The sequence below is a fragment of the Eleginops maclovinus genome, chromosome 10 (assembly GCF_036324505.1).
Source record: "Eleginops maclovinus isolate JMC-PN-2008 ecotype Puerto Natales chromosome 10, JC_Emac_rtc_rv5, whole genome shotgun sequence".
Classification (NCBI taxonomy): Eukaryota; Metazoa; Chordata; class Actinopteri; order Perciformes; family Eleginopidae; genus Eleginops; species Eleginops maclovinus.
This window is the reverse complement of record NC_086358.1, coordinates 17,731,236-18,019,593: the sequence shown is the minus strand read 5'-3', so window position 1 is coordinate 18,019,593 and position 288,358 is coordinate 17,731,236. Positions and strand designations below refer to the sequence as shown.

At 40.2% G+C, this 288,358-nt stretch overlaps 8 protein-coding genes and 1 long non-coding RNA gene across 17 annotated transcripts in view; 6 read left to right on the top strand and 3 right to left on the bottom strand.

Annotated features, from left to right (window-relative positions):
• Positions 1-31,892, top strand: part of rbfox3a (RNA binding fox-1 homolog 3a) — a 483,470-nt gene extending 451,578 nt beyond the window's left edge. The window contains 9 exon segments of the mRNA XM_063894163.1: positions 5,624-5,677; positions 9,714-9,806; positions 11,259-11,319; positions 13,125-13,178; positions 21,513-21,645; positions 23,621-23,660; positions 23,809-23,873; positions 29,397-29,475; positions 31,717-31,892. Of these exon segments, the coding sequence (XP_063750233.1) occupies positions 5,624-5,677; positions 9,714-9,806; positions 11,259-11,319; positions 13,125-13,178; positions 21,513-21,645; positions 23,621-23,660; positions 23,809-23,873; positions 29,397-29,475; positions 31,717-31,761 (624 nt within the window). The 3' untranslated portion in view covers positions 31,762-31,892.
• Positions 31,893-115,767: 83,875 nt separating this feature from the next.
• csnk1db (casein kinase 1, delta b) lies at positions 115,768-128,005 on the top strand. 3 transcript variants are annotated; one of them, XM_063893130.1, is made up of 10 exons: positions 115,768-116,247; positions 118,456-118,566; positions 119,445-119,593; positions 120,746-120,974; positions 121,058-121,228; positions 122,571-122,719; positions 123,033-123,201; positions 123,384-123,523; positions 124,337-124,402; positions 126,504-128,005. In XM_063893130.1, exons 1-9 carry the CDS (start codon positions 116,172-116,174, stop codon positions 124,385-124,387), a joined length of 1,245 nt encoding a protein of 414 aa, XP_063749200.1. In that variant the 5' UTR covers positions 115,768-116,171; the 3' UTR covers positions 124,388-124,402; positions 126,504-128,005. The 3 variants fall into 3 exon arrangements, with proteins under 3 accessions (XP_063749200.1, XP_063749201.1, XP_063749199.1); XM_063893131.1 differs by having other exon boundaries at positions 124,332-124,402; XM_063893129.1 differs by lacking the exon at positions 124,337-124,402.
• A 42-nt stretch (positions 128,006-128,047) lies between these two features.
• Positions 128,048-144,215, bottom strand: LOC134870745 (monocarboxylate transporter 4-like). The gene is made up of 6 exons (XM_063893128.1): positions 144,170-144,215; positions 135,417-135,672; positions 135,183-135,326; positions 133,452-134,050; positions 130,390-130,570; positions 128,048-130,304 (listed from the first exon to the last, which is right to left on the bottom strand). Exons 2-6 carry the CDS (start codon positions 135,637-135,639, stop codon positions 129,976-129,978), a joined length of 1,476 nt encoding a protein of 491 aa, XP_063749198.1. The 5' UTR covers positions 135,640-135,672; positions 144,170-144,215; the 3' UTR covers positions 128,048-129,975.
• Positions 135,462-171,803, top strand: ccdc57 (coiled-coil domain containing 57). Of its 4 annotated transcripts, none has more exons than XM_063893125.1 (20): positions 135,462-135,698; positions 145,209-145,378; positions 146,264-146,386; positions 147,374-147,517; positions 152,315-152,423; positions 154,372-154,473; positions 154,777-154,934; positions 155,011-155,085; positions 156,144-156,344; positions 156,435-156,593; positions 156,690-156,852; positions 157,646-157,738; positions 162,192-162,441; positions 165,978-166,112; positions 166,282-166,382; positions 167,182-167,419; positions 167,931-168,031; positions 168,288-168,407; positions 169,012-169,180; positions 170,921-171,803. In XM_063893125.1, the coding sequence occupies exons 2-20, from the start codon at positions 145,233-145,235 to the stop codon at positions 171,112-171,114; spliced, it is 2,781 nt and encodes a 926-aa protein (XP_063749195.1). In that variant the 5' UTR covers positions 135,462-135,698; positions 145,209-145,232; the 3' UTR covers positions 171,115-171,803. The 4 variants fall into 4 exon arrangements, with proteins under 4 accessions (XP_063749195.1, XP_063749197.1, XP_063749196.1 ...); XM_063893126.1 differs by lacking the exon at positions 135,462-135,698 and adding an exon at positions 143,891-144,534 and having other exon boundaries at positions 166,282-166,334; XM_063893124.1 differs by lacking the exon at positions 135,462-135,698 and adding an exon at positions 143,892-144,534.
• A 1,256-nt stretch (positions 171,804-173,059) lies between these two features.
• fasn (fatty acid synthase) lies at positions 173,060-210,659 on the top strand. The gene is made up of 42 exons (XM_063892942.1): positions 173,060-173,268; positions 181,408-181,543; positions 184,144-184,296; positions 184,503-184,676; positions 185,791-185,991; positions 186,098-186,220; positions 186,292-186,407; positions 186,532-186,666; positions 187,683-188,145; positions 189,419-189,606; positions 189,727-189,916; positions 190,222-190,316; positions 190,758-190,892; positions 191,608-191,811; positions 191,940-192,055; positions 192,710-192,885; positions 192,989-193,180; positions 193,285-193,365; positions 194,617-194,802; positions 194,892-195,071; positions 195,253-195,456; positions 196,322-196,638; positions 197,258-197,659; positions 198,332-198,496; positions 198,662-198,777; positions 199,104-199,258; positions 199,912-200,115; positions 200,287-200,437; positions 201,411-201,589; positions 201,917-202,036; positions 202,263-202,385; positions 202,602-202,825; positions 203,050-203,251; positions 203,614-203,765; positions 203,964-204,055; positions 204,142-204,536; positions 205,237-205,428; positions 205,526-205,753; positions 206,343-206,554; positions 206,711-206,809; positions 206,963-207,214; positions 207,897-210,659. The coding sequence occupies exons 2-42, from the start codon at positions 181,417-181,419 to the stop codon at positions 208,035-208,037; spliced, it is 7,560 nt and encodes a 2,519-aa protein (XP_063749012.1). The 5' UTR covers positions 173,060-173,268; positions 181,408-181,416; the 3' UTR covers positions 208,038-210,659.
• Positions 210,660-211,873: 1,214 nt separating this feature from the next.
• rab3gap1 (RAB3 GTPase activating protein subunit 1) lies at positions 211,874-239,950 on the top strand. 2 transcript variants are annotated; one of them, XM_063893117.1, is made up of 25 exons: positions 211,874-211,933; positions 212,050-212,105; positions 212,820-212,898; positions 213,007-213,139; positions 213,535-213,613; positions 223,614-223,733; positions 223,882-224,047; positions 225,283-225,382; positions 225,599-225,680; positions 225,981-226,049; positions 226,400-226,473; positions 227,602-227,694; positions 227,781-227,953; positions 228,084-228,191; positions 228,761-228,933; positions 229,291-229,345; positions 230,504-230,854; positions 232,452-232,589; positions 233,144-233,371; positions 233,470-233,566; positions 234,460-234,563; positions 236,461-236,576; positions 236,669-236,771; positions 237,403-237,426; positions 238,980-239,950. In XM_063893117.1, the coding sequence occupies exons 1-25, from the start codon at positions 211,916-211,918 to the stop codon at positions 239,211-239,213; spliced, it is 2,973 nt and encodes a 990-aa protein (XP_063749187.1). In that variant the 5' UTR covers positions 211,874-211,915; the 3' UTR covers positions 239,214-239,950. The 2 variants fall into 2 exon arrangements, with proteins under 2 accessions (XP_063749187.1, XP_063749188.1); XM_063893118.1 differs by lacking the exon at positions 237,403-237,426.
• On the bottom strand, positions 239,557-249,460 carry pts (6-pyruvoyltetrahydropterin synthase). The gene is made up of 6 exons (XM_063893119.1): positions 249,238-249,460; positions 245,063-245,142; positions 244,937-244,959; positions 244,557-244,613; positions 241,362-241,432; positions 239,557-241,271 (listed from the first exon to the last, which is right to left on the bottom strand). The coding sequence occupies exons 1-6, from the start codon at positions 249,327-249,329 to the stop codon at positions 241,148-241,150; spliced, it is 447 nt and encodes a 148-aa protein (XP_063749189.1). The 5' UTR covers positions 249,330-249,460; the 3' UTR covers positions 239,557-241,147.
• A 2,688-nt stretch (positions 249,461-252,148) lies between these two features.
• On the bottom strand, positions 252,149-263,213 carry LOC134870740 (glucagon-like peptide 2 receptor). Its single transcript, XM_063893120.1, is given in 14 exon segments — positions 252,149-253,748; positions 253,751-253,865; positions 254,330-254,371; positions 254,448-254,586; positions 255,348-255,436; positions 255,757-255,823; positions 255,920-255,980; positions 256,382-256,541; positions 256,688-256,844; positions 258,359-258,465; positions 258,575-258,696; positions 259,431-259,535; positions 259,614-259,710; positions 262,717-263,213. Coding segments are annotated over 14 exon segments (1,602 nt in total). The 5' UTR covers positions 262,807-263,213; the 3' UTR covers positions 252,149-253,497.
• On the top strand, positions 257,563-261,781 carry LOC134870741 (uncharacterized). Of its 3 annotated transcripts, none has more exons than XR_010166596.1 (4): positions 257,563-257,624; positions 258,376-258,536; positions 258,624-258,702; positions 261,223-261,781. It is a non-coding gene; the product is annotated as an uncharacterized LOC134870741 (long non-coding RNA). The 3 variants fall into 3 exon arrangements; XR_010166595.1 differs by having other exon boundaries at positions 257,565-257,624; positions 258,364-258,536; XR_010166597.1 differs by having other exon boundaries at positions 257,572-257,624; positions 258,352-258,536.
• Positions 263,214-288,358: the final 25,145 nt, after the last annotated feature.

Below are 288,358 nucleotides of genomic sequence, written 5' to 3'. Positions count from 1 at the left end.
GAAAACAACCCTGGATATGGCTTTCAGAACCTAATGCTTTAAATAACGGGTATTGGAGTGTTCTAACTTGGTAGTTTTTTTTACCTAAACTGTTTAATTTTCTATTTTTTCAAACGCTGATTGACAGATTCTTCTTTCCCAGCACAAGTTTATGGGAAAAAATATTTGTGTGCCCAATTGACGTCCCGGACTAGATCAGAAATGCAGTACTACGGTTGCTCCAGCGGCCAGCACACTTCCTGGGTCTTTATCCATACAATACAAAGTAGTATTCCTACAGTATTATGCCATTCCTTTTCTGGCATAAGCTGCCATTTTGCTGCAATAGCACCCCTGTAGACCAGTGGATTATTGTGATACCTTTTGAAGGAATGTGTATTTATATTTTACTTTACAGCTTTTTTATCCACTAAATTTAGCAGGTAATGTTTTGCCATTATACTGAACCTTTTTTTATTTGATAGCTGCTCTCACTAAATCCTGATGAAGAATGTAAAATACAACACAACGTCAACGTATCACATGTAGTATCCAGAAGGCTGCAACAACATTAGCATGCAACACAAATGTTTAAGCTTAGATGAAGATAATATACATTATAACATAACACTTACAGGTCCAGTGTGACTCCTTTTACTTGCATATATTTAAGAAATTATTTTGCTTGTATAGTATTTTCAAATGGTGTCTATGTTTACATAAAATAATTCATATTGAATACATCTTTACAACTTTAATTATTCATGACTACAAATATTTAAAGATTGGGAAAATAATGACTTGATATTAATAATATGTACGTGGAAACTCAGCTTCATCAGGACTTTGGTTTCATCACGATTTGAACGATGGCTCACCAACTCCTATATAAATCTGTTTCTGTTTTGTAAATGAATGCTTTTGTTCTCTCTGAATCCCTTTGGAGGTTAAGAGCTTATGAGTATCATTATAAGGGGTTATGTATTTGCTTTTCATCAACACGTACACTTTGATTCTGACTAACACACACACCACAGAATAGCTTTGCAGCCCTCCTCTGTGTGGGCACCACAGTGCTCAGAGGCTGATTGTTCCCAGGAAAACGGCTCTAATTTGGACTAATGGAGACAACCGCCTTCACACAGCAAACACTGAGATGGATGAAAGAGAAGAGAGGAAGGGGAAAAACAACAGGGATTGGGGGAAAGATGCAATGCAATTCTATTCAATGGACAATATGGTAGTATGTTAGGATGATAATAAAGCCTTTCTAATAAATAAATAAACACAGTAGTTCAGCCAGATATAAAAGCAGCTAATAGGAGATACAAACAGACTAATTACAATATTTATATTATCTTTACGTAAAGCATTAATAAAGATACTATATATATCTTTACGTATACTTTATAACAAACATTATAATATAACTGCAAAGTCAGTGCTTTTACTGCATATATTTAGGAACAATTGAAAGAGTATTGTATTTTCACATGGTAGCACTTAAATAGGACATATTTTTCTCATTTTCAGGTTCATATTTATATTTGGTGGCTCTAGTGTGACATGTTTCCATGCTTTAATGTTCAAAAAGCTCTTTACTCCCTGTGCTGCAGCACCTTTTTTCACCCTCTGTCTGAATCCAGAGCCCATTCTGCTCTGATTCGTTAGCTGGATGGCTCTGTTGTGATTGGTAAAGCTTTAGAGACGCCCCACCCCTTAGCCTATCACGTATAATGTGTTGGAGCGCAAGCCAATAGAAGTGCAAGTATTACATTGCGAAGTCACTATGTTACAGAAGTAATCAAAAGAGGGATTTTAGCCTTTGTGGACCATTTACATGCACTAAAACCTATATAACACGCTACAGGAGAAGAAAACCCCCCAAAAGCACAATAGGGCCTCTTTAAAGCAACTAATGCCTACAGATTGAAATATTGAATATGTACTCACAACTTCAATGTTCATGATTTAAGAAACCATAAAATATGTATGGGTTTTGGAGACATTGAGTAAATAATATTGAAATAATGTGTGCAGAAACTAAAGCTAAAGATGCTATAAGTATAACTTACCTGCTATAAGTTTCCAGTTCTTTTTATAGACTGTGACATTAATGTGATCACACTATAGAGGACAAAAACAAGTGAACGCATTCTACAGCACTATATCACCTCCTTGTTTCTTCTTCATCAGCTCATTGATCAGCCCTATTGAATTTGTGCTAACCACGTGCATAAGTATGGAAATGTGTGTGTGTGTGTGCGTGCTTGCGTGCGTGCGTGTGTGTGTGTTGCCCTGCATTGCTGCTGGCATGGCTGACAGGGTAATTAGTTCTAATGAAATAACGCAGCCATTGTGGACAACAATTAAGGGTAGCTTTCATCCCACTCATTAGGCTGAGTGGAGGAGCACTTTCATTTGCCCACATTCTTAATGATCTGATCTGAAGGACACACCCACTGATCGAATGCATTCCCACACACACGCATACCCATGCACACACAAGTGCGTTTATGGCCGCACTAGAAAGACTTAAAGGAAGTAAAAGATTATGCAGTCCTTTAAAATAAAAACAGGACAATAAATATTTTACGATCTCCATTACAATACTAGTGCAGTGAAGCCTTATGTGAATACAATTTTAGAAATTCAAATGATGGTACATAAAATCTCTTTTTACTCCTATGAAGAAAATGTGGATATTGTGAATAAAAAAGTATACACCTAAGCATAAAACAGATGGTATTCCTAACTCCTAACTAGCCTAACTTAACTCATGAAATGTCATTAAACTCTCTTTCAGAGGGAAATGAAAATCCTTATTAAAAGCGGTTTTGCTCCAGATCCACTGAGCTGTCAGTTTATTAAACTATGCCTTAATTATGTTCATACACAATTTGCAAAAGTAAAAGGTTTAGAAGGTATTTTTCATGTTCGTTTACTTCAAAAAATGGGTTAATTTCATATATCCTTTACCTAATTTTGACATTTTCATTGATATAAAACCAACGGTCTTTATTAAGTCTCCTTCTCTTTTAGGGCACCTTCTTTAACTCTGATTAATTGGTGTAGTTCTATACAGTATGTATATGCAACATCTGTGTTTTTTTGGTGGACTTCCTTCATCTTCAGGGTTAGTGCTGTGACCTTGCCTTTGCTCTGCTGCCTGCTCCATGTTTATTTATTTATTGAAATAAACTACTTGATTCAAGGTCTAGTTATGGGGAGCACAAGGCTGAGCATTACCATACTGTATGCAAGGTTAGTGCAGCTTCACACAGACATGAGTTCATCCACAGCACCGGCTCCAACTGAGCATCCAATCATCTCAGCTTTTGATAATGATATTTATAAAGTCTGAAGCCAGAAAAAATGTATATGTTATTCTTAGATTAATTGTCGTTAATACCTAAGCAGATCTCAGTGTCTGTGTGTGTCTTACACAAAACTAAATGATTTTTCTCAAATTGAACGGCCTTGACTTATTGCCAAAAAATCATTTCTTTATTTTCTATCTTTTAAAACAAGGTTATTCTGAATGGTAAAAATGACTGCACTGTGCTTTGTCTGGAAAAAAAACTGTAAATCAATGGGTCCATCCCCATGCTTTATATGTAAAATGTACATTCAGTTTAACATCTGATGTGAGGAAAACTACACAATATCTAAAGAAAACATGCTGTGGAGGTTGTTATAGAGTTATCTTTATGGTGTCAGACGTAGAGCATGCTGACTGGCTATGTAGGATAAGAGGCCAATAAATCAACCTGGTATACTGTACAGGTCTGACCCTATTTACTTGTATTCCCATATTCCCACAAGAGAAGTCCCCCACAGCAGATGCTTTGGTGTTTACCATGTTTAATGTCAGAACATGTGTCCCACAGTGAAGAATTTAACGGTTTTAAATCAAAGAGGACATTGTGGGGGCCCTGTTATGCTTTTTTGGGTTCTCCCTTTCCTGTAGTGTGTTAGGTTTTTGTGCATGTAAATGGTCTGCAAAGGCTTAAATAACTTGTTTGCCTCCCTTCTTGCATCCATTGGTCTCCTTTGTTTACTTTAGTAACATAGTGACATCACTATGTATCACTCACTCCTTTATTAGGTAGCTCTCCAACACATTGTACGGGCCATTATCTTTAAGCAGTTGACCAATCACAACAGAGCAGGCCAGCTAACCAATCAGAGCAGACTGGGCTCTGGTTTCAGACAGAGGGTGAAAAGGGTGCTGCAGCACAGGCAGTATGAACATTAGAGCATGGAAACATGTCACAGTAGAGGCAAAACACATCAAACCTGAGTATACCATAAGTATACAATCTTTGATAATATAGATCAGGGGAGGCCAAACTAAGTCCGGGGGCCAAATGTGACCCGCACGAAACATTTTCTAACAAATCTTAGTTGAAAACAAATAACTTATTTACATAACCAGATTGAAATATACCCTTCATATTTCCTCTTATTATAATCATTCTGAGGCTTCTTTTTTAAGGAATGAGCTGCCAACAAAATAATTGAAATCCTGCGGAGAGCTGTGAGGGATGCTGTTTTTTTCTTAAAGCATATTCAAGTATCAAACATAATGTACCTACATTTGATTGATTTAGCTAATTTATGACTTAACTTTTGAGGCAATATACCTCACCTCTAGTGAGTGGCCCAGCCCTGCGTTTGTTTTTTCTGTATGTGGCCTTCAGTGAAAAAAGTTTGGACACCCCTGATATAGATGCATGGATAATGAATTCATTATGAGTCAAACTATTGTGTAAGTTGACATCCGAGGTAAGAAATAAGATTAGCATTATAAAAGTAAGTTAATAAATAAAAGTAGTTGAGTTGCAGCCAGTAGTAATTGTAAAAATGTATATGTTGCTCAGCAGTGGTGTTACATTTTTACATTGTGTAGTAGCAGCCAGTTATATATAGCACATAAGCCATGTCAATAGCCATAAGACCGGGTTTCACCTTATTAAAACAAATATGACAACCACACATTCACCATCAACATCAAAGTGCTGAAAGTTGTGGCCATTAGCACCATCACTATGCAGTAATTAGCCAATTAAAATGACGCATTGAGCAAATAAAAACCATAACAGAGAGATAAGAAATAGAAACTGTAGGCACCAAATGCATGATTAGAGTGTATGGAGCATATAAACAAATGTATGGCAAAGCATAAGCCTTGAAGACCTGTTCCTTTACTTCAAGCCATATCCTGTTTTAACTGAGAGGGCCCTTGCTTCCGCTGTAGAAACTCCAGCTCTGCTCGTTTCGAGAGTGGGGAAAGGTAAAGTAAGATGATGGGCGTCATTAAGATCCGCGCTGTGAACTGAGGCGTTGCGCTGCAATAGCCACCACAGTAATGTTCATTAACACTGCGTAGCCCTCGTCTCCTGTACACACACAGCACTTTATTACCACAACAAAGCAAACACAGCATTAAATGGCATTAAGAGCAAATGGATATTCTATTAATCTCATTGTCGAGTGAAGAGGAGTTTGTTCATTCGGAGCGCTGACTACTTGACCTTTTTTTAGTCTGACAGCGCAGGTCATAATGTTCTAATTATTTCCTCCTATTCCCTCCTTTTCTGTTCCTCCCTGTCCCCTCCTTCTCCCTTCTTGTCTTACACAGCAATTTGGCAAGATATTGGACGTGGAGATTATTTTTAACGAACGAGGCTCCAAGGTAGGTTTCCACACATTCAAACACGTTCTCTCACACATGGTTTTTCATCTGATTGTGATTGTCTCTTCTATCCTCCTCTCCCTGTATTCACTTCTCTTTCCTTCCTACTAAAAGTAATTACAACTCCAAAACAGTGACACCTGCCTGCAGGCAACTCTAACACCTTAGCGTCCTGCCATGCATTGTACCATGCAACGAATGGCTCCCACTTATTTTAGCGCTGAAGTTAAGATCCACACAGTTTGCAAATACATGCCTCTCTAACTTCTCAGCGCCTCACCTGGAATCCAGTTTAAATCTCACTACAAACTGTTTAGTTGAGGTATTTTACTTATTCTTGTTTATTTTAGTTTGTTATATTTATAATTTGGAGCTTGTGGTTTCTTTTGAGTGCTAACAATAACACAGAAACAATAAAACACAAAGTAAATCAGCAGTGTTCGACTAAATATGCAGTAAGGTTGCATTATCAGAGATCTTCTAATCTTATGGGATATAAATGTTACAGTCATTTGAAATATATCACCAGAAGAAGATTTATTTTTCCATTGTATTCATACATTATATTGGTATAACCAAATGTGATAAAACACTGGTTTGAAACAGCTTAAAGTTATTTAGAACCTTTTTCTTTGGATTTGTAACCCATCTACACACTGTGTACCGATATGACTGAAATGAAAGGAAATGCAATTTGTAGAATGCAGAATGAATTAACAAATGTTCATTTATGCTTATACAGTTGAAAGTCCAGACATTGTTCTGAAATCTCAGATGTGTTCGCAAAACATGTCCTTCATTTTTTTCCTGTGCACGATTTGCTTCTAGTACATGGCTGCAGATTGCATAGAGACTTTATGCATTTTATTTGGCTTTTTCATCAAAGGCAGTTGCTTGACTATGTTGATTGTCAAATAATGTCATTGCATAATTGAACAGAAAGTAGTTCAGCCAGTTAAACACATTGTGAATTGAGTAATGTTATTCTGCTCAAATATATGGGTAGCATAGCCTATACCACTTAAATGGAGTTAAATAAAAATGCTCTATGAATATATTATATAACACTGTAAAACCAAAAATACACTAAGTGTACCGTTTCTGCCATCTCTGGGTAAAAGAAATGTAATGTACTTAGTATGTTGAATACTTAATTTAAGTTACCAAAATAGCGTACCAATCAAGTTTGGTTACCAAGATAGCATACTAACTATACTGTCCTTTCTCTCTTTACAAACCTTCTTTACATTCAGTGCATCAGTTGCATCATATTCTATGGAACACTAGGAAAGAAATCTACACGTGGTAACATAATGTCAGAAGGACTCATTTACTTTTGCTCTGCAAGTTTAAATATATATATATATATATATATATATAGCATTATCCTCCTCTCAAGATCAGACCTAAGTGTTATGTATGCCCACTGCCCAGAGGAAAGCAGTGAATCCTGTGTATGCAGAAGAGATCACGTTGCTGGGTGATTTCTGTATATATTATCAGGTGAGAATAGCGAGTTCATTCGCTGCCTCCACACAATAACTCATCAATGACAAAGGAGTAGTGCTAGGACCCCACTTGAAGCTTGGCATGTAGTTATCTAAGGAGGCTTTCAACTTTTTAAGTTCCTTGGTTGCTTCCTAATGTAGTCTCCAATGGTTGACCAGGACTGCATGAAAAAATAAAGCATTCTGCAGGTAGAAAATGCTATCAACAAGTGCTGAAAAACAAATCTGATATACTATCTTACGTTTTCTAAAGTTATTATAGTGTCAGTCTTTGCCAGATTGTATTCCGATAAAAGAGACAGTAAGTGGAACTTTTATAGCACAGCCACGTAAGCATTGACACCCAGCCAGGTCTTTTGGACCAAGGCAACAGGAGAACACAAGCCGGCGTAAAATGATATATCCTAAAAGGCATCTGTGTCTTTTGGGACCATCAACTTCCTGTTAGAAGAGATACGCTTCCATGTTGGCCTCAAGAGCGGTTTGAGAAGTTAACTGGTGGACATAATGGGAGTGATGGCTGAATTAATAGTGTTTCTGAAAAAATGCCAATGTGGTTGGAGAGTTGACAAAAAACTGAAAACCATAATGTTCAGTGCAAGCCATACGAATAATGTTTAGCATCAAAGAACGAACCTCCTTTTGATTGTTGAACCCTTCCTCACATGTTTTTGCATTTTGTTTGCATTAAACCTGGTGAGTACATTGTCAAAGTAACTGATAGAGCAAATAGCTGGAGTTCCATAAATACATCCCAACTGTTTTTCTGTATTTTAAACATAGCGGTTACAAATCATGAAAGATCCATATGTTTTTTTAAAGGCGATTCAAAATAGTTCTTAATGCTGTTTAGTCTGACGGACTCCTTGCATTTATATTTGCTGTAAGAATAATGAGCAACAGAAATCTTTGTCCTTATCACTAAGTGTGATTTATCTGGTGCGTATTTCTCTTAACAAGTAAAAAATCCAGTTAAAGTTCAATACCACTATTCAGGGAGAATGAAACATTTAACATAAACCCCTTCACAGAGGCAGTAATTCATGATAGCAGAGACGGTTCTTCAGCTCTCACTCTCTGCCTGCTTTAGGCTCATTGACAAAGATAGATAAGGCTTTGCGGTTTAGAGTTCGGAGGCATGTTTTAACTCGTATGGGCTTTTTGAGTGAGCTGCATCTTCAGGCCCAGTCTGAGACACAGACAGGGGCTTGTGAGCGAGCTTCATCCTGGGGCTCAGAGCCAAAGATTCATGGCTGAATGATGCCGTGGAGATTGTGATTGTATGGCACTTATCTGCTTTTCCACAGGGCCTGTGCACACCAGCGCATCAAGTGCACCCTGCAGCAAACATACACATTTGCGCACATACACATCTCACACTCCATTGTCTGTGGAGACTTCCATCTGCTGATTCAATTAGGTTCAGTTTTTTCTGTAAATGCATGTGCAGCAGAGTCTGGAATGCTAGAAGGAACGGTATCCTGGGACATTATTATGTAATAAGATGTAATACAATGTAGTAGAATGTAATCAAAATGCGTTCAGTGTTGCATCTAATGTTAAAAGGAAATACTGTGTGCAAGCCAAGATTTTTATGGCCTAGAGAATCGCATAAATAAGGGTATCAGAAATAAGCAAGGGGCCCCTCCTAGATATGCATACAGTGAAATGTCCCACAGTTGGGAAATTACTGAAGTCAGGAGTCAAGATAGTGTGATCGCGCGGCACATAGACACCAGAAAGGAATATTTGGACAAAATGGGATGAGGAACAGTCATCCCCCCATTTTCAAACAAATGTGCATTGGCTAAGGTCTGCTCGTGCTTCTTCTGAGGAAGTAAAGTTCTGCTGCATGAAGCTCTGATTACATCAAGCAAATTCTTCTAAACGTAAGACTTTAATAGCTATAAAGAATAGCAAAGTTGAGGTTCCGATTTTTCTAACCCTGCAGCTGCCTTCACAGGCCGAGCGGTGAAACAGCTCTGCACTGACGTTGCCATTATGTTTGTATGGAGAAGTCCAACTTATTTCAACTTTAAACTTGATTGCCCTGACATTTTAACATGTAAACAATCAAGCGGCAGGTGTGAGTAGCGTCACAAGCTAGCAGGGGAGGAAACCATAGAAAAAATTACACAACTAGCTGTTTGTCCTCATGGCTCTGCACCCAGCCTTGTGGTGAGCAAAGAGCAAAGGAAGTATCATGTGAATTCAGCTTTACCCTAACCCTTTTTTTCCTGACAAGAGAAAATAATGTTTATGTATGTCGAGGACTCCTCCTGTTTGACGTCCTGTAATCCAAGCTTCCTGACTCTAACTCCAGCTTTATTTCTCATGTCTAACCAGCCTGGCGTCTCTCTGGCCTCTGCTTCTGGATCTTTAGCTCCTTCCTGACCTTGCAACTCTCTCATCTGTGCTTTGTGTCTCCTTTCTTCTCTCTTCTTTTCCCCATTTGTTATATCATTTCCTTTCTGGACTCCACTTCCTTGTGTCGCTTGATTTTCAACCCCACCTCCTGGCCACTGCAGGGCTTTGGGTTTGTAACATTTGAAACAAGTGCAGATGCTGACCGTGCACGGGAGAAACTAAATGGTACAATCGTAGAGGGACGCAAAATAGAGGTGCCTTCCTTTTCCTGTCACTTCTTACCTCTTCCCCCCCTTTTCTTTTTTAACTCCTCCCCAGACTCTTACTTTCCTTTCTCTGCCTGCCTGACGTTTCCTGCAATTCCCCCTCCTTTCCCTCTCTTCCTCCGTTCCTTTCTTTCCTCTCTCCTGCCTGCTGCACCTTGAACGCTGCATGCTGAACCCTGATCCGTAAGTGTGTGTGACAAAGAGAAAGACAGACCTATTCAGTGTATGTTGCAGTGTTATTTTCTTTTTTACACAAATAATGAATTCTACTTTGCTCATGATGGATTGTGTCATGCGTGTTTGTGTCTGTGGCATGTGCATGAGATCAGAGGGTTTGATTTGAGTAAGAAAATAAACTCTTTCAAAATGGCAATCAGTGATCTGCCAGTGCGTCTTACACTTTACTAAGGTCACTAAGAAGTCCATTTAGACTTCCATTGTGATGTTACCATCCTCTCGTTGGGTCTGTTTCCTTTATTCCATTGTAATTGATCATGTATAGCTTTGTGTAGATACAAATATGTTTTATTGTATCACTTTATTATTTTTACCTTAAAAGTTATTCACATTAATTTGCCCACATGCAGCGACCCAGCCTCTTAAGAAATACATGTAAACAGTTTTTAACTGCTAAAATATCCTGTGCAGTACAGACAGATATTATACTGTAAGAGCAGTACTTTTGAAACAATTAAAATCCTGACATTTAGTAACTCAGCCAAAACAATGTGATCATCATGTTTTCCCCTATGTTAAAGAAACATTTAAACTGGACACACACCTATGTTCTGCTGCAAAATGTACAATGTAATCTATAAAAAACCAAGCTGATTGCAGTTCAGCCTGCAAGTAGAGTCATGTGTAAACCCCTATTGGGAAATTATTAGCAAAACAAATGATGCGCTAGCTGTATGTGTAATGTTTAATATGGCTTGTTAGCTTTGTTAATTAGCCAGCACCGAGGTACATGACATGTCAAATTACAGAACCGTGGCTGTACATAAAACATCACAATGTAAAATGTTGCAGTCATACTGTTTTGTGGCCTTGCACATTTACCTCGCAGTTACTTTTAGGGCAATTTAATATCTTGCAGAACTTTTCAGGGTTTTACAAACTGCAATGTCCTTGTGCACTCATAGTTGTCGATGTTTGTCTTATTTTCTATGATGTAGTTGTTGGTATTCACAACATCACACCTTTGATACACTGCATGGAGCATCACTCGCTGAAATGATAGAAAAGAAGCATGGCATGAAAAGTTGTTATGTGGAATATCAACAATGTATGCACAGTTTATGTTTTGTGTGTGTGTGTTGGTGTTTATCACTATTTGGGGACACCGTTCTGTTAACACAATCACGGCATAGGGACGTGTGTTTTTAAGTTTGTGAATGTCTGTGTGTGCTCTCACACTAACTGCTGTATGTGTACTGACAGGTCAACAATGCCACAGCCAGAGTAATGACCAACAAAAAAGTGGCAAACCCTTATACAAACGGTAAGACTTTTAAATGCCTCTTTCCTTTTATTTCTCAACAGTTCATGTCTACCTCTCCTACTCTTAGTTTGCCCTTATTTTATTCACTCTGTTTTTTTCCCATCCTTGTATTCCACTGCCAGTGTCGGACCTGGCTACATTACAGAGCAACAGATTTTATGGTTGTATGAAAGAAGTAAATCATTATGATCAAATTCTCCCCATTGAGTCAGGAAACAAAAAGCTGCAAATGGAAGATAGATTGCTCATTCTGCCTTCATACACACAGAGTTATCACACGTTTGATTCATGGCATCAATATTTGTCAGAGAGGCAGTCGATTTGGTTTGAAGTATCACGCAAATAGCAAAGTGAAATCTTTTCCAGGGATAATAAGGAATAGGAAATACAGGGAATAGAGCCAATAAACAGAGCCAGGAGTCGGGAAAGAGAAAGGCTCTTTAGAGTTTCTCTCCTCCATCTCTCTCACGGAACGTCATTCATGTGGACGGAATGAAAGAGCGGAGTAAGGAGAGGGAATAAACGTAATATGTGTTGGAAGAGCAAAAGAGGCAAAAAGGGAGAGCGGGTGGACCAACAAGGGAATGAATACAATGGCCAGACATGTCAGCACCTCCACACACAGATACATACACACACAAAGATGGACGGACACTTCTATCTTGTTTGAGGGTGCAGAGAAAGAGAGAATGGGCCCTAAAGGGTTCTCCATTCGTCACTGTCATTAGGCCTAAAGTAAGAATACACACAATAAAATCAAACACACACACATATTTCCAGCCAGTTCATCTCTTCCTTTTTTTCTCCCTCTGTCTTTCTCAGTTCTAGTCAATCTGCTTTAATAGCTTCAGCAGTGGTGTGTAAACTGTTGCCAAAGCCCAAAAATTCAAGTTAAAATAAAAAAGCCACAGCGCACAACAAATAACATTATCATACCTTTACATTCTCATGAGATTTAAGGTAAAACAATGGTAATCATAGCAGGACAAATAAGACAAAGAATAAAAGTTCCCAGTTGCTTCCAGATTGTTTAACAAGATGACACCATATTTTAAGATTCGCTCTGCGACCTTTTATTATTGTTTGCCATTGCTGAAATGGCAGTTTCAAATTTAGTCGGTTGCCGCATCCCAACTTTAATCACTAAAGGAAGACAATCATTATTTTGATTTATTATAAGATATAACTAGCAGTATATGATTAAATGCTCCATTAAATAAACATATTGAGATGTAGAAGTATAACAGTTAGAGCTTAGGAATAATAAAACCCATTGAAAGTATATAAATCCCTCTTAAATACAGTCAATGTTTTTATTAAAAGTGCTGCATTATTAAATGCATGACAGACTAGCCCATCATCAGTGACACCCACGTGTGTCTTTTGTCTCTCTATGTGCCTTTAATTTGATCAAAACCTTTTCAAATTGTACACTGGTGTACCCAACAGTTGATACTACTCCTAAATGTTAACAGAGAGCTGTCTTAAAACTTCCATCAGGCGTTGGTTGTGAAAAATCCAATCTTGAAATGCAGTATTTTGATGCAACATTTACCATCTATCCATCAAGGACTATTCAAACTCCTCGGAGGGTACATGTTTTGTGAATTGTTAAGAACAAGTGAAGCGAAAGAAAAAGAAAGACACATTATAATGCCCTGCTGGATGGACAAATGTTCAAGTAAAGGCTATAACTCTTACAGCCTAAAGAGAAAAATACAATACCATAATAACTGTGTATAGAAGCTTTGTGTAGGAACCACAGGCATATACAGTGTCGTTAACGTTGTGTATCTCCTGTGCAGGCTGGAAGCTGAATCCAGTGGTCGGAGCGGTATACGGCCCTGAGTTTTATGCAGGTAAAGAATCACACAGTTCTGAAAAGAGGAATGCATAGCAAAACAAAACAGTGTGGTACTCCTGCTCTGTTTTTATACCCGCCCCTTCATTTTTCATACTTCTTTCCTTCCCTATTCATTGCTATGTGTGTGTGTGTGTGTGTGTGTGTGTGTGTGTGTGTGTGTGTGTGTGTGTGTGTGTGTGTGTGTGTGTGTGTGTGTGTGTGTGTGTGTGCGTGTGTGTGTGTGCACAGTTTGAAGTGGCAGCTTGGTTTCATTTGGTAGAAGTGCTGAGACTGTCCGCTCGCCGTAACTGCTCGACTTTTTGCTCATTAGTCTGAAAACTGTTCGTTCCCAGACAGGTTTATAGCACTCCTCTAAATAACCAGCGCGACAAAGAGAGGCCATCCATCTCTTTTATTTCTCCTTCCCTCTTTCCCTGCTTCTCTGCCTCCGTCCCTCCATCCCACCATATATCCCGCCATCCACCCAACCAAACCGCCACCTCAGACGACCTCCAAACCCTCTATCACAGTCCTCCACGCTCCGCTGCCTGGCCATTTATCCTGTGTGTGTGTGTGGGGGGTGAGGGGTGTGTGTATGTGTGTAGGTTTAAGTTGGCATACAAGCCACATGTATAGACACACATTAAGATAACATGTCTATAAGGTGCATACAAGTTTCATACTCAGCAACTCGTTTTTTCCTTCCTTCCTTCCTTCCTTCCTTCCTTCCTTCCTTCCTTCCTTCCTTCTTCTTCCTTCCTTCTTCCTTCCTTCCTTCCTTCCTTCTTCCTTCCTTCTTCCTTCCTTCCTTCCTTCCTTCCTTCCTTCCTTCCTTCCTTCCTTCCTTCCTTCCTTCCTTCCTTCCTTCCTTTCAACATAAATTCTAATTACTTACTCATACTAGTTTTGAAACGTTTTACAATTAAATCTTCAAAATGTTATCCTGTAGAGGGCTAAGGTGTCTAAAAAGAACAGAATTATAAAAAAGAATAATGTATTGTAAATCATTTCTAAATATTCTTCATACACATTTCCTTATATTTGCATTTCTCTTATACTTTAGATCAGCACTGATGTTTTGCACTGGTAAAATACTGAAACCGAAACAGCTAAAAATCCAGTTTTTTGGGGAGTTTTTTAAATCTCAATAATTACAAGATGTTACAATCCCCAAAAATATAAGACAAAACATAGGAAAACTCACAAAACTAAAAAAAGACAATGAAAAGTATTTTTTAAATGTGTTTGAGTTAAAAGCAAAATGTATTTTAACGCTTTTTACAGTGTAGGAACAATAGCACAGACAATAACAAATAAATATATATATATATAGTTTTTGGGGTAAAAGGCCCAAACAGTTTCGAGCTTAGGTATAAACAGTTACTGTGCATGTGTCGTTTTCCATGGCAATATTAAACAAGGGGACTAGCTATTCATTTTTAAAAGCATCGATACAAGGTTGCCAACCATATGCCTCCCTTTCTCCAGGAAGAAGAAGGGAGGGATGAAGGATGGAAAAGTAGGAAAACTACACGACAGAAAATAGGGAAAATCATCCATGCCTGTATTATTCTTTTTATACATCTCTTCCCCTTATTACACTCATTCAGCCATACACACGCAGTACAGTATATCTCCCCCCACCACCCTGCATGCCTCTCATCACTGTCTCCCTCACCTTTACCATATGAAAAATGAAAAATCCCCACCTGTAAGTGGAAGTGCGTGGGATTTCTTCTGGAATAATTATGAGTGCATTTAATCTAGTTTGGGGAGGGAGTAAAGCAGGATGTAAAGGGGGGACGTAAGAGCGATTAATCACCCTTCATCAGACGGCTTTCCCAGCACCCATCAGCTGAATCGGCCCCCATAAATCGTGGCCCGCTGACAGTGCACTCTATCTCCATTGCCGGGCGCGGCTACAGGTTTATTGTGCGCAAATCCCATTCACAAGAATGACGGATGACCTCCACATGCATACACACCCATGCTCACACACTCATGAATACCCGTATGTAGGAGCACATGCAATAATTTAAGCGTGGATGGACAGTTTGTCCGGTATCCACCCAAATAACCACACCCTCAAATACAGTAGCATCCATACCTCAGCATGTGGAGACTATGAATTTTCATGTTAAATATGAAGCTGTCCAAAATAATAAGTGGTAAATCCTGAGGCCAACTCAAATTAGTATTTTGAAATCAGGAATACTTTATGCGTCCCATAGCGGGGAAAATGACATTGTTACAGCAAAGCGGTCAGGGCAGGTAAATGAGAGTATATTAAATAAAGAAACAAGCACATCAATTAAAAATCAATTAAGTAAAAAAAAAGTAGCAGCATCATAAAAGTAAGTGGAAATATACAAGTAATTAAGTAGCAGCCAGATATAACAGTAAAAAGTGTATATTGCACAGGTTATTTTACAGTATTAACTAACAGTATTAAGAAGTGCAGAAGATTAGCTGCCAATAATAACAATATTAAGTTTAAACTAGTATAAAGGATATGCTTTCATTAAGTAAAACAGAGCCCTTTAGAACTGGGGGGCGGTTACATTACAAAGGTTAATGCATAATGACCTCCCATTTAGTGAAAATACTATTTAAAAAGTATGTGTCCTATATCAGTTACATTTCTAATACATGTCCAAATGGGGTCAGCAGTACAGTACGTTAGCATTGCTATCACACACCTGCCGCTCTCATTATCTTTTTACTCTAATCAGTCTCAGGTTAACTACTCCTAGAAAAGTAATTCAAATTCAAAAATCAAATTCAAAGGTTTTATTGTCATATGCTGGCGATACATTGTTTTTAAATCATAGGCCCTACCAACAGTGCAACACACAATATACTTAAAGGATTACAAATAGTGCCACAATAAAAAAGTCATAAAATGTAGGTAAAATATAGGAATAGGAAAATGATGTACATGTAAGATACAGTTGACTACATGTATCTTCTACATTTAACATTCACTCATCATATAAATGTATCTAACCTGCAAGTTTGTATGGGGTGGTCAGGGTGACAGCAAAGCCTAAGACAAGATTTGCAGCAACATTTTACAGTAACAGTTGCAAGACTTGTCAATGTTGCTGTAATAATGAAATGTAACACTTCCTTTCATACCAAGAAATCCCAGAGAAAGGACATGTTTATGCCACCTGAACTGTAAGACATTTATAAAATCCACAAAAAACAGCATGTGACTTTTCGAGTTAAAATGAAAAGTGTTACTAAAAAGGGAAGCCTTACTTCCTAAAAGTGTGTACATGTACATGTACACACACACACACACACACACACACACACACACACACACACACACACACACACACTACGATACTCTGGGTCCGAGGGGTGATCACAAATGAGAGTGGAGGTCAGACTTCCTGTAATGTTTTTTGATCGGAGTTTGCATAATAGCCTTGGCCTATTTGAGGTGTGTGTGTGTGTGTGTGTGTGTGTGTGTGTGTGTGTGTGTGTGTGTGTGTGTGTGTGTGTGTGTGTGTGTGTGTGTGTGTGTGTGTGTGTGTGTGTGTGTGTGCGTGCGCATACATACGTTCATGTGTGTGTTTTTGGTGACTGAGTAAAATAGACTGCATGGGCATGAAGGACAATGAGGGAAATGTAATAGTGATTGATTGACTGTGTCCTAGACTGAGTATATGCAAAGCAGGATAAGTGTGTGTGAGTGTGTGTGCATATCGGTGAGTGCGTTTGGCAGCGGCACTCTCAAGAACGCAACAAATAAGATTAAAATGCTAAATGCAGGCAGGAAAGTAACAAGGCAAGCGACTCGGCCCTTTTTAACATATGCGGTAAAATTTGCAAGTTGGAAGGGCGACATCACATCGACTCTGGGCTCCGTCATATTGGCGCACCATCATTGGTCCAAGGCCGGCCAAGATCACTGACAGCTATTGACCCTGCCTTTTCAAACTGGTGCTTTTAAAGCAAGCTTGGATTTGCTATGATGTGTACATACAGTTGTTTGACTGTATTTGTGATGTGGATGCAACATAAGATAAACCCCTGGAAGTGATTCACAAAAGCATGATACAGGATCCTGTAATGTTCTTTAAAAGCAAATGCACATGGCCATATACAGTATGCATATATTAATACTTGGATGGTGACTGTGTCACACCATAAGGCTGTTTAGAATAGATCTGCGTTTACAGTCACTCCATCTGTGTGCTCTTTACGGGAAACTATTTCTGTAAAGTTGCTTCTTTAATCTAAAGAAAGGACTGCATTTCAACAGGCTCTACATCCAAGTTCTTTTCTTTTATTATTGCCACTCATTGTGCAATTCCAGTTGATTGCAGATTTCAGTGTTTTTGCTCATACACTGGAACTGAGATGTTGACTTTAATTAAATGTATTATGTCAACAAATTCCAGATAACTGTATTAGGTTTGTTGAAAGCAATAATGTTAAGTTTAAATACAAAATATTAGGATCAACTTAATATTATTGCTTACAGCTAACTTCATACAGTTAAAACATTTCATTAAAGTCAACGTTTCAAGTGTTTTCAGTCTTTTAGCGTAGTGCAGGAATGAGTCCTAAAGCTGAGAAGTGAGTTAGCATTTTAGCACTTCCACTTTCCTCATCTTGAACAGGTTTTTGGTAAGAAGGCTGAAATAAGGTCTGTGATTAACATAAGCTGAAGATGTTTTCACGTGGCGTTCTAAATCGTAAAATACCTCCGTAAATACAGTTGCTAATAAGTGATTAAGTGAGGCTTCAAAACGTCACCATGCTGAACAGTAGCCACCTTTAGCACAGACAGCCATGATGTAGTTTGTTTGAACAAAGAAAGTCTTCAATCGTCGCACGAGGGGAAATTTACACCCTGCATTTGACCCATCCTAGTGTTAAGAGCAGTGGGCTGCCATAAGTACGGTGCGCGGCGAGCAGTGTAGGAAATGGTGCCTTGCTAAGGGACACCTCGGTAGCACTTGGTCTTTCCGGGGACTTGAACCGGTGACCTTCCGGTTAGCCAAGTCCCTACTGACTTCGCTACCACCGCCCTTGTGGCCAATGGTAAGCTTACTTCTTGCCATTGCAGTGTTGTTAATATTTGAAAATTATCCTGCTGAACAAATCATGTTTGCATCCTAAACGTGTCAAAGATCTTATTTTCTGCAACGTTCTGAAACCCGATGGAAATATCCCATTGCTTTCTGTCGAGGGAACTACACTCTACTAAACAAACATTGTGTTATATTGTTGTCCTGGATGTGACGTGTGAAGGCCAGATTAAAAATTCATCACATATTACTCAAATACTAACTTTTCCAAATAGCCTATTTTATGACTGGGCTTTTGTTCTTGTGTTTGTGACTCCAGCTAACATGTCAACTAATTGTCATACACATATGCAGCCTTGGAGTTTAGTTTTCCCTGCATGTGTATGAGTGGATGTTGTTGTGTTTGTTGGTTTTAAGGGCCTGCTGGCTGTCAGACAGGGGCCCGGCTATGATTCATTGGTTATTACAGCAGCGCTGTAGCATGCACAAGCCATAGCTCATCATCCGATTGCATTCATATACGTCACAACACACACATACACATGTCCTCATGCTCACTAATATGCATACACACACACACACACACACACACACACACACACACACACACACACACACACACACACACACACACACACAGACACACACACAGAGGAATGAATGTCTGATATAAAGAGAGGGGCGGTGGGGGCAACTGGGGGAAATTGATCTTTGGCTCAGAATATATCACCAATGGACTGCGTGGCATATTAATGCTGTCTGACTGGTTAGAGCAGGAAGAAGCAGACACAGCAGAGGGCAGGGGATCTCCATCACCAACGCAGAGAGACAGGGGGGAGATGGATGAGGAGGAGAGGCAGACGGAGCGTTTCTGTCCCTGAGCACTTACAGTGGAGCATGTTGTGTTTCTCTCTCCTGCCGCAGACAGTGAGGGCAGTCATCCATAACGGAGGCCTCTCAGAGGTCTGGAGGTGCTCGGGAGATGGTGCAGTAAATTTGGAGTTTAACAGGACTCCTTTAAGGCATCTGTTTGAGTTTACAGACCACAGGTTGAAATGGAATACACTCAAATCTTTTTATTGAAAAATCAAGAGTAGTGACAATGACGTATCAGTGTTACATAAGATTTCCCACTCTTTTTGTCTTTTTTAAACAAACAAAACAAAGCACCCCCCAGCTGAACTGAGGTTAAAGGTCAGATCATGTTAATGTAGTAAAATAACTTCATTTGTTTTACAAAACCAATTTGGGCTCATTCTATAATTCACTTTTTAACAGTATGGAAGATAACTTTGAACACTCCTAATATAGTTATGAATTTTACACCTTCACCATAAACAGTAACATTTGGAATGATTACAACAAGATATTAATATCAGGCCAATACATTTGGAAGAATATCTCTTTTCTTTCTCCATGCGACCTCTGTCTGTGTTAGATTATGTTTTTTAGCATGAGAAAATGTCCGATACATACAGTAACGTGAAGATTTGTCAGAGTGTTTCACATCAAATCTAGCATTTGAGTGTTTAAGCAGTCTACAGACCATTAAAATACATTATTATTATTATTTCATTTAGAAATAGCAAGGAATCAGTCAGTCAATCAGGAATCAAGGGGTGTTACATTCTGTGTATATTTTTTAATAAAAAAAGTATTTGTATTTTTAACTCTCAAGCTCCTCAACGACCAAACCCTCTCCATAATACAATAATTACGTGAATTTGATTTAATTAAGTTTGATTGCTGACTACTTTTAAAAAGAATACATTCTTTCTATTTCTGTTTCTTTATTTTATCATTTATCTTGAATTATAAATAATTATAAGTCTTATAATAAAAGACGGTTTGGCACTGTACTGCGTACTAAAAGTATGCATGTGTAGTTATATTTGCATTTTTTGGGGGGGGGGGGTGGATTGCTTTTCACACTACAAAAGACATGTATGATAATCCAGAAAATGATAGCCTTGCTCCCCTGTTGACTGAAGGTTGAGCAGGGACCTTCAGCTGAACCAGCTCTCATCACATCATCATGCCACCCCGTGTCTGCGGGGGTGATCCTGGTGTGTTATGTATGTGTGTGTGTGTTACGTGTGTGTGTGCGTGATGAAGGATGGCCTCAGGCTGAATCTGCCTCTCCAAACAATACAGGCCATCTGCTTTGTGTCCCTGTTGCCAAACTCTGAGCCGACCTCCACCTGCTCTCTGTTCCTCTTTACTGCCAGCTCACCTCCTTATTCCCCCCCGTCCTCCATCCGATTCCTCTATCCTTTTTTATATGTTCCTAAATCATCGTAAGTTGTTCTTGTTGGATGAGCAAAAATTAGAATTTGCTATACACGTGATTGAGTGTTTTAATGAAAACCATACTTGTTCTGGATCCAAGATCATTAAAGAACTTTTCTTCAATATGTAGAAATACAATCAATCATTCCATTTTTTATTTTACGTTGTGTCAAAATGATCTTCCAGGTTAGTATATTTGATGTAAAGTGGTGCGTGAGCTACATTATTTATTCAACTAAGACCATTGCATTTTTAAAAGGCTTTGACTCCTTCAAAATGTACCTGCAAGGCACAAGATTGGGAATAAGTTATTTATGTTTGATATAACAAGTCATACGAAAAGGTTTCTACACAGAGTAAGAGTTTACAGTGAGTGATCAGCTATTTCAGTACAAGATATTTAATTTTAGTGTTAGTATGTCCAAAAAACACATTGACCCCAGGCATTATATTTAACCTGTGATCGGGACAATTTCAGTGAAAACCTCACAAGTCCAGCATTCCCTTGGATTCCAAACACATCCTACAGTCAGAGGAAGGAAATATGATCCATAATAATCACTACAGAGAGTTAATATCTTTATAAACATTTGAGGGACGGATCTTGTCTTCTTTTCTTTTCTACATTTGATTGGAAATAGTGATGTGGAACCTTCCATAACCACCGTAGTCGCACCATTATTTCAAATATACTTATTTCTGATTAAAGGATAAACATGTTGATATTCATCATTTATTTATTGTCGACAAATCCCATGTGCAGACCCAAATAATAATCAATATATCCAATCAACAAGTACTGTGCCTGTGTATTACATCATAGTATGTTTTGATGCTAAGACTTTTCTACTTTTACTTGGAATTAAGGACATTCATTTGAAAACTTGAAATTTCTAGATTTACTTAAGTCGAAGGCCATATTCTCTAAATGTTTATTTATGTATTAAAATGAATCTAACTTAGTTTAACAAAGAACCAAAGTAACATATTGTGTCTGGATGTGTTTCCCTCAGTGACCGGGTTCCCATACCCCAGCACAGGAGCAGCAGTGGCCTACAGAGGGGCCCATTTGAGAGGGAGGGGTCGCGCCGTCTACAACACATTCCGTGCTGCACCTCCTCCTCCACCCATCCCTGCCTATGGAGCGTGAGTGACGGCTCACACACACACAGACACAGACACACACACACCAACACACATAATTAAATGAACCCTGTATGAAACGTCTCCAAGACTGAAAACATGCTACTGCAAAAATGGAATTCACAGAGTTACTCAGAAGCTAACACACACACACAAATGTGCACACACAGACACGGTAACAGAAGAATGGGGAGAGGGAAAACAAAAAGGCTGCCTTCTAATAGAGCGGAAAATTGCTGTTTGATTCTAGAATGGCCAAATTTGTCTCTCTTTTTTCTAATGTGTCATTCTTTATTCGGCTGTGAATGGACTGCTGTGACCTGCTCGGCACACTCCAATGGGCCCGCTGCGGAGGGAGCGAGAGACCTAGTGAAATGAGAGGGTCAGACATGAAGAGAGGGGGAGAGTAAGAGAATAAAGGAGTGTGCTGCATTAGAAGGAATACAATGAGATGAAGAGAAATGCAGATGGAGAGTAAATGCAGGAGGCTGAGGGGAGAATAACGAATGGAAGGTGCTGTTTGACCACATGGAACTACTGAGTTAGTCATTAATTGTAGGGTGGTAATACAAACTTTTAAAAATGTTATTAGTCTGTTTGTATTTGAAACCAAATCAAAGGTTTTTTTAGGGTTAGGGTTAATTCATTCCTGAAAAAAATGTATGAACACACGATGTTCTGCTTGGTCTCAATGTGAACTAGCTTCAAACCGAGCGATATGTAGATTATTTTGCAGCTAACTATCTGATTATTATTGAGTATGAGTTTCTGTAATGATCATTGCAGTAGCTTTGAGGTTCTTCATGATGTAAATCTAATATACTGAGCCTGCCCATAGACGCCCACTTGGACATCTGTGTGGGCAAGCTGGCTAACATACAGCTCCGGAAAAAATGAAGAGACCACTCCAAATGTTTCTTAAATCTTTATCTCTACATGTATGGCAGCCAATCCAGTGTCTGTTGAATTTCAACAGAGAAACATTTTCAGTAGTTTATAGAATACAATTAATAAATAAAAAAATGCTGAAGGGGTCTCTTATTTTTTTCCGCGGCAGTATATTAAGCTAGCTCAAGATAGCTTTGCAAAGGTCCCTGCAGGTTGCTAGAAACATAAAGCAGTAACAGATGTGTTGAAGCGGTTATACTACAAACATACTGTTGTGCATAACGTTGGTCCTCAATGCTGAGTAATTATTGACTCACGAGAGAAAAGCAACACAACAGTTTGTCTGCACAGTACATTAAGACACGTTATTACAGTCCCACATTTTCTCATGTTCTTAATGTCCTGCCCCATGAGTGTCCTTTCTCTTTCTCTCTGTGTGTGATATTTGTGTCCAGATACAGTATGGTTTTTTTCTGGCAGGGCACTTAGGAGAATTTCCTCCCAGCGTTTTTGTTTTTTTGTTGATGACCGATATATCGATAATGAATTACCGTTGTTGTTTGATGGATAAGCTTTGGCCCCTTGGGTTTAACTATCTGTTTGTGATATTGTACTGGTTTGATGTTGTTTTTTCACCATGAGCACCGACGGAAAGGTTGTTGCTCTAACAATTTGTATAAATGAGCTGCAGCACAAAGTCTGACATCCTCAGAGCGGGGAAGACGATCCGCGTACAGAGATAAAAAGCAACGCCAGCAGCATTAGTGTGCCCCCGGCTGATCTGCTCCAGCAAATGAACGTTTTGGTCTTTGTTTCGGTACTTTCCATTTAAAAGACATGGTCAAAAACAAACTTCTCATCAAGTTTCTACAAATACTTTAAACTAGAAGCGGTCAAAGCAACCACACAAAAAAAGGTGGAGTGCTCAGAAACAAAGGTTATGGGTGCAACACTTTTCTGTAGGCGGTTGCATGTGACAATGTGTTCTGTTCTCAATCAAATCAATCAAAAAATACGCTGGTGCTCAGAAAAAAAATAGCTTGGAGAACCCTTACTTCCATACCTTACATTTGACATCTTCTGTCCACAGTGTGGTCTACCAGGATGGCTTTTATGGTGCAGAAATATACGTAAGTAAACACCTTTATATAAGCATTTTATTCATTCTTCAGGAAGTTATTCACTATAACAAAACTAGACTTTACCTTGTTGCATGTGTGCCTTTACTTTATATGCTCCTGATTTAAGGTGGTATTGAATTCCATTGTCTGTCCTCAGGGAGGATATGCAGCTTACAGATATGCCCAGCCAGCTGGTACTGCTGCAGCCGCATACAGTGACAGGTATGTTTGCTGACTGCTTACTTCTGAGTATCACTTACAAGTACTCTATTTTCATAATTGTGTCTAGTTGCATTTCAACATTACTTAAACTTTGGTGTGTATCCCTTACCTCACCTGCCTCAGAAATGTACTGAAATGTGTTGATTGGTGGATGATCACTTTAATTAAAAGACTTCTGATCCCCTAAAAGAACGGATACCCGATAAACAGAGAAACAAATATGTTCTAAGATTAATAGCAGTAGCAGCTTCATTTGATTTTCGGCTTTGTAATGTAATGTAATTAGATCTAATAGGAGCAGGAATAACACATCTTATACTCTGTTGCCAGAATAATTCCTAAAACCCACAAAGTTAGAATTGAACACTTTCAGTTTCTTGATCTCAAAGTCATTGTTTTTTTCTGAAGTGTTTTTGGATAGATGCTTAAAATAAGGTGTGTGGTGAAACACAGAGATGTTCGAGCTCTGTTCTACAATATAAAATATGTCAGTGAAAACCCCATTGGTGAACATATTTGTATTTATTTTTCATCGTTTTGGAAGAATTGTCTCCTATTTTGGAGTAGGTACTCTCCCAACATGAGACATGACAAACCATGAGTGACATAAGTGAATTGCCAAACTGGCCAGTGCAGCAGCGGTACCCATCAATTCAAAAACACTGTTAGCCGTGTAAACAGCACAAAGAAAAGGGAAGGAAAACACAGAGAATTGGCTGGCAATGGAGTCCAGGAGTTCACTTTTGTATGATCCCACATCCACTGAGCCACGTGAGAGCTGCTGCAGCTTATTCACACTGAAAAACAACCATTGTGGTTCTTTAGGGTGCTCCCCAGTCGGCCGTAAAGGAGTACCCATGACAGTTAGGTCCAATGAACGCCTGTTTTCATTCTGTACAATACATGGCAATTAGCTGATGCCTTTCCATACACCACAGCACCGTAGACATGCCCACCAGAGGAATTTGGGGTTGAGTATCTTGACCAAGAACACTTGGATATGTTGACTTCAGTGGATTGAACCACTGACCCTCTAATTGGTAGATGCTCATTTACCTCCTGAGCCACAGCTGCCTGTAAACAGTACCACCCCAACGGAGGCCCACCTGCCACAGGGCTGTAGAACAGTACTTGTAAAAAGAAAGATTTTAAAATTTGATCCACTCCATCTCTCGATTATCATTCCCCTTAGAGCTAAATGTAACTCGCTCACCTCTGATTGCTTACAGAGGGTCCAATCTGACCCGCGGGATGACTTTGCAAAGTGTAGAAAATACAGAGACGACATTAACTGCAATTTCCACAAATTGTATGTATGTTGTATATATACATTGTCTACATAAACAAGGCAAGGGGGTAACTTCATCCTTAATAGTTCTCACTTTATTGTGGTGTGTCAGTTCAGGTGGAAATGAATGTAAAGTAATTTCTAGATTTTGACAAGTTGTTTGGATTTTAAAGTCAAGTATTATATTGTTCAGTTCCAGATAACGATCACTCAATGTTTTTGTAGATACACTGTGATCTGTACGTTGTAATGCACATGTGTAAAGGATGAACTGAGGCATACAATTGTTGAAATTGTACTTGTTTTTCTCGAGAAATGTCAGGTTGTTCATAATATTTTCTAAAAACATAGTTCATTAAATGTGAACATTTTCAGAATGTACTTTTTTAGTCTAAAGCAAAGGGACCAGTATGGAATTGACGTATTATAGCTTATATGCTATGATTTAATGGTCCGGCCCTGAACGAAATGACTTTGAGACCCCTGATCCAGTGTGTTTGTGAGACTTGTGCTCGCCCGCTACTGCTGCCGTCTACATGTGTGTGTATGCCTGTGGAGCTAATCTTAAGGAGATTGAGCATGTCTGACCTGATAACAAACAGCCACCGCCGTAGCCTGTAGGCCTCCGATAATGTAAGATTTGTCAGAGGCAAGGAGCAAGCGATGTGCTCAGGAGGATTATGAACGCAGCGGACATGAGCGGGGAAGGTGAGAGGGCACGTCTCTCTCCACGAGACATATTTAATTCCCTTTCTTTTCCTCCTCTCACACATTCCCTCCACTCTTACCGTTATTCATACTCCTGTTGTGGCTGATGTTTAGTATAACTCTCCCCGCTCTCTTCATACTGTGTCTCTGTCGTTCTTTCTTTTTAAGCCCTCCTGATTCAAAGAGAAGCCTAGGCAGTGAGGTGGAGTTCACAGCAGATGGGGCAGAGGCTGGTGGAGGTGGAGGAGTTATATTTATTGGGGGATAAGAGAGGTATTATAGGGAGTACATGGGCTAAGGTTGTGAAAGACTATGCGGATATACTGTCCCTCCAGACACACACACAGTACAGCACTGGCTACATTGAATGATAAGACCAAGCTAAAAAGGCAATCAGGACTGACCATCAAATTCAACTCCATCGTTTCAATCAAAATACTAGTTTAATCCCAGGGGGAAATTTAGTTTTGTGACAAATGCACCGTATTAGAAAATGAAAAACATATTTATACAAACGCAAAGAAGTCTGTGTAGCCACAGGGACAGTGGCTGAGGCACAGGAAGAAGGCAGGACATCCTCCACAGCACAGAGACCCTCTGAAGACTCAGGCTCATGGTGAAGACTTGGTGAAGACATGATGAAGACTCAGGCTAATGGAGAAGTCATGAGGACAGTCCGGATGCAAAGGAAATGTTGTTGTCATATATATCCTGGATTCAGCCATTTTTCTTTAAAGCACTATAAACTACATTCTATCTGATTCCTAGCTAACCCCGTTAGCTTCTCCATTATAAGCCAGCAATCTCACGTTGCCCATGATAAGAGGGAGAAGACGCAGCATATACAGTATCTCCTTTTCTTCATAAATCTGGACCCAGCTTTGTCTTTTTGGTTCATCCCTGATTTCATTGTGGATAGCCAACGTTCCGGCCACCATGCTAGCCAACTTTAGCATGATGGTTTCTTGCTGGTGTGAACAAAAAGCAATAACTTTGAGTCAACCCTTTAGCACCCAGGAGGACACCATTTTTTTAGGGTTGCAATTTCTAGGATGTTATCCATATGGTGAAAAGTCAAACCTAATAGCAGTTCTTGCTTCACAGTCCTTGGAACACCCTTGATACCGAGAAAAATGTCATGGTTCTATGACTTATAAGCAGCTTTATGGACATGAGTTTGTGTTTATTTAGGGAAATATGACATACTATTTCAACAGAAACAGTGAGTTTCACCGATTGAACAGATTGAACCTAGACTACTCCAGGAATGATAGCAAGTGATCGTTAATGAAAAGAAAACGTCTTTCCTTCCTCCTTCCATTTATGCCCAACTTCCATCCTTTCCTTGGTTCTCCCTCTGTAACACATGGTGGTGTACCCCCGCATCCTCTTATCTTTGCCCTCCAGACCGACGTTGGCTTCCCTTTTACTTTTAGAGGAGAATAAACAAACCAGACAGGAATAGAGGAATATAAATAAAGCAGTCTGGTGGCATCAGAGAAAGAGGGATGGAGAGTTGGAATGAGAAAAAGAGAGGGACGTGGAGGATTAGTTCCAAGCCAGTGCTGGTGAAAAGACTGGAAATAAGCCCCAAGAGACAAACAGAGATACAGGAGGAGATAGCAGTTTGGGGCACATAGGGGGGCGGAAGAGGTGAAGAAGAAGATGGCATAGAAGGGGAAAGGTATGGGGCACCAACAGAGAGAAGAACTGGCTCCCACCATAATCATGTTCTTCTTTTTTTGTCCCCTACCTTTCCCTTCAAAAATATTTTTGTCTTCACAAACCCATATATGTTTCCCCATCCCAAAGGAGGATTTTTCTCATTTTTCTCCTTGTTCATAATCTTATTGCTCCCCCACTCAGCCATCAATCTGCCCAATTCTTTTTCTTATCTTTTTCTTTTCCTTATTCGGGCTGATGTTACTTTTATCGCAATCCCTTCCCATCATCTGGAAGATAAAACACTTGTCCCCTTTTTCTCATAAATTGAAACGGGTAAAACAAATCATTGCAATCACACACTCTCACCTTTACAACGTACATTTATAGGAAGACATCGATTGCATTTTCATCCAATAGGCCTGTTCTTAGCGTGAGTGAGAGGAGGAAATGATTATAGATCTCTCCTCCGGACCCCAGTTAAAATCGACGACCTAATACCTTATGTGTCTCATGCATACTCATTGTGGCCGGTTGGCACTCCCTATCCATTATCAAGCCTATTCCATCAAAGCCAACATGCACAAGGTTTATGTCTGGTGGTTGGAGTTGGGGAAAGGGGAAACAATTAACAGAGTATTTCCCAACTGATTAAATTCTCCTTTGATTTGTACTTGTTCGAATAATCTATAGAGTTTTATGTTTGGGGCATAAGTCAAAATGTCTCTGATCATAAATCTGCTGCTCTATATACACAACTCCATAACTGCCTATCCGTCTGTGTCTGTTGGGAGTCCTTCACAGAGTGAAATGAAGTTAGGAATAACATTCAGAACTTTAGAGTTAAAGGGGCCCTATTCTGCTCATTTAGTGTCTCTCCTGGGACATGTCTCCATGCTTTAATGTTCAAAAAGCTCTTTATGTTTCTCATACTGCCTGTGCTGCAGCACCTATTTTCACCCTCTGTCTGAAACCAGAGCTCAGTCTGCCCTGATTGGTTAGCTGGCCAGCTCTGTTGTGATTGGTCAACCGATCGTAAATGACCAGCCCCTTAGCATATCATGTACAATGTGTTGGAGTGCTAGCCAATAGAAGCCCAAGTGACTCAAGTAAACAAAGGAGACCAATGGAGGCGTTTCAGGCAGGGGGGAGGTAGTGTTAGAGACACTCCCTCCTGAGGGACCACAGGGATTTTAGCCTTTGCAGACCATTTACATGCACACAAACATATATAACACACTACAGGAAAGGGGAAAGCCCAAACGCATAAAGAGTAGGGCATCTTTAAAGTACTAAAATACAATTAAAACACATTTTATTTTGAATTGAAATCCTCCACCTGGAACTATGCTCAGAACTGTATCACCACATATAATTGGTGTTGGATGCATTGAACTGTAACCTTATTTATTTTTTGCAACGTTCATATTCCGTGCTGCTCTATTGTTTATACAAATATGTAAGACTTTTATGAGAAGTCTGCTGTTTGCTGCAGTTTTCACCTTAAGGATACTTTAAAGTTACAAGAAACCCAAACAATTTAAAGATTAAATGAGAGTCAGGGGTGCAGAATGAGCCCACAACCCAGAAGGGCCCTCTTTCAAGTTGATCCACCCATGCCTTAATATTGTAGCAAATAGACTAAGAGACAAGACATTGGGGGCTTTAGTGTTGTTGCACAGTTTCTAACTTATTGTCCTTATCTGAGTACGGTATTTTCGCCAAACATTGTGCAATCCTGTACAGACAATGATGTTAGCAATATATCTGTAAATGGGGATGTTTGTCAAACATCTTTGAAAATATTAAAGTTTATAACTAATTGTCATGGTAAACCCTTTTTCTGCATGTTTTCTTCTTTGTAGTTATGGCAGAGTCTATGCAACAGCAGACCCATATCACCATACGATTGGTCCTGCAGCTACGTACAGTGTGGGTACTATGGTGAGTGTGTTTCCTGTTTCTTAGCTGCTGACTATCCGATAAATGTGCCTTATTTAATGTGGTGTGATGAAGTGGAGCTTGTTCAGCATCCAGTACCTGGGCAAACGGATGTTTAACTTTACAGGAGACACAATTTACATGAAAAATGGTTTACTGAACTTTTAAATGTGACTTTCTGAACGAAATCAACTGCTAAATGTAAATGAGTAACTTAAAATCAAATCATTTGCTGACGCTATTATATTGTATGGCTTTTATTTGCCTTGTTGTTCCTATGTGTTGTGTCTCCTCTGAGAGACACATTTTAATAATGTTTAATGTGAAACTTTGCCACTTCAGTAAATGAAAAAGGGACATTGCCTTATTGTCAAACTCCCCATCCAATTGTATTCGCTGTAAGCTACTTTCTTGAAATCCAATTGAGACTGAGTTTCTCCCAAAACAGAAAAAAAACAGTCTCTTCAAATTTTGCACAGGGAGATAGTTGAATGGTTAATGTTTGTTTTTAGCTAGCTTTGCAGCTAACATCAAAGATGAAAACTGAAAGTACAATTTGTTTTATTTCGTGGGTGTGGGTTGGGATTTCCTCCAAAGATTAACGACCATCCAGTAAATGCTTCGACGTGCCACGGGAGATTAAAGTAGGAGAGAGATAGATCACAAATGAAGGAAAGTAGGGGAAAGAGGGAGAAGGAGAGTTCTTGGTAGCAAACCAATCGCATCTGAAGCTGCTGCTTGGTGCAGAATCTTGGACGGATGAGATAAGGGTTGATGCTAAGTGCTGACGTGCTTGTGATGATGGAAATGGGAAGCCCTACCATCTCCCCCATGTGTAACCGAAACACCCCCCTGCCCTCCTCCCCTAGAGCAGCTGCTAGCTAAAAGCCTTCATTAATTACAACTTTTTTTCCTCTTCATTTACTTAATTAAAACAGTGGCCTCTGTTTTCCTCCTTATTACTCTACACGTTCTTCTCTTTTTTCTCTTCAAATTACTCCTCCCTTTTTTTCCAACATCCTATAGCCAATCTCCTCACTAAATATGTCCTAAATCTCAATAATAAAAAAAAACCTTGATAACTAATAATTCATCTTAAATGTTATTGTGAGCTGTAGCCTTAAACAGTAGGAAAAGAAATGGTCAGGTCTAGTTATGATTGGTGGGTGATGAGGTAGAATTATCGGTTGGTTGAATCTACTCCATCTTTCCTTGTGTGGTTTTTGTTTAAAGTTATTTTTTGGTTGACCAAACTCTGTGTAGAGTTTCAAATGTATCCAGGATACAACTTTCTGGACTACATTGCCTGACTCCTGTGGACATACTATGTAAGGAATCTGGTTGCAGGCTTTGTGGACAGGACAGAGTTATCAATTCTTGGGTTTCATTAGATGTGATGCTACAGGTACCAGAATAGTTTGTTTTCATATTGGGTTATAATAAAATACATTCTTTTTAATGTTAACCAGCATGGTCTCGTAAAACAGTACTCTAACCAAACTCTACAGGCAAGTTGTATTTGGATAATGCCTGGTTCTGTTGCATTGATATTCGGCCTTTGGTTTTCTTTTTCTCTAACTGTCAATTGGACAATCCAACAATGTAATGACATTGTTATATGAGTACAATACTGCATTTGTGTTGTACTTTTTCCATCATACCATGTCGCCATACCCAAATATTGTGCAATATTGGTCAGTTTATAACGTTTTGCACATTGGGCAATAATATATGTTGGAATTGAGTTTTAAAAATGGTCAAACGTTGACGTCTGGTACTAGGTTTTGTCTGAACGGGCCTCCATGGAGAGTGTTGCAGACGCAATTTTCTCAATTTAATGTACCGTAAAGCCAGGATGGTTTTAATATAAACTATTGAGATCTGTTATTATACATATTTAGTTGTGGTTTCACTGGATTACTTGTCATATGGCAAGTGTTTGGCGGGCTTTATGGCAAGTAGCAGTTTTTTGGGTAGTTAATGTTTCATTCAAGCATTATTAAAATGGCCAAAAGCTGAGACGTTTGCAGACATGCCCTGCAGTATCACTGTCAGAAATGACTACTTTCAAAATGTAGCTTGTAATGTTTCCTTGCCAATGTGTCAATTACACAAAAAATATTATTATTGGAAAAAGGGAGGAACGTTTCTTTGGAGGAAAGAGAGAAGTTAATTTTTAATAAGAATATTACAAAGGTTCTACATTGAATACTGATTGGAGCTTTTTCATCTTTGATGTTGCAGGCTAGCCTTTACAGAGGAGGGTGCAGTCGCTTCACTCCCTACTAGAAAAGAGAGAGACACGCCCCATTTGCTTTCCCGCAAAACAGACACACAAAAAACAGCAACAAATGAAATGACTAAATGACCATCTTCACCCTCTTCATGGAGAATAAAAAAAAAAGGAAATGATTCCAGGTGACAAATGTGACCATGAAATGCAAATCACTCTAAAGTTGCTTCCATACTTTGAGAGTGTCTCATTGTCATTTATTGATGTAATGTAAAGAACATTGTGTTATTCTTTTGTTTGACTTGAATGTATTTGCATTGACATGTCTGTAAAAAACAACTGTTGAAATAGACAACAAATGTCAATGTAAACAAAATGGGAATTGAAATAGGAAAATTGTTGTCGCCCTCCTTCTCACTCTTTGGACCACACATCTCTTAGGGGTGGCTTTTTAAATTCCATCCATTTCCCTACCTACATTTTTTAAAGTCGTTTTCCCAGTATATTCTGTTAGCCCAAAGAGCCCTATAGTTAACCCCGAAATGTTGTGTACCCCAAAGTTTTATCATAGTAATGTATAGTACTCACGTAGTAACGCAGCACATAGAAACTGCCGGATGCTAACTTGCATATATTGGGCAATTTGCAGAATTGACGTAAGTTGCGTTTATTAGCATTAAATAGCATTATAGCCTATGTGGACTATAGTTCAAACATGGCTTGACCGATTTGGACAATTTTTGAGTGTTTTGAGTGGTTATTTAGGATGCTGAATCCATTTCTGACATCTAATGGATCATCAAAGGCAGTTCTAACCAGAAAGTGGTCATATTTGTACTCCCGGTGGACTGCTTTTGATTCATTTTGGGTTGATTTCAAAGTTTTAGGGGACTCTGGATCATTTGGGTTGAACCGATTGCTTATCTACTTGAAAATAAATTGTCCACAGTAGAGGCAATCATTTTCATTTCGAACTATTGATATCCAGTGGTCGCAACACTACTCTTGGTAGTCAAAATCAGCCTGGAAATGGCCGAAATCAATTCAGCATCCTCCATAACTGCCAAATCCACTCCAGATTGTCCAAATCTGCCAAGCCATTTTTTAACTATTGCCACATAGGCTATAACGCTAATTAATGCTAATTAACAACGTATGCTACTTGAGCAAATTGCCCATCATTATGCAGGTTAGCATCCGGCAGTTTCTATGTGCTGGGGACCCTTATTATTCATTTCTATTACAAAACTTTCATGTACTCAACATTTCCGGGTTCACAGTGCTGGCAACTAGACTTATAAACATTAGTCTGTGCTGATGTTCAACAATTCCAGTTTGGGCAACACATTGCAGATTGGATTTCTTAAGTAAATGATAGAGCATTCCACCCCTTACAGAACTGGCTCAATTCTGAGTGAGCCAATAGAGCTGACTTTCAGACTGACCCATTGGGATTTGCACCTAAAGGAGGTGAAACTGCTGCAAAATTGCTACCAGGAAGTGATGCATTATAAAACCCAGATGGTGAGAGGAGGAGCAGCGTGATGTATTACCGAATCTGAATGTGTGAGGAAGTGATGTATAGCAGGGTGTGATGCAAGAGCTATGGCAGCCATTTTCAAAATAGGCAGCAGTGTGAGCCCATTGATCGTTGGCATAGCGCCAGAGGCAGGAGGTATCCCATTACTGCTGAAAAGCTTTATAGGAGAAAACGACATTATTTTCTCACTCTCATCACGTCCAGCACATACTAAGCAATAATCCTGTATTTGATCTATACCCATATACGGAGGAATACTGATAAATAGCTTTCATAGTGAACAGATGGAAGACTGTGAGAATTTAGTTTTAAAAAGACATCTCTAAACCCTGATCTTGATAACGCTACATGGATTGCATGGTGACCATTGGAGGGCAGAACAATATAAATATAGGAAAGGATGTCGCTAACATTTACCAGGCCAATGTGTTAGCCATCACAAGTGTCTACACAAACCCCCACAAAACAGCCAAACACATTATTATGGTTTTTTCATTTGTGTCCACCATGGTCTGGTTCACAATAGGCTGATGACTGAATTGCATTCTGTTTCACCCTATTTTGCCCCTTAGCTACTTTCTTGGCAGCAAACCAGCATGACAGGCTACACACTTTTTGAACCCAGTCAGGTCCAAAGGTGGCAACATTCAAAACGTGTCACCTTAATTAAAGACAGGCACGCTTTCTTATGTGATAGGTCTAATTTCTGCACCCTTTGCAGTTCAAGGGCTCAACGCAAGTGATGTCATTAGAACCTCATGCGAACAACAACGCTTGTCCGGTATGATCAGCTGATGGCATTATCAACAGGGAAGTATGTTGAGTTACTACCCCAATATGGATACATGAAACATCTACCTTAACTGCGAGAATCCGATTCAATTCAGCAAATTCTGATTCAGATATTCTAAGTTTTACCGTTTTACTATCACTTCAACATATATGATGATCGAATACCTCCGAAAATTCTTATATGAAAAGTATAAAACAGATCCATGTAAGCACTTCTGAAAGAAAATATATCTACATCGTCCACTGTTCCATTAGAGGCAAAAATTAAGGACCGGTCCAAAATACCTGAGCAACCCAACTCCAATCTTTGTCTCTTGTAGTTATCAGGCTTCTATAATCAGTATCTACGTTTTCTTGTTATAAAAATAAGTAAGCTTTACACATTTCTTTAGATTTGTTTCTTGTTAGTATTGACAGTGGGATGCTATAGGAGCTTCACTGGAGGATTCTTATGGTTTTGGTATAGATTGGCCGAAATGGAGACAGGTGCAGATCCAGGGAGGAAACCCTACTGTTTCTTTGTTCCTTTCTGTCTCCAGTCATCCGTCTTTGCTCTGAGGAAACAGGTTGCAGACAGACTTGAGATGTTCTCCTGCAGGCCATCACTTTGGGTGTAAAGAAAAAGGATACATAGAATCCAAAATGCAAGCAATAAAAAATATTAGGAGCACAAAATAAAGCGTAAATCTAAATGTTTTGTATAGTTTCAGCTACGGTCTGGAAAAGTTGTATGTCACAAAAACCAGATTAACTGTTTTAAACTAGTAGGTAGGAGTACTAGGACCCTGGGATAAGTTGGAAATAGAATACAATTACATTTCCTGCTGTTATTCACATGACCCAAAGAGAAATAGCTAATAACTGGAATTTGAAGAATTACAAAAAAAGATAACAAAGGGGAAAAGGAGGAGAAGCCCAGTGTGGAAAGTGTTCCACAATAATGTAATACAAATAATAAGTAGCTTGATACACACCAAAAACGCCCATTTCTAAACCAAGTGATCAAAAAGATATTTAGTTATGGATTTTCTGCACTTGGGGCTTGGTTATCAATCATCAGAACAAATTAGAATTAAATGAATTTACAATTACTTGCAAGTCCTACAGTCCTTTCGCATTCTCATGCACGGAATGCAAGTACGGAGTTCATCTGAATTAGTTAATGTGTCAAAATTCATACAAGAGGAAATTATCTTGAATTGAATTTCCCAGCTTCCATATTTCAAATTTAGTAGGAGAGGCCCTAGAGCTGCCCAATACAAAAATTAAGATAATCTAAAGTTTAAATCATTTCAAAGATATGTAAATGGAAGTCTGCTTAGCAAAACCCTATTATGTAGAAACGCAATTAACCAGAAAGTCCTTCATGTAGCTTTAAAAGCATGAAATATACACTATGTAAACCATACCATTACACAATCATTAGATAACTATCAGCAAGTTCAGTTTTACATCACTCACCAAAGTGTTGCTGTTAATGGCAAATAAGTATAAAGACCAAGTTTAGAAAAGAATACATGAGTTGGTTTTGTCATTTATCCACTTCAGGAATTGACACTTACCCAATAAACACATATGCTAGGCCACAGGGACAGAGCTCCTTCAATTTACTGAGACGAAATTTGGGGATGAATCATTAACTTGAAGCTGATATCAGCCAGATATATTAGCAAATGAACGGTCTAGTCCCAACATGCACACCCTGAAATGCTGAGGAGACATATGCTGAGAGCAACAGCGGCAACCCTCCCTTATTCGCCCAAGCGTTCAGTTATCCACCAATCTCACTCGCTCTCACCCTGCCACACATACACACACACACACACTTCCCCACCAGTAAATAGCATCTGGGCATGCTGTGTCTGATGGGATCGTAAAGAGGGGAGTCAGTAGCGCAGGAAGAAAGGGGAGTGCGAAGAGAAGAAGCAACCGAGGCAATTTACCGCACAGATTAGAGATAAGAGAGTTCAGTCAATAAGCACTGATCTCATTTGAAGATATACTAGTCCGACTAGACTCTCTCTCACACACACATGCACACACACACAGGCGCAGTCACACTAGTTGGGCTGTTGATATCACTGTTGCGTCGGTCTGCAGACTCCCATTCTCTTGCTGTTTTCAACAAATATCCCACTTCCTGTCCTACCATTAGTCTATTTTTTAACTAACATCTCTCAAAACAGAACCCTGCACAATATAGAACTTGGCCACTCTTAGATCCACTTAAATGTTCATTCAGGAAACTTCAGATTACATCCACGCTAAATTGAATTTGCTGCAGTCCATCTTGTGTGTTGTCACAAAATAATATAATCTAATGATCAACTCATCATCTTTATCAGCTGCCTGATATATCTTATTCCACTGTGCCATAAACTATTAATTACTACTACTGGGCAACGATTACAATATTTAATTGTGATTAATCGAATTCAATAATGAATTCAAGTTGTGTATTTCACACTTTTATTTTAAAAGTACTGCTATATGAACAAAAGTCTAATAATATTTGGTTTGCAAACACTTTAAACAAATAAGGTGCTTTTTAACAGCAATATTCCCTTTACACAGTAGCAGTTAAATACTTCTTCAACTTAAACATGAATTAATATAAAAACAAGCTATTTGCCACGTTTAGTTTGTAGTAGTCTTAGGCCCGCCCTAAATATATGCTCATTGGTTGAGATGCGTGATGACGCCCATCCTAAGCCAATACTGATCAACATCCCACTCCTTGGTTTGTCCATATGTGTACTCAGAGAGTTAGGGAGCAAAAGACTTTCAAAATAATAATTACATTTTTTAAAACTGTTAACGTGATAAAATAATTGTCGGCGTTGATAATGAACGCCATAATAACGTGTTAACTTGCCCAGCCCTATTAATTACACATCAGTGTCATTATGATGAACACACACAATACAGTTTATAGTTACTCAATATAATAAATAAAAAGATCTGGATTATTCCTAGTGAAAATAGTCCCCAACAAATGTTCTATTTCCTTCAGTTTTAGTAAGATTTGTTCAAAACTGAAGTGGCTAGCATTTTCAGAAAATTACCAAACCTTGTTTTAGTATTCATGTTTGAGTCACTTTTATATACATTTACAGAAACAACCAATGCCAGTGCCCCAGAAGGTTAGAGGGGTCACACTGTATTTTGGTTCAGTGTGGTTTGAATAATTTAGATATATGCATAGAGTAGAATGGACTTTCAGTGGTGATGGGATACCGCTTTTCCTAATGATTAATGTAAATAAAGATGTGTTTTATTTCATCCATTGCTCTTCCATGCACTTTGCTATTTTAAGTGAATCTTTGTATTATGGTCCTGAAAGTCATTTCCCATGTGTGTATCATAAAAGAAGTGTAATAGCATAGTATTTATTGTTATTAGATGAAAGCAGATGTTGTTTCTTTTATATAGCTGTATATTATGGTTAGGTGTTAGACAACGGCAACATTTTGTATCACAAGAAAAGGCTTTTAAACTGTTTTGGTTCAAATCAAAGGTCTTTCTATGTGTCTGTGGTCACATTACTGTGAGGTTTGTTTAGTTGACCCATAAGTCTAAAACTGTCTATAGCAAAGTTTCCTAAATAACCTCTACATCTCCAAGCTATGGGGCAAGACGCTTTATTTGTTTTATCTGTTGCCCTGCTGTTTGTTTGATCTTGTTTCAGTTGGGGAAATGGGGAGCACAAATTTAAACGACTGTCACTCTGTTTCTGGGTTTTATGACATCTCTAAAACACCAAGCCTGTGCTGAGGGATAAAGCAGCCGGCCAAAAAAACTATTCAAGTGTGCCATTAATGTGGAACAAAGATAGGGGAGTGAGTGTCAATAAAGTGAGACAGTTTTCTCTTTTTCCCTTATCCTCACAAAAATATAGCCTTCAGAAATAAGAAATAACCTCAAATTATTCTAAATTATACCCTACTCTCCATCTCTTTCACCTGGACATGTAGCATTTTTAGCTTATGTTGTCGTGATCCACAGAGCAAGAGCTTACTCTTCTCACTGTGTTAGTGTTTGAATGGGTTTTACAAGGTTTTCACCTGTTAAAGTTTATTAAGGCAGCTACTACAGTAATGTTATTAAGATGCACCTTGTGTCACCATCCAAATACTATATACTTAAATCTATATTTTGCTTTCCCTTTGCTCCTTTTCTCTCAACCCTGTCATATAAGGGCTGGACAATATAACTTAAAATTCACCTATGCAAGGACTTTACAAATTTATTAGAACCATGGACCACATGCATTAGGGTCATTCTGATAAATGTTAAACCTGGACCCTACCCTACATTTCAAACCTCTTTGGAACAACTAATAAGCTGGTTTAGAGCAAAGGACTGTTTAATCTGTAACTTAGATGTGGAAGGTGTGTGCTTCTTCTCCTAAAAGTATGAATGGTATTTGCTGAAAACTGTATTATATTTCAGTTATGTCAGTTTAAAGCAAAGTCTATTTTAAGTGGAAAAAGACAATTTGCACAAGATTGGTGTTGGCGATGAATAGTAGACTGATATACTGCGTGAGTTGGTGCCCCGTGTGAGGCCAACCTTTTTTTTACCGTACTTTTGTTACGTAACTTCCATACTTAAATCACACCAAATATTTAACTTATGGAACAAAGGTAGAATTTTTCAACCCTAACCACAATCTTTTCTTTAACTTAACAAAGTAGTTTGGTTGCCTTAGCGTAACTAAGTTATCATCACAGGAAGTCGGGCCCTGATAATTCTGCAGGAACCCGCTTATTCTTTAGGCCTAACCCCTGCATTAAATACTAATGTAATGCATCATTACTTTATTAGCTAGCATCAAACTTCTTCTGGATGTTTCAAACACAGGTTCATCTGGCAAAGACTTTTTCACCTGGGGAAGTACCAGGATGGAGGGGAAGATAAGTGTTAGCACTGAATATTAGACTGACATATGGGATGCCCCATGTGAAGCCAAAATTCATTTGTAACATACTTTTGTTACGTCACTTCCGAACTTAAACCACCCCAAGTACGGAACTTGTAAAGAGATATTACACCCCTACCTACTACATTTTTGGTTATTTTGTCCACTGCCTATATATTTATGTTCAGTCTTGATTGCTTGTTTGTGATCCATTCAGATTACCTCTAGAGTCAGTTTGGGTTGTAAATAACCATGGCTCCAGTAGAGAGCCACACAGACTATCCTCTGTGGGATTGTAGGTGACAGAACCAAAGTCAAAAGACTTATGAACCGGGCATACTTCTACTATCAAAGGAGCCACAGGGGAGCCAATTTAAAGGCCACATATTTTTTATAAAGTGATAGTAGGACTCATCCCAGATGTGAGCAGGCACAGATGTGAGAAGAACTGCCTCTGCAATGCTGAGCAGTGATTTTTGTGTTTGCTCAATACAAACTCTTTTCTTTTACTTGTTACCCCCCTTTAATGTCCTTCAAGACATGTGTGCTCTCCTTTTCTTTCAAAGACATGGTTTTATGTGTCTATTGATTTTTAGAGATACACATTTTGTATGAAAAAATAACCAAACAAATGCTATAGAGTTTTAGTCTAAACATGTGCTGTATGTGAACTGTTTTGTTAGTTTTTTGTGATGATGTAGTTATTTGATAAGTTGTTTATTCTGAGTATTAACTTAAAAACACTATGTTTTTCTCTTTGTTGATTTATTTTCATTTTCTCTGATATACTAACATGCTAATATCTGATGAATATGTACTAGGCTGCCTATTTGCGCTAGGCATAAAATACTGTAACTGTTGGCCAGGTATTTGTTTCATTCTCTTTATGAGGAGAACATGTGTATACTGTATATACATCACATTTAAATGTTTTTCCTCAAATCTCAATACACTTGTCTTTAAAGCTACACTTGTCAGATTCCTGGTTGTCTGTTCAAGGATTGTCATGCTAGCACAACACGGTAATTCAAAAGAATTTCCTTCTGGCTTCTGAAACATGACCTTTCTCACCTCTTTGGACCGGACATTCTTTCTGTTACCACTTTTCCACCGAAAATCTGTTTGGTTCTCCCGCGGTGCTGGTGCTTGTTTGGTTCTCAATTTGCTCTAAGTGAGACCTTGTTTTGTTGTCCTCCACCAGAGCCCAAGTTCTGCCCAGTTATGACATCAGCGTTTACGTCGCTGATTTTCTCGGAGACGCCGTTCACAACAGCAACAGAGGCGGACTACGTTGGGTCGATTCTCGTGTTGCTGTTACTCGTATGAAGCCAGATTAGATTAAAAAACAACTTCTCCAACGTTATACTGTTCTCCAGAGTGCAGTGGTTCATTGCTTAACAATTTGGTTCAGAGGCATTTTACTAGTTTACCGGCATTTAGCACCCTTTATTCACAGCAGCGGTCTCTGGAAAGTTCACTTTCTAACTGTCATACAAGCAGCTGATGCATATTTCCCATCCCCATAGGTGAACGTGTTTTCAGTCTGAACTGACGCTGTTTGGCATCACAACGCCGTTATTAAAGTTTCTCTGATATTAGATGGGTGATGTTAGCATAGCCATTGTAGCTAATCTGACTATTTGACTATTTGATGCTATCATATTGTGGGTAAAGCCCTACCTTTTCTACCTGCATCATTTTAAAAATTGGTTTGCATCAGGCACTGGCTCCAAACTGGCCCTGGACTGCTTTGGTGGAAAAGGGGTATGAGAGGCGGTAGAGCGTATTTACACTCTTTAACAAACTTACTGACAGGTGTAGCAAAGTGAGGGGAAGAGCCCCTGTAGGGATCTTTTTGGAGGTTTGAGGGAGGGAACAGTAGAGGATTCTGGTACAGATCAGGGGATGGTGTGGGTTAAAGGCTTCTCAAGCTATTAACTTCTGCAAGAGGTATTTGCCCAAAGTGATTAATATATCTGTCACCTCAGAGCAGCTCTACTCCCCTTTGAGGTATACCTCCGCCCAAAACCTTCCTCTCTGCTCAGCCCCCGCTGCTCTCTTCTTTCTTTCCCCTATCTTGTCTTCCCTTCTCTTCCCTGTGAGCCTCCGTTCCACAAAAATGCGTCCGGGAGGTAGCAGGGCCGTTACGCTGAGACGAGAGGACGGCCTTATTGCCTTTGATTGGAGACTCGGAGGTGCATCTGTCTCTTTCTCGCCCTTTCTTTCTCCAGAGGAGCAGGACCGAGCAACTACAAAGTTATGCTGAAATGAAAGTCAGCCTCTTCTGTTCTTGCCTCGGAGGATCCACCCCCACCGCCACCCCCACCCCTCCAACGCACTCACTCACACAAACCTCCTTCCTTCGCTTTAACAACTCATCACCCAGAATTAAACTGGTTCTGTCAAGACGAAAGCCTCCTAGGACACCGCCAGCCTCTTCTTCCCTCCTCTTCTTCTCTTCTCGCTGTTGCTGGAGAGTACTGCTTGTTTCCTCACAAAAATAAGGATAATCTTGTACTAGAAAAACAATTGCAGTGCTACTTTGATGCTGCTGGGCCCTTAAATACTCAACGATAATACTTGTAGCAAGGGCTCCACTGAAAAAAAGTGTTTTAAACGCTGAAACTGTCTCTTACCCTTGGATTGGAATTTAATTTGCAGTTAATATAGTCTTCTATAACTGTTGTCTCTACTGTTTTAAATTGCTTTCACAACCTGCCTGATTATTGCTAACCTATGTGGTACAGTATTGGGAAGTACATATATATACTTTTTAAATCCTAGTCATAATATAATAACATTTGAAAATGCGCCAAATAAATGTCATAACCAATATATACAGTGCTGATTTTCTCAGCAAGGTTCAAATAAGGTGCTGTAAAGTAAGCTTTATGTATTTTGTAACTGTATATTATTTCGGTCATGCACAGATTTCTTCTGTTTAACAGCGCGGAAACGTGTCCTTGCCCCCTTAAAATTACATTCGATTTTTCCCTTTTTATTGACATTTCTCTAGACTTCTGTTTCATAAACTGTGTTCTATACTGTGTAATCTTGTCATAACGTTTGACAAGAAGAGCTGATTCCTCAATTGAATGTGGAATATGTCTGATAATGATGCTGCAGCTGTTTGAATTTCATTGTGTTAATATAACCCTGTCTGCATGTAGGTTGTCTTTAGGAAAGTATCTTTTTTACATGCATTTACAATGCATAGAAAAGTTCCTTTAACAATGCAGGTACATGTCTTGTTTAACTGACTTGCTTATTCTCTCTTTTTTAGTAAATGAAAGAAAAACTAAAGGATTGAACACCGATGGACATCAACTAAAAAAAGAGAAGAACAGCACGGATATGTGGGACATAAAAAAAAGATCAACTTAAACAAAAAGAGCCGATATGTAAAGGAGCCCTTCTATCAAGAAGGAACGGGGATCTAAAAGGATGGACGGGGGGGATGTTTGTGGGCATGCTCTGGGGCCATGGCCTGGACCATGGAGCCTGTGGTCCTGAAGAAGGGGAGCCCGCTGGCTCTGAGCCCTGAAAAACAAACAAATGCTGAGTAGAAGAGACCAATTAGAGAAGTCACCATAAAACATTTTATTTTTGTAAACTTTTTTAAGTTTATGATTTCCAAAAAGATCAAACACTAATGTACGTATATACATATTATATATTATATGTGTGTAATATAGTAAGTATGTTTTAAAAAAACGAAGAACTTGGAGGAAAATGTTATGTGTCTTTGCGATTAGGGACGGGGGAGGTGAGGTGAGGAGACGTCTGCTTCCCCCTGTCCTCTGATCATCTCCCCCCACACTCCTGCCCAATCACCCTCTGCTGGATGGGGCAGGGGTGATGGGGGGAGTAGGAAAAAGGTGTGTGTGTGATTGTGTGCGTGTGTGTGTGCCGGTCCAGCAGACATGTCACTATGTGATTGTTATTGGAATACGGAGTACTCTTCAGATAAAAAAAGAAGAAAAAAAACATTTTGAGCTTGTCTTCAACTTTTGGACTTCAAAAGTGCGGATGGTCCTTTAGGGTAGTTATTACAAGCAGGCTGTATTTTATATATCCCCCCAAAAATATGAATGATGACTAAGTATCCTTATGTTGGCCTGTGCAAATTGGGATAAGAAGAGATATTAATGATGTGATGAGTTGATCGGCTGCAGTACACTGATCAGTGCACAAGAACAGCTGCAGTACACTGATCAGTGCACAAGAACAGCTGCAGTACACTGATCAGTGCACAAGAACAAACAGCTGCAGTACACTGATCAGTGCACAAGAACAGCTGCAGTACACTGATCAGTGCACGAGAGAACAGCTGCAGTACACTGATCAGTGCACAAGAACAAACAGCTGCAGTACACTGATCAGTGCACAAGAACAGCTGCAGTACACTGATCAGTGCACAAGAACAGCTGCAGTACACTGATCAGAGCATGAGAACAGCTGCAGTACACTGATCAGTGCACGAGAGAACAGCTGGAGTACACTCATCAGTGCACGAGAGAACAGCTGCAGTATGCTGATCAGTGCATGAGAGGACAGCTGCACTGAGAAAGCTGAAAGGTCAGTAGTCTGTCATGTCTGCTGGAGGCCAGACGTCACTACCAAACATGTCATTGTGGTATTGTGGTTTGAGGTGGCTGTGTTGTGTAGTGAACTGCTTTTGTACATCGTGTTGGGTAGGGTAGGGGTGGGGGGCACAGGCAGTCTGAAGGACAGTACAGACTGGAAACATTTGAGCTGTCTAAGTTGAAGAAAAGTCTCCTATCCATCCTGGAACACAGCCCTCAGCTTTCACATCAAGGAAGGCTGATGGGATGAGAGGGGGGAAGGGGAAGGGATAAATAAGCCCTATATGAAGTCAAAAAAAGTCACGAACAAACAAAGTTTTACTAAGAGTCTCTTTAAACCTTTCTATTTATATGGATCTCTACTTTAGTGACATCCTTCTATATTTAAACGTTGTACTAATAACATGCTGTCAGGCATGGTCAGAGAGTCAGTTGTAGCCATTTACTAATGTTGTATTTATTGTATTACCAGTAAGGAGAAAAAACATTTATATATGAATATAGATATATCTATTTGTGATCTGCAACTCTTGGACATAAGTTTGCCTTTAAGTTTGGACTTTCATGCAGGATTCAATACACTGTTGATGTATGATAAGGTTTCTACTTGTGTGATGTTTTATTCTGTTGACATTCATTTCTTACCCTTCAGTTCAGCTACTGAATGTATCTTCAAAAAACTTTTTAGGTAGATGTTGTTGTTTTATATATACTTAAAAAAAAAAGCATACAGTAAATGACATACATGTGTAAATTATATAGCAAAAATGTTTCTGATAATATGCTGGACTTCTTCTTCTACTACTGAACCAGATGGACTGTAACGCCATGGCCAAAACAAAGAAAGAGGGAGAAAACGATGAGGGAAGCATTTAAAGGGAACACCAGTACCCTGCAGCCAGTGGGAAGCCAGTGGGGGAGACAGAAATGTGTAATCATTGCGGGATCAGTCAGAACTTTCCTCAGCCAGGGTTTTCAAATTTGATAAGAACTGGGAGACGGGAGGCCGCCCGTCCTGTATGAGAGGGAAAGACAGAGGGAGAGAATGATAACAGTTTTTTTTTTGAAAATATAGATTTTCCTCCCAGTTTTATCTGCTCTCTCCCTTTGTCATTTTCTCTTGAATCTCCTGAACATTTTTGCTGGGGTTGAATTTTTTGTGGGGGCAGAGGAAGAGGAGGAAGAGGAAAAAAGAGGAGTGGGGTACAGTCCTCTTTGCTATATGGGGTGGCCAAAATAAGAGAGACTTCCAGTGATCATGATTCTGATATCATATTCTAAAGGAAATGTGTTTAAATGTCTATATGTCTGTTTTATAAACTGCGAACACCTTGCAAATCACTGCAATATATTATTACGTTAATTATTCTTATTTAGAACTGTATCAGAATCAACATAAACCAAATCTGAGTGTACATTTCTACTATTATTCATCATTTCGATTAACAAATCTATCAGGCCCTATTGATGTGCTTGCTGTGGTTCATGGATGCAAGGGCCATGTCAAATGTGAAGTAGTTTTGACCTTAGTCTGCTTAATGTTTAAAGAAATGATTGATTCGTACATGTGCATTAGAAAACAATGTTGTCATCTCAGGGTTTATTTTGTCAGGAAAATAAATGATCCATCCACAAACAATGAATGTAGCTCAGTTTAGATTAGCTGCACAAAGCTGCTGTTGAACATGGCTGTGAAAATGCTGGCCTTTACAACAGCTCATTTTTATACTTTTTTTTTGTGTTATTGCTTGGATGTATTTTAAAGCAAAAGGGCCCGTGTAGCTTCCTTTGCAGTTGTAATTCCCATATTCTGATCTTACTTACTCCATGTCTACATTATTTTGTCCACCTCCTGTAGATTGCAGTGTGTACTGGTGAAAGTGGAGTGACCTGAGGTCCTCTTGGGTCGGTAACCAACATTCTGGTGGCCTTGAATTTAGAAAACATGATCCACATTGAACAAGATTCAATCTCCTCTTCCTCCTCTTCCTCTTTTTTTGCCCCAGTCCAGAAAGGCTTTCCAAATGGGTATAGACTCAGCTGTTGCTTCTGTTTGAAAGGATCCAGTGATACCTCCGATGTTACTCCATTTATCTATCCCTCACTCTTTCAAAGTGCGTGGTGCACAGGAGACGGGAAGGGGTGGGGGGGGCTCGTACAGAACATGACCATTCTCTGAATGGACGTCTCGAAGATACTTCAAAGACTAAGACCAAATGAGTTTGTGTTGGGGTGTGCATTGTACGGAATTCTTAAAGACTGTCCGCCAACTTCCCTCAGCTGTCCACTGGTAAGCTGTTTCTGTGGGAGAACAGCTGCAGTTGGACTGAGTAAACCTGCAAGTTACAGGAAGATGGAAGCAAAACAGACTGGGACTTTTAAAAAAAAATCCTAAAACAACTAACGATGTCAATCTTAAAAGAGATCCAGGTATCCTCTGATCTCTGCCGCGTTCTTCTGATTCTCAGTTTTTCTGTTCTTTCTGTTGTCGGTTTAAGACGGTTCGTCCTGTTTACATGTACTGTAAATGCTGTCCACACATTGGTTGGCGAGATTAAAAAAGGTGTGAATCAGCTGTCATTCCAGCTGTAGTATTCTCTATGGCTGATTGCTGTAATCGGAAAAAAAACCCTGAATGAAAACCTTGATACTTTAGTCCTTCCATCCCTGTTCCCTCCAGAAAAACCTTCCCTCAGTTGCTCATACCATAGCAAACCCTAGCCCCTTCTCTACAGTACACACACTGTAGAAAATATCCTTGAGCTTCCTACCGAAACCTTCTGAGTCTTCTGCAAAACCTTCCATATTCTTTTATATTGTGTATACCTCAGATGCAAGCCCAAAAGCAGCTACTATTCTCTGAAACCTGCTGGCAACCAGACCTCGTTCACAACCCACAAAAAAAGCCCAACTACAATCCATAAACCAGAACCACGCCTACCTCCCCTCGTAACCCGCTGACCTCCACGATAAAGGCCACAGTATGCTTCCTGCACAGACGCAATTTGGTTTGCTCAAAACAAAAGGCACGTAGGAATTCTTCCTTTGGTCTCAAAAATCATGTCAACATCTCTTACAATCTACATTTAGTTTTTCTGTTTCAAAAATGTCTGTATGAAATACTATGTGAAGTGCAAGTCCGGATTTGTGTAACCGCTGACAAAATGTGTGTTTTTGCTAACAGTAAAACTTGACCAGGGATACGTTACATGCAATGGGTTATGACTAAACTCTGGGAACTATTTGGTTTATTAGATTAGATTAACAATCAATTTTGAGTCCACAATTTATATGTTGTTTAAGAATATTTATTATTTATTAGAGATCAGGCTGGATTAGAATAAAAGCTAACAATTATTTTACATTATATAAATGTATGTTACTTCACCCTTGCAATGAGCTACTGAGAAATAAGAATAAGAAGTTTAAACTAAACCAAACCTTAACAGCTCACAAACTTTGGTAACAGTTTGAAATAATTCCATTTAAAATCACAATGTAAATGTCAGTGTTACCTGGGCCCTCATCCATAATCTCAGTATCCTGTGTCACTTCCTCACCAAAGTATTGTTCCTAACAATCCGGTTTGCATATATGTGAAGTATGTGGTCATGGTTTCCTATTATTTAAAAATGTGTATAATAATTTATATGAGTAGTCACAAAACCAAGCTTATATTGCATGTTCTGTTCTGTTAAATTAATGAAACTAACACCAAGTTAGGAAAATGTTACTTTTATGCCGTTTATTGGAACATAGACTTCCACCGTGACCTATGAATGTCTATATCAGTACTCAAAAGCAACCTTATTAGTGTTTTCTGCTCCACTTCTAAATTTTGGCAACTAAACCTGATTTTTTTTTAATATCACATTTATTGTAATTCAAAAATAAAACATTGTGGGCAAATGGACTTCCACCTTAGCTTATGACTTTGACCTTTAAAGGATAAATAAACTACGCCTTACTTCCAAATGGAAAAACAATCAACATATGCAACATCCATACTTGTAAGGAAAATACAAATGTAGATTATTTTAATTTCAGTCTTCTTTCTAGTGAGGAGATGTTTCCCTAGGTCATATGCCCCATTTGGTGTGGAGTATAAATAATTGTACGGTACAAAACTGTTGAAAAACTACTATTTGTGTATGGTATTGTTCTGGTGTGAATACATTTGAGCAATTTCTTTCTAATCGTGCCATAAGTATACTGTTGCCTTTACACGCCCGCGCCCCTCCCCTAACCCCGACAGCAACCCAGTCCTATGCAGATCCCCAAAGCACAACGGTTTGAATGGTAACCCGTGAGAAAAATAGAAAGTACATAATGAATTTCTGTCCATTCTGTTTGTATCTGTCTGTCTGTCTGTTTTATCTGTTTGAAGCTTCAATGTGCTTTTGTATTCCTTACAGTATGTACAGATCCTCCCTTTCTCTCTGTCCATAGCAGAACCTTGTATTACTGTATATTAGAACAAAGACACTCTTCATGTGTGTGTGGCTTCACTTAACCTGTGCAATCAAACATTTACTTTACTCTGCAAACAGTTTCAAGGGATTCATACATATACACATGCATATATGGATCAGAGCGTATATATATTGTTTTTGTATTCTGGTTTTAGTTCTGTATCTTCCCAATGTGCTTCAAAGAAACAATAGTATTTATTACATTATTATCACAGTTATTATTACAGTTATGACTACCATGGTTATTAATAAAAATGTCTTTCCTCAGTACCTCCCCTGTTAATGCGGTTGAAGTGATTTCACGCCTTATCTGCAGAAACATTGTCTGTGTGGATGAATTTGAATACATGGTATAGATGTTAATGTGCGTTTTTGAAATGGAGAAAAAAAAGAGTAAAACATCATTTGTGTGGCCCAACTGGCGGGGGCACCTGCACCGTACGCCGGCGACCCGGGCTCGATTCCCGACCCGTGGTCCTTCCCGGATCCCACCCCGACTCTCTCTCCCACTTTCCTGTCACTGTCCTATCCGATTAAAGGCAAAAAGCCCCCAAAATATATCTTTAAAAAAAACATCATTTTTGTGTGACATTATAAATTGTGTGTGTGTGTGTGTGTGTGTGTGTGTGTGTGTGTGTGTGTGTGTGTGTGTGTGTGTGTGTGTGTGTGTGTGTGTGTGTGTGTGTGTGTGTGTGTGTGTGTGTGATCCCTCTGATATACAGATTAATAGCTCCTTCTAGTGGTGTGTGGACACTTTTCCCTCAATTCCTCCTGAGTGTGTTTCCACTGTGAGATCCTCTTCTAGATCCACATTAACTTCAACTGCGTCACAGTTAAAACGGAGTGCTATCAGCCATCAAAACCACCCAGTTAAAAACCGGTCAGCAGTGCTTCAATTTGGAACTCATTTTTGACACCTACAGTTCATACCTGTTACTTTGCACCACTGTGCACTTACTAAAGAAGGCAGGCACACATAACTGTTTTAATGTGATGAGCTGGTTCACATTGATTCCTGACCAAACAAGGAGCGTTGTGGCGTCACTTTCCTGAGTCCAATATATAGCTGGATAGGAGCCTAGACTTTTGCCTTTCTCTTTAAAGCCATGGGTCTGTAAACAGTAATGGGCTTACAGACTTTAAAGGATTTTCAGGGTAAAGGTCTCAATCAAGGGAATAATTAGGGGATTAAGGACCTGTGTCAACATAGCACCTTTTTCAGAACACTGGTGTCTTTTTTTCAATTAATTCCAAAGGGAACAAAGCACATGCCGTCACTAGAAGCTGCCTTGAAAAAAGCGTCAATCACAGCGTTTGTTTTCTGAGCCCCCCTCCGTTTCTGTGAGGTTGAAACTTGAAAATATTTCAAACTAGTGTGTCTCTCACACATACCTAGAAATATTAAAACCAGAGGAACTGATATCGTGGAGTGATCTCTTGATTTGTCCAGAGCAATATTTGCCTGAAAAAGACACTGTTTAGATACAGGTGTACCCTTCCTTCTGGAGCTTTATATGAAAATGTGACTCATGGGTTTCCAGAAAATGCAGCTATCCCAAATATTATCTCAAATCTCTAAAACAAATATGTTTTCAAAATCTATTTTGTCTTAAAATTATGCGCCGTATACTGTTACAACCCACTTGTTGCTAATAGGTCTAAATAAACCCAACTTTTAACACAACGGAACCAAACCATAAACACCTAAAAAACTTTGGTTTCATTCAAAGACTCGATTGGACACAGTGATACCGAAGTTATGGGTAATTGTACAGAGAAAGCCCTTATTTAAACTCTTTGCGATGGGTCTTCATCTTTATTGAATGCTGAATCTGCACACACATATACACACACATCCACAGTGGATTCCATCAAAGTCCACCTGTCTGGCCCCAAGCCTTACCCAGCACACCATGGATGCCGGTCCCAGAGACAGAGATAGCGAGAGAGAGGGATGATGGCACATTGATAGTCATTTGTCTTCAATCTCCTTAGGGACACAAGACAGAGAGCTGTTGTCCGTCTCCACCACTATCATTTACTTAAACAAAACAAATGCCTCATCGATCCCCCGACCCGCCTCACATACCCCGCTGTTCCCTTTCCACCACAGCAACCAGGGAACACACTCGACACAGACTCACACACAACATAACATTCTTGTACAGCTCACAACATTGATCCTCTTCTGCTGCACTTTGTCATCAACTTCCATTGTTTGCCAAACAATCCCCACTGTTGCCACAGTCCGAGACAATAGATGTTGCAGCTTTAGCAGCTTTTCTAGCCTCTGGTGGCCTTGGGGGTGTAACTGTACACAAAATGTTTGCAATGTCAACTCAGGCCATCACACGGTTGCTGATTGGAGGTGTCTGTCATAGAGGGTTGTATATAGGAAACTGGCCATAAACTGATACAATTATTCGCCCTTTTGTCCATGCTAAAGATCTCTTTTTCAAAAGTTAAGCTGCAGCGTGCAAAGAAAATGCACACACACACACAGACAGCCCACTAGCAGTGTCCACACCAGATCAGAGCTATCTAGCATTCTCTTCTTTGCCACCATTGTCCTTGCTACGCTAACGTGCTAGTAATAGTGGCTCGGAAAACAGTCCCCTAATTTTATTTTCCTGCCGTTTAACTAGCCTGCTGTATAGAAGCTGGCTAAGAGTTACTACAGCTGGCCGACCCAATCCCTCCCCACTCCTTACTTCAGGTTTGTCATTGATGTGGGGAATACTGAAAAATGTATCCTGTTTCAATTGTGTTCCTGACTGAAAACTTGAAGTGTTTTGTCGTGTAGAAATTTGAAAATTTCCCAGTCCCCATTTTATACATTTTACATTTTACTTTTCTCACAAAACAGGAAGTGCCAGTACCAAAGTTGCTTAATATAGAGGGACAGAAGGTTAGGGTGGGTATTTCTCAAGCAAACAACGCTTAAGCAAATTTTCATAGTAGCCAAAAGGTGCTGCAACAGGTTCCATGTCACTCCCTGACGGCATTGGGCCAACAATTATTAACATTATTATTTTCCCATTGACTTACATTAGGGAAAGAGATAAAAATAGAGTTTTCTTGGCAAAATCAACTGCACATTATGATCACTTGAATATACCTTTTTCAATCTTTAGGGACAAAAAATTGAAAAATGTGCTAAAGGCCGAATCCAGACTTATCTTACCTCTTCATTCATTTGACAGAGCCAAGATCGGCCCTGACACTTAAGATTGGAGACGGGGCTTAAGCTGAATGCAAATGCTCACGCTCTAGGGGCCCAGATATGGGTACTTTTGCTCTCGAGAGCCAGGCCATTTTGGTTCGATGCTTCACTGAGCAACTTTCACTGGAATGAACGGGGCCTGCTTTGGACGCTGTTTCTGATTCTTTTTACACATCCATGTTATTTCTATGTTGTGAATAGGCGTGTAGTGCAGTCACCCACAGGAGACATCCTTTTAACTTGAACGTACTGTAGGTGTAATGCGCAAATATTATCAGAAAGCTATAATTTTGGTTTTGAACATATAAGGATTTTGCAGAATTGTCCAATGTCACAATTAGCGCAATAGGATCTGAAAAAAACCCTTCTCATTGGAGATTTGAAAACACACACTGAACACGACATAACTTACGTGCCCATACATTTAATTGTCATTTCATCTTTATTTCCACACAGTGATTTGTCTTTATTACTAGAAAATAATGCAGATTAACTGTTTTAGTAACACATGAGGGCATAAGAACAACAACTCTTTTTCATGGCCATTAATGTTTTGGCACACAAGAGCAAGACCCTTCCTCAAGAAAAGCTGAAGCTCTACAAACACACACACAGATGACACACAGAGGAACTGTCTGACAATGGCTGAGGTCCCCCACAGGACGCTCTATTAGTGCTAATACCCGCAGTCCTCTGTGTATTGTTCTGCTCCTGATGATTACACGGGGAACATCCCATGTTACAACACACAGCCTATCGTCTCATATCACATAACCCATGTAAGAGATGAGGATGTGAATGGGTGGCTGAGGGGAGATGGACTGGCAAAGTCTTAATACTACTCAGTGGTGCGGTAAATTAATTTTGAATTGCTTCTCTGGGTTTGAACAAAATTGTTTTGTTGAGGGGAAAAAAAGAGATTAAGGTTTTTAATTATACTGGGTAATTCATTCCACAAAATAAATCCCCGCTAAAATGGTCCCTTCAGAGACAGAGGAGATGTGTCAGCCATCTCGCGTTGCCTTTATTAAGAGATGCCCCACACACACAAACACACACTCAGTTGCGTTCATTGCACCGCTGACACTTCCTCTATACAGCAGTTTACCGCCCGGTTACACTTCCTGTTTATGAGAGACGCACTGATTTTATAAAGTACAAGTTGGAGTTAATAATGGGTTTAGATGACTGTTAAATCCCTCTTTTCTTCTGTTTCTCCACTTTGACCACTCTACACTCTGAGGGTGACACGGTAATGTGTGTCCTCAGACAGCTGGAGCATAATCCAAAAACCCACCTCGTCCATTTCCAATTTACCAATCCAGCACAGAAGGGAGGGGGAAAATAAAATTCTCCTGCAAATTACACCAGCTCTGTGTGCGGTATAATTTATTCATAATTGGATATAATTGAAAGGCGATAACTGCTGAATGTGTTCTTTAGTGAGCTTTAGACAATTAGCGGGGGGGAATTACTGACAATTACTGTTGACTTCTCCTGACATCATACGATTTCCTGTCACTCCAGGTGCAGGTGGACTGGCTCACACTGGCAGAGGTGTGTGTGTAGACTCAGCTAATAGTCACAATCAATGGGAGTTATGTGCGATATGGTCCAAAGAAAGAGGCTTAGTACTAAAGAGAAGGAACCAGGCAGAGGAATTTACCTGCATTTTCAATTCCAGTTTGAGATAAATGTATTTTCTCCCGGATTTTGGAAATAGTTTGAAACAATGTTGTAAATTGAAAACAAGTCAAAAACCTAACTTTGTTCTGTTTAGGTAACACTACTACTTGTTTATAAGAGGGTTAGGGTTACACCACTGGCTTAAAATAAATACCTTTGTTAAGTGACTTCATTAACAGACAAAAAATTACAAATCGGTCCAGCTTGACTTTTGGTTTCTCACAAACAACGATCGACTCTGTGTCTTTTGTTCTTTTGACCCATCCATCGTCAACCAATCAGGTAACCCGAGAGAAATTAACTTAAATGTGCCATAGAATGGAAAACTGTATTTACCTTGTCATAGTTGAAGAGTTCGGTACATTGAACTGACATACCGTGAACCTCAAACACCATTGTTTCCTCCTTCAAAACGGGGGAATTACAACAATCCCTGTGACGTACACACGGTAGTCCATTCCCAACATTTGCATACACCAGCTACTGAAACACTAACGCTAACACTTGGCACTCCGTAACGTTGCTCTCCGACCAACTGGCAACTTCAAATTCATCGGTTTCCTCCTCCGATAAAGGCTCAGATATGTAAGGTCGGATGCCAATAGCCTCCATGGTTCATCTCTCACAGTTTCGGGAACTTCACTTACTTCTGTGGGCTCTAAGGCAGCCATGGATTGCTCCTTGTAAACCAGCCAATCAGAGCAGAGCTCGTCATAATTATTTAAATGAGCCCCCAAATAAGACAATTCAGGTTGTTTCATTCTAGGACCAAATCAGAGGGTTGTAAATGGGACTGTAAAACCGCATCTGGACATTTTTTGGATCAACCAAAAGTATATACCTTCTTTGTAGACATCAGAGAACAGTTAAAATACCAGATAGATGCTTTCTATGGAAACTTTAACACAAAAAGTAAGGACATTTGTGTTTTGAAGCTTATTTGTTTGTTGTAACAATGCTTTTTGGCAATAAATCTTATACTGTTTGAAAGCCTGTTTTCTTACCTTTCAAACAGGGCCACATTTGTGAGGAACATGCATTTATGGGAGGAGCAGCAGATCTGAGTGTGTGGGTTGCGCCCAGGCCATCCCCTCCTCTCCACTTGTACTCTATCGGTGCAGCAATCAGCAGAGCATTCTCTGCGTCTTCTCCAACCCTCGATCCAAGTGCCGTAGGCAGAATCTGGACTCATCGCTGAACATAATGTTGCTCCACATGTTGAGGTTCCAGTGCAAGTGGGCCTGACAGTGAAGGGCAGGTGTGCTCCCCCGCTGACTATGCTATTTTGTTGAATACGAGTCAACCAGGATGGTTAGAGAGGAGGGTTGTTTGGAACATTCTTTTAATTTATTTTCAAGTAACTTTTATTAATTACTCATTGCTAACTCATGTTACATATGTTTTTATAGTAATTAGTTACATCATTACCATTATCTTATTTAGGCCAGTTGAGCAAAGCCTGGTTTCCAGCTCCTCACTAGCCTCGACACCTATCTTTATACTTTACATCTTTAAAAGGAGTCATTTTCACAATAACTTGGATTGTAGTCATGGTTAGTACTCATCCTTCAAGAACAGTTGGGTTTGAGTCTCAGAAAATAACCCTGATGATGTTATCTAGGTTTTTGGGCTTGAGCCTTTTTTATTTTGTGATCATTAACCAGGCAGTGTGGCCTAAAGGAGATTTAATGGCTAGCTAAAGAAATAAAATAGAAAAACGTAACCTAAACTAAAACTGCCGCTGGGGCACCAGAAAGTGAATCTTACGCAGGGAAATAATGTCCAATGTCCAGGCAGAATATCCTTACATTCGTGCCTTGTAGTGTTCCAATAATACACATATAATACAAGCTTTTCATCTTTGTCCCTTGGCTGTTTCACCTGGTAAATGTTAAAACTGGTGGGCCAATCCCACCACCAACTATGTCCAATATATACTAAACACCTGGTGCCCAACTAACCCAGTGACCTAAAGCTCCTTCTAAATAAAAGCATAAAGAATGACTTCAACTAAAATAATTAAGATACATAATGATTTATTTACTATAACAACAACACTAAGAACATACATGTTTAATTATGAAATAACATATAGCTCCAACAAAGATGTTAATTCACTGACTCCTGGTCAAACCCTTTTCTTAATTTCCTCCCTGAGTTTCACTAATGTAGAGTTCTGTATTTGTCACATGTGATGTCATGTCTATGTCATACACCCCTTTTCAGAGAGAGGCTGGATTACTGCATTTGATTCTAGGCTTCAATAGGTTAACAGTGATCTGGGAGTAGCATACACCTTATAGTGGCAGTGGGGTGTGGTGAGGGTGCCGGCTGCTGGTGGAGAGACAGGAGTGTCCAAGCCAAAGATCAGACAGCTGCACAGAATCAGGTAACTAACCAAATGATTTAGGCATGGTGGTGACCTGGTTCTTGTTCTTGCAGTAGGCTGGGTGTTGAGAGGAGCACGTGTTTGGCCACCATTCAGAAGCTGCGCACTCTTAAAATCTGTTTTATTTTCCTTGGAGATCCTGTCCTGTGAGTCCTTCCATTATTTTAAACTTGAGTGTGAGCAAGAACTCTGACACATGTTATTTAAAAGACAAAGATGTGCACACACACAAAAGTAATGCTTTGAGAGACTACAGGTTGTAAAGAGAAGAGGCATTTAGCATATTCTCCATCACAAACACACACACACACACACACACACACACACACACACACACACACACACACACACACACACACACACACACACACACACACACACACACACACACACACACCAGATTGACATGTTGGAAAGAGTGCACACTCTCCTGCTGTGTGGCCATTGGCCTTGCTCACTATGTTGGCTGTGAGGAATAGCTCTATTTACTACTGGTCATCTATCTCAGTCACATCCATTCACCACACACACAAACACACACACACACACACACACACACACACACACACACACACACACACACACACACACACACACACACACACACACACACCTGGCCTAAAGACAGGGCTGCTGCTCAACCAGGAGTATTTAAAGTGGAGGAATGCAATCGGAATGGGATGCCAGGTCCTGTTTACAACACTATCCACTTCCACTGCCCTTTACCTCTTTTCCTTCTCCGTTTCTATTTACTGCACTTTTTTCCCGATGTTTTCGAGTGTTAGGCTGGGTAAAGGCTGAGATAGATGGAAAATTAATTAGGCTACATTTGTCTTGCTTTTTATCCTAATTGAGATTTGCTGTTGAATCAAGGTTACAGAAATAACATGGTTAGCAAATGCTGATATGATGATGGTGATGGCGACGTTACATTCAAAGACGTAGGAGAGACAATTTACCAACATTTTCTAGCGAGTTCTTTTTTCCTAAAAGTTTATATTGTATTTATTTTTTTCTTTTATATACCTCTACTTATTTATTTTTGCACTTTCTCTAATTATCTGTACCTATTTCTGTTCCGCTTCGTCACCTGAATTTCCCCTCTGCCTATCAAAAAAGACTTATCTTAAGCAGCATCTCTTGTTGAGAATAATTGCCTTCCGGCAGTAAAAAATCATCTCTGCTCTCTCCCTTTCACATACACACACACACCCACCCACCCACAAACACAGCTCTTCGATATTAAAACCCACCCTCATAGTTTTTCAAACCACTAGACAGACTCAGGCTATTATGTCGTTGGGCACTGACATGGGTAAAGGGACATGTGTGTGTGTGTGTGTGTGTGTGTGTGTGTGTGTGTGTGTGTGTGTGTGTGTGTGTGTGTGTGTGTGTGTGTGTGTGTGTGTGTGTGTGTGTTCTTAATCGTTTTGGTGTGCTGGGATAGCTCCCTGCCCTGGGCATGTGTTTGACAAGTGCTCAGTGTGTGAATCCATTAATTACCACGACTCACACCAGTATGCAGTATCTGCTTCTGCCACAGATCAGGGCTGCTGGGAGTGGGGGGGCAAGTTGTGAACTGGTTAGGTTTGAGAGCAGGGGTTAGGAGATATTGAAAGGATAGTGTAAGAGCAACTTAGCTTATCATTTATGGTAGTTATTTATGAGCCAATTGCATATTCTTTTAAGGTAACTGAATAACTATGAATTATTATGATAAAGTTTTTGTATCGTTTTGTCTTGTTTATGGACTGCTCTAGGTTTATATTGTGTGGTTTCATCTGACCATATGACATTCTCCCAATCCTCTTCTGGATCATCCAAATGCCCTCTAGCAAACTTCATAGTTGAAGTGTACCTATGATGAAAATTACAGGCATCTCTCATTTTTTTAAATAGGAGAACTTGCACAATTGGTGGCTGACTAAATACTTTTTGCCCCACTGCATATATAATACATATAATTTCACTGTTCTAGTGGTAAACACTGAGAAGAGTTTCAGAAATAATGCTGGATGTGGTTTGGACCATAATCAGGCGTTTAATCACGGCAGCGTTTAGCTGAGTTTCTCTGTTAGAAACGTCTCTCTTCAGACAGAGAGCTGCATGTGCTCCAAAGGGGCGTGGCCAGCTTCAGCTCAGCTCAAATTTAAAGCTAGTCACAGAATCAGCACTTCAGGAACAGGGCTGAAATAGAGGGGGATGAGGCATGCTACATGGGTGATCTGTTTTGTATTTTGTATTTATCTTAATGGGTTCATTTAAATGCATTAAGGTTTGTACACATCTCTATATTCACAATATGTGCTGCCTCCTGCGTATCAGTGAGGATGATAATATTAAGTGTGTGTGGCTCCGCACATTATTTTGTGTGTTTTAGTGACTCCTGCTGGTCACTTCCCGTATTGCAGTTTTTGAGCATTTATTTGTAGTTCCCACGTGACAGGAAGTTAGTCTGAGTAATCCATAAAAGCTGAGGTATTTTTGTCCTGTGCCATCCTTCTTTAATAGTCCTTGAGAAGGCATTAACTTAGATTTCATGTTGTGATATAATGAATCTTTAGTTTGAGCGCATGCTTGTGATCGGATTGCAAGATCAGATTTTTCCCAAGAATAACCTAATGGGCAGGTTTATCTCGCTGGATAACAATAATTTAGGGAGGCCAGTATAGTCAAAGATGACTAGGAGACATGATAGCCTGAAGTGTGTTGAAATATGACTTTATAGTGAAGGCAAACGCTAATGCTAGGAGTTAAAGATAAGCAAGGCTACCGTGGCCCTGAAGTGAAAGTCGTAATGACATTTCACAAAACACTACAACATTTCAAAGATTACGGAAAGCGTATTCCTTTAGGGAGAACACTCCTTCCAGTTCTGTGATTGGTTGTTGACAGCGTTAAGTCTTTCCTGTGCACCAATTACAGAACTCTTTCAAACACACTTTCAGGGTTCTGAAGGACATGTTGATGTTGCGATAGGTTGAGAGCATGTCGAGGAACTTTATATGTTTATCCTATGTTAAAATATTCCGTTAAGATTTCCATCTCTTCTTCTATTTTTTCCAACTTAGTTTAAAATTTGTGCAGACACAGCTGAGTAGTACCAAACAGGAAAAGTGTAGCAAACAACCAATCACAGCAGTGTTTCTCCGGCTAGCTCTGTCCAATCACAAACAAGGGGTTGTTTTGACTTGCACTTCAGGGCCACCTTACAAGGTAGTTGTTTAGTTTAAGGTTTTATTAAATAGTGTGGCAAAAAAGTAACTTTCACACATGCATTGCACATTATGCTCTGCTGCTCTGTCAGCTCACCATAGAATGCATAAAGTTCCTAACACAGATTGCCAAAAAAACACTCTGCCTCCGACAGAGAGCTGCTGAATAACCAAACCACGTTCCAACACCTTTCCAAATTTACGAACAGTTTGTGCCAAAGTTTCCTTTGGCGCTGTGAATGAATATTTACAGACACACTCTTAGTATACCTTGCTACACACAAAATAAATGATATCAGGGCAACCTTTTCCATCTATTTGAATCTTTTAGCACTCAGCATCATACTCAACACAGTCGCCAACTCACAGGAAATACACCCTCAAGTGCAACTGCTCGTTATGGGATGTCACGAAGGAGCACACAGTTCTGTTGCTGAGTTAGTCCGGGTAGTGGAGCAGCCTCAGGTCCTGCCTGGGTTAGGTTAGCTCCCCTATGTCTTCTCTTCCCTCTCCGCCCTCATGGTTTTCGGTCGGGCAGGTCTGGCTCTGTAGCTTGATGGTTGGAAGATGTGGTGATCTTCTCCAAGTCTGCTGTAACTTACCAAATGAAACTTCAAATGCTGCGTGTTGACTTGTAAAACAATTGAACACTTTCTATCTTTCCTGGTCATTAACTGTGTTTGCCACACACACACACACACACACACACACACACACACACACACACACACACACACACACACACACACACACACACACACACACATAGACACAGACCACCATTTGTTTTAAAGCAAAATGCACCACTGTGGCACCAGATTCAACACTCCAAACGTGGTGTGTGTGTTTGTGTGTGTGTGTGTGTGTGTGTGTGTGTGTGTATGTATGTGTGTGTGTGTGTGTGTGTGTGTGTGTGTGTGTGTGTGTGTGTCACACTGGACCAGATCACATCACTGCCTGACACACTTGACTGAGTTCTGATGAAGGCCGCTCTCTGGAGTGCACACAGCTCTCTTACAGGGGAACATCGCATGTGCACACCCCCACTGCCTCAGGTCTGAAGATACACTAAATAAACAAAACCAACAAATGAGAATTATCCCAGTATGGAGTTCCTTGGAATTTCCCTGAAAAGATAGTTGTGTTTTCATTTTTTAATTCAACACGGTAAGGCTAGGGGAGATCGGCAACACTTGCAAAGGTGGCGTTCACCTTCGATAAGTCTGGGAATGGAATTTCTGGCTGGAAACTGGCGCATATGATTATATAATCACACAACATGCATTAAAAACGTTATAACGCATATAGTGAGAGACATTCTACAGTAAGGAGGAGGTTTCACCAACGACAGGGGGCTCTGATCAGATTGTACCACAGCCTTTTTGCTGTACACAGGGAACCAGTGAGCAGTCACAAAGCACATTTCGGAATGAATGAAGCATGATGCTGGGGGTGCGCGAGCTGCCACCAGGGGGTGCGCAAGATGAAACATGTAATGGTGGTCTGGTATAAAAATATTACAGTTTTGTTTTTTAAGTGGGATTTTTCCATAGGCTACAATAAAAAACAGGAACAATAAACATTTCCTTTGTAATCCCTTTTATTTTAAATCAAAAAACCTATAATTTATTAGTTTTTGATAGAAACGTAGAAGAAGACAGCCGCTGGAACGTCTCATGACAAAGTTATTTATATGGCGATTTTTTTTTTTGCGTTTTTTTTGGGGGGTGCGTCAACCCGCTTGGGACGTAGAAGGGGGTGCGCCGCAAAAAAAGTTTGGGAACCGCTGCTATAGGCTATTGTATGTTGCACACGGCCTAGATAAAAAAAAAAAAAAACACATCTACGGGCCCACTACAATTTTAATTATTGATCTTCTGCCCTCAGCTATGTGTGGTGTTACACAGCCTAGACAGCGAGTTAAACAAACTGATCCAAGGAGTCTGAAGAGGCTTTCAGAGCGTTTACTTGACACAGTATTCTTGTGAAACTGCAAAAAATACAAAAATACAAAATAAAGATCTGTTTTCAATCTACTTGCATTGTTAACCTACTCTAGCATTACGCTATCTAATTTATGCTACAACAAAGGACCAGTTCAATGCTAAGCTCCACAGAATTGCTAGCTAGCACAACATGTTGTTTCATAAATGCACAATTACTCTTTACACATTACAAACATGAATATATATGCTAAAATTAACCCAAGCACATATAGTTGACCTAGTTACAAAATGACTACTTGTCCTGTATCGAGTGCATTGCCAGCAACAGAAACAGCACGTCTTTCTCCGTTTGCACACTAACCACACTGAACGTAACTTACTGACTAAATTAAAACCGATACCTAACTTGGCCACTAGATGGCAGTATTTGACCACATAATAGGCGATTTTAGCAACAAACCTAGAGACAGAATACTCCCCGCTTGACATCTTAAGGATGTCACCCAAACAAACTTATGTAGAATATTTGAAAAAGATATAAAAGTAGTTCAAAGTCTCTTAAGCAGTGTCCTTAGAAACCAGAAGGACGACTTCACTCATAGGCCGTAGGAAGAGTCTCTGTTCGCCCTTCCGCATGACTTTGACCTCTATTTTCCTGACTCTGCCATCCTCACTGAAAAAGGTTTTGTTGATGAGTCCGATGGGCCAGTCATTCCTCTTCTCCTGACCATCCTTCAGCAGGACCACGTCTCCTTCTTGTAGGTTCGGTCTCGGTTATGGACGTAGACATAAAACCGTCTCTTCTCATTAGAGATGTAGCCCAGCACCACTTTTGAGTCTGTAAAGAAGTTCACTTCATCCAAATCAATGTCTAGCTCTTCTTGAACTAATTCTGCTACTTCCACAGCCAGCACTGCAGCGCAGAGCTCCAGTCTCGGGATGGTGATGTCTGGTTTTGGAGCGAGTTTCGCTCTACCGAAGAGGAAGCCCGCTTCACTGTCACCATCAGCGTTGGTAAGCTTCAAATAAGCAACAGCAACCACTGCTTTTATGGATGCATCACAGAAAATGATTACCTCTTTCCTCTGTGCTGCGGACGAAGGGATTGAGGTGTACATCCTTGGGATGCTAAGCTGCTGTAAGTGCTTTAAAGAATCTTTCCATCTTTCCCACATACCTTGCTTCTCTTCTGGCAGCTGTTCGTCCCAGTCACAGACATCAGAAGAGATGTCTCTCAGAATGACACGACCTTCAATGCTGACAGGCACCGCAAAGCCGAGGGGGTCGAACAGGCTGTTGATGACTGATAGCACTCCACGCTTTGTAAATGGCTTCTCATTGGTGGTCACCTGAAACATGAACAGGTCTGTGGACAAGTCCCATCCTAATCCTAGGGTACGCTGCATAGATGGTGTGCTTTGTCCAAGACCCAGGCCCTGTAGTCCGGTGGCCAGATCTTCATCTGGAAAGGCGCTTGTGATAGTCGAACTGTTGGATGAGATCTTGTGCAGGCGTATATTTGATTGTGCCAGCATTTTCTGGGTTCTGCGCAGCACATCAATAGCCTCAGTCTCTGAAGAGAAGGATTTCAATCCATCATCCACATAATGATCTTTCATCTCTGTATTCTTTTTCAGCATCCGACGGAGGGACATTAGACGATGGACGGCTTGACCTCTGTTGTTGGGCAGGCGCTGTCGAGTGGAACGAAAGGGGAGTGGAGCCATCCAGCTATTGGCCTTGTCTTTGTGGAATTCTCTGTTCATGATATCCAGAAATGTCTGGTCTTCTACAGAAAGTGCCAGCTTGTCATCATCGGCTGTTTGCTTGAATATGAGTTTGCCTACATCCTCCTTAGTCTGCGTCTTTTCACCTAGGGGGCAGGTGTCTGTGTACCTCTCCCTGACGTGAATTCTGCTCTCACAGGGGGTGAGGAAACTGGGTCGCCCATTTTCAAGTATGCTGGTCTTGAAAGAACTCACAGTGGGTTTGTGAGCTCCTCTGAGGCAAACGTCCCCTATGATCACCCACCCTAGATCAAGACATTGAGCGTAAGGTGCATCATGTGGGCCGTTCACCTGACTGCGTACCTTGTGTGCCCTGATGATATCCCTGCCTAGGAGGAGAAGGATCTCTGCAGAGGGATCCAGTGGAGGTATCAGAGACGCGATGGGCTTCAGATGAGGGTGATGAGCTGCAGCCTCAGGCGTAGGTATTTCTCTCCTATTATCCGGAATCTGGTTACATTCAGTGAGTGTCGGTAATGGCATAGGTGCTTTCCCATCCATCCCCTCAATGATGAAGCCGTTGACTCTTCTTCCGCTGGTGTTCGTTATGCCAGAGCATGTCTTCATTGTATATGGTAGAGCTTCACTTTGTACGTCAAACATATCAAAAAAGGAAGACCTTGCCAGTGATACATTGCTCTGGTCATCTAACATTGCATACATTTTCTTCTTCTTTTCAGGGAACTTGGTTGGATAAACATAGACCAGGCAAATCTTCGAGCATGACTTTCCCTGTAGCCCCTTTCCACATACCTCTGTGCAACTGGAGGAGGTTTCAATGTAGTGTGGGTTGTCTGGCTCCCCGCCTTGACCCTCTGTAGGTGTCTTAGGATCTTTGACTGACCAGGGCAGTGGGCCAGCATGCAGTGCTGACACGTGACTGTTGCTGTTGCACTCTGAACAGTGAATCACTGCTTTGCAGTCTTTTGCCCTGTGCCTTGTAGATATGCAACATTTGTAGCAGATGGAATGCTCTTTGAGTAAACCTTTTCTCTCGTCCAATGTCTTCATTCTAAAGCCCCGACATTTAGCAAGAGAATGTGGCTTCTTGTGAATGGGACATTGTTTATCTGGATCAAGAGGTGGTGTATAAGCATTTGCATCAGGCGTGTCGATTTCTGTTTTGTTTGCTGTGATGGGTGTTCTAATCTTTGTCTGCTTCTCTTGTGCTTTTTCTGCTTTGGGATGTGGCGTGTTGTAGCCTTGAAGCATAAAGCTGGGGTCTGTTTTCATTTCAGCATGACTGTTCAGAAACTCGACAAAATAAGAAAAGGGTGGATATAAAGCATTATGTTCTTTCTTATATCTTGATCCTTGCTTGATCCAAGCCTCTTGGAGATTATTCGGTAGCTTTTCAACTATGGGGTTTATTCCTCTCGACGTATCAAGAAAACTGAGGCCTGGTAGATAGCCTTCGTTCTTTGCTGCTTGTAGCTCAAGAAGGAGGTCAGCGAGTTCTTGCAGTAGGTGGTTGTCTTTGTAGAAGATCCGGGGGTAACTTTCCAGACGCTTAAACAGGGATGCCTCAATGGCTTCTGATGAACCGTAATTCTTGTCCAGCCGCTGCCACAGACGCCAGAGGCCTGTCTCTGGATTGTTCACATGAACTGCTCTAATCCTCAGGGCATGTTGAAGCGACTCCCCGTCCAGCCATTTTGTGAGTAGATTGAGCTCCTCGCTGGCTTTGAGGTTTAGTCCTTCGATGCCATTGCAAAACATAGACTTCCAGGACAAATAAGTCTCTGGTTTGTTGTCAAAGACCTTGAACCCAGTGGTTAGAAGCATAGGCGCCGATACCGTGGGTGCTTCGGGGCCCGAGCACCCACGGAGATTGCCGAGCACCCACGGAGATTTAACCGCACACACGGAGATTGCCGAGCACCCACGAAGATTTAAACCGTTTAACCGCCAATGTAGAGCGCAGCTGGCTTACGAAATGGAGAGATTTCTGATAAAACCCCCCAAAAAAACATCAAGCGATGCTCAAACTTCCACAAGTGCCCAGTCAACTAACGGTAGGCCTAACGAAGATAACCAAAGCAGTGAAGGTGTGCGGAAAAAAGGACGGTCATTTCAGGCTAGTTGGAAGACGAAATTCCCGTGGATAGCATATGCCACCACCAAAGACAAGGTATTTTGTGAAGTTTGCACAACTGCTAAAAAAATGAATGCTCCGCTTCCATCAACAACACACGATCAAGAATCGTTCAAAGGTTTTGTACAGGATGGCTTTTCCAGCTGGTCTAAAGCACTGGAACGATTCAGATCTCATGAAAAGTCAAATTTGCATCGCATTGCTGCTAGCATTGTTGCTGCTGCTAATGCAGGTGTTAATGTTGCCGCTTCTATTTCTGCTGGAAAACTAAAGCAGATGTCTGATGCCAGAATAGCTTTGTTGGCTGTCCTATCGTCTATTCAATATCTCTCGTGTCAGGGATTGGCCATTCGAGGAAAAACAGACCAGGCTTCCAATTTGATACAGTTGCTAAACTTACGTGCAGAAGATATCCCGGAGTTACAGTCATGGCTGGCTCGGAAGGAGAGCAAGTGGCTATCTCATGACATCCTCAACGAGATGACTGAAATTATGGCCCATGATGTGATGAGAACGCTAATTGGAGAAATTAAGTCTGCTGAGTTTTTCTCTGTGATTATGGATGAGACCGCCGATATTACGGTCAAAGAGCAGGTGTCTATCTGCTTCCGTTTTGTGACTGAAGATCTGGAACCAGAGGAACTTTTTCTTGGATTTTATCAGACATCAAAAACGACAGCAGAAACCCTTTTTCAGCTTTTAAAAGACGTTTTGGTTAGATTCTCACTGCCAGTCAGTAAATGCAGAGGACAATGCTATGACGGTGCGTCAAATGTGTCTGGCATTAGAACAGGTCTACAGGCTCGCATGCGGGAGCTGGAGCCCCGAGCACAGTACATCCATTGCACTGCTCATGTTATGAATTTGGTTGTGCATGATGTCGCCCAAAACATTCCACCATGTCGGAACTTCATGGTACTTATTCGTGACATGGTAACACTCATCAGAAATTCCCCAAAGCGACTCACCTGGTTCCAAGAGTTTCAAGGCAAAGACGCATCATCTTTGAAACCGTTATGCCCGACGCGCTGGACCATGACAACGGCCTCGTTACAAGCCATTGCTTCCAACTACAGCGCGCTACTGGAATTTCTGGAGGACCTGTCTCTGAACGAAAAAGGTGAGGCAGGAGGTAAAGCCTACGGTTTTCTTTTGCACCTGCAGAAATTTAGCACTTTTTTCTCTTTGAAACTCATGCTGAAATTCTTCTCTCGCATGGAAACAGTCAATGCTGCACTCCAAAAGAGGAGTTTGCACCTACAGAAAGCTAGGCAGATGGTTGACACGCTCAGAGAAGACATAAAGTGTCTTCGTGAAGAAGGATTCCAAGGATTTTGGGAAAACACAACTGCAGCAGCACATGACTTGAATTTGGAGAGCCCAGCTGTGCCAAGGCCAAGAAAAATACCCCGCCGACTGGAAGATGGAGGTTTGCCGCACTGCTTTCAAACACCAGAAACAATGTACCGACAGCAATTCTTTGAGATCATGGATACAGCGTCAACATGCCTGGACTGCAGGTTTAGTCCTTCTGTATTCGAACGCATGCAAGATGTTGAGGATTTTCTGATCGGGAAGTGTGACTGCAAAAGCATCATGGAGTTCTATAGGGATGATTTGGATGAGAAAAGGCTCAGGCTGCATCGTGATATGTGCATTGACTTAGCAAAGCAACGAGGAGTTCGCCTAGCTTCTTTTCAAGATGTAGTGGACTTCCTAAAAGGCAATCAGGGAGAGCACCTGAGAATCATGTTGCCAGAGATGACCAAACTAGTGAAACTCGCACTGACTGTCCCAGTAACATCCTGCAGTTCAGAGAGGTCATTTTCAGGCCTGCGGCGACTTAAAACTTATTTGAGGTCCACGATGGGGCAAGCAAGACTGACCCATATTGCTGTATTGAACACTCACAAGGATGTATCAAGAAATAGGAATCTGGATGTAATCGCAGACGAATTCATCAAGCGCACTGCTGCGAGGAGTGCCACTTTCCTCATAAAGAAGTAGCGTCAATGGTGAGTGAAAACAAATCCAATTTTGATATTTAGTAGCTGTGTGGGCCTATGTGTTGATGGTTAATTGACTGCATTTTACTGCGTGGACCTGTATGCTTTGTGTGTGTAACAACAGCATTAGATGGCCGATTATAACTTGTTTGGCTGGCGGCGTACGTGTCTCACAGCCACGGTGGTGTCGAATTTGCGTTGGATTGTGCACTTGGCCTTAGTTAATGCGAGTCGTTTTACTAAATCATCTTGGTGGAATTGATTATTACTTCAGATCATCTACCTGTGCATCGAACCATCCTGCCTGCCTCAACGACGACTCTTTTGCCTCTTCCTCGCCGGTACTTCTATATCTGACCTGCCTGCCGTGCATCGAACCTGGACTGTGACTGTGACCATCGGACTCCTCTACTGCCTTTCCCATACTGGATATTGTTTTATTTGTTTTTGAACTGCCTACCTGTTTACCGAACCTTTTCAGTAAAGATTATTGATTGCACTCACCCCCTCGTGCGTTTGAATCCTCAAACTCTGCATCCAGGGCTCGACATTAACTTTTTGGCTTACCAGCCAACATGACTGGTAGATGAAAATAATTACCAGCATATTACCATCATATTTTTACCGGCCAAAATTAAACCTGGCTTTTCAGACCTACTCTGACATTGTTTGACATAAACAACCTGTAGCCTAAATAACCCTATGGAAGTAGTATTATTTACATTCATTTGTGCCTAATTTGATATGTGCCTAAATGATCATTTATTATTTGAATAATTCATAGAGGCTTATGCCACCTTCCGTCTTAGATGCAAAAGACTTTTATTTTGATAAAGGTATCGAAAATGTGTTTATGTCACCGTGGGAACGTGAACTTGTCATTACGACTTCAGATCTGGTTACGGATGGATGCACATGCACAAAGTTAACAAATTGTATGGTTTAATGGACCCGTAAGAGAGCTCTTATGGTGTTTTACCCATTTATATTGTTAGGCTACAGAAGAATACATGGCGCTGAAATCCATGCGTTTGACTACTTTTTCCAAATCCATAGGGCAAAAAGTCACTTAGGCTATGTTTTTTGCATAAGGTTTATCTTGGGCGTCGAGGGTCGGGCTTTAAACTTTTTAGAGCACCCACCGGCAGAAACATAAATCGGCGCCTATAGTTAGAAGATCACGGCGTGCAAGGTAAGTGGCGAGATCTGAGAATTCTGTTGTTCTGGACATTGATCTGCTTTGTGAATGTGTGTTGTCTGTTCTGGTACCTATGTTAAAGACAGGTGGGGCTCGATGAGGATGCCATCCAGCTGGGGTCCCTGTAGCCCACCCATGTGTGTACTGAGTGACTGGTGGTGGCACACTGTACCTAGGCTGAGATTCTCGCTGAGGCCTTTCTTCCATCTCAGGTTCAGGCTCATCTTTAAAGTGAGTTTTGATGTATTCTGCAACGCGTTTGACTGGATCATGCGTTGTTACTGGGATAGCTGGAGTGGTCAACTCACGGTCATCTGGGCCTTCAGCTGCCGCCTCAAGGACTCTTGCTGCAGCGAGGGCTGCTTCAGCCTCACCCTCCTGCTTTAGAGCATTCAGCCTTGCTTCAATCCGTGCCTTCTCGACCTCCATATCGATTTGGCGTTTGGCAAACTCGGCTTTGGCGCGGGCAGCTTCAGCTACAGCCCATGCTCGGACTGCAGCCATGCTAGCACTTGACTTGCTTGACCGGTGTGAAGCTGACGTTTTTGCTGATCCACACTTTGATCTAACTTCCATTTGGGAGACGGGAGGGGTGTTATGTGCATCTGACATCTTGACTGGTTAGAGATGTAGCTCTTGGTGAATAACTTGATGTGTTGACAAATCTTTTCACTCTTCTGCCCTCAGCTATGTGTGGTGCTACACAGCCTAGACAGCGAGTTAAACAAACTGATCCAAGGAGTCTGAAGAGGCTTTCAGAGCGTTTACTTGACACAGTATTCTTGTGAAACTGCAAAAAATACAAAAATACAAAATAAAGATCTGTTTTCAATCTACTTGCATTGTTAACCTACTCTAGCATTACGCTATCTAATTTATGCTACAACAAAGGACCAGTTCAATGCTAAGCTCCACAGAATTGCTAGCTAGCACAACATGTTGTTTCATAAATGCACAATTACTCTTTACACATTACAAACATGAATATATATGCTAAAATTAACCCAAGCACATATAGTTGACCTAGTTACAAAATGACTACTTACAGATTGTCCTGTATCGAGTGCATTGCGAGCAACAGAAACAGCACGTCTTTCTCCCTCGTTTACCGTTTGCACACTAACCACACTGAACGTAACTTACTGACTAAATTAAAACCGATACCTAACTTGGCCACTAGATGGCAGTATTTGACCACATAATAGGCGATTTTAGCAACAAACCTAGAGACAGAATAATTGATGAAGCCGTTGTTTTACTTTTACACAAAACTGTTCAACACTCCGGTTAAATCCATTCTGCTGGCTAACTTCTCCAGTAACCAGAAAAGGAAATGAAGCGTAAATACTACGCTTCCTATGTTTAGGTGCGGACTGCGTTCACACCAGCGATGACCCGCTTCCATACTTCTTTAACAAGCAGTCCGAGATCACCTCTTTTAGGCAGACCAGCAAGGAGTACGGTTGTTTAGTTTGCATCAGAGGTCTCAGAGTGTGTTCACACCAGAGTTAATGAACACCAATAACTGTAATTTATTTGAGGTAAATGTAGGCCCGTTGCTTATTTTAGCTAACGTTAAAGTTAATTGCATTTAGAATATAACAAGCTATTATCTTACGATAAACATTAACAAAAGTTGGCTGCATAGAATACCGCTATTCACTAAATTCATTTGAGGTCCACTTAAAATAAAAATTGTAATTTCATCAATTTACCAGGGATCGTGTCTCAGAAACACTGAAGATGAATGTGGTCCAAGGCTGGAACTTACAGGCCCTGTCTTGATTCACACACTCCTGCCCTTCGGACACTGACTTTGGGGGCTTAGGGCGTTCACACTGGCAAAATCGGCAGAGTTCAGCGCACTAAAAGTACCCGGATGGTGCCCCTCAGATGTAAAAAAATTGAGTGTGAAACGATGGACACTTCGCGCACCTCACGGGCGCCATCTTGGCTACGTAGCGGAAGAGGAGGAGCGCTGGGCTGCTTTCATGCGTGTATGCTAAATGTTTACGCACATTCCCCCTCCCTCCCCTCAAAATGTCAAATTAGCATACCAGCTCGCGTTCAGCAAGTAAACGCAGTATCCTCCCACGATTGCGGAGACGGTGAAGTTTCCACATGGGGTGGAGAAAGGGGTAGACCAAGGAGAGAAAAATCACCAAAACCACACTCATTTTTAATTTTTGCTCATGTAGGTTTGTTTACAAATGTAGTTTATTTTTGCTAATGTTTCGCGGGTTTAGAGTCGCAAGCAGATTTGCGTTCGTCACTTCCGCCAGGTGCTTAACGTTAAGTGCTGTCCCGAATCGAACACTTATCAGCGAAGGTGCGCACCACAGATGTCAGTGCTCTGCAATGCTACAGGGGTGTAGTGGGCGTTGGACGCGGGGGTACGCCGTCCACCCACTTCTCCCGACGTGATATATAAAAAAATAATAAATATAAAATAGCTTAGGCTACAACTAAATAAAAAAATAAAAAAAATAGCTTACAACTCAAATGTCAATCCGGAGATATTGGCAATGGTGAGAACAACCTACATAGGCTACATAAGACATCCCCAGTATCTGTCCGTGACCTATATTGGCTACGACATGAACATAACATGAACATTCGATAATCGTCATCAACCTGAGACTTAAAACAAGACAAAAAAAAAACAACGAGAACGTGGATGTGATGTGTAGCCTATTTTGATTTCAGTGTGGTTAGTGTAGTTATTAAAATGTCAAATCGACAGAAAAGTATTGATTTTTATTTTCGGAAAGATGTCAGCAATGAAATTCAGGAGCCAGAGACGTTGACTGAGCCACAAGCCAGCACCACCACCGAAGTTCCCACATCTTCTGCTAATGCTAGCGCGGAGGTGGTGGGGAGCTCCCATATTTCTATGGGGAGCTCCGACAGCTCACCGAAAGGGTATCTGCTTTGATGTTCATCAAGCTACATGGACCACCGATGACACAGTGGGATCCGACAAGCTACGTGACCACTTGGTTGCGATGCCATCGCTCGGCTGAAGACAGGAGAACAAGACCTGCAACCAAATCTCGCAGTGAGCCTCCTGACCCAGTGTGGCGATTTCTTTGACGGTACCAAGCGCTTTCATGTAAGTACTGAATTTTAAATAAAACAAACAATAATCTATATGACACCTGTGTGTATTTCTGCATGTTAAGCTGAATATATGTATGGCTTTTTGGGTGGGAGTGTGTGTGTGTGTGTGTGTGTGTGTGTGTGTGTGTGTGTGTGTGTGTGTGTGTGTGTGTGTGTGTGTGTTTGGGGGGTGATGTCACAAATAGCGTACCCTCACTTAAAAAATCCCCACTACACCACTGGCAATGCAGGACCCTGAACCTCAGTGCACTGTCTGAAGTGTCCGGTTCGAGACATAGCCACAGTGTCTTGGAACTATTGGTCACTCCATGACACGTCTCACTTCCGCATTCCTCAATTACAACAGAAGTCTATGGGAATGTCGTAACTCTCTTTTTCAATGACTCTGGTTCACATCAACCCAAACAAACCGCACCAAGGGGTTGGACCAGGGGCAACTTCCGAGTCTCCAAAATGAAGCCCATAAGGAAGTGCCAAAAACCTGCAGTTCCTCGAATGGCCGCGTGGCCTGGCTGCAAAACAGAGCAAATCCCCATAGAACCCCATGTTAAAATGTCTAACTTTGGAGCAGAAATAAACATGTTTACAGCCTGGTTCAAAAAACGGTTTTCTCTGTATAGCTAGTTTCCGCGTTCATGACAACTGTGAGGGGGGTGAATTTTCATTAAAAAATCCAGTTCAAAAGATATTAAGCCATAAAGTTCTGCATAATTAGGGGCGTGGCCGATTTGAGTGACAGCTGGGGTTGTTATATTAAGGTTAGCCGCATGGGATAGTCGTCACCTCATCCACTCAGCTCTCTAAATCGTTGAACTTGACCTATCGGTCGTGTTAGGCTTTTCTGAGTATTCTAATACGAAATTCTGAGGGATAACATGTCTTGCTATGCAGTTAATTGTGCTAACAGACCATCCAAGGATTCTGTGGTTCGTTTTTTTCGGTGAGTGAAATGTTTTATTGAAGTGTATTATATATGTTAGCACCATTAGCAGGTATCGATTTTAAGAGTGCCTTAGGTCACCTCCTTATGCTGTAGGGTAGATTAACTTTACTGCAATCCAGTATTGACCGCTAAATTAGCTAACGTTATAGTTATTGGGAATAATGTTAAAGAAAATATGTTCATTAAATGAAGTCCATCAAAGTATGTTGTTTAATGATGAAGTAGTCTTGCTCACGCTAGCTAGATTGGCTAGCGTTGCTATCGGTTGCTATCCTACTATCCTAGTGTCATTAACTTTGCACCAATATGACTTTTTTTTTTAAATAGCGCAGCCACACTTTATTTTATTTGAACTAGGCAAACCGAATCAAAATTGCTATGGTTGCAATACTTACAAACTATTTACAATCTATTCTAAAACCACATAAGGCCAGGAAGACGTTTCTGACATTCAATTGAAAAGCATACGGAATACTGTTACCCTATCCAGCGATACTTTAAGTTAACGTTACAGTAAGTCAGCCCAAGGAAATCGTCGTTGTTATTGAGTTGTATTGATCAGAATTAAACCGATCAGGGCTTATTTTGTAACTAACACCCTACCCCAACGGATAGACCATTGAGCAATCATCCTGTCATGCAACGTTAGGCTGTCTTTACCCAAAAACTACACAGAAAATCTTAATCAAGTGTCATCCAAATAAACACTTACTCCTAACTAACTGTTAAAGTTATGTGAAAAAAACTGAACTCGCTTTGATTGATTTTGTAAGAAATGTTCGTTTATTTGAAGCCCAGGAGACGGTTTAAAATAAAGAAAGCAAAACTCCCTTAAAAGTTATAAAAGGAGTGTTTAATAAAAGGATGCAGCGGTAGGTGTTACAAAAGTTTCACAGCTGTGGCTCAATAGCCCGGGACACGCGTCCACAGGCCACTGACTGAGCGGAGCTCATCAGTAGTTACTGTCTGGCGGTCCGGAACAAAAGAGAGCTCGATTTCACAATCCTAACATGTTTTATAGAACCACCCCTTTCCGACCATACAATAAACAACTTCAAAATCAGACGCGCCCCGCTGTCGTGCTCTCATTGGTTGGTAGCGGGGGGCTGGATCCTCCTCTATAGGCTGACGTCGTCGGGGGCGGGTCCTCTTATGACGTCACCGTCGCCATCTTGTTAGCGAAGTCCTGGAGCTGTCATCTACGATAGTCTATTATGCAATTCTTAGGAGGTTTATCAGTTATTAAACAGGCAACTGTATCATTGTAGCATCAATGAGTGAGAGGTAGAGGCGGTGTGTTTAGTATGCAACTCCACTGGTCCTTCTCCCTCTACTCATATATTAGGGTGGCCAGACGTCCGGCTTTAGGCCGGACAGTCCGGCTTTTCAATGCCCTGTCCGGCGTCCGGCGCAGCATCAAGCCGGACGCATATTTGTCCCCCTTCTTGAGGCACTAGGCTTGAAGAGCGGAGTTCTAGAATCTTTGCTGGGACGCAGCACAACGTCCAATGCCGTAACATATCTGTTCTAACAAATGATTGGCTGAGAGCGGTGTCAGATAAATATCTGCTATATCATTGGTTAAAAACGTAAACAAGGCTCCAGTGGTTAATTTGAGCCGGATCCTGCCGGAACAGGATCCGGCACCTCTTCATTTTGGCCACCCTGTGTTCCGGCACCTATTTGGGCAGATCCGGTACCTCTCACAAAAAAAAATAATAAAAAAATGGTTAAAATGAAATAAAATATACAGATATCAATTTACAGAAAAAAATCCCAAGAATTTCATGTCGTTTATTAAGATTAAGATTTGAAAGAGTCGGAGATCTGTGTTGACGCACTGAAAAGCTGGACCAACGGACAAACGCGTTCACTTTTGAAATTCGCCACATGAGGAGCACTTCGCAGAGAGGAAGAAACTAATTAAATGCAAGCATGTCAAAAAGACAGTTACATTTACTGTCTTTCTTCAAAAAGAAGGAAGAGGTAATAGACACTTCAAAACGAGTCAGAAAAGCCTCCACAAGCAGCGACGAGGGCAGCTGCAGCGGTCATGTTGATGGTCAAAACCAGGAGGAGGTTAGCGCCGCAACAGCTAGCCAGCTAGCTAACCGACAGCTAGCCAAGCCCGGGCAGGAGGCTGGCACCGTGTCAGCAGCGGGTCAGGTTCACCGCCAGCCGGAGCAGGAGCCAGCTACCGTCGGCCAGGTGGACCACCAACAGCAACCGGTGGGTACCCTGGCATCAACTAGCCCGGTACAACAGCTGGAGCAGGCAAGTGGAACTGCGACATCAGGCTTACAGCAGGAAGAGTCAGTAGGAGAGGAGAGCGTAGAGGAGTGTGGGACGTCCAGCGACAGGTCAGGGATGGGATGCACAACTGCTTGGACAGAAGCTCAGCTAAAAGTGAAGCAGACTTACTATCCCTGGCTTTTTAGGGGAAAATCAGGTTTGGGTTGCACAACGTGTAAGGCGGTGGGGACTTTGGGGGCAGAGAAGACGTCGGGGATGAAACTGGCAAAAGAGTGGGTTTTATGCACAGTAACCTCATCTGCTTCAGATATTATAAAACAGCAACGCGCACTTAGAAAAAAGGTATTTGAACATGCCGTACCAAGGCTCACCTAGCAGCAGCAAACATTCTCGAAAAGGCAAAAGTGGACACTTTAGGACAATCTATAATTAATAGTCAGTCTGAACAGATGGCCACTACAGCTCGCGTATTTCGCACGGCGTACAAGGAGGCTAAACGCCACCGTCCCGCATATGGCTTCGAACAGGAGATTGATTGCCAAGAATTAAATGGACTCGATATGGGGAGAATTTTACATTCCAATGTTGCATGTGGAAACATACAGAAACATATTTCTGAAGAAATGAAAAGAAAACTGTTTGAAAAAATAGTACAGTGCACTCCCAAAATCAGTGTAATGCTGGATGAGTCAACCAGTTTAAGCAAAAAGAGCTGCTTGATAATATACATTAGGGCTCAGTTGCCCGATATGGACAAGCCTACAAACATTTTTACTGAACTCGTAGAGCTAGATGATCTAACTGCTCAAGGTATTGTCCACAAACTGTTGTCTGCTCTGGAGCGCCTGCATTTGACACAGGATTTTCTCTCTAAGACCCTCATTGGAGTAACTTGTGATGGTGCTTCGGTTATGTTAGGGCGTAAAAGCGGAGTGGCGAGTCGGCTCCAGGCCATGTTTCCCAACATTACTGTGTGGCACTGCTCAGCCCACAGGCTTGAGCTTGCAGTCGCAGACGTAGTGAAAGAGATGGGTGCTATAAATCACTTTAAAATATTGATGGACAAGATATATGCACTGTATAGCACATCTAACAAAAATCGAATGGAGCTGAGAGAGTCAGCTGAGAGCTTGGATGTCCAGCTATGCAAAATAGGTCGTATTTTAGACACTAGATGGGTGGCATCAAGTTTTAGAACCGTTGAAGCAGTGTGGAAGAACTACCCAGCACTTTACAAGCATTTCAAAACTGCATCAGAAGATCCCTCCCGTAACAGTGTCACAAAGCAAACATACAGTGGGCTTGCTATGCGCTTATCTTCGCATGCGTTTGTGAACAATTTAGGCATAATGTGCGATGCATTGCAAGAATTATCTGAGCTCTCAGTCGAGCTTCAAAAACGAGACATTACCATCATTTCAGCACACAAGTCAATTTGTCGGGAAATCAGGGTACTTGAGGCCATGTCGGATCGGCCAGGTCGCTACACTGAACTGAGCCAAAGGGGAATTGAGGAAAACTCTTTCCATGGCATCACGCTGAATGGAGGAAAATCAAGCGACAGATCACTCGACCCCAAGCAGTTTTTTCTAACTGTGGCCAAGAACTTGGAGGACCGTATGTTATCTCAAGGAGGCCGGATGCCAGATAAAACTGGATATAACAAGTTCATTGAGGAGTTGAAGGTGCTTTACGCACAATACTGGCCCGAGGACGCAGGTGCGCTGTATGGAGAGACTGAGGTCGAGTCACTGTGTCAGCGCTTCAACATTGCCAACCCGCGCGCAGTCATACGGGCCTACAGAAGGTACAGAGACTCAGATGGCAAAGACCCCCCCGATGAGCTGATGGAGTTACTTGTTGCTGTCAACAGCATTCCAATTGCAAGTGCTGAATGTGAGCGCGGATTTTCACAAATGAACTTGATTTGCACTCCCAACCGTAGCTCTTTGCTCACATCCACCATGTCATCTTTACTCTTCCTAAATCTTGTTGGACCCCCCCTGGCTAAATTCAATCCAGTCCCGTACGTGAGGTCCTGGGTGGCCAAAGGACACAGAACTGCCACAGACACACGCAGTAAAAGTAGAAAAAAAGAGATGGAGGACAATCCGGACATGCTCGTGATGTGGGGTGTTTTAAACAACTAAATACGGTGAGCAAACATACTGTCTATTAATAGGCCGCCGTGCCAATCTTTGAATAATAAATATTTTTTTTACACGTTAAACCTGTTGAGAAATTGATTGCTGGCTGTATACTGAAGTCCCACCTGTGGTGATGTGTTGTTGTTGTGCGTTGTGCGTACTATCCTAAAATAATTGTAAATTATCGTCATAACATTTATACCATGGATACTATTTGAAATCGAGGCTTGTATGTCCCACAGCGTTGCAAGTGGACATTTTCATGTTGTTTTCAGCACCTTTTATGTATACGTTCCGGGACCTGTACGCGTCTCGTCATCCCTGAGCTGTCATGTACTTTGCGTTCCGGCACCTTATGATTTACAAATTAAGCACTGCAAGGCTCCATGTGCTGCCACTTCATACATATGCGGGCTTCTTTGACAGAAAGTTTGCATCATGCCAAAACGTAAGACCTCATTCAATCCAGAATGGACGAAAGAGCACGATTTTATATCCAAAACCAGTCGAGACTCCTTTCATGGCTTCTGCAGACTTTGTCGTTGTGATTTTGACATAAGCAGTAAGGGAAAAGCTGCCATTGAACGACATGCGGATACGGAGAAGCATAAAACTAATAGACGTGCGGCAGGTACCTCTTCAATGAGGACATTTTTTCGTGAAGCCTCGTCGCCCCTGGATAATAAAATAACCGCTGCTGAGCTGTGCAAGGTTTACCATGCTGTAAAGCAGGGGTCTCCAACCTTTTCCCCTCTGAGAGCTACCTCTAAAGAAAAAACATTACAGAGAGCTACTTGTGTTTTATATCATGTGTAACATTTATTCACACGTATCTAAATCCCTGAATAAGGTTTCGTTTGGCACAAGCATATACGGAACATACATCCAACACTCACTATTTGTGTAAGAACATTAATACTCAAATTAAACTCAAAGTATGCATGTCAAAACATGTCTTTCTCTTTTCAACAACATTTTTTTTTTGCATGAACATTTTCAAAATATTGGCAGCCAATACTCACACTCAAAATACAGAAATGTAACTAAATATGTATCAGTATGCATTTCTTTCTTTTCAGCTATCACTGATAAACTCACATTCTTTGCATAACATTTACAAAACACTGACACTATGTCAAAACATAACTCACACCTTTGAAATCACATAGGCTACTATTGATGTTGAACAATTATAACTTCTTAACTTTGTCCACATCACACTTTCAGTGATTTATTCACTAGCCTACATATTCAGTCAAGCACCTTTAGTTAGTGAGATACCTGGCACTGCATGGTGCCAACAAGAGAGCTGTATGCTGGAATTTACCCACTTAGGTTCACTCTTATGGAGTCTTTCAAATGTTCATCTGTCAGTCTTGTTCTGAACTTAGATTTGATGACATTCATGTCAGAAAAAGAAGATTCACAGAGGTATGTAGACCCAAACAAAGCAGCTGTCTTCAGAGCTGCTTGGCACAGATTCTGATAGTTTTCTGGCTCAACCAAGCTCCAAAAATGTTCAGCATGCTGTTGAGATTTCAGCTGTATGTCATTTTGGAGGTTTAAAAGTTCCATTTCCATTTCTACAGGATCGATACAGAAAAGGTCTGCCATCTGCCCAGAAATCTGACTAATGTCCACATTCATGAATGGGTTGGCAATTAATGTCACACAGGGCTCAAGTCTCTCAAAGTCTCTGAACCTGTCTGCAAACTCCTGGCCAAGCTTGATCAAGAGGTCACAGTACTTCTCTGTGTTCAAAGCATCAGCTACCCCTGCATGGGTTTCCAAAACCTTTGTGACAGAGGGGAAATGCTGGAATCTTTTGGCCTTCAACTGCTGGATGAAAAAGGCCAGTTTTGCGCTGAACGCGTTAACAGCACTGATCATGTTGCAGACGTCTTTCTCTTTACCTTGCAACTGTACGTTCAAGTTATTCATTTTCTCAGTTACATCTGTCAAAAACGCAAGATCAAGGACCCACGCTGCATCAGATAACAAGGTGGTGTCCTCCCCCCTCTCTTCCAAGAAAATCTTGATTTCACCCAGCAAGGAAAAGAAACGTTGCAGTACTTTACCCTTACTGAGCCATCTGATGTCAGTGTGGAGCAGGAGATCTCCATAGGCCACAGTGCATTCCTCCAGGAATTGCTTGAAGGTCCTGTGTTGCTTAGCCTTTGCTCTGATGGAGTTGATAATCTTGACAACCAGCTCCATGACATGTTCAAATCCCATGACCTTCGCGCATAAAGCCTGTTGGTGAATTATGTAATGGTAGGCCAGAAATGGCGGAAACTCCGGGTCTGCTTTGCATCGGGCAATACATCCAGAGTGACGACCTGTCATCGCTGGTGCTCCGTCAGTGGTTATCGACACCAGCTTTTCAATAGGGATCTTCTGTTCCGTGAAGTAGTTCTTCACAGCATTGTAAATATCGACTCCTCTTGTTGTAGTTTTCAATGAAAGTAAAGTCAAAAACTCTTCATGCACAGTGAAATCATCAAAAACAGCCAGCTGGGCTGTATCGCTCGCGTCAACAGATTCATCCAGCTGAATAGAAAACCATTTACACCTGTTCATGTCAGTTTCCAACTGTCTTCCTGCATCCACAGCCAGGGCAGACACTCTCCTTGCCATTGTATTTGCACCAAGTTGTACATCAGCAAAAGCAGACAATATTTCTGTCTTACATTTATGGTCCTTGAATAACGTTTCAGCCACCGCGGTCATGGCCTCCTTTACAACACTGCCATCAGTGAAGGCCTTTTTGCGTTTTGTCAGGATGTGCGCCACTTTAAACGAAGCCTCCGTACAAGCAGTAGCCTTCTGTGCTGGTCTGGTAAAAACAGACTGCTGTCGTTGTAGCTGTATTTTCAGGTCCTTTATCTTTTATTTTCGTAGATTGCTACCAGCGGGAAAGTTCCGTGAGAAGGTGCTGTGGACTGTGGTGAAATGGCGCTCCACATTGCATTTTTTACCGACCTGCCACGCTTACTCCACAGATCAAACAAACACACTTGTCCTTTACACTTGTGAAACAAAAGTCTATTTCCCAATTCTCGTTAAAAAGCTAATGCTGCGTTTACATCGGAGGTCGGAGGTCGGAACTGGGAGTGACGTCACATTCAAGGTCGGAAAGTCGGAAAAGATGGACGCGCCTTGTTTACAGATTTAGCAATTACCTCGGGTTAGCCATTGTTAGCAATACCGGTTGATAACAGCGCTCTGTGTCATATTTTGTGAAAACAAATATCGTAGCAACATATCTTCAGATAGAAGATGAGCGGTACTTCATGTACAAGTGACAAATGAAGTTGGCATATTATGAAAATGTGTGTTTAAATCTTATATATACAGTCTATGGTTTAAATGTAAACTATTTGGCGAGCTACTTTGAAGGGGGCGGTGAGCGACTGGTAGCTCGCGAGCGGCCTGTTGGAGACAGCTGCTGTAAAGCAACACCAGTCGTACAGAAGTGTAGACTGCGGCGTGAAAGTGGACCGGGAGATTTTCAGTGACTCGCCCACAGCTAAAGGGATGACTGAAGCAGCTGCCCCCTTGCCAGTCAAAAAAATGTGAAGCAGATGTTCTGCTTTTGTATGAAAGAGCAAAGAAATACATCAGTGAAAGATATGACTTCTCTGACACAAGCTTTCATAGCAAAGTGGCCAAGCTTGGCCTCAAAATTTCTGTGCCATTTGAAGACTACAGTGCTGCTGTCCAGGCCTGCAATCTGGACATTGATATGGATGGACTGTATGAGGAATATGCCATGGTTCCTTCAGCTCACCAGAAATGGAAGGTTGCCACAGTGAGGAACGATATTTGAAACTGTTTTCCAAAGCAGATGTACCACTTGTGAATCTCAGGAAGGTCAGCGCCTATATTTTCTCCATCCCATGCAGCAATGCACACACAGAACGTGTCTTTTCAATGATAACTGCATGGAGAAACGAGAGGAATCGCCTGGATGTGGACAGTGTCAAGGCTGAGCTGCAAGTGTGTGTCAATTTCACTTATCCCTGCACAGAGGTGTACAAGAAGTTCAGTGAAAACAAAAAACTCTTGGATGCAGCCAGGAAAGAACAGAAGTATTGCAGATAGAAAATCAACTACTTTGGTGAGTACACTAGTCTTATGATTTCACTGATGGGCTGCATGAAATATTTATATCTATTGGGTTGAAAACAATACAGATTTTTGAAGGTTGATAACAGTATTCTTGCTATGTTGTTATTTGTACCAGTCCCTGCAGGATATAAACAGGCCCAGGCGCAGTGGGGGCTTGGAAGCCATGATGTCAGAGGTGCTGTTGTCTCCTGAGCTGCTACAGAGGGTGAATGTGGAGTTTGCCTAAATACAGGTGGACTGCTGTACACACGCACACATATACAGATGAAGATACTGAAGACAAGTCCCCAAAAGACTGAAGCACTTTAGAAATGCTATACTTTTTGAGCTGTTGAATGTAAATGTTGTTTTTTTTTACAATCTCCTTTGTTGTTTACATAAAAGGTTATTTATGCTTTTCAAAAAAGCATTTTTGTATTATTATGTATGTTACCTGTTATTTGTTTTTTCCATTTAAGTCCACACATGTTATGCTTTGTGGCACTCTGCACTTTAAAAGATTCATCTCAGTGGTCAGTTTTTGAACACCACAATGTATTGAATAAATACAAATACTGTGAACAAACCCTTTTTGACTTTTCATTCATATGTTTTCCTATTCAGCTACACAAACATCATCTTTAAACCACACAAAATTGTATTGTAAATGAGAGTATACCAGAGTCATATGTACACCATAGTAATTTATTGATATGCCGCATAATGTCCTCCTTTTTGGTGTTATGGAAATGGTCACCCTATCATATATACAAAACAATATTAGCTTTATGCTATCTGAGGCTAAAAACAACATCCTGTAATACTACCGGAAATGGACAAATATGATCCGTCCAGAAACAGTGAATTATCTTTTAAAGTTCCGCTCTAATATATTGATTATTTCTAACAATTTCCTAATTGTTTTTTAACGTTATATGTGCATGCATTAAGTAAACGTTAACATTACTGGTGTTTGGTGTTCTTAAACGTGATATATTCACAGTAACATTGACAAAATGTCAGCAAATCTAGTTTTTCTTTACCATCATAACATATAAATAAATACATGTTTGAAGTATTGTTGTATAGTGTCAGGTTAACTTACCCCAAGAAACGTATTAAGCCGGAGGAAAATGTCAACGTCTGGTGAGTGCTGCGAGTTACAGTTCAGGTTAGCATATACCGGTAGCCTAACTTCTAGCTACCTTGGTAACCTCAAAGCCCGTCTACGGAAAGCCCCTTCACTCTCTATTCACCCCCATTGTACCGAATTTGGCTGCAGTTCACCTAGGGGGCGATCGCGGGCGAGTGCAGAATACATGGACCCCTATGGAGCTAGGCGGCTAGCTACATCATTCTCCTAGCATATCGTCTACAAAATCCAAAATACTACTGTGGTTTCCGAGAGGTCGACAGGGATTTTTCGTCAAAAGTGGAATAATCTGGGGGTCATAGCCTTTTGTTTTCTTACAGGTTGGGCAGTTGCGACCCAGGTTCTGCTAGCATCTGGCTAATGAAAGCCGATTGGTCAATGAAGAACTCACGACTGGTTACGACCAGAGGTTGCGCTAGACTTTTTCATTGTCCGTCATTTTGACGGGCAGGGTCGTAAAAAATCCGTCATTGTCCATTATTATCTGTCATTGTATTTTAACTTTTAAATGGTTATATTAGGCCTAAGCCATAATGCTTATATTTAATAGCCTCAATTGTTTTTTATTGACTTATTGTCATAAAAAAAATAATTCACAGAACAAGCGTGTTTTAATAATAATTATTTATTATGCATTTCTTTTCTGACGATCAGAACTTTTTCAGCTGTGAAAACATAGCGGCTGTGCCTTAGAACGATGGGCTATTTTAGCCGAACGAAGTCAATTATAGTGAAAATACAAACAGCTCAAGCAGCTCAAACTTTCCTTCTTGGCCGCATGGATTTGAACAGTGCGCTTGCCTGCGTGTAATCAAAAGTGTCAATGGATTCTGCTGCCGAGGCGATTGACATTAAATGCTGCGCCTTTGCCTCCGACAGACGACTTCTCGTGGCGGTTTTTATTTTATTTTGAAGGCTGAACCCCCACTCAGCTGCAACACTAGACACTGGGATAACCAGCGCCACCTCAGCCAACGCTCTAAAATCGGGAAACATTTCCCCTAGCGAAGTGATGAGCAGCCGACAGGAGCCCCTGAACGAGGGATTTCCCGACCCTGCCAGCACTCTCTTCATCGGGAGAAAATCCCTCTGCATGCGGTACAGGAGACAGCGAAGTGACACAAACGACTCAATGCATCTCTTTTAAATAGCAAAATTACGCCCACATGCTTTCTGCAGATGATTGAGAAGGGGAAACAGCCCACTGAAACAGGTAGATAGCCTACACTACTGCAGCCATAGGCTACATCTCAGACTGTGCTAATGGCACAGACCGCTAATGGTTTTAAATCGGAGCATGGCTTTGAGTGAGATGGAGCTGAACTTGCGCAGCTGGCTACAATGTATCGACCCACTGAACACCAGAACAGCCGTAACGTCGGCTCAGATTGAAAGTTGGTGTCGGCAATGAAGCTTATGCAGAGTAAGAAAACTGTCACAACTTGCCTGGTATTTCAATTGTGATTTTTATTGTTGTGTTTATTATTGGTAATGATCATTGTAAAAATCTGTCAAAATGACGGACGGCCTTCAGATTTTTCCGTCATAGCTAAAAAATATCCGTCAATGACGGACATTTGTCGGTTAACGCGACCTCTGGTTACGACCGAAGAATACGCTTTGTGGTACCTGTCCACAGAACATCAACAACGATTTGTAAATTATGAGTATCAAATAATGTCACACCTTTTCAAAACATGTAGAGCCGAGTTCAAATCAGTCCCACGGAGCCAAATCAGCTGCGATCGTATGCAGCTGTTGCTGCGAGGGAAAGGAAAGGGAAGGAGAGACACAAGGTGCCGTAAAGCAATTTATCACGCATGACGTCATCCGATTTACAAAAACCTAATTTTAGTCAAAATCAAGCGAATATAAAATACTAGCTTATGTGTCGTTTGTGAGGATTATCCATTCCATGTTTAAAAAACTATAGCAGTGATTTAAAAAAAAATTATATCCAAAGAAATGTAGGAATCTATGGGTGGGGCTCCATAGGACCACATTCATTCTGCACTGGCCCACCAGCGCCCCCCAGGTGCAGTACCATACCGGAACGGTTTTGAGCAGTGGCGCGGGAAGGGGGGTGCTGAGGGTGCTGCAGCACCCCCTGTTTCACCCTCAGCACCCCTCAGCACCCCCTGTTGGCAGGCGCTGGATTTTTTTTTTTTTTAATTAAAAAAATAAAATAAATTACTAATTCGCTTTATATTTTCGTATATCAAATGATGAGGCAAATAGCAAAAAAGGGATATGGATAGGTTCGAATATAGGCTGCTAAAAATAAAATTGACTTGTAGAGGTGAACGTGACGGTCGTGAGTGACCTCTCATGACATGACTTACTGAGTGAAAGCAAGCAGGCTAGTTAGCTGGAAGTAAGTATGTCGCAAATAAGAATACACGATTTTTTCAAACGCGCTAAAATTAGCAAGCTCTCACCTGATGTTGATGTTGATGTTTCCTCGTCCATCGCAAACTCTGTTGGGGCAGCAGCAGATGAAGAGCCAGAGTCAATAACGGTAGCAAGCAACTCCGCTAACGGTAGCAGCACAGTCTTAGCATCTAGCACCAGCAACGTAGAAAGATTCGAAAAGCCATGTCAGCTAAGTGACTTCAGTTATCCTGGAAGGAGGTTCGGGACAGAAACCTTTGAAAGGTCTTTCCAGCCAAGCTGGATTTCAAAGTGGCAATGGCTACACTATGTTACCGATAAGGATTATGTGCTGTGCTTTGTGTGCTGCAAAGCCAAAGAGAAGGGGTTCCGCCATTCAGAGGGAAAGAGTTCATTCATCAGTGGAGGATTCACGAACTGGCGCAAAGCTACAACCAAATTTGCCATTCATGACGTCTCTGACCTTCACCTGGAGTCGGTGAGAATGCTGGCATCTCTGAACCAAAAGCCGATATCCGCAATGATATCCGAACATGCAGCAAATGAACAGAAAGTAGCGAGTACTGTACTGGAGCTGCTGTTTAGATCTATTAGGCTACTTGCTCGTGAAGGAATTCCATTGAGGGGGCATAACCATCGGGATGGCGTGCTCTGGCAGATGATGTTGGAGAGAACGTACGACAATCCCAAAGTACGTGATTGATGCGGCGCAGAGACAACTGGATGTCTGACACAATCCAGAACGAGATTTTGGAAATTCTGGCACACGCTGTGCAGAGACACATTGTGTCAGATGCTAGAGGAAGCGCTTTCTTTGGACTTACGGCCGATGGAACCACCGACGTAAGTTCCAATGAACAGTTTTCATGCAGCTTACAGTACGTGGGGAAAGATCTTTCTGTTAATAATGTTTTTCTTGGATTCTATAATGCGCCGGATTCCACTGCAGACACACTCTTCTCATGCATCCGAGACTTTTTTATTCGTCTTAACTTGCCCATGGATCGTCTTCAAGGCTTTTGCTTTGACGGCGCCAGCAATATGTCTGGCCGCTTTGCGGGTGTCCAGGCAAAACTTAAAGAACAATGTCCTGGTGCACTATACGTTCACTGTGCCAACCATGCATTGGATTTAATATTGCAAGAGGCTGCAAGGGAGGTACAACTAGTCGCTGACACACTCACATTTGTTCAGAATCTTTCTGTGATAATAGGAGAATCAGCAAAGCGCAAGGCAATCTTTCAGTCATGTTTTGGAGGTGATGACGTTGTCTGCAACCTGCTGTCACTGTGCCCAACAAGGTGGGCTGTACGCACAAAGGCTATCAAACGCGTGTGTTGTTCATATGGTGTGGTTTTAGAGACAATTAAAGTGCTGCAGCAAGACAAATCGATGAGAGGTGAATCACGTGCTAAGTTGGCTGGTCTTTACATACAAGCAACGAAGGGGAAGACCTACTTTGGCCTTGTCAGCTGTGAGGCCCTTTTTGAGCCATGTGAAGAAGTGGCCAAAGTACTCCAGCACAAGAAGGCGAATGTTGGGGGTGCCTTGGAGTGTGTCAGTGTACTTAAAAAACAAATGTGTGCACTGAGAGAAGATACATGTGTGAAAGACCTGATCAGAAAAGTGGAAATGTGTGCAGCACAGTATAACTTGAAAATGCCCCATCCACCCAGAACCAGCAAAACTCCAGCTCGTCTGAGAAACACACAGGTAGCGGAAGACATCGCACCACGCACAGGACACCAACAGTGGCAGCGGGAGTTCTTTGAGGCTGTGGATATTGTAACATCAGAGCTAGACCGTCGCTTTGACCAGCCTGGGATGAAAACAGCAGCCAAGAGAGAGAAAACTATCACTGATGCTGCCAGTGGACTTTATTCAGGTCTGGATGACATTGCCCCCCATCTCCCTACCCAGATAGACCAGTCTCGCTTGCACATGCAGCTCACACTGTTGGGTAGTCTTACCAAAGACAAAGGGCTCCGAACATCTACAGACATCGCAGAGTTTTTGGGCAAACTGCATCCTCAAACTAGAGAATTGATGAATGAAGTGGAAAAGTTCATGGAACTTTGTCTCTCGCTGCCTGTGTCTGTTGCCTCTTCTGAAAGGTCGTTCTCCACACTCAGGCGGCTAAAAACATGGTTGAGGAGTACGATGACTCAAAAAAGGCTCACACACCTGGCTTTGTTGCACGTCCATCAGGAAACTTTAGATATGTTGGACATTCAACCTTTGATGAAAGCCTTTGTTCAAACACAGCAGAACGCAAGGCCACCTTTGGTATCATCAATTAAAAGTAAGCTGAGTCCCACCAAGTTGTCTCCCACCAATCAGTTTGATATGCAATGTATAGTTTTGTCATTGATGTCTTTATTGTGTGTTTATATATGCTTTTTGCACTATGAATACCTCTATATAGCATACCTCTATTGCAAATGATTTTGATGCATACCTTTGTGCTGCCACTTAGTTAAAATGTCAAATTGTAAATATTTTAGTGTTCAATGGATTTTACTGCTGCCTACACCAAATGTACTGAATAGCTACTTGTTAATTTTTTACTCAGTTGGCTCTCATCACTCTATATAGCATACCTCTATTGCAAATGATTTTGATGCATACCTATGTGCTGCCACTTAGTTATGATGTCAAATTGTATTGTTATTGTTTTTTTAGTGTTCAATGAATTTTACTGCTGCCTACACCAAAATGTTGTACTGAATAGCTACTACTTGTTAATGTTTCACTCAGTTGGCTCTCATCTCAGATCAGCTGGGGTGTGTTGTTATAAATATGGTTACATACCATTGGCTGGCTATATACCATTCAAGAGCTAGTTATTAACTCTTAATAAAAGTATTTGTAGCAAACTTGAAACAACTATTTGTTTAATTGAATCATCATTTCCCCAACATTTCCTTCATATACTGTTATTTACATGTAATATAATATGCAATGCAATAGAAATGCAGTGTCCATGAGGGAGTAGGCCTAATGGGCTATTATACTTATTTACAACACAATATTGAGAGACACAAGATTAAGAGACTGTTTTAATTTAAAATGTTTAGAATGTAAAGGTCATAAAGGTAACTGACAGTGCAGACAAGAGACTGGTGAGCTGTCAAAACGATGAAGATCAAGACAATTGTATTTATCATGGTCTTAGTAGACATGAATGATACACATTAGGCTAGCTGATGAGCATGAATGACAAGCCGTTTTTTGTATTAGAGTGCCATCTATTGGGCACAATTGGTAATTCGCTACTTGCATTAAGCTTTGTGACGTACTTCCGACTCTGTATTTTTACTGTAACGTTAGGCTACTTTTTAAACAACAATGCGTCTGCATGACACTAGGCTACACATTAACTTTTTGTATTAAGTCCCTGAACCGTCTGCACTGGACATGTATGCATCAGCTACGGAAGACCTGTCCAAAGAAGTAGAGGATCTGAGAAAGGAAATACGGGAGTTACGTGCACAGTAAAATAAAGGTCCAGCGAGATATTGGCGCAGTGGTTTGCTGGCTCCGACGCAGACATCAGATTCTACTCCAGGTAACGTTAGATCTAAGTTGTGCTAGTCAGCTAACTAACTGTCTGACTTTGACCAAAGTAGGCTAATAAACATCAGTTAAATTATAAAGAATCCTATCGTAAAACTATCGTAAAAAAAAAAGTTAATGTGCCTAGGCCTATGGTTGATGACATATGCCTGCATATGTTATCTGAGTGTAGAATATTGAAATTTGTGGCTGCAAAGGACATTTCTAAAACGTCTCACCCTCAACCGTACACCGCGCTAAAATTACGTATTTAGCAGTCAAAATTCAAAACATTTATAGGTGGAGAAATCGTTGGACATTCCTTATTTTTTTCTTATTCAGCACCCCTGGTCAAAAAGAGGTTCCCGCGCCACTGGTTTTGAGAGTGAACGTTCTCGTCAATATTAAAAGTTCTCTGGTAACCTCGAGGTAGGTGGGCGTGTTCCAGCAGCCAGGCTTCATTCGCCCCGCCCCAGTTTCACTCACAACCCAACCCTTTAACCATTTATGGATTATCCGGGAGCAGGCGGAGTCAGGCACTGACAAGATGTCGCTGACAAGATGGCGCCCATTTGAGCTTCATTTGAGCTCTTCAGAAACCTATGGGTGACGTCACTGAGGGTTTGTCCATTATTTTTACAGTCAATGGGTTGGACGCACCAGGGTTCGATTCAACCGTACTAAACAAGGCTGGTGTGAACGCGACCTTTGGCATGGCAAATTAAGTCGCTGTTTGTTTATTTCACATGATGATTTTTTGAGAGTGAATGGAGCAGCTACAATGTTAGCTTAGCGTACCCCTTATCGATCCGATGTCCATTCAGAGAACAAGAGCTTTAAGCGTTTTTTGCTTGTCGTCATGAGGACTGACCTGACAAAGCAGTAATGCAGGGTTTGTACTAGGGGTGTCATAATATACCGGTATTTACGGTAACCGTGATATTTAAAAAAGGAAATATTGACGATATGAAAATAATACACATATGATAATATCGTACATAATATAACGCCAGTAACTATTTGGTTCACACTCCAACCAGTAGGTGGCGATAACGCTCCTTAACACTGGTTGCGCACCCCGCCATAAAACAGAAAAAAGAAGACGAAGTAACTAGCTAGCTAGCAGCTACCTCCGCAGTGTATGCTGTGTGGCCACTAATGTTGCACAAAACCATGTCGGAGGAGATTACAGAGGAGAGCGAGACACTCACGCACCCAAAAAGAGTTGCTTCGCCAGTGTGGGAGTTTTTTGGATGTCATAAACACTGCGGTCAAATCAGCCGACACTCGCGATTTCTTGGTCAAGCCAGCAGACACTCGCGTTTCCCAACTTTCTAGTGCACCCGTATTCTAAACAATACGGTAAATTCAGCTACACGAAGTAGTCGAGTCTGACAGAAGTTGCTCTGCTTTGTTCCTTGACTTTGGGATACTGGAAAAACGTTAATAAATTATTTCTGTAAATAACTGGTGGATTTGAATTCACGAGTCACGACGATCCTGACCTCACACACACACTGAAAATCAAAAATGTTTACTGAAGACTACAAAACTGCAATCCTGATTTACACCTTAAAAGACAAATATTTTGATGTTCGAGTTACTGTAAAAACTCAATGCTTCATTATGACTGAGTATGAGCCTACATATGAGTTCACCACTACACGTACCTCACACATACTGAGTATCAATCATTTTCAGCCCATGCTATTTGAGAAATTACACTTAGTATCTCAATTTCCACCTTGAGAAGGTATTTTTTCCAAGTTTGAGGTACTGTAAAAATGAATTACTTAATTATTCCCAACTATGACTGGTACAGTTGAGTTCACCAACACCCTGACCTCACACACAAGGAGTAACAAACATTTGTTACTGTAGAACACTGGAGAAATGTAAATCTAAAGATCCTAATTTCCGCATTGAGAAGGCATATTTTCCAAGTTTGAGTTACTGTAAAAATGATATCTTTAAGTGTTCCCAACTATGGCTGGTATAGTTGAGTTCACCACCGCCCTGACCTCTCACACACTGAGTATCAAACATTTCTACTGACCAAAACTGGAGAAATACCACTCTAAAGATCCTAATTTCCACCTTGAGAAGGCATATTTTCCAAGTTTGAGTTACTGTAAAAATGAAATATTTAAGTGTTCCCAACAATGGTAAGTTCAGCATTGTTCACCACCTCCCTGACCTCCAACACACTGAGTATCAAACATTTCTACTGAAAAAAACTGGAGAAATACCACTCTAAAGATCCTAATACACCTTTTGAAGGCATATTTTCCAAGTTTGAGTTACTGTAAAAATGAAATATTTAAGTGTTCCCAACTATGGCTGGTAAAGTAGTGTTCACCACCACCCTGACCTCCCACACACTGAGTATCAAACATTTCTACGGAACAAAACTGGAGAAATATCTCTCTAAAGATCATAATTTCCACCTACATTTGATATTATTTTCTGTCTTGAGAACGCATATTTTCCAAGTTTGAGTTACTGTAAAAATTAAATATTTAAGTGTTCCCAACAATGGTAAGTTCAGCATTGTTCACCACCTCCCTGACCTCCCACACACTGAGTATCAAACATTTCTACTGACCAAATCTTGATAAATCCCACTCTAAAGATCCTAATATACACCTTTTGAAGGCATACTTTCCAAGTTTGGGTTACTGTAAAAATGAAATATTTAAGTGTTCCCAACTATGGCTGGTAAAGTAGTGTTCACCACCACCCTGACCTCCCACACACTGAGTATCAAACATTTCTACTGAGAAAAACTGGAGAAATATCAGTCTAAAGATCCTAATATGTATAAACACATTTTTCATATACATTTAGCATAAGTTTCCTTTTCATCTTAGTTAGAAACAATTTAAAGTTTCAAAATAAGTTTTCTTTTCTTAGGCCTAACAAACAAATAAATAAATATAATCTTAGCTGATAGATTTAAGATAAAAATGTGTGATATAAGTTTACTTTTTTTTGTGTGTCATCTGTCTGTACTATTGTATGCTTTGGCAACACTGCTTCTGGAGTCATGCCAATAAAGCTTCTTTGAATTTGAATATAGATGCTTCCAGTAATGCAGTGGTCTTAACCCTTTTGTTCAAATCCATGCTCCTGGAGGCCTGTAGTCCTAGTTATTTGTACAAATATTATATTTAGACCGAAAATTATTACTTTATTTTTCAAATATCAGAAATACCTTATGGCATAAGCCCTGCAAACCACTCACACACAGACATAAAAATAGGAGTGATAAAAGATTAAACTGATATTTAACATGATAGCTTTGTTTTTTGTGTTTTGCAGTGCATTCCTGTAACTGAAAATGGCTCCACATCTTCAGACGATGAAAATGAGTCTGACCAAGATGCATTCTTCACACATGAACTGCCACAGCAACCCTGCTTGTTTTTCATTGAGGAAAAAGACTGGCACATACTGCGAAGGAAACAGCAAAAACATCGCTTTAAAACGCTAAACTGGACAGCTGTCATAGCTAAGGGAATTAGGGGTGTTCATCCCTACTGCAGTTTTGCTTTTAAGAATCATAGGGTGAAAGCTATTGGCTCGCAAAGAAGAGGTCCAGTCTTCTCATGTTTTGGATATTGTCGTTTTGATGACTGCTCTGTTGAGGTTGAGGTGGAAGTCAAAAGTGAGTCCTCCCTTAAGGCAGATGTCTTATTCAGGGGAGACAAAGTGTTGCACAACACAAAGGAGATCAAAAGAAGACCTGTGCGGGCTGACGAAAGGGATGCCCTGGCAGATGCCCTGCAAACCAGACTGCCAAGGAGTGTCCACATTCAGAACTTGGCTAAACTGGACGAGTCTGTTGTGGCATCTGGTTGCAGGGACCAGGTTCCTGCAACTGGTGTGCTCAAAACCATCTCCTGGAGCAAGAGGAGGGACCACAGAAGACACACGAGTGATGTGATCAGTTTGATGAGGATGTTCGAGGAGGAGTCTGGCTCATCGGAAAGAGTAATTCAAAAAATTGTATCACATCCAAAGAGTGTCATGCTGTGGTCGGACAACACTATCAACCTTTTCTTTGACCGTTGCAAAGAAGACATTGTTTATTTGGATGCAACGGGCAGCATTGTCCAAAAGGCCAAAGGGCAAACCTCACCATTTTATGTATACGAATTTGTCATCAGACATCCCTTCAAAGGATGCTCCCCTCTCCCTGTGGCCACTTATGTCACAAGTGACCACACAACAGCTTCAGTCTCGTTCTTCCTGGGGTCATTTGTGACTGATGTCATGAAACCCCACGGAAGACGTGTGAAGACAAGGCCAGTCATGTTGGTTTGCGATGGCTCTGTGGTACTTCTGCAGGCCCTTTCCTTCAATTTTTGTGGCTGGAGTCTGCAGGAGCTCCTCTGCAGATATTTTGACTTAGTGACCGGTGAGGGACAGCAGGACTCAGTGGGGTTACCCATTCTGCACCGCTGCTTGAGCCATGTGATGAAAAATGTCAAGGACCTTTGCCGAAAGCAGTGAGTATTTTCTGTACATTACAGTAATATGCAAATGAATTCTAACAGAAGAACATTATGAATCCCTAATACTAATTTCACCTTTTTTATTTGCAGTGCCTCCAAGCATTACCACCTGGCCATGCATGTGTTTGGGCTGATGACTCAGGCCACAACCCTAAAAGAGCTTGATGTGGCAGTCATCAGTGCTCACACTGTATTTTCAAGTTCTCATAGCGGCACTAATGTGGAAAAGCATTTCAAACATTTACAAATGCTACTATCAAGGTCAGGACAGACTAAGATGGACTTCACGTCCATTGAAGAGCAAGACTTTGCGGTATGTTTTTGTCTTTGAATTAAACTCAAAAATTGGAGCTGTACCAGACTCTAGGGTTTTTAAGACTCTAGACTTCATAATTTTTGTGTGACACGTAGATCAAAGAAACACTAGATTTTATATTTGTTATTTATTGACAGAATGATGTTGGACCAACACCATTCCAGCATCATTTTGATAGTCTGCTTGAGAGGGAGGAACTCGAGAAGAAAGGTGATCCCAATGTTTACTTCAGCCCAACCTTCATCCCAACACTGCAGAAATACTTTCTGCCCCAGGCTGCTCTGTGGTCTGGATTACTCCTGGGTTAGTACCATTTATTTTTTGGTGCTTTTACATATGCTTATTTTTATATCTTTCAGTGAATTAAATTAAAAAGTATTCTTAATCTTCTGTCAGGTGACCTTGGACGCCATGGAACGGGTCCAGTTTATCGTAGGCTATCGGGGAAGTACAGAAGAGTTTCCTCGAAAACCACACAGGTACAGTAACCCTGAACATCTGGTAATAAAAACGAATGTAAATTGCATTGCTCCATGATGGATTTTATATATAATAATTTTTAAAAAGTGATTGAAGACATTGACCTTTGACATAACATATATTTTCAACCTCAGAATTACACAAGGGACAATAAGACCCAGGGAATAATGGAGGAGAGTCAGTGGGATCTGAAAAAAATACGTTTTCAGAGAAGACGACTGACCAGACTGGACGATTTTGTCCATACGTACAAGACCACCCTGAAGGCCCTTCTAAGGGAATACACTGACTCCAAAAGGAGGAAACAGAAGGTAAAAAGTTCAAACTATTTTTTACATAATACTTGTAAGTTATACTTTTGTGAGTCTGCATGAGTCCATTTCAGACAACCAAAACCATAACAGCGTATGTTGACTTTGATGGTTTCATTATCTTAAAGATACTGTAAGTATTTCACAGTGAAAATCTATTTGTTTAAAAATTAATTGTTATGTAATGACATGGAACAATGCAGTATGGTGAAAGATGCAGGGGTTCAGTTGCTGAACAATGAACTGTAATGTGCTTTGTTAATACTGTTTTTGATTCACTGTAGAGACATCAGGTGGATGTTGAGCGGTGGAAGCAGAGGAAGCACAGGAGAAGAGGAGTGTATGTGTCCCCAATGGCCAAGCCCTTTGTTTTTCAACAGCGCAAGACAAAGGTATATGTTTTTGAGAGCTATCCTTTAGCCTTCCAGATATGTAAATCAAGCAGGAAAATGTATGAAATATGTGAAAAAATATATGCTCCATCCTCGAAAGAACACACCGGTTCAACAAGCGCTAATGATAACCCTCCACCACAGCTAATCTTTCATTGCACATGGTTACATAATGTTTCATAAACAAATAAACAACAGGGAAATCAACATGTTATTGTTGCATTTTCTGTTACTTGCATTTTGTAATTCCAAATTGCGTGATACATGTTTGACCATGTTGGGGGTAGAAGTATTGAATAAAAATATATACATTTTTCAATGCATATACTGTATATATATATAATCCACAGGACAAGATAAAATCTCCATCTCCATCCACGGCTGACAGCTCTGAGCACCAGGATGAGTCTCAGGGAAGCATCAGTGTAGAGGATACTCTATCACAGGTGATGTTATGTACAACATTATAAATATGTAGAATCTCAATTGACGTGTCCAAAAAAATTCTGTAATGTGAACTCATCAGCATTTTATTTACTGCAAGTATTTCTGTTCTGTTACTATTCTGTAAAAATAGTATTCACAATGTCGGTGCTAAATAACGATACTGTGAAATAAAAAAGGAAAGACTGAATGTTAGACAAGAAACCAAAAGAAAACTACACCCACCCACAACAGTAACATTGTATGATCCTCAGGTCACTGAGCTGTGGAAAAAAAGGGACACAGAAGTGGTGGTTTCTGTGGTCCCCTCTCAAGACAAAGGGCACAACATCGTCATTCACCACAGTGAATTGAGAACCCTTAGACCTCACAAGTGGCTTGTAGGCGAGGTAAGTAATCCTAATAATTTAACAGAACCACTGATTGTGAAACCGAATCAGAAGACTTGTAATTATCTTCAATACACCTTAAACTATTACCCCTCTTAAGCTGTCTTTATGGATCAACAAAATGGTTGTTGAACACTTTAAAATAAATCCACATGTATCTGCAATTTGGTTATCACAAATGGTATTCAATGAGATTTTGTTTGTCTGCCTTGTACATGCAACATCTACTGCCAATCTGTCTGTCCAGGGAGGGAGATCCCGTCACTGAGCCTCTGCTTGGCGTTTCTTCCATTTGTTTTCAATTAAAAATGGTTTTGGACGAGTTTTTCTTTACAAAAAATCATGGGTCTAAAGGACAGAGGGTCTTGTACACTGTACAGAAAATAAAGGCCCCTGAGGATATTTGAGCTTTATAAATAAAATGGCCACTTAAAGTCCTCAATAGATTGAGTAGAATGTTTTCTTGCCAAGGTAAACTGGGTATAACTGTCAGGAAAGTAAAATCATTTAAGACTTTTAAAGACTTGACTGTATGATTTCTTTTAATCTCTGAAGGTGATGGAGTGCATGCTACATCGCACTGCCAGCCAACTCAATTTGGGGAGGAGAGTCTACATTCTCAATTATTATGTGGCTGGTGTGATCCTCTTCGGTCGAAGAGAAGCTGTCCGGAGACAAAGTTTGTCAAAGGTAATATGTGTTAATGTCAAATACAAATACAAAAGTTAACTGTTGGTACCTTTATCTGACAATTTTTACAAGTTAGCTGATGACATTTATTTCTTGAACTGTGTGTACAGTATGATGATTACAATCCAAATCTTAAGTGTATGATTTTTATGTAAAGTGTTTTTATCATAAATAGAAAATGTATTTAATCAAGTTATTCATTTTGGGTCATGTTACAGGTCAACTTTGACAACTACGAAGCTATTGTGTCCTTTGTGAACATCAACGATTCTCACTGGAAATTTCTGGTTAGTGTTGACTACATTTTTCATAATTTTTCTGGATGTCGCTAATACCTTCTCAATAATATATTTTGTTTAACCTGTGTTTACAGTACATCAGTGCTACTGAAAGCAGAGTTTTTTTAGTGGATCCAGCACGCAGCTGTACTGAGCAAGCAGAATCAGATCATGCTGCCAAAAAACTACGGTACTTATGCAATTTCAGTGTTTCAGCCTAACAAAATCATTTTCATCTCATCCATCATTTCATTGGGGATAAATTGTATGTGTACCCAGGTAAAAAACAAATATGCTTAAGTAGTATTTTCTTGCCATATACTTATTGAACTTTTAGCATGCTATATAAGAGCATACTTAAATGTGCTATTTTGGATCAGCTATTAGTGTATTAAGTGCACTTCAAGAAATACTTAAATACAGCTTAATTTGAATTGAAATGCACTATTTTGTGCTAAATTGGAACAACTTAAAGTGTCTTTATTATACTAAAATCACACATCAGTTTAAGTACATTTAAAATGTCATGAAAATCTGCAAATTAGCATAAATGTTAAAGTGTACTGTGCAGTACTGCACAGCAGGGGCAAGGCGCCTTGCTCTCTTGCTTTGAGAGTGAGGAGAAATCAGGGATGGAACTTGGGACCTTCTGATTAACAACCGACTGCTCTACCCCCTGTACCACCGTCTCACCACTAGATCAACTTTTCGCTATGCCAGTGTGTCCACATTGCAATATTACAAATGTGTTACCAGTATACTTAAATGTATTCGCATTACCATGTTCCTGGTCTGGCACCTGCAATCTCGTATCTTTTTCATAAAGCCTATAGAAGTGCTCTTAAATGTACTTAAAAAGTTTTAGAAATTTTGCAAAAATCTACTGTAGCCTACTATGGAATTAGAAAGTACACTGTCAGAGTATAAAAAATGTACTGAAAAATGTATATTTTATACTGCCTTTAAAAATATGCTAAAATTTTAGCACACTTACAGCAACATTTTATCATATTTTTTAAACATATTTATTCATCACTTACTAAAAGTTGAACTTAATTGCATTTTTAAAAAAGTATACTTTTTTAGTTTAAAGAAAATTAAATACAACTATAAGTAAGTGTTGAATAAATAGGTTTATATAAATATGATGAAATGTAACTAACTAAGTATGCTTACATTTTAGCATATTTTTAAAAGGCAGTATAACATATATTTAAATTTCACTCTACTGACAGTGTACTTCATAATTCCATACTTAAGTACAGTATATGTATAAGAAAATACAAATGTATTGCAATTACACTACTTTGAATTCCAAACACGTTTTTAGTATATTTAAGTATACTTCTTTTCGACCTGGGACATGGGACATTGACAAATTTACCAATTATTCTCACGCAGTGATTTCTTCATAATGAGAAGGAACTGCCACAACAAAACCGACTGGCTGGATAAGCGGTGGAAAGGAGGGGCAATGCAACACCCTGTCCAGAGGGACGGAAGTAGCTGTGGGATAATCGTCGTGAAGGTAATGTCATTTTTTCATGAAACACCTGCTTTTTGAAAATGATCTGCATCTATTGAGCATTAAGGATCAATGTCTGTTTTTACTGAATTTCCACTCCCCGTATATAACATATTGTGTCACTGTTTAGATGGCAAAGGCAGTTATGGAGGCCTTTCCGCGAATACCCAAAATGTCTTTTGGTACGACACGGAAAGAAATGGCCCTTGAACGCACACAGTTGGCTGTGGAGATACTTCAAAGTTCAGGTGTGTGTCAACTTCTCTTCGTGATATTGGGACATTGTAATACTCGTAACCTAATATTTGCGTTTATATCAGTGTTTAACATAGAGACCAGCTGTGCCATGTGCTCTATGACGAAACCACCTGGTCCAGGTCCTGCCTTGACTGATTGGGTAAGTGATTTATTTAATTATTGTATTTGTGCATTTTATACCTTTTCTTTGAAAATGGACAATAGAGACATGACAGGAAGCAAGGGAAGGGAAGGATGAAGAATGACATGATACAATGATCTCCTGCAGGAGTCATAGAAGGGGATGTTATGGCTTAACCTTCAGCCACAGGGACACCAGTTTTCCTATTAAAAATACACATGATGGTGTAGGCAGCCTTGTAGTTATTGCAATTCACTTGTCTAATTGTCTGTCATACAGTGTGTTAATGCACTTCATCAAGTACAAATACCATCGTGAGCGCATTAATATAAATGTCCTGCTTTACTGTAAAGCTGTATCACGCCATATGATATACAAACGAATTATCTGAAAGATAGAAATATTACTCTTTGAATGACAGCTATTTTACATTTTTCACAATTTATCACAATCACAAAGAAAAGTTGCTTTTCAAAAGTATGTGTAACACCCTTTCTCCTTTCCTTGTGTTGGCCCTCGAACAGCTGCGGGTTCATATTAAGTGAGACCATTCCCAAATACAAATTAGAACTTGTTACCATGACGGCAATGGTTAAAATATTGTGAAGAGAATAAATGTGGTTAATCTGATCTTTTACAGATACAGTGTGATACCTGTGTCCGGTGGTTCCATGCAAAATGCGTAGAGATGGATTCAGCACAGATTGAAGATGCAAAGACTACTGACTGGAATTGCTGTCTGTGTAAGCAATAAAGAGCATGAGTGTGGACACACTGTAAAGACAAAGACAAAGACAGCACACAACAACACACCCGTGCATTTTTGGGCGGCGACACAGGTCACACACACACACACACACACACACACACGCACACGCACACGCACGCTTGAAGCCGCCGGTGGAATTTGTTGTCTGCTTAACCCACCCGGGCCATCCTTCTCCCCAGGGGGCAGCCACGGAGCAGTACACTGTACAGGGAGTTGTTAATACTCTGTTGTATGTGCAACATGTTGCATGTTTTGTTTCAGTTTTTATGTTTCAGTTCATCTGTATTCATTAAACATGCCTGCTGTTGAATTTATATGTGTCATCTTGGACAGACACTCTGGAGATGTAGAGGACAGATCCACTTAAAGTTGATTATCCATTCACAAAAAGAACAAGGTCTTCGGCAATATAAGGCTATTTCTTATTTTCGGTCTATGTGAGGTCAAGGTCATCCGAAACTCAAATGTACCTGTCATAGTCAGGAATAATTAAGTAATTCATTTTACAGTAACTCAAACATCATAATGTCTTTTAAGTTAGAAATTAGGATCTTTAGAGTGGTATTTCTCCAGTTTTGGTCAGTAAAAATGTTTGATACTCATTGTGAGTTAGGTCAGGGTGGTGGTTAACTCAACTGTAGCAGCCATAGTTGGGAATATTTCAGTGATTCATTTTTACAGTAACTAAAACTTTGAAAATATGCCTTCTCAGGGTGGAAAATATGATCTTTAGAGTTAGATGTCTCGTGTTTTGTCCAGTAAAAATGTTTGATAATCATTGTTTGTGAGGTCAGGGTGGTGATGAACACTACTGTACCAGCCATAGTTGGAAACACTTAAATATTTCATTTTACAGTAACCCAAACTTTAAAAATATGCCTTCTCAAGGTGGAAATTAGCATCTTTAGAGTGGTGTTTTGATCAGTAGAAATGTTTGATACTCATTGTGTGTGAGGTCAGGGTGGTGATGAACACTACTGTACCAGCCATAGTCGGGAACACGTAAATATTTCATTTTTACAGCAACTCCAACTTGGAAAACATGGGTTCTCAAGATAAAATAATATCAAATGTAGGTGGAAATTGGGATCTTTAGAGTTGAATTTCTCCAGTTTTGGTCAGTAGAAATGTTTGATACTCATTGTGTTGGAGGTCAGCGTGGTGATGAACACTACTGTACCAGCCATTGTTGGAAACACTTAAATATTTCATTTTTACAGTAACCCAAACTTGAAAAATATGATTTCTAAATGTGGAAAGTAGTATATTTACAGTTACATTTCTCCAGTTTTGGTAAGTAGAAATGTTTGATACTCAGTGTGTGGGTGGGCAGGGAGGTGGTGAACAATGCTGAACTTACCATTGTTGGGAACACTTAAATATTTCATTTTACAGTAACTCAAACTTGGAAAATATGCATTCTCATGACAGAAATAATATCAAATGTAGGTGGAAATTAGGATCTTTAGAGTGGTATTTCTCCAGTTTTTTTCAGTAGAAATGTTTGATACTCAGTGTGTGGGAGGTCAGGGAGGTGGTGAACAATGCTGAACTTACCATTGTTGGGAACACTTAAATATTTCATTTTACAGTAACCCAAACTTGGAAAATATGCCTTCAAAAGGTGTATATTAGGATCTTTAGAGTGATATTTCTCCAGTTTTGTTCAGTAGAAATGTTTGATACTCAGTGTGTGGGAGGTCAGGGTGGTGGTGAACACTACTCTACCAGCCATAGTTGGGAACACTTAAATATTTCATTTTTACAGTAACTCAAACTTGGAAAATATGCGTTCTCAAGACAGAAAATAATATCAAATGTAGGTGGAAATTAGGATCTTTAGAGTGATATTTCTCCAGTTTTGTTCGTAGAAATGTTTGTTACTCAGTGTGTGTGAGTTCAGGGTGGTGGTGAGTGAACACTACTTTACCAGCCATAGTTGGGAACACTTAAATATTAAATTTTTACAGTAACCCAAACTTGGAAAATATGCCTTCTCAAGGTGTAAATTATGATCTTTAGAGTGGTATTTCTCCAGTTTTGTTCAGTAGAAATGTTTGATACTCAGTGTGTGGGAGGTCAGGGTGGTGTTGAACACTGCTTTACCAGCCATAGTTGGGAACACTTAACTATTCCATTTTAACAGTAACAAACTTGGAAAATATGCCTTCTAAATGTGGAAATTGGGATCTTTAGAGTGGAATTTCTCCAATAGCATTGGGTGAAAATGTTTGATACTCAGTATGTGTGAGGTCAGTGTAGTGGTGAACTCATATGTACCAGTCATATTCAGACATAATGAAGCATTGAGTGTTTACAGTAACTCGAACATCAAAATATTTAAGTAAGTAGCCTAAGTGTTTAATTGTCTCTCACGAGAGAAATTTGTCTCGGGTACACTAGAAGCATAGGCGTTACATACAACAAAGAGTTTTACATAGACATACATAGGCTACAACATAAAACATGAGACACAACATGAGATTTGTCTTTTAAGGTGTAAATCAGGATCGTAAGAGTTGAACTTCCCCAGTTTTGTAGCCTTCAGTAAACATTTAGTGTGTGTGAGGTCAGGATCGTCGTGAATTCAAATCCACCAGTTATTTACAGAAATAATTTATTAATGTTTTTCCAGTAACCCAACGTCAAGGAACAAAGCAGAGAAACTTCTGTCAGACTCGACTAGTACTTCGTGTAGCTGAATTTACCGTATAGTTTAGAATACGGGTGCACTAGAAAGTTGGGAAACACGAGTGTCTGCTGGCTTGACCAAGAAATCGCGAGTGTCGGCTGACTTGACCGCAGTTCATAAACGGGGTGTTAGAGATAGAGACAGACCCCAGTCTACAAGAAGTGCCCAGCAACAGTAAGCGCAAAAGGGGGCAATGCGGCCAACCTGTCCATCCACCTTCGCATTGATTCCCCTGCAGACTTCGCCACGGTACAGAGAGTAAGCTGCAGTTAGATTGCTAGCCCAGAGACGGTAAATGTTACATTGCGGTCTTAGTTGAGTGAAAGTTTAGTTATCATGGCGTTGGACTAAACAGTATTTTCTCTCCCCTGGTTATTTGTCAGGCCGCCGCAGTCAAAGAAGCGACACAGAGCCAGGGATTCAGGTCAGCTAACGGTGTTTGAGTCAATGGATAAGAAAAGGAAAGTAGACATGGCTAGTCCATGTCAGAATGAAGCCATCACTAAATCAGGCCAGGGTTTAAAGCACTGATGACAACAGTTGCTCCAAAATACAAAATCCCAAGAAGACAACAGTTTTTGTTGTTATTTTTGTAGCAATAACAACAAAACAGACTTGTTCTAAAAACAGAGAATTCGCTGGATGATGTTTGAACCTAGACATGTTCCCAAACTTTTTTTGCGACAGCGGCTGTCTTCTTCTACGTTTCACTAAAAACTAATAAATTATAGTTTTTTGATTTATAATAAAAGGGATTACAAAGGAAATGTTTATTGTTCCTGTTTTTTATTGTAGCCTATGGAAAAATCCCACTTAAAAACAACACTGTGTAATATTTTTAAACCAGACCACCATTACATGTTACATCTCGTGCACCCCCACCACACTTTGGGAATCCCTGGTTTAGATAATTCGCTTCACATTTATTTGTTCCAGCAGGAACCCCGAAAGCAATGTGTGTGTCAGCCGGCACATGTAGAGACAGTTGTAGCCTCAGAGACAAACATTTTTTTCGGTTTGCTACATCTGCTGTACAACATGATTAATGACAAAATCAGGCACATTAATTACTTCCCTGATTAGAAATAAGCCTTTTTTACTGCCCCGAGCCTCCATAACAACATTTACGGAATTTCCTCATGCTTCTCACAGCTTCGAATGACCAGCTTCCTGAAGATGATGCAGGAAGCAAATGTGTGTGTGCATGTGTATGTGTGTGAGTTTGCTGTGCTTAGCATGTTTATTCAGTTAATTATTTAGTGTTAATTAAGTTGGAATCTTTGGCCGGTAAGGCAGAACAGAAGCAGCTGCTGTAAAGGAATAGAAAGAGAATAAAACGAGCACAGGGAGGAAAAAACATTCTGCCCCCTCTCTATCTCTGCTTTCATGCACACCCACCCACACACACACACACACACACACACACACACACACACACACACACACACACACACACACACACACACACACACACACACACACACACACACAGGGCCGCATACTGAACCGTTTAATTACAAAAGAGGACAACAGGGAGGATAGGAGTTAGAGGAGGGAAAAACGACAAAGCGGAAGACACGGATAAATCTTTTAACATCTCGATTAATGAAGTGCACAGAGAGGCAGGAGGGGAGAAGCAGCCCAAACAACATCGACATCTGGCCTCGGCCTGCATTAAAAGCCTATTTTGCAGTTTTAATACCCATAAAATAGGCACTGAAACAGGCCATAAGTGGCACCGACCTCGCTTTACACATCCCCGCTGAGTGCTTGTTCTCTTCTTCTACCCCCTACAGACACCTCAGCTGGCGTGTTTGCACTCTAATAACAACAACAAAGACAATAAATGCTTTATGGTGTTCGGGTCACTGGAGAGATCCTCCCACCTAACATCGCCTCATTGCTTTCACTGCAGCAAAGATTTGATAAATTAAAAAAATATAAGAAATCTGAGTAGAAAAAGCCCCAGTTTGGTCCTTAACGGGGTTTGAAAAAGCAGCTTTAAAATCCACACTGAACTTAATAACCCAAAACGGTTCGAGCATTTTATTGGAGCATTCATTTAGGAATTCTCACATACTCTTTAATTTCCCTTTTTGTCCAAACGACGATATACTGCCAAATGAAACACACATGGTTTTGCACTCGCATTGCACCTGTGTGATCTGTTGGCATTAAGCAGCAAATATGGTTTTTGAGTCCGACAGTTTTAGAGCAGTGATAACTTATTATTCTGTTAAGAAATAATGCAGTTGAAGGATTAGTACTACCAGTTTACTTTGTTTAGTTCAAATGTAAACCGTTTGAGTTTTTTATGCAAGCTGTGACATTGACCACACTCAGGGTTCTGTTTTCACAATAAGTGATCTTTTTTAATTATATTCTCCTATGTGTAATCATGCATGCAGAGGGTGGAGTTGAGCAAGAAACCCCTCAATCTCGCTAAATGAAAAAGAAAAAAACTGCTGGATCCACTGCAGTCATTGAGGGTCTTGAATTAAAGTGTAGTCTAGTGTATTCTATACGTTTTAGTGCATGTAAATGGACTGCAAAGGCTAAAATCTGTGTTCCCTTCAGAGGGAATTTCTCTCCCACTCTCCCCCCTGCCTGAAACGCCTCCATTGGACTCCTTTGTATACTTCCTGAACATAGTGATATCACTTTGTAACACTATTGGCTAGTGCTCCAACACATTGGATGTTATTGGCTTAGGGACGGGACATCTGTAAGTGGTTGTCAAAACACAACAGTTTTTAAAAAATAGAGCTATTTCAACATTAAAGCATGGAAATTGGTCACAGTAGAGGCACAAAATACAAATATGAGCCTGGAAATATGTCTTTAATCAGCGCCACAGCTCATGCTTACTTAAATACCATGTTCGGTTTAGTATTTAACTCTGTTTTCTTGTTCTTGTTATTATTCTTTTCGTTACTTGGGACAGTTCAGCCATCATAATAGAGTAATGGAAAACGATTTTGTTTTTGGCCATAGCTAAGGTTGTTAAATTAAGCGGACTTCTTTCTTCGGATTAATATGAGTGTTCCTATAAAACAGAGCATCCCTAGCAACGTGTGTGTCCATGCATGTGTGGGTGCGTGTGTGTATCAGAGGAAAACATGGGTACAGGGCTATCCAGTGTAAATATTTGTAGACAGAAATGAGGTGGAGGTGCCAAGCCAGCCACTGGAATATTAACTCTTGGCAGAAACAAAGAGACTGGCAGTCGCTGCCTTCTCCCTGCATCACCTACCTCTTACTTCACCTCCCCCCTTTACTCCATCTTCCTCCACACACACTACTTTCCTCTGTCAATCCCAACCTTCCCCTCCATCTCTCAGCTCTCTCTCTCTCTCTCTCTCTCTCTCTCTCTCTCTCTCTCTCTCTCTCTCTCTCTCTCTCTCTCTCTTTCCACCCCATTCTGTTTGATTTGAATGTTTCTGTTGCATAGGAGCAGCTTATAATCATTCCTGAATTTTTGTTCCTCTTTATTAGTTTTTCTCTCCAGAGATGTGAGCGCTGGATGGAGACAGAGTGAAGGAGAAGGCGGGAGAATATGTGTATTAATGTTTCATATTTCACTGGAGCAGTGGAAGGAGGTGATGATTATTTCATGTTGTCGACATTTACTTTTTTCGTCTCCCCTTTTTTTGGGTCCCTGAGGTGTCAAGAAAATGTCCAACAACAATAGTTGGGCAGACAGCCATCCGAAAGAGGTCCAGTACACACACACATACACACACACACACACACATACACACACACACACACACACACACACACACACACACACACACACACACACACACACACACACACACACACACACTGCTGCTACATAGGATTGCTTAGTTCAAGTCTGATTTCGCTTGGCTTGACTCTCTTACTGTCTCTCTCTGCATCCACTTGTGAACACACGTACATATAAATAATAATATATGTTGTAAAATGTTTGTTTTTCATGTAGTAATTACTTTTTAAGCTTACCCGTCGGGATTACTGTGAACTTTTCCCATATTGGCAATAGTTTGTTTTGTTTAGTAGTTTAAGCTACATATGACATGCCTTTGCGTTTCTTTTATATCACAAAGATGGATTGCATAATCTTAGATCAGTATAAAAGTTTTCTCAGTTTGTGCGCCTAATGTTCTTTTTTCTTTGTTTTTCAGGATCCATAATATTTTCAATTTAGCTGTTAATTTCCCTAATAAAACATTACATACACCCAATTCTATATGAGTGTATTAAAAAATGATGATTAAAACATACCTTTCAATTAGATCTCCTCATTAAACAGATGTGCCCAAAAACTCCTCCCAAGTTACATTTAGTTCAATTCTGCAAAAAAATCCACTGCAGTTCTTGTTAATATGTGTCTCGTTAGTACTGTTAGTTAGTACTGACACAAGGATACCAGTAATGTTCTTTAACGTGTTTGTCACATTTTTGTCCAAATCACAACGATCATCACTTTTTTTACAGTGTTAGAAACACTTTCTGAATTTGTACCATAAATCTCCTCCCACTTCACTGCTGTTGTTTCAAACTGTGAACTGTACTAAAGTTAGAAACATCAACAGCAAGCTGGGAAAAGAAATATGTCCTTAAAGGAGTAGTTCACCAAAAAAAACAATGTATTATTATATAGTGGTAACTTCCCTTGCCTCCAAATGGTCTTTTAGAGGGGCCCTAATCTGCTTTATGGGGTTTCCCCTTTCCTGTAGTGTGTTATACAAGTTTCTGTGCATGTAAATGGTCTGCAAAGGCTAAAATCCCTGTTCACCTCCAGAGGGAATTTCTCTCCCACACACTCCCCCTCCTGCCTGAAATGCCTCCATTGGACTCCTTTGTTTACCTCCGTAACATAGTGACATCATTATGTAGCACGTGTGCTTATAGGCTTGCGCTTCAATTCAACATGATATAGTCTGGTTGCAAGCCCAAGTCCTGTTGTGAACCTGAAAATGTTGAGTACCACAACGTTTTGTATGTATAGTAAGGGTCCCCAGCAGAAACTGCCAGATGCTAACTTACACATGTTGCGCAATTAGCCTAAGTTGCGTTTATTAGCATTAGTTAGCATTATAGCATATGGGGACAATAGTTAAATCATGCTTGACCGATTTGGACAACTTTTTGAGTGGTTTTGGTGGTTTTTGAGGATGCTGAGTCCATTTCTGACATTTTTAACTAGAAGTTGGCCATGTTTGTATTCCCAGTGGACTGATTTTGATTAATCTGGGGTTGATTTTGAAGATTTAGGGGACGCTGGCTCATTTGGATTGGACAGCTCTCTTATGTATTTATAATGAAATTGACTACAGTAGAGATAAATCATTTTAATTGTGTGCTCTCTATACCCAATGGTAGCAACACTACTCAGGGTAGTCGAAGTCCGCCCACAGAAAGTACAACTTGTATAACTTGGTGTACTCAACATCCCAGGTTCATTAAAGCATGGAAACATGTCGCAGTAGAGGCACACAATACAAATATGAACCTGAAAATTAGCAGAATAAGGCCTCTTTAAAAAGTGTATTATCATCAGCAGCAAGTAAACCTGACTGTGACGGGACTGTGTGACAGGAGTTGCCACAGAGCCCACCGCTGTTCCTGGATGGATATTAAAGTATTCTGTTTCATGCACATATGGGTAAGCACTGTATGGGTGTCTCATATATAAGGCTTCTTATGTTGAAGCCTTCCCTCCAGCAATAGATGGTAAAGAAATTAAAGCTACTTGTCTCCTTTAATTATTTGTAAAGAAGCAATATTGAATCTCATTTTCCAGACACTTGCAATTGCTTCGAATAATCCCTGCCTGTTAGCTGTCTGCGTGACTGAACTGTGGTTGACGTTTTTATGAACTTTTTATTTTTTCTTGTCGTCTGAAACACAGATCTTCAGCTCAGTAAGACTACATGATTAAAAAAAAGGATGAATGAGGAATACACACACACACAAGAAGAGTGAGGAGCAGAATTGTGGCTGGGGAGGGCGGTGCTGACACTGCTCTTATTGTACCATCATCGATTGGAAGGAGAGGATCATGGTCAAGAGACACACAGACAGAGGAGAGAGAGAGAGGTCTGTTGTTTTAATCTGCTGCAGCAGGGGGCGGTGAGGGACGGCTTCACATCTCTAGGCTTTCTGAATTATCTTATAAGAATTAAAAAAGCCATTTAAAAGCACTCATTTATTCTGCAACCCATGTCACCTTTCTTTCAGTTTTATCTTCTCTCCATCTTCTCTGTTTCATTAGTTCCGATATTCTTTTTTCCCCCCTTTTTTAACCTTTCTTTTCAACTAAATGAAGCTCCTTGGCTTCTTGCTTTATTTCTAACACTCTCTTTTACCTTTCCCTCATTTGTTCCTGCTTCCAACTCGGCTTGTATCAGCCTTCAGTTCAACCAACAAGATTTTTCAAAACCTCTGTAAACAATCATCTTTTCTGCTGTCAGATTTCCTAACTGTTCCATTCTCGTTCTTCATCTCCATTTGATTCTGAGATTAAGATCACCTTTAAAAAATCACTAAAGGAAAAGTGAGTTCTTCACAATGCAGTTATTTTTTAAATATACACATGCCTATAGAGATGCACACTGAAAAAACTGAAATGTTGACTTTAATTAAATGTGTTAGATCAATATATTTCACAAGTTGAAAGCAATAATATGAAGTTCAAATAGGTTCAACTTCATATTATTGCATTCAACTAACCTAATACACTTGTGTGACATTTGTTGACATAATACATTTAATTAAAGTCAACGTTTTAGTTTTTTCAGAGCACTAATGGAGAGGTGGCAAAGAGGCTGCCATTGTTCTGGCACCCGGGAGCAATTGGGGGTTGGGTGCCTTGATCAAGGACACCTCTGCAGTATCGAGGAGCGGACTGGCACCTCTGCATTGGCACTTCTCGAGCTAGAAGTCCACACTTTTTGGTCTGATTGGGACTTGAACTTATCCTTTCGGTTGCAAAGCCAAGTCCCTACAGACTGAGCTGCTTTTGCCATACATTCTACCTTGGTAGATGTTACTTTAGCATATCGGGTGTATTAGGTGGCCTGATAAAAAGAAGTAAAACTAAATAAACGTAACATTATTAAACACCGCCGCTGCATATCTATATGTCACCACTCAGCTAAAGGCGGACTTGTATTTAGCATGATGGTGTTTAGTAGTCTCATTTAGCCACGTCTTTGCAACCGAAACATAAAAGCTTCCAAATTTGCCAATGGGGTGTTAACTGACATATTTCATGAAAAGGAGCGGTGCAGCGATGATTAATGGTATTTTCTGGGCTAATCTGGATGTTAGAAATAAGGTGTTTGTTCTTGTCATATGTTATAAAGGCTTGGGTAGAAACGACGAGTGTGCTGATTACTTAAAAATCAAGGAGGGGAACAAGAGTTTAACATTTTATGCTACTAAACCATGGTGAAAATCATATGTAAGATATTCAGGTACAGAATGTTTTATGAAATAATAATGCCCCGCCAGCAGCCCATCCTGTCAGGGTATATTATGTCTGAAACAGTCTGATAGAACTGCTCACTGAATTAAAAATGTATATTGTTCATAGCATACATATCACATACCCAGCACCTTCTTACCTGTACACCGGGCCCCTGGGGACGAGGATGGCAAGCTGGTTGCTGGATGTTGAATGATATGACCAGGTAAAATCCCCCTGTTCTGGTGGTCATTAAAGTTGAGTGGTGCAGTGATGACGAAACTGTGTTGACTGACCCCGAAGTAAGCAACTGGACCCTCAACAAAAAAGCATAGGGATTTTTCCTTTGGATTTTGGTATATTGCCGAAAATAAGCTCTATTGCAAACACATATTACCAGTTTTTCCAGCAGGACATTCTCCACATGTTAACCCTACTTTTATGTTTTTGAAGTGTAAATGCAATCGCCGGAAGTAAAACCCTAATATTAGGCTATAAAAGAAACTACATGCAGGGTCACTTGACTTCAGATCAATACTACTATGCTAAAGGCGTACTTGTGTTTTTTGCGTGATGATGTTTTAGTAGAACAAAACATTAACATCTTGTTAGCTTAACCACAGACCTTATTTCAGGCATCCAAATAAAAACTGTTTCCAAGACTTTATGCTATATGCTCGCTATGGAAGCTTATAAAGGACAACAGGCATTAAATAAATGCAGGCTCATGGGACCTGGGGAAATGTTGTGTTACAGTTTCAATTTGAAAGAGGATTTAAAAGCAAGGAAAAATGTAATTACAGGTTTAAGGAATCAGCTGAATCATTGAATTAGTGGGTCATGTTGGGACATCTTGCTAACTGCTATTCAGTCAGTCATTTTTACTTACCCTCTGTTCTTCTGCAAACCTTTCCACATGTTTTTTACTATTATGATTTAATCTGCCACCTGGGTAATGATACTGCAACTGTTTTCATTTTTAAGAAATGTAAACAGTTTTAAAGAAACTCATCATCAATTGAAGTTATATGTTGAAATTGTGAACAAAGCTTTAAGTAAAGTTAGACCCTAACATAAATCTCAACCACAGTGGAGGATGAGGTGGATGAGGCTGCCTGTCGCTGTGTTTCAAATTACAGTCAAGCCTGCCACCATGTGGGGAATGGGTGACATGAACACTGGCTGGAGACTGACTAAGGACAGACTCTTAGAAATTGAATCACAATTTGAGCAGTATTTAAACTTTACAAAAATTAAAGCATATGGTCAAACTTATCTTGAAATATGTCTAAATAAATGATAACAAAGTATAAATATTCCTTATTGTCCCCACATCTAGGGTTAGGTTCACCGTAGACATTTTTAGGAACGTTTTTTTTTAGTTTGTGCACAACAATACCGGGGTACATCTTTGAAACGTGAACACTGCGGCTTCTAAATACGCACTGGAATTTAAATTAGGCAGTCATAAATGCAACTTTAATAATATAGATAAGAACACCAAAACACATCGATTAATTCATACAAAACAAGACAGGTAGTAATTCAAACAAGCAAAAAACATTGTTACGGTTAAGCTTGCATGATCTTTCTGTTGCTGATAAACTATCAGATTTAAGGAATGTCAATAGTTATGTTCTCGTCAGGAAAGTATTCCAACAGAACAATAGCTCCTAACAAACTGTTTCTTTGGCTAGTTAAGGTTAGAAAAGCTGACGAAGCCAAGCAAAGTAATAGCAGTTCCACTCTAAATAGGAGGTCTGAAAACCAAATAAGGCAAAGAAAAAGGCATAAAAAGCTCATTCCAAAAATGCTTTCATTCCTTTCTTCATGTTAAACTTCATTTCTTATGTCCTTAAGTGCTTCATTCATGTCTTTACTTGCCTCCTTCCTCCCACCCTTAATTCTTTATGTCTTCATGTTCTATACTGTACCTTCCTTCCTTCTTTCCTCCTTTCTCTCAGCCCTTATTTTCTTTCTCAACCGTCCCCTTCTTCATTCCATGCTAACTTTTTTCCTTATCATTCCTTCATCCTACTCTTCCATTCTCTTTTCTTTCTCTTCTCTCCTTCATTATTTCCTGCCATCCTTCCTTCATTAATGAATTTATTTTTCCCTCTTTATCTTCCCTCATTCCTCCCTTCATTCCTGCCTTCTCATATTCAGTTCTTATTTCCTTACTCCCTTCCTGCTTTCCTGATTTCCTTCCTCCCTTTTTTTCTATATGCTTTTTTTATCCATTCCATCTTTCCTTCTTATTTTTCTTTCTTATTTCTCTCCTTCTTTCATCATTTCCTTCATTCCTTCACTTTTTCTTCCTTTCTACTTACTCAGTACATCCTCTTTCATTACCTCCATTCTTCCATACTTTGCCCTTTCTTGCTCCTTACTTTGCTTCCTTCCTTCCTCCCTTGATTATCCATTATTATTATTATTTTGTTCTCTCTTCAAACCTCCCTTGCTCCCCTTCATCCTTCCTGTGTTCCTTCCTCCTGTGTCCAGTCCAGCAGTGGCTCAGTCATTAGGGGCTTGGACTGGGAATCGTAGGGTCGCCGGTTCAAGTCCCCAAACAGACTTGAAATATGGAAAGTGGACTGCTACTTGGAGAGGTCCCAGTTCACCTCCTAGTCCCTGCTGTGGTGTCCTTGAGCAAGGCACCGGACACCTCCAATCCCCCCCTCCCCATTGCTCCCCGGTCTCTGCACAATAGCTGCCCACTGCTCCTAGTACTAGGATGGGTTAAATGCAGAGGACCAATTTCACTGTGTGTGCTCTGCTGTGTGCATGTATGTGACTAATAGAGAGGGCTTCATCCTCCGATTCTATCTATCTTCCATGCTTTCCTTTCGTATTTCCTTTTAATATTCAAATTGTTTTGCTTCCTTACTTTATTCTTTTCCCCTTGTCTTACTTTCTCCCTTTTTACTGCATTACTTAATTGTTTACTTTTTTCTTTTTCTTAATGTTTCAATCTTCCTCCCATTTGTTTCCTAAATTCTTCATCTTTTCTTACTGTTTCCTTTATGTAACGGAGGTGATCTCATTATTAAGTTTGTGTAAATCTTCAGTATTAGCAATAGTGCACTGCGTATGAGTTTGTGCACAGTTACACATTTTAGCAAAGCTGTAAAGGGCCTCCATAAGCCTTCATCTTGCAATTTAGTTATCTAAATAGTTATCTCTTGTATATATCTTACTCTGTTTACATGTATTTAGACACGTCTTTCACTCTTTTTATTTTATTTGTATTTACTCGCAGATCTTGCAACATTCTCTGGCATTATTTTATTTCTATTCTGTCATTTCTTTCACAATTTTTATTGATTTTTTTGTTTTATGTCCTATATATATATATATATATATATATATATACAGTGGGGCAAAAAAGTATTTAGTCAGCAACCAATTGTGCAAGTTCTCCCATTTAAAAAGATGAGAGAGGCCTGTAATTTGTATCATAGGTATACCTCAACTATGAGAGACAAAATGAGAAAAGAAAATCCAGGAAATCACATTGTAGGATTTTTAAAGAATTTATTTTCAAATTATTGTGGAAAATAAGTATTTGGTCAATAACAAAAGCTCATCTCAATACTTTGTTATATACCCTTTGTTGGCAATGGCAGAGGTCAAACGTTTTCTGTAAGTCTTCACAAGGTTTTCACACACTGTTGCTGGTATTTTGGCCCATTCCTCCATGCAGATCTCCTCTAAAGCAGTGATGTGTTGGGGCTGTCGCTGGGCAACAGACTTTCAACTCCCTCCAAAGATTTTCTATGGGGTTGAGATCTGGAGACTGGCTACGCCACTCCAGGACCTTGAAATGCTTCTTAGGAAGCCACTCCTTCGTTGCCCTGGCGGTGTGTTTGGGATCATTGTCATGCTGAAAGACCCAGCCACGCTTCATCTTCAGTGCCCTTGCTGATGGAAGGAGGTTTTCACTCAAAATCTCACGATACATGGCCCCATTCATTCTTTCCTTTACACGGATCAGTCGTCCTGGTCCCTTTGCAGAAAAACAGCCCCAAAGCATGATGTTTCACCCCCCACGCTTCACAGTAGGTATGGTGTTCTTTGGATGCAACTCTGCATTCTTTCTCCTCCAAACACGACGAGTTGAGTTTTTACCAAAAAGTTCTATTTTGGTTTCATCTGACCATATGACATTCTCCCAACCCTCTTCTGGATCATCCAAATGCCCTCTAGCAAACTTCAGACGGGCCTGGACATGTACTGGCTTAAGCAGGGGGACACGTCTGGAACTGCAGGATTTAAGTCCCTGGCGGCGTAGTGTGTTACTGATGGTAGCCTCTGTTACTTTGGTCCCAGCTCTCTGCAGGTCATTCACTAGGTCCCCCCGTGTGGTTCTGGGATTCTTGCTCACCGTTCTTGTGATCATTTTGACCCCACGGGGTGAGATCTTGCGTGGAGCCCCAGATCGAGGGAGATTAGCAGTGGTCTTGTATGTCTTCCATTTTCTAATAATTGCTCCCACAGTTGATTTCTTCACACCAAGCTGCTTACCTATTGCAGATTCAGTTTTCCCAGCCTGGTGCAGGTCTACAATTTTGTGTCTGGTCTCCTTTGACAGCTCTTTGGTCTTGGCCATAGTGGAGTTTGGAGTATGACTGTTTGAGGTTGTGGACAGGTGTCTTTTATACTGATAACGAGTTCAAAAAGTTGCCATTAATACAGGTAACGAGTGGAGGACAGAGGAGCCTCTTAAAGAAGAAGTTACAGGTCTGTGAGAGCCAGAAATCTTGCTTGTTTGTAGGTGACCAAATACTTATTTTACCGAGGAATTTACCAATTAATTCATTAAAAATCCTACAATGTGATTTCCTGGATTTTTTTTTCTCATTTTGTCTCTCATAGTTGAGGTATACCTATGATAGAAATTACAGGCCTCTCTCATCTTTTTAAATGGGAGAACTTGCACAATTGGTGGCTGACTAAATACTTTTTTGCCCCACTGTATATATAGGACATAAAACAAAAAAATCAATAAAAATTGTGAAAGAAATGACAGAATAGAAATAAAATAATGCCAGAGAATGTTGCTCTGGCTCCTCCAACAATGCAACATAATATATATATATATATATATATATATATATATATATATATATATTATGTTGCATTGTTGGAGGAGCCAGAGACTTCAGTTTTTCATTGCCATATTTGCACTGTAGCTATTGTGCATATCACAATAGAATCTTGATTCTTCAATCAGCATGTTTTGCACAAGAAAACATTGGCTCATTTGTAGTGAGACAACGTGCTGCATTTCTCTTTAAGAAATGTTATGTTTCGATATTAAAATGCTTGAACAGCTTTTTAATTATGTGTTATCAGTTTTACAGAATTCTACAACAACAAGTAGGCTAAACATTCCAAATGAAGTAGCGGCTTGTGATTGATGATTTATTCATGTCTTTTGAGGCCGTTTCATAGATTGAATGAGAGCAAAATACTGAGTATCTCATATGTTTTGATGCAGAGATGGAGAACATGAACCCTAATGATTGGATTAAACCTCTTCAACTCTGCCAGATCCCCACCCAGCTGAGAGTACACTCTGTCCTAAAAAACATGAACGTCCACTGTTTTCTGGAGAGTCAGCATGTCTTTGTTCCTGGAACAGTCTTTACTAAAAATTCTACACATTAGGCCAACTCACCAAAGGTCTGATTCTGTTGGGAATAAATATTAAATTATAATCCCCATTACTGAAAACACTTCACTTAAATGTACGCATTGTAATTTCTATAACTGGCTAGAGGATCTCATTACATGTCAAATGTTGTTGTTTTCCCCCATCAAATTAAACTGTACTTTATTTGTCATGCTAATTATATTATTGTAACTGACAAGTACAAAGTCTTTCAACCAAGAAGTCACAGTATACAAATGATCATGAGAAACGTAATTCTTTTGAATCATTTATATAATTGGTTATCTTAAACTCAGTTATTATTCCCTCAGGATGTGACTGCAGATTTCAAAATCCATGCAGCGCATTGGAGTACACGTGCCAGTCGATTACACAAACAGTAACAGCAGGTCTGCCATGTGAGCTGCCACAGTGCTGTGTTGAGTGGCCTCCTGTCAGCCAATGAGAAAATTCTAAGTGCTTGGTCACATGCAGCCAATCAGAAAAATCTATTCTGATCAGTGGGCGTGACCAGAGGCTAGTGCTGACCTAGCTTGGATATGAGGAGAAACATCTCTATGTAATGTAAATATTGTGACATACATGTTATATATTGTGGTACAATAAGCACATTTTTATGTTTGTAGCCTATATATAAATATTGGATTGGATTAGATTGGATTTAATACTTGATTAGACATTTTATTTTAACTTCATTAAAATGTTTTTATTCTTTCTTCCTCATGGTTCATTTTTGTATCATATATAAAATGGAGCAACATCTATCTATCTATCTATCTATCTATCTATCTATCTATCTATCTATCTATCTATCTATCTATCTATCTATCTATCTATCTATCTATCTATCTATCTATCTATCTATCTATCTATCTATCTATCTATCTATCTATCTATCTATCTATCTATCTATCTATCTATCTATCTATCTATCTATCTATCTAGAATAATCAGCAGATGGAGTAGATAAATATAGGCTGCAGCTGATACTGTATACTAATTCATTGGCTGGCTTTCTGATGATAAGGGCATGAATAAGACTGTATTTGAATGTATTTCCATATGGTGTTCTACCTATGTGTTACATTAGAGCACGGCCTACTTCTCTAAATAGAAGAGACAGATTGGAGGATTGGTTGCCCAAAAGATATTGAGTGCAATTATTTTCCATTCAAGCTCACTGTTTCAGTGCTTTACTTGTGTAAGAAACCCATAACCTACATGGAATTGTTTTTCTCCCGTTTATTACACTTTTTTTGTTTTGTTAGGACAATGTGTGTGTATGCTATAGATAATAAATGCACTTATAACACACAAGATGTTTGTTTCATCCTAACCAAAACGTGTCTGTCTGACAATCAAAACTAGTTTGGCCAACAGCAGATTAAATTACATTCATGGGAATAGGGTTAAGGTGTTTTGGTAACCACGATGTCATATGCAAAGCAGATTGCAGTTTGTTGATACACATATGTCCATGTACAGTACAAAATGAAATTGTGGCACATTAAAGATGCAAGTGTTGAGTTTTATTGTGTTTTTAATTTGTTAAACAATGATCAGAAGCAATTATTGCACTATAGACAACATTGTCTGAACAATTTCAGCTGATTCTTACTACACTATGTGCAAAACCCTACCCTCTTGTATTAATCCAAGCGCAGGCCATGGTCCAAACATGCAAATATGGGCCTGGATATTTCAATCTAGTTTGGTTGAATGTGCCCTGGCACCGCAGTCAACCTTTCTATGATCAATTGCATAAAACCTGGTGTGTTAAACTTCTTATGTTAACATATCAATTTGTATTCCATTCCATATTAACTTTGATTTGACAATTTACTTGAACTTCCAATAGTTAAATGTTTTTTATTTTAATTATTTAATCTTTTTATTGCATATTCTTGACTTTAACTTCTTATATATATATATATATATATATATATATATATATATATATATATATATTTGTATCATTCTAAAATTGACTAAAATGTCACAAAACCAAAGTTCCCTCTGGATAAATTAAGAAATTGGATTATGATTATCATGATTTAATTACCTATTTATTACTTACTTATAGTGCAAATATATCTTCTTATTTAATATGAAGGACGTAATTGCGTTTTTGACTTGGCATATACCATTAAACAAACAGTGTCGGTAGTTTTCCTAGAGTTGCCTGTAGTTGCTAGGGGAAGTGACGTCACCAGCAAATGACAGCTTTCACAGTAGAGGAAAAAAACCGACAGCGGAGTGAAGCTGCGTACGATATTAGGGGTTAAGTCTGTTAGCAAAATCCGCCTCCATCCTTCTTTATCCGGGCAATAATGACCCCCAAAATACGGAGAACATAATCTACGTTTTTCACATTATCGAATGCAGTCGATATTTTAGGTGTTCGTTCCTCAGAAAGGTAAAAAAGGGATGGTGACATTTGTATTGTTACGGAAGGAGCTGGGATTCTGGGGGGCGGGGGAATGTGAAATAAGGGGGTTGTATATCGCTTAGTGAAGCTGTTATCTGCCTTGGTAAGGTAAACAAAAGGTTAAAAGCTAAACATCAAGGATACGCAACGTTAAACTGCCAAAGTACTAACGAAGCAACAGCCTTAGCTAACAACGAGATGGAGCTGAGAGTAGGGAACCGATACAGACTGGGCAGGAAAATCGGAAGTGGATCTTTCGGGGACATCTATTTAGGTGAGTAAAAAATGTTTTCTTCGTTTTGACAATACTTCCACCAACCAAATGTGGTTATATACGTTATTTATAATCAGCAGTTGTATCATTTCGGTGTTGTATTAGGTTCATATCATGTTTGTATTAGCCTACATTAGTTGTTATTTATACGTTACTTTCTAAATTAACTAGTGTAACGTTATTCTGTCCACCAAAATACTGAAAACGATGAGGTTTGAGTTGAACTAGCTTTACAGATGTGTGGCATTGCAGGCGGTATAGAAGATGCAGGTTAGGCAGCTAGCTTGTTTTTATGACAGTATGTCAGATTAAACCAGTGAACACGTCAAATTGCTGCAGGTTTGGATACACCCTAATAAACATACATCGGTTAATGACAGTCTGTAATGTTGTTCTTAAGAACAGGCCTCAGTATAAGTAGGTTTAATCTTAATTGCAGTTGTTTGCTAGCAGAGGTAGGAAGTAACGCAGTACATTTACCCAAGTACTGTACTTAAGATTCAATACTTTGAGGTACTAGTACTTTACTTGAGTATTTCCATGGTATGGTACTTTATACTTCTACCCCACTACATTTAAAAGGGAAATAATGTAATTTCACTCCCTTAAATTTATTTCTACAGCTTAAACTACTTCCAACAAAATTCATCTCTAAACATTTAAACTAGTGGGCTAATTGTTTAACTTACAAAACAGTCAAATTATTTAAATATTTGACTAAAAGTCAATCAGAACTTGTCTGTCTACAACAGCAGAATTATCTAGAAATGTCTCGTATATAATTACATACACACATAAAGGCCCTTTTACTGCACAATGGTTACTTTAAATCAGTATACTTTCAGGACATTGTGCTGATCCTTTTCTACTAAGATTTGAATGCAGGATTTTACTTTTAATTAAGTATTTTGACAATAATGAATTGGTACTTTTACTCAAGTAAAGCATCTGAATTCTTCTACCACTGTTTGCTAGGTAAGGGCTTCACTGTTTTTTGTTTTTCAGACCTGGCAACCCTTAATGCCAATGGTCCATTAACAAACACGATCCAGTTCACAGTCCTAATCAAGTTAATAGTCTTACAGTGTACAGCTAAATGATATCGAAGTCTAACTGGGGGGACTTTATCCACAGCCATAGGCACAATCCACCCATATTTTTTAGGTTGAAATACACAGTTACTTGTTGACCACATTGGACAGGAAACAGACTTTCATTTTGTTATTTACAGAACTAATGAAATTGGGCAGTTTAGCAACAGGCATATATAGTCCTCTAAATGAAGAAGTAGCCTAAGCTAGCTTTATCCCTGTGAACTAATTCCAGTTAGCTGCCCTCGCTTTGAGTCATGCTTTACAGAAACTAGTGTACCTTCCACAGCCCAAACTACTGCCCTATTTCAGTTTTCCAAGGCTGCCTCTTTTCTTTTGCATTACTCATTTGATGTGGATTAGCTGCTCAGTAGTCTTGTGTTTCTGATTACATAAACAGTGGGAGCACTGGTTTTTCCAGTTGAAGTAGGCATTAGTTATCTCTCAGTCAAAATAGATTTGCAGGCTTAGAGAACTTCCTTACCTAATTAAAACTTCACTTTGATCGTGTCATGACAAAACCAGATGTTGAAGACTTGTCTTGCGTCTTGTCCCAGAGCCAGTAATGTGGTTTCTAGATGTTGACATGTTTCTATTCTTGATCAAAACGTGTAGCTATTTACACACGACTTATTCACTGACTCTTCTGCTAAACTAAAACTAGAATTTGGTACGTCACATGAACCCAGCAGTTTCTAGGACCAAACATAATATTGTTTTCTTTATTATAGCTGTTTACCTTTATGGTTCAGTCACCTTTTGTATGTATATATTTTCTCTAATTCCAGTTTATTTTTATTTTATTTCTTCTTTTGGATGTTTTTACTTTAGAATTGTTCACTTCTTCTCTTTAATTTCTAATGATGTGCCATGCCCTGTATTGTTTTATGCTGCCGCAACACAAACATTTCCCAGTTTTAGATGAATAAAGTCATTCTTATCTTATTTTATTTTTTTGTAAGCTGTCGTAATGGATACGCAAACTGTCTTAAAATGGTCGTAAAAATATCCTCCCTACAACGTAGCAGCTTAACTAACTGCTGTGGTGAAGACGTGGCTGCATGTGTCCTCAACGACTACATACGAGTAAACTCAATATCCATTTGTCCTTTTTCAGGCACAGATATTTCCGTGGGTGAAGAGGTGGCCATTAAGTTGGAATGCGTGAAGACCAAACACCCCCAGCTCCACATTGAGAGCAAGATCTACAAGATGATGCAAGGAGGAGGTGGGTTCATCTTTCATCTTCCTATGTCATCAGCCCTACCTACCCGTCCATAACTTGTATGTACTTTGTTTTCCTGCTATGTTCTTTCTCGTTTATTCTCGCCTCTACTGATCCACATCACTTGCCAAGCAAAGCTGAGGGAGAGACTGACTGCAACATTGAATCAGCTCACAGCCTTAAATGTGCTTGGATTCTGAAGCCACACCCATGCAGGATCACGAAGGCCAACACTCAAACTGTGGAGGCACACAACTCTGCAAAATGATGTCACGATAAACGCGTGGACTAATTAGTTATGCAACCTCTGGAGAGTCGGGCTTTCAGCAGCTCAGGGTGACACATTAAAAAGTTGAGGTAGTTGAGCATCTGTAACTTTTAAATGTAGCTCTTTTTCCACATAATCCAGTCTTTTAACTCCTATAACAGCCAATCCAGAGTACTGATCTATACCAGTGTTTAATTAAAGAGATGGCTAAAGAAGCTAGAGGCCCAGAATCTGCACAAGCTGTGTCAACTGTCCATGGATACAGAGAACTACTACTGCCTTGAGAGGAACTTTGTTACAAAACTACATAAGTAATTCTTTACTTGTTGTTTGATGTATTTGTTTAAGCTATCAAATCTCACCTGCTGGTTAGGTACAATCTATCCCTCTTATTTGGCCGTAGTTTTACATAATTCTCGTTGAGGAGAAATGACCACTGCAAACCCAATGGAGAGTTGATGTCTATATTTAGTGCAGAAAGCCAAAGCTGTATTAGACTAATATCACTTTTTTGTATCTGAAACCAAGCTCTCAGCATCTTTGAGTTTGATTTCAGCATGAAGGGATTTGTGATCTTCCCGTTGTAATTGCGTGCACTCCTTTGTTTCTGCAGTGGGCATTCCAACCATCAAGTGGTGTGGAGCAGAAGGCGACTACAACGTGATGGTGATGGAGCTGCTGGGGCCCAGTCTGGAGGATCTCTTCAACTTCTGCTCTCGCAAGTTCAGCCTGAAGACGGTCCTGCTGCTCGCTGATCAGATGGTGAGACCGCCTACTCTATTCACACACACACGCGCATGCACACACACCTTATGATGCAAAGCCTCCTTTCAGATTGCATCACACGTTCTAGCACTTATCCGCAGCATCGGGAAATGAGAGCAGAAAGGGCTTCCGTGTTTATTTGGCCCCGTCATTGAGACATATGAGCAGTCCACTTGCTACTAGAACATCAGATACTGTTCTGTTCGATACGTTGTTTCCATTTCAATGAATCAGAGGAGATAGAAGCCATTTTGTGTATTGACATCACTCTACAGAAGGTGTTTCCTTGAATACATTTCAGGAAATAGCATGCTGATCTTTGCAGCAACGAAAAATACATACGTGTTGTTCTTTCAGACTTTTTGTTCTTTCAAGGTTTCAAGGTTTCAAGGTTTCAAGGTTTTATTTGTCATATGCACAGCAGATACAGCGTATATGTTGGCAATGAAAATCTTATGTCGCGTGCTCCTCCAACAACTCCACATACATGGTGCAAATAACATAAATAAAATAGTGCAAAAAGAGAGAAGAATATTTACAGTATCAACAATAAAGATTTGAGGATGTGAAATATATACATATTTGGAATACATTGAGAGTAATTCTTTAATCTAATTGTGATTTTTTTCCTCAATATTGCAATTGCGATTTAATATGCGATTATTTTTTCTTCTAATGTATTTTCAACAAACACAAGCAATAAATCAATTGTGATTACAATCGTGAACCTCGTGAAGTAGCAACAGTAACGAGGCACGTTCTGCACAATACCTGACGTAGCGCAGCATCTTCCTTTTTAAAGCCAAAATAATTCCACACAACTGACGAGCGCCCCTCTTTGGTACCAAACTTCCAGCCGTGCACTCTTCTGACGAGCCTGAGGCCATTGTGCAACAGGTTCAAGCGCAGCGTTGACTTCTTTCCCTGCCTGCTCGGCTTCGCTCGGCTCCGCTCGGCTCGCTCGCAAGTCACGTGACCAGATCACGTGCCCAATCAAATCGCAGCCTTTGCGGTTGGAAAATCTGGTTTTGTCATATCGCGATATTATCGCAAATGCAATTAATTGTTCAGCCCTAGTTGAAATGTGTGATTGAGTTTGCCAAATATCCTCACATAATGTAGTGAACGTTTTTCTCTCCCCCCCTACAGATCAGTCGTATTGAGTACATTCACTCCAAGAACTTCATCCACAGAGATGTGAAGCCCGATAACTTCCTGATGGGTCTGGGCAAAAAGGGCAACCTGGTCTACATCATCGACTTTGGCCTGGCTAAAAAGTACCGCGACGCCAGAACACACCAGCACATCCCCTACCGAGAGAACAAGAACCTGACTGGCACCGCCCGTTACGCCTCCATCAACACACATCTGGGGATCGGTAAAGACACACAAGCTTTAAACACATTGTTGTATTTCTTAGGAAGTTACAGTGCAGTATTGACCCGTCTCCTCCCTCCACAGAACAGTCGAGACGTGACGACCTGGAGTCTTTGGGCTATGTTCTCATGTATTTTAACCTCGGCTCTTTGCCCTGGCAAGGCCTCAAGGCTGCTACCAAGAGGCAGAAGTACGAGCGGATCAGTGAGAAGAAAATGTCCACCCCCATTGAGGTTCTTTGCAAGGGATACCCCTGTGAGTAGCTACTTTAAGTTTCCTTTCATTTACATTATCCTGAAAATGCTGTAAATCACAAATCATTAAGTCACTTTTATGCTTCAATCACTGTACTCAACAGGATTAGATTTGTAATAGGCTTTTAACAAAATACTTTTGCTAAGCAAAGATGGGAAACACAGAAAATGTTGCTATAAACTTTATGAATATTACAGATTTGTATTTATTGTTATCTAAAAACAGAGGGACGATGGCTCATATGTGATGTTTCAAAAGTGTTTTTATTTTTGAAAATCAGAATGTATGGCTAGTCGGGGTGGCCTGCTACCACCCTGAAGTGAAATGGGTCTTTGATTATCAACAAGGTGTTTATGTATTCTTAGAGGGACGATAGCTCATGTGTGATGTTTCAAAATGATTTAGAATATATAGCTCATAAGAGATTTCAAAGGTATTTTATTTTGAAACTGTACATCAGAACGTCCGGATATTATATTTCTGAGTGGCTGTTTGGGTGGTACCACTCCAGGGTTCTATTTGCTACCACCCTGGAGTGAAATTAGTCTTTGATTATGGATTATTATCTACAAACGGAGGGAGGATAGCTCATACAAGAGATTTCACAGGTCTTTTATTTTGAAGCTGTACATCAGAACGTCCTTTATACGGTATTTTAGACGTTAGAGTTGTTCACTCTCACAACAGAGTGAAACATAGTCATTATATGGCTTTTAAGCATCTTTTAAAGGCCACCTGCCTGTCAGCAACAAGACTATTTGTCAACAGAAGAGAGGTGGAAACTTGGCAGAGACAACATGGTACAAATGTATTTTGTGGCCGGCAAGGTTTTGCAATACGGTGTACCCTGCAGCACGACGCACGAAGAAGAGGACATGTTGTACAAGTGGCAGGCGGGGAGCCGTGGATACTGTATGAACAAAAACATTTTGCCAGTGGCCTCTTAAGAACTGTGGGAAAATGATAAATTGAGGATTACAACATATTAAGACTTCATGGCAGGTTCTAAAGGAGGGAGTGTCCTCGTTTGTTTCGTGTAGCATGTCCATATTGCCACAAGTTTAAACATGAATTGTACCGGCATGATCTACACAGCTTAGAACTTGTTCTGCCACTGGTGTTTAAGAGCTTTCATACACCCAAGAAATGTTTTAAATAATAACCATATAAATGTAATTAACACCTGCATTCATTCGTCAACATGTGTAACTACGAGTTAAAGTGGCATTTAATTGGACTTGTCCTTTGAAGTTTAACGATATTTTATAATTGTACTTTTAACAATCATAGTAGGACGGTGACTCCCATCGGCTGAGAGAGGTTTTCTTCTTCTCTTCCACAGCTGAGTTTGCGACCTACCTGAACTTCTGTCGCTCCCTGCGCTTTGACGACAAGCCGGACTACTCGTACCTGCGGCAGCTCTTCAGGAACCTGTTCCACAGACAGGGCTTCTCTTACGACTATGTGTTCGACTGGAACATGCTCAAGTTTGTGAGTACTAATTATATTCTCAACTGTATCATGTCAAAAGGGTAAGCTATGATTAAAACTAAAATGTATGTGGATACCTGTCTGGATTTGTTGGGAGGTGTTGACACCTTGGTGTTTTATCTCGGATAAATAAAACGCTGATATAAAAAGAACATTTGAGAGCAAATAACAACATTTAAATTCACAATTATTGCCTTCTTTACATGCTACGGCTCTTTCACTTATAGGCTTCTTAAGAATTGTATTTAGGTCCCACACTGTCCCGTAACAAAGGAGGTGTTTTCAGGTTGTTGATTCTTTTTGTGTGACACAGGGAGCTAACCGTGCAGCTGAGGAAGCAGAGAGGGAGAGGCGGGACCGGGAGGACAGGCTGAGGCACGGCAGGAACCCAGGGGCCAGAGGAGTCCCTGCTGCATCAGGACGGCCCCGAGCAGCCCAAGAGGGAGCCCCACCCACCCCGTTAACACCCACCTCACACACAGGTCAGTTCCTGATGCAAATGCCATCAGTGCATCATCTTAGAATTCAATGGTGTACTATAGGTATCAGCTTAAAAGGTAGGTATTAATGATGGAAGTATCAGAAACTACGTAAACATCGGGCATATAGTGTTTATGATAATCACCACATGCACCCCCCTGATGGTGTCTGATCTGATCTGCAGCCAACACGTCCCCTCGACAAGTATCCGGTATGGAGCGTGAGCGAAAGGTCAGCATGCGACTGCACCGCGGCGCCCCTGTCAACGTGTCCTCCTCAGACCTGACAGGACGGCAGGAGACGTCCCGCATGTCCACCTCACAGGTAAAACTCACCCCTGAAGACACACCCGCTCTCTTCTTATTGGCCCAATTCCAATCCGGCCGCTTAACTCCTCAACTGAAAGCTAAATGAACAGTAAACGTACATCACTTTACAATGAACACTGCTGTTTTCTAGACAATGCAACCTATTCGTTGTTTAAGACCTTATGAGATAGTTAAATGTCTGTCTTAGTTTGAGAGGTTTACATTTTTACATTTAGCTATTTGTACGTACACTATTCCATTACATATAAAAAACAGTGTTGCACGTGATCATTAAGAGCAGCTGGTTGAGTCGCATCAATGTAAACTCCCTTATAATCCACTTTGTCTCCTCGTTTATTGGCTTGGAAGGACATAATGGGCAAAAGCAAAAACAGAGGAAGTGGGATAGAAGAGGAAATTGGTGCCAGATTGGGATTGGTCCATAGTGCAAATTCAAACACTAGGATGAGCAGAAAGAAGAAACTCTAACCATATAGAATTCCATCTCACCCCAGGCTTGAAGAAGAAGCCTCTTTTTGTAAATGCAGCTAAAATCTGTATTTTAAGCTATAGTAACCAGCAGCAGTGTCAATGTGAATATGTCTTTGTCTTTATGGAAGTCTGTGGATTCTCTTTGCTCACATGATTTTAAACTAGACAGATGTGTAGTCCTCCTAACAGCGCTCAGATCCTGCAGCAGAACAAAGTCCTACTGCTGTTCCACCGTCCACATGTTTCCTGTTACTCCAGCTGTTGGGTTGGTGCAGGATGTGGGTTCTGACTTGACATATTGGGCCTTCTCTCTCCCTTCCCCCCAACCTCAGAATAGTATTCCCTACGAGCATCACGCCAAGTAGACGCTCGCCACGTCCTTGTGTGACGCCGGCAACATTGGGTGAGTCCTGCACAGCGCCGGGGATGCATGGCTCCAAACTCCAGTTCCACACCTGGCTGCGTCCGAGCCCCTCACTATCCACCGGTGTGCTTGGAGAGAGAGTTTGGTTAAGTGACCAGTTCTGACACTTGAGCAAACAGATGTCAAAAGCACAATAGAACAGTCATTTAATAGTAGGGCTGCCCCCCCAAATAGTCAACCAAATGTTCGTCAGCTAAAAAAAGTCTTAGTCAAGCAAGCTTTTATCAGTCGCATGGAAAAAAAGAAGTCCATCAAAACCTGATTTGGGAGCTGTGGCAAGATTCAATGGTCATGATTTAATATACTTTTGTTAATTATGTCAAGAAATCCAAAGTGTGGGATCATTTAACGCCTTCCAAGTGTACAAAGACATGAATAATATACCTGTAACTTTCTTTCTTGAACTGAAACCAACATCAAATAAAATATATTTAATCATCAAAATATGATGAGCGTGTCACAACCAGTCGATTTACTGCTGGAACTGAAAGCTACAGGTTGACTAGGAAAATCTTTGGAAACGGGCAGCCCTATTTAGTAATAATCCTCTTTGCTTACGATGACATCACAGCTGTGTCAGATACTGACAACAACAACAACAAGCAGCCTGGTGAAGTCCTCAGAACTGGATTGGATAATGCATTGCGGCCCGACACTGTGACTCCCTCTCTCCTACCCCTGATTGCCGTAATGCCCCTTGAATCAGCGCTTTGCCTTGTTGCTTGCACTGTTGCTGTGAAGCCGTTCTTAGCCTGCAACAGGATTTTAGCCCCCCCCCCCCCCCCCCCCCTGCCTTGCTTGGTGCAGTCCAATGTTCACCTGCAGATTGTCCCTCCCTGGTCTTCACGCCTGCATGATATGAAGCTTCCTATTTGCATGCCAGCGTTCAGCTTTGTCCCGGCTTAGGCTGAGAGCATGTTCTGAAGAGAAAAGTGTCTTTTGCGTTCTCCTATTGTCCTAAGAAAGAAAGATGATGTGTCAAAGAGGTTTTGGCAGTTACATATCCTGTAGCTAAACACGACTCGGGGATAACACACCCAGGAGATGTGTCAAACAGCTGAGTCACCATACAGGCCTTTTCCCACTACAGGAAGAGAGCAAACTGTAGTTTCAGGTGTCGCAATTATGACGAACTCTGCTTTTATTTCCGCTGTACTTTCCAGATGACCTCATGAACCTGCATTTTAACACCCTCTGGAGGTGGTACTTACTGAGGGCCAGTAATGCAAAAGTTAGCAAGCAAAACCACAGTTATTGTTGCATGAAAGTGTTTATAGAAGCAGTACGTTTGCTGCTTTCTTCTGTGGATGTGTTTGAGCCTTGTCTTATAAAATGAAGGAGCTGTTTTTGAGTGGTCGTCTTTTATATCTGCAGCTGCTTCAGAGCTCAGCCGCTCTCATTTGACTCCTTCCTAGTTTTGTAATTTCATATGTGTTTGCAAATCTCTTGCCTGTTGTAAACTTTCCTCTAAGCCCTCCCTATGAGTGTTCCCTGCGTCACAGCAGTATATAACATTAGTGTTTCTTTAATGAAATGGTATAAATGTATTCCTTCCCTGTCCATTTTTGACAAAACAGAAGTGCTGTTTTTTTTGCTTGATATTGTCCGTAGCCAGAAGACATTATAAAATTGTGTCGTTTTCAACGTGAGTATTAAAGGCTTTAGGTGAATTAGTCACATATAGACTGTTGATGACTTAAGGCTGTCCCTTCATGTGTATTCAGAAGCGCTGACAGTACAGGGAAGCATGCATGGGAAACTTACAGGAGCAGTGTGTAACATCGAGGAACTACAAGCCGAAATGGAATATCAGCGTTGTGTTTCCATTAGTGTTTAATCACCTAAAACAATAGTAAGTGGAGTAGAGTCATCCGTGAATAGGGAGCCGTTCCTCTTCAGGGAATCCTCTGTTGCAACGACATGTTCCTGCAGCAGTCAGAACAGACACACCTAATCAATTACCCGCAAATACCTGCAGGCCACTGTCGGTGGTAGGGAGGGGTTACACACTGCTCCTCTGATGCACCTAGGGTTGTTTTAGAGTCTGACCCTCCTGTTTCCTGTACTGTGTTTCCTCCAGATGATGTCCGGTGTACCGAACGCTGGTCTCCATCTTCTAGCTCCTCGATGAGCCCTCCCCACAATGCACCCTGGCGGACCAGGCCCTTTCCACTAAGAAGCAATCTTAACATTCTTACTAACTACTATTCCTAACTACAGCCGCCTGCCGGCTCACTGCTCCCTGACTGCTCTCAGTACAGCTCTCATTCAGACTCTGGTCCTCTCCCAGGACTAAACAGTGGCCGCACCTCGGGACCACTCTTGTTTTTCAGGAGACGTAAAAACAAAACACCACGAGCAGAGTCTGAATGGGCAGCGCTTTGTCTGAGGCAAACATGGCAGCCGGACTCACTGAAGTGAAGACTCCTTCCTCTGCAGAAACATCTGTCATTGAGGACCCCACATTTCCACCGTCTGCTACTTCGAACCTGATCAATAAAACATCTCTTTTGAGCAGTCAAATGTATAAAGATAAAGCAGCAGCTTTTCATTTTCTAAATATATGTATGGGTAGTTTTTGGGGTGTGATGCTTTTCACTTTTCATTCCCTCCTCCCACTGACCACTTTTTCTGTTTTTAACTAGGGCCCCCACCACTGATGGGGCTCTCTTCATTAACTATATAGCCGTTTGTATTAAATAAAAACAAAGTACTTCTTTGCATGTTTTAGAGGTGAGTCTTCAGCGGCAGGCGTGGACTCGACTGCTAGTTGAACCCCTGCACCTACCAACCATGTGCTTTGGTGTGCTGGGTGATGGAGGTTGTGTATTCACACGTTAGTTGGCAAAAAAAAAAGTTCTGTCTTTTCATCTCCAGGCTCTGGGGCCCACTGAGCCCGCTTCCCCTTTCTAGAGTTCCATACTAAGGAAGTGCACTTTACGTAGGGGGCAAGGACATCAGCTAGCATATTTTACCAGGTGTCCCTTCACTGTGTACAGAGAAACATCTTTCTTATTTGTATCATTTTCAAGCTGTGAATTACTTGTAATATTGTTGTAAAAATGTTTGCTCATCTGTTGATGGGTGTGGCTTGCTCGAGGAACCTGTGAGTTTGAGATGCCATAAATGTAGTAGTGTCCCATCAGCCCCCCCGCGGAGAAATGGAGGTATCACAGAGCCAGCTGCTGGCAGGGAGGGTGGATGTGAAAGACTTGGTGCGACCTGTTTGCTGTCACTGCTCTTCGGTGATCTGGCATGTGACAAACTGCAGTACTGCTACAGGCACTATAGTTTTGTGAAACAATTCTTTGTTGAGAGGAAACCTCAACTTGTACAGCAGCAGTGGGGTTTTTTGTTTTCAATCTGGACACTTCTCTGCCATGTCTATCAGAATGAAATGGCCTGTTCATTCTTCCTGCTGCTGCTCCTTCTAATATCGGATTTTGACCCTTGACCTCTTCGGTCAGCCGCTTTACATCGAGTGAATTATGTAAGCAAACGGATCAGCGAGATTTACTTAATCACATTTATATTTGCCACTGTATTTGTGTACTTAAACTGTAAATAAATGAATTACTTGTACATAGTTCCTGCGCATGAATAAGTTCATCTGTGACCAGAGGGTAGACGCATGTGGTTCATCCACAGAAAATATATATTTATTTTGGGAAAATCAGGCATCACAGGCCTAGATTGTGTTGGACAACACTCAGAATAGCAATGTGAGGTGCACTGCATTTCTTCAACACGTACACAGAGTAAAGCACATGGATCACAGCATCAGACATCAAACCAACACAACCCAGTGACCCTTGCAGCATCAACAGTAGTAAAGGCATACAGGGACGTACATTCATCAGCTGAGTATACAACACCGACTGACCATTCAAGTTTCCAGCACACTGTATCAGGCAGCAACTGAAGAAACCTCAGTAGTAGCTCACAGCTGTCACGTTACAACAAAACAAAGAAGACTAACATGGCAGCAACTAGTGAACAGCTACGGTATGACATTTAGCTGCCCCTTGTTTAAATAGTTTTACAAGCAACTTTGAAATGAGAGTTGCTGTCCTGTTGTAACATAAAACCACAAATACATTCAGACATTGTTGATGGTAGCTTGACAATATATTTGTAACACGACGTCCACAAAGTCTTTGGAAGCTTTAAACCGTGTTTCAGTTGTTGTTCTTGAATGACATGTTCTAAGTTATCTTGTGAGATAAGCGGCAACTGGTGTTTGTGTATAGGCAGTTTTTGTATATGTAATGATGATGCAGAACGGAGAGGAAACGTAATTAGTGCTGTCGTTCAATTGAAACATTTAAATCGAGTTAATCACAATGATAATCTGATTAATCATGATTCAGGCGTAGGAGAAGGCCTTTTCCCTGCCGGGATTGTAAACGTTTGAGCTGGTATTAGCGACTTTGGGTCAAACCTTCTCATGTATTAATTTGCATTAAATGTTTTGTTTTTAAATGTTCAATCCCGAGCGTAAACTTTGACAGGCCTTTTTTTCTTTCACATGTATGCATTGTAAATGTTACGGGACGTTTGTACATACATCCGCGGAAACATTTAAGAGACCACTTCAGCATTATCATTGTTCTTCTTTTATTAACATTTGTTATTGTATTCTCTAAACTACTGACAACATTTCTCTGTGTTGAAATTCAACAGACACTGGACTGGCTGCTATACATGTAGAGATAAAGATTTAAGAAACATTTGGAGTGGTCTCTTCATTTTTTCCGAGCTGTATGTGTGGTTGTGTTCTAACCATTGCGGCGTTTGCAACCACTTTCTGCTCCCACCGTAAACTGCTACACCCCAGCCTCTCACGTATGCAGCTCTGGCTCTCAGTTCATGGATTCAACCAATTTTTTGAGTCGAGATCTGGCGCCACTGCAGTAGAAAGTTGAAGAAGTGGTTCGCAATCCAAAACCAAACCTGCTGGTATTCCCTAAAGACAGGAAGCTTTTTACAGCGGGTCGTATGATGACAATGGAGCAAACCCCATCTGTTGACCAAAGCTATGAGAAGTTGTTGAAAGCTTGACAAAAAAAAGCTAGTAAGTGGATGTTGAAATAATGAGGGAAATGGAAGGTGGACCAGCTTGAATCCTGATAGAAGAAAACAGCATCTGTCTGTAAAAAAAAACAGCTGAGAAAAGTACAAAAAACTAAAACTACATGTCCTTAAATGTGATGTGTGTCTGAGCCAACCGTAGTACTGAGATACTTATTTCAAAAGGGTGTTGAGTGAGAGACATTTAATGCCCAACAGAATTGTGTGTCAGAAAGGCTCTCCATTTAACTCATTAACAGTAATAAACATTTTGAATAACATCCAAATGTTGCATTAGAGCTGATGAGGGCCAACACACTGGTTGAAAATCAACATCCTCTGCCTTTTATCAAATTAAAGAGAATAGTTTGTCCTTTAAAGGGCAATATTTTCAAAACGTATACCCTTTCCCTTTGTGTGGCTCATAGCTCAGCATTTTGTAACAGATTGGTAAACAGTTCCTCTTTCCTCAGTCTTCTTCTTTATATCGATGTGTTCTCTTCCTCCTTCTCCCCCGTCTCCATCACCGTGATCTCCTCCTCGTCCCCTGCTTTTAAAGCACTGATTTTTCCATTGTCTTTTACCTTTGGCTCCTCTTCGCCGTCATGATCTTCCTCCTCTTCCACCCTGCAGTTCAGCCCCTCCTTCTCCGCAGGATTCACAGCCATCTCCAGTTTAGCTTCTGTCTCTTCGCGTTTTTTCTTAATGCAAAAGAAGTTGCCCAGGGCCATGACTAAAGCTGACAGTGTGACCTCGCAGCCCGCCAACAGGAAGACGTACATGTACACGTTGGTGTGATCCAAGAGGCGACCTGGTGGAGAGAACGAGAATATTAGCATTACGGTCAACCGCTTTATTATTGTCTTCCGTCTCACACATCCTTCCCCAGCTCTGACCTGCTCCAGTAGGTCCCACTAGCACAGCGATAGCTTCCATCAGCAGCACCAGGCCTATGGCGCTGGAGAACTTCTCTGTCCCTACAATATTCATGAGGACCTCGAACTGCAGCGCCCCCACCATACCGTACGACATACCGAAGAAGATGCAGAATACCACCAGACTGCCATAGTCTTTTGCCTGAAAGTAGAAAAACAGTTATTTTTGAACATGAAAACAGGTTTACATGAGACAGAAAGGTGATGAGTGACTAAATGCTGTGTCTCAATTCAGTTAGACTCCTTAGCACACAGCCATGTGATACGCTGTTATCACTTGTGCAGTTTGTGACTTTCGACCAGGTAGTGATGTCTCAAACTGGGCCCTCAAAGGAAGTGAATATCATTGCTGTTAGCTTGATAGCTAGCTAGCAATGTTATGTTTGTACTAGCAAATCATTAGACTAAAATAAACATTGCACATGGCTGCTGTGCCCTCATCAAAAGGGACGATGCCCGCTGTTAGCTAGCTAGGTTATTGTTCGTGGTGGCAAATCCTTACAGACTGCTCTGTGATCCCATTTTTTTCCCCAGTGGATTATTTTTACGATAATTGTGGTATCTCTATCACATGTACATTTGTTTTTTTTAAATAATATTTGTATTATGCGAGTGCTGTGGTGACCGACGTAGCCGAGATGGCGGTTGGGTACTCGTGGTGCTTTTTGCCATACTTCGCATTTTTACGCACTTATGCTCTCAAAACAGCACGTCAGTACAGAAGAATGTGAATTGAGACACAGCAATACTGTAACCCAGCCCAACCTTAGGTATGACCGACTCCGTCAGTCTAATCTACAGTATTCACTGACCTACATATACAGAAAACAATTGTGTTACTTTTTACTCGACTGATGTTATAGATATTAGATGATATCATCTTCTTAATATTTAAACCCCCTGTTTTCCCTCAGTATGAGCCAAGTTCTTGAACCCCTGACAGTGGTTCTTAACCTTGTTGGAGGTACTGAACCCCACCAGTTTCATGCGCGTTCACCGAGCGCTTCTTTATTGGAAGAATAAATATAATTTTTTCAAATTCAAGACAGGTATATGTTTTACTGGTGCACAAAATGAACCGTGCATCAACATCACTGTGTTCAAAGAACAAAACCAGCAAGAGTTGAAGAGTTGCTGTTGAACCTGGCTCTGCTGAATTTCAATGATTTCGTCGAGGTATTCATCATTGACATCTGCTGCCTCAACACCAAACGTGAACGGCTGTCTCCCCCATGCTGGATGTGACTCTCTTGTAGGGAAGTATCCGTCGAAAGACTTTGCAAGCTCATCTAAGTGCGTGGCAATTGCATGCTTCAGTTCCGCGGGTACAGAAATGTCTCCAATTCCAGACACATCTTCGATCTTACTTACACAGTCGTCCAGCAGGGGAAAGTTTGCGAAGTTATCGTTCTCTGTTCATCGTTTCCATAACGGAAGCTTTTTTTGAAAAGCCTTCAGGTTCTCTTCCGCTTCGATGAGGTTGACTCCACCGCCCTGCATCTGCTGATTGAGACAATTGAGAGCTGCGAAGATATCAGCCATGTACGCTAAAATGAGAATTGAAGCAATCTGCATGACAATGTTGGTGCTCTTGCAAAAACAGGGCTAATTTAACACGCATGGCAAAAACACGATTCAGCACCTGTCCCCGGGATAACCACCGAACGTTAGAATGGTACAGAAGTACCTCGAATTCAGAGCCCATTCCTTTACACAGCTCACTGAAGATGCGGTGCCTCAGAGCACTATTTCGCACATAGTTCACGCATTCCACTACCATTTTTAATACTTCTGCCAGTTTTGGAGGCAAGGTTTTTGTTGCCAACGCATGCCTGTGCAGAATACAATGCGTAACAATGATGTATGGTGCATCGGCTTTCACTAGCGCACCAAAACCAGACTTTCTTCCCAGCACGACTGGAGCTCCGTCCGAACAAACTGCAGAAACCATATCCCACCAAAGATTGTTGTCTCTGAAGAAGTCATCCACAAGTTTCTTCGCATCGGCTGCCTTAGTTGTTGTTGTAAGAGGCTTACAAAATAAAACATCTTCCTTTATCACGTCGTCTTTCACATAGCGCACGAATACAGCAAGCTGGCTTAGATTGGAAACGTCTGTGGTCTCGTCGAGTTGGAGGCTGAATTTTGCCGGGCTTGAAATCAGATCTGCAACTACTTGAGCCAAGATGTCTTTGCTCATGTCCTCTATTCTGTCGCTGATGGTGTCATTTGAAGGAGGAATTTGGGATAACTTAACTTCTGCCGCTTTTCCCAGCATGATATTCGCCATCTTCAACACAGCTGGTTTTATGAGTGTTTCACCAATGGTGTGTGGTTTGCCCTGCTATGCGATCAGGTAAGCAACTTCGCACGATGCTGTGAGGATCGGTTTGTTGATGGGTACAAAGCTGAGAACAGGCAGAGTAGCCTTTTCATCGAATCTGGCTCTCTTCACATTTAATTCAGCAAGCGTTGTGTTCTTGTATTCCCCATCTCCATGCTGCTTAAGGAAGTGTTCCCTTAGTTGTGCCGGTGCTAGACTAGAATTGCTCAACTTGGCATTGCAAATCATGCAGTTAGCACGCTGACTCCCATCACGTTCTGTTATACATGAATCCATATTGTACATATTCGTCCGACCACTTTCTTTTTTTGCTCGACATAATTAGTATGAAGGGATTCAAATATTAAGAAAGATATCACAGAACGTATCATCACAACAGTCACAAGTCGACTACTGAGAGCACCAAATTCCCTGCAGCACAGATAGGCCAAGCGATGTAGCGTGATCACCTGCAGCCAGTGATGGCCAAGCGGGACGTGTCACCACAAATCATATGAGTCGATTGTGTGTCTTGACCTCCGCCGAACCCCTGAGACTGACTCACCGAACCGAAGGTTAAGAACCACTGCCCTATGATGTCAACAGATGTGTCTTTTTTTTTTATTTTTACTAACTGTAAATCCTTAAGACAGGCTTGATCGTCCCTTACCTCCAGTGATATTGAACCCTGCTTCATTACCTGTGATCCTATGATGTCGGTGAACCCGTTGAAGATCATAGCGAAGCTGAACAGGTACACAGTTCTGGGTCGGACCCACTTCGTGCCGGCTATGAACCCACAGGCAGGCCGAGCGAACATATCAACAAATCCCAGGATGCTGAGGAGCAGAGCAGACTTTGTGTCTTCGTAGTGGAGGCTTTTAGCATAGCTGACCACAAACACTGGGGGCACGAACAATCCCAGCACCATGATGGACGCTGCGAGGGTGTAAATGATAAAACCTCTGTCCTTGAACACACTGAAATCCAACAGCTTCTTCTTGGGCTGGATCTTCTTCTCTGTGGGAATGCTTTCCTCCAGGTTCTCCAGCTTCTTAGGGGGCAACAGGGGTCTCATGAGGGCACCACAAGCACAGCAGTTGAGAAGTAGGCCCCCCAGTATGAAGAACCCCCCCCTCCAGCCATAATGGTACTGGAGGACCTGTCCCAGTGGGGAGAGGCAGCACAGTGCCACAGGGCTGCCCGCTGCCGCCAAGCCATTGGCTAGAGGACGCTTCTCGCTGAAGTAGCGATTCAGCATGATGAGAGACGGCTGGAAGTTCAAAGCCAGACCCAGACCTAAGGACAGAGAGACGGACAGAAATAATTCTCTTTGCAAAAGCTTAGGGTTAGGGAGGGAGATCTCAATAAATTAGAATATCGTGCAAACTGAGTCTACAATATTGAACTGTTAGAAACTGAATTTGGGGTTGTCTTTATCTGTAAGCCGTCATCATCACAATTAAAACCAATAAACACTTGAAAATGCAATAAAATGTTCCAAGACATTCTAATTTATTGAGATGAATACTAGAGGGACACCAACACGTAGATACATCTTGAGACAGGAACACTGGAGAGGATTCAGTGTTTGCTGTCGTTTTTAAATTAAAAGACAGATAGGTATAATACCCAGCTAAAGGACAAAAGTATGTGGTTCTTTATGGAAAGTACTACACTGTACGTAGTACCGCTGTTGGAAGGGGAGAAAGCGGTTGGAATTTTATCATATTTTATACAAAATCAAACTTTGAGTTCTGGTTTTAGAAAGGACAGGAGCAGTGGCCTCTGGAACCTCCTGACCTCCACCCTACTCAGGCTTTGTTGCTCTTTATACTTCACCTGACTCTCTTTTGTTCCTGTTATATTTACTTTGGCCACTAGAGGTCACCACCTAACCATTTGTTTTACTTCCATGAAACACTTTGCATTCTTTGGATCGTCTCAACATCATTGTGGCTGATATTTATGAACATGAATTACAGAAATGTAGTTCTTATTTTAGCCTATACCCACAACATAACATGAGTTTGTCATGAGAATGGCATTTGAAATATATCATATAGTATTTTTGGGGGGGATATTTCTTGTAACCAATCGTTTTCCCCAGATGATAGTAATAGTGTAAAGGTCAGGAATATTCAAATTTGACCTTTATGGAGCAGGAATATCCACAGTACATGGAATGGAATGCCAACTTTATAAAGTATTCGTCATGATACATGATACATGGTTTGGATCAAAGTCTTGATTGTTTGATGTTTCATTAATATTGTTCCTGTGCATTCTAAAGAAAATGGGCAGCTGGGGTGCAAGGGTTAAATGGATGTGTACCAACAAGACAAGGTTTCTGACCTAACATAAAATATATGGATGCATGTCCAATGTTTGTGTTTTTTTCTATGTGTGTGCATGTTCGTTATGGCTTTACCTGTAATAATTCCGGTGCAAAGGTAGATGTGTATGATGCTTGTGGCAAAGGAGGCCAATATCATTCCCAGCGAGGCGAAGAGTCCGCCGACCATCATCACCGGCCGACAGCCAAACTTGTTCACCAACACGCTGCACAGAGGGCCTGAGAACGCATCAGAATGTAAATACACAGTGTACACGTGTAGTATGGTATATATCACTTTGATGTCAACAGCTTATCCCCCATGTCTACCTGAGCCGTACAGCATGGCGAGCAGTATCGAAGAGATCAAGGCAGTGTCGCCGTATCCCACGTTGAACTCTCGGATCAGCTCCTTGAAGAAGACGCTGACAGCTTTGGGGAAGGCGTAGGAGAAGCCGGTGATGACGAAGCCGCCGGCCAACACTGCCCACCCCCAGCCGCCATCTGGTGCCTTCACTCCGGGAGGTGCGTCGTCCACCACTGCTCCTCCCATGATGCTCTCTGTCTACTTTGTTGGGGTCAGTGGCTATAAACACAGTGGTAAAAACACAGGTTAGTAAGAAAGGAAAAACCATTTGTACAGTGGGGCAAAAAAGTATTTAGTCAGCCACCAATTGTGCAGGTTCTCCTATTTAAAAAGATGAGAGAGGCCTGTAATTTTTATCATAGGTATACCTCAACTATGAGAGACAGAATGGGGGAAACAATCCAGGAAATCACATTGTAGGATTTTTAATGAATTAATTTTAAAATTATTGAGGAAAATAAGTATTTGGTCAATAACAAAAGTTCATCTCAATACTTTGTTATATACCCTTTGTTGGCAATGACAGAGGTCAAACGTTTTCTGTAAGTCTTCACAAGGTTTTCACACACTGTTGCTGGTATTTTGGCCCATTCCTCCATGCAGATCTCCTCTAAAGCAGTGATGTTTTGGGGCTGTCGCTGGGCAACACGGACTTTCAACTCCCTCCAAAGATTTTCTATGGGGTTGAGATCTGGAGACTGGCTAGGCCACTCCAGGACCTTGAAATGCTTCTTACGAAGCCACTCCTTCGTTGCCCTGGCGGTGTGTTTGGGATCATTGTCATGCTGAAAGACCCAGCCACGCTTCATCTTCAGTGCCCTTGCTGATGGAAGGAGGTTTTCACTCAAAATCTCACGATACATGGCCCCATTCATTCTTTCCTATACACAGATCAGTCGTCCTGGTCCCTTTGCAGAAAAACAGCCCCAAAGCATGATGTTTCCACCCCCATGCTTCACAGTAGGTATGGTGTTCTTTGGATGCAACTCTGCATTCTTTCTCCTCCAAACACGACGAGTTGAGTTTTTACCAAAAAGTTCTATTTTGGTTTCATCTGACCATATGACATTCTCCCAATCCTCTTCTGGATCATCCAAATGCCCTCTAGCAAACTTCAGACGGGCCTGGACATGTACTGGCTTAAGCAGGGGGACACGTCTGGAACTGCAGGATTTAAGTCCCTGGCGGCGTAGTGTGTTACTGATGGTAGCCTCTGTTACTTTGGTCCCAGCTCTCTGCAGGTCATTCACTAGGTCCCCCCGTGTGGTTCTGGGATTTTTGCTCACCGTTCTTGTGATCATTTTGACCCCACGGGGTGAGATCTTGCGTGGAGCCCCAGATCGAGGGAGATTAGCAGTGGTCTTGTATGTCTTCCATTTTCTAATAATTGCTCCCACAGTTGATTTCTTCACACCAAGCTGCTTACCTATTGCAGATTGAGTTTTCCCAGCCTGGTGCAGGTCTACAATTTTGTCTCTGGTCTCCTTTGACAGCTCTTTGGTCTTGGCCATAGTGGAGTTTGGAGTATGACTGTTTGAGGTTGTGGACAGGTGTCTTTTATACTGATAACGAGTTCAAAAAGGTGCCATTAATACAGGTAACGAGTGGAGGACAGAGGAGCCTCTTAAAGAAGAAGTTACAGGTCTGTGAGAGCCAGAAATCTTGCTTGTTTGTAGGTGACCAAATACTTATTTTACCGAGGAATTTACCAATTAATTCATTAAAAATCCTACAATGTGATTTCCTGGATTGTTTCCCCCATTCTGTCTCTCATAGTTGAAGTGTACCTATGATAAAAATTACAGGCCTCTCTCATCTTTTTAAATGGGAGAACTTGCACAATTGGTGGCTGACTAAATACTTTTTTGCCCCACTGTATGTGTGGTTCAGTAACCCAATCTTGCCTCTGAATGTATCATAGTATGTTGGTCCACAGCACTAATCTTGAAAGTTTCTCTGTATAGCTTTAGAATGTTTGGTTTTTCCTATAACTTTTGCTTGGTTAAACCACCAAAAATGGCATAGACTTCTTTTGTATTTATAGTGGAGTATGCAATATTTTAGGATAATTGGCCATTGAAATGGGTTTTTTACTGAGAGATCATCAAGAACAGTTAAATAAAATATAAACATAACATAGTATCTACTGCTTTCAGCAAAAATAGTGCCCAGAGCAACCACTTGAGCAACTATGAAAGTTATAATCATGTGTTTTTTTCTGGCTAATCTTAAAATAAATCTTTAAAATTACTGTCAAACTACGTCAAACAATCAAAGACAAAGAAAGATGCTGAATCTAAAACATACATTTATTGCTTAAAATCTAATTGAAGAACATTTTAATGGCAAAGCTTCAAAAAATAAATAATGAATAAAGAATGAAAGGAATGTCCGTGGCTAAATGAGAATGCTAAACTTAACATCAGCCACCTTTAGCTTAGCCATGGTGATGCGTAACCATGTGATGTAGTTGGATATAAGTCTATAATGTTAGCTTTTTACTTCTGGAAACTGCATTTTTGGTTCAAAAAGTGTATTTTCTGCTATATTCCAAAAATCAGAGAGAAAAATCCCATTAGTTTTTGTTAAGGGAGCCTCTGCAGTGCTAACTTCCTGTTCCGCTGATAACAAATCGTCATCATTGCATCACTGTATGGATGATAACGGCCTACAGTGGCAGAGCCATGCCACCTAAACTCTATGCTCCTGATGACAACTGATACATTCATCAGTGCAGTACTCTGGAATAATGTTACTATAAAAATGAACCTGACCTGTTGGGTGTTAGGCTATTGTTTGTGGGAGAGGTGGGTTTGCTTTATTTACAATAGGAACACTTCTGTTTCCAGACTCTGCTTGGGAGAGTGTGTGTTTTGTGTAAGAGTGTGTTTGAGTGTTGTATTCATTACAGCAGAGGGTGTAAATATGGAAACATGGCATCTGCGGTGCGGGATTTACTATTAACAGCTTGTCAAGACGGATAAATGTTCTTCACCACTCAGCCGGAGTCCACATAACTCACACTCCGCACATGGACACACTACTACACACTACTACACTACTACACACTACTACACAGCCTTAAATCCCTGCGTCTAAATTAAAAGGCAGTGGAAGTACAAGTACCTTAAAATGGTATTAAATGAGATAATTACTATCCACCTAGGTAAAATGATTATATTTCTGGTGGATATTTATGAATGTTTTTATTCGAGAGTCCCCTGATCACATTCACAACTGGAGTGTGTCCAGTGCAAACACACTCTGATCTGCTGGCCACTGATCAGTTGGGGTTAAGGGATAAGGGACATTTCTCAGGTGACCCCTCCCAGATTCATCCTGCCAGTCTGGAGATTTGCAATAGCTATCATCTGTAGGCAGCCACTGAGCCGTGATACTATCAGTGTTAACATAAATCCATCCATTATCTGAAACCAATTATCCTGTGGAACACAGCAGGGGGCCGCAGCTGATCCCCGCTGACACTAGGTGGGAGGCCAAGTACACCCTGGACAGATCGCTAGGCATCCACTGGACTGACACATAAAGACAGACAGTAGGAAAGAAAGACAATGTGAGGCAGTGATGATGTGTTTTTGTAAGCCAACCTGGAAGTTAGCATCATCAGGGCTCCTCGACAACAAGCAATGGGATATTTCCAGTGGATTTCGATATATTGCAGAAAATAAGATCTGTGGCAAAGAAAAGGTTTTTTGCCACCTATGACCACTTCTTTTAATATTTGTGAAGTGTAAATGCAATCACCAGAAGTTACAAGCTAACGGTAGGCGACAAGCAACAACATCATGGTTGCATGACTGCGCTTCACCACCGCTAAGCTAAAGGCGGCTAATGATTGTTGTGATGACTTTTAGCCACTTTTTTAGCAAATGCCGTTTTTATAACACTTTAAAGCTTCAGTCATTCAAGAGTGGGGAATTCAGGACGCACTTTAGGTGGTGGAACAAAACGTAAAAATCTCTGCAGGTTGGGTTAATCACTTGGTTTTAGGACTCGTTCCTTCACCACTCTATGAGGAGCTAACAATTAACCTTTTAAGCTCATAAACATGTGGAGAACAAACTCTACACACACACAGTAGGGCCCAGGCTGTCCAGCAGGGTCAAACCCAGAACCTTTTTTGAGAGAGTAGAGTGCTAACCACTGCAACACCATGCGTTACGACTCCCATCTTAAAGGTCCCCTATTATACTATTTTTCAACATATAGTACAGGTCTCAGATGTATACCTAACATGTCTCTGAAGTGTTTGGCTGAAATAACAAACAGTTCATTGTAGCATGCCATAAACCCCTCTGTTTCAGCCCCGTTCCAAAAGTCCTGATTCTGTGTGTAGCTTTAAATGCTAATGAGCTGCTGCTGGCCACGCCCCTCTGAGGAGTGATTTGTTTAAAAAAACGCAACGGTGCTCTAGGAGGAGATACAGTGATAATGTGGGCGGGTGAGATAGTTGGTTGGTTATTGGCTGATGGTTGCACAACCCAAAAAAACATTGTGACATCACAAAATGTCCAAAATCTGATCAGCTCATTTCAGCTGTGGAAAAAATTAAGAGACCACTTCAGCATGATCCTTTTCTCTTGTTTTATTATTTATATATGTCCTTTTGAGTTAAATGATTTTTTAATTGTTTTTATTGTTTTCTATAAACTACTGACAATTTTGCTCTGTGTTGGAATTCAACACACACTGGACTGGCTGCTGATGTACAGATAAAGATTTTAAATTTGGAGTGGTCTCTTATTTTTCCCGACGCTGTAGATGGATCAGGAGATGAAACTTTCCGAATCTCTTATCAGAGGGGACACATATTTATGTATAAAACACATGAAAAAGTGGATTTTGTGTAATAGGTGACCTTTAACATACAATGTGTGTAATATGTTGTCCTATTATAATTATTCAAAGTGATAAATTGATAGTGTTTACTGAATCAGCCTGGCATACTCTTCATGAAGGACATAAGAGGCTGTTTTTGGCTGGTGTTCCTTTTGGGTTCTATTTTTGTCCGCCACAACTGCACCACTCCTGCCTTTGCTTCCCTGTTGGCACTGTCGACAAACCTGCCCCTTTGTGTAGTTACTTTATATGGTATCCTCATTCTGTGATGCAAATGTTGTGCCACATTATCCAGTTTGTACCGAGCTATGTTTAAAGGTTACGCATACTATTTATGATGTAAAGCCAAATTGTCCGTCATGTGGTTTCCTTATCTGATGATATATCCTGCTGTTGATACAACAGTCTCCATACAAATGATCAGTTTAGCATTCATGAATATCTTACATGATATTCAGCATGTATGAATTTAAGTTTCATGTGCATACATATATATTTACACACACTCTTTCTTAATCATTTACGAGAGCAGGCCTCATTTGTCTTTAATTTCTGTTCAGTCACAGCGTGTATATTACAGGTCAGAGCGTGGTATGGCTCGACAGATGTCGTTTAAGAGCAGGAGCTAGCATGGCTAATTAACAAGCGTTTGTGGTAATTAGTTAATGAAGTTGTTAATGATACAGCGTTGTATCCACATGCACTGTCATTATTTTCTGTCAATGTTATTACACTGGGTGAAGCCAAGCCCCCTTTGCAATTTAACCAGAAAGAGTGTTAACAATAAGTCATTCTCACCCATCTTTCTGAAATGGTTCCTTGAATTAATAAATGATGAAACATCAGAGAACACTACAGTTTTGTATAATTGGAAGAAAAAAAAAACAGGAAGCAAACGTGACCTGTTCCACATCAAAGCGCTTGCTAGATTTTCAATATAGCTTTCCTACCGTTGCGTTCAATTCATTCTTGCTTGAATACTTAGTTCCTGTTGCCCAGCCTCAACAATCAATAGGAATCAGAAGTTCCGGGACATGTGAGGAAGGTACAGAAAGTGCTGGTACACACACACACACACACACACACACACACACACACACACACACACACACACACACACACACACACACACACACACACACACAGTGACATCAGCATGACCCTGCAAGAATACTTCTCCTATAGGCCAAGCCACATCATCCACACCTTCCATGACATCCTGAGTGTGACCCATGCAGTATTCTGTCATGAGCACCATGTATCAGCACCCTAAAATAAGACCCTAAACATTCTGCCTGTACACACACACACGCACACACAAACAAACACACGGAACACAGTAATACGGAAGATCGACTCTCACATGACTTTGCCATCATTTTTGAGAACAAGGTGCCTTTATAGGTCAGGGACCGGATTCCAAACCAGTTCTCCACATGAGGGCCAGCCCCAGTATATGGGTTGACATGATTGACCAAGTGAAAAAGAGTTTTTTAATCAGAATACATTATTTACCTAGACTGACCCAAGATCTCCACTTTGTTAGCCTAGCCCAACATTACATCAGCTGTCGTAACGTCTGCCACTAAACTGCACATCCTCAGGGCCGGGCCCCCCCATCTCATCAGATCAGCCTGAGGGTCTCAGCAGTTCCCTGAATGTATTCCAAAGTCATAAGCGTATAATTGGACCCCAACTAAATGAAGCACCTTTAATAAATAGATGAACGTTGTAGGAATGTTTCTGACCTACAGTTTGGTGTGGTCTGTTTCAGTAGTAATCACGCCACTGATAGATGCCTGCTTTGAAGGTATGCAGGGTTACGCTGGAGTGGTGAGGATGAAGCATGGCGTTATTCACTTGCAGATGCTGCGTGTTTGCTTGAGGGTATGGTTACTGCCTAAGTGCATTTGGTTGGCCTTCTGTTAGGATTCCTGTTAGGGGTGTCCAGTAATCATTGTAATTAACGGTGTATCTTTAATAAAGGCTTTGATCACTGGTGGGAGAAGTAGGCATTACAATTGATACTAAAGTAAGTACAATCAGCAAAATGTACTTAAGGTTTTAAATGTAAAAGAATCTAATGCAGAAAAAAGAAGAAAAAAACAACAAACTAACAATTTTTAAATAAATCAATAAGAAAGTGACATATTTTAGTTATAATTGCCATTTAATGAACTCTTAATTTACTATACGACGCTGTATTAACTACTGGCTAGCTTAATTCATTTAAATACATATCATTTCATAGACTCTGGTGTTTGTTGTTGGGCAAACGTCTTTATTTCTAAATGTAGTATAGTAAAAAGTACAATATTAACATTACAATTATAGTACATTTTCAAAGTAAATACTTAAGTAGGGTACAACTTATTTGCCTTGAAAATATATTTTAGAGCATATCGTTTTAGGTTATTCAATGTGTATAGAGGAAAGAAACATGACATACAGTAAGTATAAATGAATAAATAGATACAGAAAATGATACAGGAATAGATAAATACAAATATTATTAAACGTTGAAATAAATAGGAAAATAAATAAGGGCTGAAATAAATGAATACAATAATAAATAAATATGTAAATAACTTATGATGTTAAAAAAATAAATGCTTAAGGAAATAGATCAAATAAATAAAACGTTAGCTATTTATTTATTTATTTATCTATTTCATCCTGTGAGCAGACTTCTGAAGGTTTAAGAAAGCGGAGTAAATATGACCCCGGGGATTATCAGCCTCAGATGCTGCTTGGCGCACGTAGGCACCACCTCTGCATCACCACATTACAGTATGAGTCCTAGCGTTGACGGTCCATTGCATCACACTGTGACTCCTTCACTCACCGAATCAGGAAACGACCTTCAGTTAACATCTCTTCTTGTGAAACAACACACACTCCGCTATGTGTAATTTCTCTGCTCTTAACTTCTTGGTTAGAAGGATGACACAATACTATTTCAGGCTAATGTTTCAGTATAGTTTAACACTATACACCTTTCCAATACAAGTTTTCTTGTGTCGTAAATATTTGAAGGAGACAAAAAAAGTCCGTTTTATTGTTCAACAGTATTAACATAGTTCAAGTTATACTTAAGCTACTTGGCGTCACGTCCGCCTCAGAAAAAAAAGTTTCCTTCCCGGGTTAATTAAGGTCTTGAGGCTCACGCGCTGGTTCGGGGTGAAATGCTACACGGAGACAGATGTGAACAGTGCCGCCGCTCCCATAACGCGCATTACGCGCTGTGCGTAGGGCACCAAGTGTCGAGGGGGCACCACCAAAAATAGCCTAATGAAAAATCGTCATAATAATTATAAGGCCGAAATTATTTCAGTAGACTACAGAAATATGAGGCACTTTTTAGGCATACTACTCAAAGGTACCGATGGTGCCCCCCTCTCCCCTCCCCACTCACTCATCACAACTCATAATGTTTTTTTATTGGGGGGGGGGGGGGGGGGGGGGAGGGCATCATGAAGGAATTATGCTTAGGGCACCAAAATGGCTAGCAGCGGCACTGGATGTGAACAAAGCTCGGTGCGGTGCCTACGTGAGGACCGAGGCGTAGGTCTTTAATGTGCATCCTGGCGGACCACATAGAAGAAAATCCAGTCGACCGGTATCCTGTTATAAGAATGTACAATATCCAGACGCTATTCATCACCTTTCAACACAATTATAATAACGTCATTATACTCTTGGTCGCGTGACTTTCATCCTACCTGTTACTCTATCGCACAACAGACCATAACAGGGGAATTACATTCCGAGAACGGCGTAACACAGACACATTTGTATATGTACATATAAACCATTGATTAAAAATAAAATAATAACTTATCAAACGGTAGCCTACCTGCTGAGATGCTGTCCGCCTCCTTTCGAAGCGCGTCCACAATAAACGTGTGAGCGCGCTACGGCTTTATCTAACGGTGGCACGCAGGAACCATTGTATATCATTGTAGCCGGGGAACAATTTCACAGACGTACCGTATTTGGTTGTCATGGATCCACCTACATCATACGAGGAAGTAGCTAAGTTTTAGTTTAGTGATTTATACATCCATGGATTTAGCTCGTTAAATGCTATTATTAGCTATCGTTACGTGTTAAATAGTTATGTATATGTTGCTTAATGTAGGGTTGAGCGTGTACGAAGACTTATGAGCAAAAACGGAAAATACTTTACCCTTGCTAAAAAGTTAAAGCTACTGTGTTTTGGTGAGTTAACTTGTGCATATTAATACCGTGTGTGTGTGTGTGTGTGTGTGTGTGTGTGTGTGTGTGTGTGTGTGTGTGTGTGTGTGTGTGTGTGTGTGTGTGTGTGTCTTCTCTACAAATGTCTTAGAAATATTTAAAGCAGTACAAAAGAGCACAGCAACAATATTTGACGGACAGAAGCTTTTCAAGCTGTGTGTGTGAGAGATACACTTTTTTACAGCTTGTTTCAACAGATGGACACAACGTTTTACTTTTCTACTTTTCACATGTCTATATACACCTCAGAATGTACAATTTATCATTATTTGTTATCATGTTCACCATCACATACTCAATGCATGATGATGACCCCACATTAATGTGTTTATGTGCCACCTAGAATATTAACAATATCTTCCTTTTTGTCATTTTGATGTTCTATGTTATACTTTTTTACATTTTTATTTTTTATCTGTACAAACTACATCTATTGCATAACTGTCCATCCTGATCCGCCTCTGTTGCTCCCCCCGAGGTTTCTTCTATTTTCTCTCTGTGAATTGCGTGGTATCTTGAGAATAACAGAGGATGTCGTCAGCTGTACACACTGTAAATCCCCGTGAGACAAATGTGTAATTATGATATTGATCTATATAATTAACATTTGATTGATTAATTGAACACCTTTATTGTAGCTGTAGGTGTATCCCGGTTCCACCATGCATTCACACACGGACAGTGGACTGGGAGACCTGGAGGCCCAGCTGGTCAGGAAAGAGATGGAGTGGAAGGAGCTCCAGGCTGCCAGGGTTCATCAACGGGAGACTTCCCTCAAAATGGCCCAGGAGGAATGTTTATCCCTCAGGTACCCAGTCTTTATGAACCCTCCCGTCAGGATAACAGTAAATGTGAATTTAGCTTTAAGCTGGAAATATGCTCTTAAACATTTTTTAGGATTGCCCCCTGTCTCTGACTAAAGTAGCTGTGAAGCTATTTGGTTTGTTGACAGGTTGTATCACAATAATTTTCATGTCAGACTCACAGTGGACATCACCACCATTGCAAACCCAAATATAATCAGTTTACAATCATATAAAATGGAGAAAGTAAGATTTTCATTGTTGTTTCATAAAATACATAGAAGATCAATCAATTTTTAAAAACATTTTCTGTCAACCAACCTCAACAACCAACCAACCAACCTACACATTCATTGTTTCAGTCCTAGTTTACTGTGACTTAACTGACTCTGGGTGGATAGTGATGTTTTTATTGAATGTGTGTTAAGCACGCTGCTTTTATTTGTAATGAAATTAAATATAATTATAACTGCATCAGTGTGGAAAAGTTGAATTCCCAAGCAAACTGAAAGGATAATGACATGACAAGTTAGAAAATTTGAACGTAGAGGTTTAAGTTAAATAATTAAAGAACATATTTCCTTACACGTTCACTGCTGTCTTTGATACTCAGCTGTGCGTGCCTGTTGAGGCAGATGTTGATTCCCAAAATAAATTGGTGACCTGCTTGTCTGCTGTGAAAAATGGATGTCTTGCTACTAAATCCTGAGAAATCTGACATGATGGCCCTGCTCAACATAGACACCAGTTTCAAAAAGGAACAGAAAATCAGTAAAACTTTCTCTCACTTGATTACCTGCTACTTAAATAACAATAACTTGACTTAAATGAGGTTCTTTTTGAGCACAAAAATAGCCGATTAATATTTTCTTCAATGTTTCATTTGCCAGAGAACGTTACCAGCAACTGAAGGAAGATTTCCAGTTCAACCTGGCCATCCTGGATGAACGAGACAGAGAGCTGGAGAGATATGATGCCCTGACTGCCAGCACTCTGACTGAGCAGAAAAACAGGTATATTAAATCTGTCACTTTTCAATCTGAAAAACAGAAAGTATAGTTCATGTGTGAGCCTTAGATCAGACTCAATTGAAATAAACCACATATGGTTATATTGAAAAGCATTACAAGATAGCAAACTGTAGTAACAAATTCTATCAAAATATACAAAATCAATGTAGGACATTGCACTTTTCAATGTAAGTCTCATTACTTTACATACACCTTACTTCACAACCCCAGTTTTTGATATTCATTCATAGTTTTGTCTTTAAAACTGAATTTGCTCCATGCTATGTCCGTACTTAGTAAATGAATAAGGTCAAAAGTACATTTACATCCACATTTCATTCCTTTGATAGCTGTTAACCAACCCTGGTGATTTAGATTCTCAATTTCACATCACTTAACAGGTAAAATAAAATAATTATGTTGTATGTGTATAAATATATATGTGGAGGAAAAACTGAGATATAAATTACAATAGATCCTGGGAGAAATCCAATCATCAATTATTCATTTGTCTGACATATACTGTTATTTTTGCTTGCGTTCTCTTAATAAATCTTTCCTTAGTCATGTGAAATCCATTTTTCTATGTTAGTAATATTATGATCGTTAACATTTTTTCAATTGCCATTCATTTATTGGCTTTTGTTGGAAAATGTATAAATCCACTGATCATTTCAGCGAAACCGATGATTTAAATGAACTTTTCCTGTGTTGATTTGCTGAGTGCAATTCCATACATTTTTGACGATAGCTCAACATGGAATAGAAACACTTCATACATTTGGAGATAAGTTAGTCTAGCATAGCCAGACCTATTTACTCAGTGCTGTGTCAGCACTAGAGAGAGAACAGGGAGGTTGACCTTTTGGAACCAGAGCTCATCTTCTTTTATTAATGTCTTATTGTATATTTATTATTATATTAGATCATATTATTAAATCCTGAGTCATGCCCACTTTTCCTATACTGAAATACTGTTGTCGTTTAAAGGCAGGAGGAGCTGAAACAGCTCCGTATGCAGGTTGCTGAGCTGGAGGAGCAGAGAACCAGAGAGGCTGAGGAGAGGCAGGAAGAGCTCAGGAAAAGCTGGCACAATGCTGCTCAGCAAAGGTTACAGCTGGACGAGCTCAAGTGGTGAGTCAGGAAGTGTAATTTGAGAATAGGAGACGGAAAAATTGGTTTAGTGTAGGCATATTCTAAATGTACCATTGTAGTATTGGCATAAAGTGAGTCTTTGTTACTGACAGAGGTATGAGGGTTAAATGTGACAACCTCACAATAACAACTTCATGTCTTAGTTATATGCAGTCTTTTTTCCTTTTGAATCAAACATAAAATGTAAACAACTTTGGAGATGGGGTTTGCTGCACACATGCAGTAGTTCAAACTCTGCTGTCCAGAGAATTGATTTATAAATACATTGCAAAGTAGAATGGCCAAAAAATGTATTTCCCCCCAGTGTAAAATAAAAATTCTGGTTGGAAAGGTTAAATCAAGGCCAGTTTATTTTTAAAGCACATTTCAACAAGGATATTAAAAGTCCTTCACAAAGAACATTGAAAGCATACTGCAAAAAAATCATTAAAACAACTTAAAGTACAACATGTATAAAACACATAATAAAAGTTCAGTGCAATGGAACATATGAAAAGTTATTTGACTTGATTTAAAAGTCAGAGTTGTATCAGTCCTGCCGCTTTCTGGGAGTTTGTTCCAGATATATGGATCACAATAACTGAATGCTGCTTCTCCATATTTAGTTTTAACTCTGGGGAGTTCTGGATGGTTCATAATGTAGCAGGAGATTAGGTGTTACGTCCCCACTAAAGTCTAGGGGACCTGGAGACAGTAACACACGACAACCAATTAATGAGCAAGTCAGATTAAATGTAGACAGACAATGTTTATTTCTAATAACTAAAGAATGAACAACAAATGCTCTTCAGGTGAGGAGGAGGAGGAGACAAGGGAGATTGTGCCAAATAAAAGAAATAAATATAACAAAAACCAGGCCTATCTTTACCTCTCTCTTCTGAAACAAACTCAACCAAAAACCCTCACTTCCTGAACTACTAATAATTGGACAAAGCAAAATACAGGGGTGGCAACAATCCGCTAACCTAGTGTGTCTAACATATGTTATCTACGTGATGAGATGTAGAGGGTACCCCAAACTTACCTAACTCCTCCACCTCCCACCACACACACACAGTCACAACATATAGCACAGGATACACAATTGTCACAGTAATTTAACACGCAGTCAAATTGAGGCTCTCCAGTCAGCAGCAGCCCCAGCAGTGACCAGAAGGCTTCCTGGTTGTCTCCTTTATGGCTGGTCCTGGGTGCTGATTGGTCAGCTGAGGGTGAGAGGAGCCAATCAGTCATCAGTCAGAGATGCCCAGGCAGGTACTGATCAGCTGCTGATTACCTGTAGCGAATGACAGGGAGTAGAGAAAAGAGCAGGAGGCAAGAAACAAAAGTACAGCCTGCCCGGCACGTAACACCCCCACACATATAAATCCAAACAGTATGTTTGGACCTGACAATAACCTTTACGAGATAGTGCACCAGCCAGAATATTATCGGCTCCCTTTTTATGGCTTATTTCAAGGTTGTAGTTCCCAACAATCAATGACCAACGCATAAGGCGTTGATTGTGATTGTACATTCTTGCAAGAAAAACCAGGGGATTATGGTCAGTATATACCTGAATAGGTTTGACACTGGAGCCAACATAGACCTCAAAGTGCTGCAAGGCAAACAATAGGGCTAAAGCTTCCTTCTCAATGGTGGAGTACTTAACTTGATGTTTGTTAAACTTCCGGGAGAAGTAACTCACGGGATGATCGATGCCCAGTGCATCTGGCTGCAGAAGAACGGCCCCTGCTCCAACTCCACTGGCATCGACCTCAAGCTTGAAGGGTATTGAAAAGTCCGGTGCAGAAAGAACAGGAGAGCAACACAGAATACCCTTAAGGCTTTCAAATGAGTGTTGGCACTCACCAGACCATACAAAAGGTTTGGAGGGACTGCGCCTTGAGGGACTCCGCATGTCGTGTTTGTCCTTTCAGATGTGTAGTTACCTATAGTAACAAAGCTCTCCTTGTCCTTTGAGTGGGATTCATTACCCGGCAGGAAATCTAACCCAGTTTTCCAGTCAGTCTAGTAATGTGTTGTGGTCAATTTTGTCAAATGCACTCAGTGCTGTCGTTTGATCGGAAACCTGACATCTAAACAGTTATTTTCATCCAATTAGTTGTTCAAATATTTAAAATCTACTACTTCATTTTTGGAAAATGGATTGCTGATTGTAGTTTTCAAGGCCTGTGGGAAAACACCTGAGAGAATAGATGTGACTATTTGTAGTAGATCTGAGGTCATGCAATGTGAAAGATTTGGTAGAACATCAAGGCAGCAGGAGGAGGATATTAGTTGTATAATGTCCTCCAGGCTTTTATGGTTGATCAGTCATGTCATGGTGTTTGAATTGATTTTAAGTGGACACAAGGAAAACACATATCCTATTCTTGATGAGGAGTCACTGACCACTTGAATAATTTCCCCATTTTGTAGTAAAGAACGACGCTAACTCATTGCAGGCCCTGGTTGATAGTAGCTGCTTGTTACTTATACTGTCGGGTTTGTTAGTCTGTTGACAAGGCACGTGCATTATTGTTTTTGGTGATGTTGGAGAAGAAAGACTGCCATGCATTTCTCGGTGTAAAATTATAAAAGCAAAGTCTCTCTTATAGACGAACCTTTTTTTCTCACTTAATAGTGCAATGAGTTGATTTAGAAATATTAAATTGAATATGGCCTCATACTGACTGCTTAAATTCTCATGACTTACGTCAGCCTTCATTGTTTACGGCGTGCAGAGCAGCTTTTTATCCTCGCGCCAAAACATTACAAGATGGATCGTGGTGTAGAGACAATAAATAAAGAAGCACCCCATCCCTCAACACAGGCAGGGGTGGCATATGGAACAGCGGTGCAAAATAAGTCTAAAAGCAGACAGTACAGCGAATGCTTACTGCCCAACGCCATTGATTGATATTCGATTGCCTCCGGGATCCGTTTAATCCTCTCTCATTATTATCAAGCACTATTTTAAACAGCAGAGCTCAGGATGAACTTGCAGAGCTATCTATGGACCGTTCCCTGAAACTGAAGCATGGTGAACTACGTCTGATTATCTTTTGGCTGCTTGTGGGACATTAGTATCCATCCCTCTCAGAGAGTGCCATTAACGCGCTTTTACAGTTCCAGAGAGACTCTGCTCCCAAAAGCAGGCACTAACATATGCATAACAGTTTATTTTGTTTTCTGTTTGAACGGATTATTCTGTTATAATTATTATTTATCTGAGTTATCATAGGCCTACGTCTTTTGAAATCCAAATGTAGTATAATAACTCATGGAATCTTTGTTTTTACACAGGTAGGCCTACTATTTTCAGCCAAAACTGAAGAGCCTACAGTACGCCAGTTGATAATATTTCATTCATCCCACTAAGAAACGGTGTTGACACTTTTAGTCTGGTTCTTGTTTTTACATGACGGATTGTATGTTTTTTAGGATGATTTATATTTGATTATTTGTTCTATAAAATGTTCTTTTAAATTAAATACACATTTGGAAACAAATTTATGGTGTATTTATTGTTTTTAGTTTAAGCTCTGAAGTGATTTTTAAATCTACGAAAAGTTGGTGTGCGAAATATTTTCAGGGGTGCCTTGGTAAAAAAAAAAGGATGGGAACCACTGCTCTACACGACAGTTCCATAAAGTGATTGAAAAGTTTGTACAGTAGATATTTAGGGTATCTAAAGATATCTGTTTTCATTGAAAGGAATAATAAAACAAAATAGCAGCTCTCCTGCCTTTCTTCTGCACTGTAGCCTCATTCATCATACTATTTATTTTAGTCCTATAAGTTAATCTCATGCTCATCATTGATCAAAAAGAGTTTTTTTTCCAAAGGCCTGACAAGTAATACAGCTAGTTTACGTGTGTTAAAGCACAATACTCCACATTTTTTGTGATAGGCCACAGGCACAAACAATACTTTGGATAAGGAGTTGAGGCTGAATTTGCTGTTGAGCAATTTGTGTTTCTTAGCAGATTCGCAATTATCCTTGTATAACTTATCAAGACAGATGAAGAAGCTTCTGGAAGACAGGTAAGTTCCTAGAAAGAGTCACTGGTTCCATCAGCCTTGTAGCCTGATCCCAGTATCTATCAGTTGTTGCCTTTTGTACAAACACAGTCCTATCGAGATGGGAAGACAGAGGAGGATGCTGTGGTGAAGGAGGTGGGGTGCGCCTTTTAGTTTTGATGATTGTGGTAAGTGTTGTTTAGTAGAGAGGGGGTTCAGTTTGGTTCTGGCCCTGACCAGCTCCTTCATCTAATCATTAAGTGCAAGCTGGATGAAGTTTTGGTGGATGGAGAAACAGTGGTGGAGGGTGAAGAGGGGTGGAGACTCCCACAATCAAGACTCTCCTCAGGCGGGTGCTGAGGTGATTCTCCAAGGTTTCTGCTGCACTTTATTTCTTTCTCACATTTCAATTTGCATTTTGAAGCGATGTGTTCACAGTAAACAATCTGCTGAACTCCCCTTCTGACTGTCAGTAAAGGGTTACTGATGAGACCCTCAGACTCTTCTTCCTTTTAATCCAATACTAGTCAGGACCTCAGTCTATAGGGACTTGGCCTGGGAACTGCGTGGTCATTGGTTTGAGTCCCAGTACTGACCAAAATAAAAAGCCCAGCCAAACAGGCAAGGCACTGACCCCCCGACTGCCCCTAGTGACCCAGTCATCTTCTATAATGGATTTACTGTTGCGTGTATCAGTATCTAACTTTATTCCTACTTAATCACTGGCATGGTCCTCTAACTGTTTGTGTTTTTTGTGTGTCTGCTTTCCAGCTCTATGGCTACTCAAATTCAAAAGCAAACAGAGGAATATGAAAGGATGAAATGGGATTCACAGTGCAGGATACAAGAGTTGCAAGGAGAGCTGGCCCTTCAGAGACAGGTGAGCACTCTCTCTCTTTCTCTCTCACACACACAGACAGACACACACACTCTCATTATTCTCAAGGTCATAATGGTAAGGTTCAATAATGGGATTAAAATTGATCTGGCTCCTGCTAACTTCCTCCATAAATAGAAAAGGTATTGATATGACACAATGGAATGCCAAGCTATGCCACAAAGCAAATCTACTCAATAATATACTCTACGTCCTGTGTTACAACACCTCGCAGTGGACTTGAAATATCTGGGGGAGCTGCCAGACATTGAGAGGGGCTCAGAAGCAGACCTGATGAACCCACACAAAAGAGCTCTGACCCTGACTGGTGCCTGTCACCACTTACTTGACAGGCTTTGTTATCATGCATACAGTACATGTCCAAAACGTTTTCATCTGTCTCTGTCGGTCAGCAGGTGTTGAATAGGAGAGGATACATTTTAGGCCACTGTTGGCTCTAGGAAGGGAATCTGGAGTTGGTATGATCCTTTTGAATAACAACGAGATGGATTCATTATCATCCTCCCCTCACTGTATCCAAAATAAAGCGGGATCAACATACTGGAAAGGACAAATAAAAATGATTTGTTGACTTTAATATTTAATAAGTTGTTGTGAATAATATAAGCTTAATTGTAATGGTTGTATCTGTATGATGCTTCACATTAACCTTAATAACTTGTTAATGCTCATACACCACTCTTTATATTTAGTCAAAAAACATGTTATTTATCGTAGCGCAATTTGCCCATTTTTACTTTCACTTCCTATGTGTTTGATAAATATTTGTATTATAGTTTATTGAACATTTCATTTTAATTTCTTGTGTTTATATGAATATGTATTTTATATTTATTTATTTTGATTGTTAATTCTTACTTTAAAGGGATAGTCCGGCGAAATTTGACCCCAGGGTCTTTTTCTGCATGAAAACTGATCAAGTTAGCCCTCCAGAGAGTTTTTTTCGTTCATCAACCAGTATTGAACTTGCCCGGAAAAACCGGGAGCAACGCTAATAGCCAAAATGGCTTACAGTGCATTCGATCAGGGCAGTGCGCAGAACGCTTACAAAACGGCATTTTTTAACCACTAATATTGCTCGAAATAGCACCAAACCTCTGCAGTAGCATGACTAGGGTCCCTACACATAAAACGGAGCACCAACAACGTAGTGTGCAAACCCAAAGTTTATTAAAAATAACTGTATACGTATACTTTTTTGTTTGTTTATACTACTGTAACTTACAGGCTACTCCTTTCATTTCCGTGTCAACACTCACTAGATATGAATTTCCATGTATAAACATTCCAAAACATTCCTCCTTGAACTGAACTTGGTGCTATTTCGAGCAATATTAGTGGTTAAAAAATGCTGTTTTGGAAGCTTTCTGCGCACTGCCCCAATCGAATGCACCGTAAGCCATTTAGGCTATTAGCGTTGCTCCCGGTTTTTCCGGGCAAGCTCAATACTGGTTGATGAACGAAAAAAACTCTCTGGAGGGCTAACTTGATTTTCGCCGGACTGTCCCTTTAACTTTATTTTGATTTTGTATAATTGTATTTTTACAGGATGAGTAGGGGTAGGATAATATTCAAGATTTAAACATGACACCAAAATAAGAATTAGTTCCAAAAAATACTTAATTTATGTAATACCAATTAATGGAATACATTTTAAAAATGGATATATGAAAAAATATAAATATATTAAAGTACAACACAATGAATGAAGATGGTAGTTATATGTAATCCCCACTCACACTTTAAACCAACAATAGAGCATTTTTTATTTTCTATTAAATGTATTTCATTCTAAAATAAAGCAACTGCGACAAAACCCAATTTCCTTTCAATTTTTATTTTATTTTGTATTCTTAGTCCATCTGTCATCACAAATGAAATATTACACATTTAAACATGACATCTGGAATGACTGTCCTCTGTTTAACAGGAGGTGACAGCAGCTTCTGAAGCTGAGCTCAGACAGCAGCAACATGAGTTCAACTTGAAAATGGATCAGATGCGTGCTGTGCTTCTGTCCTGTGATCTCAAGGTGAGGAGAATGTAAGAATGTGTGTTTTTATTGAATTAGGAGTCCATTTATGTTTTTCTGTCATGGTTGTTGTATAAGATGGACAGAACATCTAGACAAATATACTGTATGTGAAGTTCTTTAATTCAATATTCCTAACTATTCATACTATTGTAGAGTAGTATTCTAAATCTAAATAATCCCACAAAATGATGAGGGGAGATTAGATGTACCATTTCCTGACCTCTAATCTTCCCATGGCCTTCACACTATTGGTCAGCATTATTTTTTGTTGCGCGTGTGTCTGTGTGTGTGTCCTTGCAGGTGAAGCTGCTGTCCAAAGAGACAGACGTTCACTGCCAGGCTCACACCGAGTCCAGAGAGGCTCTGCAAGATTCTGCGGTGTTCTGTGAGCAGCTACGGAGCCAGCTGCTGCAGAGAGACCATGATATCAGAGACCTCACTGCTGTCAAGGACTGCAGGTATGCTCCCGTCCTGGTTTTGTTTGTTTTAAGTGTTTGTGTGTGTTTAAGATGTTGTAACTATCTTCTGTCTCAGGATAAAGGAGCTTGAGGACAAGCTGAAAAGGATGGAAACCAAATTGAAGAAAGAGGAGAGTAACCACATTAAGAAGTAAGTACATGGATTCTAATTAAATCCTCTCAGGGTAGCATTCAGAGCCAGCAGCTACGCAGGTCCTATTCACCTTATTTTGGTTTAAAAGTTACACATCCATTACCCTTAAATAGCTGGAAGGTTGTCAAATAAAAAAGGCCTAAAGTCACAGAAGAGGACATCTAAATAACGTTGGTCTCTTTATTAAGATTTCTGCTATGAGGAAGTAGAAAAGTTTTGAAGTTTATCTCCATAATGAATCATTTGCTGATAGTTCTTTGTAATAACTCCCTGCCAGATGGATACACAAATTAATATTAATTTACCCCTAAACTGAAACAGATCAACCTGCCTGTGTGATAGTAAGATGGCTAGCTAGCATTTTCTTATTCTTAGCTAGTTAGCTAATGTTAGCCATTCATTTAAGAAGCTAGCTTATTCAAAATTGTTGGTTCATGATTTACATTTGTTAGTTAAATTACATTGTGTACCCCATGGGTTAACCTTCAATGTGGGCTTGTGTCTGTCCTTCTGGCAGAGAGTATTAACAAAAACATTGTCCACCAGGGGGCTACTCTCACACAGCAAGTTCCAAAAATGTGAGCAAACATTTCAGAACATCTGTTAGTTCGATAATTCATCACGAATTGGGAATCAAATGTATTATTTTATTATCTGAAAAAATACAAAATAAATAAATACTGTGTTTTAAACCCTGAAACACAAAAGTATGCAATGCGGAAGCGCCATATTTCAAGTAGAGGATAAGTTTAATAGGGGTGCATGGGACCGGAGGAGACAGACAAAGGCCGATAGAAGGAGAGAAAGACAACACACCTCTTGAAGAAGCATATGAACAGTTTAATTTACAACGTATTAATGTGTAAAGTTATTTCTCAGTGAAATACCTGAAGCCATTAGCCACCACAATAAAATATATAGCATGGCTATGTCTAGCTCCTGGAATGACTACTCCTCAAGGAATGTGTGTGAATTGGATAGGACTCAGCTACATTGGTGTTCACTCGTGACCATAAATCCTCAAAAAAATGTCCAATATCTAACTCTATTGCAAGATATGAGGATGTGATCCGGGCTCTAATGAAGTGCGACATGCAGCTGGAGGCTCAGTACCAGGCCCACACAGAGAAGCTGCAGAAGATGGAGAAACACATTGTTAAACTACATGAGAATGTGGAGGTTCTGGCTGCAGGGTTACGCTGCAAACAGAGGGACCAACAGGATGCCATGGATCTGAAAGATGAGACCCTGCAGAGGTGAGATGGACACAGACGAAAAGGATCATATTGACGATTAGCTGTGTTGATGTAACCAGCTGACCAGAGATCCTGTCTGTGTTTTGCAAGGCTTCGCACAGAGGTTGATGGAACCCGCACTGGCTGGGACAGGCACATTAGTCAGTTCTCCAGGGAGATGGTTGTCAAGGATACAGAGATCATTTCCCTGCAGGAGAGAGCAACCAAATTTAGGACTGAGCTGGAGAGGAGCAGGGAGGAGATGGAAAGGTGAGAAGATTGTGGAGGCAGATGGTAATAAATGAATAAGAAAAGTAGGAATGAATGAATGTGGTCTTTTTATCCTTGTGTTTTTTGTGTGATCAGGTACAAGCAGCAGCTGGGCGCTGGTTTGCAGAGAGAGAAGGCCCTAGAACAGATGAAAGTCCAGGTTGAGCTGGAGGGGCAGAGACGCTGTGAAGACATGAAGGCCCAACACTACCTTGCTAATGAACAGCTAATACAAGACCTGACGCAAGCTAGAGACCAGGTAAGCTTCCTCTACATAACACAACCCCACCTTTGTTTGTGGATTTACTGGTGCTTACATTTAGTAGAGTAAACCTGCTATGAGTGTGCAACTTAAACTGCTGCTGCTTTAGCACAGTTAGCATCCAGGGCCAGCTTTACTAATGCTGTGCCCATCTCAGACACTTCCCTTAGTAGACTGCATAAACGGCGGCTGTGCCTTATAGGAAGTGACGATTACCGCTATGAGCTATAGGTAGCTAACAAGCTAGCAACCTTATTGTATGCTTTAGCAAATCATGACTGCTCAATTAAGCAGATAAAATAACTCTCTCTTTTCAATCCCAGTTTGGTGGTATGTCAAATAAATACTGAAACAAAACATGTATAGCCTTTATGTCAACCTCAATAGCGGCGGGTTCAGTGTTCCACAATCCACTTTTTGGCAGGGATAAGTGCACAATCTGGGTAATCATTTTGCATTTTGACATATTTCACATTGGGATGCACTCAAAATAACACACAGTACATGAATTGTACACAGGACTTCCATCAGTTACACAATCCTCCTCAAATAAATTAAGCAAAAGGAGGATAGTCACGCCTCACTGCTGACAAACAGTGCAGGTCAGACACTGTTCCCTGACCAGGACACTGGTTTCACCACGTGTGACTCCAGATGAAGGATGTTTGACAAACAACAAGGAACCTTGCCGCTCCGTGACAGCCTCTGGAGGCAGACATGAAACCACCTGTGTTGTTCTGATGGTTTTATAATGCAGTCTGTAATTATAATTGATGTTGTTCTCTATCAGGCTAAAGCAGAGCTACAGGAGAAGGAACAAGATCTGCAGGACTTGAGTCTCTTACTACGGTCTGTCAAAACAGAGAGAGACCAGGCACTGCAGGTGAGAATATTGTCCCTCTTTACACGTTAATGATACATAATAGAAAAGGACTGACATATTAACGACAGCAAAGCATTGTAAAGCAATAACACATCGCTGGCCAGATGAAAAGGCAATCAAACTACTGATCATTAGTCCTTAGTCCGCGTCAGTCTGGCGTTTAACACCGGTTAATCAAGAGTCCATTCTATTTGGTAGAAGAAAAAGTAGTATGCATGTTTTGAAAGAAACAACAGCAAGAAGTGCTCCTAGGTATGTTGCAGTAAGAAAAATACAAAACAAATAACTATAATGTGTAACCAATTTACTAGAGCAGGGGTGTCCAAACTACGGCCCTCGGGTCAAATGCGGCCTGCAGGCCATATTAAATCGGCCCCCAAATTCTAAAAGTATAATAGAATATGGCTCACAAATGAAGCTTTTGCTTGTCTTATATTGTACTTCTCAAATATATATGTTCAAATATACACATTATCCATGTGTTAATGAGCCCAATTTCAAATACATTTTGTCATTTCAAATTTAAAAATTTTTCTAACAAAACCCAATAACTTATTTCTATAACAAGCTTGAAATGTAACCTTCATATGTACTCTTATTATCAGCAATCTGAGGCTTCTGTTTTAAGGAATGAGCTGCCAACAAAATAAATGAAACCCTAAAGAGAGCTGGGATGTAGGTTGTTTTTTTCCCAAAGCATTTCCAAGTATTGCGCATTATTCACCTACATTTGATTTGTTTTGCTAACTTATAATTTAACTTATGAGACAATATTCACCTCTATAAGTGGCCTAGCTCTCCGTATATTTTTCTGTATGGGGCCCTCGGTGAAAAAAGTTTGGACACCCCTGGACTAGAGGCATCATCAAGACTGTTCTTAGTTTTTGATTTACTGAGTTTTGTTTTGAATACTCCCCTCAGGATGCATCATAGTGCTTTTGGACTAGACCAAATGAGTTTCAAATATCCAAATGAACTCAAGCTATATCATATTCTCTGGCAGATTTCAAAAGATGATCAGGAGTAAGTCTATCCACTTCCTGACCCCTCTGCTCTCTGTTTCACCCGTAAGATGAGACACAATCCAGCTGCTGTGACATCTCAGTGTTTTGTGAACAGAGCCAGCCCTGAGTCCCCTGGGGACCCAATCTACATTCCGCTAAAGGGTCCCCGCGACCTGACCCACGAGCCATGTCAAACATCCACTACAATGCTCCCTCTTTAAAACAGTTTGCCCCAGTTGTTGGTATAAAAAGAGTAGTAAGAGGGATGAATTAATATTAACAGAAGAGATGTTTTTTTAGATTGAATTGGTAAGTAACATTTCACAATCAAATAAATAAAAAAGTGTATAAACTGAAGATAACTCTTACATTTGTCAGGCACAGTAAAAGAACGTAATCCTGAAAGTGGCTGTTTCAGTGACACCCAGTTTGACATGAAGGGGAAGTGGGGCCCTTATTAGTTGAATACCAAAGAGTTATTCCCAAGACACACTATAAAAAGAACAAAACGTACATTCTATCTTCTTTTGTGTGTTTTCTAATCATGATACCAACACCAAAACCTTCCTTCAGCCGCTGCAGGATGCCTTCCCTCAAGGAGCAATACCAGCTTTGATACAAAAAACCACAGTCAAATGGCACTATAAAAACGGGTTGTTATTGCAGTATTTCATCTGCTTCTATGAAACTAGTACTGGGGAGCACATGTTGTAGCTCTCTGGATAATGGCAGTTCATTTAAGAGATATCTGCAGGTGATGATTCCCTCAATGTACTATCCGAAGATACTGACCAACTCCGAGCCAATTCTGTTGCATGGATTTCTCTTTTTACCATCCTCATAAGAGTGTATATCTAGCCTCCCATAAACCTGAATAGGATGGTGCAGTTATGACATATTTTGGACCCGGAATTAAGCATCGCAAGAACTCCTTCCACTAAAGCCAATGGTATTTTCCCATTGGATTTTAGAATATTGCAGGAATTCAAATCTTTGGCAAACACGTTTATGATACATTTTGTTCAGCAGGATACTTTTTTTTGTTCTCCACATATAAACGCTATTTTTATAATAGATGAAGTGTAACTGCAAATACTGTAAATAATAAGCTAGCGTTAGGCTATAAACAAACTGAATCACGGTTGTAAACTTCACGTCACCACAGCTGAGCTAAAGGTGGCTGGTGTTCGCCCTGATGATGTTTAGTCGTCTCATTTAGACACTTTTTAGCAGCTGCCGTTCTTAATTCCCATTACAACTTTAGACATTAACCAGTGGTGTATTTTCTGAAATATTTTAATTAATGAACAAATAAATCTTGTAAGCTTTCGTTAACCACAGACATTGTTTCGAGAAGCCAAAAACTAATTCAAAATAACTTTGACGAGGTACTGCGAACTCATTCCTGGCATCAGGACTCCAGCAGCACTCCATATACCATGGGGTTGTTGATTTGCATCCAGCTCTTGCCCCACTAAGTTTTCATAAAAGTGCATTTAGAGCTGTCCTTTTTTATAGCCTTTGGCCTTTTCCTCCAGCATCCTCAGAGGTATGATGGCATTTCCGTCTGGCTCAGTGCCAACATACCGGCCTCTGTGAGCTCTGCTGGCAGCGAGCGGTAAATGTATCAAATTTCTCCCAAAACTCTTAAGCTTAACGCCTGGAATGAGGTTCTTCATAGAATGGTATGACATGTTGGTGGACTCAGACATTAGGCTGCATGTTCCAGCTGTGTGTGAGGGTGTTCACACATTTCCTCTGCCATATATCAACTATACAACACTCAATTCTTGGTTACACCTTGAAAAGAACATATTTATACTGGCAACATACTGTACACTTCTATATGTGTGTAGCATTGCACGTGTTATTTGTCAGGGGGGTATCAACTGTGTGTAAACTGAAGCAGAACACACACGTTTGAAAAGTGTAATCCATCAGGTGCTCAAAGCTTCCTGAGAAGGTCAGAACCTTCTGACACTGTTGAAGGACATCAATTCAGAAGGTTCCTTCAAAGCTCTTCACTCAACCACATAAGCAAGCACTTTGAAAATGCAAGGATTATTAATTACTGCTAAAAACTACAACAAATGAATATTTGCCTCGATAAATTAATCTAATGAAAACTGCAATGAACAAGTTAAGATTAAAAGAGGACCACCATGTATCAGAGAAAATGAGTGAAAGGTATATTTGGCATATTTGTTGAAATTGTACTTATTCATCATTACTGGATCTGTGTAAACAATCCCTGATGGATCAAAAACTGTACATTTAAAGAGGCCCTATTATGGTTTTGGGGGGGGTTTCCCATCACGGGCCACATAGCTTTATGGTTTCCCTCAAAGGGGCTTGTTGTTACTTTACGACTATAAATATAAATATATAATATATATACAATCTAATGTATTATATAACATCATTGCCTCTGCATTGGATCATTATTGGTTTTTAGTAATAACCTGACGCTGTTAGAAAAAGCTGATATTAAGACGCTTCACTGGAAAGTGACCAAACAAGTTGCATTGTGGGACATGTAGTTTATTGGCTTTACTTATTAATATAAGATAAGATAAGAAGTACTTTATTCATTCTAAACTTGGAAAAATTGTTGTTGCAGCTGCATAAAACATGGCATTGCACATAATTAGAAATTAACAATTCTAAAATATAAACAACTCAAAATAGGAAGCGGCATCAAACATATGATAAAAGTATGATTCCTGCTTGCTCTGCGGCTGCCTGCCTGGATTAGTCCCGCGGGCCTTGAGTTTGACACCCCTGCCATAAGTTTATGTGCATGTAAATGGTCTGCAAAGGCCCAAATGCTTGTGTTCCCTCCAGAGAGATGTTCTCTCCCTCAAATTCCCCCCGCCCCCTGCCTGAAATGCCTCCATTGAACTCCTTTGTTGACTTCCATAACATAGTGACATCAAAATGTAACACTTGCACTTCTATTGCACAGGCGGTATGAGAAAAATAAAGAGTTTTTTCAACAAAAAAGTATGGAGACATGTCCCAGTAGAGGCACTAGAATAGTCCTCCTTGATGTTGCATTGCAAATACTGGGATCATCCCCACCATGGGATACTGGCCCTATAGAGGTGTCGGCACCAGGTTGGCGCCATCCACGATCGACCATTAATTATTCAGTTATCAGTTATTGTCCTCCTTGAGTCTCTGCATGACTTTTCCTGACCTGGATATCAGAGTTCTCTGAATGTGCAAATTTAAAGTTAGTCAGCATATTCACTACACCTTTCTGCAGACACTGTGGTTGCTCCATTTGAATCCTTCTCAGCCAGCATAAGTGTGCAGGATTCAACGTTTAAGAAAAAAAAAGGGAGGAAAATCTGGTAAACAACTCTTAATAACTCAACTTGTTACAGAATCATGAGGACATTATACTGTACACACATCTCTCACATTGTGTTTCTATCCCCCCTCAGGGTCTAACCCCACAGGTCGACTCTCTGGCATCAGAAGAGATACATCGTCTACAGCAGCAGAACAGCAGTTTGCGGGCCGTGATCACCCAGATGAGGAAGGACATGGAGGGTCTCATCCATCTCCTTCCCCATCCCCAGCCACAGCCACAGTCTACTCCTCAGCATCCAGGAGCCCCCATCTCCCCCTCTCTCGCTCCTACAGCGGACAGTCAGATGCCCACTGGACCAACAGAGCAACCCACTGACACAGGTATGGACAGTACTCTTTACAACAATAACAAATAGTAATGAGCTTTCTACTTTCATGAATGTGTATACGTGGAAAACTACGCTGACATGTTTAATGTTAGCTCCAGGGGACGGTTTAACAAAGACAGACTTTAAATACGACTCATATCAGACTTCAGAAAAGGTCAGTTGTCTAGTTCTTGCCTATTTTAAAGTTAACACAAATAACACTTTTCATGGATTTTCAAAATAAATGTGTCTTGAGTGTTTCCAGAGAAATGTAAAAAAGGTTAACTTTAGTTTCTTTCTTTTTTAATATTGCACATTTCATACACAAAGGCCATTCAAAGTGCTTCACACACAAGAACGACTCAATAAAAGGAGAATCACAGAAAAAGATGGTGGGAGAAGTACTCTGATCTTGTATTTGAGTAAAGTAGAAGTACTCAGATCTTGTGCTTGAGTAAAAGTAGAAGTACCAGAGTGTAGGAATACTCTGTCACAGTAATAGTATTCTAAATGTTCCTCCAGTGAAAGTAGAAAGTACTCTCATCTAAATGTACTTAAAGTAGCGACAGTAAAAGTAGTCATTGTTTGATTGGTCCATTTCAGAATAATATCTCTGATATGTTTTATAATTATTGATCAATAAAGTGTTCTCAGAGCTGGTAAAGGTGCAGCTAGTTTGAATGGCTTTGTATACGGCATAAATAAATGTAGTGGAGTCAAAGCACAAAGTAGCATAAAATTAAAATACTCAAGTAGAGTACAAGTCCCTCAAAAGTACACTACTAAATCTACGTAAATGTACTTAGAAAAAGAGTCATTGTCATTGTTAACCTATAGAGGCTGTGAGTTGCAGGAGTACAATAACAAAATGTTGGTTAGTGATCTCTGAAATAATGGTAAACAGAAAGGTTTTAATTTTTTTGCCTTGATTTATAAGAACTCAGATTTGGGGCAGACCTCAGATGTTATGGAAGTTTGTTCCAGATCTGCGGAACTTCAAAATTGCGTATTTTGTTGTGCTTGTTGTGGAAACTTTGAATGGTGAGTAGGCCTCTCCCTGATGACCTGAAACAACAGTGATGTATTCTATTAGTTTAGTTTTAGTCAAGACTCTGGCGGCAGCGTTCTGTATGAGTCTGGTGGATTTTTTATAAAGACCTGCAACTACACTGTTTCAGTAATCCAGCCTGCTGAAGACAAAGCACAAATACATTGGCAAGAATACCCAGAGAAACCATGAATGTGTTGATATGCTGATTTGAAAAGTCTGTAGATCTAGTTATTTTTAGATTTAGGTCAGAGTCTAGAACTATATCATGATTTCTCACATTGTCTGTTGTTTTAAACAGTAGAGCTTCAAGTTGAGCACTGAAAAATACCATCCTTTTTCATTTCCTCAGAGTTGCACTTGTACATAACCTGCCATGGGGCTCACTGTAACATAAGACTACTTCCTATCTGGGTGACATTTCCGACCACAGAGTACTTAATAAATCTCTCTGACTGCCTTTGTAATTTCATCGCCCTTTAACATGGTACGACAAAAGCAGACTACTGTTCGCTGCAAGAACCAACAAGAAGTCTTTATGCTCTCCCATCATGTGAGGGTGTGAAGACCCAGTGGATAACATTTATTTTACAATGAGTTGTGTTCTCACCTCGGAATAAATCAGGATTTACTTCCAAACTGAAGCTCAAAGATGGATCGATTTCGACTGACTCGACTTCAAACTTGTAAGTGTTGCCATTCTCATGTTTCACTGTTCATTTATGGAGTCTCTTCTCCTATCCAGGAGTGTGCTTTGACATTTGAGAGCATGACTTGATTTCCTTGTTGTTGTATGACTTATTTATTGCAGCTTGTTGTATATGCCTGTTAGTGCTTCCTTATCTGCCCTGACTACGTTAAGGCTCCACCCTGTGTTAAAAGAGAAAACTGCATCTGTGTACAGTCACATTATTTATTAGATAATAAAACAACCAGTGGTCTAACAAGTACTGAGAAGTTATTCTGAAGTAAAAGTAAAAATACTGAAAATCCTTTTGAAAAGTAAAAAAGAATAGGCATCAAAAGTAGCATAAATATATGTCAATGTTTATTTACAAGTTGAATTATATTTTGCATTTGCTAATTCTCTGAACATGTTAAGTAACTTAAGCTGTCAGATAACTGTAGTGGAGTCAAAAGTACAATAGAGGTTTCCCAAATGTAGTAAAGAGGATATAGCATATAATAAAGAAGGATTCGGTTAAGGTACAAGTGCCTCAAAAATGTACTTAAGTATGATACTACTATTGTGGGGACTAGTGGTCACATTTTACCAATCACTCGGTTATAATGTGGAGACTCAATATCACAGAGGGATTGCAGAACTGTGATTAACTAGTTGGACACGTGCGCTTCAATGACCAGGAAGTTGTTGTTTAAAATATACTATGCAAATAAGTATGCAACATGGTCAAAATCACTCGCTCACTCCTGTACCAGTGAGGTCACTTAAATACCCCGTGGCACCATTACGCCATCCAGTGTTCAGAACAATAACAAAACATGTATTCGGCTGCTAAATGGATCATTTATACATGTTTGGCTCTGGTAAACACTATCCTTAAACACTGATTCTGCTACACTCTACAGATCATCTCAGTGACCTGATGATCAGGCCTGAAACTCATGTTGGATGTGTGGCTCTCCTCACAGAACGAGAAACCACCAGAGGAGGAAGTGATGCTGGGCAGGACTCCTACTTCAGGCTACCAATGAAGAGGCTTCAGCCTGCCCACTGTGAACTGAGAGCTCCATGACGATCTGACACTCCTTCAGTAGAAGAAACTCTGACCATGGATCAATGTGAACCGTTCACATAAAGTTGCTACTTTGTGCTTTATGTATAATTCAAGTATACTTCCATTTTTGCAACATGAATAAAGTTCATTATTTTAGGAAAATGTGAGTAAGTCATTTTTGTAAATCAGTAGTAAGGATCCTGTTGTGATAGATGGTAGATTAGAGAAACATTTTCTTTCACAGAGGTTTTCTGTAATTTCAATGTTTAAATGGGTCTGAAAACACATTTGATATCATGCATATACTGTAAGAAACGTAGTCTACTTCCCATGCCGACTAAAATATAATCCTCAACAACAGGTAGTGAGTAGTAATGTGACCGAGATATGTTGGCAAAATTAGATGTACTGAGGTAGGTGAATTTGTAAGCATGTTCCTAATGATGTTAATTCTGTCCCGATTTCAAATCTGATTCCCACCGGAACGTTTACAGTTTAAAAACGAGCCTTGGTTACAGTGACTCATTACCGATGTGTTCATTAACTAGCACTCATTTGCCCGGAGTTTTGCTAAAAAAATTTCAAACTGAAAAAGGTCCTTCTTCAAAGCTGCCACTTGGAAACACAGATCTTGGTTCCCAGTGAGCTTGGGGGTAGGGAGGCTATGTTTGCTTGTATAAAATAAATATGTCCTTTTTATATACTTGCATTACACTAATCTAAGGTAAAAAATGAATAGTTTTCTTCTGAAAATGTCGACAGGCAGTCTGGATCCGGTGTCTCTCCTTAAGGCTCGATGCAGATACTTAGAGGAGCAGCTGGAAGCAGCGGGTAAAGAGAATCTGGATCCTTTAGTTCCTGACAACACACACCTACAGAACCAGGGACTAAAGCAAGGTATATACATATATGCATTCACTATTTCTCTGCTCTCTCGAGTAAAAGTGCAATATTTCCCACTGTTTGTTCCCTCTGTCTATTCTGTATTTAATCACAATTCTGTTGGTATTAATATAATATATCTGATATAATGTGTCCTCATTTGTATTTTTTATGCAATCCTCAGGTGTTCTGGTCTCGGAGAATCGTGCCGACCCCTCGGCTCTGGAGAGGCAGGAGGTCAGAGTGGCACATATTGAGTCTGCTCTCGCCAAACTAATGAAACAGGTGTGTCAGAAAACCAGTAGACAAGTTGAAGTTGACCTGGGGGAGAAAGCAACTCCCATTTTTCATGCTAAACCTCTGACTAAGACAATTATCCAACATGTCAAAAGCAGGCCCGACAAATCTCTGATGTTGTGTCCCAGAAATGTACAATATTGGCCCAGAAAAGAAGGCAACAGAAACACATTACAAAATGAAATTCAAACACATTTGCAAACAGTCATTAAAAAGCCAAGATAATAAAACTAGAAAAGCTAAAATAAGGACAAAAAAAAAACAGAATAAAAGTTACAGTGCCGTGTAAGATATGAATACACAGGATGTGACACTGCTTTCTAGCTTCTAGTAACGCCCACATTTAAAACGTCAGTTAAAAGCCAGGCAAGGTACGTTTATTTATACAGCAATTCAAGTGCTTTACAAAAAAAAAAGCATTCAAAAAGCCACAATATTAAATAACATTTAAAAACAGGAAATCGCCAAGAGAATACAAATAAAACACGCTAAAATAGAAAAAGACATACAGGCAATACAAGAATAAAAGTTCCAATGCAGTGTAAGATGTAAATACTTCTTCAAATTAATAAAAAGCAGCGGAACATAAAAGTCTTTCTTTGTTGAGTTTCAGTTTTTTGGTAGTTTGTTCCAGATTTATGGATTGTAATAACGGAACCCTACCTTCCCATGTTTAGTTTTGACAGTGAAAGCATCCAAGAGCACCTAAAAGCAGTTTTTTAAAGGGCAAATTGGCCAGATTAGCAGCGATCCGGTTCCTTCAAACGCTATCTCATCTTCCCTCCAGACTGTGCTGGTACGACAGCTCCAGGAGGAGAACCTGTGTTTGAAGCGGCAGCAGGCCTCAGGTCAGATGTCTTTCGGTCTGGTTGAAGATGCACAGGTTGCTGAAAACAAACGCCCTGCCCCGCACACCAGACTGAAGCAGGCGGCGTCCTGCATCGCCCGTCTGAGCAGAGACAGACAGCAGCTGATAGAGATGGGGAACCGCCTCCGAGCCCAGATCACCACCGCTGGACTACAGGGTACTCACACACACACACACACACACACGTACACGCACACACACACACACACACTCTACATTAAAGTGTAGGATGTGTTATGAGCACCATGTGGAATTAAAATCGGTAAGTATGGTATCTGATCATAACTCATCTGTTGGGTTTATAGGACATACTGTAGCTACTTGGCCAGGTGGGTTTGGCTTGGCCATTTTTCAGATTTAATGTCGCCTGCTCTCCTTCTGTACAATTGTTTAAATAACATAATTCTTGTACTGCACAATTATGTAATATACATATTTATTTTCAGGATAAATTAAGCTATCAGAATATGTATGCTGCAGTGATATCATACAAATATATAAATAGTTATAAGAACAAAAAGCTGAAAAAAAAGTCAACGCAAATTGAATCTCATAGAAATGTAGGACTTACAAAAATGCCCTAGGAATCAAGGAGAAAAAAGAAAAACTAACTGACAAACACATTTAGGAAAAAAGTACAGTCCCTCAGAACTGTGTGTGTCCAACAGAATCAGTGGAGCCGGAGCGGGACTCGTCCGCAGAGAGACAAGTAGAGCAACAGGACCGGCTGTCTGCCCTGGAACAGCTTCAGTACCAGCTCACCACACAGGTATCCGTCTACAAATCCCTAATCTATTACATGTTTCTTTCCTCACAATTGCTTCAAAGCCACTTCTCTATTACACAGTCAGGCCTTTATCTCTTGCCTAACTGTCCCTATGATGTTGTCCCTCCTCAGAGTTACACAGCGATACAGTTACTAGGGAAGATTGGGGGTTGATTTGAATGCTAATAGCTAATAAATGTACTTCTCTGTGCTACCTCAAGAGGGCGCTGTGGCTCCACTAATGTCTGTGTCCCTTCAGGAGCTGCAGTATGCACTGAGGCAGCAACACCTCCTGCCTACAACCAACAACCAGGGGCCCTCCACAGAAAGGGCTGCTAGCCCTTGGTCCCAGGGTCACACAACCACAGAAACACCACAGGTAACGTCAGAGGAAATATTGCATTCATTGATTTGCAATACATCATAATGAATAGATATTCTTTGGTGCAAAATGTATCCGGGTTAATTCAAACATTTTCAGTGTGTGTGTGTGTAGATGTATGCAATTCAGCATTAATAACTTATTACCACTATATATCTTGTGATATACATGCTATATATTGTAGTACAATGTCCTCCTTTTGCTTTAACTTCTTATATAAATATATATTTTATATATTCTATTGTATCTTTTATTGGACACTTAATGGTAATTTAAACTAATGTTTAAATAAATATCTTAATTTCCTTTGATGTTTTTATTGCACATTGTAATTGAACTTCTCATGTCTATGTAAATATTTTTGATATATATTAGATCTTATTGAATGTAATGGTATCTTTATTGCGCACTTACCTTAACATCTTGTGTTTAAATAAATAACTTTACCCTTTTTGTTTAGTCATATTTTACTTTCTGTATTTTTTTAATGTATTTAAATGTATTTATAATTTACTGAAAACAATACAATATGATATAAATGCTTTTCTCATATTTCAATAAACATTTTGCTATTTTACTCTGCTTTTCTCCTCTTCTGTAGAGCGCTAAGACAACAGAAAAAACATTGAGCCATTCTCAGAGCTCGATGCCGCTGCAGCCACTCTCCGGTCTGTCCAGGTCCCTGCTGTCCTCAGAGGACTCCCTGCAGTCATTAAAGGAGCTGTGGGAGAAACTGGACCATGGTTTCAGTTCATCAATGTTATCAGAAGGTAACAACAGCAGAATAACTACAGCTCTAGTATTACTAAACTCCTTCTGTACAGAATCCTAAAGAACCCATTCTGAAATACAAGACGTCCTCACATGAGTCTTGTGTGAACATTCAAAGATTCAAAGGCTTTATTGTCATACACACAAAAGCTGCAGTGTGGTTTTAGAAATGACAATCTGAAGTCCCAGGCTCCAACAACAATATGCTTATAACATAACATTTTATAACAACAGAAATGCAAATAGGGCAAGAAAGAAAAGAGATGAATTGTACAAGACACTAGTAAAAGTGACACAATGGTGCAAGTAAAATCCAGAAATAAGTAAACTGTATACTTGCAAAATAAGTAGAATAAATTCAAACAGAATGTAAAACTAAATACTGTACAGTGGAGTAAAATATTGCATGCTGTAATTATATATACATAGATATGTAGACTTTAAATATGGATTTAAAAAGTCAGCATTCAGTAACCTACAAACAAGTGGACGTAGTCTTCTGTGTTACAGTACATCCACAGAATATCGCTTTGTCAATATGCCCCCCCAGTCGGTCCAGTATGAAGGCTGCTGCAGTGGTTGGGACAGTGATGGACACACAGAGGGAGGCTTGTTGCCCAATGTGTGTCTGTAGTCTCTGTCAGCTTTCCAGGGAGCCGTTTCTCAACACGAGCCGCTGCCAGATCAGGCTCAGACGCAGTAATCAGCAGTGCACTATATGATAATTGTGAAACAAATCTGGCATCAGAACACTTGTGATAACTGTCCTGACTGGATGAATGAGTTTATGACCGATATTAACCATCTGCATGAGTACAGATCCGATAAAGGTCTTCATCTTGGAGCAAGACATACTGTACGGTTAGGACATCCACCAATCCCAGGGTTGGTGGTAATGATTGCTCTCGACTGCTTGGGGAAAATTGCTATGTACATTTAGTTAAATACCAATGATATATCCTAATTTGAATTGACTTAAGTGAATTGTATTCACAGACAGTTTTAAAAATGCAGTAAAATACATTAATAAGACATAATGATAATATGTCCAATAGGACACCAGCTTTAGAATAGGGTCCCAGACACTAAAGTGAATTTATTTTAAATAATAATATTTTAAATATTATTGGAGAGAGTTCATGTATTATACAGAAACATTTAAAAGCCTATCACTAAACAAATATCAATAAACTAAGCAAACCATATATACTCAACAGTCCCAAAACATTCATTTCATCAGGCTTAACATTGGTTTTAAATATGTATGATATAATAAGCACAGATATAGGACTAAGGGTAAATAAAGGCACAAATTGAAATGCAATTCATAGAAAGAAAACTTGTTTAGGAGTCCACAGACATTTACTGTATTTACACATATAAGGTTAACACCTGCTTCAAAATACTCATAGAGATAGGCAACCATGAGTTCATTCTATTCACATAGGTTCAGCAGCTAGTGAGAAAATATCTAGTGTTGATCAAGTATTTTAACAGTCCTGGATCCACACCAATGACCGACTTGTCAGCCGTTGCCCTAATCTCACTTAAACTTTCATTGCAATCTGTTAAAAAGAAAATGACGTTAGCTTTGGACTTTTGCCACTGTTTGTGGTTCCATAATTACAGCAAATGTAACTTGTCCTCACATATTATTCCTTAAAGACAAAGCTCCCCAAAATTCCACACTGGGATATGTAACAGTAATCACAATTGCATCTCTTTTGTTTGCACCTAAGGTGAGGCGGAGCTGAGCAGGAGGAAGGTGGATGACTCTGGAAGTGCTGGGGTCCAGATGACGGCGCAGGGTATCAGTGCTCCCGTCCGTAGTCGGCTCGCTACTGAAGTCGAGCAGAAGAGAATCCCTTGTAAAACACCAGCTAACTCTACCAAGAGGATGTGCAAGATCAGAAACTACAATGTGAAAAGTTGACACTCACAAATAGGACATCTGTAGACGTTCTGCTCATGGGGAGTCCTACTGGTACTTTTGTATATTCTATGACTCTGGAAGAGCTTTGTGAAGCGTGAGAAATACACCTGATTATGTCTTAGGATAAAATCTAGCAGCATTTTTTACTGCTCCTTCCAGCATCAGAGCTCACATGTCTGACCAGTTAAGAGACCACAGTTAAAATGAACATACAGGTTTTAAGTGTGTCTTTTATCCTCAACATTTTTTTCTAAATAACATTTTGTCAGTAGTGTCCCCTTGGGTCGGCTGTGGCTCAGGAAGTAGAGTGGTCCCACAGTAATCAGGAGAGGATTTGAAAGTCAAACTATTTTGACTGAATCCATTCTTTCATGTCGTTTTTATTTATTTAAATAAAATGCCCTTTTCGTACTTATGGAATGGAACCCCTTTTTATAGTGACCCTTCTCATACAGAAATAATAAGGGGTTAATAGTTTTCTGCCACTCAGATGGTCTTTGGGTTCATTCCCGAACGGTAGACATCATAAAGTGACCTTGGCCAGGATACTTAACCCCAAATTGCCCCTGTAGGCATGGCCAGCAATGTGTTTTATGTCTGTTGAAGTATTCTTAAGTCATTTTGAATACAATTGTGAAATAATATGGGCTTTAAAATACATTTCTATAAAGCAAACTATTTCTACAAAACTCTAATTGTGCATTTGTTTGATTGCCAGCCTATACAAATCATCAGAATAAGGTTTGTTGCCAAGCTACACATGCAAGGAATTTGGTCTGGGATGTAATCCATAAGGTTTGGGAAAAGTAATTTAAAAAAGCAAATATATAACTATTATAAGTAAAAGTCTAATAGTGTGATTACTATTAATAATATAACTATCTCAAACTGCTATGGTATAATTAAAAAACAAAAAAATGTTTAAAAATAAATAAGTATGTACAATTAGAAAAAGATAAATTACTTTGAAAAATAAAATATGTGCAGTACATCAGCATTGAATGTGGAAGAGGGGCTACTTATTTTTAGCCAAAGAACACATCTGTCTGTATTGATCTCTGGCTCTTCTTTTTAAAGCTTATCTCTGGCACCACGGTGGGTCAGTGGGGAAACACTTTCTCAGGACATCATGCTTTTTTAAATGATGAACTGCAGTTACCCCAAGAAGTCAGACGAGAGTTTCTGGCTACGTAATCAATCAGGCCCCGCCTTTTAATCACCCTATCTCGGAAAAGCACTCCCTCCTGTGTTGAGATTGGAGGAAACCTCACAATCGCTCTCCGTGATTGGATACTCACTTGTCAATCCAAGACATTTTTATTGGTGCACTTGTGGCGACGCAGGTCTGTAAATTCAAGTTCAATGTAGTATTATGAAATGTTAAATTAAATATGAACTTGATAAAGGTCCTCAACCTTTTGTTCTGATGAAAACTTATTATTTTCTCTGAGTCATGCACAGTATTTCGAAAGTCTCGAGCTGGACTGTAAATATATCTCAGTTCCACGTGACAACCTGCCTACCTTAAATCTGCAATGAAAGCCCCTTTAAGTTTTGATATGTGGACGTACTTAACAATCTTATTACAACTACATCAGTTAATAAAATGTAAAAATGCAGTGTGGTATGTTGGTTAACAGCATTTTTTAGCACCCAACCCAACATCCACCCATCATTCATTCAGGAGTTAGGTTGCTGCAACTGCCCGATAATAATACCTCGCCACTATGAAAAAACAGAATGTATCTAGCGTAACATTATCATTATTTGATACGGTATTTCATCTTAAAGGGACATTTCCTCTCATGTTGTAGTGTGATGTGGCTGGGCGGAGTAAGGATGGTGCTGGCTAGAGAATGAACTTTAGTAACCCCGACTCCTTTTTTTTTTGCTCTCCGTGACTACAGGGGCGTTCAGCGAGATGCTCCGCTACTGACTGGATCCGCGAGCCCTGCCTCTTTTTTCATTGGACTGTTTGGCCAGACCAAGCTGTCAGCCCATGTGGCGTGGCCAGGCAGAATGTGACACATTTAAATTCATCAGAGAAAAAGCGTGAAAGGAGCACAGAGGCTTACGGAAACCGTATACAGAGTGAAAGGACAGAGACATTCTTCCCCACGGTTACAGTAAGAGGAACACCTCCTGGACACACTGGTAAGCTAACTTTGCTAACCGCTATTAGCTGTGTGTGTTCGGATGCTATTGGGTGACTTTATTTCTTGTTTCGACACGGAACAATAGTGTCTTACACCAAACAAAAGCTGCAGGTTTACTGTGCCTTTTTCTTTCGAAAGACCCGTTTTTGACAGGGTTATTTAAAAAAAAGAAATACTAATTTAAATAAACGTGACTCGACACTTTGGGAAATAGTTTGAATGGTCTGTATCATCTTTATGTCGGTGCATAATTCTTCATCCCCACATTATCCTACAGCAATTCTAATGCTCTTTTTCTCAATAGCATGCGTTGTTTTATGGGATAGAAACAATTTCTGGTTGTAAAGGTGAAATTAAACACAAGAAAAGGTGTTTTCAGAGTTGGTCTTCGGGGCTTTTCTATAATTTTGAATGGTATACTTATTTATTGTAATACTGATGGTGTTGCTGTCAGACGCTGCACTGGTGCTTCCTTTCACTCCGTAGAGCTTCGCCCTGCAAAGACTTGCAGGTCAATGAGGCCATCCTGAACCTTAGCTGTACAAACAAGTACAGTGCCTGTGTGATTTGTTTTTAATACCCAAATTGTAAATTGGCAGCTAATTTCTCTGGGTTTTAGTTGTGTTACTGTAGAGGATTATTGCTGGATGAGAAAGGAAGACCCTTGTATCAAGGGCGTATAACTGGGTAAGGAGGCCAACTGCTGAATTTCCCCTAGTTATAATATTGTTTGAAATAATGTTAATAGGTGTCATTTAGGCATTTTAAGAGTAAATCTTGTTTGGATGTGTGTTATCTCAGTGTGTATATGTTTGTCTCAGCAGTGATAACAATAAATAAGAAGTCGATCTCTTCAGGAAAAGACTTGAAAGCAATACAGAATATTTGACAGTCTTACTGCCTTATATTCTTTTCACTGTCCAGTGTAGTTTGCTTACTTTTACATGTGGTTGAGGAATTTGCTGTGTCAGTGGTGGTTGGGTGCTGGTAATGAAAAGTAGTGGATGGGCAGTTCCACCATCTTCTAGCATTTGATATTAAAATAATTGACTTTGCATTTGGAACTGCGTTAATACTTTGTGGCATGGATTTAACAATTTGCTGGAAACATTTGTCAAGAGACTTTGGTCAATATTGATATCATTACCATTTGAGTTGTGCAAACTCCTTGTCATGTCCAAGAATCAATCAGAGATGATTAGATCTCAATGACACGGAAAGTTATCAGGCTGGAAGTATCTTTAGAGTGGTGCGGTGATGACATGTTTTTGTAGGCAAACCCTGACGTAAGCATCTCAAGGGCTCCCTCAACCAAAAAAATATTCATTGGATTTTGGAATAATGCAGAAAATAAGCTCTGTGGCCAACACATATTTATGATACTTATATGTTTCGTTCAGCAGGATAATCTCCGCAATAAACACCACTTGTATGATTGGTAATGCATTTGCCAGAAGGTAAAAGCTAATGTTTGGCTATAAACAAACTACATCAGTTGCATGGCTGTGCAACTGCTAAGCTAAAGGCGGCTAATGTTCGGTGTGATGACTTTCAGTAGTCTCATTTAATCACTTGTTATCATCTGCTGTTTTTATGAAACATAGAAGCTTCAGACATTCACCAGTTGAGTAATTATTGACATATCTTATGTCGTAGAATATAATGTGAAAATCTCTTTTCATATTATATTAATAGTCATTGTTTCAAGCATCCAACCAAAAATATGTTCAAAAAACCATTGACTTAGTGACAAAGGGAACTAAATGTGGCAAAATACTGACTAATTTTGGGGTTTTAGCACTCCTGCATTAGAAAATGGGTACACTGATAAAGGGATGGCCATGCTCAGTAACAATTCTATTGCGCTGTTTAGATGATGCTTAATTAGTACCAAGGGGGCCCAAAGTGAGCCAAGAAAAAATCCCCCACAGCTTTACAACCTCACCACTGGCCTCAAATGCTAATAGGATGCATCCATGCTTTTGTGTTGTTTACACCTATGTGGCCCTGCAGAAACCAAGACCCGCCAAACTAGTCAAACGTTTTTCCAATCTTCTTTTGTGTCATTTTGGAGAACCTGTGTTACTCGCAGCTTTAGTTTCTTGTTGCTTTCTGACATAAGCAGTGGCAGTATGTGTTGCTCTTCTGCTGCTATTGCTCATCTGCTTAGGAGGTTAACGTGCTGTGAGATGCTCTCCTGCATACCTCGGTCATAGCAGGTGCTTATTAGAGATACTTTTGCCTTACTATTAGCTCAAACCAGCCTAGCTATTCCCTTCTGACTTAACCACCAACAAGACTTTCTTTGCACAGAGGACTGCAGCTCACTGGATGTTGTCACGTTTGTGCACCATTGTCTGTAAACCATGAGGATTCTTGTGCAAGAAAATCCAAGTTTTTGAACACTGAAAAACTGAAACTATGACTAATTAAATGTATTTTGTCAACTGATTTCACATAACTCTTTTAAGTTGGTTGAAAGCAATAATATGAAGTTGAAATAAAGACTATTAGGTTTAACTTAATATTGTTGCTTTCAACCAACCTAATACAGTCATGTGGAATTTGTTGACATAGGCTAATACATTTAATTAAAGTCAACATTTCAGTCAATACTTAATACAATAACTACAATTCTAACAACATGACCCTTCTTCCTCATTCTGATGCTTGGTTTAAACTTTAGCTCAATTTCCTGACCGTGACTTCATTCTGAAGGTATTAAGTTGCCGTCACGCTGATTTTTATCTTTCTAATAAGCAGTAGTTGAACAGGTGTACCCAATGTAGCGGCAGGTGAGTTTGTGTGTTTTTTGTCGATGAGATATCTAAACACATTCTTCTCATGTCAGGTGGCGTAATGATTTGCAGTAGGGCTGCTCGATTGTGGAAAAATGATAATCACGATTATTTTGGTCAATATTGAAATCACGATTATTCAAACGATTATTTTTAAGTTTGAAAACACAATGCATTTATTCAGCATTTCTCTCCAAAAAAAAACCCTCACTGTAACTGAGAATTTTCAAAATTCCCCTTAAAAAGATAAGCCTACTACACAAAATGTTCAAATGAAAAATTGAAAATGTTCAAATCGAACATAATGTGCAAATATGTATCCAGCTGTTCTGCAATTTCTGTAAAACTTTTAATGAATAAAATAAATATACTTAGAAAATCAAATGAGACCTAAAACATATTTATCCAAAATAAACTTTCTGGTGTTTAAGTGCACTGACACAACATTCTGAGCCGCGTTGAATGCTTTGGGGGAGGGACTGAATTGCGCATGCGCGTCTCTTTCAGAAAATCTGTAGGCCTACCATAGACAAAGGTAAATGCCAAATTAATCGTTTCAACTCGATTATATTAGTTTGGAGATCGTTTGACCCAAGAATCGAAATCATGATCAAAATTCGATTCATTGCACAGCCCTAATTTGTAGGCTTTGTTGGCATTGCTTTATTCTCTCTGCAATCTAGGAACATGTTTGTCCTCTTGACTTAAGAAGAGGATCATCTGGTATCGTTGCACGCAGAGGAATGATAGAATTCAATTGGCAACTGTGTTTACCCTTCAGGCTCTTTCCATCGGGCTATGTTGCAAGTCAGGTCTTGTTGCTGCATGAGTTTAGCAGTGTAATACCCAGAATGTGAGGGCTGATGGGAACAGTATGCATGATGAGCAGTCCAGCTTGTTGTTGCTGATAGTCTTCTTATGCCTTTGGTCATGTGCACGGTGTTAGTGTGTGATCTGGGTCAGACGAGGCTTGATATTGAACTGAAGGTGCTACGTTAGGTCTAATCCCGGGCCTGTATATGTTGAAGTCCAAATCCTTTTAGCTACTGAGCTACAGGCTGTCATAGTGTGATCATTCTACCTGGGCTTCATCCTCAGTGTTGGTTATGTGTGCATTGCAATTCAAATCTGGAGAATTCTGACTAATTGACAACAAGGGGTATGCTGAGTATATTTCCTTTTTAATAAAGGTGTTTTTCTGTTCTGAAATATTTTGTTATGGTTGAAACAAGCTAGTGCTATAAACTAATTTAATCATTTGAAGCTGTTTGCTGTATTGGCTTGAAAATGGTGGAACAAACTCTCCATTGATATCAGAAAAGCTGAAAGTCTATATCTTCCATTGCAGGCTGAAAACCCACCTGTTTACCCGGCACGTTGACCCATAAACCTAAAAATGTCCTATTTTACAGGTTCATATTAGTATGTGGTGCCTCTACTGTGTCATGTCTCCATGCTTTAATGTTCAAAAAGCTCTTTATGTTTTTCATACTGCCTGTCCACCTCTTTTCACCCTCTGTCTGAAACCAGAGACCAGTCTGCTCTGATTGGTTAACTGGCCGGTTTTGGTCAACCCATTAGAGATGTGATAAAAAATGTCCCGCCCCTTGGCCTATTAAGTACAATGTGTTGGAGTGCTAGCCAATAGAAGCGCAACCATGTTATGGAAGTAAACAAAGGAGTTCAATGGAGGAGTTTCAGTCAGGTGGGGAAGAGAAACTCCCTCTGGAGGGAACTTTTTAAACTGTTGCAGACCATTTACATACACAACTTATACAACACATTCAGGAAATGGAAACTCCCCAAAAGAAAAGTAGGGCCTCTTAAATGCACCAGCACTTACACAAGTTTGGCTTATTTAAAGCAAATGTACCTGTTCTGATGTACCAATGTACAAATGTACCATCTTCATAGTTTATTGTAAGTAGATCAGGATAAATGCATTATCTAAATGAAATGTAATGTAAAGAACATAGAAGAAAGGAAATAAAACTACCACTACCCTGCTCTCTTTGACTTCTTTATCTACTTTTTCTGGTGAAGCTTTGCATGTTGATCAGATAGTGTGTGCATTGAATCATCAGGGGTGTTAAACAAACCTGTGACAGAAGGTAGGCCTATCTCTAGAACAAAATGCAACAGCGATTGTATTGTAAGGGAAAGGCATGTCATATTCTCCCGTGTTTCATGTCACTGGTGTTAGAGACGTAGAATGCACGAGGGCGGTTCATTATTGCTGAATGGACCTTGACTTTATATCCGTTTCATAAACTGAGCCCTGAAAAATTCAACGCAAGAGCAAGAGTTATGATCTACTGTATAATAATTTGATTGAATTGAACTCTGAACCCTGCATACACACATTTTGGAGACCGGGGACGTTGGTGGTGCAGATGTGGAGGTGGCAAATTCACAGCAGATTGTTGAAGGATGCCTAAAACACGTTACTATAGACCCACATAAACATTCGAGATAGCAGTATTCTGAGCCATGACTATTCCGTAAGCACCTTTTTATTGTTGAAGATAATCTCTCTGTCTCCACCACATTATGAATCGTGAGTTTTAGAAAGCCAAGATACCATCAAATAGCACAAATCAATTTCTAAATACTGTGCATAAATAACCAAAGATATTATTCTTTGTATGGCTTTTGTGTTTAAATTGCTGCAGCGCTCACAACTCTATTTATATAGACAGACAGGGTTTCCCACACATAGACTTTACTTGGGCGGGCCGCCCAGGTATGTTATCGGCCGCCCAAGTATATTTCGCGAGCCATTTAGGTTTTTAAAAAAAAATGTTTACCCGTCCGCGAGCACGACGCTATCCGTGATTCGATTAGCTAGTGGACAATGATCTCCTCGCTCTACGCTTCCTGTACCTGTTCGCTCTGCTATCGTGTGTAGGGTCTGCTAGCACGCAACAAAACAGAAAGGGTAAAGCAAAGGTAACCCCCCCCTGCAACCTGCATCTTTTCCTCTTGTTCTTCACCCTCTTCTATGCCTGGTGTAAAATCTCTCTCATCATCTGAGAGCTCCAAATCTGAATCTCCCTTTAATATCTGGTACAGAATATGTCTGCTTGAGTTCTGTCTCCTGCAACAACGTTGAATGGACATTATAAAAGCTGTTATTTAAAAAAACCCTATTATTTAACTGCTTTCAAAACTAGTAATATAATTCCTAACATGTTAATAAACAAGAAAATAAATTACTTCCATAGTAAAAATAACAATAAATCAACAATATTTGAAATAGCCATCCTCCTCCTATCAAATGTTGTTGTCGGCATGCTCGCCATTTTGGTTGAAAAGAAAGAGGAACTTCCCAGCGTGCAATTTTAACCAATGACATATCACTGGAAAGCCCAGGATGTCCACTGTACAGTGCAGCAGGGATTAATAGAGAAGCCCAAAAGAGTAAAAGGAGATGCATTAGTCAATGGGCTGTGTCTCAGGAGGATAATGCTACGGCAGTCAGTCCTACATTAATGGAAGAATTGGAATGGTAGTGGTAAGGGGCCGCCATGTATTCTTTCTTATAACATCAATTTAAATTGTCTTCATTTTAGTAGTTGCTTTGATTTTCCATTCAAAAGTATTCATGTGGCGTGCTTCCTTCATAAACATCTTTGAGGTTTTAAAAAAAAGTCAATTCATTGAAGATGTTAACAAAGATTTTATTTGACTTTTTACAAAGTATAAATAATAAAGTTCATGTTCAAAAGAGGCAAGAAGAAGCATAACACTTCTCTAGTCCTACCCCCTCCAGCAAACATTGGTAATCCAAAGTCATACAAAGTTCAGTTCATGGTCGTCAGCGTCTTGATATTTGTTTATAAAAAATGATATTCAAATGAATCTCTTTGTACAAATAATACAAAATAAATATTAATAATAGTCAAATAATATTTAGTTTACAGATTATCGTATTGGGTTAAATGGGGGAGACTTCCAAATTGAATGTAGTGTTTGAAAGTGCCTCAGCTCCCGTGAACTGTCTCAGTGACTTTTCACCAACAACACGATGTCTCCTCCTTGAACTCAACTTTAGCCTCCTATATGCTGTGTACCAGTTTCTATTAACATCCAGGCTCAAGTGTGTCCAGTATGTTAGGAGGGAAAGGGTCAGGACGGCTGCTCTACATCGAGGAGGTGACATGCTTCCATTTAGAGTGGCTCTGTGCCAAGCTGCAAGCCCATTGGCTGATGGGCCAGGCCCTGCTGACACAAAAAGACCTGGCCTAGAAACAAGGAACAAAGACACACACACATGGCTATGCTCACTCATGTACACAGTGTATCCGCAGACTACATTGTCTGTAAGTGCTCTCTCATGCATGCTCAGAGAGACTCCTCATTCTCAAAGCTGCCAATCAACGCCACCACCCTTACATATGGTTCAATACCAAAACACGCTTAGTCTGAAGATATAGGCGTACAGTAAAGTAACCACTACTGAGATCTTCTGAATTTGATATTTAATGTTTTGCCGTGCTAAAGAATTTGAAAGCTATATCTGGTTGTAAACAAAACACGGTCCACTGACTGTGTTTTGTTTACAATATGTCCGCAGGTGTTGCACTGATTAAATGTGACACAGTTGTGCATGAACTCACTGGAGCTAGGAAACAGCAGACCAGAAAGCCAGTCAGCTGATTTACCGGATATCAGTATTCACATTCAAATGTATTTTTGTTTCATTTTTATTTGAAGAAGATCACAATCAGAGCTGCATGATTTCAAAGAAATATTCAATTGTGATATTTAAGCTGATATTGGAGGGATTGATAATTCTTCAGAAATTATTATTATTATTGATAGATCTATTTTAAGGGGATCTGTACCAAACAAGTATTTTTTATTAGGTCTGTAAAATACTGTTGGTAGGCCTCTGCAGCAGCACATCCCACAATAATACAGAATCATATTTACACATGTATTGTAACATATAATGTGCGATTTGAATATTGCTCTAGAGTCTGGACCCTATCGAGTTATCCATAACATTTCAATGAATAATTTAGCCCATATCACAAAGTAGATTGCAAATTTGACTTTTATTTTTGCCATTTTTACCTTTGCTAGCAATATATTTATCATCCAAAATAAGGGTATTCTGAAAAAGGTAACCTTTGGAAATGTTTTGCTGTTAAGCTCGTTTTAAATGGTTATATAGGCATAATAAAGCCTTCTAGACACTTTGTGTTGTTAAGGAGCCCACATCCTGGGTGTTATTGTTCAACTCTGGACTCACACATTCACATTATTGACCACAGTGTACATACAATGTGTCCTGCCTCTTGTTGACATGTCTCTTTGTGTGTCTCTGTCCACAGTAATTCAGCATGGATGATATAGTCATAGCAGGGATATCGGGCCGTTTGCCCGAGTCCAACAACCTGGAGGAGTTCTGGGAAAACCTCATCAACGGTGTGGACATGGTGACGGAGGACGACCGGCGGTGGACACCAGGTAAAAGCCTTTTAAATATAGATTTATTTAAAGGATTGGGACATTTCTAAACAAAATTCAACACAGATGGACAGTTTGGATGATTTGATTAGTTATAATTATACGTTACAACAGCAGGTTCAGCATGACTTTATCTATCTTAATTTCTGTTCAATCCACCAAAAATGCCTCCTTTTTCATCTTTAAACATAAACCATATTTACTTGTAGTGTCTTGTGAAAGGTATAGAAATGTGCATATCTTTTAAAGGCTGTTCTTTCTCTGTTTGTATTTCTATTTATTTTTGTACTTAAAAAAACAACAACAAAACAAAAACATTTTTCAGCTCTAAACCATGATCCATCATGTTCGGAGCACCAAACCTTCATGCAAACAATGCAGGTTTCAAAAAGGTTAAAATGTTGGCTTTGCACATGATGTATGACGATCAAAATGCATCCAACAGGTTTGAACATCATCTTGTGTTTACAAGACAAATCGTCTTGGGAAAAAGTCTTGACTCAGGGGAAACATGTCAATGCCTTCCAATGCCGCTAATACTGACATTTTTTCGCCACTGTATATCCTTAGAAACAGAAACAATATGTAAGATTGTTAAATTGCTAACATACTTCTGACAGTGATGATGGCCTCTTATCTCATCGATAAGATATACCTCCTCTTCTCACTTTAAAAGATAACAGATTGGTTCCCCTGTCACCAAATCAGTTGTTATCTCAGCAGCGGAAGTAGTAAACATTTATGACGTCTGTGTAGATTTACTCTTGACCTGTTTATCTTTGGAACAGATGCATTCATTAGCTCAGAGCGTAGCTGTAGTAACACGTTCAGCCAGGCTCTCTAGGAAAAATGACACATGATTAACTGATGACAAATTACAAATCTAACAGGCAGAGCTTAAGGGCTAAACAAACAAAAGGGAACATTTTGTCACTAATACTCCTGTTAGTTAGCTATCTGCATATGATTTTAGGTTCCTCTAGTCATTAGGTTTTATTGTCATTTTCTGGATGGACGAAAATGTGAGTTAATAGTAGGTTTTCTACTAGGAGCATATAGCCCGATGACGCCATCTTGCTTGTCAGTAAAAGCTGAATTAGGTCCAACTTTTGCCAAACCACCCTTTGTTTTTTTTTAACGAGGCATTTAGCATTGTCAACTCATACGAATGAATGAGGGTCAGTGTGTTTATTTTTTTCAGATGGGGCTGAGACGTCTCTTACTAACTAACTGATTTTGCAAGATGTAGTGCTGAGAAATAGAGTTTAGCAGCTGGTTTCCCCTCTGCTACTTTCCTATTTTACATCCTTGCCCACATTCCACTCTTTCCAGTCCTCCCTCACTAGCCTTCAGTGGTTTCCTCTCTGCGAATAAAAGACCCATCCCTCAGATCCTGGCAACCATCTTAAGCACACATTCATGCGCTGAAAGAGCTGGACCGGGTCAGCTGAGACCACACACAAGGCATCATGGGAGAGTAGGGACAATAGAGAAACCCAGCACAGGTCAATGGCCTGAAGGAGTCCTCGCAAAGTGACAGGAAAACATGGAAAATCACTTCTTTATGAGAAATGCTGCTTACAGTTTGTACAACTAGAGGAAAACTGGTGAGCATTCAGAGTAAAAAGTGGGGGTTTTGAAAAGAAGAACGATTCTGGTCATGTTTTCCTCAGTTTGCCGTCAATGTGGTTAAATAAAACAATATTTCCTCACCTTGAATACCAAATAAGTGGTTTGCATGTTGGTCTCTCAGTATGTGGGAGATTCTGTCTTTAAGACGACATGTTCTTCATTAACCCTTCCTTATTCCAAGTTGGCAGTATTCACTGAGCAAAATCAACATCTGAAAAAGAAAGCGCTCCCTTAGTAATTGCATGAGCTAGTTTACCATCTGTGTAAAACACAGGCAGCACCACGAGTTATCTGCACTCAAATAGATAGCACTTTAAATATAAAGAGTGTAGGCAGTCAAAAGAGGATCCGAAATTTGATCATGTTCCCTCAAATGGGACAACAGGGACATCACTGCAGCGTAGCTTCTGCGAGGTCTAAGGGAGGATGCATCTGCAAAACCAAATTCCTAAACTTGGATCAAACCAATTATCAAACAGTCCGCCTGCAATAACCTGATCATATTCAGCACAAAAACACAAACTTTCATTTAGCTACAGGCGGTAAACACTCCTGGCACTAGTCCATACTAGCAAACAGGTGACATACTGTTTCACACGACTCATTTAACCGGTAAAACCACATAACAATGAGGTAACCTTCTAATGTCTGCGTTACCGCTAGTTTGTTACACCTACACAATCACTATACACCTGTCTCTGCTTTTTATACTTCTCTTTACATCCTTTGCTCATCGGAAAGTACAGGAACTTAACGTAGCTACATACGGTCGGCTAGGTCTAAATAATGGTGCATTTTGAGCTTTAGCTATCTACCAAATACTATATATGCTATTGCCTGTGAACATATATCAGATAATTACAGTTTTAACAAATATAACAAATGACAGAAGTAATAATAGGCTACACTACCCTCCAGCCAAGGATTTCTGTTTCATATTAACTTGGTCTTCCTTTTGTCCTTCCTAGGTCTGTACGGTCTTCCAAAGAGGAACGGTAAACTGAAGGACATCAGCCACTTCGACGCTGCCTTTTTTGGAGTGCACCCCAAACAGGCCAACACCATGGACCCCCAGCTCCGCCTCATGCTGGAAATCGCCTACGAGTCCATCGTGGATGGAGGTGAGGAAAAAACGGCTTTAGGGATCACTTAAGTATAAGTAAAGGACATCGATGTGAGTAAGAGGATGTCGAATTAATTGGAAATCAATACAGCACATGCATGCTGGATCTAAGTGTGACTTTTATTCTTATTTTATAAAAATAGTATCTGAGTGGGACTACGTGCTGAGTGTATGGTTGAAAGACAGCGACATGTTGTGTTCCAGGACTGAACCCAGCTGCACTGCGTGGCAGTAAGACGGGGGTGTACATCGGGGTGAGCGGCTCAGAGGCTGGCGAGGCGTTCAGCCGGGACCCAGAGGAGCTGCTGGGCTACAGCATGACCGGCTGCCAGCGCGCCATGCTGGCCAACAGACTGTCCTACTTCTTCGACTTCAGCGGTACGCACACACAGGAGGGGATGTGTCAGAGAATTGTAATCCTTTACTCTTTTAATCAGCAGTGTGTTATCAGAACAAGTCATCCAACTCTAAGGGTTCTCTACAGGGAATTTTGCTAACCTAACACATGTTGGCCCAATTCCAATCCAACTCCCACACTCTTAGATTTCATGAGTTAATGGTGTCTGTAGTCACTCTCAGCTGAACACTCCTTCCTTTTAATTGGAGGGTGTAAATGCAGCGGCAAGCTTTAGGACGATCTTCCCTCTCTCTCAGGCAGAAACAGGAACTATCGTCAGTTTTTGTAACCATTGTTACGATGACAAAAAACACTGCTTGGTCTTTTGCAGCAGTCCCTGTAAATATATCAAATGCATACATTTAAAGTTGTAGAATAGACACTTTTATATGATCCTAATATAAAAAAAAAAAGAGGATCAGGAAAATACACAATGTCTGAACCTTTGTTTTTCCATAAGATACACATGTTAATGTTTGCACAAGTTCTACACAGTGTGTTCCACGAGGGACACAAACAGCGTTGCACATGTTAGGGCAGCTGTTGGTCAGGACAGATACAGACTTCCTGTTGGAGGGTTGAATGACTTCCTGTTGGAGGGTTGAATAACTCCCACTTGTTGGTTTGGAACAGCACTTAATGTGGTGGACTGTGCACACGAGCGGTCAAACGGAGGGGAAGTTGGGAGGGAGAAAGTGCGGGGCCGGATTGGAATTGAGCGTGTATGTCAAAAGAAGTAGTATATTCCTGGTTTGCTTTCCTTGTTGTGCATTAATGTTTTAATGTGGCCTCCTCATCTTAGACTGTACACTTAAATTGGTTCTGAATTGCATTTCTAGACTCTGGGAATGTACTTAATAATAGTGTTGTTTATGTATTTTAATTAAGGGTGATCAATAGTTTCATTAACTCTTGAATATATTACAATTTGGACTGTTCTATATCTGATTTTCTCAGAATGTCGGTTCTTTTTAATCTGCTGTTTCATGGCTGTGCACATCTGGATCAAGTGGCCTGATCATTCAGCTCAGAGTGTTTCCCTGGACCAAAAGTGAGACAGTCCCAGCTGTAACCCCCTCCCCTCCTCCCCTGCAGGCCCCAGCACTGCCATCGACACGGCCTGCTCCTCTAGCCTGCTGGCTCTAGAGAACGCTTTCCACGGGATCCGCCAGGGCCACTGTGACTCCGCTCTGGTGGGGGGGGTCAACTTGCTGCTCAAGCCAAACACCTCGGTGCAGTTCATGAAGCTGGGCATGCTCAGCCCTGAGGGGACCTGCAAGTCCTTTGATGCATCAGGTAAGAGAAAGACCGGAGTCTCAGCTCTCCTGGTTTACGTTCTTCTATTCACCGTGGACTATTTGTATACCAATACACAATTAATATTTTCTCCTCTGTTGGACAGGAAACGGATACTGCCGTTCTGAGGCAGCAGTGGCTGTGCTGCTGACGAAGCGCTCGATGGCCAAAAGAGTGTACGCCACAGTACTGAACGCTGGCAACAACACAGATGGATACAAAGAGCAGGGTGAGGACGCTCACCAACAGCCTGACCCAGCAGTTACAGTGTGATGGATCTAATACCTCTTTGTCCCTCAGGTGTCACCTTCCCTTCAGGTGAGATGCAGCAGAGGCTAGTGCGCTCTCTCTACCAGGCAGCTAACATAACTCCTGACCAGGTGGAGTACGTGGAGGCCCACGGCACAGGGACAAAGGTCAGTAAAAACCGATCACACACATTGCCTGTGATCAATGTGTCCTGCATCAAAATACGAGAGTTAAAAAGACAATTCAAAAGTGAACTCCACACAACGTGTATTCTCCTCTCTCCTTCTGCAGGTCGGGGACCCACAGGAAGTGAACGGCATCGTCAGCGTGTTCTGTGAATCCAAGCGAGAGCCTCTGCTAATCGGCTCCACAAAGTCCAACATGGGCCACCCAGAACCGGCCTCTGGTCTGTCTGCTCTTGCTAAGGTGAGAGTGATCATTTTTTTTATTGATGTGTGAGGAAGTGTTTTTTACCTATTCATAATGTCTTCAATGGATGGTGGGACGAGAAACCTGCTTTTTCATTTATTAGGCAAATCATTCTGCAGCCAACTTTAATGACTATAGAGTGGTGCAGGAATAAGTCCTAAACCCCCGAAGGAGTCGGCATTTCAGCTATATGGTTTGCTTGTCTCAGAGTAATTTCTTTCCTTAATGGGTTTTTCGTAAGATGCCTGAAATGAGATCTATGGTAACACAAGCTGACAAGATTTTCACGCTTTGTTATATGACTTAAATTTCATCAGTGAATACCCCACTTGTGAATGTCTGAAGCTTGAGGTGTCATAAAGAAAGTGGTTGCTAACAAGTGACTAACGAATGTCATCACATTTAGCATTAGCCGCCTTTAGCTTAGCGGTAGTGACTTGAAGTCATGTAGTTTGTTTATAGCCGTTAGCCTTTTACTTCTGGCAGTTGCATTTAAGATGAAAAAATCTTAAACGTGATCTAACTATGTGGAGATTATCCTCTTGAAAAATATTATTATAAAGCTGTGTACGTTTCATATTTAAAAATCCATTCCCATGGATTTTCTTTTTAGCAAGAGAGACGTTGTATTATTAAATTCCGGGTCATCGTACAAATATGTCATCCCTAATATGTCATGTCATCTTCTTAACTGCAGGATACAAGTGCCATTTTTAAAGAGGAAGAAAGGAAGATATCAATTAAACAGAAAATGAAAGAAATAATAACCTTATTTTTATAGTGCCTTCCATGTAAGGAAGCAACTCAGAGTGCTTAAAAGTACAAGAGGAGTAAAAAACATGACAATAAATAAGAAAAGTGAATAAAAAGTTAAACAATCAAAACAGTAATACAGTAGTTTGTTCATATACATATCTAATGCAAAATATGAAACATGATACCAGTAAATTAATTGATATTGAGCTATTTCTGCTTTTACTTAATTGTTTTATTTTTTCATCCCCCCCACACAGGTGGTGCTTTCTTTAGAGCGAGGAGTCTGGGCCCCCAACCTGCACTTCAACAGTCCAAACACCGACATCCCAGCCCTCAGCGATGGTCGGGTTCAGGTGGTGGACCGGCCCATTCCCATCCGAGGCGGCATCGTAGGCCTCAACTCCTTTGGATTCGGAGGGTCAAATGTTCACGTGATCCTTCGTCCGGCTGAGAAATCAACTGACACGACCTCCCCGCCCAGGACACTTCCCAGGGTGCTTCAGGCCTGTGGTCGCACAGAGGAGGCAGTGAAGGCGCTGCTGCAAAAAGGGAAGGAACACGCTGCCGATGACAACTTCCTGTCTTTGCTGAACGAGGTATCAGGAGCTCCTACTTCCAGCATGCCCTACAGAGGCTACACTCTGATTGGCTCTCAGAGCGACGTCACGGAGGTGCAGCAGGGGCAGGCCGCCCCCAGGCCCATCTGGTACATCTGCTCAGGTGCAGTAATGCTTTAATTTATTCATCCATTCTACTAATTTCTTCATCAGGGCATAACATCCTATTTACTCAGCATCTGAAAGCACAAATTAGTTCATTTTTTATTTTATTTTGTATTTTACAGAAACACAAATATACAGAAAAACAAATAAAGATTCAAAGAACATGAAATTAAAATCACCTGCCCTCCAGCTGTTCTACTTTTGAAAGATGAATTCATGTTTCAGTAGCAAACAACATTGCCCTGCTACTTTTTAGAACAACATATATATTTTACATCCTCACTAAGGGGAAATACTGCCTCAACCCTATCTTTTAAAAAAAATGTTGGGCCAGATTGTTCCTTTTTAGAGGATAGCATTGCCTGAAATGTACGGCGAGCTCTGGATTCAGGCCAGCTTACTTGGCAGCGATGTATATGGGCCGCCATTTCTAACCACTGAGCAGTTCAGCTGCCCTCTCTATCTATGGCATTTACACCGCATGCATAAAACCTATACTGGGTTATTAATTATCAGGACGGATAAGACATCAGATCTATAGTATGCCTCTTAAAGGATGCTTAGTCATTCCCACTACCCACTACACTGCTTAAAACAAGACTAAGGACAGGAGAACCTGTGCTTGACCTGCAGGAATGTTGTGACTGCACTGATGTGTTTAAACTGTGTTGTGGTGATCACATGGACCAACTTCAGGATGTAACAAGCTCATATTCTGTCAGGAACATGATCATGACTTATCAATATGAACATCAAAACGAACAAGGCTATTGAGTAGTATGATCTTAAGGACCCTGGATCTCAAGGATGCACGTGGCCATAGCTCTGAGAAATGTGTTGTGATGCTGAGTGCTGTTCGAGTTGAAGAGCAAGGATATGACTGGCTTTGTCGCCATATTCGTAGTGTTCCTCTTGACCTCAGTATCATTTTTATCAGCCTTCTTTGTGGGGTGAAAATAAGCTTTGTTGCAAAATGTTAGCTGTTTCTTTAGGACAGTTTTCAGTTAAAAGAACTCCCTATGAAAATAAGATGTGGGTTTGTGGAAGAGATGTTTCTGTAGATTATTGTTTGTGTTGTTTTTTTGAGTATCACAAATGAACAGAGTCTGATATTAAAAAAACCCATAATACAGAATATATCTACCACTATACAGTATGTACCTTTAGAAGCAATGTCATGTATGTAATGGCCTTTTGATTCCAATTGATTTCTTATCAGGAAATGATATTCTGCTGAGCTAAGGTGTGTGTATGTTGTGTTGTATTCCCAGGTATGGGGACTCAGTGGGCCGGAATGGGCCGCAGCCTCATGCAGCTGCCAGACTTCAGAGAGTCCATCCTGAGGTCGGACGTGGCTCTGAAGGAAACCGGCCTGGTGGTGTCCAGCCTCCTCATGGACGCAGACGAGGCCACTTTTGAAGACACCGTTCATGCCTTCGTTGGCCTCGCTGCCATACAGGTAGAGTAAAGACTCCATGTTTAATGTGGGAATTGATGTGATTATTATATATTTATGTATACATTTCCTTAGTGAATCCATACAATGAGATAATCCCTTTTGTTTTGTGGCATTTTACAGATCGCTCAGATCGACATGCTCACCAAGCTGGGTCTGAAGCCTGATGGGATCGTAGGACACTCGGTAGGAGAGCTGGCCTGTGGCTACGCTGACGGCTCCCTCAGCCACACTGAGGCCCTGCTGGCTGCCTACTGGAGGGGCCGCTGCATCAAGGAGGCCAACCTTCCTCCAGGAGGCATGGCCGCCATCGGTGAGACAGAGTTGTGATTATTTTCCATATTTTAACAGCTGATTGCATGAAAATTGCATAATGTCTTATAATGAAAACCGCCTTTTTCAAAATGTCAGGATTTGAAAGATTAAATATTTCAGGCAAATTACATTCTTAATTATAAAATGCTACCTGTTGTATCGAATTCAAAATAACGTGGATTCATGACACCAACTGGTTTTATGGTCCTTTTGGTACTGGTACTGGCTTTCAGACAATCGCACTTTGTGTTTGTTTTTATTTTATTGTGCACATCTTTGACATTAGTGTGTGTTTTGTTCTAGGATTGACGTGGAAGGAGTGTATGGCTCAGTGTCCCCAGGGAGTGGTCCCTGCCTGCCACAACGCGGAGGACACCGTCACCATCTCCGGCCCTCAGGTCAGACATTCCTTCAGACCCGGTTCACACTCAGAGAACCTGAATAATACACAGCCTGACTGTACTGAACAAAAGCTGTGAAGGTGACGTTTCAATTGATTCTTCAAGACCGCTAGAGGCAGTGCTTAACACATGTTCGTTATGTACAGAAGAATAACATTAAAATGCTATCAGTGCTTTTGCTAAGTTTAGAAACACTACTTTGAAAACTTCAAATGTTTTTGAAAAAAAAGACAGAAAGAGAACGCAGAAGAACAATACAGTCATTTGTCAACAGCTAGTTAGCATAGCAACACAGAAAACAATGTCAGGTTTAGAAGAACAATAAAAACTGTATTCCCAAATGAAAGCACCGTTACATACAGTAGATTTTCCCCCATCTAGTTCTCCCCAGGTGCGGGACGTTGTGTTTTGACCGGTGTGTTGTGTGTGTTTCCTCAGGCAGCCATCACTGCGTTCGTGTCCAAGCTGAAAGAGCAGGGAGTGTTTGCAAAGGAGGTGCGCAGCGCTGGTGTTGCTTTCCACTCCTACTACATGGCCTCCATCGCCCCCACCCTGCTGGCTGCTCTGAAGAAGGTACTGTAGCTCTGCTGCATTTCAACAGTGAGCAGCAGGGCAGCTCTGCCTCCACATTCTCATTAAGAATCTATTGTTGTCATGCATGTTGAAAGTTTGGCTGCTTTAATTCCGAACCTTGTGGATACTTGGCATGTCATATTATTATATCTTTTATTCTATTATGTGTCAAAAAGCATGCAAATAGTTCAAATAATTATTACAGTTACATTATTACGTAATAATTGCAGGGATGAACTATTTCTGTAGGCTAACCAGGAAGTAGGCAACACAATGGGTCACTCGACAAAAAGCCACACATTTCTGACACATTTTGTTAAGAAGGATCATCTCCACATATTAACCCAAAACATTTTTGAAGCATTAAAGCAATCGGCAGAAGTAAACAGCTTTGGACTATAAAAAAAATTATGTCACGGTCACATGACTTCACTTCATCATCGATAAGCTAAAGGCGGCTAACGTTTGGTGTGATCAAGTTTAATTGTTTATTTTAGTCACTTGCTAGTAACCACCTTTATTAAGACTCGGAAAAGCTTCAGACATTCACCAGTGGGATGTATCTATTGATTTATTTGATGTTGTGGAACAAAGCTTGAAAATCCCTTTAGCTTGGGTTAACCACAGACCTATTTCACTTGATATTTTGACTTATTTGGACTCCTTCCTGCTCCACTCTTTTGATAGATAATGTGAAATGTCTTCTTGTGTATAGGTTATCAAGGAGCCCCGGCTGCGGTCCCCCCGCTGGGTGAGCACCAGCATCCCTCAGTCGGACTGGGACTCTTCTCTGGCTCTGTACAGCTCGGCTGATTACCACGTCAACAACCTGGTGAGCCCCGTGCTTTTCCACGAGGGCCTCAGCCTTGTGCCGGACAACGCCGTGGCGGTGGAGATCGCCCCTCATGCTCTACTGCAGGTACGCACCGCACGTTGTTGGAAGACCAAAGAACTCTGGTGCCGTGGGAATTGCAGTCTTTGAGAGTTCATTGACTGCAGAGGCTGTTCTTATTCACATTACATGTTCCCTGTATGTTTTCTGCACAGGCGATCCTGAAGCGTAGCTTGAAGCAGACATGTTCCATCCTCCCGCTGATGAAGAGAGGCCACGCCAACAACCTGGAGTTCTTCCTGTCAAACGTTGGGAAAATCTACATGAACGGGTCAGTAAATGCCTCACTTTGTCTGCGTGCTTTAGTTGAGTTGGTGGGAACTGTTGTTCTGTGTGGATTTTCAGCTAAACCACCGGTTCACTTATACTGTTTTTATCATTTCTCATGATGATTATTTAGGATGTGTTTCAAGGCTGCTTGATTTAGTTTATGATCAAAGGTCCATGTTTAGTCGAACACATGGTGATGATTTGATAATAAAGCAGGAAATAATACATTAATTAATTAAAACGTGTACGAATAGTAAACCTTTTGATATATACTGTATGTACAGATATGGATCACTTGAATTATGTTAAATATATACAAATGAAATACATGATTACCTATCATTTAATATATAGACTTTATTGAGCATATAGCTTTAGTAGATAATACATACAGAAAATAAACAAAGGGATTTATATGAAAACATAAATATAATGACAGAGTTTAACAGTTTTTTATCAATTACTTTGCACTGAAAAAAGACAAAAATGCAAAAATTTGTAAAAAGGCTTAAAATAAAAAAGGTATAAATCTTCCAACCTTACTTCAGTAAATCTTGTTGAGTAATGAGAAAAAACAACTTCAAGTCAATTAGCATCTCTTTTTTCCTGGAAGCCGTTTCAGATTGCTAATATGAAAATATTTTGAATGCTTCAGCATCAACGTGGATAGTAACAGCCTCTGCCCGGCGGTGAAGTATCCTGTGCCCGTCGGAACCCCTCTGATCTCCCCCCTGCTGCAGTGGGACCACTCCCAGACCTGGGACGTTCCCAAGGCCGAGGATTTCTCCTGTGGCTCAGGAGGATCCAACTCTGTCATCGTCTACAATATCGGTAAGAAATTCTCATCTGGGTCAGAAAGTGGTTCTGCTTTCTTGTTTCATATTAAATGCCTTCATTTAACCATGATTTTAAACACTTCTTTGACCAAAAATAGACATAAACCCAGAGTCCCCAGACTACTACATGCTTGGACACTGCATCGATGGGCGTGTCCTCTACCCGGCGACCGGTTACCTGGTGCTGGCCTGGCGTACCTTGATGAGAAGCCTAGGCGCTGTCATGGAAAGCACCCCTGTAACCTTTGAGGACATCACCATCCACAGGGCCACCATCCTGCCAAAGAGCGGTGAGATTACAGCACAGGGTGTGAGCATCGAGGGGGGGGGTTCTTTGATTAGGATGAACCTTCTAATTGTCTCTTTCCTCTCCTCTCCGTTCTGTTCCCCTCAGGCTCGGTCCAGCTGAAGGTGCACCTCATGCCTGCCACCAACAAGTTTGAGGTGTCAGAGAATGGAAACCTGGCTGTCAGCGGTACGCACTTCTTCTGTGCATTTTTTATTTTAATGTTTTATTCTGAAATTTGGGCTTCATTATGTGTTTTCAACATCAACTGAATAGTTCACCTGGTACAAAGCTAATCATCCCCCAATGAAATGGACCCAGGTTTCAGACCAGTAATCGGTGCATATGTGTCTTTGATGTCTCAATATCCGTCTTGCTTATAGATGTAGGTTTAGGACTACTTTCAAATAAGGATGTCCCGCAGACGTTTGATGATCCAAGTTTATTTTATTCCATTTTTGACGTAATATGGTTCTTTGTTCAGACCTGCATTAAAATAAGTACAGTATAAATTATTCGTAGGCCTCTAACAGGTATGACTCCTACCCTCTTTGATCACTATTTGATGTTTCTATGGAACAAAATGTAAGTAATGGGGGTTTATGCAGTGATATAAGCAGTCAAGGCAAGTTTATTTATGTAGCACCTTTCAACACAAGGCGATTCAAAGTGCTTTACAAAAAAAAAGACATTTAGAGCGTTAAGAAACGCATAAAGAAATGGCATTTAAAAACAAGTATTGAAAAGCAAAGAGAATAAAATGAACGTAAAACATATATGAAATACATGAAGTCACAGTGCAATGTTAGATCAGAACAGTTCAATACAAAGCAGCAGCAAAAAGAAATGTTTTAGCCTGGATTTTAAAGTAGTAAGAGCTGCAGCGGCCCTGCAGGGTTCTGGGAGTTTGTTCCAGATATTCTTGAGCATAATAACTGAACGCTGCTTCTCCTTGTTTAGTTCTAACTCAGAAAGCCGACCCATCCCAGAGGATAATTTAGCAGTAGATGTGAAATATATTTTGGGCCTAAACCATTCAAAGCTTTAAAAACCAGCAGCAGCATTTTGAAATCACAGGAAGCCAGTGTGAAGACCTCAGAACTGGAGTGATGTGATCCACTCTCTTAGTGTTAGTGAGGACTCGAGCAGCAGCGTTCAGTAGTCCAGTCTACTGAACGCTGAAAGCATGGACAAGTTTTTCTAAATCATGCTGTGACATCCAAGCCTCAACCAGCAGTTCCAGTGACAATGATAATCCACGTCAGTCCCTTGTAAAGCGAGCAATAACAAGAGGTCGACCTAGGCATCAGGTCTGGTTCTGTAAATAAACTGCAATAATCCTAGAACATTGTCCCCTTTTTTTCCCCATTTTTTTTCATAATCTAGTCCCACTAGGAATCTCTGCCTCACTCCTGCTTTTTATCCGCTTGTGATTTTCAGGTAAGGTGAGCATTTTGGAGGATGCAGCCCTCGATTCATTCCACAGTCAGATAAAAAACCAAACCCCCTACAGTGACGGTGACTCAAAAATGAAGCTGACCGCACACGACATCTACAAGGAGCTGCGACTGCGCGGATACGACTACGGAAAGACCTTCCAAGGCATCTCAGAATCCAACAATGCAGGTGTGTGTCTGTTTTTGATTTTATTTGATCTTTTGTGTTCTACATTGCTTTTGCTGATTGGCCACTATCATGTGATTGGCTGCTTCCAGGAGACAGTGGGAAGCTGCAGTGGTCAGGGAACTGGGTGACCTTTCTGGACACCATGCTGCAGATGATCGTGGTGGGGCTGTCCGGTCGCAGTCTGCGTCTGCCCACCAGGATCCGCTCTGTGTGCATCGATCCAGCTCTCCATCTGGAAAAGGTCTGCGACGACGCTGATGGAAAACAAGGTCTGTTATGACTTTAGTAAAATAGATGTTCTATATCATCTAAAACATTGGTGTTAAGAGGATAAAATAAAGCATACTGATTGGCTTAATGTCAATAATTCCTCTTTTTTGTGTTCAGATATTTTAAATGTTGGATCTGGAGCTTACCTCCTGAAACTCATTTTCTCTCTTATTCCTGCAGCTGTTGATGTTCACGTAAACCGTTGCCTTGACCACATCGTTGCTGGTGGAGTCCAAATCAGCGGTCTGCACGCCACTGTGGCCCCCCGTCGACAGCAGCAGCAGAGCCCCCCAACCCTGGAGGAGTTTGTGTTTGTTCCCTATGTGGACACAGAGTGCCTGACGTCCAATGGGAAGCTTGCAGAGCAGCTGAGACTCTGTAAAGGTACAGACACACCTGTAGTGATCATGAAGGAGACTCTATCAATGTTTAGGACTGTTGTTGTTGTTGTTTCTGATGCTAGGTAAAGCAAATTTGACATTTTTCGGATGTGTATGTTATTAAAACTTGACAATAATCAAGACAACTTAACTTGTGAGGTTGGGTATTGTTTGGATTTAAAAAATGTAAGTCTGGATTCTGCTTATAAATTTTCTTAATTTAAATTCTTTGAGGTCGTCATATGCTCACTTTATATTTTTCTAAAAACCTTGGTGCAATACATGGAACCAAAAAGATTCATAGGATTCAGCATTAATCGATTAATTAATTTATGTTGTATTCACCAGTTGGATCTGATTGGTGTAATTTGAGCTGTCACAATTTCCCCTGGTCTTCCCTGCTGTGATTATAACACAAAATCTTGCCAAAATGACAGACAGGGTCCAACTAATTTGATCAGGCCACCTTTCTCCAAATAAACGCTTAAATAATTTTATTTATTTTAATTTGGGTTTCCGTACAGCTCAGTTGGTATAGCTGGCGGCCCATGTAATGGGGCTTGTCATCCCCTCTGTCTCCCCCTTTCATAGCCGTCACTTGATTAAAGGCAATGGTTACCCAAAATAATATTGAAAATATAATAATTAATCGTATAAGTTAAATAAAATATTCAAATAGAGTATGGCTGGGAATTACTTTTAGACTCAAATAAGGAAAGGTTTTAGCTTTATGTGTTAACATTACTTTAAACGGTCCTAGGTGTTATTTCTTTTTATTCGTGGAATCCTAGAACCAGCCAGACCATTTTCTCTTCTTGTATCATCTCCCATATCCTTTCCTAATACTTTGTCCCACTTTCTCCTTCCAGGTTTAATACAAAGACTGCAGCAAAAGTTGGCCCCCCACGGTGTGAAGCTCTCCATCCCTGGGTTGCAGGGGGAGTCGGAGGGCCCTCTCCCCAGCCCTGAGCCCTCTGAGCCCGGCCTGCTGCGGCTGCTGGCCCTGCTCTGCGGCCTGGAGCTGAACGGGAACCTTCACTCTGAGCTGCAGCAGACTGTGGAGAAAGAGCGGGGGTGTCTGCTGCAGGACGAGCTGCTGCAGGGCCTGCTGGACAACCCCCCCCTCAGACACTGCCTGGATACAACCTTAGAGAACTGCATGCCCGGCAAGATCAAAGTCCTGGAGGTAAGGCTGTATACTAGATTTAAATACGGCAGGAATTAAAATTTCAGGGCCTTCTCTCAGTGTTTCATCAGAAAAACACTCCCAGATGTCTTTATGTTTCTGTGATGATATCATAAAAATGTATCATCACTTATTTTTATTATGTAGTTGTGCTATTTAACATGTGTTTGTTTCTTTGTGAAACCTATGTATGTTTCTGTATCATTTAAGTATCTCAAACCATATCATAAGACTTCGTTTAAATGCGCTTTATCGCTCAAAAAAAAAAACAGTTCCATGTTTAGTAATACATCAAATTTATCACAACACTCGCCGTAGGCAACATCTAGTGTCCTTACAGCTGAATCAATCCAAAAACTGGGTTTTTCAGATGTTGTTAGATAGTTGCTGTCTGAAAAACACTGTCAAAAACCATCTTCTCCTCCAATTTCCTGAACAGTTGACATATTTTCAACCAGAAGCGCTCACAAAAATGGGGTTTGCGCTTCGAAAAGAAACACTGGCTGCACAGTTTTACTCGAGGCTGCCCCCTCTCATTGAAAACGACTGAAAAAAGACACCATGTGGACACGTCTCTCCATATATGTAGTATTTAACGAGTTTACCTCCCCCCTCTCAGGCTCTCTCCAGTGACGGGCAGCTCTTCTCCCGCGTTGTCTCGCTGCTCCACATCCAGCCCATGCTGCGTGTGGACTACACTGCTACAGCGCCCCAACTTGACCTCATGACCCCCCACCAGGCCACCCTGGATGAGATGGCAGTGGCCTCAGCTCAGTGGGACCCCCTGACAGGCCCGGCTCCTGGAGGCGCAGTGGGAGGGGCGGACCTGGTGGTGTGTAACCACGCCTGGGGCCCTTTGAGCACAGATGCTGGAGTGCTGGTGGAAAACCTGGCTTCTGGAGCCAAAGAGGGGGGATTTGTTCTCTTCCACACCCTGCTGAAGGGGGAGACTCTGGGGGAGATGGTCGCCTTCCTCTCCGGCACTGCTCAGAACAACGCCCAGCAAGGACTCTACACACAGGTTAGTGCAGACAGTGTCCAGGACAGGATATAAGGATAGCTCTTGCAGCATTTTCTGCCCTCTAGTGGTACAGATTAAATAAGTGTAGCTTTAAAAGGCCAGAATTAGCACTAGATATTTTCTTATTGCTACAAATTACGAGGGATGATCTTCAAATAATATCTTCAAACATACTCGAGCTCCAGAAGAAAGTAGAAATAAGTGCAGATTATTTTTTAAAACTTAACAGATAAAATGCTTACTTTAAAGCTTTGGTATTATACATTTTTATTTTTATATCTTCATTATATAAAGAGAATTAATGACATTTTTCCTCAGGCATTAAGGCCATTGTAATTATATTAGACAAAGACCGACTTTTTTTGTCAGATTTAATCAAATAAAGAAGGATCACAATGAAATAAAAGATAAAGTTACCCTTCCAAACACTCTTTTTGTGCATTTGAGCCCAGTTATACAGCCTCAACGAAAATATACATTTTGATAGAAGTATAAATACTGTATTTCAATCTGTGCGATTTTAACACATCAGAAGATTAAAGCTCAATTAAAATAATTTTAAGATAAGTTAGCTGCGATTCTAACATTGTGTGTGTGTGTGCGTGTGCGTGTGCGTGTGCGTGTGTGTGAGAGTGTTGATGATTTGCTGATACTCTGTCTCTCCCCTCACAGGCTGAATGGCAGAAGGTGTTCTCCGAGGCCTCTCTCAGCCTGGTGACTGTCAGGAAGTCTTTCTACGGCTCCGCCCTCTTTTTGTGTCGCCGTCAAACTCCTGTCAAACAGCCCCTCTTCCTGCCTGTGGACAGCACCGACTACAAATGGGTGGAAACACTCAAAGTAATTCCATAATGCTTCTGTGTTCCCAGAACTGCCCCTGAAATACACATTTTGTGATATAACATAGGACCATACAAACATACCAACAGTTCCTTGTGGCTTCAGCCATCATTAAATGTGACATTAGTCCTGACTGTGTGTTCCTGTGGGGTTTTTGTGCTGCAGGCAAAGCTGGCAGAGCCATCAGACACTCCAGTGTGGCTGACCGCCTCTCAAGCCCACTGTGGCATTGTGGGAATGGTCAACTGTCTACGGCAGGAGCCAGGGGGCAACCGAATACGGTAAGACTTACCTCTACCATGAAAACTTTAGTTATGTTAACAGAATTCTACCTTTACACAATATACTTTAAATGTATAAAACATTGATTCCACAGGTGTTTTACTCTTTATAATCTGCTTGTATGTTTTTATGTCTTTATTAAGATCCCCATTAGCAGTAGTATTACTATTGGGTCTACATACATACAGTCAAACACACATTAGACCACAAATTGCAGTTACTAGTGTACTCTTGTGTTTTAACAGGACTTGTATGTAGGTACTTTTCCATGTATTGGTTCAAAGTAATCCTTTTCTCTACCATTTCCTCTTTTTTATATCACCAGCTCTGCATTTGTGTCCAACCTGAACGAGTCCTCAGCAGCGCCAAGCCTCCAGCCGGCTCAGGAGTCCATGCAGTCAGTGCTGGGGGGGGACCTGGTGATGAACGTGTTCAGAGATGGACAGTGGGGCGTCTTTAGGCACCAGTTCATCACTCAAGGTAACGAATATCACATATTCTAGATATGGAGATTAAACGCTCACACATTTTTTGTTTTTTACAGATGTATAACAACAACATCAGTGTTGGCATATCACTTTTAGTGTTGCTGTTGTTTGATTTGTGAGGGAAGACGTGAAAAAAGTTTGTAATAATTCTATTTATGAGGGTTAGTGGTATTGTTGACAATGGATGACTGATCCAGGCAACTTTCACTCCTGCCTCCTTTGATTTTTATGACAGCCATTATTTATTTTAGGAGTATTAGTGGCTGGATATCAGCTGTGTTTTGGGGAATTTCGGTTTTACTTTTAGACCAAGATACATTTGGGTACTTTGTACTTTGCCTTTAAGAAATGTTCATCATTGAAATCCCTCAAACACAGGTTGGAATAACACTGTTATTTATCAGTGTTTAATTCAAAACAGATCAGGGGTTAAGTATCTTGGCCAAGGACACATTGAATAAAGGTAGTGGGAATCGACCCTCTAATTAATAGAAACCCATTTATTTTTCTGAGCCCCAGCCACCTTATTTGAAAGGGACAAAATTACTTGAACTGAAAGAGGGGATTTGTCCCTTTTTTGATAGTCCAATGTGTCGTTGGCTTGCTGTATAGTTCCATTGACTCATGTGTCTTTGTGTTCTACAGATCTTAGTGAAGAAGTGACGGAGCAGGCCTACGTCAATGTGCTGACCCGAGGTGACCTCTCTTCCCTGCGCTGGATTGCCTCCCCGCTCCGACACTTTGTACCCAGCAACCCCAATGTGCAGCTGTGTCACGTCTACTACAGCTCACTCAACTTCAGAGACATCATGCTGGCCACCGGCAAGCTGCCACCGGACGCTATCCCAGGTACAGAGTCTGAATCAGACACACAGCAAGAAATCTTACACTAATAACCCAATAGTATCCCACAGCATCATGTAGGATACAATTGGTAAAACATGTTGAAATAGAAGTATTGATATTGTACTTGAAGTCCACAATTAGACAATTTACCTCTCCTTTTTGTACATGATATAGGTGACCTGGCTCTGCAGCATTGCATGCTGGGTATGGAGTTTTCTGGTCGTGACCCTGCTGGAAAGCGTGTGATGGGGCTGCTGCCTGCCAGAGGCCTGGCTACCTGTGTGGATGCTGACAAACGCTTCCTGTGGGATGTTCCCTCCAGCTGGTCAGTGTCGCAGATATGACATCCCAAAGATAACAAAGCCTGCTGTAATTATTAGGGTTGGGTATCAGTTGGGTTTTATCCGATACCGGTGCCTACTCGGTATTTTTGAAACGGTTCCGGTGCCGAAACGGTTCTCGAACCGGTACTTAAAAAAACGAAAACGCACACGTTGTCAAAAAACAATACCCTTTTATTTCCAGGGCCAAATTGAACACAGTATTAACTTACATTTTTAAACAATATAAATACAAGTAACATATAGTAATAAATAAACCAATATAGAGAGGCCCAGCCTGTGTGTCCGACACTGGCTGCTGCCGTTGAAGTGCTTGGCCTTTCGTCACGTAATTTATCAAACACGGTGCATTGATTGGCTTTTAAATAAACTCCATGCACCATCAGATGTTTCATTAACCTAGAAGTGATACCTCCCTTGCATGCTATTGCTTAAGACATGTGTTGAATGTCGCAGAATCTGCATCCTTAGATGTGAAATGAAGCCAAACCTTGGAGCGTTTTACTTTCGGCATCTTTATTGACCCTCTCACTCAGTTCTGATCAACAAGTGTGCTGAGTAGCGGCACTGACGTCAGGTTCAACAAACTCAAGTTGACGCCGGAACACCAGAGGGCAGTATAAAAAAAAAGTCTGGCACCGAAATGAGGCACCGAAATGTTCGTTCATTTCGGTCTCGTTACTACCGTTTATGTCGGAACCGGTGTCCTATTGGCACATAGCTCAAAAATAAAATATACATTTGTCCCAGTGGGCTTTAAAGTGTCTACAGATTAACTTTAATTGACAGAATAAAAAAACAATTAAATCACAATACTGTATTTACAATGCAAATGACTAGTTGTTCTGATAACTGTGCTACTACTTATAGTTTATAGTTGTTTTTCTGTACCTGCTCAGGGACTGCAGATGGGATTTCAACAATAGCTAAATCTGGCATACATCCTCTCCTTTGCAGGACTCTGGAGCAGGCGGCCTCTGTGCCGGTGGTCTATGCCACAGCCTACTACTCTCTGGTGGTGCGGGGCAGGCTCCGCCCCGGAGAGACGGTTCTCATCCACTCAGGGTCAGGGGGCGTCGGCCAGGCCGCCATCGCCATCGCACTCAGCCAGAATTGCAAGGTCTTCACTACAGTCGGTGGGTGTTTCACCATCAATTTGACAAAAATAATGAGCTCTGATATGATTTGTTATTCATTGTGGTATTGAACTTATATTATATCAAAGCCTATTGCTATTCCTATTTCTCCTGTTTTTAATCATTGCAATATATGTATGAGTAATTATACATCATACTTTCGTTTATAATAATTTCCCTTCATACTTCTGCCTTCTTGTAAGTTGTAATCATAAAGATCAAATACTTGAAACATGGTTTATTTTCTGTAACTAGTTAATGATTATAGTAATGATATAGTATTTCATAAAAACGTATTCAAGCTTAACCTTTGTGTGTGGTGTGCAGGCTCAGCGGAGAAGCGGTCCTACCTGCAGCAGAGGTTCCCTCAGCTCTCAGCCGAGTCCTTTGCTAACTCAAGAGACACCACCTTCGAACAGCACATCCTGCTGCACACACAGGGCAAAGGTCAGACACACCATGCTTGATACAATTTGAACATATTGTCTTTGGGGTGTGTGTGTGGTATACCAGCTATTTATTTTATTTGACGAACAAACATAAATAAGAGAGCTGTTGATGTTGTATACCAAAGCAGATATATCCTACTGCAGTTATATTAATACATCTAAAGCTTCTACTATTCCACCAACATGTGAAATCTCCTTAGGTAATAATGAGGTGTGTGTTTCAGGTGCGGATCTGGTGCTGAACTCTCTGGCAGAGGAGAAGCTGCAGGCCAGTATTCGCTGCCTCGCCAGACACGGACGCTTCCTGGAGATCGGGAAATACGATCTGTCCAACAACAACCCACTGGGTCAGTACACTTTAGGCTTACACACTTTAGTCACAAGTTACATATGAACAAGTCATTTCTCTCTAGTATTTATTGGGTTGATACTAATACTTAAAGTGTGCCTGGGTCATTGTTGAAAGAATAAAAGCTAAAGTACATTTTTAAACCATGACATATTCGAAACATGATTAAAAGTCTTTCTTATTTTCAACGTGCTAAGTTCTGTAATGTCTCCAGGCATGGCTCTGTTCCTGAAAAACGTGGCGTTCCACGGCATCCTGTTGGACGCCCTCTTTGAAGAAGGCAACCATGAGTGGGAGGATGTGTCCAAGCTGCTGAAGGAAGGCATTATGGGAGGTGTAGTTCAGCCTCTGAAGACCACAGTGTTTGAGAGGGACCAAGTCGAGGAAGCATTCAGATACATGGCTCAGGGCAAGCACATCGGCAAGGTCCTCCTGCAGGTCAGTGTCACCTCTGCACCTTGATATTACTGTGAGAGCACTATAGAGTGTTGGAACGTACCAAGAAATGAAGACAGTAACATTGCAAGGCTCAAATTCCTGTTAAAGTTAAATAGAACATAGGAAAACTGAATAACTCTGCAAGATCATACATGGTTAAATGAAGACTTTTTACCTCAGTTTGTAAAAACATTAGCATAATCCGATCTATTCTATGCACACAGGTGTGTCACGAGGAGAAGGGTTCAGCAGTCCAAAGCGCTTCCCGTGTGTCTTTCCCAGCGATTTGTCGCACCTTCTGCCCTCCCTCCCATTCCTACATCATCACTGGAGGGCTGGGGGGCTTCGGTCTGGAGCTGGCTCAGTGGCTCACAGAGAGAGGAGCCCACAAACTGGTGCTGACCTCCAGATCAGGCATCAGGAACGGTAAGGCTCAACAGGAATAACCGAGCTGACGTCAGGGGGGGCAGCACATACAGGAGTAGCTGGTGGTCAGAACAATGGCAACACCAATGATAATTATGTTTAAAAATAGACAGTACACAACCATGGTGCATATTGTGTGGTATTAGAGTTAACTAATGAATGGTAGAGGACCGTTCTGTTGAGCACCCTACCTTTATATATCTGTAGACTACTGACTACTTCATCTTCACTTCATATGGTATGTTGAACTAACAGCAGCTCGTATAACAGACACTTCCTGCTGCTATAACCTCAGACTGTTTGGCTAAAATCACACTAGCAATTTTTATTTTCTCACAATTTCACTTTGTAATTGTTGCTAGGTTACCAGGCGAAGCGAGTGCGTGAATGGAAGTCCCAGGGTGTGGAGGTGCTGGTGTCGACCAATGACGTCAGCACACTGCAGGGAACAGAGCGACTCATTGCAGAGGCCGGCTCACTGGGCCCTCTGGGGGGGGTCTTCCACCTCGCCATGGTAACACATCAGGCCATCAGTGGCATAAGTGTTTTGTTTGTTGCAGATGCAGAACGTTCTGTTTATGAACGCCCAGTATTTGCTTTTTACATCAATATTTTGAACATGCGGTCGATAATACACTCTCTAAGACTGCTTCTACATTTGAATTCACTTTTCATCTCAACTGATTGAGCCTGTTTTGTTTGTCATTATTAGGTGTTGAAAGACGGCATGTTGGAGAATCTGACTCCTGAGCTCTTCCTCGATGTGAACAAACCTAAATATGATGGAACTGTAAACCTGGACAAGTAAGACACACTCTCATCCTTCTGTTTGTATCAGAGAGCTTTTGGTTGCATTTCTGGATCTTAATGCGCTTCTATTTCCTCCCCAGAGTGACCAGAAAGTCGTGTCCAGACCTGCAGCATTTCGTGGCCTTCTCCTCCGTCAGCTGCGGCCGTGGCAACGCTGGCCAAAGCAACTACGGATACGCCAACTCGGCCATGGAGCGTGTGTGTGAGAAGCGCAGATACGATGGCTTGCCTGGACTGGCGGTGCAGTGGGGAGCCATCGGCGACGTGGGCGTGGTGCTGGAGACCATGGGGGGCAACGACGCAGTGATTGGTGGCACGCTGCCACAACGCATCAGTTCCTGTCTGGAGGTGCTGGACCGCTTCCTGTGCCAGCAGCGGCCGGTGATGTCCAGCTTCGTTCTGGCGGAGAGGACGGTGGTGAAGAGCGATGCGGGAAGCAAGAAAGACCTGGTGGACGCTGTAGGAAACATTCTGGGTAAGAGACAAGCTGGAGGACAAAATAATATTCCGTGTTAGGTTGAGGTAATTTCACAAATCTGAAACTTGATTATAACCGTACTCTGAGATGGAAAACCAATGGCTGATTTTTATTAGATATTTTTACATCTACTGATATATAAGGTACAGCAAAACAAAGTTAGTAGAAGCTGGAAGCCAGAAAGCATTGTACGAATAATGATCTCAAATATAGATAGATTTTAACACGGTTTGAGTCTCAAGGTAAGGACTTCACAAACTCATGTACAGAGGTTGAAATAATTATACGAAATGAAAATAAATAGAAAACAAATGACGTACAGATAAAAACACAATTGACTATAAACCTATAATATTTATTTTCTTAAAGGAGAATTGTGCAAAAAGTGCAACTAACGGGAGTTCAAGAACACAACCTAAAATAGTTTTTCTATTAAAGCCATTTCACCAAAAAACTGACCTTGTATAAAAGAGAAGACCCTTTATGTTATCACCCTTTATAAGATGAGTCGTGGAATCCTGGAAGTGGCTAAATGCTAACTAATTAGCATGTTTAAACGCGACGTGCCACACTCTATATGCCCTAAATTACATCTTTACAGTGCTTTTAGTAAAGCGAGCTTTTTCACTTCCTGATTTTGCAGAGTCATAGCTAGCAGGACCCTAACTGTACCCCCCCCCTACCCCTACCCCTTCAGGTGTGCGGGATGTGAACAGCCTGAACCCTGATGCCTCCCTGGCTGATCTGGGCCTGGACTCCTTGATGGGTGTTGAGGTTCGCCAGACTCTGGAGCGGGACTACGACATCGTCATGGCGATGAGGGAAATCCGCCAGATCACCATCAACAAGCTGCGAGAGCTGGCCAATAGCAAGCCAAGCGGGACGAATGGTATTATTAACAACAGATCTTATATAAAGATTATAGAGAGAGATCAGTCTGAATCCTTTGTGTTTTATTAACGTCTCTGCTGCTCCCTGCTCTCCAGACTCTCAGAACACCACAGCTAAGAGGGAAGGTGTTCACGCTCTGTTGGAGTCTGATCTGACCCAGCTGTTAGTCAACCCCGACGGCCCCACGGTGACCCCCCTCAACAAGGTTCAGAGCCAGGAGAGGCCGCTTTTCCTGGTCCATCCCATCGAGGGCTCCATCTCCGCCTTCAAGAGTCTCACCTCCAAGCTCAGTGTTCCCTGCTATGGCCTGCAGTGCACTAAAGGTGTTCTGTTTTAACTAATTCTATTCATTTTAGTCACAAAAAGCTACAAAATACAAGACATGATGGAGATATGTGGAACGAGACACCCTGAAAAAAGCCATCCGAGCTTTAGAACAGGGGCCCAGACACTAAAGACAAAGTATTTAAAATATATTTTACCAACACATCTAGAATTAAAGACTTAATCTATTACACAGAAACATTCACAAGCTATAAAACACTAACCCTGAAACCAATGTAACTCTAACTATAATAGTCCTTAAACGCTAATTTAATCAGTTTAAACATTGGTTTAAAATGGGTAGATATCCTCATATAGGAAAAAGGGAAAATAATGGTTTCACTCAAATTTCTGGGGACATTTGAGTGAATTCAAGGTTCTACATATTGGTTTAGCGACCGCTGCCTAAATCAATTTTAAAGCCTGATACAGATACAAACCTTGTATAGTTTTATTATCTATCTCATTTTATACTGGAGAACCTCTGCTAACCACACTAAAGACACATATTTATAAGGTGTTTTTCTTTAAACTGATAAAGCGATGTCCAACCAAGCTCATACGAGTTTCTCCCCCCCCCCTCCCCAGCCGCTCCTCTGGACAGCATAGAGGCTCTTGCAGCGTACTATGTGGACTGCATCAGACAGGTGCAGCCGGACGGGCCCTATCGGATCGCTGGATACTCCTTTGGGGCCTGTGTGGCGTTTGAAATGTGCTCCCAGCTTCAGACCCAGAGTCTGTCTGTGGAGTACCTCTTCCTGTTCGACGGGTCACACTCTTATGTGGCAGCTTACACGCAGGTGAGAGGAAAGAGCTAACAATCCAAGCTAACAAGCTAGTAATCTGATGTTATTTCAATACAAAGTAAAAGATGACTTTACATATTTGGGGAAACTTTGAGGTGTAAAACAACTGTTTGTGGGTAATGTCATGTTAACTCACTGTTTGGTTTCCAGAGTTACAGAGCTAAGCTGACACCAGGCAAAGAGTCGGAGGCTGAAACTGAAGCCCTGTGTGCCTTCATCCAGCAGTTCACCGGCATCGCATACAACAAGGTACACTGCTCCGGACATGTGCTCACAAAACCATTTGGATGTAACTACTAATGTGTTTCTTTTTGAGTATTTCTTAATCCTTCTTATGTTTTTTTTTAAAGCACTGAATTGTTGATATGTGCCTTCTAAATAATCTTGGCTCACCCCTTGCAGCTCCTGGAGCTTCTCCTCCCGCTGGCAGACCTGGAGGCCCGGGTCAATAAGGCGGTTGACCTGATCACCTCCACCCACAAGAACATCAGCCGGGACCTGCTGCACTTTGCAGCCACCACCTTCTACTACAAGCTGAAAGCTGCTGACGGCTACGTGCCTTCAACAAAGTTCCATGGCAACGTGACGTTACTGCGAGCCAAAACCAGCAGCGAGTACGAACAGAACCTGGGATCTGACTACAAGCTCGGAGAGGTAATGTCCATAAACATACTGACACATGCATGATTTCAAGATGACTTTTCAAAAGGGACCTTAATAATATAATGTTTTTAATGACATCTTTCTAGTTTGAACTTTTCTTCTTCATTTCCTTATCTTATTATTTTATTATCATTATTATTGTTGTTGTTGTCATTATTTCAGTAATTTATAATTATTTATATATTACATATATTGCACTAAATGTTACTTTTTTCTTCTTCTTCTTCTTCTTCTTCTTACTGTTAATTATATAACTGTTTTTATTATTTAAATACAACAAATATATAAGATTTTCATAATTTAAATGTTCTTCTCTTGTTATTATTATTATTATTATTATTATTATTATTATTATTATAATAACTTTCTTTGTTGTTTTTATTATCGTTGTGGGTATTGTTATTATTATTGTCATTAACATTATTGTTATGATTATTTTAAACATGCGTTTCATAGTTATTTATATATTACAATTTAGATTTCCCGAATGCAATTAGTTTTTATTATTTAACTATAACAGATTTTTCACCCGTCATTATTTCATTTTTTCTTCTTCTCTTATTATTACTGATTTGTTTTAATATTTTTTACTTTAGCTAGCTGACGAGGCCTGCCCTCAGAAAATCTGTTTCTCTTCTTAAATACTGATAACGTTTTGTCTGTCTGTCTCCAGGTATGTGATGGGAAAGTGTCAGTCCATGTCATCAAGGGAGACCACCGCTCCTTCCTCCAGGGGGAGGGAGTGGAGTCGATCAGCTCCATCATCCACAGCTCCCTGTCTGAGCCCTCAGCCACACCTCCACCTGCATACTAACACCACAACATTCCTGACATGTCTTACTCCAGTTAGGTCCGGATGTGGACGTTTAACCTCGTTAGAATAACACACAGCATGTTTCAGTCCTGTGCCATTTGGCCCCAAGTTCCCTAATGCACCTTAATGCACATTCTCAAATCTCATTGGTCAATTCAGGCAATGGAGTCTCTTCCCTATCAGAGCTCTTATCTCCCTGTTGGGTGACCAAAATGTAGCAAAGTTACAGTTCCATTATATAAGAAAGGTCTCCCTATGTTGCTGTATTTAATTCAAACTTGTTGGGGATTGTAGCAGGGATCCCATGTTTAATCTCTTATCATGAGTCAGCTATACAGTGGCCAATAACTTATTACTGAGGAAGTTATTAAAAACAACTTTTCTAAATACTGACACAGAATCCCTATAAAATTTAGATTATTTTTTTTAATTAGGGAAAAATATGCAGTACAAATTCCACAACACAAAATAATTAGTTACATAACGTTTGTGCAGGCTCCTTCCTTCTCTCAGTATTTATTAAATGAGCAAGCAAAACTATCAGGCTTCAATGCAAGACATAGGAGCAAAGCAGGCAGACACATAAATAGTTAAGTGTCCCATTTCCTACTGGTTTTATGGAGGAAATTGGCTAATTGTATCTAAATTGTGAGTAGACCAGTTCCTACAGCATCTGCGCAGATAGAACCAGATGATCCGACGTATTTAATTTGCCATCTCAGGAACTCTTTGATTTTCCTCTAAATGTTGACGGGTTTCCCATACAGAGGATTGGTGACTGGTTTTGACAGTTACCTAAGCATGAGTGAAGAGCTCATTGGTCATTCCCTGTGTTACTTTGTTTTTCAGTCCTCAGTGACCAGACATTGAATCTATATCCAGACACAAGTGGTAGGATTTATTCTACAATAAATATCATGCACATATCAATGTGTTACTAAGAACATCTGACTCTGGAGAGCGCAGTGTGGGCGTGGTGTGTACAAAAGCTGCCAATAAGTACTTTGGTCATAGCGTAGCATTAAGACTTTCTTTCTTAATCCTAGTATCCTCCTTTGTGAAGACTCCTAAATTATTGTTCCAAACGTATCAGTAATGTGCATTTGCATGTATTTGTATGACCAGTAGCCTTCATTGCTGGATGGCTGTGCATTGAGCTATGGCAAAAGAAAAGCTTAGTTCAACTATTGCTCAACAAGCTCAAGTTCTTCGTTCATATCTTTCGATTCTGGCATTATTGATTATATATTTAAATAAATAAGGGAGCTATGTCAGTTAATATCATTTAATAATGAACTATAATTAATTATTGACACATTTAGATGATTTTACACACCATGTTACACTTGTACTCCTAACATCAAAACTAGAAAATAATGTAGCCTAGCATGGCATGAGAGGCAGGCTCAGTAACATTACACACCAACCAGTTACACTGCCATGGAAAACAAAATACTTCTGACTTGGCAAAAGATGTCCTGATAGTATTGGTTATACGGAAATTTGGAGTCTTTTTTAATTTAATTTTGTATTTATTCTTTTTTTATTTTGTCAAAAAGAAATGTGTTTACCTGTGTCAGAGGGAGCAATCATATCACGTTTGTTGCTATTGGATTCATCCTCTTTTGCCTTGATGCAAAGCATGTTGTTATCTGTCCCAAACTAATTATGGAAAGCTAAAAGCTTAAAACTAAATACGTGTATTAATGTAGTGCATACAGCTGCAAACAGTGTCATTAAATACTAAATCTCTAAACCGCTCAGATTTGTAAAACAGGTGGTTTTAACATAACATGGTGAAAAAATACGTTCAAATTCTGTGTTATTTCAATGGATTATTTTCATTTTTTTTTAATCAATTTCCCTTAAATACTATAATGCGCTGGTACTAATGAAAAATAGGTATTCATTTATGTTACGAAGTGTGTTTGTTTTTATCCTGCGGTACTAAGAACATGTGTAGAAATGAAGATGCTGCATTAAAAGATGGATATCTTGTGACGGGGTTTACCCTGATTAATAAGGCAGTGTTTATGAAATAAACACACCGATTGGCAAACAAGGGAATAATAATATCTGATCAGGTACAAGGGTCAGTGCAGGCTAATTTTGCCCAGCTTACAAACGTCTTACTGTGCCCCAAAACAAATGATTGACTTCTGTCTGAACATAAGGTGTTACTGAGGGCCAAAACTGGTGACTGTTACAGTGTTTGGATAGTGAATAGGTACGTTAATGTGTCTGTAAATGCTGTATCGTTCCCTAAATCTGCTGTTAGGTTGTGAATCACTACTAAGGCCGCTGTTGTATTAGGACACAACTGATCTAGTAAGGGGGATCTACTCTTTCCTGGTACCTTTGCTGGAAAGCCTTTTCCTCCCAGAGCTGTCTCTGACTCCCATGACCCTCACTTAATTTCATGACCCCACTGCAGCAGCCAGCGCGACCTCTGAGACCTGTGACCTGGTCTATGAAGAGTCAGCTGACTGGAGGCAAACACGGGGAGTGATTGCTGTGAAGAGGAGAAGGAAGAGACAGTGTATGCTCATCTCTTATATTATTGTAATATTTCCAGTATTTGTTTTTGTTATGACTAATAAAGGCATCTCGCTAATAAATGTATGACTCTTTTGTGTTTTTTCTAAAAATGTAACATGTGTTAAAGGGAGATAAAGAATGTGTGGGCAACCTACAGGGCTTACTGTCAATGTAAATTGGGAAAACTGTATAGTAAAGCAGAGCAACATATATATTGTGTGTGTGCAGGACACAATGAGATTGAAGAAATACTGTATTAGTCACCTTTTGTATGTTTGAATGTACAAGCTTTATTTGTACAGCACTTTTCATGCTTCAAGTGCAGCTCAAAGTGCTTTAACAAGGCACACTTCACAATTTAAAACACAATTAGAGTTGTACATGCAGGATATAACAGTTTAACACTTCAAGAGACACAGCAGTAAAAGGTATGATATTTACAAAATAAAACAAGATGAAATGGTGATCCCTCGGTAAAATAAAGAAAGATGTATAGTCGATTTAGTGTCAAGAACCCATGTTGTTTAAGGGTATTTAATTATTATTATTATTATTATTATTATTATTATTACTATTATTATTATCATAACATGTTTAGATTGTGAGGCTTAGATGAGGCTACTGATCCACACTTCGTACTCCTTTTTCTAGGTTTTCCATCAAGAAGATAGCAAAACACGAAATGTATAAATACTTATAAATAAACACATTTATTGCAATATCTAAAACTAAAATACAATTATTTAGACAGAGCAACTGCGCCATCCAGTGGGTGGAATCTACAATCTCAGAAAATATTGTAACATTTGTCATAGGTTACAATTAACGGAAAGAATTCCTTACATGTCATGAATTAACTCAAATATATGTTATATTCAAATGGGCTGTGAACACCTTATCTAAAAAGACCGTTCGTCACAGAAAAAAGGACTACTTTTCTAACATGGGTTTCTATAAACAATGGTGCTGAACTGTAAGCGTTTTACGTTTATTTTTGGAACAAATGTTTTCATTCAGACATGTAAGTCTCAGTTAGAGCAGGTGGAGGCGTTTAAAGGTGACACACATTTTGAGTGGGATTGCATTAAAATAAAATAAAACAACAGTCCTAAAACTCGAGTCCTTCTGCTCACAGGAAGAGCGTGTTACCATGTCTACCCTCCTATGGCTGAGCACAATCTAACTAAAGAGCATTTTAAAGAAACTGATACTACAAATTGTGTATTTATAAACGCGTTCGCTAGGCGGCAGTGAACGCCACGTAGCGTCTGGGCTGCCGGAAACTGTAAGGGAAGAAAACGGACGTGACGGAGAAGGAAAAACAACAACAAGACACCGACATGGCGGCTGACAGTGATGTGAGTTTCTTTAGTCAAGTAACATGGTGAATGATGGTTAGCATTGTTGTCAAGCGTGTATTGCATTAGGACAGATACATATTTATATTTATCTTAACCCGCTCTCTCTTTCGCAGCCTGAGTCAGAGGTGTTTGAGATCACCGACTTCACCACCGCGTCAGAGTGGGAACGGTGAGATAAACATGACATATCAAAATGCACGAGAGCTACTGCAAAATAATGTCTTGTGAGGTGTCTGTAACATTGTATTCCTGTTATAATGATGGGAAAGTATGTTGTATTGTCAAGAACATGTTGTCAAACAAGCTACCAAGGTATATCCTGTAGGCCGTACAGTATTTGTATTCTCACAGGTACCAAACATGATGTGAGGTAATGTAGGCTACACTGCTAATGCAGAGTGACGTTCAGGCTCTGCTGTCAAGCCTGCAGCTGTTTTGCTTTTATAGCAGGCTTTACGTTAGGATCATGAAAGAAGTGACTCCATTTTATTTTCGCCTTTCATTGGTTTCACTTCAGATTGATTGCATACTACCCATCTGTCAAAGTCAAAGTTAGGATATTTTTGACGTGGTATTTCAAAATTAACAAATTACAAATGTGTCATTAAAACAATATTTCCAGATTAAGCAGAGGAGGTTATTATAGTAACAAAACTAGCAAGCTGTCTTCACCACAAGGCTCTACCCCCGATCTTTACATCAGTATTGAGGCAGACCTATTCAGAAAGTCAATATCATCTCTTTCCATCATTATTGTTTTTGTTTATTTATTTTTTGAAAAGCAGTACGGTTTTGTGCTTAATACATTTTGTAACTAATAAGCACTGTTTATATCCAGCCAGTCCCTGCAGTGGACAGCTAAATTAAATGTATGATTTTAAAGGTTTGTGTCCCGAGTGGAGGAAGTGCTGAATGAATGGAAGCTGATCGGGCTCTCTGCAGGAAATGTGAACCCAGAGAAGGTATTTCATCTCAATAAGCGTCCAATGTTCAGATGACAAACACCAGTGAGCTGCCAGTACATTATTCAACTTTACTCATTTATAATTCTTCATTTTTTTTTAACACAGGGTGAATACACCACTGGAACCTGGGGGGAAAAGGCTCTGGATATTAACTTTGCTGACTTTAAGTTCTACATTACTCATTACTTCCTGAAACAAGAGTGTGAGAAGGACAATGGGAAGGACAAGCTCGAGGAAGGTATGCTCATCTCTGAATGACTCATAATGTGTTGTTTACCTGATGGGTAAATAGACGGGTTTGAGTAGTTTCACTTTAAATGACTGATGTACCGTTGTGTATGTGGTTTTTGCATATCCCCTTTCCATAGAGAAGGCATGAAGCTAAGGCTTAAAAGTACAAAAAAAAATGTAGCTGCCTCATAACACTGCTCATTAAATAACTATAATGGAGTGTAATGAGGAAAAAAATTCAATTGTCTAGGTCTCATTCCACAATGAATTATTATATGTTCCTTATATATTCCCTATTTTCTCTACATTTCTCCCCAGTTTATGCTAATAACATGTTATATGTTGACAGATTTCGTCCCCCGCATAATGAGGGTTTGTTATAACTCTTGTTCTTCTGTGTAGATGCCTTCCCCCTGGCCATGCAGGACCTTCTGTGTATGAACAACGACTTCCCTCCCCGAGCCCACTGCCTGGTCAGATGGTGAGTTCCAGCAATGATTATGTTTTCATGCCAATAAAACGCCTTCTTCCACCTCAAAAACATCGCCCGCGTCGGACCCTTCGCTGCTGAAACTCATCCATGCCTTCATAACATCCCGACTTGATTACTGCAACAGCATTCTATATGGTTCATACATCATCAATAAACTGCAATATGTCCAAAACTCCGCTGCCGGCATCCTCACCTCCACCCGACACTCTGACCACATCACCCCTATCCTCCACAACCTCCACTGTCTCCCCATCAGACACCGGATTGACTTTAAAATATAACTCCTCACTTACAAAGTCATCAACAACCTACCTCAGTGACCTCATCCAACAACACACCCCCTACCCGTCACCTCAGGTCTGCTGACGCTAATCTACTGCAGCCCATCAGGACAAAGCTCCGGACCTGGGGGTGACAGGGCCTTCGCTGCAGCCTCCCCCTCCCTCTGGAACTCCCTCCCCAGTCACAACCAAAAGGCCTACACTCTGGAATCCTTCAAAAAATTTCTCAAAACTCAGTTATTCACTCTCACTTTTTTGGTATTTATATTTTGGTTGTTTCTGTTTTGATCTTATGTATCTTTGAGCTTTAGGAAATGCGCTATTTAAATCTTATGTATTATTACTCGGATAAGATAAGAGGTACTTTATTAATCCCAAACTGGGATTGTTTTGCGTTGCAGCAGCATAACACAAAACAAGGCATTGCACATAATTAGAAATTAAAAGAGTCCTAGCAGAGAATTGATTTGGTGAGATAGACGTTAAATGTTAAATAAGGAATGGTATTTCAATCTTATTATCTGGTTATATCTCCCCTACATGTACCTTCAAACCATGGCAACCCGTGGTGATTAAGACATCACTGTGGTGACTATTGCCACTCAATATCAGCGAGGGATTGCCTAATAGACTAGACGGGATGTACCCAAAAAGTGAATGTAAGGAGCATTTATGGGTACAAGTTGGGAACCGGCCTACTTTACATATTTCAAGGGTGCTGAATCCAAAAAAAACCGGTACCCGAGCGAAATTTTGAGTTTTTGACCTTCTAATTTGCATATCAAAATGGCCACCAAACTCCCTATCTTGCTCAGTCGTTGGACCATTTTCCCCAAGTTTTTTTGTAAGTAGGCAATCAAAGATGATGAATTAAGTGTCTAGATCTATAGTCTGGGGTCAGAGCAAGGATATAGTGGAGGCTCAGTGCCTTTTTTATGTATATATATATGCAAAATACCAACTTTTAAGGTGAAATTAAGCATTATTTGTGTCATTTTTTAAGGCCGACATAAATATTCAGTCAATATCACTCTTAAATGTTCCCAGTGTATATATGATATGTGATGTATTCCATATTACATAATAACTAAGAAAAACACCATTGCAAGTTGTCTGAGAATTCATTTTTTTATGCAAACAAAGCATAATGCTCTTAATTCAAACATCGAAAAACCCAAGTGAATAGGGGAAAAAAAAAACATGAAACTTCCCTTGAACAGTTCTACAGATCACATCTTGTTTCTGTATATTTTCTTTCATGTTTCTAGCTGAATTGCTTTGCTTTCATCTGTCTTCTGTAAGTTCCATAGGTCACTTGTTTTGGTAAATTGTTTTTATACCTTTCTAGTTTGCTTGTGTGCCATTTGTCTTTGGAATTTCATTTTGATTAGTATTTCTTTCTGCAGTCCTTTTCCAAGTTCTTTGGTTACCCATTGCCTTGGTATGCTTGAGGACTACAACTCCACATTTAAACAAGGACATTGGTCATCACTCTGACATGTACACATTGCAGTGCATAACAGCCCCGATTTTCGGCATTTGCACTGGCGTGTTGTGCATTGTTTTTTACAGGCACACCTGATCATTTCCAGGCAACTTTCAGGTATTGGGTTCTGTGACATAAGAATGGGCTGTAGTCCTGAATCACCATCTTTCCATCCATGTCCAAGGGTGAAGGAAGCTCAGGTGTGGCATAGTGAGCATTTCTCCAAACCATTGCCTGGTAGTGTACTCTCAGCAGATGGAAGTGGAGCGCATCGCTTGTAGGCGGCATTGCTTCTGGTTTACCTGTCCTGGAGAAAAGTATATGCCTTGCTGCATCAACAGAGTCTGTTTTATGCACATCATATATTCTGCAGACAAAAGCCTCTGAAGATCTTTGAGTCTCCTCCGTGAGATCACCAATTCCGAGGTTGCTGAGCAATTGATGGTGCATTTTCCAGACTTTCCATGATGTACTTTTGGTGTGACTTGCAATGTATGATGTGGTATCACAACCAGTTAGTGCATGAAATGCTACAAGGCTTGGTGCTGAATCCTTTGGCAGTTTGTTAAAAACAGCATCAATTGGTATATATTGTGGCTTCCTTGTGGTACCAGACAACAGCCAGAGTTTTTTACATGCTACGTGTGGGAAATGGGAAACGAGAATCACAAGTACATCAGTGTCTCTAGATGACACGACTACTGTGTCTGACTGGCAGTGCACTGCATGTAATACCAATCGGGTATCTGCCTCTTCGTGTGTGGCTCTCAGATGAGTCAGGTTGGTTGTTGCTTTTGATGACCTAACCTCCGTCTCTTCGTCTCTGAACCCACCAGCAACTACTATCTCTTATCATCCGGTGCCTGAGCACATAGTTCTTCAGAGAGTAGATTGGCAAGATCAGCTTTGTTGTCAGGGAGGGACAGGAAATTGGTCCAGTTTTTTGGAAGAGGCACATCACGACCCTCAACAAGTCGTCTGATTGGTTGAGCTGCTTTTGTGCGTCGTGTCCTGGTAGCACCCTTGATGGTCTCTTCTCTGTATCTGTCAAACACAACGTCTATCCTTTTATAGTAACATCCTGCTTTCAACACTGCTCTGACAAATGTGTCGGCCAGATCCCCAAATGTTACTGCTTTGTCTGGCTTTCCAAGGGCAACCACAAGTGCCTGTCCATCTATGATGAGACAAGATGACATGTCGGGAAGTTCAATAGCCTCAGGACAGACTATGTCTTCAGTTAACTTATTTACTAATACAGACTTGTTTCCAGTGCGAAGTGTCCCATTCATTTCAGCAAGGGATATGGGAACTGGCAGAAGCTCGTGTTTTAGGACAGCTGGTAAGTCAACTGGACGACCTGCCTCATAGGCCGTAACAAGGCGTTTGAGAATGTTTCGGTCAGCCTTTATGACAGTTCTGTTGTCTTTGATTTTAGGATTTTTGGCCACTTCATACAGAGATGCAAATGTTTTAGCTTTGCTCTTATGTAGGGTTGCATGGATTGGGACCTCTGGTTTATCTTTGTCCTCAGGAACAATCATCCTTTTCTCAATGAATGAATTCACTTTTTCTTGTCCTAGGTCTTTGGCAGAAAGTAATGAGCTTTGGATAGCCTCTGTGGCAACGTCTTTCGTGCGAGATTTTGCAATGAGCCTGAGGAGACTGAATCAAACACCTTGAACCCTTTGAAGACTAAAACCAATGCCATTTCGTCTCTGTTGTCTCTCTTTTCACGGGATTTGGTAGCTTCATTGTGGACGTAGGTTTTCTCAGGTGTGTTGCTGAACATCAAATGTGTCTCTTCTGCTACATGGGACCTCATGTTGTAGGAGAGTGTCCATCTGGAAAGGGCTGAAGGTGTCTTAGTAATGCCAATGATCCCCCCTCCTTTTTTCCTGTTCCGTTGATCCACTCCATTGCTTGGTCTGGATCGACCTGGTTGAATCGTTGATCGGACCGCTTCACAACAAAGTTGCCTCTTTGGAACTCAGATAGTACAGGTTCTGGGAGTTGGTGCATCTCAGCAATATACACTGGCCCCCATCTTGCATAGTTCAGGTGGTCATATCGCATGAAGTACGGCAACATCCAGCTGAAGGAGTGAAGATGAAGCTCCCAGAGTCCATCACGCTGAGCTCGTGTAAACTGCAACAGTGTTGAGACCATATCCATGTAGTTCCACCAGAAGACAAAGTTGACATCTTCAGATTTACTTGCGATGAAATCTTTGAGGAGACTGTCAAACTGTTCCTGCTTCAGATATGTTATCAACTGAGGAATCATTTCAGGATTTTCATCAGCAGCCATAGCAGAGATCTCATCATGGCATTCCTTGTTTGATTCTGCAGCAAACGCGAGGAATGTTGGCAACAAAAGCTGCCATAGGGCCTGCAAGGTCAGTTTGTGAGCTCTCATACCCTTGTTGTATGCTTTCCCTGACATGACAAGCATGACAGCACCCTCCCCCAGCGATTCTTCTACGATTTTTTTGGATGGCGATTCGATTTAAATTACGATTCTACGATATTGCCGATTCTCTCGATTTTTAGTCTGCATTTTTAACATTTATCTGCACACAAATACTGTAGGAGCCAAATTAACATACTCCATTATAAAGTGAACTTAAACCCTTTTCAAAACCTGTACTCTCTGTATGTAAAAAAGGCGAACAAATGCACATTGCACATAAATAAGAAAAAGATCTATTTAAAAATCGTCAAAAAAGATATCGTGATGTATATGTGAATCGATTTTTTCTCCCACCCCTAATGTTACATGAATGTTTCATAACTGGTATGGCCCTTTGAGGATATACCACCTCTGTTGACACATGTATTTTTGATAATTCCTCCCCCCAAATCTAGCCCTGTCACAGCAGTCACTCCCAGCATCCATTGCCCTATGATAGCTTGTTAGCTAGCTAGCTAGCTAGAAAGTAGGGGGATTTATGCTGCCACAGGGCTATGTTTGGGTTGGAATTATAAGAAATAAACTTGTATCAACAGAGGTGGTCATCTTTAGGGCACAACTGGAAGAAAAAAAAACTAGCTAGCTGTTTTTTTTCCCCTCCAAAACTGTTAGCTAACTGTTAGCTAGTTTTCTCCCAGTTGCTAGCCATCTCAATATCATTGAAATACACAATTTTGACCCACTATGGTTGAAAAAGTATCATTTTGGATAAATAGGGTTAACAAGCTCAATCAATAACTAAGGAATATTGACATTTTTTGTCTAAAAAAATCAAAAAGCAGGAAACTTACCAAAGCGTGTGAAACTGTTACGATCCTCTTTGCTGTTAATTCACCTCAGGCAAAGGGTCCTCAGCGATGGGACTGACCATGCTATGTACTGATCTAAATATTCAACTTGGTACGTTTCATGGTGGTCTCTTTTTGAATATTTTTCCCTATTCACCTGGGTTTTTCCCGTCTTAGAATTTAGAGAACAAATGCTTAATTTGCAAAAAAAAAAAAAAAAAAAAACATGAAATCTCAGACAACTTGCAATGGATTTTTTTCTTTGTTATCATATAATATGGTGTACATCATATGTCATATCAACAGGGAAAATTTCAGAGTAACTTTTATTTAATATTTATGTCGGCCTTAAAAAATGACACAAATAATGCTTAATTTCACCTTAAAAGTTGGTATTTTGCATATATATATACATAAAAAAGGCACTGAGCCTCCACTATATCCTTGTTTGACCCTTGACTATCGATCTAGAAACTTAATTTCCTCATCTTGATTGCCTACTTACAAAAAAAACTAGGAGGAAATGGTCCAATAACTGTGCAAGATGGGCAATTTGGCGGCCATTTTAATATGCAAATTAGAAGGTCAAAACCTCAAAATTTCACCCGGGTACCGGTTTTTTTGGACTCAGCACCCTTGAAATATGTAAGGTAGGCCGGTTCCCGACTTGTACCCATAAATGCTCCTTACTTCTTATAAAAGGCCTTTTTTCTGAAATCCGTCTAGACTATAACTGGGCAAACTAATTGGACGCGTGTAATCTCCATTAACGACAAAGTTTTAGCTTTTTCAAAACCATTTATTTCCAAAGAAGAACAGCGTGTACAGCTACACCGTCAAAAAACTGCAGCTCTTCCCCGTGCCATCACCGCACCTGTGCCGGTGAGGTCACCTAAATACCCAGTGCCCCATTGCGCCACCTAGTGCTCACAAACAAGAACAACAACATACAAATGGGTGCAACAATCACCATGTACCATGATATAGTGTATTAATGGAAACTTTTCTGAAACTCTAGACATCTTCCATTGCAGACTGAAAACCAACCTGTTTTGCACCTTTTTTTCAAGGTTTCAAGGCTTTATTTGTCATATGCACAGCAGATACAGCGTATATGTTGGCAATGAAAATCTTATGTCGCGTGCTCCTCCAACAACTCAACATACATGGTGCAAATAACATAAATAAAATAGTGCAAAAGAGAGAAGAATATTTACAGTAACAACAATAAAGATTTGAGGATGTGAAATATATACATATGTGGAATACATTGAGAGTATTTAAACACTTTACACTGTTGAATGAGGAGGTATGGACAGATGCATATATTATGTATAGCAGATATATATGGCAGATATGTACAATATATAGATATGTGTACTATAAACAGATATGTATGGCAGATGTGTATAATATATATATACAGTGGGGCAAAAAAGTATTTAGTCAGCCACCAATTGTGCAAGTTCTCCCATTTAAAAAGATGAGAGAGGCCTGTAATTTTTATCATAGGTACACTTCAACTATGAGAGACAGAATGAGAAAAAAAAATCCAGGAAATCACATTGTAGGATTTTTAATGAATTAATTGGTAAATTCCTCTGTAGAATAAGTATTTGGTCACCTACAAACAAGCAAGATTTCTGGCTCTCACAGACCTGTAACTTCTTCTTTAAGAGGCTCCTCTGTCCTCCACTCGTTACCTGTATTAATGGCACCTTTTTGAACTCGTTATCAGTATAAAAGACACCTGTCCACAACCTCAAACAGTCATACTCCAAACTCCACTATGGCCAAGACCAAAGAGCTGTCAAAGGAGATCAGAGACAAAATTGTAGACCTGCACCAGGCTGGGAAAACTGAATCTGCAATAGGTAAGCAGCTTGTTGTGAAGAAATCAACTGTGGGAGCAATTATTAGAAAATGGAAGACATACAAGACCACTGCTAATCTCCCTCGATCTGGGGCTCCACGCAAGATCTCACCCCGTGGGGTCAAAATGATCACAAGAACGGTGAGCAAAAATCCCAGAACCACACGGGGGGACCTAGTGAATGACCTGCAGAGAGCTGGGACCAAAGTAACAGAGGCTACCATCAGTAACACACTACGCCGCCAGGGACTTAAATCCTGCAGTTCCAGACGTGTCCCCCTGCTTAAGCCAGTACATGTCCAGCCCCGTCTGAAGTTTGCTAGAGGGCATTTGGATGATCCAGAAGAGGATTGGGAGAATGTCATATGGTCAGATGAAACCAAAATAGAACTTTTTGGTAAAAACTCAACTCGTCGTGTTTGGAGGAGAAAGAATGCAGAGTTGCATCCAAAGAACACCATACCTACTGTGAAGCATGGGGGTGGAAACATCATGCTTTGGGGCTGTTTTTCTGCAAAGGGACCAGGACGACTGATCCGTGTAAAGGAAAGAATGAATGGGGCCATGTATCGTGAGATTTTCAGTGAAAACCTCCTTCCATCAGCAAGGGCACTGAAGATGAAGCGTGGCTGGGTCTTTCAGCATGACAATGATCCCAAACACACCGCCAGGGCAACGAAGGAGTGGCTTCGTAAGAAGCATTTCAAGGTCCTGGAGTGGCCTAGCCAGTCTCCAGATCTCAACCCCATAGAAAATCTTTGGAGGGAGTTGAAAGTCCTTGTTGCCCAGCGACAGCCCCAAAACATCACTGCTTTAGAGGAGATCTGCATGGAGGAATGGGCCAAAATACCAGCAACAGTGTGTGAAAACCTTGTGAAGACTTACAGAAAACGTTTGACCTCTGTCATTGCCAACAAAGGGTATATAACAAAGTATTGAGATGAACTTTTGTTATTGACCAAATACTTATTTTCCACAATCATTTGAAATAAATTCTTTAAAAATCCTACAATGTGATTTTCTGGATTTTTTTTTCTCATTCCGTCTCTCATAGTTGAGGTATACTTATGATAAAAATTACAGGCCTCTCTCATCTTTTTAAATGGGAGAACTTGCTCAATTGGTGGCTGACTAAATACTTTTTTGCCCCACTGTATATGTATGTGTGTACTATAAACAGATGTGAGTAGACATTCACAGAGCTCAGGAGTTCAGTAGTCTTATAGCCTGTGGTATAAAACTGTCTCTGAGTCTGGTGGTCTTGGTCCGGATGCTGCGGTACCGTCTGCCAGACGGCAGCAGACAGAACAGATTGTTGCTGGGGTGATGGGGGTCCTTTAATATCCTACCGGCCTTCTTCCTACACCGCTGGGTGTAGAGGTCCTCCATGGATGGCAGCTCCGTCCTGGTGATGTGCTGAGCAGTTTTCACCACCCTCTGTAGAGTCTTACGGTTGAGGGCGGTGCAACTGCCATACCAGGCGGTGATGCAGCCAGTCAGGATACTCTCGATGGTGCACCTGTAGAAGTTGCAGAGTATCCTGGAGTCCATGTTGAACTTCCGCAGCCTGCGGAGGAAGAAGAGCCGCTGTCGAGCCGTCTTGGATATGACCCTGGTGTGATGTGTCCATGTCAGGTCCTCACTGATGTTTACCCCGAGGAACCTGAAGCTGCTGACTCTCTCCACAGGAGTCCCGTCGATGGTGATGGGTGTGTGTGCCTCTCTCTGCCTCTTCCTGTAGTCCACAATCAGCTCCTTTGTTTTGCTGACGTTGAGATGGAGGTTGTTGTCCTGGCACCAAGATGTCAGGGCTCTGACCTCCTCTCTGTACGCCGTCTCGTCGCCGTCTGTGATCAGGCCGATGACGGTCGTGTCGTCAGCAAACTTGATGATGGTGTTGGAGCTGTGTGTGGCCACGCAGTCGTGCGTGAACAGGGAGTAGAGGAGAGGGCTGAGCACACAACCCTGAGGGGCTCCGGTGTTGAGGGTCAAGGTGGAGGATGTGATGTTCCCCATCCGCACTGCCTGGGATCTGCCCGTCAGGAAGCTCATGATCCAGTCACAGAGGGCGCTGTTGAGCCCAAGGTCCCTGAGCTTAATGATGAGCTTGGAGGGCACAATGGTGTTGAATGCTGAACTGTAGTCAATGAACAGCATTCTCACATAAGTGTTCCTCTGGTCCAGGTGGGAGAGGGCAGTGTGGAGGGTGAGGGAGATGGCATCATCCGTGGACCTGTTTGCTCTGTAGGCAAACTGCATGGGGTCCAGTGAGTCAGGGAGGGAGGAGGTGATAAAAGTTTTGACTAACCGCTCAAAGGACTTCATGATGATGGAGGTGAGTGCAACTGGGCGGTAGTCATTGAGGCAGATGGGTTTTGTCTTTTTGGGGACAGGGACAATGATGGACTCTTTAAAGCATGTGGGGACTACAGACTGGAGCAGTGACCTATTGAAAATGTCTGTGAACACATCTGCCAGCTGAACTGCACACACCTTGAGAGCACGGCCAGGGATGCCATCAGGTCCCGGAGCCCTGTGTGCGTTGATCCTTTTCAGAGATCTACACACATCTGCACTGGTTAAAACCAGTGAGCAGGGATCCTGGGCCTTTGGTGCCTCCACAGCCGGGGGCTTCTCAAAGCGTGCATAAAATGTGTTCAGTTCATCTGGGAGAGATGCAGACACTTCCTCAGCACCACTCGTTGTCCTTTTGTAGTCTGTTATTGTTTTTAGTCCAGACCACATATTTCTGGCGTTGGAGCCCTTGTAGTTCGACTCCACCTTGTCCCTGTATTGTCTTTTCGCACTGCTAATAGCTCTCCGGAGTGCATACATCATACCTAACAAAAAGTGTTAGGTATGGCTCATTTGAAACAAGTTTCCTTGCACGTGTCTTGCTATTGTGAAGTCATATGTTCATTGTTTATTGCACTGATTGTAAGTCTCTTTAGATTAAAGCATTAGCTAAATGAAATGTATTGTGATATAGACAGAAACCAGGCTTCCAAGATTAAAACTGCCCAGCCAGATGGCAAAGTGTTGTAAAATGTGGATCTGACACTCTGTCCTGCTGTGTCTCCTCTTTCAGGTACGGGATCAGAGAGTTTGTGGTCATCACCCCGGGAACTAACTGTGAGGCCATAATCAGCGAGTCCAAATGCAACCTGCTGCTCAGCTCCGTCTCCATCGCTCTGGCCAACAGCGGATGGTGAGTCAGCTCCATCTCTATAGGCACACGTTTAGGAGAAACGGACCTCACAGCGGCTAAACCAAAGATCTTGTTAGCAATATCCTCGAGATGGAATACATTGAATTGTCCAAAGTAACTCCTGCTCCACTTCATCTCACGCTCTCAGCCAGGTGCCCATGTTCGTGCAGATCCAGCAGAAGTGGAGGCGGGTGTATGCCGGAGAGTGCCAGGGACCGGGGGCGCGCACTGACTTCGAGATGGTCCACCTGCGCAAAGTGCCAAGTCAGTACAACCACCTGTCTGGCCTGCTGGACATCTTCAAGGCTAAGATAGTAAGTGGAACAAGACACATTAGAAAAGAATACATAATAGAATAACTCTGATAAACCCCCCCCAGCTTATCTTGTGTTCTCTTTAAGGATTATGTGTGAACTGTGTCGTTGCTATGGAGCTAATTACTTGCCATAACTACGCCCTACGAGTCACTAACAAACACAGTGTGGTTTGCAAATACTAAACACCATCTACCAAGAGAATCTATGAGAAAATCCTCAGCATAACCACGACGGAATATTTGTTTGTCTTTGTAGGATATATTTTTGTGTGCTTCTAAAACCTATGCTGTATTTGTTTCTGAAACATGATTTATCAGAAAAATGTAATGTGTGTTTGATAGGTATTTTTTATTTGCAAAACCCCTTTGATTTACATCCTAGTGAATCATAGGGGTTTGTAAAACATGTTTAGTTTGTTTGTGGAGTTATGGCTGGAAATGAGCTCAATATATTGCTTTAAATGAGTAGCTCTCTACAGAACGATGAGTGAGGCAATAAATGCAGCAATATTCATATAATAAAGATCTATTGAAGACCTTTAATAAGAGGAGATTAGTCTAGATATAATTTATTGATCCTAATTCGGGGTTTCTTTTCGTCACAGCTGCATGTAGATAAACCTTTGTCCATGAATAAAGTAAGTAAAAGTAGTAAAGATAGGTTCAATCCTAATCACGGGTAACAGAAATCTTTAAAGCTGGTATGAAAATGACAATATATCACACACATAGCGCTAGCTGGTTTGTCTAAACAAACCAGCTAGCGCTAAATTCTGAGTAATCAAGAACCTTTGAATCTGAGTAAAGCTGCCTTCACATGATGCGCAGTTTGCTCTCTTCTCTCTGCCTGGTGGGGCGCAGAGCCAATGACAACAGCTCATTAGTTTTGTTTCTGGTCGACTGTGCTGCTTCATACAGCTGTTATCTGATTGGTTGCACATAGAAATGTCAGCAGTAATCAAGAAGAAATATTTTGTGTTTTTTGTAAGTGACAATTGTGACGTCCCGAGTCAAACAGACAGAATAAATAGTTGTAATAATGAATAATAAGACTGACTTCTCTCGTAGGTTATTCATGGGAAGGTTTTTCCGCTGTACAGAGTAGAATTATCTTGTTATTTGTCTTACTTTTCATTGAATGTCTTTGATGAGACTATTAGTTTCTGGATCAGTTTGGTCAGAAAGGGCCAATGCATTTTTAACCTTTTTTTTCTTTAATGTTTTTCTCCTCAGGGTTGTAACCTGTCCCCTCTGCCTCCGATCAACATCGCCATCCGCTTCACTTACATCCTTCAGGACTGGCAGCAGCACGCGTGGCCTCAGCAGCCTCCAGGTAAACACAGAACGGAGGAGGAGGGTGTACAAACACATGAACAAAAGATCTCTTCATTTAGGTTTTACAATGTCCTTTTGTCACTGTACAACAATTTGAGCTCCAAATATAACAACCATTGTGTTATGTGTCATTCAGTCTAAACTTACTACACACTGATGTGCGTATGAACTCCTTGATGATAAATATTGTTGTGTGTTTTGTTTTGCTTTTCAGACTTTGACACACTCCTGGGAGGTGAGGTGGGAGGGGTGGAGTTTGGGAAGCTTCCATTCGGGGCCTGCGAGGAGCCGATACGGTAAATGAATGTTACCTCTAAACAATGACTGTTCACTACACTGTCAATTCGCCATAGTGCTTAATAATGTGAGAACTTTATCAGATGAATAAATAACAATAAATAATAATGTCCTATTGTTGGAGAGACACTGTGGTTTCAAGGTTTCAAGGTTTCAAGGAATTATTATTATATCTTTCTGTTTGCTTATGTGTTTCTCTATTGTGATTTTACATGCATATCTTTTTGTCTTTATACTACACAGCTGATGAAAAAAAATGAGGTTTTTCTCCTGTGCTCCATTTTTTCTGTATGTTTTAGTGAGCTTCACCTTGCGACCACCTGGTCTCACCTGACAGAGGGAATAGTTGTGGATAACGATGTCTACAGGTGAGAGGATCCTGGGTTCTCAATGGGGGCAATCTCTGTGTGTACACTAATAATGCAAAAACAGGAAGCAGTTCCAGTACAGAGGGTCTCAAACTTCCCTTTCCCTGGCAACCAGCTCTAACTAGGGGATTCCAAGGCGCTCCCAGGACAATGTAGAGGTATAATCCCTTCACCTGGTCCAGGATCTGCCCCTCGGTCTTCTCCCAGCTGGACGTGCATGGAACACCTCCCTAGGGAAAACTAATGTCTCACACAATGTTTTTAGAGTGAAATGAATGAGTTGTGGTTTCAGTTGTTCTTATAAGTGATCATTAATCAAACATGCTCTCTCTGTTGGTGTGAATCCAAAGTGACCTGGACCCTCTCCAAGCTCCTCACTGGTCAGTCCGGGTCAGAACAGCTGACACTCCTCAGTGTTTACTGGGTAAGAAGATTCCTTTCTGCCCAGTGGAAATGTTTACTTGAAGTTGGTTATTTTTTCCTTCACCTTTTTTATTTCCTTTTCTTCTCTGGATTTTCCCCTTTCGCCCTTCCTGTAATTTTCTAATTCAATATCTTACCAGCCACCAATTACGCCTATAAATCCAGTTTCACCTTCTTTTTTAAAATCAACTTCCTGCTCTTCAAATACAATTAAGTTCAAGTGTTTAAGCTATGACAGTGTGCCCTAAACCCACTCTTCCAAGCTGTTTTGAAGGTTATATGACCAGAATTGTAAGGTCAGATCTTGTACTTGAGTAAAGTAGAAGTACTCAGATCTTGTACTTGAGTAAAGTAGAAGTACTCAGATCTTGTATTTGAGTAAAAGTAGAAGTACTCAGTTCTTGTATTTGAGTAAAGTAGAAGTACTCAGGTCTTGTACTTGAGTAAAGTAGAAGTACCAGAGTGTAGGAATACTCTGTCACAGTAAAAGTATTCTAAATGTTCCTCCAGTGAAAGTAGAAAGTACTCTCATCTAAATGTACTTAAAGTAGTGACAGTAAAAGTAGTCATTGTTTGATTGGTCCATTTCAGAATAATATCTCTGATGTGTTTTATAATGATTGATCATTAAAGTGTTCTCAGAGCTGGTAAAGGTGCAGCTAGTTTGAATGGCTTTGTATACTGCAGGGTAGCTGCTGAATTTACTCCAGGTGAACTACAGTCTGATTTAAGGGCTAATTATATTTACCATCATTAATCCACATCTGTAACTAAAGGGATTACATACATGTAGTGGAGTAAAAATACATGATTTACCTCTGAATTGTAGGAGAGTAGAAGTACAACGTAGCATCAAATGTAAATACTCAAGTACAACTATATCAAAATTGAACTTAAGTACAGTGCTTGAGTAAATCTACTTAGTAACTTTACATCACTGCGAAAGACCCGGGGAAATGAAATCACAATAAATCAACAATACATTTATTTGTTAGTGTAACTATCTGAAAACAGAAGCACTCATCTTATGTATTCATTTCATTTTTCTGTTATTTTCTTTATTTTTTTGTAACGCTTTGAGCCGTAGATAAATGTCATACATTATTATTATCATCTCCTCCCCATGCAGGTGACTTTCTGACAGAGTTCTTTAAGCTGTGCGACAGGAAGGAGTCCACAGAAGAGATTCTTGGCAGAGGAATGCCTGAAGAGGAGGGCAAAGGTCAGGTCTCACCCTTTCACAGTGGAATTGAGCATTATGGTAGCTGCTGGGTGTGATTGCTAACAGTGTCTGTCCCCCCCCTGCAGAGAACAGTGATATTAGCTCCGCTCTATCGAAGCTGACGGAGCCGGCAGCCGCCGTCCCCATCTCCAAACTGTCCGTCTCCAACATGGTGCACAGCGCCCGGAAACACATCCGCCGCCACCGGCACACCGACGAGTCCCCGCTCAAAACTGATATACTCAACTCCGTGCTTCTGGTGAGGGTTCATCAGTACAAAAGACAACGGCTAGTAATATGACATTACAGCATAAGAACTAAAAGTTGCATCTCTATTTTGGATTATGCTAGATGTTGATATGTTGATGTATTGTGTGTGTTTGTCTCAGTATCTGTTCCCAGATGCCGCTGTGGAGAAGTCATCAGAGAACAGCAGGAACAGAACAGCACCGACAAACTCCAGTGGGACAGCGGAGCAGGAGAAGAATCCAGACTATGTATGTGTGCATAAGAATCATAAACCTTATTACCTTGATATCAAACATGGTTAAATATCGTATCACAAATAAAAAAAACTCATGAAGGGCCAAACAGCAACACTTTTGGAGAATTAATTTAGAACCAATATAATTACCATTGGGAGTTCACTGTATCAGTCCTATTTCGGGTTGATTAAAAGGCCGTATGCACGGTTGTGTTATAAAGATATAAACTGATTTCTGACAGTTGTATTCAGTGTGGTCCGACTGAGTTTAAAGGAAGCATTTTGTTTTTTAAATATGTTCAGGTTTTATTCACTTCTGTTTCAAACTGTGTTATATACTCATTTTATTTTCTGTTTTATATGACCTTTTATTAGACATTTTACTGTCATTTCCTGTGTTTATTTATAGAACTTGTTTTTTTTTCAATCTTTATATTTCTATTTGAATTCTGTTGTATATTTTTATCTTATTAGACATATATTATATTTATTTTATTCTAAAACTGTCAGGAAACCCATTAACTCTTAAATGTATATAAGTATTCTCATTATGATTTCATTCCCCCCTCTCTCTGTGTGCAGAACCTCTACCAGCAGCTGAAGTCGGCCCCCAGTGACAGTCTGACATTCCGCTTGGCTCTGTGTGTGTGTCTGGTGAACTACACCCATGGGGGGCTGCGGGCTGTGGCCCACCTCTGGCAGGAGTTTGTTCTGGAGCTGCGCTACCGCTGGGAAAACAACTACCTCGTCTACGGGTGGGTGCACACACACCAGGGCTACTCTTAGTCAGGTTAGGGAAGGGTTAGAAGCCTAGCATCACGCATATGGTCCAACATTGAGAGACCCTAAATATAACAGAGCCTCAACCACTTTGTGCATTGTCTAATTGTAAAAAAAAGAGTGTCATTATTTTAAAATAGATTTGGATTATCTTGACTTTTAAACATTTCCTAACTACCATTCTGGATATTGAACACGGACTGATATATGAAGTATAAACGCATCCAAGATACAAACCTTAATGCCACATCATTATTTGTGAGGCTTGTAGTTGCTCAATCTACTGATACTCATGTCAAACGTTTCCTCTCCACATGCTTCCTGACCTGCAGACTGGCCGGTGGACCTCCTGATCTCCGCTGTTGTCTTCTGCATCAGAAGCTCCAGGTAACAAAGTTCTTACAAAAGGAAATCAGTGTGTTTTTGAATAATAAACATATCTCAAATGATTTAAAAATACACAGGACACACCCACTTGCTCTCCTATGCAAACCACCTTCTTGGGTGACATGTATGTGACATATTTTGCTGTGTCTTTCTGGAGAGAACACGTTAATAGATGTATTTTTTACTGTCATTGTTAAGACCCTGAAAGGAGCAAATTTAATGAAGCTAAAAAGCAAGTTTGCTTAATACGTAGGCTTCATTTTATTCAAGAAGCTAAACTTTTTTAATGGAGTGGCGCAGACCTTCACCGTGGCTAATGTTTCTTTCCTATGTTCCTCGTCCTTGACACTTCAATGTGTTTATGAACCAAGCCCTAATGTAAACAACATGGAGGATCAGTTGTGTTGTATTGTATTGGTCATAGCACGTAAACTACTGAGTAGTAGTTGTTTCTATTTTGACTCACTGTGACTGCAGCAGCAATGCCCTATCTCGCAGAAAAAGGACAACATCATTTGTGTATCCGTCCCGTGATTTGGATTTGCTGGAAAATGTCCTTGGTCAAAGGTAAACCCCACTTAACCATGCTAAATTGGCAAGTAGTTTTTCTGTAATCCTGCTGTGTGAAATAGCAAGCAGTCAGAGAATTCTTGCCTATAACTTAACCTGCTTTGCAGTGGTAAACAAATATATGAACTGATGTTGAATATTTTGGATCCCTGAAATACCTTCATCATGTTTACATTTTTCTCCTTGCTCAGAGAAAATATTGTTTTAACAAACAATGAAATACTGTTATTAAGGCCATCCCGAAGCCCATTTCATTCTTGAGGAGATTTCTCTTATGTCTGAACAAACTGAATGCAAATGAACCCAATCAGACCCGAGTAATATCTACTGTAGCAATATGATTTGCAAAAATCCATCCATGATGCAGCCTGTGAGAGAATTGAAAACTCTGTTCCTCATTCATACAGTTAAACTTTGTAACTCATGGCAATTTCGGTCATATAACCACTTGCTCTCTTTGTAGTGGTTGTGTCGTGTCTGAATTAAGCAGTAGGCAACAAAAATGCCTGAAGTCATCACATTTTAGGAGAATTAAAGGCAGGAATGTTTATTATTCGATGTCTAAAAAGGGCTTATGTTCCTGCCTAGATGCTGAACTGCTGCATCGAGAGGAAGAGGGCCCGGGATGAAGCTCGTAAGGTGCTGGAGGGAAACAAAGAGAGGGAACGCAGGGTGTCCGGGGGGGGGCCCAACGACCGCCCCACAGCAGAGGCTGCCACTGGATCAACCAGGGAGGTGTCTCCGGGGAAGTCCTGGGACTCGTGGAGCGACAGCGAGGACGAGTTCTTCGAGTGCCTGAGTGATCAGGGGGAGGGGGAGGCTCAGCACGCCGAGGGAGACAAGAATGGCACTAAGGTCAAAGCAGAGGGGAGGCTACACCCCCACGGCAACATGACGCTACTGAACTCTACAGAGCCGCTCTACATTCCTGTCACACAGGTCAGCATCTCTGTCACTGAGCCGCACGTATTCTAAAAGGCAGAGGTTTAAAGGGGCCGTATTCTGCTCATTTCAGGTTTTAATGTCCAGAAAGCTCTTTATTGTTCTCATACTGCCTGTGCTGCAGCACCTCTTTTCACCCTCTTTCTGAAACCAGAGCCCAGTCTGCTCTGATTGGTTAGCTGGCCGGCTCTGTTGTGGTTGGTCACCCGCTTAGAACACCCCTTAGCCCATTACGTACAATGTGTTGGAGTGCTAGCCAATAGGAGTGCGAGTGTTACACAGTAATGTCATTATGTTCATGAAGTAGATTAGGGTTGGGGGGGTTTGTGTGTAACGGTCATGTTTAAGTGCAAAAATAATACTCATTATCTCTAAATGTTACTTTTATTATGATCGTATTTATATATTTAAATGCATATTCATCATGTATTGAGGGAGCAATTATGCTAACATAGAGGTAATAATTTAGGGTGTAAAAAAAGCCATGTAATAGTAAGATACGTCTTATTCTTGTTTCCTGTGTATTATTTTACATTGGGAGTATTTCATTAATACCAGGGTATTAATCACAGACTGTATATAGTATAACTTGAGGGGCTTGATATTTGAACAACAAACATCATAATCAAACTACCGTTGGATGAATACGGCAGCTAGGTGTTAGCATTCACATGAGGTGGAGTATGTTATGTGAACATGAGCTGGCTTTCTGTGAGGACAATGACATTTTTCTAAATGTGGAAATTTCGACTATTGCACCTGTGTCAGGTCCAAAACTGACACTCGCAGCAAACACTGTTAAATAAACACATGAGACATCAATTAAGGTTGTTAAAACTTGCAAGGAGAGAGTGCAGGAGACAGTGCAGTTACAACGCCCCCACAATCTCTGCCTGTCCCGCGCACCTCCCTTTCTTTTTATTAGTTTTAGGATGCCCTAATCACATAAGCACGAGTCAGCATAGAGGGAGGGGATTGTGAGGCTGCTCGTGTCCTCTTAAGTACATAGTTGCTTTATATGTATATTTGTGGGTGTGTGTGTGTGTGTGTGGAGGAGTCTTCCTGCACGTGCGTCCTTCGGTGGTCATGTTGCGGAGTGTTGTCCTGAGAACGTGTTCGCCCACACGTTCTCAGGGAGTAGTTTCTCATACCAAGTATCTGTACAATCATAATAATCTGTTGCTTAAACAGACGGTTTCTACCAGTTATTTTCCATACACGATTAGGATATGGTAGACAATGATAATGACTGTGTATTTTTAAATATATACATTTATTTACATTTAATTCTAACAACCTGTTCACTAGCAATGGTGCTAATTTAGCTTCCAACCTGTCGTCATCTACAGTGTCTACTGTCAAAACAAATCCCCCAATGAATTCAAGTGATTGATTCAATGTAGTACATCTTTCATATGTAGATTTCTGAGGTATGGAAACGTTAATGTAGCGATAATATCAAAGGAGGTAGTGTGTTGTGCTCAAACCACAAATGCACAACTCTTTTGCAAATGAGTTAACTCTAGTACATTTATGTGTGTGTGTGTGTGTGTGTGTGTGTGTGTGTGTGTGCACGTGCGTGTGTTATTTTCAGGAGCCTGCTCCCATGACGGAGGATCTATTGGAGGAGCAGTCTGAAGTGCTGGCTAAACTGGGCACCTCAGCTGAAGGGACACACCTCAGGGCCCGGATGCAGAGCGCCTGTCTGCTGTCTGACATGGAGTCCTTTAAGGTGCAGAAGGCAGACCTACACACACTCAATCTGACACACATTTACATAAATCATCATAAACAACGAGTTTAATCTCCGGCTCCCCATAATTTGAATATGTTATGCACTCCAGCAAGACAGTGAACCCCTGATGCTCCTGATCTGGGTTTGTAAAGGGACAAATATAAGCAATTTTGCACAATGAAAATGATTGTAATTAAAGGCCTTCAACGTTAAGAAAAAAAATAATATTGGGTCTCTCGTTGTTGGTGTCATGAATTAGTTTGTTTTCTTATTACAGCTCCACAATACTTTAATTCTTCCCATATATGTTGCAGAGATTCCAATGTAATTAAGGGATATTGTCTGGTAATCATATCATCTCTATTTAATAATGCTCTTTTTTTTGTTGTGATTGTAAACAATGGAGATATTAAAAAGTATGAGATCTGTGTTTTTTTATCTCTAGTCCTGAAAAGTTGTTCTGAATGACTTAGGGACACATATGGATGTCTTTCACAGAAGTTACATTCCAACAGTGAGAGATACTGAACCGTTTTCCCATCTGTCCACAGGCAGCTAACCCGGGCTGTGTTCTGGAGGACTTTGTGCGCTGGTACTCTCCTAGAGATTACGTGGAGGAGGAGGTGGAGGATGAGAAGGGGAACATGGTTGTGAAAGGCATGCTGAGTTCCAGGATGATGATCCCGGGCAACATGTGGGTGGAGGCCTGGGAGTCAGCCAGGGTGACGCCTGCCCGCCGCCAGAGGAGGCTGTTCGACGACACCAAGGAGGCCGAGAAGGTCATTTACAGGATACACAAACAACTGATTTATATACAGAAAGAAGAAAACTGAAGGCAGATGGGGGAAATAATCCTGGGTTTGTATTTGTCTTTCAGGTTCTGCACTATTTGGCGGTGCAGAAACCTGCTGACCTGACACAAAATCTCCTGCCATGCATACTGCACGCTGCTATTCTGAAGTTGAAGGAGGAAGGTGAGTTGTGTAAAGACATCGGACCGTAATCTCTAGAGGCTCTTATAACTAGCAAATCATATCAATATTATCAAGTTGAACACAGGATTAGTAGGGAGAAAACGGCTCAAATGTGCGATAACATCAGTGAGAGTCATTGGGCAGAGAGTCAGACTGAATTGTTAGTATTTTAATGTTATACATTTGAGTTTGATACACTGTTATCTACAAAATACAGATTATAGCAGCTATAACAAATAATCAACAAATCAAACGTTCTGTATGAGCCTCGTATAGTGTCCTGATTGTACGTCCATTGTGTGAATCCAAAAAGATATCTAGCCTGTAAGTGGAACATTTTGCCACAAGGCCATCTCTTCTTTTATCTAACATGTATTTATTGATTTTCACATCAAATTACACAAACACAACTAAACTCACCCCAACAATAGATATCTGGCCGAGAATAATACAAATAATTAAAATGTATATATCAAATCTCTATGTGTAAATACGCACAATAAAATATAATAATCAAAAGGCCATTTTTACTGCAACCAAGTACTTTCCAAGTTTCCGAAAAGTTTAAAAAAAATACTTCTTTCTTTTATTTTTTACAATGTTGTATTTGTTTGATTATGGGGGGGTTGGGTGTGTTTTGTGATATACAGTAACAGTGTTTGCTTTTTGATGCAAGAATAAAAAAAAATCCAATCAAAGTAAATCTTTTCAATAACTAATGAATGAAAGCTGTCAACCATGAGTAGCGACACAGACTGGAAATGTGAAAATTATGCAAATGACTCGTATTTAAGGAAGTCATTGTGAGGATCATTCCATATTTCCTGCTTAAATAAATAACCTGTTTTTTTCTTTCTTTTCTCCCTCTCTCCTCTCTATCCTCTCACTAACAGAGTCGGTAGAAGACATCCCATCAGTGAAAAGAAGCATCCAGCAGGCGATCAGTCAGGCCAGCAAGCTGCTGCACACCCTCAACCCCGACTACAAGAGGCTAGAGGTAAGAGACACGACTGAAAAGAACTTCACTAGCTGATCCTCTGAACAGGATTTACAGAAATATATGCACTGGAAAAGTTGTCAGTAAATTGAGAGTAATGATAATTAGACAAATGTCAGTGTCAATTTAAAGCTGTTTTGATGGCAAAAAGTGTCAGCTTTTCTCGCATGTAATAAGATCTCTGAAAAAGTGATAATGATGGCACTGTACTCCAGGACATTTGAAAACAAATTGAGTTACTGTAGGCGCATTACTAAATAATGCTCAATCACAAACATATTAACCTTAGAATAGTATAAAGAAAAAAATATATATAAATATATATATATATACACACACAGTGGTTTCAAATTAACTCCATTTCTTTTATACAGTTGAAAAAAGCTAGATAAACCCAGAGCAAGACTTTGGTGTTTGAGCAGAACTTCACTGCTCACGGCAAATGTGGGGGCATTGTGGGAACGGTTCAACCCTGGCATTCAAAGCTAGTTTACCTATTTTAGTTTCACTCTTGCTGAACTCAAGAGTGAAACTAAGCTCTAAACTACAAAGTCATTAAAAAGAACAAAAGTTTGGAGACATTTGCTCCAAATTAAGAACTTTCAAGTACTTAATATAAATCCTTATGAAGATGAATGCCTACCATAATTGATAAATCCTTGGAATGTGCTTTTCAAGTGAAAAGAGCACTGACTAATATAACACCCATGTTTCTGGGTTATGATGTGAACAGCAGGATCTCCTGGCTCTTTGTTGGATCATTTAATTTGTTAATTTTCATAATTTCCTTCTATACTAAGTAAGACTTAACAAAAAACAATCTAGAACTCAGTACATGAAGTTCATTTTTAATTGTTTCAGTTTAAAATTGTAAAAGATCAAAAGTTCAGTTTTTTTTCAATAAATCAATAAATGATGCGCTTATACAAACAAAAAACAACATAATTAATACATTTTAAACAAACTCCTGAATGTAGATTAACTACATGATAAAAAGTTTACTGTAACTTTGGATAATGAACCTGGAATAATAAACGGAGCGCTCTCTCCCTCTCCTGGCAGCACGTCAATATCCGTCTCATGGAGCTCTAATGAGTGACCCGACAGAAAAGAATAAACATATTTATAACTAGTTCACTTAGTTTCAGAGGTAGATAATATTGCTATGTGTGTAAGGTCTAATTTGAAGTGTGTGTTTTGCTCCGCTCACCGGTCCGTCACAGCGGGCGGAGCTGCAGCTGATCCTGATCACTGATCTCTCTCTCTCTCGCGTCTGGTTATACTTCACTCGCGTTTATCTCCACATCCATCAGATCCAGCTTCTTCTAGCTCATGATATGACTGCCTGCTTATCAAAGGACAACTAAACAATAAACGTCGCCTGGCAACCGGGTGTGGCTGCAAAGTATAGCTCAGCATAATGCATTTGTTTACACAGGGGGTAATAATGACCCTGTTTGGCGGTTCTAGGTATAAATGCATACCTTTTTTTCTCTTCATTCCACACCCAACACTCACTAGATGATAAATATACACATTTTAGGAAAAGTCACTGTGTGGATTTTAAATGTACAGAGTAACATGTATTTGAGAACAGTGACCCCATTGGTGGTTCTAGTGTTAAAAGTGGAACCTAGCTTAGGGCACTCTTATGCTGTCTTCGATTTGTTCTTTGCTCAACACGAGGTTTGACAGTAGCCTTTGGGTGAAGACGGCTAGTTCACTTTGTTTCCATGGTGACCTCCACTGCTTGATACAGCCGTCTAATTGGTTGTGCTTTGAAAGGTCACAGCATGATGAGTATTATTACAAAGTGCCTGATAGCAAGTTAGTTAAGCATCATTGCTTTTGCTCCTCCTGCCTCTGTTCTGACGGCATGTCGGCTTCCTATCTGCAGGATTTCATTAACCAGTTGATGGCTCTGGAGACTGCCATCACTCAGGCTCGCTCGCTGAAGGCTAAGTTCGCCACCTGTGAGGGCGGGACGGCAGAGGACACTGAAGAACTAGAGAAGTGAGATACACATGTTTTTATTTGAGCAGGATGTCAGACAGGGACACAGAAAAGCAACTTTGAGGTGTCACAAAAATTATGTCTTGTTCCAGGTTTGTGAGCTCTCTGCTGGAGGAGCCAGAGGTGGTGGTCCTGGGAGCCGGACAGGGGCCGGCAGGCAGCATCATCCACAGACTGTTCGTCAACTCTCAGAGGGTAAGGGTCCTCATTCCTCACAGCTCACCAGGGGTAGTTATCTCATATAATGTTAGTGGTAGCTTAGCACAGTGGTTCCGAACCGGGGTTATGGAGACCCTAGTGGTACTTAGTGTAAGATAAGAAAATGTGTTGCAGCAGCATAAAACAAAACAAGGCATTAACATAATTAGAAATGAAAAGAGTAGAAATAAGTATAAATGTCAAGTTTAAATGCATTTGTATTGTGGGTGAGTTATGCAAGTGATTTTCATTTAAGGAGCAGTTGGGTTAAATATGATTACAAACGGTTTAACACAAGAACAAACGTAGACGAATCATCACAGACTAGTCGGGGGGCGACCAGATAAAGGGGGACACGAGACAAAAGGTTAGAACCACTGGCTTAGTGTATTTTCTGTGACAGACCATATGTTCCAGGCTTCATTTATAATTTGGAGCTACACGTACAAACATTTCTGCTCTTGACCATATATTGAAAAGTGAAACTGTGTAGTTTTTAAGTATGTTTTTGAGCTAATGGTCAGTTCCTCAATCCTTCTTTAGACAAAATATTTTTCTTTCTTTTTAATACATTTCCTCCATTCGAATGTATTTTTGTGTTGTGTCTTTCCCTGCTGCTTACGTGAAGCTGGCTGACTTCACCAGTGACGAGGTAACCATTAGCAGTGAGACTTCCTGTAAACCCTAACCCCTCAACAGTCCCTTAGTAACAATACATTGCCCACACACACAGAAACACACAAAGAATATGAATTACAGAATTATATTTTCTTTTATGTAGTTCTTTCCCTAATTAATACCTCTAGTAGAGTGGTGGAAGAGTCTTAAATCCCAGGAATGGGTTAGCATGATTACCAGGTTGTGTGGTTACAATTACCACATGATACTCACGTTTAGTTCGAGGAATAAGATTAGATCTTTTTTCAGGCATCTAATCTAAAACATGTTCAAATAAGACTTTACTTTGAGACGGTGGGGTACTGAAATGATGAAATGCTCATTTATTCCTGGGCAGTAATGTTCCCTCAAGTACTGTACTTAAGTGCGATTTGACTTTTACTTTTCACTATTTTTCACTACATGTATTTAATCCCTTTACTTTACAGATCTGGATTAATGATGGTAAATATAATCAGCCCTTAAATCAGACTGTAGTTCACCTGGAGTAAATCCAGCAGCTACCCTGCAGTATACAAAGCCATTCAAACTAGCTGCACCTTCACCAGCTCTGAGAACACTTTAATGATCAATAATTATAAAACACATCAGAGATATTATTCTGAAATGGACCAATCAAACAATGACTACTTTTACTGTCGCTACTTTAAGTACATTTAGATGAGAGTACTTTCTACTTTTACTGGAGGAACATTTTGAATGCAGGACTTTTACTGTAACAGAGTATTCCTACACTCTGGTACTTCTACTTTTACTCAAGTACAAGATCTGAGTACTTCTACTTTACTCAAGTACAAGATCTGACCTTACAATTCTGGTCATATAACCTTCCAAACAGCTTGGAAGAGTGGGCTTAGGGCACACTGTCATAGCTTAAACACTTGAACTTAATTGTATTTGAAGAGCAGGAAGTTGATTTTAAAAAAGAAGGTGAAACTGGATTTATAGGCATAATTGGTGGCTGGTAAGATATTGAATTAGAAAATTACAGGAAGGGCGAAAGGGGAAAATCCAGAGAAGAAAAGGAAATAAAAAAGGTGAAGGAAAAAATAACCAACTTCAAGTAAAAATACTTGAATACTTCTCCCTGCTCTGTTGCTGGGTTTTTGGACTCATTCCTCCACCACAGTATGCAAATTATACCCAAACATCAGGAGTTTTCATTAAAACATAATTGTTACTTTCTCCCAAACGACAGCTATGATCAGCAGAGTTATTGATGGGAAACATGGATAACATTCTGATAAGGAAAATAAAGTAATATACATTTGTATTTTTATGTATATTTAATGATGGAATTTTCAGTATAAAATAGTCAGGGAATCAGAAGATGTTGGGGATAACTTAACTTATTATCTTTGGTCTTCATTTTATTTCTTGAATAAGAAACACATTTATCTTGTGTGAAAATAAGTTTGAAATAGCTTACATGAGTTTATGTACCTTAACTACACACACCTCTTTAGCATCCTCTCTTTCTACGCTTCTTCTGCTGGTTGGTAACATCAACCTTCCCTCCCCCCTCAGGCTGCCCTCTTGTCACCGATGGAGGATGAATTTGGGCTGGAGAAAAAGGCGGCCGGAGGCAGCAACAAAGTACCTGACTTCCCTCCCCCGGCAGGGCGGGAGATCCTGCTGCGTACATGCGTCCCCCGGCCGGCCCCGTACTCCAAAGCCCTGCCGCAGCGGCTCTTCTGCGTGCTGATGAAGGAGGAGTTCAGGCTGGCGGGGGCCTTCTCCTCAGACACCACCTTCTTCTGAGACCTCTGAAACCATGTGACCCAGTGCAGGAGGGCAGAATGACTTTAACATGATGTGTTGCTTGTTTGTGGAGAAAGTCCTTGTTCAGTAAAGGTTTTATTTAAGCATGATGTATCTGTGCTGGCTAAAGAGTATATCTCGTCAACACACAAGCCTTATCTGACAGGAGAAACAGAGCGATGGATATATTTTTATTCTCATATTGGTGAAACATTACACTTTCACCCATGTATTACATTCCAGCACGTCTTTTTGCTCATTTCAAAACCCTTTCCCAGTGTTTTAGACATGAAATGGGCAAAACTTCAAAAACACCAGTTATTTGGGGGAGATTTGTTGTTTGTAACAAGATAATAAACGGTTCAGTCTGTCTGGCGGCAGTCAGGGCCTAACTGATAATGCTGTTGGCATTTACAGTTATAAGCATTTACTAACTGAGAAAAATAATGTTTTGGACAGGAATGATAGGTTATAATAAATACACTCACACATTAATAGATCCAACTTTATAACGTAATTATTTTTAGGAAAAAAAATAGCTTTGCTAATTGCAAGAGAGGCAACAATCACCCAAGAGTTAGCCTTTATTTAAATGACACATTATTGTACTGTGTAATAACCAATGCTTCGTCGTGTATTATTGATGTAACAGTGATGCGAGTCATCTGTGTGTGCAGAGTTGTACCGTTGGTGCAGAGAGAATCTGATCTGGAATAAACACTGTTCTATCTCCGTCACTCTGGCTCGTTCAGTATCATACAGAGTTGGAGTTAGCAGATGGAGGTCTGGTTGGAGGAGTTATTGTACCTGTGCAGGGGAACAATATGGAAAGGTGTCTGTTTTTCTCTGACTGGTTCCCCATTTTGCTTACCTTTTGTGTATAAGGACGTACAGCTAAACGTGTACATGTGGTTGATGCAGTGCACAGTCCTACCAATGGTGTCACACAAAAATATGGTTTTTCTATTTTCCCCAAAAGTCTTTTAGCTCTGCAATGTGCATTTATTCTGCATCCTTCATTGTGCATGAAAGGTGCTATTAAAATAAAGTTCATATTATTATATGAAGTACAACAGCCAGTCATGTTTAGTTAAACTACACGTACAAGTTGATTTTGCTCATCCATGGCATTTATCATTTTAGCATAACTGATAACTTGGCTGGTTAGTGGGTAAAATGCTGATAGTGTTTGCCAAGCGGTGGTGGAACAAGTTCTACAAATCCTTTACTTGCGAATAATACAACTTAAAAAGAATTGCTTCACAATAGTACACCATCATGAGCAGTGATGTCGGTAACGCGTTACTCTGACCACTTTTTTCAGTAACGAGGAATCTAACACTATTTCCAAACCAGTAATCAGATTCAAGTTACTTCTCCAAGTCACTGCGAGTTACTGTGTTTGTCATTTTCCTTAGTAAGAAGATAGCTGCTGAATGTAACTAATAAAGTAACTTGTAATCTAACTTAGTTACTTTTAAAATCAAGTAATCAGTAAAGTAACTAAGTTACTTTTTAAAGGAGTAATCAGATTACTTTTTCAAGGTAACTATGGCAACACTGATCATGAGTCACAGGCTGTATCATAAAGTGTTACTCTTTGCTTGTCATGTTGTTGTTTTATTGGTCATTGTATTTGTCAAAATGCATTACATAGTTTATCCCTGAAAAGACAAATGACATTTGATCACAAAAATACAGTTTCTCAGCAGTTTGGGTTCTTGGGTTTGTAAAAGGTCTAACAGCAGTAGAAGAGATGCAGGGATCTGTATACGTTTGAAAATAATCAAGATCAAATAAAAAGTAAAAAGCCTTTGGTGGACCCGGTATAAACCTGTGGACACTGTTAGGGTATGCAACACAATATGTTTTCACCTTGACATGAATAGAAAACCTACAAGAATACTTTTGGTTAACCTCAAATCAGCAGCCTTCTACTCTCCTCGGTAAATGACAATGTTCTTATCGGTCTCGTGAATCTTGATCTCGTACAACAGGCTGGGCGGCAGCAGCTTCACCATGTGATCCCAGATGTAAACAGCCACGTTCTCAGTAGTGCTGAGTGGACAGAGAGAGAGCAGGAGAATCAGTGTGGTGTGAACACGGTCTGTGGGAACCGATTGAAATGAAACGGAGAAGGAAACTCACCTGACAACTTCGGCAAAGTATGGCACGTCCTTATCCAGGTTTTTATGGTCCAGTGGGATCATGATGGCTTCCTGTGGTACAGAATACAGTCATTTAGTCAAAAACCACAGTAAGACACTTCCTGCGCATTGCCACACATTTCTCGACACAGAAAGTGTAAATGTTTATTTTAATGTTGCTCGGTGTATGCCAGATGTGTAAGTTGTCTGCTAGCACATTAGCTGTATCAACTGGTGATCATACTGTCTTACTGTGGTCATGCACTCAGTTTGAGAAGTTATGCACCCAAATGTCAAAAGCGGTTAGAAATGCAGCTGGATCAGTGACATATCCCACACTGTAAAAGAAATACAAATGTAAGTTCTAATTAAATATACAGAAAATTGTTAAGACTTAAGTAAGATGGCTGCCTCGGTGTGGTGCGCTCTGTTTTGTGCGTTAATTCAGTGTGTTTACACTTTGACTTTGCACAGCCATTTGGCCTACTTTACTTGCTCAAATTTGAATTTTGAATCTCCTGCCTCCTGTCATTGGATTATCTGTGTTGTGGTTACTTTCTCCCCTTGTGTGTGTATATCTTCAAACATACTCGAGCTCCAGAAGAAAGTAGAAATAAGTGCAGATTATTTTTTAAAACTTAACAGATAAAATGCTTACTTTAAAGCTTTGGTATTATACATTTTTATTTTTATATCTTCATTATATAAAGAGAATTAATGACATTTTTCCTCAGGCATTAAGGCCATTGTAATTATCTTAGACAAAGACAGACTTTTTTTGTCAGATTTAATCAAATAAAGAAAGATCACAATGAAATAAAAGATAAAGTTACCCTTCCAAACACTCATTTTGTGCATTTGATAGACAGCCCAGTTATACAGCCTCTACGAAAATATACATTTTGATAGAAGTATAAATACTGTATTTCAATCTGTGCGATTTTAACACATCAGAAGATTAAAGCTCAATTAAAATAATTTTAAGATAAGTTAGCTGCGATGACGTGTGTGTGTGTGTGTGTGTGTGTGTGTGTGTGTGTGTGTGTGTGTGTGTGTGTGTGTGTGTGTGTGTGTGTGTGTGTGTGTGTGTGTGTGTGTGTGTGTGTGTGTGTGTGTGTGTGTGTGTGTGTGTGTGTGTGTGTGTGTGTGTGTGTGAGAGAGAGAGCAGGCGGTGCCTGTTAGCTGATTGGCTGAACCTGATTGGTCCACCTGAAGAGACAGGAGTATTTGAGCTGCAGCAGGGCAGTCCCTCTGCATAGCATGTTTTCAAACCCTGTTCAGGCCTGTGTGGCCAAATGTGTTAAGTTAGAAAGTAGAAACTTTGGTAGCTTTTGTAAATATTCTTTGTTGGTGGACATGCTTTTGAGTAGGAGTGAGGAAACCATTTTGTTTGAATTAGTTTCCTCATGTGTTTGGTTGGAGTTAGGCAAGAAGCCTGTCATGATCCTGGTTTCGTGTCTGTCATGTCTTTGTGTTGTGTGTTTTATTTTGAAACGTTTTCCCCTCTTGTGTGATAAGTTTCACTCCCTTTAGTTTCCCTCCTTCCCCTGATTGTGTCATTGTGTTCACCTGTTGCCCCTGTGTTTCTCCTCCCCTCTCCAGCTGTGTGTTGTTTGGTGATTAACCTTGTGTATTTAGTCTTGGTTCCCCTTTTGTCTCTTGTTTGGTCGTTGTCGTTTCCTACCTGATCCTGTTACCTGCCTGTTCCTGCCCGTCCGTCTGTCTGCTCTTGTTCCCAGTGTCCCTGTATCCCCTGGTTAGTGTTGGTGTGGTTATTTTTTGTTGAATGTACAGCTTTAATTTAAATAAAGCTCGCCGTTTGTTTGGACCCATACCTGCCTCCCGTTCATATTACTGCACTTGGGTCCTGTTGCCCCAAACCCTGACAAAGCCTGTGTTTTATTTGTTATTGGTTTTGCTAGGTGAGTTTGGGTAATTTTGTACAGAGGTTTTATTTGTTATGTTGGCGTTGTCTCGCATCAATTAAAACTACTAAAGGTGATTGGGAAAAGTGGAGAGTGCGCATTTTTATTCTGCGCCGGGGGGTAACAGTATAAAGTATTTGCCATATTTTATTATATTTGACTGTACTCAGTTTCTCACATACTTATATTTTGTGTAATTATTGTCTTTAGTTCTAATTTGTTCTCAAAATAGCTTTTAAAACAGTATTTTTATTTGATTATGTTTTGATACATATTCTTGTTTCTGGGTCATTGTATGCAGCACATATACCAAAGCAAATTCCTCGTATGTGTAAACTTACGTGGTAATAAAACTGATTCTGGTGAGAATATGATTTGCTTCATATAATTATATGCTGATTTATGGAGTGATGGGACTTGATGGGTTTTTTAGTAAAATATGAATTGCAACAAAATGTCCAAGAAAAGTTAATAAGAGATGGTAAAGTGAATATTTGTTGGAAACACGCCCATCTGTCTTCTTTGCTATGAAGCAGTGACAGCGCCCAAAGAAAACCCATTCACAGTGACACTTTGCCATCAAACATGGAGCCCGGTATGATCACGTTGGCCAGCAAAAAAAAGTCCTAAAATTAACGGCATGTGATGGTAAGAAAAATAACTTTAATTCATTTGAAATTGTTGATCTTTGACGGAGGAATGGTGATCAGAGTTTCTTAATCTTGTAGTTTAATGGGATTTATGTTATAATAACACTGAGAAATGTGAGCGTGTGTCTGCACAGTATTTCTGTGTCTACGCTAATGCATACACATCAATGCACAAAGGTGTTCTTCTTACCAAGCTCTTTTTTAAAATAAATTGTACAATTGGTGTGCATTTGAATATCTGCATGCATTAATTTCCCCTAGACTTTCAGAGGGAGTTAATAATTAAATGATCACGATAATAATCGAATGCAAAGCCAGTTATGTAAAATAATGAAGCGCAGATCTTTTTTGATAGGCTTACAATTAAAACTGTTGAGTTTGAAGACCCTGCATTAATGCATGGCACAGTTCCTGTTTGTGCATGGTCTGTGTGTGTGTGTGTGTGTGTGTGTGTGTGTGTGTGTGTGTGTGTGTGTGTGTGTGTGTGTGTGTGTGTGTGTGTGTGTGTGTGTGTGTGTGTGTGTGTGTGTGTGTGTGTGTGTGTGTGTGTGTGTGTGTGTGTGTGTTTAAACACATAAAACATACAAATGATATGATAAAGGACTCCTTCTCTTGTCTCACCTCGATGCACGCCTTCAGGTCTGTCAGGTTCATGACCATGCCGGTGTGAGCATCGATCTGCGCACGTTCACAGGAGGAAGGTCAAACACACGTTAGTTAGTATTTGAAGTATTCTGGGGAAATTGTGTCAACTACAAATAGATTAAGTGCATCAATTCTTGTCCTCCACACTGCAGGAAGAAAAATATGGTGTGGAAATACTGTACACTACTGTAGAATTCTACCTCATTCTTTTTTATTATTATCAGTTACAAAACCTAAAATATTTCTCAAAATAACATAAGGCTGGTGATGAAACTTAAAATATATTTTGAGAAATGTCTCAAAAAGTAACAGCAGTTCTCTATGATGTAGTATTTATGCAGCTGATAGATACTGACCTTTCCACGCACTGTCACCTCCACTGTGGACAGACGGGAGAACATTGAATTAATGGGAATGTAAAAGCAGCTGGACAGTGTTTCAAACTTGTAGTGAAATATTATCATATAAAGAGTGTGACAAACCTTTGTAGTTGTGTCCATGACCGTTGGGATTGTTGCATTTCCCATACACCCTTTTATTCTCCTCATCACTCAAGTGAAGGCTGGAAAAGAAGTTCAAGTTACATTTATCAAAATCTGATGCACAGAAAGTCTTATTGTTGCACTGAAAAATGTTTCTAATAATTTACAAACAAGGAACATAAGAGAAGTGTTTATAGATGCACCTCGTATGCTCAACTTTGGTTCTCAATAAATTAAGTGATTTTCTAATCTCCAACCATTTTCTAGTTCTAGATTCTCAGGTTTGTAGATTTACCCAAAAATATGGATGCCAGTTACTGGGTACCAACCGCTGCTGCATGTCAAATTAAGTGACGTAAGTCGCCTAAACCGACAGAAACCAGGCAGCCAGACATAAACTTAGTGTAGTATGTCAAAAATATATGGAAAAGGGTATAGTGTAGTCTGTCAAACATGTCTGGAAAAACAATATAAGATTTAATTTCGGCGAAATCTGTTTGGAATATTTTCCTATTTTGAAAATATCAGAGAAAAAACCTCATAGTTTAGTATGTCTAAATACACAAAACGCAATAGTGTAGTTTGATGAAAATATGCAAAGAAACAACAAAATATGGTATGTTTAAACAAAACGCTTTAGAACAACATACAGTATACTATTGAAAATATGAAATGACATATTATAACGTGTGGAAACATGCAAAAAACAAACATAGTATGGAGTATCAGAAATATGCAAAAAAACGACACCATGTAGTATGTTGATGTTTTGTATACAGCATAATATTATTGTATGTCCAATATTAAAACAAATTGTATAGTATGTTGAAAATATGATAAATTACCAGTAGCCTATTGTAATAAAAAAACACTTTAAATAACTGTCGAATAAATTACATTTTAGTTTGTCAAAAAATATTATTGATTATTTCTGTTATTATTCCTGTGATGAAACTTATAGTAACTTGCAAATTAAAAGATAATGAAATAAATAGGAGCTTAAACATTTACTGTTACATAAATACTATATTAATACTTATCAACATGACAATATCATGTTATGTCATATAAAAGGTCAAATGTATAAACCTTATATGGCATTTCCACTTTTCATAATATGGAGCAGCCCTTTGAATAAACCAACAGGTAAAGGCAGTGCTCTATGAGTGCAATACATATGTTTTCACTTTATAATAGTGATAAACAATTGTAATTTCAATAAAGATTAAAATAATAGTGATAATCATTTTGGCCAAAATCATGCAGGATAATGTGTATTGAAGCATTGTATTTGTAAAAATCACATTGAAATTTCAAGTTAAACCCCTGGGTACCACGGTAAGTATTTTCCTACGCCGCCGACAGCACTTGAAGGAAGCACCAGCAGTTTACAATGAGACTTACTATGGCTTCAGCTAAACTACAAATCCCACAAGACGTTTCCAATTGTTCATTTGTTGGCAGTAAACAAGGACGGCTAACGGTAACATATAACCGATTTTTGTACACTGTAGACAGGATAACCGGACTTCCATATCGGTGTTCCAGTTTAACTGGATTCCGGTTTAACTGGTGGCGTTTGTTTACCTTTTCCGTCAGATGTTGTGGTTGCCAGGTTCGTTATTTTCACGTAACTTATGTGTCGGAAGTGTGACCAGAAAACGTAGAAAACCTCGGCAAAAATACGTTAACATCACCAGTTCATGTAAAATGCGCATGTCAATATCACCCACAGACAACAACAGAAAATACGCTGGCCAAAAAATAAAAATGAAAATAAACAATATTCATACTCCTGCGACAGGATTCAAACCCATACATTTGGGCAATATATATCTCAACCATGAATGTTACTCATTACACCACGCCCTGCTTGAACCATATAGGCTACATCTTGTCAGCTGTTTACAAATCACCGTTTAATATGGATGAAATAAACCCCACCATGTTAACTGGTGATATTCACAATGTGACACGGGCAGACGCTGCCAACGCAAGCCTCAAAAAACGAATGCAAAAGCCATGTGTTACGGACAAAACACCAGCTTGGCCATCTGAAAGGATATTGCTTTGTTTTTTGCCTAAAAAGTGCATATTGTGACCATTACAAAGCACATATCAAACGCTATGAAAATATCCGCTGTGAGATACGAACCCAGTCATGCTTTCAAAAGGTATTATTCCACTGCCTTAGCGCTAATGGCCTGAGCTACTGTTCAGACTTTGAAAAAGCAAGCTGAATATTTCATATTGACAAATTACTTGTAGCTATTCCCAACAATTGGGAAAAACAGTAACAATGACAGTGAAATTGATCACTGGATGAAGTCAATTAATTAGCAAATTAGGTGGCAAAGGATGTAGCTGTTTAGACGGGCCATTTATAATCGTCAGCATGGATGGAAACAGTGCTGACATAATGTCAAAGAAGGGCAAGACCTTGCATAAAGTAAATATACACCGACTCGGCCATAGAGCCAACACCACGCCGCACAAATGGCAAACTGGTTCCCCATCCGCAATTACTGACCCATCCTCACGTGATGTCCCATCCCCACCTCAGTCCAGCCCTACATTTCCACAAGTACAAGAAATACAAGCAGACACTCTGGAAACTGGTAATTATGGACATATTTTGTCGATTGTTGATGAAACTGGTGGCTGGTCCCTTTGATGAGCAGGGGATCAGCCATCTGCGAATGGACATAGCCCAACAGCTCATCAAGGAAACGGGTTGGTTTCTACTTTGTTTTCAGTTGTTATGCAAGTGCTTTTTATTCCAGCCAATAACATGGCTATCTGTAATCAACAGATGATTTGTCGGAGCTATGTCGGGTGTGTGGCGAACATGAGTCAGACACCCATGAGGAATGGGTAAGGCAAGTTTGGAGCACTTGAAGTTGATTACTGTAATGTTTTTAATATACAACTGTCCTAAAGCATTTTTTTTTGTGTTTTTTTTGTTGCCCTTTTCTTCCAGACGGAGTGCACGCTTTGTAAAAGCTGGTGTCACAGCCTTTGTGTGGGGGAACCACCTGTAGACAAAGATTACTGTCCTGCATGTATTTGACGGCCAAAAAATAAATAAAGTTCCTTGCCAAACCATGCCTCTATTTGAATGTATCCAGTGATGAATATGTAGCCAATAGTTTTTTCTCAATTGGGAACAACTACAAGCAAATTGTCAATATGAAATATTCAACTTACTTTTTCAAAGTCTGAACAGTAGCTCAGGCCATTAGCGCTAAGGCAGTGGATTAATACCTTTTGAAAGCATGACTGGGTTCGTATCTCACAGCGGATATTTTCATAGCGTTTAATTTGTGCTTTGTAATGGTCACAATATGCACTTTTTAGGCAAAAAAACCCCCCAAAACAAAGCAATATCCTTTCGGATGGCCATGCTTGTCTATTGTCCGTAACCACATGGCTTTTGCATTCGTTTTTGAGGCTTGCGTTGGCAGCGTCTGCCTGTGTCATATTGTGAATATCACCAGTTAACATGGTGGGGTTTATTTCATCCATGTTAAACGGTGATTTGTAAACAGCTGACAAGAGCTGACAAGAGTTATATGATTCAAGCACGGCATTGTATGAGCCGGTCGGTGGCTTAATGAGTAACAATCACTGCTGAGATATATTATTTCAGATGTACGGGTTCGAATCCCGTCGGTGGAATTGGGATATTGTATATATATTTTCTATTTATTGGCCAGCATATTTTGTTTCGTTGTCTGTAAGGTGATCTCCACATGTGCATTTACATGAAGTGATGCTTACGTTTTTTCGCCGAGGTTTTTTGTATATTGTCTGGTCACACTCCAGACACAAGTAAGGTGACAATGACGAACCTGGCAACCACATATGATTCGGCTCGTACAGCGTGACATGACGCTTACGGAGTGGAAAACGTAAACAAACGCCACCAGTTGAACCGGAATCCAGTTAAACTGGAACACCGGGAAGCAGCCCTCTATCCGACGAGTATTCACTATTTCTATCCGAACATATAAACCGCTACCTTTTCTAATTATAATACGAACGACCGTGCAACCTGGTGACACTGCTTACCAACTTCTATCGGCATAAACCAGTATGTGAATTACCGCGAGAATTGGGGAATACTATCGCTGAATAACGGTCTGTAAATAAAAACGTAATGACGTGGATGCTACCTGTGGAGTCGGTGGCAGGCGCTGAAGCTCTGGACTCGGGTGATGAATCCGAGCCGCTCTGCTACCCTGTCGGTCACTGAGGATCCAGCCATGGTCGATATTCTACCTGAGAGAGGAACCGGGAACTGCCTGCAGAGCTAGGATGAGGAGGATGAAAAGGTTCGCTGCTGCTCGAAGCTCCAGCCCCCTGGGACTCAAACTGCCCGGCCATTGGCTCAAATCAGGGCGTAAAGTGGCTCACATGTCCCAGATGGTTATCATAACGCTTCAGGCAAACATCAGTCAGGATACATTACATTCTATTAAAACTAAAGAGTACAGATTGGTTTTATACAAACAAATTATAAGAAAACACTCCTCGAGTATAGGCTAGTCTTTATCCTTGCATTTGTGATTAGAGATAATGATCAGAAGGGACCGAGTACAGAGAGTGGGTTGGTAGTCTAAGAGGTGCCATGTCGAGTCCTGGGCAATGCAAATGTGCCCTTCAGCAAGGCACTAGGCCCCCACACTGCTCCCCGGGCGTTGTATAGCTACACCCTAATACTAGGGTGGTGTCATTGAAGAAATGTCACTGTACGTGTTTGGCGATAAAAGAGGAATTAGTTGAATCCTCAATTAGAAAAGATATTCATTTTCATCAATTGCTTTACTTTAAACACAAATGTTTCAATCTTTGTATTACATGTAAGGTGAGTAATACAAAACAACCAACTTTGGGACCATGACATCCTGATTTGGGTCCTGCTGCATATTTCCCTAATTATTAATCTTACCTTAGTCCAAACAAGAAAATCTATTCCTTGTAAAATGTTGATCCTCTTTACACATATTTTTTTTATACAGTATAAAACCATTGAAATGTAGATCCTTCAGAACTAGTTAAAATATAAAATGATTCCATTACTATAGGGTATAAGTAGCAACATGTGCTCGTTAGTTTTAAGAGTGAGTAGTAAAATTGGATTATTGTTAGTAATGATGCATGATTGTAAAACTGTTGCTGATAAAGTCAAGCTTTTTTTTGACAATACTTTTTTTGTGTCCTGCTGGATAGTTTAATCAAGAAACATGCTACATATAATTCTGATTAACTTGTTTTTTTGGTAAAACCTTAAAATGTAAAGTAATTATTACTGTCCGATAAATCTAGTAGAGCAAAGTGTGCAATATTCCATCTTAAGGGGAGTAAAGTTTGAAGTAGCAAGACAATAAAATATATTATAATACTTGAGTTAATGTGTTGATGTAACCTCTTGCACAGGTTTTCTGATAGCATTCTGCTTTGTGATGTAACAAAAGGAAGGACTGGTATAAGTGTGGCTTGTTCACATCTTGAGGTCACATGCCAGTTGTTAAGGTCACTTGACAGTTTGAGAGTCACCAGTCAATTTAGCCCTTTCTAATCAGGATCACACATACTGTAACAGAAGATATGTAAAGACCAGGCTTGGGGGTGGGATTATGTAATCAGGATTAAAAAAAGGAATTGTATTCCCTTACAGTAAAAAAAAAAATCAATCGGTACATTTGTAAATGTTGATATTACTAGCAGGGTTTCAATGTTAAAATATATCAACATCAAGGAACCCTTGATGTTCCCACACAGGGATACATTTTGCGTTCGACCCGTCCTAGTGTTAGGAGCAGTGGGCTGCCATATGTACCGCACCTGGAGCAGTGTAGGGAACGGTGCCTTGCTCAGGGACACCTCGGTAGCACTTGGGCTTTCGGGGACTTGTCAGGGGTCGGGGACCAGTGACCTTCCAGTTAACAAGCCAATCCAAGATTTTCAAGGTAACCTGTGATTGTAACGCAATGGTAGTCAGACGTTTGGAGTCATTTATCAAAGATGATAATGAGGATTATGACAACAGTAGGGTCAGTTTACTCAAATTACAAAACACAATAATAGACTCTCCAAGTGTTGCAGTATCTAATTATACAAAGCCAGGTAAAGATGTTTTAAGAATTTTGGCTTTTTTTTCACGATCTGTCTGGGTTTTATTCACGACCTGTCTGTTTTCCTGTTTTATTTGGAATGGTGTTCGGCCCCTGTCTCATGGTTGCTTCCTGTCTCTCTGTTTCCCCTCCTGTCTGATTACTGATTCTGTTCACCTGGTGTTTTCCTGCCCTGCCCAGCTGTGTCTCGTCCTCTAATTAGTTCTGCATGTTTTAAGTTTTTTCGGTTGTTGCTGTTTTTTTTTAGTTCGCGGGAGCCTTGAAATAAAGGTTTCAGTTACAATTTTGTCTGTCCTGCATTGGGTCCTACCTGCTCGGCTCAACCCTGACAATATAAAGATTAAGAGGGGTTAGCAACAGTTTGTATCCTTATTTATTATGCTCTAACAAAGGTTTTAAACAATGATACCACACAAAACACATGATGTGCAATCTAGGACGCCTGATTAAATATGACATTTGATCCCGGATTTTGGTCTACATGGTTCGTAAAATAACACAAAGGAAAAGTCTCTGCAAGACGCGAGTTCACTGATTATTGCTGCAATGTACAATAGTGTAAAATGTCTGGACACTTACAAGACTCATTATGAAAAAGAAGATAGAAAAAGGCAGTAATTAGGGATGATTGTAAGTAAAGGGATTGGATGGGGAACAGTAGACATTGCAGCAAGAAAGTTGAACGAAAACAAATGATGTTTGTTCCAGGTGGAAAATCAAGGGCTTTAATAATAAAATGAACTATGTTTTCTTCAATAGATCCATTTCAATGTATAACTTCCCTCCCTGGAATAAGGGTTTTGTTGGGTAGTAACCAAAATGTTTTTCAAAGTAATTTCATCTGGACAGTGGGTGTAATAAAAAGTGTATTATCTGTTAGGTTAATAAAAAGCAGGGTGGGAAAAACAATCACAATCACAATCAAACACAATCGGAGATTTAACTGGTGTTTAATTTGTGTACATACATGCCTTTTTAATACATTTTAAGCTTCATAAGAATAGAAAACTGTAAAACGTGCTGCACATAGAGCCTCTTCATTATTCACATTAAGACAACAAATACATTGTATTTATATGCACATTTCAATCCAGACATCGTGTCATATGGATATTTATAAATGACCTGACATAGTAAGAGTTAACATGATAACAACTCAGATATGTGTAAAAATGGCTTAACACTGCTTTTATATTTGTATAGTATGAGATTTACTGTATGTACAAATATAGCATTAACATTTACATGCTGCTAGTGGGTGTAATTAACAATCCCATTAATTAAGTAATCACAAATTCTTCAACAATCAACATTTTTCTAATCCTCCCGCCCTTCACTAAATCAATCTCTTGTGCCCGGAATTGATTCCTAAGTCATGTTCAAAATAAGAAATATAGAAAGTCTATTGGGCCTTAAAGTATACGGTGCAAAGTATATTGTTCCTTGCAACTTCAGTATTTTCACGGAGACCATCTCATTAATTACGAGTGACAACTTATGATAAAAGTATAAAATGAATCTGTGAATTTGCTGGGGAGAAATAATGGTTTGTGTGATAAACTTTGAAACAGAAACCTGTGCCTTGGACCGATGCAAATGTCCTGAAAAGGCTGAAGTTTGACAGAACCGCGGAGTCCAATGTTGCCAGTTTGGCATCATCCATTTAATTAACGCTTACCCACCTCTGTTGATGTTATAAAGTTGTTGGTACAATTCATTTCTCAAATAACTACAGCGCTAATGTCATATGTCCCATTGGCGACCAAGTTATTGGGTAAGCCAGGAGATGACCCTCAAATGAAATGATAAATATAATGCTTCAATCCAAAGAACAAAATGTAAAAGGACTGCGTTAGTCATTTAGTCAGCAACAATCACTTTAGGTAGTTTAACAAGGACCTTCTGGTGAGACCAACACCTTAGCACAATTATAAAGGAGAATTTAATTCGGAATATACACATGTTATGTAATGTAAACAATTATTGGAAGGTCTACATTTTAACACAGATTGCATCTAAAGGACATGCCTAAAAGACCCAACTTGGTTGATGTTGGGCATATAACATAGAAACAAGCACTTATATTAACTTCCATAATACATTTGCAATAAATCAAATTACAACAAACGAACTGACCCAAAAAATAAACCTCAGGATTTTGGGAAGTTGCCACCCTTACTCTGAGGGTAATCTATTTTGGGAAAAAATACAATATAAAATACTGTTTTCTCACCGTTATCCTCAGGTGTTCATCCGTAATCTTTCCATGCCAGGTGGCAATGAACTGACTGAAGGGGATCAGAACTCACTTTCCTCCAGAATCTCCTCCATGGTTTCCCCATGCGTCATCTCTCCATCGCTACTGGACAGGCTTTTCCTGGTGAGAAAGTCAAGTCCTGTTGCGTCACAGCCCATCAACCCTTGACCTTGAACCTCTCCCAGTCCAAGCCTCCCACCTCTTCCTTGTACAGCCACCTGAAGCATGTGCGGATTGGTTGTGGAGGTGCCACCGTCGTCGTAGGAGTCACTCTGTCGCGAGCCCTGCGGCGACGCCCTCGAGTGCATTTCCACAGGTGCTTGAGCGGCACACTCTGGAAACAGCTCCTGACCTGGAAGTGGTTGGTGAAAAGGAAAAGCTGCCAGCGCTTCTTCAGTTCAGCTTGGACCTAAATCCCAAATTTAAAAAAGGGATGTAACTGTATGTTTTAGCTTATACTGTAGGTATACCTCTTGACAAAGACCTAATTAATGAGGTCCACCATTAAACTCTTGGCTAAAGTCTGAAATCTGCATAATGCTAACTACTTTAGCGTATCTGACGTTTAGTACTTGGCAGGTGGCATTCAATGTGTTTATCTGAACTGTTTTGCTGAATATCAGACTCATAAGTTATCAAATGCACCACTAGGTTTATGTACCAGCTAGCTATCTGTCTGCTTTCCAAAATGTTGGTTTATATGATTTTTTTTTGCTTGTGCTCGAAATAAGTTAATCTACCATATGAATGGTTGCTTCCCTTGGACCATGTCATGTGGACCATTCCTATAATAGTAAATATTATTTGATGCTGTTTTAAAGCCTCAAACCAACAAGAAATGAATTGACATGAATACATACAGAAGACATGTACCTCTCCGTTAGCAAAACAGTACAGTACAGCAACCAGGAATCCCTGAAAAAAAGTTACAAGTTACAAATTCAGATAAATGTGGATTAGAACAACTATGATATGTATGTACAGGTGTTACCTGAAAGGAACTGAGGGTGAGGTTGATGAAGTTTCGGGCGTAGCGACTGCTGCCCTCAACACACTCGTCTATCAGCACAGTGAAGACGACCTCATGGATCCCCAGCAGAGGAATAAGAACCAGTGTTGCTCTGGCCAAGCTAAAGGGAGTGAACAAAAACACACATATTATGTTTCATAATGAGAAATTGTCAAAAGGATTCAAAAAATGTGAAGGCTTTATCTTTCATATGTGCAATAGCTAAAGTGTACGTCTGGCAATGCAACTCTTTACTCTCCTCCAACAACGCAGCATAAGATAAAACATTTCGAATATTTGTCCAGGCAGAAGACACATAAAAGACACAACAGTATGACACTACCATTTCAGATACAGAAATATATAATATAGTATGAAATAAATAACAAAATACTAAACAGACTTAATTGGGTCCCTTTTTGACTAGCTGGAGAGTCTGATGCTAATGGTACTTTAGGTATATTTTGATGCCAGTTCTTTTCTACTTTTCCTTGAGTAACATTTTGAATGCAGGACTATTACTTTTACTCAAGTACAAGATCTGAATACTTCTTACACCACTGTATAAACTTAACATTAAATAGTACAATAAGAGAGTGCATGGAGCTCAGGACATATAAGGAGATAATGCTTAAAAATGTGTACTGGCACACGATTTGAAGAGCAGAGTTTAAATGGAAGACAAAGCAAACCTTTGTAAAAGTGTGCATTAGCCTCTCTCCCTTTGTGAAATGTATTGCATTTGTGAACAGGCCAGAGTACAAAGGCTTGACATTTTAATTTTGCGTCGCAGTATAAGGAAAGAATTGAGATTCTAACTAGGAACCAACCTAAGTATAAAAGACGTAATTTAGGAAATAGAGTCAAGGTAGGGGAAATCACCTGTATCTGTAGTCTGTAAATTTCACCTGATCTGCTTTTAACTTGGACAGCAGTAGCATCAGAATCTTGATGAATATGAAAAAAATTACCTGCAACACACATCCAGGGTACATTTACATTCAATACATCTGATAAAACTGCTGACAAGACTAAAACAAGTAGTTGATCAATGTGAATGTGCAACTCCAAGAAATGAGTTATCAGTCATGCATGACATTACAACAGCTTCTAAATCACATGCACTCACAAGACAGGAAGCATTAAACGCGGTGTAAAATCAGAGTGACATTTACTTAATAGCCGACACAAAAAGGAACTCACAGGAACAACATGATGGATGTGTGACTAATGTGAACATTATGTGCTGTGCTTCTTAGAAAAGCGTTCAAGGATTGTTTCTAACACTTACCAGTACTGATAATGTAATTGGTCCCCTTATTATCCACCAGAACCATCTGTTCACAATTGACCAGCATCTTGGGAATAAAATAAGTTTAAAAGTCAAGTTATGGATTGAATTTTAATTAATGAATTTTGTAAATGTTTTGTGAAGTAGGTAATGAAACACTCACTCTGTGTTTTCATAAATAATCTTGACAACTGTCCATGGTGTTACGAACAAAATAGGTGTTCCTGAAAAGTAATAAAAGCAAATGATGCATAACGGTTAATTTCAAACAAACACATGCATCCTTGTCTTTGTGGCATTGTGGGTGTACCGTACCAGAACATACATTTTGGGGACCCCCCTTTCTGAAGCGTATACAGTATATAGCCTTTTAAAACATCAGCTAGTATCTTGGAATGGACATAAACGAAATTTCACCTCAAATGATCAATCAGACCAATTGGACACAAGGACACTGACCGGACTTCGAAGAGCTTCGCTAGTTATTTGAGGTCCATATACAGTACACACACTATCTGGTTTTTATTGCAGGTGGGGTCACTTTACCTACGCACTGGTCTGCACACAGAAACACACCCAGATGCATGTACACAAAAAAGAATAAAACACTTAATTCATTGATTACCCCATCCTAGCAGCATGTATTTCTTCAAGAGACGTCTCTTGGTCAGTACAGCTGTGAAGAGCAGTGTGTGGAGGAAAATGGCCTCCACCAGCAGCCAGAAGTAGTTACAGGCAACAAAGTATTCCATGCACACTTTGGAGAACTTACACATCAACGCTATCTGTTGAGAAATATGAAAGATTAGTGTTCCAATTAGTTTTACTGATTCAAACTGCTTTGGTTTTTCATTCTTTACTGTAAATATTGGCTACAGCTACAACTGAAGTATCTGCTAATGTATGAATAATAAGGCAATGCTTTTTATACCGCAGAGCTTGAGTAGGAGTTCCACCCGGGGTCATCCTTGGGTAGCTTGGAATACATGATGTATAATGTGATTTCCTTAGAGATGACAGCCATGGCTCTCAGGATGAATGACACAAACAGATTCATGTGAATGTAGTTCCTGGTACAGTGGAGCTTCCTGGTAAGTAGATACAATAGCAATCTGAGGAATGCATTGACCCATACTCCCTATGCTGTAAAATAATTACTGAGGGCATATTTCATAGAAATGCTTCCTGTTTATTATAATGTCATTTATAAGGATTTTCTATTCTCATATCCCTGTGCCACCCTTTTTAGTGGCGTATCATTGAGCATTTCATCAGTATGTGAGAGCTAGTGGATCTAACCCATTTCTTATTTATTGTTTATCAGGACTTACCACTACCACATTTTACATATTCAAATATATTGTTTGAAATGTTAAATGTTTCCTGTGGAGTTTCTGATTACTGATAGCACTAAGTTCCCCACACCTTTAGTTTGTTTATCTTGTTTTTATATGTTTATATAATTAACTCTCCTGTCGTTTCACATCCTGCCTCCTTCTCTGCCCTAAAATCAACTCATTCCCCTAACATGGTTAGGCCAAGCCCATCTTGCACCGGTGTTGTGTCTCATCGAATCTGTAAGGTTAATATATTTAGTTCAGTCTTGTCTTGTGCCCATGTTGTCTTTTGACTTCCTGTTTTATTTTGTAGTATCCTTTCCCTCTTGTTGCAGATCACATCACTTCCTCCCTTTGTGTGTTTTCCCTCCACTGTGATTGTCGACCCCGCCCTGATTGTCTGCACCTGTGTCCCCTTACCTTGACTATACATATCTCTCCCTTTGTCTTTTGCCGGTTTGTCTCGTTCCATGTGTCTGATAACCAGCGTCAGGTCCCTGTTTGTTTCTTGTCAGGTCATATTTGCTAGAGGTATGAGTCAAGTTTTGTTTTATACTTTGTGCTTTTTTCATGTTTAGGTACCAAGTACCTTGGTTTTCATTTCCTTGTAAGAGTGTTTTTTTTTTAACCTGTTATCTCTATTGAGCGATTTTCTGTTGTACCTTTTCTTCAGACTTTCAAAGTCTTTCTTTTGAACTTTTTGTGTCGATTTGTGCTTTTGGGTTCATGCTTGTTGGTCGTGACAATTGGTTCCTAGTTTGTTTATCTACTCAGCCTGTTTCTGCCTATCCCTATTATTTTGCCTGGCCCTTCTTGGACATGTTTGATTGATTGATCTCTAGGTTTTGAACCTACCAGTGCCTGACTAAGTACATTGAACTTCCTGAAAATTCTGCCTGTTTCTTTGTCATGAGTTTTGGCTGTAGTGTGCCTGTATCAGTGACTACTAAGGACGCTTGTGAGGCAATATTTAAAAAGTGTGTGCCTGTACTTTTAGTAATGGTTAATAAACTGTATTTACATAGATTTGTTACTGCCTTTAATTTCTTCAAAGGGCCTTTGATATACAAGTCAGCATTTACTCATTCAAATGTATTTGTCGCCTTGATATTTTTATGTCCATTTTTTCTTGTTATATTAGGCATTATCATATTATATATTACATGTTCTGTCAATGTTGGTTGTTGTTTGATATACTTATGAACTCTCTTTGCAAAGCAAATTCCCCTAAAATCTATAATTCATTCATAACCCCGAGCACTGACCTCAGAATGCCTATCAGGAGAGTCGCCAGGGTGAGAGAGGACAGGGACAGGGAATAGCCAATGACAGAGATGAGCCTGAGGGCTGTCTGCCGAAGCATTTCTTCCTCCTGGACACACACAAGGAAATATGGAGAGAATAACAAAAACGTCTTTAGCATTTTCAGCTATAACACTTGGAGTAAGCAGACACTTTGTTTTTTACTCCCTCCGCCTCACCTTGTCTTTGAAGTATGTGTCCTCCTTACAATTTGTGTCATTCCTCCAGGGCTCTGAGGAATTCTCCCTCCGTCTCCATCTACCATTCTCCAAACACTCTCGGTGTGCCCTCCTTGAGGTGTCTGCAGGTAATTGAAAAACACAATGGTATGCATGTTGTCCTCTGTCATTGCAGTCGAATACGAAATAATTTGACCTCTGTTGGGACATTTTTGTTGATTTGATCTCATTATAGACAGGGGTTCCATCACTTTATAAAGAGCTTTTGCTTGAAATCTTGCCAGGAAAAGTAAAGAGCAACTCATGTGAACTCACTGGATTCAGCTTTTTCTGCATGATTATGGACAAAATAATAACTTTGATTATTTTACTCAATACTGAGGTCATGATTATTTATCATGTTTGTTCTTTGGTGTTATAGACACAATATTTGCATTGCATTTTCACATTTAAATCAAAAGAGCACTCCTTTCACTACAGAAGAGGAAAAACCAAAGGAATAATTACAGAATTGGAAACAAAATCTGTTCTCTATTTTGTAATTCTAAATACCAAATGGAATGTGTATGCTCTCTTGAGCCTTTATTTAAAACATTAGGACAGCCTGCACAGAACATGGTGTACTAAAGTAACTAACATTTTTAAATGATTTGTTCCATAAAGAAGTGTCTGTTTTGTATTGAGTGTGGCTAAATACAATAACTGCAGCTGACTGCCTATGGCAGACTGCTGATATTTAAAGCATAACTGTGCATTGATTATACATTAATAGAAAAAGGAGTCATTCATGAAATAAGCTTCAATTACATTTAGTTGGAATTTGCGACATTATACAGTTGATTTTATAGAACATTACCCTCGCTGATCCATGGTAAGTAAGAAGGGCAGGCGACCGACACGTTCCCCGGAGAAGAGTGGGGCCAACAAACAAAACTGTCAAACATTCCTTTACAGTAGATTCCTGTAAAAAGGGAATATTCAAGTATTTACTAAAGTATTAACAATCAAGGAGAACACTAACAATATAACACCATCTCACCAGCTTCTGAGAGTGTGCTTGTTGCCAGAGTTCTGTTGCAGTTCTCCCAGTATTCAGTCCGTTTAGCTATCAGACTCTCGAGCACTGAGCCGGTTACCTGCATGTGGATTCAAAAGTGAAAAAAGTTATAATCTGAGCTACATTTAAGAGAATACAAGCATTGAAGTGTACATCAGGGGTTACTTTCAAATCTGGCACATACTGTAGGCCAACGCTGTTATCAGCCTCGCGTATCGTTAAACAATGTTATGTTACCAAAAATGCATTCAAAGGGCATGCTGTGCTCATGGAAAACAATGCTGCATATCAAATCAAGCACCTCCTGAACTTTTCTGAAAGATCAGTGCATACAATCGAGTTTTCAACTAAGCTGTGTGACAAGTGTGTTTATCATTTTAGCCTTAACAGGATTACAGTATGTTTAATCAGTGAGTACACATGTAGCTTCTTAGAATAATAAACTGCCCCCCCAAACGGAGAGCCCTGCAAATAACAAATCACAATGAAACCTGTTTAAGTCTATACGTGAGGAGTTCGTGAGAATTTAAATCATTTTTCCTTTCCTTCATTCCTCCCTCAAGAGGATTATGTATATCACTTTAAAACATGTCATCTCATAAAGCGGTTGAAGCGAACTTTATAGTGTAACGTTGCCATTCACAGCATAACCCCTCCCCCCCTACACATGCCAGAACAATAGTCCCTCTCCCCACCATTAGCTGCCTCAGCTAATTGCTAAATTGATCTGCTGTTTGGTGCTTTGTTACCTTAATCAAAAGAGGCTGAAAGGCTCAGGTGCTGAGCTGGATCATATTTCCCTGATGGTTATTACTTCAATTAATCTATTAAACATTACACAAAGTAATGTGTTTCAATTTAATTCATTTTATTTGTTAAGCTTTAGGATTGTTTGTTGTCCAGAATTGGTCCAATAGTCTTGACCTTCTTAATTATCATACATTTGCAATTTTAAGTGCTTTAGAAACAAAGAGATTGAGATACTTGACAGAGGCTTGCATTGTTTTAATAGCGATACATACAGCATGAGTCCTTTGAGACCAATGTTTCAACAGACGCCGAAAAAGCCTTGAACGAAAGACAGGATATTTTCTAATGTATAATAAGTATCAATACTCATCTTGAAAAGACTGAGTTCATGACGATCTAATGACTCTTAATGGCACAACAACATCATTATTATTATCTCAATACATCTGATGTAAGACTGAGTTCATGATAAACAATGGGTTGATTAAATGAAAATAAATATCATATTTTAGAGTACACCCATCTTCACTGCATTTGAAGCCCCTGATTGGATGTGGCGAGCAGTGGATATTGCAGTATTAGTATTTACCCACTTGGTGGGAGTATTAAATAAGCACCTCCTTAACTTACACAGTAGACCTTTCCCCCTGTGTGCATGTATACAGGCAATCAATCAATACGGATTGCTGCATTAGTGAAACATAACCCGCTATTTATTATTAATTTCACTCTATCTTACTAAAGGTCATTTTATTTTACAGTTATAATTTAACTCCAGAATTAGGATTCTTCCTATAGTTGTTGTCATTACTGAAACAAATATCATTTTTTTATATTTCAGAAAGAAACTCCAGACCACAGCTGCCCCTCTCTTTATAAATCAGTGTCAGGACCGGGGGCAATTGTTTATATAAACTCTCCCAATCTTCAAATCTGTGTCCGTTTTGCACATCCACCACCTGTGTCCCAAAGATTTCCCAAAGAGCATTCTTTAATTCGGTGAGGCTCGTCTTGTCAGGACTATGTCTAAAGCGTCACCCCACATGTCTTCTGTGTTGTCTGTTAGAGACTAAACCTGCTTCAAATCCGGTAGCAGACTCTTAATAATTAATTAGCTATATAACCGTGGAGATAAAAGTGAAGTGCTCTGTGATTTAATTGTCCTATTAATTATGTTTCTTTGCTACATTCTTTTTCCCTTGAGAAAAAAAACCCTCTAATTGGATTTCCAAAGCGTAGCTGTTCTCCAAGCTTGTCACTAAACTGCCACTTTCAGACAATGACTTCAGAAGGTGAAACTATACGATATGCATGTGAGCGAAGGGACCCTCTGTAACCTGAACCAATTATGTGACAGGTCTAATAAAAAGAATCTGCCACTTGCTGGTATTTAAAATGTACTCATCCTGAGTTATCTGTCATTAGGGTCTTTGCTCTGTTTCATGAGCAATATTATATTGTCTAATAAAGTAAATCAGATGACAAATGTTTTTGTGGAGCCAGGTTCTGTTCAAATATTTAAAATCTAAATGCAGTATTGAAGTTAAGGTGCTTTTGCAATCTGTCAAAAGAAGCACCAGGTTAAACGGGGCCTCGCTAGATTAGTTCAAAAAACAAATTATACACGAGTGCAAGTTCATTATTAGTTTATGCAATGTATGTACTCTATATGCAGGGTCGGTTAAAAATATACTTTTACTTCAAAAATATATTCCGTTACAGTTAACACAACATTTGTTATCACAGATACAAACAATATAAGGCAGCCTGATTACTTTTGGATTACTTCAATATCAAATACAATGCAAATAAAAACAGAAGAAAATAAATATGCATTAGTTGTTTTTTTACTTAAGTCTATGGAAGACCAACAGAACAATTTAACCATAGAAAATAAAAGAATAAATCATAGGCTAGATCTTAAAAACTATAGTTTACAATGCGGTTGTACTTTAAAACGTGATTTTTTAAATTAATAATAAAAAATCAGGTGTACTCCTAGAGCGAGCATGTAATAAAGAATATATTTTATATGAAAAAGAATGAAAGCAGCCTGAATGAGAACCAAGAGTAAACTCGGGCAGTATGTCTATCTCTAACAGATTGATCTTATTTTAAATTCTATCGTAACCCTGCAAGTAATCCCCATTTTTTTTCTCCAAATCTATCAGTAATCTGATTACGTCTTTTTTATGTAACTGTACGGTAATAGTTACCCTTTTCTTTGGTATCCTGATTATATAATCCTGTTACATATATTCCATTGCTCCACAAGCCTGTGTATATGCATGTGCAATGAGTGTATATGCATGTGTATAAGTTAAGTATTATTTACCTGCTGGATGCAGATAACAAAGAATAAGATGAGCAGGAGTGTGTGTCTTGCTGTGGTCAGGGTCCTCTTGTGCCAGGTTGGCAGCAGCATGGTGCTGTGGTTTCACATTGAAAGCAGGTTTCTGGTTCTTCAGTTGGTTTGCCTCCTCATACCTCACCCCTGCACTTGCAAGGCCTCTTAATCATCCTTCTTTTTATGACTCACTAAGTCCACTTAGCTCGGCTCTACGTGCCTTGCCACACCAGGTTGCTCCAGAATATTCAGAATTTGGTGGTTGAACAGAAATTCTTATTCTCCAGATTGGGATGCTTGTTGTAGTTGGTATTCCACAATTTCTTCAGTGTTTTCCAACACTTATTGATGGCTCTTTCTATACTTGTTCAAAGAGTTTCTTCCTTATGATGGTTATCATTTGGTAGGTTATTCCACAGTACGTGAAGAAGTCCTAGTCCCCCTTTCCCTGAAGACCTCTTATCCTGTGAAGGAGGTGGATACACAAGTACTCCCTGTAGACACGCCACAAATGAGCGCCTGTGGGTCCTCACGGAGAGATTCCCTCTCCCGCCCCCTCTTCCCTCAACCAATCAAGATAAGGCGAACCGCAGCCACATAACTAACTTTGTTGTAGAGGAACACTGATCACCCAGGAGCAAATGGACACTGACTAGGTCTAATGTACCAACACATACTATAATACAAGAAAAAGTGTAATCAATATCCTAATAAAAGTACACACATAGATACACAAATACAGATCAAATACCACCTGTACTACTGACAGAGCGGGGAGACGCTGACCCCTCCCTTCTGTTTAGATATCTCACACAGTTACTGAGCATCACCCGGCTTTTTGACACTAATGGGAACCCAGTGTAAACTATCAGCCCCTAATCCAAACACAGGCTTGCAAATGGGAGAGCAGAAGCCAAGGCTGCCTGCATAAGCCTTATGCCTCGCATGATGCCTGTCTCACTATATATTACAGGGAAGGCAAGGAAGTGTGGAAAGGATAACAGCATTAGTACTTGACTGTATATTTTATTCGTTTTTAAAGCAGCATCATTCCTTTCGTTGCTCAAGTGTGGTGTTGAAAGAAGCAGATAAAGCATATTATCACCGTGAAAGGTTGATATAGCTAACCTAACAACACATATAGCAAACACAAGCAACTGGTACATATACATTAAAGAGGCCCTATTTTCCCTTTCCTGCAGTGTGTTATATAGGTCCATGTAAATGGTCTGTAAAGGCTAAAACTCCAAAGATCCCTCCAGAGGGAGACACACACACACACACACACACACACACACACACCCTCCATTGTACTCATGTATTTACTTCCTAACATGTCGACATCACTATGTAACACTATGCATGTTCTATTAGTTTACATTCAAAAAATTGTATGTGAAAGGCTAGGCGCGGGACACCTCTAAGTGGTTGACCAATCATAAGAGTCGGCCAGCTAACCAATCAGAGCAGAGGGTGAAAAGAGATGCTACAGGCAGTATGAGAAAAATAAAGACCTTTTTGAACATTAAAGCACGGAGACATGTCAAAGCAGAGACATTACATACAAATATGAGCCTAATGGGGCACATTTAACTGTAAGTCCAATAAAACCAAAGATCAGCTGAGGTAAATATTAGGTAAAAATGAGTTTCTAATAGCTTCTATATGTTCACCATCTACTAGCTAACCTTCACCCATATTGCTCAAAGCAGATGCAAAACCAAATTGATAAGGGTGACATGTGCCTGCCAAAAACTACAAAAAAGTATAGGCTCAAAGAATAAAAGGAATAGTGAAAGGGATAATTGATCCATCATTACAAGCAACATAGTAATGTCATTATGTTGCGAGTTTTGCATGAGGGAAAACACTTCCAAAATAATTTAGCAATGAGAAGTTAACAGCAGCCTATATTTACTATATTTCATACCTTAACTCCACTTTAATTATTATGATTGGGCATAATAATGTCAAGACAAAAGCAGCATGCAATATGAAGAGGCAGGTAAAAAGAAAACCCCTTTCTCGCACTGAAGGAGCAAACCCCAGTGAAGCAGCATGCGGAATTGAAATTGTTTTCGTAGCTTTCAAATGTCCCTGCGGTATGGATCTGACAGAATCCATTGCAGAGAATATTTATAGAACGTGATTGTGTTTGACCTCAGTGCGCCAGCCATGCCATTATTTGTGACTGTGATTTAAGAATAAAATGTTGGAATTAAATTTGTCCAGGTCCATAAGCATTATAATGTAAAGCTTTGACAGGGCGATACATTGTGTGTCTAACTAACAGAGGAGGCTACAGAAGAGCAGAGAGAAAAATACATCTAAAATTGTCATTGTATGTTAAATATATTTGGAAGTCAATAGTTTGAGGAAGGAATATCCTCAGGGTGTATTCCCATTTGAAGCTAAACAGGAAGGAAAGTGACTGAAAAGGCTGTTGAAGAGCTAATGTAAGACTGGTTTTGATGGGCAAAGCCTCGCCCTAAGTTCGTGCTCTGTTGAGTAAAGTTATATTGATCAGAATCTAATTTTCAGATTATAGATGGAAAACACAGAAGCTTACAGCTCAATCATAGAGGATTGAAAGTCGATGCACTTCAATGGTCATCTTGAGGGCTGCAGACAATAACAGACAGAAGCGATAACCCTATACCCCAGACAATAAGATATCTAACCAAATCTGCAGTTCAGCTCTGCAGAGTGTTTTAGCAGATTTAAGCACTGTTTTTCTCACTGCTTGTTTCCAGGTGCAACAGTTGTCAGTAGATAAGATCCTTTAAAATCCACTGAATACCTACTCAAGACCAAACAGTCATTAGCTCTTAGCCACTAACTCAGGTGGAAGAATTTAAATTAACTCAAAAGACATATATTTCTCATAAGAACAATTGGAGACTCAAACAAAGTGGAAAGAGTTCAAATTGGACATGGACCAAAACAACATGAATGCTAATGTACAGTAGTTAAAATGTGAGCAAACAGCTGGATGTAAAAGCAGGTAAGCAGCTGTATGATAACAGTTTAGCACGTGTTTTCTAACAGTTTAGCACGTGTTTTCTAACTGTTTAGCCATTCAAATTTAATTAAATTATACATTTTGGTTAAATAATAATAAAATATACAAATAAATCATAGACAGTAAATGGAATTCACAATTCAATCATCATTTGACTTAAGTTGTATCTCTGGTTAGTTGATGCTATGTACAAAGGGCTATGTTAGCAATAAGAATAACATTTTTTATTAAAAAAATAATATAACAGTATATGGTTTTTGGATGAATGCATACAGTAGTGTCAGTTATTACAAAGCAACTGAATGACCTACTAAATTAAGATTTTATTGACTTAAAAATATTGTATAGCTTTAGCTAGAGATTTAGTTTCCACTGTGATGCAATGGTTGCAATTGAGGCAATAGCAACATAACCCTGTTAGAATTTGTTCACATTTCTTTACCATTGACCATTCTTTAATACTTCCATAGCCCATATGTTCCTTTTAGTGTGAAATTCCCATCTGTCTTTTTAATATTGCTGAAAGTCCAGTCGTACAGCTCATCCTTCTTTCTTTTTTCTTTACTTGGGACCTTTCAGCCATCATGTATCCAATATTTCGGGCTCTCGACATATTTGAAAATTTCCCCCAAAAAATCAGTGATCTTCTTTAATGGAGTATTAAACTAAATACTAATGTGTTTCTTTGCCACAGTTGATGTAAATGTACCGGACTTCTTTCTGCGGCTTAATATGAGTGGGCGTTGTGACAGAAATGAGAGGCTGTAGAATAAATTCACCAATCAGAATCTACTGTACAACAGTGCCATCTTGTATAGATTAGGCTAGACATTAACATAAATTGGGTTGAGATCAGGTTCCCAAAGTGGATTAGGCAATGACATGGCTATATTTCTGCTGATAAATAATGATCTACCATGTCAAGAGCAGACCTTGTCAGTGAGAGTTTAGTAAAATGTTCAGCTGGTTTGGATAAGATGCACTGGACAGGGTATTTTGTTGTTACAAAATAATTCATTTTCATTTTTAATGTTCAATCAGCTACATTATAGATTAGTTTTTTCACTCAAATAAAAGTTATAAGATCCAGTACCAGTAGTAATGTCTGTAAAAAGACCCTGTGTTTTGTCACAGCAACATATATTTGATTTACTTGCAATGTAAACTGCACAGTCTCATGCAATTCTGAGACATTAATCTATACTTAGTGATGTGTCTTCTTACCTTATACAGTATAAATGTGCACAGTTGCACACTCAACCTGTTTTACATCTAGATTATTTACTACAGGAGCAGCACAAGAACAAAATCTAATCCCACATCATTTATTTAATACCATACAGTATTTAATTCTCAAGTGTTTTCTCATGATATCTGGGTTAGGATGTATATACGTGATTGTTACCAGAGATAAACACACGAGCCAGGCAACAGAACAAAACAAAAACCCAGGACTAAAGTTCCTTTTATGTCCTTCTTGTAGAAAGAGGAACATATAACTGGTTGCTTTTTCTAATTTACCTACAAGACAATAAATGTTGTATTTTTATCTTATACGATGTGCATATAGACACCTTTTGTTGCATTCCAGACTGCATGTCTCCAGTATTTATATCAATTGATAAATCACATTTATGGTTGGTTAAATCATACACAGAGTCTATCAATGCGCTTAGAAGCCATCAATATTAATACTATTCCTTTGTGTGGTTGAAAACATGGTCCATGCAGAATTGAGAGTGAATACAAATTGTACTGTTGAGGGCTGTAAAACCAAAAGAAGGGTAAGACACTAGGGGGGAATGTTGGTGAAACTACGTAAGTGAGTTAGGGTTAGGGTTGGGGTAAACCCTCTTTCAGGGAATAACATTTTGTTAATCAATCTTGATCTTGAGAAATCATCAATCAACATAACCCAATGGCACAAACTACACATTTGAGTCAGGGTGTTTACAATGTGTACAGCATGACACCCCCAGTTCTTAGACCCTCACAAACTCCCAAAGAAACCGGGGGAAAATGGAAGAAATCTCAAGGGGACCATCAGAGGAAGGATACATGTGATTGATGTTGTTTGTATAGATTAATGGATAGAGATAGACAATCCAAATGACAAAAATAATAATGTCATAATAGCTTTAAATGTAAATGAGCTGCTGGCCATGCCCCTTTGGAGCGTCCGCATGATATCGGTGAGCATTATTTCTGAAACAGTATGGCGCTCAAACATTTCTGTCTCGCGGGGTTTACCACAAGGATAGTACCTTTTTTATATCCGGCTTCTTTACACATCTCTCCAGTACAGCGTTAGCTCTGAGTGTTAGCGATGCTTGCTAATATAAACACAGACCATATTACTTCCAAAACACGTGGCGCATTGTTTCTGATACAGCAAAAAGCTTGTTCTTTCTTCAGTGATTTACCGCTAGAACAGCGCCATTATATGTATTATACAGTGAAGGAAATAAGTATTTGACCCCCTGCCAATTTTGTAAGTTTGCCCCCTTACAAAGAAATGAACAGTTTTTCACACTTTTTGTGGTAGGTTTATTTTAACAGTGAGAGACAGAATATCAAAAAGAAAAATCCAGAAATGTACGTCATATAAAATATATAAATTGATTGGCGTTTAATTGGGGGAAATAAGTAGTTGATCCCCTTGCAACCATCAATAATTCTGGTTCCCACTGACCGGTTAGATAAGTCCTCTCGCTTTAAGAAAGACCTCCTAATATCAACTCATTACCTGGATAAAAGACACCTGTCCACAGTCAATCAATCAGATTAGAACCTCTGATGGCAAGACCTGTCTATGGGCTTACCCTCAGTGGAGCTAATGTCCAAGGCCATCAGGGACAAGATTGTAGACCAGCACAAGGCTGGAATGGGCTACAAGACCATCAGCAAACAGCTTTGTGAGTCTCCTTACACACCAGGGACACATCAAAAAGTGCATTTTGCAAATAGTTGACCTTTTAATAGTGGCAACCTGCCAGGTGAGCGAAAACCACCTCCCCCCACCGTAAAGTAATGTTTCAACATTAAATCCATTAACAAAACCTCCAGAATGAATAATGGCACTTGGAATTAACTGAATTGATGTGTGCAATGCTAAACAGCGCCCCTAAATCTTCTGTTTTCAGATCTCACCTTGTTATATATAATTTTGGGAAGCTCAACACGTTAGAAATACTACTTGTCTTCTGGTTCCATTGCACTCCTGTCTTTTGGGGGTTAATGTAAGTGGATTAATTAATGTCAGTGCATATTTTAGCTGTATATTTTTCAAATGTCAGTGCCAAAAAAAGGTCAAAGAATTCCTATCTTCATAAAGTAGTTTTAATGTTGGTACAGACTTCCGATATCACCTGTAAAGGGCAGGTTATACTGCCCTTTCAACGGTAGATGACACTGCTCATAAAGTTGAAATATAAGTATCGTTTTTGTGTATCCCGGCCAGCCAAATTGACCACCTGTGCTTCATAAATTTAACCTCAGAACACACAAATGTCCAGTAATTCAGGGAGTGAATTTCTAAAAAAGGTTGAAAAAGGTCAACCACATCAACATGCCTGCGTGTAAATCTCCTTGCTGCACCCCCACCTCAGTGCGGGTCTTAGCTCACGTAGGGGGTTGGTGTTCATGTAAGGTAAACACAGAGCTGCAACTGTTTACGATCTTTCCCAAATGGGTTAGAAAGTGTTTAGCGGACAGGACAGGTGCTATGTGGAAGGTTAAACAGGTTGCAGTACCGGGGTGTAATCTGTTTGGGTCTCTGCCGTGTTTGGGAGATGGACCTTCGAGCATTTTTTCGAAGTGAACAAACCTTTCTGAGAAAAAAAGGCGATATGGTGGGAAGATGTAAAGCTGGAAAGGGCCCACAAATCATTTTCACCCATCATATGTGTGAATGCAGGACATTAAGTTGAGAAATGGCTTCATGGTCTGTTACAATACCATAATTACTGTGAAATATTATCAGCTGTGATTGAAAGTAACATTTACAATACATCAACAAGTACATTTTGTGGGACCCCCGGACAAATTGGGCCTGGTAATGGGCACACAATTGTGTGGTATTGCAAAGGCACTTAATATGTTTTAGACTAAATTATATTTTCAATTAGTGAAGCTCACAGAGGGCAGATCATAGGTCCTGAGACACAAACGAGGTAAAGGCACCACTCAGTGTAGAGAGTATGCAGCCACTTTGCAGTGATGTGTTTCTGTATTTCAGGTGCTATGTGAGGAAAGGTTGTATAAAAGTATCGACACGTTTATGTAAATTGTGTAAGAAAGTGTGACAAACTAGCAGGAATTCAGATAGTACTTGAATTGTATTTTATCAAACATTTTTAATATGTTATGTTTAATGGGAATGTGAGATTGTGAAAGAATGCTAATGTAAAGGTATCACTTTTAAGGCCAAGCCAAGAGTATGCAGCCCCGTTGCAGTGATGTGCTCGTGCATTTCAGAGCAAACGAACAGTTTTAAACCTTTGCGCGCCTGAAAGTCCTTTTTTATGTGCAAGTGTGCAACAATTTACTGAAGTGTAAATATATATAGTATACAAAAAAGTGTTTTTTGGACATGTTCTTACTGTCACAATCTGTCAGACCAGTTTCCTGTTTTATTTTGAAAAGTCTTCACCCCCTGTCTCTGTCTGTTTTTACTTCCTGTCTCTGTGTTTTCCCGCTTTTTGATTACCTGATTCTGTTCACCTGGTGCCTATGTGTTTTTCCTTCCCTCCCCAGCTGTGTCTTGCCCTTGTGATTAGTCTATTGTTAAGTTCTGGTTTTCTGTTGGTAGTGGTCAGATCTTGTGTGTCTTATGTGGAAATGGGTAGTACAGAACTTTGTTAATTTTGTTTTGCCTGGCTACCTGAATAAAGGTATTTTTTAGTTTGAACTTGTCTGTTACTCTAGACCTTGACATTTACTTGAGTATTTCCATTTTAACTTCTACTCCACTACATTTATTTTAAAACACAGTTGCCTCGTACATAAAAACACCCATGATATGCTGATATGATATAATGCAGTACTGTACTACTAATCTACACTATATATTCCAAGTATCTAAATTTGGTCCGTATCGAAAAACTTCAATGCTCTATAAAATAATAACAGTTTTGATATAATAAAGAATACTTTTTGCTGATAATCCTTTACTACTCTATTTTATTTTGAAATGGGCCATTGGGCAGAATAATTAATTATACTTTTTGCTCTTTAGGAATATTATTATCTTAACACTTGTACTCTTACCTAGAGACGTTTTAAAATCAGGACTTTTACTTGTGATGGATTATTTTATGACCATGGTATTTGTAATTTTATTACACAATCTAAGTACTTCTTGCAAAACTGATAAACAGTAACGTTGGATTATCTCCTACCCAGGTGCCTCAGGCTCTCAAGAAATTCCTAATCATTTGTTAAATGTTCACTTTTTTGACATCTTGTGCAAACTTTACACTTGTTTGTACATGTAACAAATGCATGTATGCACATACAGAACACGCTAATCTATCCTCCATGTGTTTACATTCCTGCTGAGGCAAAGTGATGGTGAGGAGAGGAGGGGGGAACGGCCGCTCTCATACAGGAAAACAAACAGGCCGAGAGCCGCTGAGACAGGCTGGAACCCGAGGACGCTCAGGAACATCCTGTCCACCGCTCTGCTCGGTCAACAGCTCCAGGCTGGCAGCACTGTGTAGTCAAATAACAGCATCAGAACCACATCAGGGCGGTAAATGATCCCAAGGGCCAAGGATGTTGATGTAGAAAATCCCTGTATTCAAGAAATAGATTTAGGAAGGTGAAAGACAACAATGGTGAATGAATGGTTCATACTTCCGGTTGACTAACTTGTTGTTGTTCTTCAGAATCAGAAGTACTTTATTTATCCCAAACTCTGACATTTTTTCGTTGCAGCAGTGAAATACAAAAAGAATCATAACAAATAATTAGAACGAAAAAATTGTTTTTTTAAATGAATATAATATATTATATATATAATATAATATATTATATATATATATATTATATATATATATATATATATATATATATATATATATATATATATATATATAATATAATATATTTTCAAATATTTCAACCCATAAATGTACAACCCATTCCACCAAAGCATTAATACATTTATATACTCAAAGGCCATCCAGTGATTTAGAATTGGACTTTTATAAAGTTGCAACATATGAAAGACAGAAAAAATAAATAAAAACTACCTATGTTAATTCAAAGAAAATGCAAAAAGAAAGGTAAATTACAACACTACAGATTTACGAAGGATTCGCATGTTTCTTTAAATCTTGTTTTCCATTTTTCTTTTACAAATATTATTTTCTGCATGTTTGGTTAAACCCATTTCACCAAATTGCGAGGATATTTACATACTTGAAGGGGCAATCCAGCGATGTAGTATTGCACTGTTTTCGAGTTGTGAAAGGTGGTTTGAAAAACAGAAAGTCAAATATGATGCAGCCGAGACAGATATGCTGACTTTTAGTCTTAAAGAGGCCCTGTGATGCTTTTTAGGGTTTTCCCTTTCCTGTAGTGTGTAATATAGGTTTTAATGCATGTAAATGGTCTGCAAAGGCTAAAATCCCAAAGTTCCCTCCAGAGGGAGTTTTTCTCCCACACTCCCCCCCTGCCTGAACAGCCTTGATTGGACTTAAGTAACATAGTGGCATCACTAATACTCATGTTTCTATACGCAATATACGTGAAAGGCCAAGGAGAAAAGAGGTGCTGTGGCACAGGCAATATGAGGAAAAATAAAGATCTTTTTGAACATTAAAGCGTGGAGACATGTCCCAGTAGAAGCACAAAATACAAATATGAACCTGAAAATGAATTTATTATGCTCCAAAACACAGGATCCTACAGCATAATGCTTCTCATAGGGTTTCTCTACAGATTACTCTGGTTTAATGTCCCTGTCCTTAAACTCTTTGCACCGAGTTTAAAATTGTTGTTTTCTAAAGTAGTCCTTAAGGGCATAAAAGATAATTGACCAAAATAACTGAATTTCCATGGAGTTGCCTGAATCAATGGAAAGCAGACTTAAAGTAAATTCAAGTGGTGCAAAAACTTAAACTTTATAGTACTTTGTGGAGTGTTTGACTTTCATTAGTTTTATGGAGCAGTTTATTGTGCAGTGTCCTGTTTGTCTTGTAAACATGTGTACGTTTGTTTATTCCCTGAGCTCTTAAAGTGAGGCTGCAACTTTTTACAGAGGATTTCACATAAAATGTATCTTACAAGTTAAGACGTTCCTTAACAGTTACCAGTACGCTCAAAATGAATCTGGAAACCAGTGTTAAAAAAAATGCACAAAAATAAAAGAAATCTCCAAGTTTAGTTGTTTAGTGCTTCAATATGATTCTACAAATACTTTTGTCATTCTGGCTGTTACAGTACTTCACTCAGCAATAGTGCAATAATCTCTGGGATACTTATGAATGTAGTGGTACTGCAGTTTTAAAGAGTCCTCATTATGCTTCTTGTTGGTTTCCGTTTCCTGTAGGGTGTTATATGTATAGGTTATCGTGCATACTGTATAAATGGTCTGCAAGGGCTGATAACCCAAAGTGCCCTCCAGAAGGAGTCCCCCCCCATCTGAAACGCCTCCATTGGACTCCCTTGTTTACTTCTGTAACGTAATGACATCACTATTTAACACAATGCTTTTATTGTCTAGCACTCCACATTGTACGGGATAGGCTAAGGTATGGGACATCTCCAATCACAATCACAGCAGAGCCGGCCAGCTGACCAATCAGAGCTGAGGCTCTGGTTTCAGACAGAGGGTGAAAAGAGGTGCTGCAGCACAGGCAGTCTGAGAAAAATAAAGAGCTTCTTGAACATTAAAGCATGGAGACATGTCACAGTGGAGACACCAAATACAATCATGAACCTGAAAACCAGTAGAATAATAGGACCCCTTTTAAGAGTTGCATGGCGAGATAGTATTGTAGCATTAACATCAGAACGCACTTGCCTTGAGATGAAAGGCTAAGCAAACAGAGGGATCCTTGACCTGGGTAGTCATGACACCACATTTCCTGTCTGACTCATTACAGGATAAGTAAATATGAAGCATGCTGAGGAGCAACGAAATTCTAATTATACTCACTGGTTTGTACTTTTCCTATAATGATGTAACCTGCGGTCCGTATCATATGGTACGGTAAGATTTATTTTACTATCAAGGCTCTCTTTTTTAATAACTGATGGACAGCTTTCTCTAAACTAGCTGAAGGCGCTTTTCAATTGTAGCTGGGCTCCAGGGGAGGGACATCATATTGCCCATTGAGGGGTTTAACAGGGCTGTGACACAGGACTCAACCCTCTAATTCCCTTTCAACAGCTCCATATACCCTTGGGCTTGGATGAAGCAAAATGAAAAATGCTCCTAAAACTGCACATCACCCCCTCCCTCACCGCCACCCCCGCCCCTACCGACTCTCTCCTTCTCTTCAAGTGGATCTTCTTTTTCTTTAAATATGTACAATTGCATGAGGGCCAGGTTCACATTATCAACACAAGCATGTTTTTGGAGGAGGAGATGGAGCGAGAGATTAGCTCTGGTATGGGAAAACAGAAAGGGGGGGCCAGGGGGTTGTCAGCCCAGCACCCGAAAGATTTATCATCCATTTATATTATCCCAAACACACACTCAGCAGCATTGTCTAAACACAGGGCAAAGGCTGCTAAATAACCTCACATGGTCACATTTACCATTAGCCTTCTCCACTTTTTGGATGCTTTCTCCCAAAGTCTTAAAAAAGAGAGGTTAAGTAGCTTTAATTATAATTTATAAGCATTGCAAATGATGGTATCACGCTTGTTTATTCATCGGCAGTTTATATTTAGTAGAGGGGTCATGAAAAGTTGCTGACATATTTATGTAGACAAAAGATAACGGGGTTTACGCAGGTGAAAAGTTCAATTGAGTTCTTTGCCATGGCCGTCAAGCAATACTTAAATGATCACGTTTTTTCTAATCATATATATGATTTGTTATCTCTTGCTTTGTTTATTTCCAATTTCCCTCGAGTAGCTACCGCTTGTTCTCCCTCTGTTAGCATGCTTTCAGCCTAAGATTGTTTTGCTCCGGCTGGCAGATAAAGATCAAATAATTAATATTTCAAACCTTTATCTGCTGCTCGTGGCAGCTCTGTATACACACACTCCGCAAAGCTCCAAATTGTTTGGTTGCTGTTTCGTAACAGAAAGTTTCTTTGTGTTGTTTGTTCTGGAAGCCAGAGACAACAACACTCATACAACAGCATGGGGATGCAACGCAACACCGCACGGAGGGAGACAGCCAGACAAATAACTATGCTGATGCAAGGTCACTGTAGTCCGATGTCAGCTATAACTTTACTCATGTTTTATACATTTTACAAATAAGACATCTTATCTTATATCTTTTTTGTTCAATTCATAAAGAAAAGCTTTAAAATGCAGGATGTGGTTTATGTGCTGCAAGTATTTTTTCATAAGGTCACTTTGCTTTGTCAAGAATATGTAACTTATTATACTCTGTAAATCTACAACATCCTCCATTTCTATATGATTAAATGAGTAAATAGGATAAAATAAGAGATGCCAGTTGGTGAATTATAACATTTGAGGCTATCTAATTCCCGTAATTTTATGTCTATTCTTGCTAGATAAACTAAGCTAAGCTAATCAACTGCTAGCTTAGGCTTTATATCGATAGACAGAAAGAAGACTGATATCAATCTTTAAAGCTATCTCTTTGCAGGAAAAGGTGTAAGTGCATATTTCCCAAAAAGTATTTAAACTAGATTTACACGTTTTTAGAATCAGAATACAAGCCTTTCTTGGAAAAGAGGACCTGGACTGAAGGTGTAATGCTGGAAAAGCCTGGATTGAAATAAATAAAAGGTCAATCAGCACAAAATTAAATAAAATATACTTTAAAATATATTAAATCAATATAAACATAAAAATAATCATACAAATCAAAGCCTTTCCAAGAACCAGCATCTTATCGTGGTGGAGAGGTTTGTGTGCATCGATGAACCTGGGGGCTGTGTTGTCTGGAACCTCATGGCAAATTGGTCTCAGGTAAGGGGCCAGACTAAGATTGGTTCAAATGACCTCATGAAAAACAAACTTGAAAGCGAGGATACCAGGCCCGGAGGAAGGACTCGTCGGCGAGCATCTGGTAGCTGGGCTTGCAACGGAGCCCGGCCGGGCACAGCCCAAAAAGCAATGTGGGCAACACCTCCGCTTCCCAGTCCCGCCGGCCCACCACCTACGGGAAACAACGATGGGGTCGGGTGCGCTGCCAGAAGGGTGGCAGTGAAAGCAGAGGTTCTCAACGGACCAGACCCGGGCGGCAGAAGCTGGCTTTGGTGACGTGGAATGTCACCTCTCTGGGGGGGAAGGAGCCGGAGCTTGTGCGGGAGGTGGAGCGTTACCAGTTGGATCTGGTGGGGCTCACCTCTACGCACAGCGTCGGCTGGAACCTTACTTCTTGATAGGGGTTGGACTCTATTCATCTCCGGAGTTGCCCAAGGTGTGAGGCGCGAGCGGGTGGGGATACTCACAAGCCCCCGGTTGAGTGCCGCTTTGTTGGAGTTTACCCCAGTGGACGAGAGGGTCGCCTCCCTACGCCTGAGGGTTATGGGGGGGGGAAACTCTTGACTGTTGTGTGTGCTTATGCACCAAACAGCAGTTCAGAGTATTCGGCTTTCTTGGAGACCCTGAAAAGAGTCCTGTATGGGGACTCCTTACTCTTGCTAGGAGACTTCAACGCACACGTAGGCAATGATGGAGACACTTGGAGGGGCGTGATTGGGAGGAACGGCCCCCTGATCTGAACCGGAGTGATGTTACTGGACTTCTGTGCTAGTCATGGATTGGCCATAACAAACACCATGTTCGAACATAAGGATGCTCCTAAGTGTAGGTGGTACCAGAGCACCCTAGGCAGAAGGTCCACGAACGATTTTGTTGTCGTATCATCGGACGATCGGGTGAAGAGAGAGAGAGAGAGAGGGGCGGAGTTGTCAACTGATCACCATCTGGTGGTGAGTTGGGTCGAGTGGCAGGGGAAGCCTCTGGACAGACCTGGTAAGCCCAACGGGTAGTGCGGGTGAACTGGGAAGGTCTGGAGGAATTTTGTGTGTGTGTGTGTGTGTGTGTGTGTGTGTGTGTGTGTGTGTGTGTGTGTGTGTGTGTGTGTGTGTGTGTGTGTGTGTGTGTGTGTGTGTGTGTGTGTGTGTGTGTGTGTGTGTGTGTGTGTGTGTGTGTGTGTGTGTGTGTGTGTGTGTGTGTGTGTGTGTGTGTGTGTGTGTGTGTGTGTGTGTGTGTGTGTGTGTGTGTGTGTGTGTGTGTGTGTGTGTGTGTGTGTGTGTGTGTGTGTGTGTGTGTGTGTGTGTGTGTGTGTGTGTGTGTGTGTGTGTGTGTGTGTGTGTGTGTGTGTGTGTGTGTGTGTGTGTGTGTGTGTGTGTGTGTGTGTGTGTGTGTGTGTGTGTGTGTGTGTGTGTGTGTGTGTGTGTGTGTGTGTGTGTGTGTGTGTGTGTGTGTGTGTGTGTGTGTGTGTGTGTGTGTGTGTGTGTGTGTGTGCGCATTTTTGTTACAATAATTATTTCAAATACAAAGTGTCACATGGTGAACCTGGTTAATCTTGGCCTTCAGCCCAAATAAGGTTCTGGGGCTCTGGGTCTGTTGCATGTCTTTGTCAGTAATCTAACCTTGGGTCCATTAGGATAAGTAGTTAAATCCCATTGAGGCTGGACAGAGGATGCAGTCTGTGAACTAGTACCAGGTCATTTATATGTGTGACTTATAAACACACAGTAACTAAGTGAGCTACAATTATATTTATATTAGGGGCGAGAAAGATTTTCCCTGGCTGTCTGTATATGGCCACTAGAGGAAACCGTGTTGGCACGTTCTGCACAAGATAACACTGCTGCGCTCTGCTTGCATAAATCCTGCACATGTAGCAGTGGAACAGTGGCATGCACACAGGACCACAGCGGCTGCCTCACTGCTAATGATTAAATCCATTCACGAACTTCCCATCATCAGAGCCAATAAGCTCCCTACACTGTGGAGCATGTTTACCATGGTGAGTTTAGAGACCAGAACGATTGGTGGAGTGTCTGCCTGGAGCCGCTTTCAACATTGAGAATCACCAGAGGCTCCGTCAAACACAGGAATCTGAATTAAGTACTCAACAGGGACACGGCCAAGCTTCAGATGCTTTTGTGAGCTCAAGGTGGTGTTTGGGTTTTGCCCTTGCCAAATTTAGTTGTTATTTTATTTATCCAGACTCTTTAGTTTGGTTTTATGTTATTACCTTGGCAGTTCACAAAGTGTCAGACATTAAAGCTGGATGTGGTTTAAGTACTCTACTCGGAGCACCTTTCTAGTTTTCTTTGTTCTGCTAAAAGTAAAACTCAAGCAGTGATTTCCCCCCCCCCCCCCAAAAAAAAACTATCCCCTGAGGCCTGTATAACAAAGCAGGTTAAAAAAAATACAGTTTTCTAACTAAATTGTTTTACAACGGTGGTTATCAACTCGATAAGTCAACCCAGAGTTTTTCTATGAGAGCTTTTACATTAAATGGCCAAAATATTTGACAAATGAATAGTTAATTATATCAGACAACTACATTAAAGTAACGCACATGATCCTGGATTAAAGTAATATAGTTGAATCTCACAATTGCAGGAAGAAATGCTGTCAAAGAAATCTAAACCTGTGTGAATTCATAAATACATAATAATAAATAAAAGGTTCATAATTACCATGCTCAAGTAGATTTACTTTAATTAAGCTTGAGTATTCCATTCATTCTCATAGAATAGAAGATGTATTTTTCAACTAAAAAATATATATTAAAACAATACAACGCACAAAGCAGGCCCAACACATATCTTAAAACATGCTGGTCATTTGTGAAAACTTGATATGAATAAGTACAACACATGGAGTCATTCCCTTACAGAGCATCTTCTATTCTATTTCATAAGACAAGGCTTTATATCCTAACTTGTCAAAATGTATATCTTATTTAATGAGATACACAAATGTTATTATATTTTTCCTTTGATGGGCAGAGATTTATTGCAAGTCCTTCCAGCATTTCGCAGTCTTCACTTTGTTATGACATCATAGCATAATGATGATCCTCCCACCGTGCTTTGATTGGTCAGCATGTGATGCTTTTACACAAGTTGATCTCTTATCTTGAGCATAACCTGCTACAGAACTGCACATCATGGTGATCCATCCCCGTCAAACCTCTGTCATTGTCCGAAAATTGATAACCTGAAGCTCATTCGCTAATCCTAAATCCTGCTTCATCGACCAGAGGTTACTAAATTGTTGTTGTTTCTTTGGTTTAAAGTAGTTCCAATGAAAACATTTCCCAGTGAGGTCTGTGGATTATCCACAGCAACAAAAACATTTTTCTGGATCACATTGAACTTTTGGCCTCTGTGTCGGAACATTTGAACGGGTTACGTGTTCTCCTATGATTAGCTCTCCAACAATGTCACTGGAGATGGATTCAACACACTGTGAAAAATGCTTTAGGAAAAATGTTGATACAAATCAACACATCCTGCATCCCTTCAGAATTCCCCTGTGATATAAACACTATAAATTCTCTCTTCTTTCTCGGGCCAAAGTCCAAACCCTGGGTTTGAGCTCTGTTTGTGTCATTTCTCCAATCCTGCCCAGATTTGGCCAGAAGTTTCTCCCACTTGAAAACAGGAACACTGGATTTTTTTTCGTTCTAAACTCAGAACATGACTGCAGACGTCACATGTGTAATCACAGGAATCCCTCCATTTAAGACTGGAGTTGGGGCCAAGATCCAACTCCAGATTCTTTTCCTAGAAGGATTAAAGACTGAGGATCTTGTGAAAGGCCCTGTCACATAACATATAAGGTTGTTTTTTTCCTTAGGAAGAATTTAGGATCCCACTGTGAAAGATCTGTCACAGGGAGAATGTGCAGACCTACAACAGTGTCAGATGTCAGCGTTCAATCCTCCTAAACAGCCTCTCGGTGCTGCACTTCATCAGCCAGCCCCACCCCTTTGTCAATTTATCTAAGAGCAGTGCGGTTGGTCTCTTGTTTGTCTCCTGTGATCTTGTATTCCACGCACTATTGCTCAAGTGGAAAATCCCTGATTATAAACATAAACATAAACTTTACAGGAATTTGTTAAGACTTCAATTGAGAGGATTCTCTCATGGCATCAGTAAAAGGTCAGCAAGTCTTTGCCTATTAAGTTCATGTGCTGATTTCTGCACTGACGTCTTCGCTATATAAAGAACCGCATTGCCAACTACTGTACGGTCTAATAGTTTGTAAAGTACACTTGAAAAATGACAGGCGACTGAAAAAAAATGAAGATTAAATATGTTTGTAAGACCCCTTTTTTTTAAGGAAACTTCTTTTTCATTACCTAAATAGCTGTCAGTACGATAGCAACACAAACTACACCCTCTCTTTTAAAGAGTGTAAGTTCATGAAGAGAGGTTTTATGAGACTCTTACATATGTATTTGTTTTAGCAAAGTGTATCATGGTAGGTGTATCAAATAAGAAGTCTAGGATATTAAAAGACTGTATAAAATAAGTACATGAGTCTGAATGTAAAGCAGAAATTAAAGTCTTACCTGCATTATTTGTCTCGACCAGCAGGGAGGACTCAAATGGTTAGAAGTCTACGAAAAATGACCCTACTTCCAACTTGATTTGTTCCCTTCGTTACCATTTTCCTAATAAGTTTGTTAATCAATCCCAAGTTCCAAGTCTTCTTTAATGCATCATGACACTTTTTCAATTATTTCTATTTTAGAGTAAAATAGAAGGGTATGCTTAAGGGCGTGGTTACATCCTCTTCTTTTGTACAGTGCTTAAAGCACTATAGCATAGTTTGAATAAAATAAGCATGCTAGAGTACAAATGCACAAGTATTTTCTGTCAAATGTGGAAATGGGTTCAAAATCAAACAAGTAGTGATTGACTGTAATTAATAAAGTGATTATGTACGGGGATCCTATAGTATGTTTATGTCATTATTTTGGTGCAAAAACTCATCTGGACCACAACCCCCAGGGCTCTGTGGGACAGGGCTTCCAATGAAACTTTGAGGCTGTTATAGATTTGATGCCCATGGATTTTGATCAAGTTTTAAAAGCAATCATAGAACTTTTGCAAAGTTCAGCCTACAGTCTGCCTCTCTTCCTGTCTGACAATGAGTTTGTCTTAATTTAAGCTGGGGTTCCAGCTCTACCATTACAGATAAGTAAAGAAAATGGAAAGATGTCAGATTTATTTTTCTATTCTTATATTTGCCCTACTTTTTTAGTTTGTTTATTTGTTTTCTGTCTGTCCTCACAACATGGAAAGTGACCTTGGGTACCTAAAAAGGTGCTATATAAATTGAAATGATTATTATTACAACACTGTTTGTGTCTCAAGTTCCGTTGAGAAAAATAGAAATGTGCAATCCCTCTTGTTTTTCTGTATTCTTCTTTGTGTCCATTGCAAGATAAAGAACTCAAAGTGCCAAAAACATGAAATGCTAATGCAACAAATTCAATCCATCAGAATGAACTCTTTTTGTTCATGAGCTGTCCCTCCCTCTGCCTGCACACAACTATGAGAGACGATCTGAAGGGGGCAGCGTTGCACCTCTGTGTTAAATAAAAATAGAGAAGGTGAGTGTGACACTGACACATACATTCAATATAATGGCAATGGCTTTGCTGCCCTTATTTTCTTACATTGAAATCACCAGCACCTGATTATGGCAAAGTTAGGCAAATTGACTTATTACACATTGCGTCAGAAAGTTATTAAAGGAAATGTAATCAGTGACAGGCAGGCTGTGAGTTTACTGAAGCCTCATCGGGATCCTTTCCATCCTGCTTTAATTGCAGTCATTACAATTAAGGAATGCATACTAAGTACTCCCCAAAATAGTCAGCGAAAATAGAGTGCAAGAAAGGAAACAGGCTGTGTGTAAAGTCACTGATTATCCCCCCCCCCCCCCCCCCATGTCAGCAAGATGATTTAAGTCATGCAACAAAAAGAAAAAGTGTTGGAAGTGTAATTACTTGATCTCTGGGTGGCTGCTGGGATAAGGAAAGAAGAAGGGATGACAGAAGGCAGGGAGTATGTTGTAGTCGAATTATAACTGACAAAAAAAACACACACTCATGCATGTCAGCCCGCCTCCCACCGGTTTCTCTATGAGATGACATCGATAATACAATTTTGACAAGACGAGTCTGAGCTGTGTTTCCCTGACTGTGTGTTCACCTGCATTCAACGCAGAGATCCTGACAGATTTTGAGACAGTGCGACATGAGGAAATTATTCATGTCATTCGTCGGAGCTTATAGAATGTTATTTAGAGTCCGAATTGCATTTCCCCAAGATATTACTTCTGTCGCTTCCTGTTGCATTACTCTCTGATGCATTCACTTCACAAGCTTCGACGCAGTTAATTTGGTTTTTTTTTCTTCTAAAAGTTCTATTTTCTTGCCTCTGCATTCGATTTAATTTATTATGTAATGTGGCAATGTTAAAGGCTGAGTGGAGCTGGATGTGGGTGCACTGCCATTATGCCAGTAATGAAGCAACTTTTATAAGACCAGAACAGCTCTGCATTAAGAGAGCACTTTAGATTGCTTCATTAAATATTAATTTTGGAGGCAGCTTCTTTACACCGCCCACATTAACACTAATTATGCCAAAAGACAAGATCCTGACTCTGAAACTAAAGTAAACTAGCATGTTTTTTGCCTAAACTTATTATAAAGTAAATTCTTATTGCAAAGTCTCACTATCCTTTTTCTATCGTTTTGGGATTATCGGTTTCCCGTTTTATATTAAAGTTTTCTCCATCGGTATCAAGCTTGGATGTACAAAGTGCCCTTTGTTTGGATCCACTTTGCTTCGCTCATCCATGACACCATATCATGGCTGTAGAAAAATGACACCATCAAGGTTTACGTGGGAAACAACAGTTGATGGAGATTTTAAAACGTTTAGAAAGTTGTGGGTGAAGAGTAGAACATCATTGGAAAATTAATGCTTGCAATTTAATCTGGCTTCAGTTCTGAAACAGTCTACTTTTGTTGTTATTGTAGGGGGGAAATTCACACTGGGGAAAGCAGCAAAGTAAATAGTGACGTGGGACCTAAGGCCTCTATATAGGGGTTTTCAGGGTTTGGGCAGGAGGTTGAAACCAAATGCAATAAAGGAGGGAGGTAGGTATTTAAATTAAGCAAACACTTTTAATTAACAAAAGCTGCTAATCAAAGACTAGACACAGCTGGGGAGGGCAGGCAAAAACGCAGGGGCAGCAGTTGAAAAGAACCAGACAATCAGGAAAACATGGGAGTTAGCACTTTTCAAAATAAAACATGAAACACAAAAACCAAGGTCATGACAGTGCTTTGTGATGAATTATTCTTGGTTGAACCACATTTGAATATTTGCTTGGATAATACCTTGAATGCAGACACTTAAATCCCAAATGAAGATCTTTCAACACATGCAAACGCAATGAGTAGGACTTAAACATAAATAGTTTGTTCTCAATCAGTTGCAGGGAATAAGGGACTATTGCCAGCTTGTGAGGGGGGAGTCCATATCACCCTTAATGCAAAGAAACAAAGCTGCTTGAAAAAAATAAAGAAACACAAGTCTCTTACTATTTAACATATTATTTTATAGCAAAACATATTTTGTGTTCATGAGAGAACTATGACATACCATCTGGAGGGGGCAGCGTTGCACCTTGTGTTGTGTTGCGCAAAAAACAAGGACGGGAAAATATGTGAAAGTACAAACAAAGTTGTCAGATGTGGAAAATGTGCCATTTACAAATGAGCCATCTCCTTAAATAATCATTTGCAAATAAATCAAGGTAGTTCACAAGTGTTTGTACTTTTGGGGAGAGGTTGTTGTTGTTGTCCCTAAGCCACATCACTCTGAATAAAGCTAAAAGTGTAAATCCAGGTGCAGAGAATAAGGAAACCCAAATAATACCCTCCAAAAAACGATTTGTTGTCAACTCATCATGAAAAAAAAATATAAGCATTCTTCAAAAGAGTCACCCCTGAAACGATTTGCAGCACAATGGAATGCAACTCTGATGAAACCTATATTAAGACAGTGGATGAATAGGCTTGGATGACTGGATTTGCAATAAGGATTTTAAGTGGAGATATTCTCTCACAATAACTCTATTTAAGTGAAGCATTGTGAAGGTTTTGTTAAACCTGGTTCCACTGCTGGTCATAACTCCTAAAACTGGAGTATCCTGCAGAGGATCCTGGCATCTCACCTCCAGAGCTCCGAGGCTGTTGACCCAGCTGATGTTCATCGAAGAATCACCAGACAGTTGCCCCAAGCACGTCTTCTAAAAATGACAAATATTTTGTAGTTTTGAAAACACTGTCCGTGATATGTGCAAGCTTTACAAGCAATGCAGGAAAAATATTTGAGATATTAATGTTAATGCATTTGAATACATTTATATTTGAATGTAACGGATATAATAGATACAAAATTATTCATTTCTAATTAATGTTACATGGAACCACTTGCTCCTAAATATAAATATGGCAATGTGATGGAAAGACTCTGTAAACACACATTAACATAAATATTGATTGCTTACCTTTTTATTCAGCAAAAGACAAAATGGAACTTCACAAAATGGTCTAAACCAAAGAGCCTCTCTTCCTTTCCCCGGATTTAACGTCAGCCCCTACACATTGGAGCATGCCCAACTGAATTCATGATTTTTTAAATTCTTCTTTGCCTTTTACCGCCAGCTATTACCCTTAGCTTTTGTTGTTTCTTGATAGTTTCCAGTAAGCTCACTAAAAAACGTACTTTTGTAAGTGTATTGTGAAATAAAAGGGCAAGTCAACTAAGGTATTTAAGTCAGGACAGCTATAAGAATTCACAGTGCATGGTTAATATGCAATACTTTTACTGGCACAGGAAATGGTTTGAAGAAAGTAGGTAAATGTCTTTTCCAAGTAAAAAGGGTTAAAGTTAAAGTCTGGATTTGAGGTTGTGTGCATGGTCCTTTGTGTAGAGTATAATAGTGTTGTGGCCTCGCACAGTTCCCCAGTGGTATCAGGTTTCCTTCTGGCTGAATTTTAATCTGTTAAATCCTGGGTGAGGAAAACGTTCTTTTGTTATTGGATCCAAAAAGTTATAAAATACACCTAAAAAACGAACCCAGAGTTACTGCATCCTTAGATATGAATGAGCCAAGTTTGGCAGATACAGATAGGAGGCAGAATTTAGGGAAAGCGCTATTGCACTTGCTCCATGCGCCCATAGATCACCGGATGATCCTGGTAATTGTATCACTTTGTAGTGTGATATTTTGATTTCATGCACCACTGAGCATTTTTATTTTTTCATCTTTAGGAATTAATGCTAAAAGTGGACTGCAGGTACTGTATTTACTGCCTTTTCTTCTTTGCATCCCCTCTCTCATGTCTCAAATCTATTACCCTAAATGTAAATATAAGCACTGTCCTCAAGCCATGTCTCATTAAAAGATATCGGGTAACTCCTTCAACCTTTCCAAATTTGAGTTACATCAGTCGTCCACATTATTATTCAGCGTTCTCTAACATTTGATATGTTAATATAGGGCATTGGTTTCCAACTGGGGCTACAGGGACCCCAAGGGGTCCTTGAGGGGATTGCAGGGGGGACATGTAGGCGAATAACAGCTGAGTGAGGGGATACTTAAACACTGAAAAAACTGAGACGTTGACTTAACTTGAAAGGTCTCCTTTTTTACTCTTTCTTAGGCATATATTATAGGTCTCAGATATCTAAAAAAACATTCCTCTGAAGTCATGCATTGTAGCATGCCCCATATCCCTCTGTTTCAGCCCTGTTTTTTAAAGTGCTGATTCTGTGTCTGTAGCTTTAAATGGAAATGAGCTGCTGCTCGCCATGCACCTCTGTGGAAGTGTTTACGACTCTCCGCCGGCCGGCCCGAACGTCATATTACCATGCGTACAGGAGAATATGAGAGAAGAGGAAACATGTCTGCCCACAAAAATGCAACTGTTCAAGCTTATTATGAATATATATACCGCTGGCAAAAAACACAGTGCTAATGGGGGCTAGCACACTGTATATGGGGGACGATAGGTTGGGACGTGTCACGTGGGCGGGACGTTGCCAGGAGTTCGATGTAAAGCCAGCCCAAATTTCAGTTATGACGTCAGATCGGCAGCAAATCTGAATCAGCTCGTTTGTACCCCCTTTTTTAGAGATGTGGGTAAGGAGGAAAAGAGAGAGGGTTGTATTTTCTGACACTCTTTGAGTCTCCTTACACACCGGGGACACATAGTTATGTATAAAAGACATCAGAAAGTGCATTTTGCATAATAGGGGATTTAATTAAATGTATTATGTCAACAGATTTCACGTAACTGTATGAGGTTAGTTAAAAGCAATAATATTGAGTTGAACCTAATATTTTTAATTTGAACTTAATATTATTGCTTTCACCTAACCTAATACAGGCAAGTGAAATCTGTTGACATAATACATTTAATTAAAGTCAACATCTCAGTTTTATCAGTGTAGTATGGCTACCAGCTCTGGGGATTCCCGAGGCAAAAAAGGTTGGGAACCACTGATGTAGGGGACTGGGTGCTTCACACTTTCTGAAACTTTCTGGACTCAAGCTCTTAAGGCCCTCTCTTATTTTGAGTAGAGATTGGATTTTACCTCAGATGGTTTAGGGGTAACATACAAAGTCTTCAAAACAGTTCCAAAAGTTCATCCCAAGGTTCCCAAAATGCAGAAAAAGTTGTCCATTTCCTTAATCTTCTCTCAAAAAGCAAAGCCTCCCCAGACAAATTGAGGACCTTCTTATGCATACTAAATGTATAATACCGGCAGCTTTTCGTGCTTTCTCATCCTCTCATTGACATCTTGACGATCATTTGCATGCTTGGGCGGTGAGCATCAGGACAGTACACACCTTAGGTATTTTAGGTTGAATTAAGACCACACAAAGTAACCAGTCTTGCCTATAAACTACTTCCTTTGATTTTTTTAGCAGGTATCATTGAGTATGTATGCTTGGGCTGGACTGGATACGAACTGGCACAAATACTTATTTATACACAAGCGTTCTAAGGGCCAGCCGAGCCCTAATCCCCTTTACTGCAATTAAAGGTTTTCCAAAAATGAAGTGACAGCAAACTAATCCATGCAGTTTTGGTACGCAGTGGTTTTAGGGTGAGTTTACACATGCAATTAATATGGTACAGACTTCTTTCTGAACCAGTCAATTTCTTGATAACAAATTGCCTCTATTTTCAGAAATAAGACCAAAGCCTGATTCAAAATCAACCTCAGACTGCATCAGTCAAATTGATTTGGAAAAAAAACAATTCAAGTAATGGGACAGGGCAGGTAGAGCAACGGTTCGCCAATGTAATGTTGGTAATTTAATCCTCAGCCTCTGCGGGTAACATGTTGAAGTGCTCTTGGAAAAGATACTAAATCCCACTACTCAAATATTGGGGAGAGCTCTTATCAAACACTTAAAGCTACATACACAAACCAATCTGTTCTGCTAAAATTGACTCAAAAACAATATATCAATTAACCCTGCTAAAAACTTTTCTCCACGGTGCTGCTTCTCTCCGTCTAGTAAATTATCCGACGGTCGGTCAGAAATGGTACACATCAGATGATCCCTCATTAAATCTGTTGGCCTGGTATGTGACTCCAGAGTGACACGGGGGCTGATTTGTCTCTGGGAATGTCACAGACATGTCGCTGAACCCGGTAAACATGACCTCTCAAAAGCTATGCTTGAAACTGATGTAGTTGATAGGATATAGGTTTCAAGATGTAAGAGGAGGAATTTCTCAGCTAACTGAGATAAATTGGATTACTTGATTGTGTTTAATCAGCTCAGTGGATTATGTTAAAATTGATACCAGATGCTACAGTCATTTCCCCCAGTCATTTACCAGCAATACAGCCTGCGCTCCCAAAACCTTCTTTGAATCATATTTCACCCAAGAGTCTGGCTGAACTGGATTATCCATATTTTATTTTTTATCCATATTTTATTGAAGCTTTATATTATTCATTCTCTTGCAAAACAGCTCAGAACTCCAAGAAAGATGAGTCTCCCTCCTCTTCTTTCTTCATCTGTGTCAGTGATTTGGTTGCCAGTCACACTAGTACATTCTTAATCATACTTCCACCCAAGTTACACAATGCTGTCATGGTGTTTCTCGATAATGATCTGTTGTTTTTTTTTAGCTTTTTTGCAAGATAATGTCCTAATTCTTGGCTCATATTGATCAATCAGACGCAGGAACATGCAGGATAATAGAGTTTATCCGTGGGTGACAGCTCTTGCTTGCAAGTAAGTGCCTGAATTTTGCTCCAATCAATCAGGGAGGTATTTTCATTAAGTTGTCATGGGGAAAATCACAAACAACAACCCAGAAATTGCAAAAGGAAGCAACAAGGTCACTGTTTACCATCT

Bases quoted from the DNA above. Each gene is read 5' to 3' on its own strand.
- csnk1db (XM_063893129.1), top strand. From the start codon at position 116,172: ATGGAGCTGAGAGTAGGGAACCGATACAGACTGGGCAGGAAAATCGGA. The intron at 123,202-123,383 runs GTCAGTTCCTGA...TCTGATCTGCAG, and splicing joins AACACCCACCTCACACACAG to CCAACACGTCCCCTCGACAA. The intron at 123,524-126,503 runs GTAAAACTCACC...TGTTTCCTCCAG, and splicing joins CCCGCATGTCCACCTCACAG to ATGATGTCCGGTGTACCGAA.
- LOC134870745 (XM_063893128.1), bottom strand. From the start codon at position 135,639: ATGGGAGGAGCAGTGGTGGACGACGCACCTCCCGGAGTGAAGGCACCA. The intron at 135,327-135,416 runs GTAGACATGGGG...ATGCGTTCTCAG, and splicing joins CGCCATGCTGTACGGCTCAG to GCCCTCTGTGCAGCGTGTTG. The intron at 130,571-133,451 runs GTAATGAAGCAG...TTCTACTTTCAG, and splicing joins CCGACATCATAGGATCACAG to GCAAAAGACTATGGCAGTCT.
- ccdc57 (XM_063893125.1), top strand. From the start codon at position 145,233: ATGCATTCACACACGGACAGTGGACTGGGAGACCTGGAGGCCCAGCTG. The intron at 152,424-154,371 runs GTGAGCACTCTC...TCTGTTTAACAG, and splicing joins AGCTGGCCCTTCAGAGACAG to GAGGTGACAGCAGCTTCTGA. The intron at 168,408-169,011 runs GTAACGTCAGAG...CCTCTTCTGTAG, and splicing joins CAACCACAGAAACACCACAG to AGCGCTAAGACAACAGAAAA.
- fasn (XM_063892942.1), top strand. From the start codon at position 181,417: ATGGATGATATAGTCATAGCAGGGATATCGGGCCGTTTGCCCGAGTCC. The intron at 181,544-184,143 runs GTAAAAGCCTTT...TGTCCTTCCTAG, and splicing joins CGACCGGCGGTGGACACCAG to GTCTGTACGGTCTTCCAAAG. The intron at 198,497-198,661 runs GTAATTCCATAA...TTTGTGCTGCAG, and splicing joins AATGGGTGGAAACACTCAAA to GCAAAGCTGGCAGAGCCATC.
- rab3gap1 (XM_063893117.1), top strand. The intron at 236,577-236,668 runs GTGAGATACACA...GTCTTGTTCCAG, and splicing joins GACACTGAAGAACTAGAGAA to GTTTGTGAGCTCTCTGCTGG. The intron at 236,772-237,402 runs GTAAGGGTCCTC...GCTTACGTGAAG, and splicing joins TGTTCGTCAACTCTCAGAGG to CTGGCTGACTTCACCAGTGA.
- pts (XM_063893119.1), bottom strand. From the start codon at position 249,329: ATGGCTGGATCCTCAGTGACCGACAGGGTAGCAGAGCGGCTCGGATTC. The intron at 245,143-249,237 runs GTAGCATCCACG...CTTCTTTTCCAG, and splicing joins GCCTGCCACCGACTCCACAG to CCTTCACTTGAGTGATGAGG. The intron at 244,960-245,062 runs GTTTGTCACACT...GTCTGTCCACAG, and splicing joins TCATGGACACAACTACAAAG to TGGAGGTGACAGTGCGTGGA.